The sequence below is a fragment of the Biomphalaria glabrata genome, chromosome 2, assembly GCF_947242115.1.
Source record: "Biomphalaria glabrata chromosome 2, xgBioGlab47.1, whole genome shotgun sequence".
Lineage (NCBI taxonomy): Eukaryota > Metazoa > Mollusca > Gastropoda > Planorbidae > Biomphalaria > Biomphalaria glabrata.
In genome coordinates, this window is record NC_074712.1 from 30,904,904 (window position 1) to 31,158,534 (window position 253,631).

General features: G+C 36.2%; 3 protein-coding genes and 4 long non-coding RNA genes across 25 annotated transcripts; 4 read left to right on the top strand and 3 right to left on the bottom strand.

The window, feature by feature from the left end:
* Nucleotides 1-342: 342 nt before the first annotated feature.
* On the bottom strand, nucleotides 343-26,987 carry LOC106057409 (S-adenosylmethionine synthase-like). 3 transcript variants are annotated; one of them, XM_056020026.1, is made up of 8 exons: nucleotides 26,968-26,987; nucleotides 13,984-14,184; nucleotides 12,127-12,251; nucleotides 11,611-11,754; nucleotides 9,495-9,713; nucleotides 4,286-4,468; nucleotides 3,300-3,433; nucleotides 343-1,043 (listed from the first exon to the last, which is right to left on the bottom strand). In XM_056020026.1, exons 2-8 carry the CDS (start codon nucleotides 14,084-14,086, stop codon nucleotides 941-943), a joined length of 1,011 nt encoding a protein of 336 aa, XP_055876001.1. In that variant the 5' UTR covers nucleotides 14,087-14,184; nucleotides 26,968-26,987; the 3' UTR covers nucleotides 343-940. The 3 variants fall into 3 exon arrangements, with proteins under 3 accessions (XP_055876001.1, XP_013070039.1, XP_055876000.1); XM_013214585.2 differs by lacking the exon at nucleotides 26,968-26,987 and adding an exon at nucleotides 20,117-20,379; XM_056020025.1 differs by lacking the exon at nucleotides 26,968-26,987 and adding an exon at nucleotides 17,529-17,577.
* Nucleotides 26,988-29,825: 2,838 nt separating this feature from the next.
* Nucleotides 29,826-34,755, bottom strand: LOC129924560 (uncharacterized). 6 transcript variants are annotated; one of them, XR_008776544.1, is made up of 5 exons: nucleotides 33,752-34,082; nucleotides 33,324-33,476; nucleotides 32,040-32,165; nucleotides 31,625-31,693; nucleotides 29,826-31,264 (listed from the first exon to the last, which is right to left on the bottom strand). It is a non-coding gene; the product is annotated as an uncharacterized LOC129924560 (long non-coding RNA). The 6 variants fall into 6 exon arrangements; XR_008776545.1 differs by lacking the exon at nucleotides 33,752-34,082 and adding an exon at nucleotides 33,618-33,732; XR_008776547.1 differs by lacking the exons at nucleotides 33,324-33,476; nucleotides 33,752-34,082 and adding an exon at nucleotides 34,126-34,755.
* A 6,986-nt stretch (nucleotides 34,756-41,741) lies between these two features.
* Nucleotides 41,742-47,267, top strand: LOC129924561 (uncharacterized). Its single transcript, XR_008776548.1, has 2 exons — nucleotides 41,742-41,921; nucleotides 45,933-47,267. It is a non-coding gene; the product is annotated as an uncharacterized LOC129924561 (long non-coding RNA).
* Nucleotides 47,268-54,214: 6,947 nt separating this feature from the next.
* LOC106067605 (serine/threonine-protein phosphatase 6 regulatory ankyrin repeat subunit B-like) lies at nucleotides 54,215-139,821 on the top strand. Its single transcript, XM_056020029.1, has 29 exons — nucleotides 54,215-54,457; nucleotides 63,920-64,085; nucleotides 67,564-67,736; nucleotides 73,107-73,214; nucleotides 73,536-73,644; nucleotides 77,320-77,417; nucleotides 77,563-77,610; nucleotides 79,328-79,452; nucleotides 81,524-81,572; nucleotides 91,971-92,165; nucleotides 93,503-93,586; nucleotides 96,280-96,362; nucleotides 96,662-96,820; nucleotides 101,029-101,140; nucleotides 102,619-102,788; nucleotides 104,859-104,943; nucleotides 105,753-105,812; nucleotides 106,473-106,550; nucleotides 107,155-107,225; nucleotides 108,162-108,318; nucleotides 118,547-118,663; nucleotides 119,137-119,303; nucleotides 121,457-121,517; nucleotides 122,742-122,807; nucleotides 123,075-123,248; nucleotides 129,507-129,575; nucleotides 131,162-131,275; nucleotides 132,199-132,317; nucleotides 136,892-139,821. Exons 1-29 carry the CDS (start codon nucleotides 54,326-54,328, stop codon nucleotides 136,986-136,988), a joined length of 3,246 nt encoding a protein of 1,081 aa, XP_055876004.1. The 5' UTR covers nucleotides 54,215-54,325; the 3' UTR covers nucleotides 136,989-139,821.
* LOC129924563 (uncharacterized) lies at nucleotides 85,353-87,355 on the top strand. Its single transcript, XR_008776550.1, has 3 exons — nucleotides 85,353-85,564; nucleotides 86,850-86,917; nucleotides 87,248-87,355. It is a non-coding gene; the product is annotated as an uncharacterized LOC129924563 (long non-coding RNA).
* Nucleotides 87,429-89,997, bottom strand: LOC129924562 (uncharacterized). Its single transcript, XR_008776549.1, has 3 exons — nucleotides 89,601-89,997; nucleotides 89,014-89,123; nucleotides 87,429-88,164 (listed from the first exon to the last, which is right to left on the bottom strand). It is a non-coding gene; the product is annotated as an uncharacterized LOC129924562 (long non-coding RNA).
* Nucleotides 139,822-143,511: 3,690 nt separating the features above from the next.
* Nucleotides 143,512-231,373, top strand: LOC106053207 (cadherin-23-like). Of its 12 annotated transcripts, XM_056020036.1 has the most exons (45): nucleotides 143,513-143,951; nucleotides 177,209-177,270; nucleotides 184,051-184,175; nucleotides 186,362-186,373; nucleotides 188,065-188,136; nucleotides 190,473-190,648; nucleotides 191,119-191,169; nucleotides 191,609-191,698; nucleotides 191,972-192,055; nucleotides 192,267-192,278; nucleotides 192,975-193,094; nucleotides 193,684-193,806; nucleotides 194,811-194,889; nucleotides 195,125-195,243; nucleotides 196,252-196,458; nucleotides 197,674-197,835; nucleotides 198,088-198,252; nucleotides 198,912-198,976; nucleotides 199,351-199,588; nucleotides 199,933-200,178; nucleotides 200,831-200,903; nucleotides 202,548-202,783; nucleotides 203,617-203,835; nucleotides 208,934-209,069; nucleotides 209,258-209,461; nucleotides 209,649-209,962; nucleotides 210,628-210,908; nucleotides 211,872-212,133; nucleotides 212,425-212,619; nucleotides 212,858-213,083; nucleotides 213,988-214,114; nucleotides 214,413-214,512; nucleotides 214,983-215,084; nucleotides 215,467-215,715; nucleotides 216,496-216,584; nucleotides 216,755-216,841; nucleotides 217,146-217,214; nucleotides 217,365-217,431; nucleotides 218,817-218,944; nucleotides 219,948-219,988; nucleotides 220,257-220,271; nucleotides 221,920-221,983; nucleotides 224,219-224,269; nucleotides 225,153-225,173; nucleotides 227,160-227,295. In XM_056020036.1, the coding sequence occupies exons 3-44, from the start codon at nucleotides 184,064-184,066 to the stop codon at nucleotides 225,169-225,171; spliced, it is 5,487 nt and encodes a 1,828-aa protein (XP_055876011.1). In that variant the 5' UTR covers nucleotides 143,513-143,951; nucleotides 177,209-177,270; nucleotides 184,051-184,063; the 3' UTR covers nucleotides 225,172-225,173; nucleotides 227,160-227,295. The 12 variants fall into 12 exon arrangements, with proteins under 12 accessions (XP_055876006.1, XP_055876008.1, XP_055876011.1 ...); XM_056020031.1 differs by lacking the exon at nucleotides 225,153-225,173 and having other exon boundaries at nucleotides 143,512-143,951; nucleotides 184,059-184,175; nucleotides 227,160-231,373; XM_056020030.1 differs by lacking the exon at nucleotides 225,153-225,173 and having other exon boundaries at nucleotides 227,160-231,373.
* Nucleotides 231,374-253,631: the final 22,258 nt, after the last annotated feature.

Consider the following 253,631-nt stretch of genomic DNA (forward strand, 5'->3'; position numbering starts at 1 on the left):
ATAGTATGACCTTGAAGTAGGACAGGCAATGTCAAAACAATGATATCACAATGATCAGAATAACAACAAATTGACATATTAATAGTTACAAAATGTAAAGATTTGAAATATCTTTAAGAAAAAGTGTAAAATAAGAGTATTCTCTTGTGAGTGGCAACAGAAAAAGGTTTGAACTTTGAAAAAAAAAATTTAACAACAATAGGAGCACTACACAATGCTGTTAAAGAGACAGATCTAAATAATGATTACTTTGAAATGACATCTTACACATGGTACAAACCAGTAGTACATACATTTGGATTATTTTAATGGAACAGTTTGTCACACTTTTTGATGTTATTAAAAAAAAAAATGACCATTTGGAGTTCTGTCTCTTAAATGCAACTTAAGTGCTTCAATTACTGTCCAAAATTTTAGTCGTTGTTTTGTTACCCTGAGTAGCCTTAAATAAATATACACGTAGATCTTATACACAATCAAATCTAGATCATTGGACCACTGGCTAAAAGCACCTGCCACTTATCTCACCTAAACCAACATTGCAATATTGTGTTTTCTTTAGAAAAAAAAAAACCTTCAATATTTAATAGTAATGAAATCCCTTGTGTCAACTCCCAGAACTAGGAACAATTGAAAACTCAAATGTTTTATGTGCAGAACAACAAACTGAAACTAAAAGAACTTTGTAACACTATAAATATCAAAACATAAGAATAAGAGTACATTGTACTAAATATTGATTTGATTAAATAAAGTTGATGCAAACATATAGAATAGATGAAAATTTGAGCATTGTATATTTTCTCATTAAAAAAACAAAATCTCATCAAGCCTCGTTTTTACTCTGATGATAAAACAAAATGTTGTCATTTAGAAGAGAAAGAAAAAAATCAGCCTCACATCAATCAAAGTAATATTTGATAGCTAATGAAAATTGGCCTTAAAAAATCAAGTCTCTTTCTTTCTCCCATGGTAGCTCATCTCTACCAAAATGTCCATAGCAAGCAGTTTGTTTAAAGATTGGCCTGCGTAGATTCAAGTCACTGTAATAGAATTATGAATCAAAACATTAACATATTTCAAATAAACAGTTTTTTGAAAAGGTCATGGAACTATCCAGTATACTAGTAAATCAATCTCTCTGGTCCATAAACTTACCATCTGTAGAGAGTTTTTTTTTTTTTTTTACCTTATTTGAGGAAAACAAAAATTGCAGGACATAAGACTAATGGAGTAGAAGTTGCTGGACTTCCAATACAAAAGCTGCTCTATTTCAGCTTTCAAAAAAAAAAGGTCAACAAGCAATTTTTTACAAACTTAGACACATTTGTAAATCATCTTCACTAAAAAAAATAATTTGCATGAAATCTACAAGTTTAACCTTCATTTAGTTATCAGCTTAAAGAACTATTGGAACTAAACATTCACTTTAATTGTATAAATCTTAATTTGGAATTTTGTTCACACACTTTGTGACTATTCCTTAAATTCTAGATTGAAATAGTTTCAAACAAGAACAAGTTTTTCATTTACTTTCATTTTAACAGCCAAGAATCACAAACTTTGTATAAAACATAACAATTGTGTTCAAGGTGTACATGTGCAAGATTTAAGTCAGAGGTCTAAATGACATCTTTTTCAAGATTAATAAATATTCTCTATTGATTGGCCAAGACAAGATCTAGTCCTTCTAATTTTCCCAAGGATAACTTTAAAGTTTTAGTCATGAACGTACAAACTATACTCTATTTATTTAATTATTGAATACAATTTAATTCACTTTCTAATGTGTCTTTTAACAACATTTTCAAGCTAATTCTAAGTCTTCATTAGGATTATATGTTAGCACGCTTTTTTGTGACATCTGAAATTATATTTAGGTTTAGGTTAATGTTACAGTTGTATTTTTTAAATGTACCATTCTACTCAAAAGTGTTTAGTCAATAACTACAATGACATACATATACCTTGGAATTCATTTAGTTTTCATTTACTATAATTTTATTAGGTAAGAAGTGCTATTAGTAGACATCTGCAGTCTACTAAGTGTATTTCACTTTTTTTTTGCAAACTAATGTCTTGCAATACCCTGGTGCTGCTATCCATTTATGTCTAATATATGTATGTATCACATTTGTTTCAGCACCTCCCTTCAACTCCATATTTACATTCACAGCTTAATGCTCATGCCCACTGAAGCTTCTATATGTAATGTGTTTATGTTGTCCACTTGTCATTATGAGAGATACACAATTAGATAGAGCCATTGTTTGTCTAATACATGCCTAACGGCTGTCTGTGTCGGCTCTATTGAAGTTGTTAGTGAATGGATGCTGCGAGGTGGGGGAGGGGCTAGCTAGAGCTTGTGACCTTTGACCACTGGGGTGGTAATTTGCATACGGGCGAAATGACTCTGGATCAGAAGAATTTTTTTTGGACATTCTGATGGTCTAGAGGTTAAGTTCGCTTGGTGCGTTATCGCTAGGCAGTGGTGTCGAATCCAGAGTCACAGGTTCGAGCCTCGGTCGGCGCATTCCCTTATTTTCATAGCATTTTAATTCACTACTTTCTCTCTTAAAAACTTGGTCCCTGGTGCTGCTATCCATTTATGTCTAATATATGTATGTATCACATTTGTTTCAGCACCTAGCTTCAACTCCATATTTACAGTCTTGCAGAAACTTGCCATGAATGTGAAGCTTTTTCTAAATGACCACAGGAGGGCAGTGGTCCTAAATCTCAAATGTTCTCATCGGGATAAAGAAAATCCATTGTGTATTATAAGAGGCACAAAACTACCTGATCCTATGAGTGTATGGGCCACAATTTGGAATATAGCAATGATAACTTCATTGCTTTAGTGTTATGCCACTCTAATTAATTGAATTGCTCAAATAGGTGTAAAAATGGGGCTTTGATTTCACTTGCAAGCATTTTATATACATTTTTACAAATGAATAAAACAGCATAGATGCTATTCATATATAAGCAAATAAACAACAGAATAAAAAAAACAGAACCTAGACGAATAAAATCTTAGCTAGCTTATGATAAATCAGCTTTCGTTATGTCATCAGATAATAATTAAACAAAAAATTGAAAAGTTCAACAAAAGATGTGCTTTTATTTTTTTATAGCATAAAAAACACTAAAGTAACTTTCACACAAAAATTCACTTAGGAGTTAGTGCCATCTTTATATAACACTTCCCAGACCAAAAAAAAAAAGGAGCAACTTAGCACATTTAATCTATACATAACATTCTAATTGTACATCTTGGTGTTTTGGCTGCTACTTACTTCACTATCTTTCCAGGGCGTAAGTCAAAGTTACTTTTGACAATCTGTAGCAGCTCTGCTTCACTTTTCTTGGAAGTGCCAAAACTAAAGACAGTGATGGACAGTGGCTCGGGAACACCCACAGCATAAGCAATCTTTTAACAATCAAAAAAAAAAAAATAAATAAACAAAGGGCTTTTACAGTGGCGTAGCTAGGGTGGGGGGAAGGAGGGGGAGAATTTGAAAATCCCCCTAGGCCCCCAATGAGTGTTTTTTTACATTAAATATTACGCAAAATTGAGGGGCCCCCAAAGAGGTCATGCCCCCCGGGCCCCCAAATGATGGAAAATTCCTAGCTATGCCCCTGGGCTTTCGAGTAGTGGGTTCGTTAACACAAGCAAGATATCCAACTTCATGGTTGCATAATCTTATTACCAACTAGAAATAGGGGAATTCTGACACAAAGATGTGAGTTAAATGAATCTAGAAGTATCAGAATTGTATAAATTTTGGATGGAAAACTTAAGGACTCTTGTAATATCATGTTCAATCTTAAACCAGAACTTTTATTATACAAAATAAAAAAAATAATTAACAATTTGATCTAATTTATAAAAGTTTTGAACAATAGCATTATTTGCTAAGTTATTTAAAACAAACAAATCATTAAAAGGCATAATTGAAACTGTAAAATCACAACAAGATTTTTCCATATGTGCTAAAATCATGTTGCAAATTGAGAAGCTGTAATAGCAGAAACAGATCTGACACAAATTTGTGGGTAAAAATTAAGCAGCAGAAATATCAATTTTAAAAAAATGTATCTGCTTACTGAAAACATACAAAATTATAATAAGAAATTGAGTTTTTCCTTTAACTAATTTTTCATATTAGAAGTTACTGAAGAAGAATAAATACTTTTAAACTGCTTTTAAAAATGTGACATCAAAAGAATGAAATTTAAAACACAAGTGTTATAGTATATAGTAATTTATACAAACATATACCTGCACCATAACTCTCCTACACAGTCCAGCTTTTACCAATGACTTAGCCACCCATCTAGCAGCATAAGAGCCACACCTATCAATTTTGGCTCCATCTTTTCCAGACAGAGCACCACCTCCATGAGCCCCCCATCCACCATACGTGTCCACAATAATCTTTCTTCCAGTCAGTCCAGCATCACCCTAAAACAAAAATTTGGTATAGACCTTTTTTAAAACAGAACTGAGGTTTTCTTAGATATACTTTATTTTCTATAATCTAAGCTGCATCCTTTTTGCATTTTTAAAGGGTCTGAAATTTTGTCCTGCTACAGCCATTAACTGTAACACAAGATGTATTTCTTTCATTTTTAATACTATTTGCTGTCATTGAAAAAAAAAAAGTTTAGAAATTACATTTTGTCCAGTAAGCTGAAGTGGCAATGAGAAACTTTTTTTAAGCAGGTGAGCATTTACTTCAATGAATGTTCAAAGCTTTGAACCTGTGAATGTCTTTCCTGTTGACCCACATTAGAATACTGCCCCATCACCTGACACAAGGCTTGTCCACACCTTATATTGCTGCTGTTTTTCTGTTGCATTTCTTTTTGGGCAAGCAATATCCCACTTGTAATACTTAGTGTAGGCCAATCCCTTAAGACAGGGGTTCTCAACCTGTGGGTCGCGACCCCTTAGGGGTCGTCTAAGACCATCGTATATTTAAATTTTTTTTTTTTTAAATTTATTTTTCAATGGAAGTTTCTATTTACAGTCCATTCCTGCATATTGCAACAAGCACATTTGTACCAGAAATGTTTAGATTTACACTGTATTGTATAAAGTAAAAGAATTTTACTCATATTAGGATGCTTTATATGAATCATGAAACGATTGTGAAGCATCAATTAAATGAAGCTATCGAAACTGCTAATAGGCCATCGTTTTCTAGTCCATGTTATTGAAGGTAATATATTCATTACAAAACATCAAATGAACATGGTTTAAACTGTATCAACGATATTACATTTTCCATTCTTAGACCTACTTTGTCACTTAAGTTTTAAAAACATGCACTAGAAAAGTAAATACATGAAAATCATAGAGATAAACCTTTTTTTTAAATTCACATAAAGCTTTTGTTATGTAAAAAAATCATGGATGTCAGCTCTATACATTTAAAATTGGATTACAATTTTATAACAATAGCAAAATCACATTTAAGGCCTACATAGGCCTATGAACGAAATAAATTTTACGGTTGGGGGTTGCCACCTAATGGGGAATTTTATAGGGGGTGGCCGAGCTAAAAAGGTTGAGAACCGCTGCTTTAAGGTATATCAACTTGCTTACCCTTTGTCCACAATACCAATAACACAACAAAGAAGGTATTGATTATTAAAATGCACTTGCAAAAATCCACATTGACTAATAAAACAAAGAAAAGTAATGCGGATTTGACGCTCATCTGAATTTTTTTTTAGAACTTGCACCTGAAATAATGGGTGCAGCTTACATTCAGGTGTAACAAGAAAATTGGGCATCCTTAGATTTGAACAAAGAAAAAAAGATTAAAAAAAACTTTTGACTGAACTATCTAACACTCCTACAGAAATGTAAAACTCATATAGAATTGTATTTAATTTAATGAGTGTTATTAGAAAGACAGTCACTAAACAGGAAAACAAGTTAAATATAAAAAATATTTAAAAAAAAAAATCTCTATAATATACAGAGTAAAATTGCATAAATTATTTTGAATCAATCCTAACTGTACACAATGTGTGGCTTGGCTACCTCACAAGGAGGCTCAAACAGAGTTGGGTTCACTGAGCACAACGCATTAAGGAAAACCTTCTTCCAGATACCCCATCCCCCCACCACTGGTACACAAATGAGATTGAACCTAGCGCTCTGAGCATGCTATAAGCATGAAAGTTGCGCCATATAAAAGCTTTTTTTTTTTTTAAAAAGGGACTCTCTTTTTTATGGGTCTGCTATCTTGCATGTTGACAAGTGTCCCATTAGTGTTTTACGAGGGGTGAGTGGGCAGAGCCAGTCCTAACAATTACGGGGCCCTATGCGAAACGGATTGCGCGGGCCCAGTCTGAATAGGGATAAGGATAATAAGTGAACATTAAGATTTTGTATTAGAAAATTAATTTGTCTTTGCATTTTATTAATTCTTTACTATGTACAAAATCACGATCAAATTAACTTTACGAGCCCTTGCGTTTAGCGAAGTCATACAGAATATCATCAAAATTCTGTTTCCGACATAGATCAAGCTCAATTGCAATAGCAGTATTGCCAATTACTCAATCTATCTTCATGAATTGTTGACCTCAAGTAATTGAATGACACCCCAATATGACAATTTTGTCTATTTTCAGCATATTTTTATGATTCCAGGAGATTTCCATGAGCCCATGGAAAATCAGGAGGCCAGGAAAAACCCTGTAATATAAGTTATAATGGTTTAATTTAATAATATACACCAAGAATTAGCGCAGAGCCTATGAAAGTGCGGGGCCCACTGCGGTCGCATAGGCTGCATTGGCCTAAGACCGGCCCTGTGAGGGGGGATGTTACGTGCACAGCATAGTGTGAATGTGGAATGGTGCGAATGTGTGTTGAAAGGGGAAGATACAGGGAATCTAAAAAAGGAGTAATGTAAACAAAGTTGTAATTGACATGTTATTGTTTGTTAATCAAGATTTAAGTTTTTATAACCTATTATAGATGAGTCTGTTGGTGTATGATTAAGAGTCTCATCTGTACCTAACTGGGGAGCACCGTTCAATCGTTGCTTTATTTCTTATTATCGCAAGGCTTATCTCCAGTTACCTTAGTACATTTTCCATATAAAACTAAATTAACTAATTAGGTCAAATTAATTACATAATTGGTTAAATTTTATGTCATCGACAATGAATAACTGTGCAAAGTTTCAACCTGATCCACGAATAAGAAGTGTTAGAAATGGTGACCGGTCACTTCATCCCCTGTCATTTCATCCCCTGGTCACTTCATCCCCCAGTCATTTCATCCCCTGGTCACTTCATCCCCCGGTCATTTCATCCCCTGATATTTTCATCATCTGTTCATTTTATCTAACAAATTGTAATTTTAAAAAGCATTAATTTAATGTATTCCTTTTTTATTTAAATGACAAAATTGTAACAGAATAAAATTAAAATTAAATGCCATTAAAAACTATAAAAAATTTAGCATGTAAAAATAAAAAGGTAATGTAAAAAAAGTGTTTTTGTGTTTATCTACATCAGTAAGATAGATAAGCTATCGATTGTAAGTACAGAAGACGATCCATCGATTCATATTGATGAACGATGTTTGTTATTCTCTTAGCCAGTGGGCGTTCTTCAGTGCCGGCGCTAGCCTGTACAACTGATGCCTTGTGCAACTGACTATCCTTTCGTAGACCATCTAGAAATGTCCACATAGTTGGATGGTGGCATGAAAATAGAGATTGGAGGGCGTGATGCCAACCCTCCACAGCGTTATTTGTTCTCGCAACACCACCGATTACGTCCAGGTATTTATTCCATGTACTTGGAGGGAATAAAGCTGAAGCATAGTTATCTCCTCTGCCACGCTGTCTGCGACCACGTACATAGGTATGCTCGAAGTAGGATAACAGTTCCGGCATCCGACCGTATTGTGGCATGGATTCGGCGAGTAATTCAAAGGAATCACTAATGTGTTCTTCGCGTACATAGGCCAAAGCCGAAAGACATCTTACCATGCCACGTAACTCATTACAACCGTCATAGTCACTTTTCATGCCCAATTCATTGACTTTACGTAATACAGCTTGACAGAGGTGAAAATAACACCCCGTTACTCTGCATGTCTGAAACTTCTCTTGTAAAGCTGTCATGGCGGCTTTCTCAAAGTCTGTAACAATAATTTCTGGTGTTACATTTGGTACAGGTTCTTTAATTGCTTCCAGCAATCTATCATACGTAACTCTGGTTTTGTCCTGAAGCAAGCAGTACAACACTGGTGGAATCACACCCTGAGCGTATTGAACGTGAATTGTGTAGAGTTGATAAAATAAACAGGGGACAACTTTAAAAGTACCACATCGGCAAACCAACATTTGCTACGTCCGAGCCATTCTAGTAACTGTCGGTCACCGAAAACTAGAAATCGATTATTTTCGCTTATTCTAATCGCACTTCTATCTCTCAAAAGATTCCCACTACTTGCACTACACCTTGGCCTTTGATCATTACGCTATAGATAAGTGCACATCCAGATTTACCATATAAAGATTTCTTATTAAGAATACAAAGTGGAAAAGGAAACACCATAAATGCATTAGTAATTTGTCATTAAATATAAAAAAGAAAGAATTCTACATAATCATATTTATATATAAAATATTTAATTGGTATGAAATGACCGGGGGATGAAGTGACCGGGGGATGAAGTGACCAGGGGATGAAATGACCAGGGGATGAAATGACCAGGGATGAAGTGACCGGGGATGAAGTGACCGGGGATGAAGTGACCGGGGATGAAGTGACCGGGAACCGTTAGAAATAACATGTACAAGATTCCACCTAGAAAGTTGGAGTGAGAAGATATAAGCTTGGTTCTGATTGGAAAGATGCTAAATATGATGATATATCTGAAGCTAGTGTCCTACACCAGTAAGACACATTTATATGAGAATTGTTTTTACAAAGCATATATCAGATATCTGGTCCAGATAGGTGATAGGATTACAGCGTATTGAGAAACCTAAACAAATGAAATAGCGCTAAACAAAAACAATTGGTAAAAATATTTATCGCACAGATTTATTGTTGTTGGTCAACAAATTTAATTACATGACAGATCCAAACTATATACTGAATATTGTTTTGTTCTTGAGTTCATCATAAAGTGATTTGATATTATTTGGAATAACTTGAATACAATTACAATTAGTATTTAAGCTTTTTTTAAAAAAATGTTTTTATTGTTCTATTTTCAAAAATGTTTAATTTAATTAAATGAATGAAGAAACAAGTTAAGAAGATATACAAAAAAAAAAGAGTAACGTAAAGAGAAATATATATAATACATCAATATTTTAAAGTGCAACATTATTTTCACTTGCTGTTATTAATGCAAATGCATACAACTTTAAAATCTTATATTCATGAAGATGCTAGTTGAATTTTATCTATTTATCAAATTAGTAAGCAGAGATAAGACTTACTTGTGGTCCTCCAATAATAAATCTACCAGAAGGCTGAAGATGGTAAACTGTGTCCTGGTCTAAGTATTGAGGTGGAATCACAGGCCTTATCACTTTCTCCATTAGATCCCTTCTGAGCTGCTCCATGGTGACATGCTCATCATGCTGGACAGAAATCACCACGGTATGGACACGCTTGGGAATTGCAGCCCCTTTCTCAAACTTGTACTCTACTGTCACCTGAACAAGTTTAAAGATGTTGCTTTTTTAACACTTTCAATTAGTAGAGAAACACTACAAACTAAGCACCAGTTCTGATGGTCATAGACATGGCCCTTAACTCTTTTATTTGTAATTGTTATATCTTTCAGATGATAGAAAAGTGCACAAAAGCAGTGAGAACAATGTTGTATCTGAGGATGAAAATGAACAGACCATTTGTGAAGAAGGCAATTTCTTGACTTCCAAATTTTATGAAGAATGAAGAGTTAATGTTGCGTTTGTGTAATTTATCCATTAAGTATGTCGTTCGTTATGAGATACAAACTCATCTGTGTGTAGATACAGCTGTTTAAATGTCAAACCCTGCTAGGATTGAAAAGTGAAGTTTTCCACTATCATGTTGTGCCAATATCTATATGTGGGGAGTGTCTGGTCCAAAAGTCCCAAATGTACACCCCAATGTCTACAAGTTGATCCCTCACATCCTGAGAACAGGAGTACACCGAGAACAAGATTCTTAGATACAAAGCTGTAGAACAAATTAAAGCTGCAAGCAAGACAAAGTAACTCCAACTCCAAGACATCTTGCAGCTATAATGCCCAAGTGTGGAAACAAGTCACTGATGGAGTTTCTAAGTGACACTGCAAACAATTTGACTTTGTGAAAGTCCTTTTTTGTAAACCTGACATGTATGAAAATATGCTTCAGTGTTTTCGAAGTGCATTTTTGAATACAAATAAATATGATATATATTGAAATGATACATTTTGACTTATTCTATTATGTATGCAAATTTTAATTTAACAATATTAACAATATCTAAAGTGACTGAAAAAAAAAAAGATATTTGTTCATTGCTATTTTGTCAGCATGATTTTGTCTGTGCTATTTTGTCAGCATGATTTTGTCTGTGCTATTTTGTCAGCATGATTTTGTTTGTGCTATTTTGTCAGCATGATTTTGTCTGTGCTATTTTGTCGTGTCGTCCAAATGAACAGCAGTGAAAAAATACCCCCTGTACTAGAAGAAGGTTGTCAAAAAAGTTGAAATCTTAATATCCTGCAAATGATTTCAAGATGGACATCATACACACCAATAGCCCATTCTTTTAGTTGCTGTATGCATAGAAATACATCATTTATGAATTATTTTGTGTGTTTAAACTAAGATATAAAAGGTTGAATTCACTTACTGGATAATATACCAATGCCCTAAACAACAGAGTAAATGCAAACATTTTTTCACTTTATGACAATGCCTGCAGGAGGGAGGACATGATGTCAAAAAGGAGGACATCCTATAGAACTCAGAGGAATTAGGGAACATGTCTTCAACAAAATTTGAAATTGAGACCTGAGTTTGTCACTACATCATAAAAAACAGGAATAGTAATAAAAATGATACTAAAACAAGCTAAATACTCTAAGGAAAAGAAATCTGCATTTACAACTATATCTCTCAATAATGTAGAAGTTATTTCCATTATTTAATATCAAACAAAATAATTAGGTCTTAACTATTAACTGACTAATTGGTTAATTTTTTTATTGATTTATATTTTGTTAGGTATGATAAAAAATTGTTTATAGTTTCAACTTAATCAGATTATGGATGTGGGAGACATAAAGTGCTCAATTATCTAAGAGGACAAAACTCTACATATTTACCATATCTGTGAATACTGAAGGATTACTTTCCCTTGTTGGTATCAAACAAATTAATTAATTAGCAGTAATTACTTGACTATATGGTTAATTTTTTTTTATTGATTCATATTTTGTCTACGCCAATGCATAATTGTTCAAAGTTTCAACTTGATCCGAGAATGGTTGTGGAAGAAATAATGTGAACAAACTTTTGACCAGACTAACAAACAGGCAGAGTGAGCTGATATAAGCTTTATTAAATAAGCACCTGTGTCTTAGAGTCAGGTCTTGCCCAAGGTAGCTGTTCATTTTTACGTAGGCTAGCCATTCTAGCATTCAGCTGGTGTGATAATAAGATGGTCAGGGGCATGCACTCTTCAGTTTCATCAGTTGCATAACCAAACATCAGACCCTTAATTAAAAAAAAAATGTAAGCTATTAGTATCTCTTGATTGGTGCTGTGTTATATAAATGCATTCAATGAAATATTCAGTCAATAACATTAATAGTAATTAGTTAATTACAGAGTTAAATTTTTTTAAAAAGCCCCACTGATAAAGACAAAGCAATGACTTGTAAATGATATGTCTCTGAAAAATGACACTGCATGAGATGAAGGGCAATGTTTTAGGCTATTGCAATCATGGACAGCAATTATTACATTTTCTACAAATAGTTGTCTGCATTGCTGAATTTATATTGATCTAAAGGCCATCATTCAATCTTCTGTCAACATCATTCTTAATTGTCAAAAGACAAATCAAAAGGCTGGACAAAACATTACCTGGTCACCTGCTGGGTCATTTTCATTTTGTATACTGTCAGGTTCATGGTAGAAATGGCTAGTCAATGACAGTGCTTCTGGTTCTTCCACAGACAGCAGAACATTGCAAGTTTTGTAATCAAAACCTAAATAAAACAAAATAAATAGATGTTGGTTGTGAAAGACAAGTGTCTTTATATTGAAATTTAATTTTTAATTCAACACATAATAATTGTAGTACTTCAAAAACTTCAAGAATACATGTAAAGATACTCAAAAAACAATTATTAAAAAAAAAAAAAAAAGTAACATGTAGCTTTCAAATATAATAAATGTGACATCATAGGAGAGAAATAATGTTTAACTATGAACTATAGTGATTGTAATTTTAAAAAAAACGTTCTCTTCGTATTTATAGTATCTATAAGCCTTTCAATAATAAGTTTTAGAATGATAATTATTAACTTTCCTGTTTAATAAAAAAAAAATACAATTATAAAACATTAGGACAGCTTCAAAATAACTTGAATATCAAACATTGTTGAACAAAAAAAAAATTAAACATGACTCTGAACTAAAAGGTCATGCTAGTCCTCTGTTTAAAGCACATGATAATGATTGATGTGTATGAACATTATCATTGGGTTAATTATGACACCTAATGAAGTATGTTACACCAATGTGAAGCTGACAGACACAAAGAACATTTTTTCTCCCATCTTAAAAATAATATTTCTTAAAACAGTTTTGTACCTCAAGTAAATTTACAGCCTTAAAAAAAAACCAGCAACTTACAATTTCCATCTCATGGACCAAGCTTTATTGGGCTATAAGATACATTAGGGATGTTAGCCAAATTCTTAACTTTTATAAACTTTTCAAAATAAATAACTTATTAGTCAATGTCAGCATTTTAGAAACCAAAGTACGTAAGTAACTAAAATGCCATTGTTATAAAGCTCACTTTTTAATGTAATTAATATGAAATAAGTGAGTGCTTTAAGGGCTAACATTTATAATACATGTATATAAAAACAAGATGAAAAGATGTTTATAGTATCCACACTATCACAGTTAGGTTTCTTCTTGTTGTTGAAAATGCTTATTTGTCGAAGGGGCTAATATGTTGTAATTGTGATGCCGGGGATTCTGTAGATATATCTCTAGATCTGAATATGTCTTAGAGATTCAAATAACCAAGATCCTTTCAATTTAAATACAGAACTTTAATTAAAAAACTTGTGACCACTATAATGTACAGAATTTACAAAATAAAACTGTATCAAAATGAATATCTTCTTTCAAAGCTTAATAACAAATAGATTCAGATTAATACTAGATCTAATTTCACAACTAATAAAATATATGAATTGTTGCTTCAAGTTACATCTCCAAACTAAATCTCTAAATCCCGCTCTACCAAATCATTTCCTTAGCTCCTCCCAAATGCTTGCTTTAACCAATCCAATCATTCCCTAGGAGGCGCTACCTAACGCGTGACAGATGACGTCATGGGTTTTTCTATACTTCTGCATGTGGGGTTTTCCATACTCCAGCTGATATAAATTATACTAAGTTTATTACCCTAGATTAGGTTTATTTAAACTGATACTTGACACACACAAACCTAAAGTTACAAAGTTCAAACAGAAATGATCTATTTTTGGAAGCGTGACAACTAAATAAGTTTCCCACAAAAATCAAGTATCTTATCAGGCAAGATAATCACGGACATCAATCCTTACAACCCCTGCCTCCATTAGGATTCAAACTTGAAAACTAAGAATCATAAGTCAGTTACTACACCAAGCAAGCAGCCATACCTTTAACCTTGAGATATCATTAATTTTACTATTTCTTTACATTAGTGATACATACCTTTTGAGCTTGAATCATAACCTATATTTTTGATGGTCTCTCGAACAATTTTCTGATAATCAATCTGTGCCTTAGATGCCACATCACCACAGACAAAAATCATACCAGTTTTGGCGGCACACTGACAAGAAACTCTAGCATAAGGATCCTTCGCTAAGACAGCATCCAAAATAGCATCACTCACTTGATCGCAAATTTTATCTGTTAACAAAAAAATATTTCAAGGATCACTTAAATGCTTTAGAAAAAATTTTTGATAATTCAACACTTGTACTAAAGCTACCAGTATACAGATCTAGTCATAATAACAAAGTATGAAGTTTTAAGCCATTAAATTTGAAGTAAAGCCTTAAATGAAATAGAAATATTGTACTTCTATTTTATTTTATGGTAATGACATAAAGGTTTATTATTACTTAAAAACAATATACATCATTCATACCCAGGGCCGGTCTTAGGTCATTGCAACCTATGCGGTGCAAATTCTAGCTGTAAATTATTAAATTAAACTATTTTAACATAGTATTAAAGAGTTCCTGGAATTTTCCTGAAATTATAAAATATAAGAAGTAGTCATGAAAATGTCCTGAGATTATTAAAATTTTCTGAAAACTTGATGCAAATCTAAAACAGACAAAATTGTCATTTCGATGTGTCATTCAATGTGGAAAACGCCAATCCTACTCGCTGTTAAAAAAATGGCATTGTCAGCTTTCATTTAATGAAAATATAATAATAAACCGAATTTTAACCAAACCAAGAACTTCAAATAGTTAATTTACTTCAATAGGTCACTAGCATAGAAATTTAGATCTAAAATCTAAATCTATCTCGACCTCTTAAATATATATAAAAAAAGCGAAATTTTGCGAGTCAATAGTAAATCTAAAAGGCATTTGATTATCGGCTTTTTGTTGGAAAACTGCTATCTACTGTAGATGGCTCGTAAAGGTTTTTTTTGACAGTGATTTTGTACTTAGTAAAGTATCAATAAAATACAAAGACGAATTTTTTTTCTAATACTAAATCTTAATTTTCACTTATTATCACAACCCAAATAAGGCCTCGCAACATCCGTTTCGCATAGGGCCCAGCAACCTGTAGGACCGGCAGTGTTCATACCCTTATAAATCTTAACGAAATTGACAATGTGATTCTGAAGTACTGAAAACTGCCAACATCAGAGTTTTATAGAAAACAATACAAGAACTGTAACATCATTGTGGTGATTTATGGCCCTTTACTTTAAGGTCAAATCATGTTTTTTTTTGTTCTTAAAAACAGCCATTGCATTTCCATTCTCAATATTTAATTTTTTTACATTTGTACCCAAAAAAATTATAAAGATCTACATAATATATATTGTGTTACCAGATGCCTACATACCCAAAGCCCATTTATCACAATTATATATCTATATATATAATTCTCTTCGTCGCTCAAGAGTTTGGACAAGAAGAAGAAGTAAAGGAAAGATCACTCTCTTATTTCTGTGGATAGTCCCCCCATGAAAAAAAAAAGAGGGCAGGGAGAACAAGTATTCACCGGTCACTATGGATGGCTATCTGGTCGTGCGGTTTACACGCTGGACTGTTGTTTGGATTTATCAAACCCTGCCCGCTTCCATCCCCCTTCGTCCTGCTGGAGGTTTGGACTAGGAAGTAAACTATCTTCAAAACTGAAGGAACATCCAAAACATGTAAAACATTTTACAAACACTAAATAGCGGCGCCGGACTTAACCATTGTGACCAAGAAGTCATGGAAAGAGAACAAGTAATCTACTATGTATATTCACCCGTCAATAAATAGCAGGGCTAGACTTAACCATTGTGGGGCCCAATGCAAAACGGATTTCGCGGGGCCAAGTTTGGGTAGGGAAGCGGATAATAAGTGAAATTTAAGAGTTTGTATTAGAAAATAAATTCGTCTATGCATTTTATTCATTCTTTACTACGTACTAAATTAGTTTATAAGCCTTCAGTGTAGCAAAGTCATACAGTATATCATAATAGTTCTGTTTCCTGCATAGATCACCCTCAATTTTATTTTATAGCAAGAATTTCTAAAGGTTTCAATCTATCTTTGAGAATTGTTGACCTCAAGTAATTCTTCATTAGTTTGAGGCGCAAGAAGCTACTTTCACAAGATTACACAATTACGGCTAATGCATAATGCCGTTTTAATTTATCATGCATAGGATTGGCGTTTTCCATATTGAATGACACCCCAAAATGACAATTTTCGTCTATTTATTTCCGTATATTTTAAGGACCTTTTCATATATTTTGCAATTTCGGTAGATTTCAAGGAGCTCCTGGTAAATCGTTAGGAGGGCGAGGGAAATCTGTTTTAAGTTATAAAATGGTTTAATTTAATAATTTATACAGCTTGAATTAGCACGGGTCCTATGAAAGAGCGGGGCACACTGCTGTTTAAAGGCTTTAGTGGCCTAAGGCCGGCCCTGCAAAATAGTGGCATATGCTACGCCACTGGTCGACAAGTAATATTATAACAACCTAAGGAGACGACTAAGTGAGGACAGGTGTTTTATTCACAGGACATCATTTATCCATAATACAAAAAGGTCTTAAGCATAGCTTCTTCATTTGCTCCATACTTGGGTGGATCTCCATTGTCTTCTGTCTAATGAAAACATTCATTTCTAGTCTAGTTTCTAGCAGTGCATCCTTTGCAGAACAAAATGTCAGTGCACATCACAGAGTTACAAAGCAGAGTTACAACATTATTACGTATAAATGTAGTTTATATTAATTTGATTTCTAGATTATACCCCATATTATATAAAAAGACTAGATTTAGATCTATATAGATAGTAGATTTAGATCTTTCACGCCTTTAAGCGTGTTTTAATAGACAAAGATGTCTGTAAAGAGCAAGGCTTAAAAAGGCTCTATTCTCATTAGATTGATGTTTCAGGTGGTAGTGATGTGGGATTTATTATATCATGAGCTCAAGACAATCATTTAATGTGTTTTTAAATGTGTTTATAATATAAAAATACATACATTTTTGTGAAAATATGAATAAATATCCTAAAAACAAAATAATGTTTTATTAATTTGGAAAAAATAGTCTGAAGTTCTTTTGAACATGTCATTGAAGTGCTAAAAGATGTGGACACCTTTCCCATCATTTCTATTGATACCATGATTCATGATAAAAAATATGATTTGGGAAAATGTAAAATGTTAATGTTACTCTACTGGGGGGAAGTATGAGTCCCTAAATACATTAATTTGTAAAAAAAGTGATTTTTGATGTTACATAATGTCTGAATGTTCCCAGACCCATGCAATAGATTTATAACTTTTAAAAAAAAATCTATATAATTATATGTCAATTATTGGCCCAAGATCAAAGTTTGCAGAATATTTATAACTATAAAATATACTAATATTAATAGAGTCTTGTAAATAGAAATATACATATATATAGTGAGTAACTGACACCACTTGAACACCTTCATGTTAATATACTTATCAATATACTTATCAAACACCCACTGTACATTTTAAAATTCACCTTTATTTCGATGATCATGGAGAAACCAGTCCATTCCTATTGTGCATCATCCATTTCTTTATACTTTAGACATATTTAGTTTCATTTTCACCAGAAGACAATTGTTTTACTTATTAAATATTCAAAGTGAACTTGGTATAAAAATGTCACTATACCTCTAGGGAAGAATAAAGTAGGTCACGGGTTAAGGGTATTTTTAATGCCAATGATGCTTCAGCTCAACAAAACCTACATATTATGCTTCTAATTAGGCTGAGAAATTGTTTAATCTGTCCCATTCTACCCAAACGAATGATGTAGGTTATGTAAAGAATCGAACATTATTTTAATGTTGAAAATACAAATCAAAGGGATATGACCCAAAGAAGACAAAATATTAAAATTATAATATTTTTGTTGTTACTTTTCAAAATAATGTAATGCAAACTACAGAGATATAAATTATGTATGTGTTACTAAGTGAATCATCTATTTGTAGTTTACCATAAATGTGCTATTTTTTTAAAAGTAAATAGATAAGCACAAAATTGTACCCATTTTAAAATCATGATTTTATGACACATATTATTCAATGCTATTAACAGTAAATACCGAAGCACAAGACTAAACAATATCCTATCCCTTTTTTTTTCAGATGCCCCAATCTATTTAGCTCTGTAGTATGTGTTATAAACCAATACCTAACGCATGTACTTGATGTGAAGAGAGATGCGCCATTCTATTTAGTTCTGTATAATGTGTTATAAACCAATACCTAACGCATGTACTTGATGTGAAGAGAGATGCGCCATTCTATTTAGTTCTGTATTATGTGTTATAAACCAATACCTAACGCATGTACTTGATGTGAAGAGAGATGCGCCATTCTATTTAGTTCTGTATAATGTGTTATAAACCAATACCTAACGCATGTACTTGATGTGAAGAGAGATGCGCCATTCTATTTAGTTCTGTATAATGTGTTATAAACCAATACCTAACGCATGTACTTGATGTGAAGAGAGATGCGCCATTCTATTTAGTTCTGTATAATGTGTTATAAACCAATACCTAACGCATGTACTTGATGTGAAGAGAGATGCGCCATTCTATTTAGTTCTGTATTATGTGTTATAAACCAATACCTAACGCAAGTACTTGATGTGAAGAGAGATGCGCCATTCTATTTAGCTCTGTATTATGTGTTATAAACCAATACCTAACGCATTTACTTGATGTGAAGAGATAAAAATAAAAGGAGAGTGGGAGATATAGAAAATAGATATGGTATTTTAAAATTAAAATATCTTTGGCAGGTAAAGAAGGGGGAGGGGGGGGAGAGAAAACCAGCCAAGACACTTTAGCATGAGATCATCAACAATTGATCGACCATTAAAATATGATGTCAGCCTCAAATACAGAGTCAGTTGTGCCTCTAGATCTATAAATTATTTTTTTTGCCACAAAGCTCAATGCGCTACAAAGTTCACACATTTTCAGTGCAAAGTTACAAATTTCAAGACTCAATCTAAGCGCAGCTATCAGACCAACATACAACAAAAAAAGCTCAATGATTGAACAACACTGGTATAAACCAGGCCATCAATACAGCCCCAAAACATTGTTCTAGTTGTAGTGAGAACAATGTCATGGGGAAATGGGAGAAGCCTAAATTATTGATCGACCGAGTACCAACGGTCAAGCAGCTAATTAGGTCACAAACACTAAGAGCGCTAGACTAGTTTATTATTAGTAATACTAATATACTAGATCTAGAGGAGGTTCTTATATAAGGCATAGATCATCAAATTCTCCTTCAATAAATATATATATATGTATATTTATATATATATTTATATGTATGTATATATATTTAAATGTATGTATATATATATATATATATATATATATGTATGTGTATATATATATGTATGTGTATATATATATATATGTATGTATATATATATGTATGTATATATATATATATATATATATATATATATATATATATATATATATATATATATATATATATATATATATATATATATATATATATATATAGAGAGAGAGAGAGAGAGAGAGAGAGAGAGAGAGAGAGAGAGAGAGAGACAGAGAGAGAGAGAGAGAGAGAGAGAAAGAGGCAATATGAGGCAAAAGACTATAAATACATATATATATATTGCAGAAGAGAATCTACTTCTTTTAATACAATCTAAATAATTTTTAATTAACACATATATAATTTATTTATAGTTATTGACGTTGCTCAGTGTGCACTGAAGGAGAAAGCATAAAAACTGCGTTCAGTATAGGAGCATGAGGTGACCTAATTTATTTTAAAATAAAATCATGACTATTAGATGACTGTCACTATAAAGTATAAGTGATTATAAGTCTAATTCAAAGAAACACAGCTAATTTTTTATAGTCCTTTAGTTGTAGAATAAGAATCTGCTTTCATTTTCTTTTTGTAAGTTAAACCTTCACAAAATTTTTGTCAAAAAAATAAATTTAAAAATTTGACCTAGTTCCCAAAGTCGGTGTGCTTTATATAAGAATCTACTAGATCTAGATCTATAATATTAATTATTAGAGTCTCTAGTTACCAGGATGCCCTTCACCGACAGATTCTGAGGTAAATAAAAATGTATCCTCGTCTCTTGAAAATTGTCCGGCAAAATTTTCATTTTTATCATGGGCCATTTAGATCTAGATCTACTTTAGTTTAGTCTAGAAATGTATCTATAGAGTCTAAATATAAAAGTAAATGATAACTTTCAACGAAAATCAAATTCAGAGTAAGAAGTCGAAGTCTACAAGCAAATAACTTTATAAGAAACCAAACAATCCAAACGTTGACTCTCTTGTGATCTAAATCTAGAAAAAAAAAAAACGTAAATAAAAAATGTGTTGCCAAAACTGTATATTTTCTGACTTATCTTACTAATTACGTACAGACGTTCCTTCAAAAGATAACTAAGCTAAATTTTGATTTCTCTGTTAAAACAAATCTAGGTGGTCTAGATAGATCTACATATGATAATTAGTTCTAGGCAATGTTATTATAAGTTATAGCAAATTCATCTTTTAATTGTCTTTATATATAAAACAGTTCAAGTTGCATAATATGATGGAAATGTCAGTTATTAGGCCCCAACTCCGTCAGGTCGCCAACGACGGTCCCAAACCAGGATGAAAAAGGATGAGTACTAAGTTAGCATACCTGTTGAAAAACCACCAGTTTCAGAAACATGAAACATTGATTAGACAGGTATTGCGGGCCTCTGAGAAAATGGACCTCTAGCAGTGGCGGACTGGGTGTCAAAATCGGCCCAGGCATTTTCATACAATCTGGCCCCTAATTAACATGCGATATGGGGGGGGGGGGGGACATCGAATTATATATGTAATATACTAAGTCAATTCATAACCTTAAAAACAAGGCTTTATTTCAATAAAACACGACTGATACACACATGGGCGTAGCCAGGATTTTTTTTCGGGGGGGGGGGGGGGGGTTTTGGGAAGGTGATTCCACCCCCCCCCCCCCCCCGCGAAAAAAAAATTATATGTATTTATGTGTGTGTGTATGTACATAATCTTTATTACATTCTGACCCTTCATTCTTTCGGAAGACGTTTATTGTGCCCAAGAATATGTTCTTCCATGAGTTAGTGAAAAAATTGTAGATTCCCCGACATTACTAGCAAAGAGGTCTAGGGGAGCGCTAGGAGCTCCCCCAGCGCGGGGCGAAGCCCCGCCGCCAAGCACTATTTCTGATATGGAAAACCAACAAAATGCATATTCTGAGGTATCTACAGTGCATTTTCCTGCTATTAAAAAGTTCTATTTCAAAAACATAATGTGCTATTCTTACTGACTTAGACCCTCACTCGTCATTCGGCGCATTTGCCATCAAGCTGTTTCCATAAAATTGTGGACTCCCCGCCATTACTAGCAAGGGGGTCTGGGGGAGCGCTAGGAGTTCCCCAGCGCGGGGCGAAGCCCCGCCGCCAAGTACTATTTCTGGTATTGAAAGCCAACAAAATGCATATTCTGAGGTATCTACAATCCATTTTAATGCTATTAAAAAGTTTTATTTCAAAACCTAATGTGCTATTCTTACTGACTTAGACCCTCCTACGCCGTTTGGAGCATTTGACGTCAAGCAGTTTCCATAAAAATCTGTCACTGGTAATGTCTGAAGCCTCTTCCCACCTACCATGAGGACCTCCATGAATGAGTTGCGTCAAGTTGTACTAGGATATCATTGCATCTCTTCTTATGCGTAATTCATTTTGTCGGAGAACATGTCCCGCAAACCTCATGCGTCGTTCTCTCACAATCTTACTAAGGGGTCGACTCCAAGTTCGGCATAGGATTTCCTTGATTTAGATCCGATCTCTATAACTGACTCCTGAAATCTGTCTTAGCCATCTTTGTTGAGCTATATTTAGTGTTTTTCGATTTCGGTAGATGACTATTCACTGCAGTTTATTAATGGAGCCCTGCCACTGGTAAAAATGTGTAACCTCTCTTGAATACGCTCTTGGAATTAAGTGACTGTAGTTTGCTTTAGATTTTATATCGAAAAGAGAAGTTTTATCGTCAAAATCTTCTGTTGGGGGTTTTCCCCCTCAAAATGCTCTGTAGGGGGATCTTAGACTCAAAACCATCTGGAGGGGTTTTAAACTTAAAAAAAAAAGCCATCTGTAGAAGAAACTCAAAACCCCCGATTGGCTTGGCTACGCTCAAATAATTTTAGTGTGTAATTTGCTTTTTTTTTTATATTGAAGATGTATTTTTAGCACCAAACCCCTCTGAATGGGGGTTTAAACTAAAAACTCCTTTCGGCAACGCTCATAGCATTTTGAGTGCGTAATTTGCTTTTTTTCTTACACTGAAGATGGCTCCCTTTGACTACGCTCATAGATTTTAGAGTGAGTAATTTTCTTTTATTTATATTGAAGAGGTACTTTTTAGCTTTAAACTTCACTGGAGGGGAGTTTAAAATCAAAACCTTATAGACTACACTCATAACATTTTTAGTGTATAATTTGCTTTTTTTTTATTATTAAAAAGAGGTATTTTTTACCTTCAAACCCCACTGAAGTGGGGTTTAAACTCAAAACTGAGTCAAAACCCATTTAGCTACGCTCATAACATTTTGAGTGCGTAATTAGCTTTTTTTTATATTAAAGAGGGGGTTTATCGTAAATTTTAGACGGGGTTTAAAAATCAAAATCTTCCTTAACTGTGCTCTTGGAATTAGGGGATTTTCGTTTGCATTTTTTAAAATTTGTTTTATAGAAGAGAGGTAGGGGGTTTTGAAATTGTAGGGGGTTTAAAACTTAAAACCCCTGGTAGGGGGTTTTAAACTCAAAACCCCTAGTAGGGGTTTTTAAACTCGAACAGCTCTGGTAGGGGTTTTAAACTCGAACCCCCCTGGTAGGGGTTTTTAAACTCGAACCCCCCTGGTAGGGGTTTTTAAACTCGAACCCCCCTGGTAGGGGTTTTTAAACTCGAACCCCCCTGGTAGGGGGTTTTAAACTCAAAACCCTTTTGGTTGTGCTAGGGCAAGTGATGGTTTAGTATTAAAATCTCACCTAAAATAAACAAAATCAAAGCAAAAAAATCAGTCACTAAATTCCGACTCCCATTTCATTTCGGGGGGGGGTTTGAACCCCAAGAACCCCCCCCCCTGGCTACGCCCATGGATACACACAATAACACAGTACAGACTGGTCACGATTCACAGACTACGATAATGCGAACACGATTACAAATACTAGCACGATTACAAGCACGGGTAACACACAAGTTCATTTAACGATCACTCCATTCACCCCTCCTTTATTTGTTTCTGGGTCTTAGGTTATAACCATGCGTATGAAGGGAAGGATCCGGAGGTATCTATGGCGTAGACTTTTCTCCTTGCAAGTCGTAACTGTCCTGTACGGGACTCGAGTCAATATTGGCCTCTGGCATTGGGTGGCTCCCCTGTGAGTCACTGATGACTTCTGGCTGGTTGTACATCATTGGGGTGGGACTCTGTAAATTACTGATAGTTTCAGGCACGTAGCGACTCCCTGGTGAGAGATCCAAAGAGTCACCGACCTCTTGAGGCAGAATACCGTTCTCTGGTTCGAAATAGTCGTTCGTGGAACTTTCCTTCGGCGCCAGGTGCCTAAGCGACACTGTCTCCTCTTGGCCATTTGGAAATCGTATATGGGCGTACTGTGGGTTGCAGCTAATAAGTTCAACCTCTTGTACCAATGGGTCAAATTTTGAAGATCTTACAGGTGATTTTAGTAATACTTTGCCTGGGTTCTGTAGCCAAGTAGGCAAGGATGTTCCCGTTGGCGATCTTCTGTTGAATTTGAAGATCCGTTCGTGTGGAGTTTCATTAGTAGAAGTACACAGTAATGATCGAAATGAGTGAAGTGCCTGAAGCAACACAGATTCCCACTGTGATAGTTCCAACTTCCCTGAGTCCAATGCTAATAAAATAGCCTGCCACAATGTTTTATTCAGCTTTTCTATTTGCCCATTTTCTTTTGCATTGTAGGGCGTTGTCCTGCTAGTGGCTATGCCCTTAGAATGTAGATATTCTGTAGTTTCTGTGGACATAAATGATGTGCCACGATCAGAGTGGATGTAACTGGGTGTTCCAAAGAGGAAAAATAACTGGTCGAAGCACTTTATCACTGTCTTAGATGTCATATCAGGACAGGGAAAAGCGAATGGAAACCGCGAATATTCGTCAATCATTGTTAATAAATACTTGTTCCGAGTAGCTGATGGCAAAGGACCTTTAAAGTCAACACTAATTCTTTCAAACGGCTGTGTGGTTTTATGAGCGTACCTGCAAATTCCTTATAGAATTGCGGTTTAATTCTATTGCAGGTTCTGCATTGTTGAATGGTCTGTCTGACCTCTTCAACCGAGAAGGGTAAGTTCTTTGACGTGACATAATGTAGAAGTCTAGTGACACCTGGATGACACAGGTAGTCATGGTACGTCTTCAAGCTACTTTGTTTCGTCATGGTTGCACAGTGCCCTCTAGACAAGGTGTCTGCTGCTGTGTTGGCGTTCCCAGGTCTATACTGTATATCAAACTTGAAGCTTGCCAGTTCCAATTTCCACCTTTGTATCTTATCGTTTTTAATTTTCTTGTCATGAGTGTCTTTAAATATGTATGAAATAGACCTCTGGTCCGTAATAAGGGTAAAATGATTGCCACACAAATAATGCTTCCATTCGCGTATAGCTTCAATTATTGCATTTGCTTCTTTCTCTATGGCAGATTGTTGCCTTTCACTAGGTGAAAGAGTTCTAGAGAAGAATGCAATAGGTCTTCCATCCTGATTTAAAGTGGCAGCTACTGCGATGTCAGAAGCGTCAGTTTCCACAATTAGAGGATGGTCATACTTTATGGTGAAAATTGCTGCTTTCTGCAATTCTTCTTTCAAGTCTTCCAACACTGTTTTTACTTCTGTAGGTACAGGAAAAATTTGATTTTTCATTATAGGATACATTTTTTCGGAGAAATTTGGTATCCAGTGAGCATAATATGCCAAAAGTCCTACAATCCTTTTCTGAGACTTCAGATCTTTTGGAGGTGGCAAATCTCGCAGAGCTTGAAATCTATCAGGGTCCGGCTTCAAATGCCCTTTGGATATTTCATATCCAAGCAGCTTTACCTTCTTAAGAGCAAATACACTTTTACTTTCGTTGAAAGTTATTCCGTATTCCTGAGCTACCTTCTGAAAATGCAACAGATTTTTGTTATGCGAGTCTACATCTGTACCACATATTGTTACATTGTCGACATAGGCAAACGTGTCAGACAACTTTTCTTTTTCTATAATAGTGTCTATGGTTTTCTGGAAGCAAGCTACACCGTTAGTGACCCCAAAGGGTATTCTGCAAAACTGGTAGAGTTTACCACAAGCTTCGAAGGCTGTGTATTTCTTTTCGCTCTGTTGGATAGGTATTTGGTGATAAGCACTCTCCAGATCCAATGTGCTAAAGATTTCATACCTGGAAATTTTCTCCACCATTTCATCCACTCTAGGCATGGGGTAAGTGTCCAGGTAAGTAAATCTATTTATAGTTTGGTTATAATCAACGACCATTCGCTTTTTGTGCCGCTCATTGGTCGTGAAAAGGACTTGAGCTCTCCAATGTGATTTGGAAGGTTCAATGATACCGTTTCGTATCAATTTCTCAACTTCAGCTTTAATAAATTGTGTGTCTTGGAAGGAGTAACGACGAGATTTAGTAGCAATAGGTCTGCAATCAGGGGATAAATTTGCAAACAATTGTGGTGCCTCTACCTTAACAGCATTGAGCGAGCAAACATGAAATGCAGGTTGACCACCGTTGAATGGAATTATCAGTTCTTTGTGTAATGCGAGGGAATCTAACCCAAGCACTACATCAGTGCAAAGTTCATCTAGTAACGAAAGTTTGAACTGATTGTAAACTTCCCCTTTGTATTTTAGCGATGCAAACATGTGGCCTCTTGTGACGCTTGACAGTTGAGATGACGCCATAGAAATTTTGTGCTTTGAACGTGTCACTGACCAATCGTACTCTCTTGGTATGTTTGAAGAAATGTAGCTTTCCCCGCTACCTGTATCAATTAAAGCTTTTAGGTTCACGCCATTTACAGAGATGTGTACTGCTGATTTAGTTAAACCAGGTACAGACGAAGTAGCAATTAGTGAAGTTAAATGTGTAGAGTCCTTAATGCAGCTACAATCTTTACAAGATTGTCTTTTAATCTCGTGGCTAGGAGATGTTTTGACTTTTGTTTTGGTTATAGGAGTGTTGCGAGACCTGCAAACCTTCGAAAAATGTCAATTTTTCCCGCACAAATGCAGTCTTTGGCAGGGCATTTCGTTCTGAGATGCCAACTACATCCGCAAAAGAAACATTTAGTATTCACTGTTGCGATTGTTTCTGAGTCCACCATTTCTTCGGTTGAGATTGCCGATGACGAAAGAGATGACTCTACCAATTGAGAAGGAGCACTAAACGAACTGGATTCTTTTTGGGCCATGTCGAGTGTCTTGGCAATATCTAAAGCCATTTTCAAGTCAAGGGATCTTTTCTCAAGTAGCCTCTGTCTTATTACAATCGAACGCATGCCGCTAACAAAGGCATCGCGAATGGCGTCCTCTTCATTTTTGTCAGCACTAACAGCTCGGAACTGACAATCTCTGGCCATCACTCTCAGCTTGTGTACAAATTGATCAAGACTTTGATCGACTTCTTGTTTGCAAGTTGCAAGCAAATGTCTGGCCAATGTTTCATTAGGGGCCTTCACAAATAAATTCTCAAGAATAGATTTTGCTTCTGAGTATTTAGAACAGGTAGAAATATACTGATATAAGGATGGAGACACAAAGCTGCATAGCAGGTCAAACTGTTCGCTTTCACTAGCCCCTACCTTCGTTGCGAATCTGTCAAAACAAGAAATCCAATGTTTCCATGTAACTGAAGCATTAGTTGAACCATGGAACTATACTAATGGAACACCAGCTTCGAGTTTTTTACAAAGCCAAAGAGAGTCGAAGTGCCGTCGCGCATCATTTTTGCGCATGGTGCAATGTGGAGAAATCCATGATGATGCCAAAGAAGAGATTTACTCCGTCAGTCCCTTGCAATGGGTGTAAAACTTTCGTACGCTCTATTTGATTAGATGTGTAAAAACTTCATCCATTTTCTGACTATCTGATATAATAGATACAATTTTCCCGAATAAGAGATCGTCACAAAAGTTATTTTTTTCGACCACCCTATAAAATGCCACATTTTTTCAAAAAAATAGAATCTAAATTCCGAAAATACAATCTTTCAGTGTTTCTGTGTTTGGTTTATTTATACTAAATCTGGATGGAGACCTGTCTACCGTTCCTCTAAATGCGTATTTGTTATGATATACTAAATTGCACGAAATAAAAATAAAAATAGGAGGCCTAATACAGTTTTGACACTCCAAGCTACGCATTTCTAATCGTTTTTATTATTATTATTATCGAAAGGACTAGGCTATAGGCATACACGTCTCGTGGGAAACAAAGAAAAAGTTCATCTCGGTAATATTGTAGCCTAAATAAAATGACAAAAAAAACAAAACAACTATAGCCTAATCTAAAATGAAATAGATCTAGAGCTAGATTTTCTTGGACGAGTGATACAAAATAAGTATAAATAATAAGTCATAGTCATATGAATCTGATAGATCTAAAACAAATACTGATAGTCATTCATTAATTAATTATTAGAATTACTGGACTACCAACTGGGTATTTTTATTGCCAAAATACAATGTATTTTATGTGCATTTATTAAAAACAACAACCAAAAATTAAGCGTTCGACGCAACTAGATCTAATATTAATAATATAGATCTAGATTCTGGTTCTAGATCCAGAAAGCTACTTCTCTAATTCAGTTTTCTAGTTTAATTCTAGTTAGATCTAGATGTCTAGACCAGTAGATCTAAATCTAGCCAGGGTTTTTGTCATGGAATAGATCTATAAACCTGCAGCCGCCTACTGATCACGATATGACAGATACTATTGATGAGATACTCTGTCTACTTCTATATAATATAATATAATATAAATATATATAGATCTACATCTAGATCTAGTAGATCACAGTAAAACTCAATGTGTACTTCCGACTTTAGCTCAACAAGTCTACTCCAAAGTATACTAGTAAAGTCACAAAGTGTAAAGGATCATTATAGGCTATATTCAAATAAAAAATTTATAGGCCTAAATGAATCGAATAATCAGTCACTGATTTGACAAATCTAAATTGTTATTTTTTAAATGGCAAGTGTTATTGATGACTTCTGACTTGTAAACGAGTTGCAGAGATTCTAGCTTTTATTTTGATGACATGTTACGATATATCAATGATATTTAGATAAATGCAAGTACCTAGAGGAACAGAGAGAAGGACCATTTAATATGAGGCAAAGAAGTAAGATGTTTATAATCCATCAAACTCACAGAGGACTTGTGTCGGCATTTCAAGCATTTACAGAAGCTACAAACTATGCTACAAAAATGATAGGCTTGTCTTTGATTCCTAAGACTTATGAGGAATGCTGTTTCCAGAGGCTACTCAGCCCCAGCTGTGACCTACATATTATGCCACACTGAGCACAGGCATAACCATTGTCCACCTGTGGTAGAATCAGTTGTTTTTTTTTTTGCCATCTACCCTCGGCAATTAATTTTCATTGGTGTATACCACACCTTTGTAAGTGACCTCCTGCTGTCTCGTTCTGAAGCTGTATGCAACCAGGTGCTCTCTTATTCTATGTCAGTTAAAGTAAGTTGGCGCCTAAGCATTTCTGTGTTACCTCTTTACGTGCATATGACATGTTAGGCAAATGGTTTAGCCTATCGGAATGCCATTTCGGAAAGTATAGGTGCTTAAAATGAAACTCCAAATATCTGGACTTCCAGTTACCAAGAAAATAAGCTTAGGATTCAAAGAGACGACACTGGCATTTCAGCTAAGACGATCAGTGAAATTAATAGCAACTTTAATTGCAGTCCACCAAACAAGATAAAAAAAAAAACAAGTGTGGCTTCAATAGCATTGATGATATTAAATTTACTTTTATCTCATTTACTAGTATTACTATTTCATTGACTATGGTTTTTTATTGTCAAATAGGCATAAGTACATGTAGTAGTTCCTGCTATTTGATGAAAAATAATAATTAAATTGTGTATAGTCTATATACAAATGTTTATAAGAGGTCACAGCTTAGCTTAATTTACTTAATATTTTAAAACTATGATTTTGTGTTCTGACTCTACTCTAAATAAATTATATTTTATTTTAAGAATGCCAAGTTGGAAATTCTGTTCTGATGAAAAAAAATTATTAAACTAAAGTAGATGTTTATGGTTCTTTTGTATTTATTTTTAAATTATTTATTCATTAAAAATTAATTGCTCATTAACATTTACTTGAAGTAAAGATCAAAAACACAAATTCAATACATGATCAGCTCCCAATTCAAGCAGATCACAGCCCATCACTTAAATGTATTTACTGTCAATTCTACAGACTATTCATTTCAAAATGTTGCTTTAAATTGTTATATGACACAATCAAAGTACTGGTACCTCACATTGATGTAGGACTAAAGCAGCTGAAATAATGACAAATTTTCATTCACTAACTTGTACTGTCATTTATTATCAGACGTGTTAAAACTAATGACCTGTATATATAATTGATTAAGCAGGAGCATCAACAAATCTTGAACAATAATTGTCTACAGAAAAACTTTATTCTTATCCTAACAATATACATTTACAATGTATTTAAACAAGTTAATTTATACAAATCTGTATGGCCTAAAGATTATGGTGTATTTTGAGCATTGTGTGAATACCAAGTTACATTATTACATGAAAATAGTGTACTCATTTTTTAAATGTTCTGGGTAATAAAAATTAACAACTAATATGATACAATAAAATTGAAGCATTAGTCAAATAAAAAAAAAAAATTCGCTCAAGATCTATGTGAACTCTATGCTTGAAAAAAATCATTTTGAAATTAATTTAAAAAAAAAAAAAATTATGGTTCTTTAGTCAATGGAATGATAGCAGCAATTATTTAACAATTTCATGATTATCCATTAATCTCAATATACTTATAACGGAAAAATAATTCATAAGGTTTAGATACAACCATTTGAAATAATGATTATAATTTTTTTCTTAATTTGCTTAATTCAAATCTAATATAAACAAGATTTCCTCTGTCAAGAAAATTATGAGGGAACAACATGCATGTTCTTCTCAGTAAGTTTTGCAAAGGGAATTAAGAATATATGATGTTGCTTTTTTTTGCCAACATTTTAAACCTTCGCACCAGGCTTTAGTTTTAAGGAGAATGCACCATATTTTATGTTTACTTTTGATAGATTCTTATTTTAATTTTAAAAAAGTAAAATTTCCCTTACATATCTTGCAATCTATGGGGCAGATGATATAAAGTTTATCAGTTTCTGTGCCCCATGGTTAGCGAGGGTGTCATGTACCCAGCACAACAACCAACCACCTTTTGAAAAAAAAATCCCATTTCAGACGTCACAATCTATAGGGCCGATGATGTTAAGGTCATTTGATTCTTTGGCCAGTGCATCATGTGGCCAGCACAACAACCAACCATCTTTACTTTCCAAAACAAAAGTCAGCTACCCATTAGAGTTAGGTGGACTCAGGGGCACCCAAAAATCTAAAAAAAAATTTAATCCGAGTCTTCACAGAGATTCAAACCCATGACTTAACCATTCAGCCATGGATCCCCAAACTGCCTTTACTTATTCCTTACTATTGCCATGTATCCCTAGCCTTTTGAATTCTGAAATTGAAAATCCCAGTCTTAATTGAACCCAGGAACCCTCAGTTCAGAAGCCAAGTGCTTTACCACTCATTCACTGCACTCCCTATTGTTTTAATGGGGCTCAGATTAATAGTTTTCAAGTACAATATCAAACAGATTTAAAGAAATACTAAATCCAAACCTGTTGGCTGAATGACAGGATATACATAAATATGTATAGAGCTTACAGTATAATATATATATCTTAAATTAAAATTGGTCCAAGACTTTTATTTTGCAACATGATGGGATTTTCCTTTCTGGTGGTGCTATGCAGGAGTCCAAGAATCTCATCTTTTCTCATAACAGAAAGTTATCTAGTTATAAAAATAAATAAAAGGATTTTTAAAAAATAAAAATATGTGTGACATATGTGTTGACCATGCTAAATGTATATATGTTATTAAGTATAATTATATAATTTTGCTATTCTAAAAATAGTCTGTACCTAAAAGGAGCTACTGTGTTAATGTGTAGACATGGCCCTGACCTTAATAGTTATGAATTATTACTAAAGGTGAAGGCAGATATTCAGTTAATTTGATGGACATTGCACTCATCTAAAAGCAACTATAACATATATTATGATTTACATTTTCATGGAAAACTAGTTTTTCAAAAATACAAGTACTTCAGCTTATGAGAAAAGTGCATAGGGAAAAATTGCAGTACCTTACCTTTAAGAGGTGCAACCAATCATTGACTTGTCAGGAATGCATGCCTTTTTCTTGCATTTCCAAACATAACTGTAATTATACAATTAGGCATAATGGCTAATTTCTTTTGAAAACATTACAATTAAAAAATAATATTATTAAATTGAATACATTGTTGTATCAAACATACAAATTATCAGACATAATTTTGCCTAATTTCATCTAACAGTTTATTGTAAAGGAATGGCCAGCACAACAGCCAAGTATATTAGGCATTCATGAAAGATGAATTTGCTTAAGAGTGTTATAAAAAAAAAAAACTAGAGAAAAATGTTAAATTCCATCCCCGATATTTGGATGTTGCTTGACCATGAAAATCACACTTCATAAAACATCTTTTAGATAACTAAAATAAAAATTGTATAGTAGTACTTACAATAAATATTGAATGGATGCCAATATTATTAATGTCTGCCCAGAGAGTAGAAATAGTATAAGTATGATCCTTGAGCCATTCTGGTACATCATCAGAACTGGTTGGCATGGTTCTACTTGTTAATAACTGAAACATTACAAACATTTTTTTAAATTTATAAATTATCACAGACTAGAATAGAAATGTTGCCAGGAAAAATACCAATGGTTAGAATGCACCTGATGATACTTTTGTAGCCTTAAAATGCACCAAAACTTCATTCATTAAATCTGATAAGAAACATATATGTATCACACAAGTCCAAGTTGATCAGAGTGTCATAGCAAATAATTAACTAGATATGAGAGTTTTATATTAAAGTGCTGAATTTCAGGGGATAGATCCAACTTGACACCACATCATTTATTATTTCATGAACTCATGGGTCTGGGCATGGCATGGAATGGGAACTATTATTTAATGTATGGGGTGTAGGCGAGGCATGGATTATAAATTGTCTTGTATAGATTAGATTGGGTAAAACTTCCCATCGAAGGTAACTTTACTGATAGATCTGGATCAATTATAAATTTATGGGATCTAGGCCTGCATAAATTTTATCTTTTATTTATATATTTTATGTACATAAATAACTAGTCTAGATTCTATAATTATATCTTAATAATAATTTTTGTAGATGTCATATAATATCTAAAATATTAAGTATAGATCAGTAGATTTAGAATTTTAGCTAGTAAATATTTTTATATTCCAAATCTAAACTGGATCAATATATCTATCTAGAATTTAGATCAGTAGATTTAGTATTTTAGCTAGTAAAATACTTTTATATTCTAAATCTAAACTGGATCTAGATCTAATTATTCTAGAAGCTTAGATCTAGAAGACTAGTTGTCAAGATTTGACTACACTATGGCTAAGGCTAATGCACTAGCCAAGTAGGCCTACTAGATAGATCAAGAGACAGAGTACTAATAGTAATAGACTCTTGCCTCGTTGGGCCTCTCAAATCAGCTACAGACTTTAGAGACAATTTAGGAAGGTGAATTTCGATCCAATTCCAAGATCTACAAACTACAGGTTAGAGTCTAGCTAGAGATGCTAGATCTAGTCTAGAAGGCTGATCAATTAAAAATAAAATCAATCATTTCTAAAGTTTGTAAAATTATATTTTATAGATCTAATCTATCTATTTATAATATAGAAATCTATGTCTACTATTTTAATATTTAAAATGATATATGGCTGATGATATTAATTATTTTAATAGAGACATTGACATACTAGTCTAGATTATTATTCGAGATGACCTCAGATGATGATAATCAACTGGTAGAGCTATAAGTCAGTATAAACTATAATATAATCACTGCATTCGTTTCATTCACTGTCTGTATCAATAATCATGTGATGTGAAAGTGAAGTCTAGATTTAGATCTAGATTAGATAGAATTGATAGATTATAAATCTACTTTCTACTATTAAAAAGTATTATTATTATAAATCTACATCTACTAATATTAGTACAGGTACTAGATCTACAGGCAATACACTATTGATTATAGTGACTATAATTACCGTCACTATACACTAATATAATACTAGTAATACAGTTACAGTATAATACAGTCTATAGACTATAGTCTATAGTCAACTATAGTCATGATCGATAGATCTAGACGTAGACTAGATCTATAAACATTCATATTGACCTCATGTATGGTCTAGATCTAGAGAAAATAGAGTGGAAATCATGACTTTATTAGATCTGTTGAGTTATTTTTTTAAAAATATCTTTTAAATAGATCTAGAACCATATAGTCTAAGTCTGGGTGTTGTAGATGTAGATTATTCTAGATATAAGAGATCTATAGATAAGTTCGGTTTTTTAAAAATGCGCATTCGAAATTTAAAATACCCAGATTTAAGTATTAATATACCCATATTGGTAGGGCCGCGTTAATCATTTATTAGATCTATTAAAGCATGTCTATATAAAAGATATTATTATTAAAAAAATATATTATTATATAAAAGATATAGTTGTGAATATTTACTAAAAAAAATAAAATAATGAATTTTTTACTTTTGCCAATTAACACTCTGGCTGGCAAAAAGGATGACTCCTCAATACTGTGAAAAGACGATAACTGCATGAGTTGGTTTGGAATTGTATTTTGTAAGACTAACTTTAAAAAAAATATCCTTTAAGAGAATAAACGAAAAAAGGTTTGTCAGAAGAAAAGCTGGCTGGACTACGCAAATAATGGACCAGCCTCTCTCTCTTGTTAAGAACATTGGTGACCGGGAAAAGTGGAGGATTTAGTTACGCGGGACAGATGATAATGATTTAATGGACATAAAAAAAAATCCAGATTTTCTGTAAAATACCCAAATTTGAAAGTACTGAAAACAGCTATTTTAATGGGGTGGCCTTAAAAAAATAACTTTTGTGACGATCCCTTATTCAGGAAAATTTTATAAATCACAAAACATTGTGAGAAAATGGATGAAGTTTTTAGAGATCTAATAAAATAAAGCGTAGGAAAGTTTTACTCTCATTGAAGGTCAGTCCAAGTGACTGGAGGAGTAAATTTCTTCTTTTGCATCCTCCTGAATTTCTCCATATTGCACCATGCGTGAAAATGATGCGCGACGGCACTCCCCTAGTAAAAACTAGGAGCTGTTGTTCCATTAGTATAGTTCCATGGTTGAACTAGGATCAGCATCCAGTCTATTGGGACGCAAAAACTTGTCCATTTAAGAATGGTTGTATTGAAATAAATTGTAATATACTAAGTCAATTCATAACCTCAGAAACAAGGCTTTATTTCAATAAAACACGACTGATACACACAATAACACAGTACAGACTGGTCACGATTCACAGACTACGATAATGCGAACACGATTACAAATACTAGCACGATTACAAGCACGGGTAACACACAAGTTCATTTAACGATCACTCCAATATACATATCTTCAAAATCATTATGTTACAAAAAAACTGGGTTTACCTAACATAATACATTTCTACTAGTAGGCCTACACACACAATGTTATATGCTCTCAGAGCATCACTTTCATATGATTAAAGGTAATATAATATCCTTGTGGAAAAAACAAATACTGCCAAGATTGTTTTATATTTAAGCAAAGTCTTTTTGTATTTCGGTTTAAGTCTAATATCTTCGTTGTCTTGACATTAGTGTTTCTTCGTTGGATTACGTGGCTTGATCTCCAGGAATAAATGGGGGTTGTACCGTGCCTGTTCATTCACAGACGCTGTCATAGACTTAGATTTAACAAGTTATGTTGAATAATTGAATATATCTTGTGCTTGCGGGGTCACAGAGGTATAATTGACCACTTCATTTATTTGGCAAAGGATTCCAGCAAATTCGCTTTTTAAACTTTTTTTTTCTGCTTATCCTTTGTGCTTCTTTTTCGATTCTAATGCATATTGACTCAAAAAAAAAAGTTTGGTCACTTGTTACACTGCTCAAGATAATAATTGTGTAATTGTGATGATTACGATTACCCTATCAATAACTATTCGATTATGAGTGAACATTACATCTATAAGACTGGAAGCGTTGTGATTGGTCCCTTTATACATTGATCATATACTATATATAAATGGACTGCCAACACTAAGGTAACTAAGCAGTCCCGTTCACCGAGGCGTCCTTGGTTGCATGACAAATTGACTTCCGGTAGATCTTTTTTTACTATATAAAGAAACCATTCCCGAAGATTTTTACCACCACTTTAACAGCAAATCATGAATGGAAACTTAATTGTCATAAAAGATGTTACAGATGTAAATGTGCACAAACCAATTTGTTACTTAGATCTATAACCATAAAGCTTTATAACTGTTTTTCTTAGCCAACATAGACTAATTAGCCAAGCCTGTATTTCGTGTATTTTCTTGTTTACGACATTAATCGAATAGTGATGCCATTATGGATTTAAAAAAAAAAATCATATTAGACAATTTACACATATCTCGTATGGTGAATGAGTCTATTTTTTTTTTGTTAGCTAAAAAGTGGTCGACGTAACAAAGATGACCCATGGAGATTCTTTCAAGACCGAATCAGAAACCCCATTAGTAACGAACAATGCAGAGAATCACTCCCTTAGAGCACGAAAGAGGAAGCGGGCAGTGAGTTGTAAAGTCGCCTTATCCCCGTACACCAACTTGAACTTTATATCTTTATAAGAAATATAGTCCTTATGTTGCTTGTTAATCGCTTAGTGTGTAGGCCCCTATAATGGATGATTTCTGCTAATGATTGCATTTGGCATTAAGGAATAGGGATGGGACGACTCGATATAAGAATTTAATTTATAGCATATATAAATTATATTAGTGACAGTTTTTTTTTGTTGTAATTTCTTAACTATAATACAAAAAGAAAAGTATTGGTTTGTCCGATTGGGGAAAGGCGATTGCATGTATCGCCCCTCCCACCTGAGACAACCATTTTTCATTTTATATTTACTAATCATAAAATTTGAGATTAGAATGTGGTGCGACATAATATACAAATGGGTTCACATATCAATACGTAGTTTATATAATATAGATATTCAACTAATTTTGTTCACAAACTATGATTTCTCCATAAAAATAGGAATCCCCCCACTCATAGTGCTAGAGTGGGGAGGGCAGTAGATGCAATCGCCCCTCACTCCTTACTCCACCGAATCGGCCAAGATACCAGAAGGGGAGCGACATAATATAAAATTTAAATATTAATTCAACTAATTTTTTCACAAACTATGATTTCTTCATAAAAAAAGGACCGCCCCCCCCCTTTCAAAGGGTTTAGGTGGGAAGGGCAGTACAAGATATTCGCCCCCCCCCCCCCCCAATTGGCCAACAGGGGAACGACATAATATAAAGATCGGTTAAAATATCAATAACAAGTTTTAATCATATAGATATTTAATTGATTCTGTTAGCAAGCTGTGATTTCTACAAATAAATTGGACCGCCCCCCCCCACTCGAAAGCTTATGGGGACGGGTTTGAGCCATCGCCCCTCCCGACCCCACCAAATCGGCCAACATACTAGAGGGGGGCGACATAATCTAAAAATAGGTTGAAATACAAATAATTAGTATATATTATTAACATATATAGTATAGTATATATTATTAACAGTCGATGACCTCTGGAATTTCATTAAAAACCATCTTAAAAGCATTATAGAAAATCATATACCAACTAAATACACATCAAACAAAATAAATAAATGCTGGTTTAATAATAGACTAAAGAAGCTTTGTAAACAGAAGGAAAACCTATATAGAAAATTTAAAGAAACTAATGCAGAAAGAGTTTACAAAAAGTATATAAAAATTAAACACTTAACCCAAAAAGTAAGCAGACAGCTGCAGAGTGAATACATAAACAATGTAATATCTAAAGACAACAACAAAAACCTATGGTCATACATTAAGTCTAAGAAAATGGAAACAACAGGCGTAGCGCCATTAAAAGATGAACATAACATAATACATAATGATAATGAAACTAAAGCAAACATTCTAAACAAATACTTTGCATCAGCATTCTCAGCCCCAGGAGACAAAGACATATTACTGAATTTGAACCAAGTAGACAACATAGAAGATATAGTAGTACAAGAAAATGGAATTCAAAAACTATTAGCCAACACCAAACCAAATAAAGCTTCTGGACCTGATGGTATTCCAGCTAGATTACTCAAAGAACTAAGTAATGAACTAGCCCCAGTGTTCAAAATACTCTTTCAGGCTTCACTTAACCAGGGCAGAGTACCAAAGGACTGGAAAGAAGCTAATGTCACCCCCCTATTTAAAAAAGGAGAAAAATCTGACCCAGGAAACTACAGACCAGTATCACTTACCAGCATCACATGTAAAATCCTAGAACACATAATATGTAGCAACATCATAAACCACTTAGACAAACATAATGTCCTCACACCATACCAACATGGCTTTAGGAAATATAGATCATGTGAAACACAACTAATAGGACTAATTGATGATTTTTCAAAAGGTTTAGATAATAGTGAACAAATAGATGCTATCTTACTAGATTTTTCTAAGGCTTTTGACAAAGTTCACCACCATAGTTTGCTTAAAAAATTAAAATATTTCGGCATTAATGGTCCACTGCATCAGTGGATTAAAGATTTTCTGATAGGGAGAGAACAAACTGTAATAATAAATGGCTCTAAATCAACACCGATAACAGTAAACTCAGGTGTGCCTCAAGGAACAGTCTTGGGTCCACTACTATTTTTAATTTACATAAATGATTTACCAAATTGCATTACTTCAGGAACAAAAGTCAGATTATTTGCAGACGATTGCATAATATATAGAACAATAAAAACAACACAAGACACAGATATTTTACAAAGAGAATTAGATGAATTACAGAAATGGGAATCAAATTGGAGCATGTCTTTCCACCCAGAAAAATGTCAGTTGTTAAGAGTAACAAAAAAACTAAAACAAATTAATTCCACTTATCTTATTCATGGCAAACCAGTAACACAGACTAAAAACGCAAAATACCTAGGTGTTATAATAAATGAAAAACTGTCATGGAATCCACATATTGATGAAACTACAAAAAAATCAAACAAAGCATTAGGATTTATTAAAAGAAATTTCTATAAATCAAATAAGAACATAAAACTAAAATGTTATTTAACCTTGGTTAGGCCAATAATAGAATATGCATCCTCTGTTTGGGACCCCTCAACTCAAGAAAACATTAAGAAACTAGAACAGACACAAAATAGAGCAGTGCGATTCATAACAAACGAATATTCACATTTGACTAGAGTAACACCTTTAGTAAAATCACTAAATTTAGAAAGCCTTCAGGACAGAAGGCTCAAAAGTAAAGTAGCAATAATACATAAAACACTGAACCATAATCTTCAAATACAAAAACAAAATTTAATAAAATACTCTGAAAGACACAAAAATAAAGGCACTTTCCTCGTCCCATATGCTAGGACAAATTTGTACAAATACTCCTTCTTCCCTAGTGCTATTAGAGCATGGAATGGGTTGCCTGAGCTAGCCAGGAAAACCAGTGACTTGGCAGAATTTAAGTCATTGGTTAATATGCATGACTAAATGCATGACGCGTAGGACGTAATCATCTTCTTTTTTGAAGTAACGTCTGTATTATATAAGATAAGATAACATAAATAATAAATTCGTATACAAATTGTGTGAATTCTATACTAAAATTCGTCCGGGGGGGGGGTCGGCCGAGTGGGAGGGGGTGGGCGATCGCCCCAACCGCCCCCCCCCCCCCTGGATCCGCCAGTGTCCCTAGTGCTATTAGAGCATGGCAGTGGTGTCACTAGTGTAGGTGTCAGCCGGTACAGTTAGTTCAGGGTGTCACCCCCCTCCTCGCCATCTACGTTATCCAAACTTTTTCCCAATAGAAATTATTATCGTTAGGCCTAATTGTTTTTGTTGAACCAATACTTTTTTGCACAAATGTAAAATGAGTGGTAATTCTATGTTAAAATCCTATTGTTTTTGACATTTTAAAAAATTGTTTTGCATATTTTACAATGTATATATTTATTAACATCCCCTAAATTTGTTTCCTTTGTTAGACTTATATACGGGAAACGGTACAGCATTACACTGTGTTATTCAAACTTTGACTACCACCTAAAGGAGAAAATGTACTTTGCCACTACCTTAGTCATTTAATTATTTGTCTCGGGGAGCGCTTAAAGATCCAGTGATGTCTGGGGAGAAACCCCGCGCCAAACATTTTTTCAGCATTTCTGAGCTTCAGAAACTCATTCTCCTGAAGTCTAGCTTGTACAAGTAGTAAGAAGATTGCAGGTCAAGTAAGATTAAATTATAAAGAGGTGAACGGGCCGTATCTGAAGTGTGAGTGACATTTGAGGCCAATGAGCAGTGTTTCTCAAACTTTTACCGTTGGCCCTCCCAGCCCGCATAACGTTAAGTCTTTTTTTTTTCTAAAAAATAGTTTTATGTAGTTAAATTTAAACTGTTTTATATATACGGTGCTTTTTTTGTAAAAAAAATAAAATCGGTGCCGGTACTCAGTGATAGATTGCCTAACTTTTAAGCACTAATAATTTAATAATATACGTTAAAATACAAGAAAAGTAATAATTTTTTCACCACATTCAAAAAGGTGCCGGTACGCCATACCGGTGCATACCGTCACAAAAAAGCCCTGGTTTTACATAACCTAAAGAGAGGCATCAGGTTCCCTATCCACCCAGCAATGTAGTCTGTTGAAGCGCCGTGAGCTCCTCCAAGCGTTTTCATTCGTCCTCAGCTTGTGTCGTCTTAAACTTTTCTTTCCGTAGTAAGAAGAGCTCATGTCAGTGTTGTATTATAACGGAGTGTGACGTTCGATAATGAGCACAATATTTATACTAGTTTTTTTTAAAAGTTGTTCAAATTAAGTCCAATAAAGAAGGAGGCATCATTATTGGCCAATACTATTATACGAGGGATCTCAAGGTACATCTAGCGCACGTATGTCTTAAGATCATCTTCGTGTTCAGTAAGAAGCCTTGCCGCGAATTTGTCGTTTTTCTCACAAAAAGGCGTTAACATAACGATATTAAACACTTGAGAGAACTTGGACCTTTCAGACCATTCTAAAAGAATCACGTCAGCATAGACGTTTTAAAAAGTTTTAATCAATATTTTTTGCAGAAGCCTTACACAGAAAATGTATAGGCTACATTTAAAAAGACCCTTCTGAGTAGAAGATACGAAGTCTTTAATCTTACAATATTTTAATTTTTTAAACATTGATGTCATTTCTGTGGGTTAACATTCAAAATTTGATTGATAACTACAATTAACAGACACCTTTTTAATTCTACAGACCAGTGTAAAATAATTTGAATTGTTCCTCATCGGTTAGGACGTCTCGTCCTCACGAGAGAACGTCGCCCCCCCCCCCGTGGGGTGCCCACTACCACAGCTCGAGGGAGGCTGCAGTAGTTTATGCGAATTTCTAAAGGGCTTGTTGTCTTAAGATCATCCTCATCTTTAGGAGGCGTTTCGTTCTGTTGACGCAAACGGATAAATGGGTTCGTACTGCCTTAAAAACTCTCTAGAATCATGTTGAAGAGGCATTTAAAAGAGCCTTTGGAATCGATCTTGCTAACGTTCTAATTAGACAATAAATTTAAGCGATGTCAAATAATTAATAATTTAATTTTTCTTAAAGTTTGGTAATAAAGTCGCTTTCGCCTAATTAATACTAAAATATAAAATAACTATGCTAATGCAACCAATTTTTGTTCTAAAAAAAGACTGCTTTGCAACCCCCCTTGTTATCACGTAACTGTTTGGACATTTGTACCAAATAAAATAAAATATGTACATTAGGGCCTAATATATATATATATTTAGATTAGTACCCCCACCCCCTAGAGACGCCACTGGAAGTTTGGAAAGGGTTGCCTGAGCCAGCCAGGAAAACTAATGACTTGGCAGAATTTAAGTCATTTGTTAACATGCATGACTAGATGCATGACGCGTATGACGTAATGATCTTCTTTTTTTAAGTAACGTCTGTATTTTATAACATAAGAAGATAAGATAAAAAGCATGAATCTATAGTCGGTAAAGTCACGTCAGTACTACTTTATACGTGTGGATAGGCAGCTGCCAAATTATTGACATGAAAAACCCATGGCCTTCTAGCGGTTAAAAATCTAGATCTAGATCTATAGTCTATATATAGACACTATAGTACTTAGTAGTCTGATTAGAATCATCATTAGACCTCTAACTGAGTCTCAGTAACTCTAGATTAGTCTAGATCTAGATCCCGTACGATAAAGTATAAGCTGTTGGATAGACTATAGTCACTTATAGTGATATAATTATTTTTAATTATAGGCCTAGTCATAGTAGGCCTAATAGTTAATATTTTTATTATTATAGTAATAATTTAATAATTATTAATACCAGTGATTCACCATTTTGGTATTATCAATATGATTCAATATCATGATTATGATTATCCATAATTAAAATTAATTATACAAAGGAATTGCCATAGCCTGCCATAGGCTAGAAACTTGCATAATGATAAACTACTGCAGCTTCCCTTGAGTTTGAGCTGTGGTAGTGGGCATAGCTCCATAGTGACCATAGTCGCCATAGACCATGCCATGGGCCATGCCAACGCCATAGTCATAGTTTATTAGTTATCATTAAAATAATCATAGTCAGACATAGAATGATAGATTAGATATAGAATAGACTACTATAAATTACTAAAACTATACCAGTGCTGGTACTTTGACAAAAAAAAGCAAAATAAATATTTAACAACAGAAACTATCTGACCAACTATCTTGTTATGTAGAGCTTGCAGAGAGGTTTACAATGATACCAAATTTATCTTTCTATGTTATAGATCTATATAGGAACAAAGTTATGAAATGATAGAATTTAGAAAATGTCAAAAGAATTTGAAAAAACTGATCGAAAAAATGAATTTTCGTCTTTATCTCATCATAACTTTATAAACATAATATAAATAGATAATAGATAAAGTAGCTTGAAATTTGGAACACATCTAGTTTCTACCCAATTATATTACATATATAGTGACAAATATAGTCAGTATATTATATAGTAGTATAGACTGGTAACTAGACTGATTTAGTCCTAAATTGTAGTGATTACTAACCTTCTAGTAGTAGTATGTACTAGATCTATATATAATATATAATAATATTTTATACTAATTATAGTATAATTTCATTAAAAATCATCTTAAAAGCATTATAGAAAATCATATACCAACTAAATACACATCAAACAAAATAAATAAATGCTGGTTTAATAATAGACTTAGAAAGAAGCTTTGTAAACAGAAGGAAAACCTATATAGAAAATTTAAAGAAACTAATGCAGAAAGAGTTTACAAAAAGTATATAAAAATTAAACACTTAACCCAAAAAGTAAGCAGACAGCTGCAGAGTGAATACATAAACAATGTAATATCTAAAGATAACAACAAAAACCTATGGTCATGCATTAAGTCTAAGAAAATGGAAACAACAGGCATAGCGCCTTTAAAAGATGAACATAACATAATACATAATGATAATGAAACTAAAGCAAACATCCTAAACAAATACTTTGCATCAGCATTCTCAGCCCCAGGAGACAAAGACATATTACTGAATTTGAACCAAGTAGACAACATAGAAGATAAAGTAGTACAAGAAAATGGAATTCAAAAACTATTAGCCAACACCAAACCAAATAAAGCGCCTGGACCTGATGGTATTCCAGCTAGATTACTCAAAGCTCAAAGAACTAAGCAATGAGCTAGCCCCAGTGTTCAAAATACTCTTTCAGTCTTCACTTAACCAGGGCAGAGTACCAAAGGACTGGAAAGAAGCTAATGTCACCCCCCTATTTAAAAAAGGAGAAAAATCTGACCCAGGAAACTACAGACCAGTATCACTTACCAGCATCACATGTAAAATCCTAGAACACATAATATGTAGCAACATCATAAACCACTTAGACAAACATAATGTCCTCACACCATACCAACATGGCTTTAGGAAATATAAATCATGTGAAACACAACTAATAGGACTAATTGATGATTTTTCAAAAGGTTTAGATAATAGTGAACAAATAGATGCTATCTTACTAGATTTTTCTAAGGCTTTTGACAAAGTTCACCACCATAGTTTGCTTAAAAAATTAAAATATTTCGGCATTAATGGTCCACTGCATCAGTGGATTAAAGATTTTCTGATAGGGAGAGAACAAACTGTAATAATAAATGGCTCTAAATCAACACAGATAACAGTAAACTCAGGTGTATCTCAAGGAACAGTCTTGGGTCCACTACTATTTTTAATTTACATAAATGATTTACCAAATTGCATTACTTCAGGAACAAAAGTCAGATTATTTGCAGATGATTGCATAATATATAGAACAATAAAAACAACCCAAGACACAGATATTTTGCAAAGAGAATTAGATGAATTACAGTTTTCCACCCAGAAAAATGTCAGTTGTTAAGAGTAACAAAAAAACTAAAACAAATTAATTCCACTTATCTTATTCATTGCAAACCAGTAACACAAACTAAAAACGCAAAATACCTAGGTGTTATAATAAATGAAAAACTATCATGGAATCCACATATTGATGAAACTACAAAAAAATCAAACAAAGCATTAGGATTTATTAAAAGAAATTTCTATAAATCAAATAAGAACATAAAACTAAAATGTTATTTAACCTTGGTTAGGCCAATAATAGAATATGCATCCTCCGTTTGGGACCCCTCAACTCAAGAAAACATTAAGAAACTGGAACAGACACAAAATAGAGCAGTGCGATTCATAACAAACGAATATTCACATTTGACTAGAGTAACACCTTTAGTAAAATCACTAAATTTAGAAAGCCTTCAGGACAGAAGGCTTAAAAGTAAAGTAGCAATCATACATAAAACACTGAACCATAATCTTCAAATACAAAAACAAAATTTAATAAAATACTCTGAAAGACACAAAGATAAAGGCACATTCCTCGTCCCATATGCTAGGACAAATTTGTACAAATGCTCCTTCTTCCCTAGTGCTATTAGATCATGGAATGGGTTGCCTGAGCTAGCCAGGAAAACCAGTGACTTGGCAGTATTTAAGTCATTGGTTAATATGCATGACTAAATGCATGACGCGTAGGACGTAATCATCTTCTTTTTTGAAGTAACGTCTGTATTATATAAGATAAGATAAGATAATTTATATTTATTAATAATAGTTATTTATATAGATCTAGAGACTAGATTACATTTTAAATAATAGAATAAAATTTTAAATATACATCTATACTATCTTTAGTTAGAACTTATAGAGTACACACTGATACTGACTCAGCTGAGAGTGAGTAGTGATGTAATAAATACATCATAAAATAAGATTTAGAATTATATCTCACTCTACCTAAAAGTCAATATTAATTATTAATATTATATTCTAGTATTTAATAGATTGTCTAGATTTAAGCATATTAGATACCGTATGTTTTTCTTGTTCTAGATTCTATAATTCTATATTAATCTTGATATTATAATATATATATATATATAGATTATAGATATAGATTATATATAGTTAATTAAATAGAGAGCTTGAGAAATGCTTCCAACGATAGTATAGTCGATGCTAATTTTATTTTGATGAGTTAATTGTGAAGGAAGTTTTGACAATTTTAGTTGTCAAAAATGAGCCTTCTTTAGCTTTTGTAAAGATTATTTAATGAATATTATTTTCTAAAAAAAAAACAAAAAACAAGTTAAATAAACTTTGTGTAAATCACCAGCCATTAGCAATTATTCATTTTAAAATGCCTGAATTTGAATGCTTTTTAAATTATATAATAAATGAAACTATTCTTGCTTTGGACAATAATTAAAAAAGAAAAATTGCAATTTACAAAAAAAATAAATATTTCTTAACTCAAATTTTGGTGCATTAATAATTCATATTTTTAAAATACAATGTTCACATTTATTAACAATTAATTTACATCATTAATTACATTCTATTTATAGAAAAAAACATATAAAGAATAAAATAAATAAATGGTTGATTCGCAGAACTAAAAATAAAAAAAAAAAAGTTTTAATATTTAAAAATATTTGTTTACTTGAAAATTTGCATTAGAAGGTCATTATAATAAATACACATTCACTCTCCATTACACTAAATCATTTTATTTGAATGCTTATTGTTGATATTAGAAAATTAGCATATAATTGGTGTAAAATTTAAATTTAAGAAATTGTGTTTTTATTTTTTAGGTCATGCTTCATAAGGCTTTGCTTACCACAAGCAACATAGCAATGCCTAAGCTGCTATTGTGTAGCATATTTTACAAAGAGAACAGAATTTTGAGATCAAGGTCTCAACTTGTATTTCCTCTAAAGATCAGATTTTTTAACACCTTTCTGAGGGGCGCTAATTACAAGTATTGTTTATTAAGCAAAGATGTGAATTCATCATATAGTTGCAGATCATTTTTAACTCTTGCTAAGCAACCTGTAAAGGTTTTAAACTGGGAGAACTTCAGTACACCTCTGCCTGCAAACTTCTTTAAAAATAAATACAGAAGGCAACAACATTATAGCTCTAAAAAAGTCTCTTTTCAACATCCAGGTATACCAGCACAGGATTTTGATTCACTCTATCTCTTACAATTTATCAGACTTTTCCGTTTCATTGGATTTTCTACAAAAATATCAACCTTTGTTACAACACTGGGTTGTCCTTTAACTCTTGGCCTGTATGTTTCAAATACCTTAGGGGTACACACAGCATTGAGCATAGCTGGAGCACTGATATCAAATTCTTTGATTTTATTAGGCCTAAGTGCTATGTGGACATCTCGAGTTGTTGGGAAAATAATGCTAAGCGAAGACCAAAAGTATTTTAAAATTTCACATCTGTCAATCTTTGGCAAACGAAAAGATATTTATATTCAACCACAAGATTTGATTGTCAGCAATAATAAATTACTTTCATTTTTTGCAGTTAAAACACTCCAATTTAAAAATGAACCCAAGAAGCTTTTGTTTTTTCCTTTTGCTGGGACAGAAAGTTCTGATATAGAAACATTAGATTTAATATTTAGTAAAAACCAAATTAAAAAGACTTAATATTTGATTATTTGTGTTCAAATGTATAGTCCTACCATCTGTGTATTCTAATACTAGTTACTATGGTTTTAGCGACAAAGTTTTGTAAAACTGCTTAATGTAAAGGTTCTTACTCAGACTTTACATAATTCATCCTTGTTTCCTTCCTTGTTTTATTGTGTTTTTTAAATTTCCTAACTGTTGAAAGCCTATACATTTTGTATATTGATATCTATATATTAAAGTGTACAGTACATAAGGGAAAGCCTGCAACCCATCTAAATTGAATAATATACTAGAGACTACAATGTTATGAATACTGGTATAATTTGTTTCAACTAAATTGTAACTAATGTATAAGTGTTTTCTTTATTTTGTACCTTTTATGTAAATTTCCTGTGGTTTAAGGGTGTAGCATAGTACTAGTCAGCATGAATGATGGTTGCATTTTTCTTTGATGATTGAATTTTGGTTTTATATTAAAGATTTTATTTTTGTTCACCTGGTTTATTTTGATAAATGTGGTCAAATTAAATACAGATCTATTTGTAAGATCAAATAGCTTAAATACATATTGTAGTAAAATCTAAGGCAGGCAACTCAACAACGTTCTACAGTAAATAAAGCCGTGTGCTCATTCACCAGGACAAACACACAACAGCCTTCTACATTCAAAGAGTCTTGTTCGTAATTCTACCAGTCCTTTCCCCAGCAAACCTGAATACGGACCAACAACAGCCTTCCCCGCGTCCCTACTACAGTCTTCAGGCAGCACAAAAGACGTCTCCTTTGGTCCCAACAATTCCGACTTTTCCTAATTTCTTGATACCGATGTAACAACTGTTATCCCAGCGTCTTCCTGTCCTTGTCCAACAGTGCACTCGTCACAACAATATTTACACTTCTGCTTCAATTGAAAATCAATTTCAAAGGAAAAAAAAAAAACAACCTAAGGTGTAGTGTTACCGTAATTATGATTGGAAACAAAACAATGTGGTGCACCTACTCTTGTAGGTTTTCTCATTTATTCTAAGTGTTAGTAAAAACTAAGTTAGGGTTAGTAAAAACTAAGTTCTAATTTTGTTATCATTAATTTTATGAGATTAATTCCTGCTGTATACTGAACTGGAAACTTTTATCTGTCTGTTTTTCCTATATTTTATTGTGATGTAGTGGACAAATGCGGATTGACTATTGTTATGGCTCTTCCGCGGTGTCGAATGTAATCAATGCAATGATCAACTAAAATCAACTAAATCAGGAACGCCGGCGAAATGCCAAACAATCAATATAAGTAGTCGACGCTAGTATTAAACAATCATAAATACTGTTGTAACCCTGCCTTGCACCAGTGCTTGAGGTACGCACTAGTGAACGTAAACAGGAAGACACTAGGATAGAGAGAATAACAGTGCATCAGGGATTGTGAAGAGTCTGAATGTTTGGAAACTAAGAAGCCAGCTTTTGTGCTGCCTGAAGGTTGTAGAAGGGACCTGGAGCGAAGCGGGGAAGGCTGTCGTTGGTCCACATTCGGGTTAAGTAGCAAAGGACTGGTATAGTTAGAACCAAGACCCTGAGGAAGCTGAAGGATGTTATGTGTTTGTCCTAGTGAATAAACACCTTTTATTTTACTTTAATTAAAAGACTTGCAAAGCTTTGAAAGATTAGAACTAAATTAAAATCGAGACAAAAATAATTTTCTTGGCGTAGTACCGGTCTGATGTTTACGGTACGGTAAATAAGATGCATACAATACACAGAATTTTGTTGTGTATGAATAAATATCTAAGTACTTTGACTCACTGTTCGTCGAATGTCTGTGTAGTTATCCCTCATCACAGTCCAATACAACTATGTCAGTTGAAATTCGTTTCAAGTTGCTAGGAGAGATTTCATTTAGGATTGCTTAAAAAAACCAACAACATGTTCTCACGACTTTCAAATGTATTTTAGAATACTTAATAATCGGTCCTCATTTGAAGACGGCAAGTAGCAAGAAAATACAATGTATTAGGTAAGCATTATCGTAGAGTATCTGAAGCAGTGACACCTCGAACATAGTTGTATCTTCAGATGAATACCTTAGTTGTGTTGTCTTCCTTCTGTACCAGCACAGTCGAATTCCTACACCGCTTCGTCTTTTTTTTTTTTTGGTTATGTTAAGTCGACAAAATTCTGAAAGATTCGGGTTGCCCGTAGATGTCCCTATCTGCATAAGCTTTCTCCCAACGATCTAATTACAAAGTCATCCTGAGAAAGAAAATAACTTACCAACATAAAGATAAAAGCGAACGAGAACTAAACTGGAATCTATTTTTTCTAAGTCTAGAAAAATCTCTAGTATTTAAATAGTTTGGTTATATTAAGTCAGAAAACTATCTTCCGAGAGCTTCAATCAGAACTTGGCATCCCTTGGTTTCATATGGCTAAAAATAATTAGATATAAGATTTGCTCTGACCCCCCCAAGACGACATACCGACATTTATTTCGCACCAAGGTGTGCAATGTTTCCTCAACAAAATCGCTCTAGAATTCGAGTTAAAAATTGTGCACAATTTAAAACAAGACGCGAGTAAAAGCGCAGATGCAGACCCATATAAAGAGTAAAGTGCGAAGTTCGAAAAGCCCCGATTTGTATAGAGGTTCGAACGGTTCACTTTTTATTGCTAAAACTTTTTTATTTGAATGTTTACCAAATTACTACTATATTGCTACTGCGCATGCACCTTTTTTCTTCACTTCCGACACATACTGTTTCCTTTTCCTTGTAAAGGCTAAGTTCATGGTGAAGGAAAAGGGCTTAGGGCTATTTTACAGTCTGATGGCTCATCAGCTCAAAGAGACTATTTGAAGTTTTGGAGCGTGCGAAAGGTGGCAATGGATGATGTTCTTGCACTGGAGTAAAAAGAAAATGACTTCATAGTGAAAATTAAATATTAAAATATGTTTTTAGATATATTTTCTTTGATCTTTTCGAACCCGATCGAGCTTACTAACTGGGGAAAAATCCGAACGAGGAAAAGTACCTACACCTCTTTGACCTCATATTTAATTTTAACTAAGCCTAGTGATACATTATATCGGGCTTATTTTTATAGAAAAAAGGACGAGGAATTCAGAGATACCATCAGTTTTTTCATAGGTCAGACCTTTACGGTGCTATACAAATCCAAACGTGAAAATTGCTGCCAGCGGGCTTAATGCGTTCGAACTTCGCACTTTAGGTCTCATAAGTAGACCTCTAGATCTAGTAGAAGTAGATTAGTTATGCGAAACGAGTTTCCTTACCTTCTTGCCTATCCGTTTAAAAGGGAAATGTAAATATCAGCTAAAGAAATGAGAAGAGATTTGAACCCAAACCATATTTGTTTGGTTGTTTTTTTTCTTGTTATCCCTTGCCAAAGTTTGCTAAACCTCATGTCTGTCTGTTATAGAAATGATGTTACGTCTAAATATAGCCATGTCTTTTGTTGAATTGCTTGAATTATAGAAATTAAATGTGATATTTATGCCTTTTTTTTACGGGTGGCTCCGCTCCACGTTTTATACCAGCCCGCAACGTTCTTTTCCACTCAATTTTTTAAAAGTACACCTGGTTTGTGATTTAAAAAATCACATTAACCCTTTTGTCACAACTAAAGAGTTTTGGATACACACTTGATTCAAATCCTTTTTTTTTCTTCATTACCCGACCATAAAGGCAAATATGTATTTTTAAAAATAACCTTGGTTAAAATTTTCTTCTCTTCGAGAACATTAGACAATTTCGGTGGCCTGCAATATACAATAAAAGTGAGTATAGAAACATATTTGAGGAAAAGGATTTGAATCAAGGATGGATCCTGAACTGATTACTGGTGACACTGGTGAGCAATCCAACAATGTCACTTTGATACGGCTTCTAGATCCATTTCAAAATACACCAGTCTCATACTAAGATATCTGCTCACTCCTGATGATTATGGCTCATAGAGCCAAGCAATAAATCAAGATAGCGAAATAGCCACTTTCCCTATCGCTAAATGTAACGGGGCTTGCTGGTACTCGGGTTATCTCCAGTCATATGATATTGTGAACAGTACATTTCAGATTTAGTAGAACGTTGATTGTGATGGGAGATGTTTACTTGTGATTGTGATTACCCTGTGTCAGTAAGGGATTTAAAAAATGGTGCTAGAGATGTAGACATTTTAGTGTTTATTAAATGAATAGGTTGTGTTTTGTACCATTACATTGAAAGTAACAGCTAATGTCGAACTGCTTTAATAGGTTAGTAAACATATGAAAATGAAGCTTTAGAATGCAATTGTCGGCACGTTTTAAGCAAGCTTATGTAAGCAAAAGTTTAGTAATCATATGTAAGCATACGTTTAGTAAGCTTGTTTAAAAAAAAAGGTGGTTTAGCTCGATCCAGGTCTGTGTAGCGAATCATTGAAAGTCGTAAGTTGTGTCTATCGAGTCTCTGTCGTCTGTCGGGTTGTATTGCAAACCACGGCTGTGTGACATTGGTCTCTTCTTACAATCTACCAGTTACAAAACAAAAATATGAAACTTTTGTCTCTGTTGTTAGACATGCATTAATTGACTACCGGTACACAGAAACAGCAGTGGCTTGAGTGGTGGAGTCAGTTCATTTAGAAACAACTGTCAATGTATTATTTTCAGGTCTAACTAGTTTTGAGTCACACGACTTCCTTTGATTCAGCAACTACCAAAGAGAATGAAAGTGAGAAGAACATAGTTTAGCACATCATTGCTAGCTTTTTTCTTTTTTAGCGAATTATTCTCATCAGCTCTTTAAGAATGCGTCGAATTGAGAACGAGGTTAATTAATCACTCTCTTATTTGTTTGTTTGTGTGTGTGTGTGTGCCGACTCTCCAAGATTGAAGTGTAGTCCTGTTATAAATATAATAATTTAAATTCAAAGATAGTTTATGACGGAACAATATGGCTGCTAACTTGAATTAGCTCAACGATAACGGCTGGACAAGAATAGTTATTTGACAAAACAAAAATCGCTTAGAATGACAATCTTATAGTAACGCCAAAGCTTAGTGCAAAACTTAGTACTTTGGAAAGATGAGACTTGCACATGCGTAAATGTGGCCCCATTGTTATAAACTAATAAGACTCCTTCATGCTATAACCCTTATAGCTACATGGTGAAGCGATTTTCTACAGTTTTGAGTTCTTAAACGAATTGATACTAAAATAGTGTTAGTACACCTAACACAGCTTCATTCTATATTGTATACTCAAGGGCCCTTATTCTGTTATTACCGTTTGATCGTCTTAAGAGCTGAGCCGAAGGCTCTTCGAGCTCTAAGTTTGAAAAAAAAACCTGTTTGGATGCCAAACAGTTAAAAAAAAACTGTGAGAACACAGTTCTGTTTGAGAGAGACCCGAGTCAATGCCTATGTAAAGCATTGCTGTTTCCAATGCCTTTGCCCCCCGACGCATGCTTGGCTGCACATGACCGAAGGCCGAGGACACCGGGAGCCTCCGCCATTTTCCTTCGTTATACCAAGCTAACCGTGGGGGACTCGCCATTTAATGTAACGGTCCCTTGAAGAACAGCGCATGGATGTGTGACAGGTTTGTGGGGACATTTTTGCAACCCCGCCCGTGCAAGAGGTGGACTCTCGTCTACCCTAGAGCATCCCCACGGGAGTTATGTTTCGCCAATCATTTAGCCTAGCTACCCCCTCAAGTAGCCGTTTCCACCCGGGTGCCACGGTAAGGCAGAACAGCGTACCCGGGTTCTGTTATTACCTGCCATAGGTCTAGAACAACAAAGCCACTTTCACGAACGAAACCGCAGCGGTTAAATTTAACAAAAACAATTTTTTATTCGCAATTTGGAAACAATGTTGTTTTTTTTTAAACTGACTTATCGATAAGTAAAAGATTAAACCTCCTTCAGTTTGTAAGTATGATTTAAACTCTTGGCACGAAACTTGCTTTTGTAGATATTGTATAAAACAATTAATTTTGATATTTTCTTTTCGTAGAGGACACAATGGCAACATAAATGTAGTGTCGGGAACAGGAAGGGGGAGCTCCAATGGGGCCTTCGGAGAATAGATTTTCCCCTTCTAGTCCTGAAATTGATTGTCCAAATAATGTTTGCGATATCTAGTACCGTACATTGCTTGCCTTATGATTAAAGGATGCCAAAAAAAAAGGTAAACTTACCAAAGGTGCTATATATAGAGATCCACAACTGAAAAGTGTATGCTGAAAGGTCGATCAATTGGATGATGCTAACAAAGTTGAAAGGTTGTCGTTGGAATGAAAAAGGTCCAAAAAGTGTGAAAGCGGTTGTGAGTGTGTGTGTGGATTTTGGTCGAAAATCAACAAAGAATATATTGTATATTTTGATATTTTATTAAGAAACCGAAGAAAAGTCAGAGATTGTATGTAGTACTAAGTTCTTTGTTGTGGGCGGGGGGGGGGGGGAGGGAAGAAGAAGTGGGTAAGTAAAAGTATATATATATATATATAGGAAGAGAGAGAAATTGGCTCTTGGTTCCACTTGACACTCTTGTAAATTGAGTCGAGTACAGTGAGGCTCTCGACTTCAAATATAAGGGGAGCCTGGAATTGTGCTGGGGATATTTTGACATGCCTGAGTCCACCCAGCTGACGTGCATTGAGTTAAAACGTGAATTGATCTTTATGCAGGTCACGTGACAGTATTTAAATTAACGCTTTGCCATATCCACAGGCAGATGAGTTTAAACATTATCTTCTAAAAATAAACAGTAACTGAAGTCTTAGCTGGATCCAGAGAGGAGATTAGGCCATATTTATTTCATGCTTAAAACAGCACGACTTATCCACAATAATAAAAGTGGATAAACGTAAGTTTATTTAGTATTGTTATACCGGTACTCTCATTTGAATTTGAGTGATTCAAAAGACTTTAAAAACTTTTTACAAAAGACTCTTTATTAGGTTTCACCTTCCATATTAATAAGTGGTTGGTTTCGATCCACCATACCTTCCAAAGAGCCTTGCTCAACATATTTAGGCTACTATTTCCAGAGCAGTTTTCCCTTCATGACGGAAGGAGAGTGGTGACAGTCGATTATAAACGCCACTCCCACTTCCAAATTATATTTGCTAATGAATCCTAGATTCTCAGAGGGCGTATCCGCCAGCGATATCAAGTTTTAGCCTTTAATCGACCCTACGTGATAATGGCTTTGTATTTCAAATGTACCCATAGCGATTAAAATCAAGTCTAGATCACATAATAGTTGGACAAGCTTTATCGATTTTATGGTGACGCTCTTGTTAAAAGTCAATACAAGTTTGGCCAATGGCACTTAATGATTTTAGCTCCGTGATGCTCCGTGATAATTGTAATTAAAAAAAAAAAAGAGTGACAAACTCTCTACTGTGGTGTGATATTGAGGTTCACTGCAGACATTTCTTTATCCTCCGATACCATCAAAATAATCAAGTAGATTGGTGAACCTCGTCAACCCAGAAAAACACAGACAGTGTAGAGATAAATAATACTTATATTTTGTTATCGCCAACATTGTGATTATGGGCAAGCTGAAAATATTCCCACGCACTTCTAACCCAAGATTATCAATAAGCATGAACATGCCCGAGGATATTGCCACTTGGATGTTGATGAATAAAAAGGAATACACAGAAAAAATGAAATTATTTCAGGTAAGATTTAAATGCTATCTATTTATGAGGGATTTCAAGAGAGAGAGAGAATCCTACTTATTTTATATCATGTTCTATGTTTAGAAGGGAAGCCCTCAACCGTCAAAATGTATGCGTACCCCGACATTCGGGTGAGTGTGATTGAATTATCTACTCTTGGAGGTCAATGTGGTTTGGATCTTAGATCAAAACTATTCGATGTTAGTGTTAGATAAAGAATATTCTTGTACCAAACCAAACTTTTGCATGCGCTGTCTCTTGCACTGATGTCGGTGCGTGTTGGGCGATTAGAAAGATACAGATAACCGGACTGCAGCTGTCGTCTGCTCGACCAGCAATAAAAATGCTTTAACTCAAATGTGTAATGAACTATTAAAAAGGGTAGCACAGGAAGTTTGCGTAGCACTTTAGTAGCTCAGGGAGTCACATAGTATGTCAAATAAAAACTCACAACTGATTCGCATTCAAAACAGTGACCTTACATTGAAAAATTAGACACTTTTAATTTAATTAAATTTTTTTATACTTAGCGATTATCTTTTCTCCAAAGATATATATATATATATATATATATATATATACATTGTCAAATTTCAAGGAAAATCGTTAAAACCGTTTTCAAGATCCGTATCCGCCCACCCTCCTTTGATCCAAGAGGAGTTTGCAAAGTTAAAAGAGGAATTTTATATAAATACAAAGCGTGAGCTTTGTGGAGAACCATTTGTAACTATTCCTACACGATGAAGACATGGTCTTCTATTCTGAAACGATGAGGACATGGTCTTCTATTCTGAAACGATGAGGACATGGTCTTCTAATCTGAAGTCTTCTATTCTGAAGTCGTGTCTTCCTTTCGGCAGTTTGAGTGTACAAAGCACAAATTCACTCATGCATAAAGTACCTAGAAGAATGGGATATTACTGCAATTTCTGTAAGCGAAGAAACATAAATTGCACTTTTTTATTTGACCACCTAAACAGTCGGACGTGCGGTTACTTGGCTTCCAAACCTGGGGTCCAGGGTTCGAATCCTGGTGAAGACAGATTTTTAATTTCGGACGCCTCTGAGTCCACCCAGCTCTATTGGGTACCTGATATTAGTTGGGGAAAAGTAAAGGCGGTCAATCGTTGTGCTGGCCACATGTCACTTTCGTTAACCGTAGGCCACAGCATCAGCCCTAGAGACAGGGCCAATCTTAGGCCACTGCAACCTATGCGTCTGCAGTGGGCCCCGCACTTTCATAGGTGTAAATTATTAAATTAAACCATTTTAACTTATTATTAAAGGGTTCCTGGAATTCTCCAGAAAATCTCCATAGATTATTGAAATCTTTGAGACTAATCTCATTAAAAACAGATAAAATAGTCATTTCGGGGTGTCATTCAATATGGAAAACGCCAATCCTACTCGTGATTAAAAAAAAGTATTGTCAGCTTTCATGGGCGTAGCCAGGATTTTTTTTCGGGGGGGGGGGGTTTGGGGGGTGAATTTTTTTCTCCCCCCTCCGGCCCCCCCCCCCGGGAAAAAAATTATATGTATTTATGTGTGTGTGTGTGTGTGTGTGTGTGTACATAATCTTATTACATTCTGACCCTTCATTCTTTCGGAAGACGTTTATTGTTCCCTAGAATAGGTTCTTCCATGGGTTAGTGAAAAAATTGTAGATTCCCCGACATTACCAGCAAAGGGGTCTGGGGGAGCGCTAGGAGCTCCCCCATCGCGGGGCGAAGCCCCGCCGCCAAGCACTATTTCTGATATTGAAAGCCAACAAAATGCATATTCTGAGGTATTTACAGTGCATTTTTCTGCTATTAAAAAGTTCTATTTCAAAAATTTAATGTGCTATTCTTACTGACTTAGACCCTCCCTCGTCGTTCGGCGCATTTGCCATCAAGCTGTTTCCATAAAATTGTGGACTCCCCGCCATTACTAGCAAGGGGGTCTGGGGGAGCGCCAGGAGCTCCCCAGCGCGGGGCGAAGCCCCGCCGCCAAGCACTATTTCTGGTATTGAAAGCCAACAAAATGTATATTCTGAGGTATCTACAGTCCATTTTCCTGCTATTAAAAAGTTTTATTTCAAAAACCTAATGTGCTATTCTTACTGACTTAGACCCCGCCCACGCCGTTCGGAGCATTTGACGTCAAGCAGTTTCCATAAAAATCTGTCACTGGTAATGTCTGAAGCCTCTTCCCACCAACCATGAGGACCTCCATGAATGAGTGGCGTCAAGTTGTACTAGGATATCATTGCAACTCTTCTTATGCGTAATTCGGAGAACATGGCACGCAAACCTCATGCGTAGTTCTCTCACAATCTTACTAAGGGGTCGACTCCCAGTTCGGCATAGGATTTCCTTGATTTAGACCCGATCTCTATAACTGACTCCTGAAATCTGTCTTAGCCATCTTTGTTGAGCTATATTTAGTGTTTTTCGATTTCGGTAGATGACTATTCACTGCAGTTTATTAATGGAGCCCTGCCACTGGTAAAAATGTGTAACCTCTCTTGAATACGCTCTTGGAATTAAGTGACTGTAGTTTGCTTTAGATTTTATATCGAAAAGAGAAGTTTTATCGTCAAAATCTTCTGTTGGGGGTTTTCCACCTCAAAATGCTCTGTAGGGGGATCTTAGACTCAAAACCATCTGGAGGGGTTTTAAACTTTAAAAAAAAAAAAACCCGATTGGATTGGCTACGCTCAAATAATTTTATTGTGCAATTTGCTTTTTTTTTGTATTGAAGATGTATTTTTAGCACCAAACCCCTCTGAATGAGGGTTTAAACTCAAAACCCCTTTCGGCAACGCTCATAGCATTTTGAGTGAGTAATTTGCATTTTTTCTTACACGGAAGATGGCCGGTGGGGGGGGGGGGTTTAAACTCAAAACCCCTTTGACTACGCTCATAGATTTTAGAGTGAGTAATTTTCTTTTATTTATATTGAAGAGGTACTTTTTAGCTTCAAACTCCACTGGAGGGGAGTTTAAACTCAAAACCCCATAGACTACACTCATAACATTGTTAGTGTATAATTTGCTTTTTTTATTATTAAAAAGAGGTACTTTTTACCTTAAACTCAAAACTGAGTCAAAACCCATTTAGCTACGCTCATAACATTTTGAGTGCGTAATTAGCTTTTTTTATATTAAAGAGTGGGTTTATCGTAAATTTTAGACGGGGTTTTAAAATCAAAATCTTCCTTAACTGTGCTCTTGGAATTAGGGGATTTTCGTTTGCATTTTGTTTTGTTTTGTTTTATAGAAGAGGGGGAGTTAACTGCAAAACCCCAGGTAGGGGGTTTAAAACTCAAAACCCCTAGTAGGGGTTTTTAAACTCGAACCGCTCTGGTAGGCGTTTTAAACTCGAACCCTCCTGGTAGGGGTTTTTAAACTCGAACCCCCCTGGTAGGGGGTTTTAAACTCAAAACCCCTTTGGTTGTGCTAGGGCAAGTAATGGTTTAGTATTAAAATCTCACGTAAAATAAACAAAATCAAAGCAAAAAATCAGTCACTAAATTCCGACTCCCCCCCCCCCCGCCCAGGGGGGGGGATTTCATTTCGGGGGGGGGGGGGTTTGAACCCCAAGAACCCCCCCTGGCTACGCCCATGTCAGCTTTCATTTAATACAAATCTAATAATAAGGTGAATTTTAACCAAAACAAGAAGTTCAAATACTTAATTTACTTTAATAGTCACTGGCATACAAATATAGATTTAAATCTATCTCGACCTCTTTAAAAAAAAGCGATATTTTGCTAGTCGATAGTAAATCTAAAAGTTAGATCTGACTGTTAATCGGCTTATTGTTGGAAAACTACTATCTACTATAGATGGCTCGTAAAGTTCATTTGACTGTGATTATGTAAGTAGTAAAGTATGAATAAAATGCAAAGACGAATTTGTTTTCCAATACAAACTCTTAATTTTCAATTAATATCGTCCCTACCCAGACTGGGCCCCGGGCCATCCGTTTCGCATAGGGCCCCGCAATCTGTAGGACCGGCCCTGCCTACAGAGGAACGTATATATCTTATATACTTAAACAGTCAACTAGATGTTGCTTCTTTAACGTCAACTAACAGTCAACTAGATGTGGCTTCTTTAACCTTAAGCAGTCAACTAGATGTGGCTTCTTTAACCTTAAGCAGTCAACTAGATGTGGCTTCTTTAACCTTAAGCAGTCAACTAGATGTGGCTTCTTTAACCTTAAGCAGTCAGCTAGATGTGGCTTCTTTAACCTTAAGCAGTCAACTAGATGTGGCTTCTTTAACCTTAAGCAGTCAACTAGATGTGGCTTCTTTAACCTTAAGCAGTCAACTAGATATGACTTTTGTTAGACACCTTATTTATAGATTAGTTATTTAGCGACGCACCATAGAAGACGCATATTGAACGGGACTAGTGACGCTTGGGATATTTTGTGTTAGAGACCGGAAAATCAGTTAGCGATAGAATCCTCTAGGGTAACGACGTGTTTAGTTTACAGAGACTTTTACTGTGGCCTTTTCTTAGAATAAACATAGGATAAATTGTTCATCAGCGTTGACTACATCTCTTTACTTGTTAAATAGATGTCTTGTTTATTCTGTATTGTTGATCAACTACACTGAATACAGGCGAACAATAAAACTCAAACGCTTGCAGAGTAATTGGTTGAAATTCAAGTCATCTAGAGTTGACCTCAAGACAGCCTGAACAAGCAACATCACACTTTATAATGCTAAGCATTCAACTAGATGCGTTTTTTTTTGCTAATCAGTCAACTAGATTTTTGGCTTCTATAATTCTAAGCAGACATCTGGATGTTTTTATTATAATGCTAACCAGACAACTAGATGAGGATTTTAATATAGTTTGATAAACTACTAACTATTTTTTTTTGTGCGTCCCTTTTTATTGGGTTAATCTCGTCTCGTCAGAGCTGTTACCAAGTCAAGTCCTTCTACTAAAACAGTGTTTCCCAAACTGTGTTCCGCGGAACCCTAGTGTTCCTCGAGGCCTGAATAGATGAATAGAATGAGTTACTAGTGCGCCACCACGTATATGATCTCTTTAACAAATAAACAAAGTTGTTGTTACCGGTCGTGGACATGTAGCACCAAACTGCTAGTAGACAACTAAACCGTTGTAGGCCTCATGTGTCTGAACTAATAAGACTTTAAATAACTTGAATAACTTCCTTTTTTGAACAAACTAAATAACACTTTATTTATAATATAAACAAAATCAACTTGTGATCAATGAAATAAATGTAGTAAACTTTAATAATATCTTTTATTAAGATTTAAAAAAAACCAACTGCATTGTGGGGTTTGAGGTTTGAACCCCCTCTTCAATAAAAGATTGAAGCAAATAACTGCCACTAAATTCCATGAGGGGGTTTTTAGTTTCAAATCCGCTCCATGGGGTTTTTAAGTTAAAACCTCCCTATTCAATACAGTAAAATCTAAAGCAAACTACAGTGACAGAGCTTAAAACCATCTACTAAAATAAGCCTGATGAAAAATTACAGTCTCTAGAGTGCCTAAATGTAGTCAATGGCGTTTTGAGGTTAAACCCCCTTTCAATAGAAAGCAAAGCAGAAGTAGCAAAAAATGGGTTTCGAGTTTAACCCTCCCCACTTTCTCTCAATAAAAAAACAAATGAAGAATAACTAGACACCAAATCCCATAATCGTAGCAAAGGAGTGTTTAGATGCTAAAATCTAAATTCAGTAAATTCCGTGAGCGTCGCCAAAAAGGGTTTTGTGTTTAACACCCCACCTCCAATAAAAGCTAAAGGAAAATATATTAACCATTTGAGCATATTTTTTTTTTCTGCAAGTTACAAACTAAAGTCATTTGATGTTCAACCCTACCCCAAATAAAACATTGATCACACATTGATTTGTTTTTCTACCAGTCAGTGGGCTACGTTAATACATTGCAGTGTAGTGCTGATTTGAAATTTCACCTCAATTTTGTAAATAAAAAAGTAGAAGAATGTTGCACTGTAGACACGCCAGTCCAGAATAGGCATGTTTTAGTTTCCAATACAGGAAATAACTCTGACCCCTTAGCTGGCAATGGAGGGATGTCTACTGTCGTACTAACTCCCGAAAGAACCTTTTGTAGGGATCAAAAGACCTACGAGAAAATGAAAGGGCTTGATGTAATGACAATTAATAGTGTGTATCCGTGTGCAAAGGAAATAAAAATCTCCCCAAACGCCCCATTTCCGGAGTAAAAATACTGGCTACGCCCATGATGCATACAGAAAATGAACTGTGGTAGCTACAAGTTAAAATGTATCTAGTTAAAAATATTTATATTGTTTGAACCAGCAACACATACAAGTAAGGATATCGTACTCGTGTCTTCCCTTGGAGCGCTGGGACTACTCTGTGTGGCATTGGACGTCTCGAGAGACGATCTTTTCCCTCTGCAACTTCTTGTGTGACTAAAGAGGCCAATCCTTGATACACAGCTTGAACTACTAAAGATTGGAATACTGAACTAAAAATTAAAAAAACAAATCAGTTTCTACCTTATGTTTCAATACTCTAGATGGTAAACTAAATATTCTTACTATATTGTTGAGAACTTTAATTACTATAATTTCAAAATATTTTTATTTTATCAATAAAGACCTAACATGTTCCATCATACGCTGACTTCATCTCCTTTCTCTTCCTTTCTTATTCACTCAACACGCATTCGCACCATTCCACATTCACACCACGCGCGCACTTAGTGCGTCCAACTATTGACCACCCTTTGCCTTGGACCACTGGCGGATCCAGAACTTTGGAGTGGGGGGGGGGGGGCGATTTTTTTCTAAACCCTAACCCTAACGTCCAGTAAACCCTAACCCTATGCATAAACGTGCGTACAGCATATATATATATATATATATATATATATATATATATATATATATATATATATATATATATATATATATATATATACATATATATATATATTCGATATATGAGAATAAAATAAGACTGTTTCTCAATCTTCGGCGAAAAAAAAAACAGAAAAAAAAAACAGTCTTTCTCTTGCAAGCTTGGGGGTCTGGGAGAGCGCTGTAAGCTTTTTCAGTGGGGTTCGGGGCGAAGCCCCAGCGCCCAAAAGCGTTTTCTTGCATTTTTCTCTGCAGAAACGCATTCTTCTGACATCTACAGCTCATTATTTATCAGTGGGGTTCGGGGCGAAGCCCCGACGCCAAAAGCGTTTTCTTGATTTTTCACGGCTGAAACGCATTCTCCTGACATCTACAGCTCATTACTTATTAGTGGTGTTCGAGGCAAAGCCCCGACGCCAAAAGCGTTTTCTTGCATTTTTCACTGCAGAAACGCATTCTTCTGACATCCACAGCTCATTATTTATCAGTGGTGTTTGGGGCGAAGCCCCGACGCCAAAAGCGTTTTCTTGCATTTTTCACGGCTGAAACGCATTCTCCTGACATCTGCAGCTCATTACTTATTAGTGGTGTTTGGGGCGAAGCCCCGACGCCAAAAGCGTTTTTTTGCATTTCTCACTGCAGAAACGAATGCTCCTGACATCTACAGCTTATTATTCATCAGTGAGGTTCGGGGCGAAGCCTGGACGCTAAAAGCCTTTTCTGGCATTCTTCACTGCAGTAACGCATTCTCGTGCCCTACAGCTCATTATTCATTCTATTATAAAGTGCCTTTTGAATAATGAGAAAAATATTCTAATATGAATTTATAATCCCTTAATACATTGCAAATAAAACCGATTTGTTCTTTGAAAAGATTAGATACCCCACATATTTAGATTAAAGTTTTGAGGATCGCCGCCGAAAAAAAAAAATTCGATTAATAATATTCAATAAAATTCTAGCATACATTGTGAGGTATAGTCCTAAATTTATTTAACTAGAAAAATATGAGATAGAGTAAAGGTTGGAAAAAGTCGACTAGGAAAAGATTATCTGGCTTTTGAACTCATCTCAACCGTGACTGTTATATTGAAAAATTTCGTTTGAATTATAACTTTTCCAAAGCAAAGTCTTTCTTAAAATAGTTATGATAAATTCATGTGAAATTACACAAACTCTGTCTGGAAAGGGCAAGGGCGGTAAAATGAAAACTATTAATTTTCGCTCCTTTTTACTTTTTATAATTTCTGCTATTGATTGCATTTTGCATTAAAGAATAGGGGTTGGGCGACTCGATATAAGAATTTACTTTATAGCATATATAAATTATATTAGTGACAGATTTTTTTAATTTTGTAATTTCTTACTATAATACAAAAAGAAAAAGTATTGATTTGTCCGATATTCGACTAATTTTGTTCACATACTATGATTTCTCCTTAAAAGTAGGACCGCCCCCCCCCTCCACACACACAAAGAGAGTAGATGGGAAGGGCAGTAGAGGTATTCGCTCTTCCCCTTCCAATCGGCCAACAGGTGAACGACATAATATAAAGACCAGTTAAAATACCAATAACAAGTTTTAATCATATAGATATTTAATTGATTCTGTTAGCAAGCTGTGATTTCTACAAATAAATAGGACCGCCCCCCCCACTCGAAAGTTTATGGTGGGGGGGGGGCGGATTGATGCCATCGCCCCTCCCGACCCTACCAAATCGGCCAAAATACTAGAAGGGGGGGGCGAAATAATCTAAAAATAGGTTGAAATATAAATAATTAGTATATATTATTAACATAAGTAATAAATTCGCACACAAATTGTGTGAATTCTATACTATAATTCGTCCGCCCCCCCCTTCGGGGGGGGGGCGGCCGAGTGGGGGGGGGGCGATCGCCCCTACCGCCCCCCCCCTGGATCCGCCAGTGCCTTGGACACCTAAAGAAAGTGTAAGCTAATAGCACAGACCTATATATACCAAATGTAGACTGGACATGGATCCCTTTTAACACTACAAAAAATGTGAAAATTAAAAAAAAAGCTGAAACAAGGCGTTGTTTTATAAAGTAGTTCTAAGGAATAAAGTTGTGTTTTTTTTCAACCCTAACCTATGTACAATATATATCTATAGGTCTGTGGCCAATAGTGTCAACTGTAAAAAAAATTCAAAATACTTTAAAAAACAAACAAAGCTTATCTAACGAAACTACTCCACATTTATAACCATATCTCTCAATACTGTAACATTTATTTCCATTATTCTATATAAATTCAAATAATTAATTTCCATTAATTAATTGACAAATTGTTTCTTTTTAATTCATTCATGTCTTGTACAATAAATGTTTGTTTAAAGTTTCAACTTGATTGGAGAATGGGTGTGTGAGAAATAGCATGTACACATTTTGTACCAGACACAAAGAAAGCAAAGTGATTAAAAAGAAACTACTTAAAAACTCCAAATCCGACGCTGTGAGCTAAATTAATTAAAGACCATGTTTCGTCATTTACTATCCTCTCTATTATACAGTTTGCAATGAACAGTTTGAGTCTCTATCTGTGGGAACTGTTTCAGATTATTCGAGAAGGCAGTCTGGGTGAGTTGGTCAGTCTAATGAATACACTGAAAGATGCCCAAAGTATTTTAAATGTTAAGGACGATACCGGCATCTCCCCGCTACACATCACGTCCAGATTCAACAAGCCAGAAGCAGCGGAGATCTTACTGCAACACGGTGCAGGTGAGTAGATAGAGAACACAAGAGATTCTTTTACTGACATCATTTTTTTTCACATAATAATTATCTTTTATTATCCGTGAGGAAATTTGTTTTACAATTGTGCATTACAAAAAAACAATGCATAATTAAAGCACAAATGTGTGCCATAAGACACCTGTAATTGATTCGTAGCCCAGTTTCACTTGAACATTACATGCCAAATTTACAACATGTAACATCGCCCAAATACAGAAAAAAAAAGTAATCGAAAGAAGTCATATAATTCGGTAATGTATTCTAAATGAAGAGATAGATGCAACGAATGCTACATAGATCTTCCTCTTCTACTCATACATCGTCTCTCATCCATGTCATTGCAATAAGAACTAATTTTGTCTACATACATCATCTCTCATCCATGTCATTGCAATAAGAACTAATTTTGTCTACCTACATCGTCTCTCATCCATGTCATTGTAATAAGAACTAATTTAGTCTACATACATCGTCTCTCATCCATGTCATTGCAATAAGAACTAATTTTGTATACATAAATCATCTCTCATCCATGTCATTGCAATAAGAACTAATTTTGTCTACATGCATCAATAAGAATTAATTTTGTCTACATACATCGTCTCTCATCCATGTCATTGTGATAAGAACTAATTTTGTCTACATACATCGTCTCTCATCCATGTCATTGTAATAAGAACTAATTTAGTCCACATACATCGTCTCTCATCGATGTCATTGCAATAAGAACTAATTTTGCATACATACATCGCCTCTCATCAATGTCATTGTAATAAGAACTAATTTTGTCTACATACGTCGTCTCTCATCCATGTCATTGCAATAAGAACTAATTTTGTCTACATGCATCATCTCTCATCCATGTCATTGCAATAAGAACTTATTTTGTCTACATCCATCGCCTCTCATCCATGTCCTTGCAATAAGAATTTTGTATACATACATCGTCTCTCATCCATGTCATTGCAATAAGAACTAATTTTGTCTACATACATCGTCTCTAATCCATGTCATTGCAATAAGAACAAATTTTGTCTACATACATCATCTCTCATCCATGTCATTGCAATAAGAACTAATTTGTCTACATGCATCATCTCTCATCCATGTCATTGCAATAAGAACTAATTTTGTCTACATACATCGTCTCTCATCCATGTCATTGCAATAAGAACTAATTTTGTCTACATACATCATCTCTCATCCATGTCATTGCAATAAGAACTAATTTTGTATACATAAATCATCTCTCATCCATGTCATTGCAATAAGAACTAATTTTGTCTACCTACATCGTCTCTCATCCATGTCATTGTAATAAGAACTAATTTAGTCTACATACGTCGTCTCTCATCCATGTCATTGCAATAAGAACTAATTTTGTCTACATGCATCATCTCTCATCCATGTCATTGCAATAAGAACTTATTTTGTCTACATCCATCGCCTCTCATCCATGTCATTGCAATAAGAATTTTGTATACATACATCGTCTCTCATCCATGTCATTGCAATAAGAACTAATTTTGTCTACATACATCGTCTCTCATCCATGTCATTGCAATAAGAACAAATTTTGTCTACATACATCATCTCTCATCCATGTCATTGCAATAAGAACTAATTTGTCTACATGCATCATCTCTCATCCATGTCATTGCAATAAGAACTAATTTTGTCTACATACATCGTCTCTCATCCATGTCATTGCAATAAGAACTAATTTTGTCTACATACATCATCTCTCATCCATGTCATTGCAATAAGAATTTTGTATACATACATCGTCTCTCATCCATGTCATTGCAATAAGAACTAATTTTGTCTACATACATCGTCTCTCATCCATGTCATTGCAATAAGAACAAATTTTGTCTACATACATCATCTCTCATCCATGTCATTGCAATAAGAACTAATTTGTCTACATGCATCATCTCTCATCCATGTCATTGCAATAAGAACTAATTTTGTCTACATACATCGTCTCTCATCCATGTCATTGCAATAAGAACTAATTTTGTCTACATACATCATCTCTCATCCATGTCATTGCAATAAGAACTAATTTTGTCTACATACATCATCTCTCATCCATGTCATTGCAATAAGAACTAATTTTGTCTACATACATCGTCTCTCATTCATGTCATTGCAATAAGAACTTATTTTGTATACATACGTCGTCTCTCATCCATGTCATTGCAATAAGAACTAATTTTGTCTACATACATCGCCTCTCATCCATGTCATTGTAATAAGAACTAATTTTGTCTACATACGTCGTCTCTCATCCATGTCATTGCAATAAGAACTAATTTTGTCTACATACATCGCCTCTCATCAATGTCATTGTAATAAAAACTAATTTTGTCTACATACATCATCTCTCATCCATGTCATTGCAATAAGAACTAATTTTGTCTACATACATCGCCTCTCATCAATGTCATTGTAATAAGAACTAATTTTGTCTACATACATCGTCTCTCATTCATGTCATTGCAATAAGAACTTATTTTGTATACATAAATCATCTCTCATCCAAGTCATTGCAATAAGAACTAATTTTGTCTACATACGTCGTCTCTCATCCATGTCATTGCAATAAGAACTAATTTTGTCTACATACATCGCCTCTCATCCATGTCATTGTAATAAGAACTAATTTTGTCTACATACGTCGTCTCTCATCCATGTCATTGCAATAAGAACTAATTTTGTCTACATACATCGCCTCTCATCAATGTCATTGTAATAAAAACTAATTTTGTCTACATACATCATCTCTCATCCATGTCATTGCAATAAGAACTAATTTTGTCTACATACATCGCCTCTCATCAATGTCATTGTAATAAGAACTAATTTTGTCTACATACATCATCTCTCATCCATGTCATTGCAATAAGAACTAATTTTGTCTACATACATCGCCTCTCATCCATGTCATTGCAATAAGAACTAATTTTGTCTACATACATCGCCTCTCTTAATTATCTGTGCAATGACAATTTCATTTTAAAAAATTACATCGCAATTCTCATTGCAATGCAGACAAAGAGACCTCTGCAAGATACGTTTCTTGATACTCCATACGGATGCGTCATCGGATAACTTATAATTTGGCAGCATTATCACGCCAGTGTCTAATTCTTTATTGCGCAATCATTGACTGTTCCGACCAGTATCTGGCCTTCACCTCGGGGAGCTCGTTCAGCTCGGCACTGCCCAGCAATTTGGACATTGTCCATTTTTCCAATACCTTTCATTGGATTGCCGTGTCATCAACTGTTGAACTAAACTTGGTGTCTAGAGAAAAGATATGGCGCCAGTGCACGGGCTTCTGTTAGAGTCACTTGTTGTGAATATAGGTCGGTGTCTTTGTATAACGTCTTGGTGTGAGTACTACCTGACCTGCCCACGACATCTTGTGACATGATTTACATCTTCCCCTTTACAGATCCAAACATTTCAGCGTCCCGAGGTTCACCTCTCACTGTCGCCTGTCGTTTCAAACACGAAGACGTGGTCAAGGTACTTATAAAGTATGGTGCCGACCCACTCTTGGATGTCTCGTCTGAGGGAAACGTTCTGCATTCTATTGCAATTAGTTCCACTGTATCAATAGCAGAAGTGAGTAGTATCTGATAGTCTGGAGAGAGTGAGCTGAATAGATCATTTAAACATTAGCGTAGCAGGGTACGGCTGGGTACATGGATCAAGAACATGATGGTGGGCTGCTCTTTTGTATACTGTGTGTGACCCCAATCAAGCCACCAAGAATATGTCAATAGTTGCTGTTTCGTTTCGTTGCTGTTGTGGATTACATTTTGTCTCGTCTTGTTACGGTTTCTTCCTTGCTAACAAGTTGTTTTATCGTTATGTTGTTATGGCTTAGATTTACGTGATGTTTCGTCTGGCTGTTTTTGTGGTTTACATGCTGTTTTGTCTTGCTGTTTTTGTGTGGTTTGCATGCTGTTTTGTCTTGCTGTTTTTGTGTGGTTTACATGCTGTTTTGTCTTGCTGTTTTTGTGTGGTTTACATGCTGTTTTGTCTTGCTGTTTTTGTGTGGTTTGCGTGCTGCTTCGTCTTGCTGTTTTTGTGTGGTTTACATGCTGTTTTGTCTTGCTGTTTTTGTGTGGTTTGCGTGCTGTTTCGTCTTGCTGTTTTTTTGTGTGGTTTGCGTGCTGTTTTGTCTTGCTGTTTTTGTGTGGTTTACATGCTGTTTCGTCTTGCTGTTTTTGTGTGGTTTACATGCTGTTTCGTCTTGCTGTTTTTGTGTGGTTTACATACTGTTTCGTCTTGCTGTTTTTGTGTGGTTTACATGCTGTTTCGTCTTGCTGTTTTTGTGTGGTTTGCGTGCTGTTTCGTCTTGCTGTTTTTGTGTGGTTTACATACTGTTTCGTCTTGCTGTTTTTGTGTGGTTTAAGTGCTGTTTCGTCTTGCTGTTTTTGTGTGGCTTACATGCTGTTTCGTCTTGCTGTTTTTGTGTGGTTTACATGCTGTTTCGTCTTGCTGTTTTTGTGTGGCTTAAGTGCTTTTTCGTCTTGCTGTTTTTGTGTGGCTTTCATGCTGTTTTGTCTTGCTCTTTTTGTGTGGTTTGCGTGCTGTTTCGTCTTGCTGTTTTTGTGTTTTTTGCGTGCTGTTTCGTCTTGCTGTTTTTGTGTGGTTTACATGCTGTTTTGTCTTGCTCTTTTTGTGTGATTTACATGCTGTTTTGTCTTGCTGTTTTTGTGTGGTTTTCATGCTGTTTCGTCTTGCTGTTTATGTGTGGTTTACATGCTGTTTTGTCTTGCTGTTTTTTGTGTGGTTTACATGCTGTTTAGTCTTGCTGTTTTTGTGTGGTTTACATGCTGTTTCGTCTTGCTGTTTTTGTGTGGTTTATATGCTGTTTCGTCTTGCTGTTTATGTGTGGTTTACATGCTGTTTTGTCTTGCTGTTTTTGTGTGGTTTACATGCTGTTTTGTCTTGCTGTTTTTGTGTGGTTTACATGCTGTTTCGTCTTGCTGTTTTTGTGTGGTTTATATGCTGTTTCGTCTTGCTGTTTTTATGTGGTTTGCGTGATGTTTCGTCTTGCTGTTTTTGTGGTTTACATGCTGTTTCGTCTTGCTGTTTTTGTGTGGTTTGCGTGCTGTTTCGTTTTGCTGTTTTTGTGTGGTTTACATGCTGTTTCGTCTTGCTGTTTTTGTGTGGTTTGCGTGCTGTTTCGTCTTGCTGTTTTGGTGTGGTTTGCGTGCTGTTTCGTATTGCTGTTTTTGTGTGGTTTACATGCTGTTTCGTCTTGCTGTTTTTGTGTGGTTTACATACTGTTTCGTCTTGCTGTTTTTGTGTGGTTTACATGCTGTTTCGTCTTGCTGTTTTTGTGTGGTTTGCGTGCTGTTTCGTCTTGCTGTTTTTGTGTGGTTTACATACTGTTTCGTCTTGCTGTTTTTGTGTGGTTTAAGTGCTGTTTCGTCTTGCTGTTTTTGTGTGGCTTACATGCTGTTTCGTCTTGCTGTTTTTGTGTGGTTTACATGCTGTTTCGTCTTGCTGTTTTTGTGTGGCTTAAGTGCTTTTTCGTCTTGCTGTTTTTGTGTGGCTTTCATGCTGTTTTGTCTTGCTCTTTTTGTGTGGTTTGCGTGCTGTTTCGTCTTGCTGTTTTTGTGTTTTTTGCGTGCTGTTTCGTCTTGCTGTTTTTGTGTGGTTTACATGCTGTTTTGTCTTGCTCTTTTTGTGTGATTTACATGCTGTTTTGTCTTGCTGTTTTTGTGTGGTTTTCATGCTGTTTCGTCTTGCTGTTTATGTGTGGTTTACATGCTGTTTTGTCTTGCTGTTTTTTGTGTGGTTTACATGCTGTTTTGTCTTGCTGTTTTTGTGTGGTTTACATGCTGTTTCGTCTTGCTGTTTTTGTGTGGTTTATATGCTGTTTCGTCTTGCTGTTTATGTGTGGTTTACATGCTGTTTTGTCTTGCTGTTTTTGTGTGGTTTACATGCTGTTTTGTCTTGCTGTTTTTGTGTGGTTTACATGCTGTTTCGTCTTGCTGTTTTTGTGTGGTTTATATGCTGTTTCGTCTTGCTGTTTTTATGTGGTTTGCGTGATGTTTCGTCTTGCTGTTTTTGTGGTTTACATGCTGTTTCGTCTTGCTGTTTTTGTGTGGTTTGCGTGCTGTTTCGTTTTGCTGTTTTTGTGTGGTTTACATGCTGTTTCGTCTTGCTGTTTTTGTGTGGTTTGCGTGCTGTTTCGTCTTGCTGTTTTGGTGTGGTTTGCGTGCTGTTTCGTATTGCTGTTTTTGTGTGGTTTACATGCTGTTTCGTCTTGCTGTTTTTGTGTGGTTTACATACTGTTTCGTCTTGCTGTTTTTGTGTGGTTTACATGCTGTTTCGTCTTGCTGTTTTTGTGTGGTTTGCGTGCTGTTTCGTCTTGCTGTTTTTGTGTGGTTTACATACTGTTTCGTCTTGCTGTTTTTGTGTGGTTTAAGTGCTGTTTCGTCTTGCTGTTTTTGTGTGGCTTACATGCTGTTTCGTCTTGCTGTTTTTGTGTGGTTTACATGCTGTTTCGTCTTGCTGTTTTTGTGTGGCTTAAGTGCTTTTTCGTCTTGCTGTTTTTGTGTGGCTTTCATGCTGTTTTGTCTTGCTCTTTTTGTGTGGTTTGCGTGCTGTTTCGTCTTGCTGTTTTTGTGTTTTTTGCGTGCTGTTTCGTCTTGCTGTTTTTGTGTGGTTTACATGCTGTTTTGTCTTGCTCTTTTTGTGTGATTTACATGCTGTTTTGTCTTGCTGTTTTTGTGTGGTTTACATGCTGTTTCGTCTTGCTGTTTATGTGTGGTTTACATGCTGTTTTGTCTTGCTGTTTTTGTGTGGTTTACATGCTGTTTTGTCTTGCTGTTTTTGTGTGGTTTACATGCTGTTTCGTCTTGCTGTTTTTGTGTGGTTTATATGCTGTTTCGTCTTGCTGTTTATGTGTGGTTTACATGCTGTTTTGTCTTGCTGTTTTTGTGTGGTTTACATGCTGTTTTGTCTTGCTGTTTTTGTGTGGTTTACATGCTGTTTCGTCTTGCTGTTTTTGTGTGGTTTATATGCTGTTTCGTCTTGCTGTTTTTATGTGGTTTGCGTGATGTTTCGTCTTGCTGTTTTTGTGGTTTACATGCTGTTTCGTCTTGCTGTTTTTGTGTGGTTTGCGTGCTGTTTCGTTTTGCTGTTTTTGTGTGGTTTACATGCTGTTTCGTCTTGCTGTTTTTGTGTGGTTTGCGTGCTGTTTCGTCTTGCTGTTTTTGTGTGGTTTACATGCTGTTTTGTCTTGCTGTTTTTGTGTGGTTTGCGTGCTGTTTCGTCTTGCTGTTTTTTTGTGTGGTTTGCGTGCTGTTTTGTCTTGCTGTTTTTGTGTGGTTTACATGCTGTTTCGTCTTGCTGTTTTTGTGTGGTTTGCGTGCTGTTTCGTCTTGCTGTTTTTGTGTGGTTTGCGTGCTGTTTTGTCTTGCTGTTTTTGTGTGGTTTACATGCTGTTTCGTCTTGCTGTTTTTGTGTGGTTTGCGTGCTGTTTCGTCTTGCTGTTTTTGTGTGGTTTACATACTGTTTCGTCTTGCTGTTTTTGTGTGGTTTAAGTGCGTTTTCGTCTTGCTGTTTTTGTGTGGCTTACATGCTGTTTCGTCTTGCTGTTTTTGTGTGGTTTACATGCTGTTTCGTCTTGCTGTTTTTGTGTGGCTTAAGTGCTTTTTCGTCTTGCTGTTTTTGTGTGGCTTTCATGCTGTTTTGTCTTGCTCTTTTTGTGTGGTTTGCGTGCTGTTTCGTCTTGCTGTTTTTGTGTTTTTTGCGTGCTATTTCGTCTTGCTGTTTTTGTGTGGTTTACATGCTGTTTTGTCTTGCTCTTTTTGTGTGATTTACATGCTGTTTTGTCTTGCTGTTTTTGTGTGGTTTACATGCTGTTTCGTCTTGCTGTTTATGTGTGGTTTACATGCTGTTTTGTCTTGCTGTTTTTGTGTGGTTTACATGCTGTTTTGTCTTGCTGTTTTTGTGTGGTTTACATGCTGTTTTGTCTTGCTGTTTTTGTGTGGTTTATATGCTGTTTCGTCTTGCTGTTTATGTGTGGTTTACATGCTGTTTTGTCTTGCTGTTTTTGTGTGGTTTACATGCTGTTTTGTCTTGCTGTTTTTGTGTGGTTTACATGCTGTTTCGTCTTGCTGTTTTTGTGTGGTTTATATGCTGTTTCGTCTTGCTGTTTTTATGTGGTTTGCGTGATGTTTCGTCTTGCTGTTTTTGTGGTTTACATGCTGTTTCGTCTTGCTGTTTTTGTGTGGTTTGCGTGCTGTTTCGTTTTGCTGTTTTTGTGTGGTTTACATGCTGTTTCGTCTTGCTGTTTTTGTGTGGTTTGCGTGCTGTTTCGTCTTGCTGTTTTGGTGTGGTTTGCGTGCTGTTTCGTATTGCTGTTTTTGTGTGGTTTACATGCTGTTTCGTCTTGCTGTTTTTGTGTGGTTTATATGCTGTTTCGTCTTGCTGTTTTTGTGTGGTTTATATGCTGTTTCGTCTTGCTGTTTTTGTGTGGTTTACATGCTGTTTCGTCTTGCTGTTTATGTGTGGTTTATATGCTGTTTCGTCTTGCTGTTTCTGTGGTTTACATGCTGTTTTGTCTTGCTGTTTTTGTGGTTTATATGCTGTTTCGTCTTGCTGTATTTGTGTGGTTTACATGCTGTTTCGTCTTGCTGTTTTTGTGTGGTTTACATGCTGTTTCGTCTTGCTGTTTTTGTGGTTTACATGCTATTTTGTCTGTAAATGCCATTTCGTTATCGTTTCCCTTTTTGAAACTGAAATTTTCTTTTTGCATATTACAAATAAACCTCATGTAAATAAAACAAAAAGCACAGACTAACACACACTGCTAAATATTTGCAATAAATGCTATGGAACTTAACATTTAGTAACACTTCTAGTTGATGTTGTATTTTCTGTCTCACTAGAATTGGGTTTTAGATTTAACATTCCACAACGTAGAAAACTATAATTTGATGGAAAAATGTCTAAATTATTGACTAGATTGTATTCAAGTCGGTCAAACCTCCAGTAAACTCTCGTTCAAAGTTAGGTAGAACTCCACTCCATTGTGCAGCTCACAGCGGTAATGAAGAAATCTGCCTTTGGCTGGTGAGTTTGTTTTTTATATGTAAAATTTGTAAAAATATCAGAGTGAAAGATTTATCCAGCATAAAAAATTCCAGTTTATACACACTGAGAACACGTTTGAAATACAGGTAAGTCAATAAAGTAATTGAGGATAAGTTAACATAAATATCCTAGGAAATATTAAGAGTTTTATAACAATAAAATGGCAGCCAGTTTGCTAATTGAAGTAAGTAGCCCTAAAGTTATTTGTTAAGAACAAAAGCAGAACAAGTAATTAGACAAAATTTATTAAAGGGCTTTCTTTTGATCAGACAACAAGAGCATACATTTCTATGTTTGCAGCTTCGTCATGGGGCTGATCCCAAGGCCAAGTGTAACCGTATGTCAACGCCCCTGATGATAGCCAGCAAACATGGACACGTGAATATCATTCGAAGTTTAATCATGTCAGGTAGTCTGCTAAAATCGTGGGTATCCTTGTATAGTAGTGTCTAGCTTTCAATAGAAAACAACACTCCCTGTTTTTACCTTTTGTTAATATTTTTATTTCTGCTCACTTAGTGTTCTTACATTGGTTAATAATATATTATTATTACTTTCATGATAAGCGCGCTCTGGTCCAATGTGAACACGTATTTAGGGCATGCAGGAAACACAACACAAACTAAACTTTAATTTAAAAAAAAGCTTCAAAATTGCATACTAAATAAAAGTTACTAACTGAAGAGCTTAATAACATTGATTCTGTAGTGCTAACTAGTGTAGAGCACTTATCATGAAACTGTTTACAAAACAAAGTTGATCATCACCTTCTTTTATATCGTTCACCGGAGACACCATAAATAGCTGGATATGTTTATATAGATATATATATACAAGTTTATGGACACGTATAGATATATACAAGTTTATGGACACGTATAGATATATACAAGTTTATGGACATGTATAGATATATACAAGTTTATGGACACGTATAGATATATACAAGTTTATGGACAGGTATAGATATATATAAGTTTATGGACACGTATAGATATATACAAGTTTATGGACATGTATAGATATATACAAGTTTATGGACACGTATAGATATATACAAGTTTATGGACAGGTATAGATATATACAAGTTTATGGACACGTATAGATATATACAAGTTTATGGACACGTATAGATATATACAAGTTTATGGACACGTATAGATATATACAAGTTTATGGACACGTATAGATATATACAAGTTTATGGACACGTATAGATATATACAAGTTTATGGACAGGTATGAACATTTCCATTAAGTGAAAGTCTAAGTAAATCCTGGGAACAAAATTAACAATGCCTCGTAAGGCATCTGTTATTAAATGCATAAATATATTGTTGTAAATCTAAGGCAGGCAACTCAACGAAGTTCTACAGTAAATAAATGCGTGTGTTTATTCACCAGGACAAACACATAACAGCTTTGTACATTCAAAGAGTCTTGTTCCTAATTCTAACAGTCCTTTCCCCACCAAACCCTAAATACAGACCAACAACAGCCTTCCCCGCTTCGCCCCAGGACCCTATGGCAGTCTTCAGGCAGTACAAAAGACGGTTCCCTTAGTTCTCCACAATCACGTGATACACTGTTCTTTCCTCTATCCCAGCGTCTTCCTGTTCTCCTTCAATAGTGCGCTCGTGCGCACAACAAGCCCTGGTGCAAGGTAGAGTTACCACAACATTAGAGATGCGTACAATACACATATAATATTTTTTTGAGGGATTAAAAAACGTATAGGTCTGGACGAGAATAACAGAGGCGTGTTGTGATGGGGGGGGTGGCTGACACTTTAGAGCCAATCGTTCCGCGTGACACAAACTTTAGGGTCGTTTCTGCTTGCTGACAAACTGACCGACGATTGTGACAAGTCAAAAACTCGCTGTCAGAGTCACTCAAATTTATCACAGCATTAATTATTAATTATCTTTATTTATTTATTTTATTTTAATTATTTCCCCACCCTACCTCCAAATTCTTCACCCGCACCACCTTTTCCGCTCCAGGCTAGACTTAGTTGACCACATTGGAGATAGCTAGGCCACGTCTTTCGATTTATCTTCCCTTGATCGGGGCAAAGATACGCACAGACTCTTTGATCTTATCGGTAGGATGTCTGACAGCCGCAGTGGACACCACCTTGTGTGGAATGCAAGTCACTCCCCCCCCCCTTTCTCCCAATTCTCTCTTTGATCTAGGAGATTACTTGAGTCAAAGCGCCTCTCGACGCTCCCATCTTAAGTCTAATTCACCCACGTGTAAGATAATTCTTAGCCTAGGACATTTCCTGTTTCCGCCCACATTTTCCAGGCCTATATAAAGTAGATTCAAATCAAATCAGACCCTCTCATTTCTCATGCTATCTGAGCAATCGAGTCTGGACTACTTCATTTATTTTTACTCCTAGAGGAATACCTGGTGGTAAGCCGAACTTAATCACAAGTTCCATCTTAATTACTTTGTGCATATTTCCATTGGATATTATCATGTGTATTTTCCTTATTTCATTTATACTTAATTAGTGCATTGTGTATTTCTCACTGGCGTAAGTAGAAAACATAAACATGTCCTATGTATGTATTTATGTATTGCATTAATCTATTAATGCTACGTTGCTCAATTGATCGTTGATGCAACCCTGTATATATTTGTACATCTTATTTTATTTCCTTTATCTCGGTTGACCGCCTTGATAATTTTACTAGCGCATTAACACTGTGCTTAGAGAAGATATATGAATTATCTCCCTCTTTAGTCATTCTACTTTGACGAGAGTTGCTCCCCTTGAACGGACGCTGTCCATTCAAGCGCACTCCATTGTTCTCGTCCGACGGTCGTATGTAAACAAACCGTCATGGTCGCTGACCACCGCCCATCCCCCCCTTTTCTCTTTCAACTTGTGTTGTTTATTTGAGATTATTATTTCCCCTTCTATGTACATTTTTATATTGCTACTATCAGCCATCTATTTTCCAAATCCCATTTGTCATCATCTCCCCTTTATGCTCTAAAGCAATTTTACCAATCTGACGAATGCACCTCAGTCGAGGGCATCGATAAGATGCATGAGAGACATGTCCTAACTTGTCTTTATTTATCCGCAGCCTCTCTCAGGTGTCTGCCTATTTATTTGCTATTTGTTGTTCAGTGTCTACTCGACACCACTCAACTATTGCCTATGTGCTTAGTGCTATTCAGCACTGCACTTGCCTACTGAGATCTACTCAACTCTACTACTTGGCGCTATCGGCATTGCCCGCCTATTCGACAGCCCACCTGTCAACTTATTAGGTGCGACGTCCCTATAGACTCAGATCTGTGCGAGACGTCATAGCTACGCCAAACCCTCTGCAACTCACTGGACTAACCCTGTCAACTACGCTGCCCACGGCAGATCAGCTCTGCCCGCAGTAACCTTGTGCCCACGGTAGCCGGCCACCCGCCCTACTGTGCCCACTACAGATATTAGAACTTGGGATTGAGACTCCGCAAGAACTATATCACCGGCGTCCCTCTATCCGCTAGAGCGCCACCTCCAGCTGCAGAACCTCAAGCCAGGACACAGCCAGCTGCGACATCAACAGGAAAACCAGCTAAGTCAGAGGACAAAGTGACATACTCTCTTATTAGGTGCAAGAGTGATGATTAAATCTAGTAATATTTAGAGATAGATGCAAACCCTCCCCCTTTTTATTCTTATATGTATATTTATGTAAATAAATATTCTTCATTTTTAACTTTTGTATCTATCTTTCATTGCTTGTCTCGTTGCGTGTCTGCTCCCGATTCATATGCTGATAGGTTGGTGTGTGATAGCTTTAAAAATAATCATCCCCTGGACATTAAACGCGCCAAACACACGTCACATTTCCCCACTTGTCACAACGATAACAAAACCTTTCCATCTGACCTAAGATGTTGTAGTTTTATAAGAAATATCTTGACATTAAGGAAGTTTAAGCTCATCATGTCTCACTTAGTTCTATTGCTACTGCTATGTTTATGATTTTATGAGGAATATCTTGATGTCACAGCGATCAATGCTATGCATATCTCACCTATTTCTATCCTGCTGTTATGTTGCAGATAAATGTAGCCTAAACAGTGCTGACCACATGCTGAACGAAGTGGACGACGAAGGTAACGGACCTCTTCATTACGCGGTCCTGGATAATAAAACTGAGGTGAACACGGACAGTATAGACTCACTTTAGTGCTGATATTGTAGAATCAAAAATTTGATTAGGAAAAATCTGCAACATTTAAAATGATATTAGAGCTCTGACATTTTCTCCTTAGGATCTAAACAAGATTGTTGATTACTTTCAGGCAGTTCATGAGTTATTACAGCTGGGATGTTGTCCCAATTTGCAAAATGTAAGTGAATCAAAACAAGATCTAAACCAGTGGTTCCCAAATTATTTTGTCTCGTAGACCCCTTGCCATGTTTTCTGATTTTCGGTAGACCCCCTGCTTAACTTGTATTGCATTTTTGCACATTCATAAACTAATTTTTTAAACTAATTTCTAACTGCAATAGACACATTAATTAATTAGCCTTATGTATTATTGTAAAAGTTTTCGCAAAGAGCAGTTTCTCGTGTATTTCTTGAGCTTTCACATTTGGCTCAAATATTGGTCCTGCGGAGCTGTTTTCACTAACAGGAGAAGAGGCAAAGGTGAGTTACTGGCGCCTAAACCAGTAAGCTTAGGGCAGGAGGGACTCATTAGCCTTGGCTTGCAGCCCACCTAGCCGAAGGAAAATAGAATTCAAACCTCTGCTGCTTTTTAGCTATACATCCAAACACGGGAAAGGCTTCGTGGGTCAGCCCTGGGGAAAAATATGGAGCTGAAGACCAATAGGTAGTTTGCAGCTTTAATGCTCATCCCACCGATGTGCCCTTGAACTGTAGTGTTACTCAAAGAAATTCGTTTCATAATATCAGATGAAGGTTTGTGTAAAACAGTTTTTAAAACTACTCCAAGGACTGGTAAAATCAATGTTTTATCTATAATGTTTTTCGTATTCGGCTATAGGTATAGAGATCTTGTAAGACGCTCACAAACCACCATCTTTTCTATATGATGTTGAAGAAAGATTTTGTGGATCTATTCTGACATTTTTTTCTCACTTTTATCTTTTTATCAGGGTGGCACCGTCTCAAATAATGCTCAAGATTAATTGATTTCATATAAAGACTCTTATTATAGACAATCGCTTATTTAACAAGGAAATAAATAATCAACGCTTTAAAATCAAGATTTCTTTTTGTTAAATATTAGTTACATGTAGACAAAATTAACTATTTAGATTAGTATTGTAATTAAATACGACTATTTTACTTTTGAATTTATAATGTTTGAATTTGTATTTATAACTATGTTACAAATAATTTATAAGTGTTTGAAATAGTTACATTAATGGGGTGTGAAAATTAAAGTCATAGACCCCCATGAACATCTCATAGACCCCCAATTTACTTTTTCCCTTTCGTGGACCCCTTGGAAGTCTTCGTAGACCCCTGGGGGTCTATATAGACCACTTTGGGAATCACTGATCTAAACTATAATTTCTCAATAATTGGTTGAGCTATTTGAAATAACAATATTACAAACTCACAAGGAGAATCGAATTTAAATACTCGACATATCTACTTATATTTCATTGTTACTCAGCTCGTATAAATACACAATGTAACATTTTTGATGACTTCCTGCGGATGGTGGAAGTTTTTAATGTCATTCTGCCCTGTTTCGTACTAGTGTGGCGTGTATTCAAAGTCAGTATATCCCTATAATGTGTGATGTAGAAATGGTGTCTGAATTTCCCTAAAAATTTAGAATTCTTTGCTATGTGATTTGTTTGGGAATCCACATATTAATTTATATCTTCTGATGTAAAGTAAAAAAAAGTTAAGGCTTCTGGTGAAAACATATGCATGATAGTCGGCTGCTGAGATACAATGAATATTTTCTTTATAAATATTTAGACATGCATAAGCATAGTGACTAAAAACGTATTGCACATTATGTAAAGTAAAGGACAGAATGACAAACTTATTTCTTATAATCGCACTCGTATATTCCATTCTAGAATCACTCCATGACTCCCTTACACTTCTGTGCCATTGACGGTGACGTCAATTTAGTGACGCTATTGTCCAGTTATTTGGCGAATTTAGAATTGAATGATTTAAAAGGTCAAACTCCTTTACACAAGTGAGTACATTGTATATCTCTTAGAAGTATCTTGACGCAATAAAATAATTGTATACATCTTTTAAGAGCAAGGCCACGTAAAGAAATAGTAAGTGCACCTCTCTCTCTCTCTCTCTTTGTCTCTCTCTGTATATATATATATATATATATACTAGCCTGACATTACCCGCGGCCTGCGGGTCTAAGTTTGTGTTTACTAATCTAGTGGATTGGATTTAGATGTATGTTAAACGTAGCTAATGATCCTTTCAAGTTTTTTCTCTTTCGCTACGAAAATAAAATTAGGTTTGCGAAAATGGGTTTACCCGAAGCCGATACATTCATATCTATTAAAAACGAAAAGAGCGATAGCTTTGTTAAATGAATGGGATTATAAAGTGAACAGTTAAACGAAATAATTTTTAGTACGCGATTCATGAATGTATATAGATCTAGGCCTATCTCAACTCGGCTTCGCAGCTTTCGTAAACGAATGTAGTACTTTAATACAAAACATTTTTTACATAAAATCATTCGCTCTAAATGTAAATAGCTTTAAACGTCTTGACATGCTTTTCCGTAACTTGCAGCACCATTATGTCGCGTAGTGATACAAATGAACTGAACGTCAGAGGTCATATATCGCCCATTATAAAGGCCTATTATTAAACTAATAAACTACTTACATAATACAATTTACTTTCCAATGTATTCTTTTAAAAATCATTTAAGCCTACAGTTACAGATTCGGTTTAATTTTAAATCTTTATTTTCAATTTAATTTTTTCTTAAAGATTTACTTATGCGTATTTAGACCTCTTAGCAACTTAGCTACGAAATGATGAATGAAACACGGCTAGTGTATCTAGGTCAACACATTACACCTAGGTCGACACAAGCTCACATCACAGTGTTTATAGTCTTTTACTATAATAGGTTCAACGTTTTTATCTATTGACTAGACTACTGTGGCATTCAAATTGTTTAGTTGCTAAATCTAGAGCTACATAAAATTAAACTAACAATGTTATATAAACAATTACATTCACGCGTTCGATTTGATTATAAAATATATTTTATTGCTTTTTGTCAAGGCGACTCAAGGCAACACGTATTGAGGTCATGAACTTTCGGCTCTAAATAAAATTAAAAACAGATGTTGGCTTTTGACTAATAAATTGAATAAACTCTACTTTGCTTTATATTTAGATCATTGAGAGCTCAATATTTTACTCTCTTAAATATACGTTTGACTATACTTTTAATTAAGAATACACATTTTAAAAATAAATCTAAGTCGCCTCTAAGACCTACTTCATTTCTTTGATCTAGTCTAGACTGGAACTCTTATAATTTTAAAGATTCAGTTTCAGGCGTGAGTTTATTCAATAATCAAGACAGCGAGATCTATACTAGATTATATCTTTCAGCGAGATCTATACTAGATTATATCTTTCAGCGAGATCTATACTAGATTATATCTTTAATAATTATAAATCTACACTATTATACAGAAAACATTTCAACTTCTATTGGTAGGTACTATTAGTCTAAACAGAGCTTACATAACGGAATAAATGCATGCTATTTGTAGAAAGAAAAACCCGAGCAAGGTGAAATTAAGGCTAGTTATAGATATAGTTTAGTTTCGAAGTTTTGTACGAAATTAAAACGTAATTAGCTTATATTTGTAACAGACAAATTACTTAATTGATTGTTGGTGATTATTTTGTTTGATATCGAAATAAGGGGAATAAATGCTACTTAATGAGACATGTGGATGTTTAGCATTGATTTAATTCCCTTATTACATTTTGACACGTTTTTTCTCCCACTTCGCATTCTCAGATCAAGTTGAAATTTCGCATAATTATTCATAGTCGATGGCAAGACACGAATCAATTCAAAAATTAACCACTTAGTTAATCATTTAGTATTAATTAATTAATCTAGTTTTATGTAGCAAAAAGGGAACTAAACCATGTAACTTTGAGCAGTAAATGACATTGATTAGCGGTTCTTTCCCTTAGATAAGCTTTGTTTTTAAAAAGTTTTTTTTTCTATTGCTTGTTTGTTTTCTCTTTCTTTCCAGAGCCTCAGAACACAACAGGTTAGGAGTTGTAGAGGTACTCTTACAACTGGTAGGTACTCTTACAACTGGTAGGTACTCTTACAACTGGTAAGCTCAATTATATCAATGCTTTGTATTTTGTATAATAAAGTTTCTTTTTTTTTTTTTGGTAAATTGTCATCATGAACATCATTCTCAGCATCAGCAGCAACAGCAGCAACAGCAGCAGTAGTATAATTGTCATCATCATCATCTTTAGTATAAATTATCATTATTATGTAACCCAGTTTGAGTGACTGAGAAAAAATTCCCTGTTGGTCATAGTACTTGACAGGTTCCTGTTGGTCATTGTACTTGACAGGTCCCTGTTGGTCATTGTATTTGATACGTCTCTCTTGATCATTGTACTTGACAGGTCCCTGTTGGTCAATGTACTTGCCAGGTCCCTATTTATCAATGTACTTGAGGTCCCTGTTGGTCAATGTACTTGAGGTCCCTGTCAGTCAATGTACTTGAGGTCCCTGTTGGTCAATGTACTTGAGGTCCCTGTTGGTCAATGTACTTGAGGTCCCTGTTGGTCATTGTACTTGTCATGTCCCTGTTTCATACATTATTCGGAAATCGGATGTGAAGTTGGAACAATTTTAAAGTAGAAAATGATTCAAATAATACAAGTTCTACATAGCTAAATCTACATTGATACATCTACACCACTAGATCTACATTGATACATCTACACCACTAGATCTACATAGCTAGATCTACATTGATACATCTACACCACTAGATCTACATTGATACATCTACACCACTAGATCTACATAGCTGCTTGATTTATCATCTACATCGCTTGTAAAATACAATTCTGGACCACACAAGACTTCCCGTGATATGAGTAACACAAAGCATTTCAAACCCTGTGAGCTATTTTTTTCTATAAAGAAACATTTCAAGATGAGCTCTTTATAGAGACCTATACAGATGTAAGACGAATCGTAACTTATTATCATGGTATACATTTAAGTAAAAGCTCTCAAACGTACAAGAAAATTATAAAAGGGTTTAAAAAAAAACAACAGCAGCAAAATCAAATAGAAGAGATCCATTTTTATATTTGATCAGATGACACAAATCATTGTAATCCAATGCAAACGTTTTATAAAGTCGAGACGCCCTCTTAATTAATAACACAATCTTATAGAATTATGTATAATGTCTTGAGTCCGTGCTGGTGAGCAGCCCTGCCTAACGGATGAAAAGCCAATCGCGGCTTTTTATGTGTGCGACACTATATCAGCACGAATCTCATGCATAATAAATAACATAACAACATAAATGGGGATGACATATACCAAACGAATGATCTGCACCTTAACAAAGTCAAATGTCAGGTCCCGAGTGACATATGTGTGGCAGTGCTCCAACATATCCCATGAATGGCCTCAGGTTCCGCATACCAAACAAAACATTAGAATCATTTAGTTTAAAAACTTGTACTTAATAGACTGTTTCGTCCATCGAAAGCAGGTTTTAAAAGACCCCATCTCCCCTGTCTGATCAATAGACTTTCTAGTGTTTGTCTTTGGGGAATTCCCGTAAATAAACCCAGAAAATGTGTTTCATTAACCTATTGCCGGAGAGCCTGACATCATGTCAATAATTAAGTAGACAAAGCTGTTATCTCCTCTTCTGTCACCCTGACTAACCAAACTGGAATTAAATTTTTTTTAAAAACTAATATATCCCCTCAGAAAATATATTACAAAATACTGAGATAGGATGTAACGACAGAAGAGACATCGAGTATTGGTGTAGTCATGTAATCACTGGCTTATCCTGTGGCCTCCACTAGCCACAGTTAGGTTGGATTTAGTCTGAGAAATAAAGCGCGAAGTGTTTCTAGTTGTTCTCAACCCTTATCTTTGTTTCAGCTGACCTATGTTTATTTTCGCGAAGTGTTTCTAGTTGTTCTCAACCCTTATCTTTGTTTGAGCTGACCTATATTTATTTTCGCGAAGTGTTTCTAGTTGTTCTCAACCCTTATCTTTGTTTGAGCTGACCTATGTTTATTTTCGCGAAGTGTTTCTAGTTGTTCTCAACCCTTATCTTTGTTTGAGCTGACCTATATTTATTTTCGCGAAGTGTTTCTAGTTGTTCTCAACCCTTATCTTTGTTTGAGCTGACCTATATTTATTTTCGCTAAGTGTTTCTAGTTGTTCTCAACCCTTATCTTTGTTTGAGCTGACCTATATTTATTTTCGCGAAGTGTTTCTAGTTGTTCTCAACCCTTATCTTTGTTTGAGCTGACCTATATTTATTTTCGCGAAGTGTTTCTAGTTGTTCTCAACCCTTATCTTTGTTTGAGCTGACCTATATTTATTTTCGCGAAGTGTTTCTAGTTGTTCTCAACCCTTATCTTTGTTTGAGCTGACCTATGTTTATTTTCGCGAAGTGTTTCTAGTTGTTCTCAACCCTTATCTTTGTTTGAGCTGACCTATGTTTATTTTCGCGAAGTGTTTCTAGTTGTTCTCAACCCTTATCTTTGTTTGAGCTGACCTATGTTTATTTTCGCGAAGTGAAACAAGATCATGGCTATAACTAACAAACTTATTGGATTATAACGTGAAGTCACAGATACATAACTACAGTAACAAGTCATTTTCTTTGATCACAAATTTATTGATTACCTCAACACAATTAAAGTTAGCAATAAGTCAAAGTTTGACATGCAATAATGAAAGAATATACGAAGCGTAAAGCCTCTCCAGTTTGAGACTGGGGGGAGGGGGAGAGGGGCCCTTCCCATTTGCCACTACCCAGAAGTTGCTTCTAAAAGAGTTTCCAGTTACTTTGGAATTGAAAACCCTATAGCATTACACACAGATTAGAATCATTATTTGCCGGTCACTAGTGCAAGGCTGGATGAGCCATTCTTTACAAAACACCATGAAAGCGATGCCAATGCTGTCATTGGCTCGTGTCCCTTTGTAAGCTCAACATAGCAATGGACCTAATCATTTAATTGGAACACTCAATGAATTGTTTAATTGACATTGAAATCTCCGTAAACGAGAGAGCGGCTGGGGGATAGAGTGTAGGGGCACATCGCAAATATTTGTAACGTCAGGAGAAACGGTTTTAATTGACAGCTTCAATCAGCTTTAATGTTAAAGTGGGTCTATGCTTAAGTTTGTTTGCGGGAGAGTGTATTCGTCTGAAAAGGTGATCTTGGCCTCCTTCAGTCCTAGAACGACTATGGTTCATCTCGCACACTTCCTAATGTGGCTGTGGAGCCCTACTTCGGAGAGACACTCCCGTCCATATATAGTGCAGGTTAAGGTGGCTTTTACTTTGTTGGTAGAGGAGCTGGCCATTTTTCTTCGAGAGCTGAGGCCCATGTCATCGAAAGTCTACGGAGAGATGAGATGAGGGAATGTTGTATTCATATACTATCATTAACTCGGAAGACATAGAGATAAGATAGCAAAATACGATTACGAATAATGCCAGAGTTTTTAAAATTTACATAAAGAAATTCTATTCCTTATAATTTTAATTTTAAAATGTCCCAACAGCTATTTGTGTGTATTAAAAGCTAGACAATAATTTTGCACTGATGAAGAAATCTCTATGACTTCATTTTCCCATCATTGTCCATATCTGGTAATAATCTTTAGACTTATATTGTAACGTCGTGTCTTGATTAATGAGTATATCTTTGAAGCAAATAATTCACAGAACACATCCAAGAATAGAGAGTCCGAAATACTTTTATTAATAAATTCAATAAGAATTGCGCACAATTTTCTATTTCACTTTTGAATCACAATCCAATAAGCTAAACCATAGACTATATATTACATGGACTGCCAACTCTACGCACTAAGCCTATATTTTTCAATAAACAAGTCCCGTTCACGGAGGCGTCCTTGGTTGCGTGGTAAATTGACTTCCGGTAGATTTTATTTTTACGTATAAAGAAACCATTCTCGAAGATTTTTACCACCACTTTTACAGCAAATCATGAATGGAAACTGAATTGTTAAAGAAGATGTTACAGAGGTAAGTGTGCACAAATCAATTTCTGACTTAGATCTATAACTGTAAAGCTTTATAGCTGATTTTCTTAGCCAATATAGACTAATTAGCCAAGCCTGTATTTCGTGTATTTTCTTGTTTACGACATTGATTGAATTGAGGTTCTTGTGAGAGCATAGCCTATATATATATATAAACCAAATAGTAAGACTTATTCAGAAGGATAACCCGGTACATTTAGATCTATATGCTCTTACTATAATAGGCTAAAATGACCTTTCGTTTATAAGTTGTAAAAAAGTCCTATATTATGTGTAGGCCTAAAGTAAAAGTAATAAGTCTAGATGTAAAGTTTTCTCCGAGTTGAAAAATGTAAGAAAAGTATGTTTGGCATTTAGATGCTGTCGTTGATAAAATAGAAAAAGTACATTCTGTGATGTTTTATGGCAAGTTATTATAACACGGTGCAGGACAGGCCACTGTCCTGTTGCCTCATGTTTCTCACGGCTATGGCCAAATTTCGAATCCTGGTGCCCCCGTGCCTCATTTTCTGTTTGACTGCCCCAGACTTGCTGATCTCCGTCTCAACAGGTCAGAACAAAAAATTCTCAATCTGTATGGTGACATGTATGCACTACGCAATACAGCAGGGTTTCTGCCCAGGGCTTTTGCAAGAGAAGATTTGAGCCTCTCAAGCCCTCACTCAAATGGAGTTTGATGATGTTGATTTTTTATGCCCTTTTTCTGTCTTGGTGAGAGTTATTGTAAGACTGAACTATTGATCTGCAGCTGTCGAAGTATTGACTAGCCTTTGTAATAATTACTGCGAAAGGTAGTGAGAGCAGCATCGTCGTCAAACATCAGTTCCCTAATCAGGTTATGTAGTTTCCTCGTTTTGGCCAAGCCAGTTTAAGAAGCCTTCCATCCGATCTACTGTGGATATATAGGGCCTACTCCATCTTCCAAGGCGCTATGAGAGTACAGACGAAACCATTCCGAATAGTGTTGATGGCCAAAACCCATCCTTGTTTTACCCTGCTCTTGATAGATAATACCGGTACCTAAAAGTCTTAGATGAAGAACTGTCAAACTTTACAGTTCATATCATGTGAAGCTAACAGTAGTTTCAATAGCTTATTTGGACAGACAATTTTCACTAGTAAAAACTACTTCTGCTTAGTGTGAGCATATTGCTAAATGAAGTTCATATTTCTATTACTTTCTACTCAAGTCACCCAAGAGAACTTTTATTTAAAGCGAAAACTTTTTATAATGCATTTTTCGTTGTTTTTGTTTTTTTTTACTTAAGGAGCATACTACTTCCACAAACCTGATTTGATTGTCACTAACTTTCAAATTGGAAGGGATCTACTACAAGTGAGATTTTTTTTTTACTTTCTCCAATAACATTCTGTTATCAATACATGTATCACTTTAAATTACTTGTAATTGTGAAATAATAGGTAAAAAATCTCCTTAAGTACATGTTATATTTAATCCTATGCATAAAATTTATTTACATAAAAAAAAATCATTAAAGCAGGCCTAATTGTAGAGAAAAAATTATTTCTTGTGATTGCATTGAAATCAACTTTAAAGATGCTGTCCATTGTTGTAACATAAAGTAGTCTTACATTTTTTAATTAGCAAATATATATATTTATAACATGTCTAAACTAGTTTGAATTTCTTTTCTTTTTTTCTCAGCTGCTCATGAATTTCGAGATTTTACATCTAATAGAGGAACAAATTTTATCTGCTTCCACTTAGCCAAACAGCATGGAAATATGCTATTGTAATGAGTAGAAGATATTTGTCATTTAGAGTATCATGCAACAGCTAATTATCAGTCCACACATTTCAAGATGAGGAAAAGAACAGTATAAGCTACATTCATTGATGCATTATTTATACAAAAATGTATAGTCAACCCAGTCATCACTCCATTTTTTTATGAAGCCAGTTACAGTTACCATGAAGGGATGAAATTTCAGATAATATTTTGTTTATTTCATGAAATGAGAATAGGCCTACATCAGAAATTGAGATGGTCATCTTCAGTATTTAATGTTTCATCTAAAAATGATAATTATATTAATACATATTTGATGTACAAACAAATGAAAACCATTCAAACACTTTTTTTTTGTGAAGTATAGATGATTAAACTTGTAAGTGTTTGAACAATACTACATCGACATTAACTTATTATTATAGACTTTTTACAGGAATGTATCGTAAGCTGGACTGAAAGAGAAAGTTGCTATAATTTAAATAATAAAATTTAATAGTTTGAACATGTAACTAAAAATTGAATAATGCTAACATTTATTGACAAGTGAATATTGGTAATGATGTGCTTTCTATTTTAATAAGTCAATAATATTAGTAAGAACAATATTATCTTCCCTTTCTTAATATTATAAACACAATATTTCCTGAAAAGATTTGTTTAAATTATAGAAATAATGCTCAAGTCTTCAGAAATGGTAGTTTTCAGAATCATCAAATCAAGGACAACATAGTATTCATGAACTTCCAGCTATCAGCAAGCTCCTAGTAGGTATTATGGAGCATATTCTCCTTCAACTCAGAGGATCACAGGCACTGGACAAATTCTAGTACTGTTGATGGAATAGAAACAACATACATTAAATTCATAACAAGTCACCAATTCAATCTTAGTTTCATATAGTACCAAACTTCCATATGTTCAAGTCCTTTACGGATAAAATCAATTCTGAAAACATCTAACAAAACAGTTCCTTAAAAAGTATATTAGGAGTATAGTAAAGTATATTAGAGGTTTTACACAAAAAATGCTATGGGAACATATTATGAAACTAAAATATTACAAAAAAAAAGGAATAGTATAATAATAACAATATTTAATCTTTGACATTATATTCAGTAATATTATGAAAATTTAATGAATGATTAAATGCACTTGAAAGTGAAGAGAACAGATTTTTAAAAAAATTCAGGAAATTTTCTGCACAAGCATGCTGAGGTAACCCAAATAAAGAGAGTCATTGAATATTGTACTGAGTGTTTGAAACATAATTTTTTACTGCATACATTAAATTATAAACATATCTTTGCAAATTTAAAGGGAGAATTTGAAGACAGCTTTTATTCTTTTTGCACTAAGATAAAAGTATTAAATTTTAAGCTGCCCTACTTACTGAAAGGAGGCCTGATGGCTTAGCGGTAAAGCGCTTGGCTTCCGAACCGGGGACCAGGGTTCAAATCCTGGTGTAGACTGGAATTTTTAATTTGAGTCTGAGTCCACTCAGCTCTAATGGGTACCTGACATTAGTTGGGGAAAGTAATGGCGGTTGGTCACTGTGCTGGCCACATGACACCCTCGTTAACCGTAGGCAACAGAATGGTCAGAAACAGATGATCTTTACATCATCTGCCCTATCGATCACAAGGTCTGAAAGGGAAACTTTACTTTTTTTTTTACTTACTGGAAGTTTCGTAGGAAGAGTTTCTGGCATAACAAGTGAGTTTTGTGGCATTCATCCTATTGATAAACTCTTAGAAATAAGAAAGCATCATTTCTTCTTGAAATATACATCTGCGGAAAAGAAAAGAACAATTGCTTTTAATGTGAGCAATAATAAAATTCTAATTAAATTTTAAAAATCTCCAAAATATTTATAGTGACTTAGTTCAAAGAATTATGTAAAGACTTTCTTTAAGCATTTTCTCAACTCATCTGACATCCTTTTCCACCAAGATAACTGGTTAATCTGTATTTCTAATTGAGAATTGTTGCATAATATATTTAATTCTTATGCAAGAAAGTATAATTTGAAGGAAAACACCTTAGATAACAAAAGAGTGGTATTGGCCTGCATGAGAAAATTATCACTTTAGAAATACCCTGCACAGGCTGGAGGGAATATAATATGTTTTATTTACAACATAACAACAATATTGTGTAAATATTCACCTATAAGTTAGCTTTAAATAAAATAGCACATGGATTCTTACAATTAAAATAGACTTACATAACGTTTAAAAATAAATGATTAATTACTTAAAAACTTACTGTTAAATGTATTTATACAGCTTCTGGCACTGTGTGAAAACTCCTTTGAAAACAATAAGAGCATATTGTGGCAGTATCTATGTAAATACTTGATTCCACACATTGAATGGTAGCAATAAGAGCCCTTTGGGTACCTTTCAACATCCTTTGTGTACTTCTTTGGTAGTTAAGAGAAAAGTTAAGATCTAGATCTACAGTAAATAAATAGCACAATTTGGTACCTATTGCCTACTAGAATATGTGAGAATAATGAAAAACGAAAATAGAACCGATTAGAATGTCTAGTTTAATCTAGTACAGTTGTTTATATCTAGGCAAGATATGAGTTGTGATCAAAAGAACTAGATCTAGTACATGAGTAGGGCCTATGTTAATGGGCATGGCTGTAGATAGTAGTATTGCTCATCAGAAACATTAAATATGTAGTGTATAAATCACAAATGGGAATAGATCTAGATACAGATTCTAGATCTAGATCTTATAACTTTGTCTTTATTATAAGTATAAGAGTCTATGTCTATTATTATCATATAAAATATAGACATAAACTAGATATAGATTAGAGTCGTTAGTAAAGATAAAGTAGATCTTCAAATAGTTTAAAGAACGATCTGTGACACTGTGAGCCAAGCACTTCCATTCATGATTCACATATGAATAATGAAGAAGCTAAGGCTAAGGCGCCTAAGGGCTAAGTAAGACGAAGTTTAAGTTAACAAGTCAGGAAGTCAGATTAAAATTAATCATCATGATCAAGGTAAGATGAAGCTGAACATCTAGACTTGAAATTATCCTAGATCTAGTCTAGAGTCAACTAAAGCTAGATTCTATATAATAGGGGGCCTATATAGATTCTATATCTTCATTCTCTGGGTTTATCAGACACACAAAGATGATGAATCTAGAGACTCGACGTTCATAATATTTTTAGTCATAATTTTGTTAAAAGTACTATAGGCATAGCCAGATTTTTTATAAAAACAAATTATTATTTTACAAACTTAAAAATGGGCATTTACATAAATAGTGTTTAGTGTTCTATTATATATATATATATATATATATATATATATATATATATATATATATATATATATATATAGTAGTGTAGTAGTGTGTTGTGTGTAAGTTCGTATTTGTAGATAAAGTTTATAGCCATAGGTCACTACATCTGGGTGAAAGTCTACATGTTTATGTGTACAATCACTTTCTAGTGAAGTAGAGCCTAAATGATTCTAAAATTTTATTGGGCGAATATATTCGAAACAATATCAGATCTTTTTATAGCTTTTAGAAGAATTGGATGTTATTTGGGATTCTAGTTAGTTAAAAAAAAAAAAAACACTAAAAACTTGAAGGCCGAAATTTTTATGCAGATTTTTCAGTTAGTCATACATACATCGTTGATTTTTTTTTATGGTTGATTTTCCATTACTATAGATAAAAATGCACATTATCTTGAAATTAAAATCAAATTGAATAAAAAAAATATTTGTAGATCTGAACAAAAGTTGGTATAGATGTAAGATTGTAGGCTTAAAATTATTGACTCACTATATTGTTAATTTATTTAGACTGACTCATTCACAGACTTAACTTAGGCCTGTATCACCCATTATATACAAAATTAATAAATGACACTCTCAGAAATGTATTGACTCTTTCAGTAAATCGCTTATCACATTTAAAATATACATTGTAAAAATAATGATAATAATTATCAAATGTGATGAAAAAAAAAAAGAAAAACAAATAATCCAAACTGGCAGCACCAATTAGCAGACAATTAATGTCGTAAACAAGAATACACGAAATACAGGCTTGGCTAATTATCTATATTGGCTAAGAAAATCAGTTACAAAGCTTTATAGTCATAGATCTAAGTCACAAATTGATTTGTGCACACTTACCTCTGTTAGATCGTATATGACAATTAAGTTTCCATTTATGATTTGCTGTAAAATTGATGGTAAAAATCTTCGGGAATAGTTTCTTTATATAGTAACAAATTCTACCGGAAGTCAATTTACCACGCAACCAAGGACGCCTCGGTGAAAGGAACTTATGCTTAGTTTCCTTAGTGTTGGCAGTCCATGTAATATATAGTCTATGGCTAAACTAGTAATATGACTTGAACAAGCCGACTCTTTCTACTAGGTTACCTCCTTTTGTGTAATGTTTTCAAACTTAGGTAAGTCTATCGGAGTAGGAGATAACTTTGAATAGACCGTATGATGGACTTTTTTGTTTTCCAATGACGTAACAGGTTTAAAAGTAGATTAATTCCCTTTTGCACTGTGACCTTCCTAATGACTATACGAAGATTAATCTAATTTATCAAGACTTACTTTTGTTTGTGTTTTAAATCAGGGAGCCGACATTGACACACAAGACAACAAAATGTACACACCTCTGATGATTGCATGTCATAAAGGTTATGTTGAACTGGTCAAGCTGTTGTTGAAACATGGCGCGGAAACCAGCAAGAAAAATAACTTGAGCCAGACGTGTCTGCAAGTGGCGACCATTCGAAGCCAGTATGACGTTGTGCAAGTCCTCCTGTCGGTCAGTTCAAACTTACTTGAATGTTGTCCATTTAAAACTTGCTAACTGGTGGTCGCCTTGGGAAATACAATCTTTTCTAGGGGAAATAATGAAATGTGATGTTTGTCTCTGTGGAAACAGAGTTATTCAACTTTTTTTCTTTCTTAATTCCTCGCAGCTCACCCAATCTGTCAGATCACCAATCTACACTGACAGGTCATTCTGTTATTACAGAAAATTATTTACACACACCCCTTGCAGGGCCGGCCTTAGGCATAGGCACACTAGGTAGCCGACGTGGGACTTCAATTCGTGGCGGAATCGCACAGGACTAAACAAAATTTTGAGAAAAAATTGTGAAACGTGGATCAGATCTCAAACATAGTATGACTATGACTATGACTATGACTATGACTATGACTGACTATGACTATGACTGACTATGACTAAGACTATGACTATGACTGACCATGACTGTGACTATGATTATGACTGACTATGACTGTGACTATGACTATGACTATGACTAACACTATGACTGACTATGACTGTGAATATAACTCTGACTATGACTGTGACTATGACTATGACTATGACTATGACTCTGTAACTTGAACGGAAATTGTGATAGAACCTATATGAATTTTGTATTTTTTTTTAACTAGAGATATAGACGGGCAGGTTTTTAATAAATTGCGTAATTTTATTTTTGCACTCTTTTTTTTTTTTGTTATTTCATTTAGGGCGACCGAATACACTTAGCTTGGGACTTCCAATTATCTAAGGCTGGCCCTGTCCCGTGTTTTACTCCAGGCCTTTATTTCATTGCTGCGTTAGGAGAAGTATGATAAGTAGTGGTGGCTAGTCCAGGAACCTGCTATTTACATAATACTTTTTTTTTTAAAGCGAAGGTCTCTTTTTTTTTCATTCTTAAGGACATGAACATTTTCGACCCTAGTATGTATCACAAAGCCCATCATCGCAAACAGAGTCATTGAGTCACCCGACAATCTACGGGCTCATTATGCATGGTGAGCAGATATCGCCACGGGCCGGATATCACCACAGCTAATTTAGTTATCACTGCCATATGTTTTCGTAACAGTCTTGTTGTACATGTAAAAATTTTTTCGGCACCTGAGGGACTCGATAAAACTTAAGATGACAGCGCTGCGATTTGACTCATACACAAGAATTCAAAAATGTTCAAACATACAATGATCTCATCATTGTAATGAAATTTGACACAAAGAAGAGACTTTGATTAATAACGATAAAAACAACAACTACTTTGCAATGATTCTTTGGTTTGATATCAAAGTCAAGAAAGATATAGACTTCTATTTGTGATTCCACAGTTGGGTGACAAGGCGTTACTCTATGGATTAGATTTATTCGACCAATCAGCATTACACCAGGCCGCCAAACTTAAAGATGTCAAGGTAATCAAGATGTATTAATTAACATAGATAAATATAGGGTCACTAGTTAAAATAACACATAATTTTTTTTATCTGCAAAAATCATATCCATATCTCTCTGTGACAGGTGGGGAAATGTGACGTGTGTTTGGCACGTTTTATGTCTAGGGGATGATTATTTTTAATGCTATCACACCCCCACTTATCAGCATATGAATCGGGAGCAGACACGCAACGAGACAAAGCAATGAAAGATAGATACAAAAGTTAAAATAAAGGATATTTATTTACATAAATATACATATAATAATAAAAAGGGGGAGGGTTTGCATCTATCTCTAGTATATTCTATGTTTAATCATCACTCTTGCACATAATAAGAGAGTATGTCACTTTGTCCTCTGACTTAGCTGGTTGTCCTGTTGATGTCGCAGCTGGCTGTGTCCTGGCTTGAGGTTCTGCAGCTGGAGGTGGCGCTCTAGCGGATAGAGGGACGCCGGCGATATAGTTCTTGTGGAGTCTCAGTCCCAAGTTCTAGTATCTGTAGTGGGCACAGTATGGTGGGTGGCCGGATACCGTGGGCACAAGGTTACTGCGGGCAGAGCTGATCTGCCGTGGGCAGTGTAGGTAACAGGATATGTCCAGTGAGTTGCAGAGGGTTGGCGTAGCTATGACGTCTCGCACAGATCTGACTCTATAGGGACGTCGCGCCTAATAGCTTGACAGGTGGGCTGTCGAATAGGCGGGCAATGCCGATAGCGCCAAGTAGTAGAGTTGAGTAGATCTCCGTAGGCGGTAGATGATGCTCAATAGGAAAGTGCAGTGCTGAATAGCACTAAGCACATAGATAGGCCAGTAGGCAAATAGGCGATAGGTGATTCTTGATAGCAAATACAGTGCTGAATAGCACTAAGCACCTAAATAGGCAGGTCAGTGAGCTAGGGCAGTGCTGAATAGCACTAAGCACAAGGATAGTAGGTGATTGGCGTCGAGTAGACACTGAACAGCAAATAGCAAATAAATAGGCAGGTAAGTAGGCAATAGGCAGACACCTGAGGGAGGCTGCGGATAAATAAAGACAAGTTAGGACATGTCTCTCATACATCTTATCGATGCCCTCGACTGAGGTGCATTCGTCAGATTAGTATAATTGTTTTAGAGCACAATGGGGAGATGATGACAGATGGGATATGGGAAAATAGATGGCTGATAGTAGCAATATAAAAATGTACATAAAAGGGAAAGTACTAATATGAAAATGTACATAAAAGGGGAAATAATAATCTCAAATAAACAACACAGGTGGATAGAGAAAGAGAAGGGGGGGGGGATGGGCGGTGGTCAGCGACCCAGACGATTTGTTTACATATGACCGTGGGTCGAGAACAATTGGGCGCGCTTGAATGGTGTGTCCGTTCAAGCGGCGCGACTCTCATTAGAGTAAAATGAGTAAAGGGGAGATAATTCATTACAGGGGAGATAACTCATATCTCCTTTCTAAGCGCAGTATTAGTGCGATAGTAAAATTATCACGGTTGTCAGCCGAGATAAAGGAAATAGACTAAGATGTACAAATATATGCATGGTTGCATCAACGATCAATTGAGCAACGTAGCATTAATAGATTAATGCAATACATAAATAAATACATAGGACATGTTTATGTTTTCTACTTACGCCAGTGAGAAATACACAATGCACTAATTAAATATAAATGAACTAAGCAAAATACACATGATAAAATCCAATGGAAATATACACAGAGTAATTAAGATGGAACTTGTGATTAAGTTCGGCTTACCACCAGGTATTCCTCTAGGAGGGAGAATAAGTGATATAGTCCAGACTCGATAGCTCAGCTCGAATGGGAAAGAGAGGGTCTGACTTTATTTAATCTACTTATATATGCCTGGGAAATGTGGGCGGACACAGGAAACGTCCTAGGCTAAGAATTAGCTTACACGTGGGTGAAGTCCGACAAGCGACGCACCTTGGTGTATCACGCGGTATGTTGACCCGTGTAATCTCTTAGATCAAAGAGAGACGTGGGAGAAAGGGGGGGGGGAGGAGGATTAGCTTGCATTCAAACCAAGGCGGTGTCAACCGCGACCGTCCTTCAGACATCCGGCGGGCAAGACAAAAGAGATTGGGTGTTTACCTTTCCCCGATCAAGGGCAGATAAGGAAAGGACGCGCCTTCGCTATCTCCAATGTGGTCAACTAAGTCTAGCCTGGAGGAGAAAAGGTGTGGCGGGTGAATGATTTAGGGGTAGGATGGACAAATAATTAAAATAAAATAAATAAATAATGAAAAATAATAATTAATGCTGTGATAATTTAGAGTGACTCTGACAGCGAGTTTTTGACTTGTCACACTCTCAATATTGCAAGGTTTAACTACCTTTTCTATATAAAAGTCAAACTGTATTAATTACCAGTAATTGATTAGATTAAATAATTAGTGAATTTTGTGATTGATTTATGTATTGTCATTAACTATGAATAATTGTACAAAATTTCAACTTGCTTCGAGAATGCGAAAGTGGAGAATAAAATGTCAACAAAATTTGTACCAGACAGACCGACAGATGTAGTGATAGAAGCTTTGTACAAAATGCTTGTACTTGCATGTTCCATATATACAACTATTACCAAAACATTGCTATTGTTAGTCCCTCTATCATTGTGTATTGACTTGTTCAAGTCTTCCTCCAGTTTATCAACCTACTGCTAGAAAAAGGATGTTCACCCACTGCTTTCGACGCCCTGCAAGAGACACCTCTGCACATTGCTGCCAAGTAAGTATCAAACGTTATCATTGCCCAAAATGTGTCTAATCCCCAAGATTGTATCCTTCTTTCATGACTTCATTATGATTTAAACTATTTTCAATCCTTAGTGTAACGAACAAAACATTATTCAATTCCAAAATTGACCAATTAGTTAAATAATTATTGCTAATTTATTATTTAGTTTAATCGAAAAAGATAAATAAATTCTGCATTATAGATAGATATAGTTGTGAATGTGAAGTTCTTCCTGTTAGATACGCTTAGTTTTTTTTATATAAAGTATTTTTATTTCACGTTTGTTTTAGAAATGGTAGTTTTGAGACCGTGAAACGTTTAGCGGAAGCTTGTAGTGACTTGAACTGTGAGAATTATGAAAGCAAAAGTCCGTTCTTTATCGCCTGTGAGGTGGGCAACAGGAAGTCAATGAGAGCTTTAATACAGGCAGGTGCCAATGTCAAGGACACGTGAGTAGTTTACTTTCAACTCTCAGTAATTGTGCTGTAAAAATCTTACAATTTAGGAAACCCTTTTAAATAAAGCAGCTCTTAAGCAAAACCATTTTAAATAAGGTTGCTTGTTAAGATGTAAACCATTTGAATAAAGTAGATCTTAAGAGAAGTTTAAATTAAATATGTCTGTAAGAAGAGCATTTTAAATAAAGTAGGTCGATACATATTATTTAAAGGAGAAGATATCACTAAAGTACCGGCATAGGTCTAAAAAGATGCGTAAAAACAATCAGGGCCACCGCGAGGGTTGTGGCCGCCTGCGTGCGAATTTTTAAAATGCCGCCCTGTTCCCCCCTTTTTTTTTCTAGACAAAAAGTCATGAAGACTGAGCTGGACACTGTGACCAAAAGCGCCCTTTGATTAAAAACCACTTTTGTAGACCTTTCGTCTTTTTTCCGTTCATAATCGCGACGTTGTCGTATCCCTCATGCCCTCCTAGATGTTTTATTTCCTATTTTAACTTTGCATTTTTTTCTATTAAGAATTCATAAAGTCCTTCTCCAATTGTATCAGTAATTTCAAGGAACCCCAGAAAATATTTAAGTATTTCTACATGAGGTGTATAACAAACAGAGGCAATAATAATAGAGATTAGTCCGGTATGAGACATGTCTGGTGTAGAATACTAGAATCAATTTTTTTTTTGTTTGAAAATATGTGTGTGCTTAAACAATTTCAAGGAATTTATTTTCACTCAAACTTCGATATCGCCTGTATAACTTGATAAAAGTAATCTTTGTATTTTGGTATTAAATAAACAATTCATGGATCCTCTAAAAGCGAGACGTTGTCGATTACTTCTTTTTAAAATCATACATTCTGAAATGCGTTGCATATTTCGTTGTTTTCTTGTCAAGAGCAATGTTTTTATTTTCTCTCTATGACCTGCATTATATCCGTGGCTTCTCAGATATACTATGATCCCATTTACTCCTTTCTTACCTGTAATGTCGTCTATATTTACCCTGAAACAACCCACATGGACCATAAAATGCAGAATATAGTGACTCGAAATACCAAAGCCATTGACGGTGAAACTTTTTTCAACGTTCAGCAAACTTTCATAATGATTATCACGATTGTATTTTGGAGAGATGTGTATTGTATCCACAATCATCTGGCATACGCGGATTCTGAGGTGCCTACACATTTATTCAACACACCACCAGGACAAAATGAAGCAACTCAGCGTTGAATATTTTTCTTGAATTAATATAAAATAAATAATCCAAAGTACAAGTCACTTATACAATGATTTGAAATAAAACACAGTAAGGCAGTGCTTCTAAAAAATATCCGGGTGCAACACCCTAGGTAACAAAATGTTTGTTGGAGATTAGAAGCTGGGGATCTATAGGAGCGATGTAGGCTCCCACAGTGAGGTCCGTGAGTTTTTATTTTTAGGAAGTTATGAAAAAGAAAAGAAACTTATCCATTATTATAACACAATTTTTAGTTCTTCTTTTCATTTATATTAATTTAACACTTTTTTTTTATAACCAAATTTACATATCAAAATTTCACAAAACGAGTCCATAGCTATTTTTCGGACAAAGTGTTGCCTATATAATTTTAAAGTTTTGTAAAAAGTTCGTTATGGAGATAAAATTGAAGATACGGCAGATTTCCGTTCCCAAGGGGTTTGATTTCGGACTGGGCCCCGGCGCATTTCGGCGTTTTCAGCTTCAGAAATTCTTTCTCCTGGCATCTACAATACCTATTTTCTTGTAGAAAGAATGTCAAAAAGGCCAATATTGAAGTGTTTTCTTTTAGAAGGTTCTATTCATCCTACTAAAAAAAATATCGAGGGCCATATAAAGTCTACTTATAAAGAGGTAGCACTGGTCAATAGTATTATGCAAGGCACATTCTAGGTACAAATAGCGCACGGAAGTGTGTAATGGGCGTGATCCTTTTTTAAGATCATCTTCGTGTTAAGTACATTTCTGTCGCGGACCTTTTTTTTTTCCCACACAAAAGTCGTCACTATAATGAAGTGGAATAGTCGCAAGAAGAACAAGAAAATCCGAAAGAATCAAACTAGCGGAGACATTTTGAAATGTTGTTTTCAAAAAGTTTTAACCCATATTGTTACATACCCCTATCGCAAAAAGGTCTACATTTGACAAGGAAGAAGATAAAACAACGTCTCTTACTTCAGATATTTTAATTTTTAAACATTGGTAATTATGTAATTTTAATAATATTCAGACATGGATTAATGACCACAATGAAAATAAATATTGGTTTTCGCCCCACCTTCTTGTTGTTGGTCGGTACTTAGCTTATTGCTTCAAACAGCTATTACAACTGAACCAAGGTAGGCGTTCTATAATGTTAATAAATACAAAAGTCAATAAATACACTTTAAATGAGTTGAACAAACGTCTCTTGTGAACTATAAACTGTTATTACAATATACACAGATTTAACTTGCTTTATTCACAGCCTTTTCATATAAAAGCAATAATGTTTTAAACATTACCTTTGTAATTACTACATCTACTTACAGGGCGAGCTAGTCGACTAAACAACAATACTTATATGTAGTAAGTAGATATTAATAAGGAAAAAAAAATGTGTTGACTGATCCAGGGCCGGTCCTACAGATTGCGGGGACCTATGCGAAACGGATTGCGCGGGGCCCATTCTGGGTTGTGATAAGAACACTAAGTGAAAATTAAGATTTTGTATTAGAAAAAAAATTCGTCTATTCATACTTGACTAAGTACAAATCACTGTCAAATTACCTTTACGAGCCATCAACAGTTAGATAGTAGTTTTCCAACAAAAAGGCGATATTCATTCAGATCTGTCTTTCAGATTTACTATCGACTAGCAAAATATCGCTATTGGTATTTTTTAACAGGTCGAGGTAGATTTAGATCTATATTTGTATGCCACAGACTATTAAAGAAAATTAAGAATTTGAACTTCTTGTTTTGGTTAAAATTAGCCTTATTATTATATTTTTATTAAACGAAAGCTGACAATGCCATTTTTTTTTTAAATCGCGAGTAGGATTGCCGTTGTCCATATTGAATGACACCCCGAAATAATTTAGTCTTCTTTTATGGAGATTTGAATTATTTTTCAGATTTAAATAATTTCAGGAGATTTTTATGACTTTTTTGGTATATTTTACAATTTCAGGAGAATTCCTGGAACCCTTTAATAATAAGTTAAAATGGTTTAATTTAATAATTTACACTTAGAATTCGCGCGGGGCCTATGGAAGTGCGGGGCACACTGCGGCCGCATAGGTTGCAGTGGCGTAAGACCGGCCCTGGACTGATCTGCTTCTGTAAGTGTCATTCAAAACAAACAAACAATCCTCGAAAATTCAAGGCCAGAAATGAGTAGGCGCCTATGCAAAAGACCCGTGGGAATCCCTCGCGAGCCGCTCTATTTTTTTAAAATAAAGTTTCTAAAAAAAAAGCTTTTAAAGGATAATAGAATAATAAAAATTCGTTTATAAAATATTTAAACATTTATGTATTTTTTTTTATTAAACTAACAATTTAAAAAAAAGGTTAACCTTGGTATAATAATTTGTTCAGCCGCCTGCGTGCACTGCACACATTGCATAATAGGTAGCGGCGGTCCTGAAGCCAATGGTATTTCATGAATAGGAAATTTGGCTCATCATAGTTTCTGGAAATACCAATAACACATTCAGCACCCATGTCATTGTTACAGTAAACTAAAGTACGACCTCGGGGCTAAAGCGAGTCGACATTAGGGATCACAATCTTGGAACAGCCGCCACATTCGTCACTCTATAATGCAACATTTATCTCCCTTTGACTCAACCTTCATTATACCTCTGGTTGGAAACACGAGACCTTATACATCTAGATAAAATATATCGAACGATTTAATAGACCGGCTATGATAGTGTATAACAAAACATTTAGTAAAAACCTACACAAATACCATGCAGGTCTGCTTTTGCAACTAACCGGTTATACGAAAATTACAGTAGGCCCACCTATACATCTTCGGTTGTTTTTTTTTGTTTCTGTTTCTACTTTTAGCGATAAACGAATTGTTCACACATTTAGCAGTTACACTGAGTGCTAGATATAGTTTGTACAAGGCTACGTTACTATTGAATTAATTATTAGGTCATAGGTCATAGTATTGATGTGTCGCTGTTTTAGAGACATGCACCTGAGAAACACCCTGGCAGTGGCAGCAATGAATGGTTACTCAGACATTGTTCAGGACCTGATAGAGATGGGCGTGCCTTTGAACTGTAGGGACGAAGAGAAAGTAAGTTCTTCTTCCAACAACTGTCTGAAACATTGGATACTTTAAACATCATAGCAAATGGATCTTAATGTGAACTGGCTATCCCTAATGCATTTTTTTTAAATTTTATAGGCTAGTGCCTTCCGCCTTTTTTATATAATATTTATAGGTTAGGGTCAAATGCTATAAATAAAGCAGATGCTGCGCTTCCTGACCTCTATCCCGTTGTGGTTCAGACAGATTAAAACCCACCCAGCAGCGTTACAAGCCGGCTACTGGATAATTCTCGTTAGCTCGGGATAACCTGGCGGTCTAGTCCGCTAACAGAATACTGGTGCCCCACTGCCTATGTGCAACTCTCTCAACTTTGACTAGTCTGATCAAAATATTAACTCCCCCCCCCCATACCCATACCGACAATCTCCTAAAACTCCACCCTGTTAAAAAAATTTCCTCCTAAACACCACATCTTACTAACCACACCAAAAACTAGTCTATCAAAGAAAACTCCCACAGTTAATAAAACTATCCATATTACCTCCTAACAATACCCTAATCCTAACCCTAACGCTCCTAATCCCTAAAAAAAATAAAGTGCGTCTGGTCACCGAAGCACAGATCCCACTTCTGACACCAGTTTTCGATTAGCGGGCCAGGATAGCCCGGGCTAACGTGAATTATCCAGTAGCCAGCTCGTAGCGCTACTTGGTGGGTTTCAATACAATATCTTATTAGGTTGTTATGGATGACAAATGCGAGAATCGAATCAACCAGACCATTGAGATTACGAAAAGTATAAAAAAAAGCAACGATCCAGCCACCGAGTACAATTTCTTAATCTAAATGTTTATCAATGTATTTTCCATATGCTCAGACATAGAGAAACGGTTTTACCTCTAACTTACAACCGAGCAAAAACATATCTATTAGGTATGTTTGTGAAACAATGGGGCTCCGCAAGAGATGTTTTAGTCATTTGTTAAGCCAGAGAGACGCTGACATGATTTTTGGGATAAAAAGAGAACATTACATAAACGGGGGCGTGGTGGCTGAGTAATTACGCGCTTGACTTTCAAACTGAGGGATCTTAGGTTCGAATCTCTGTGGTATTTTAAGTTTCGGGACTTTTTGGGCGTCTTTGAGTCCACCCAACTCTAATGGGTATCTAATGCTAGTTGGGAAAGTTAAGGCGGTTGGTCATTGTGATGACCACATGACACCCTCGTTAAATGTCGGCTATAGAAACAGATGACCCATACATCTTCTGACCGATAGATCACATGTTTAAAGGGGTTCTTATATCACAGTCCTAATCTAGCCCTTCTTAGACAGTAAAGGCTTAAACAAAAAGAAAAACAACCTAGGCTATTAAATACAACTGTGATTGGAATAGACATTAAATTATTAGAGGAAAAATTCGAAGAGTGTGTGATTTCATGGACAACTTAAAACAGTAAAGAGACTTTTCTCGGCGTTTCCAAACCTTCTCTCCCTTTTAGAACACAGCTTTACATCACGCCTGCAGCAATGGTCACGTGGATACAGTCAAGGTTCTATTGGATGCCAATGCTTCGGTCACAACAACCAATTTGAATGGTCTTAGTCCGCTGGGCATGGCAGTAATGCAACACAAGACGGACGTAGTGTTGGCAATGATTGACCACTCCAGGTCAGTCTTTTTACAAAGCTTGTATCAACTCGCTCAACTCTGTCTGTCTGTGTGGAGTTTTGTACACGTTAGTCCCCCCCCCCCCCTTTCCATTCTGGGATCAAATTGAAAGTTTGCACAAAATTATTCACTGTGGATGACAACACACAAATCCATAAACAAAATGAACCTATTAGTTTATAAATTTGTCGTAATTTTTTTTTATATAGAAAAGGAAATAGGCTTAGGGTAGATTAGCCTTGATAGTGAATTAGGTCGTTCGCTAAAAATTTAAACGAAAAATAATCTATACTTTCTATTTTCATAAGAACTTGTATAGCTCAGAGGCTAACATGTCGTCCTTCCATCATGGAGGCTCGAGACCTCAAGTTCGAATTCAGACTCGAGCAAATTAAAAAAAAACAACACTTTCTTTTGAAAATTCAGAACGGAGACCTCCCAGATACACTTTAACCCCCCCCCCCCTCTTCCCTCACGATTCTACTAAAGTGATTGGACCATACCGCTGAGAGCATGTTAGAAGCATTAATAATTAAAATATGATTGATTTAAACTAAATTGATGCAAAGTTACTCTATCTTTTTTTTTTTTAAAGTATTTTTTTTTTAATTTTACTTGTTTTTATCATGAGCTGACCGTCTGCTCTCTTTCCCTCTCCCTCATTGTACCTAAAACAGTACCCTGACAAAATAGCGCGGACAAAATAGCTCGAACAAAATAGCGCAACAAAATAACGCGAACAAAATAGCACCGACAAAATAGCATCGACAAAATAGCGCGACACAATAGCGCAGACAAAACAGCGCCGACAAAATAGCGCAGAAAAAATATACTTTAGATATTGTAAAATAGGAATAGAGCAAATATTTTTGTTTTGTTTTGATGTTATTGTTTTTTAGTCATTTTGCAGCAAACACTTTAGATATCTTAAAACATAAATATGCAAACAGTAAGCATAAATTATAATAGGCTAAAATGCATAATTTCAAAATATATCATTTATTAACTTTACAAAAGTGTACTTTGAAAACAGGCAAAGATACTTGTCAGATTTTATACACTAACACAAACAAACTTTCACAAAGTAAATTGTATAAAATGTCACGTAGAAATTCCATCACTGTTTGCAATTGGTCACCACATTTTCAAGATCCTATTTTTCGCAAGATATGTATTTTAAACATTGGTGGAAAAAAGGGGAATGATATAAAATTTAAAGTACTCTCGTTCTCTGCAAATATGGTATACTTTCAGATCTATTAATATTGAAAAAGATAGAGACATCAACAAAAATGCTGCCCATTACATTAAATTACGAATAATTCGGTACTTTTATACACATCATATATAAGTCCGCGCTATTTTGTCTTGCGCTATTTGTCCGGTCACCACCTAAAACAGTCATTCATTTTAATCAGTCAAATTAGATCGTCTACTAACAGTTAATAGTGCACAGAGTTTCTAGCCTTCATTTAAAAGGTTTTCATTAACACTTATTTAGGCTCGTATCTACTTTTTTTTACAAAAAATCTTCAGCATTTAAACTTTTCATCATTTGGGCTTTACATCTCTCTTGGGTGGGCCCTTTTTTTTAGCTCTTGATAGCCACAATTATTGTAGGTAGTTTATTGCGATTTGCTCTTGCTATCATTGTTGTGGACTGTAAAACTTAGGAGCCCCAGTTGACTTGCCAAGCGTTTTATATTTGGTATGACCACTAGATCATTTACTGCCTCAATCAAATAAAATGAAAATTGCAATTAAAAACTTCAAAGCGTTATAAATGGCCTGCTTTGCGTGAACTTAATCATGGGTATATAGCACTATAGAATTATTATCTAGAGTTCAACTGCCCTCTAGACTAGAGACTTCTTATTACAAATGTATGTGTCTGTCCTTGTCCCATCGTTGCTTTCACTGTCTCATTCACTTGACGCTTAGTTTTGAATCAATGGGCGTAAAGTCATCCAAAACAATACGATGTTCATATAGAAATTGTAAAACCGGGCTTTGTCACTCATCTGTACATTCCAATGTGTATTCTTGAATAAGACGTATCTATTACTTCAGCTGGGAAGAAAGTCTGTCAGTGAGAGACAAGACTGGGGCCACTTGCCTGGACAGAATGATAGCCAACACGCCTGAAGGGGTCAAGGTAGGCCAAGGAGACACGTCCAGAATATAGAGCCTTTGTAGATCTTTTTAGCTGGCCATGTATGTAAAAACTATTTATAAGATGTATATCATATCCCTATCCTGTATTATCATAAGCCTAGTACATATCAACCAAACATTTTCCCTTCGCTTTTTATTCCATTTGGACTGTAGTATTTGTATATATGTTAGTACAGTGTCAGTATGATCATGTATGCCTTACCTCAGATCAATTACAGCATGCTAAGTGTTATCTTAAAAGTAACATGTAGTTTACATTTTGTACTAATAGCTCCCTTTTTTCCAGAGCCATTAATCTATAATGTAAAAACTATTTCCGCCTGTCTTTCTTAATTTCATTCATCACAAAAAATCATGAAATCTTTCATTCTCATTGATACAATGAATATATAATGTCTTTAGGAAATATTGAAAGTACAGCAACTTAGATTTAATTATAAAGTCCAAGTTCATTGAAACCAATATTTTTATCCACTACTTTCATATGACTTTTAACATTATATGACTTTAACATTATATGACCTAACTCTCATATGACTTAAACGCAACTCCTTCAATTTTAGCATTAGATCAACAATTTTAACAAACAAAAATTCTCTCGTAACTGAATCTAATCTCATGTAGAGCTTAAGCTTTGACTCAACCACCAGATTCTATTGTCTTTATTTTTTTAACATGATGGTGCAATTTCAAAATTGTGAGCGATGCCTTAAAGTCATATGACTGCATCAAGAAACATTTATCAACTTATCGAATTTATAACTGTTGCATATTAATGTCATTTAACAGGCTGTATTGGACAAGTGTGTCCGGAGATCCAATCATGACCCATCCCATGAAGACTACAAAGTAATAACACACGTAATGACGCTAAAAACTCGCGGGTCTATAATGAATCGTGTATCGCACCACACAAACGTTACTTCAAAACAAAACTAATTCGTCCTACGCATATCATGTGTTCATCTACACCGTCTAATAACTTAAACTCTGCTAAAACGTTGGTTTTCCTGGCTGATTCAGGCAACCCATTACATTTTGTAATGGCACTAGGAAACATAGTCAATAACGTTATAGAAGGGGAAATAATATTTATCATAGGAATGAACCTACAAAATATTAACCTGCACTATCTGTGAACACACATGGAGAGTTCAACATTAAAGCCTTTCGAAAATAGCATTAGCAGAAATGTCGGTTCGGATTTCATTTAAAAAATTGTTTAGGTTTCAAAGTTAATATTATAGCTTGTATCTGTTGTAAAACCGGTAATAAAGTATTGTTTTATAATCAAAACACTTTTACAAAAATATTACAACGATCAAATTAAAAAGGAAAACCTAACGCAATTGAAATGAAACTTTTGAAAATAACATTACTAATTTATTTATCTGCCTAGAAAAAATAATTAAGGTTCTATTTAGCCCTAGATTTATGAAGATCAAGTGCGATACATTGTCTCTAATTTCTAGGATTTGTTTTATTCTAAGAATATATGTTATGTTTCAGATTGAGTTCAATTATAAATATATCGACCCTGGACCTAAAGATCCGATGTCAAAGAAAAACAACTACAATGCTATGGCTGTAAGTACTAGTCTATATCTATCTCGTAGTTTACCGTATTAAAACTTCTAATAGGAAGATTGTTTGGACAGTTTTATTACGTAGGAGCTTTGTTCGAGCTACTGTTCGACCTGGTGATAATGTTTCAGGCTCAGAAGATCACCAGAAAAAAATATAGAAACAATTTTCTTTATTGAGTTCCCGTTCATGACCAAGCTACACTTTTGACTGTCCCATCCACTCCCCCCCCCCTCATAATCTTAAAACATGCTACACAATAGGTCTTAATGTACGAAAACTGTAGTCTAACATTGAATTCATCTCGATTGTTAATACACCTCATCTTAATTGTTAATACACCTCATCTTAATTGTTAATACACATCATCTTAATTGTTAATACACATCATCTTAATTGTTAATACACATCATCTTAATTGTTAATACACATCATCTTAATTGTTAATACACATCATCTTAATTGTTAATACACATCATCTTAATTGTTAATACACATTATCTTAGTTGTTAATACGTAATGTGAGCTGGTGATAAGAAGGTTAAACAGATTAATACTACTAATATATTGTTGTTACTAATATTGAATCTAGTTCTCATTATTTCAGACTATGATGAAATATGACAGAGAGGATTTGCTATCCCATGATTTGTGTCAAAGTCTAATGGTGTATAAATGGTAAGTTTTGACTGACGTAGTTTTAGGGAAGTTTTTATCCATATCCAGTCCAGAAATCACACCGTCTTTTTTTTTTTCTTATAAACTGAAAATGTATTGACGTTTTTAAATAAGATTATTATTCTATACGCACTCAAAAGTTAATGTAGTCCTTCGTTTAAACTAGAGATTTATTAAAGATCAACTAATTTGTTGATTTTTCATGAATAATTACGAAACTTAGTATTATGCTTAAATGGAAATAGACAAACAAGAAAAATATAATAAAACGAAACATGGAATATTCCTTTTATGAAAAAACAAAAACAAACAAAGCTAGTCTAAAGGGAAAGAACTCCATCCTTAAAACTATGTCTACCAAAAATGTACAAGTTATTTCGTTTATTCGATATCAAACAAAAATAAATAATTAATTGATTAAGTGAGTATTTTTGTTTATCTATTCATGTTTTGTTAGATACAATAAATAATTATTTAAAGTATCAACTTGATTGGATAATGCGTGATGGAGAAACAATTATTTAAGGGACTAAACCCAACAAATTTAGTCATATTTTGTGAATACTGAAGTATTAGTTTCCATTGTTGCTATCAACAATATAATAAATAACTAGTAATTAATAGTCTAATTGGTTACTTTTTTTTATTGATTCATGTCTTGTCTATGTCAATGAATAATTGTGCGAAGTTTCATCTTGATCCCAAAATGGGTGTGGGAGAAATAATGTGTGCACACTTTTTACCAGACAGATCACTCTAGAATCAGTGTTTCCCAAACTGTGTTCTGCGGAACCTTAGTGTTCCGCGAGGCCTGAATAGATATTCTACGAACTACTGGAAAGATAAGCTAAAACAATACAAACCTAAAGTAAGCAACAGTTTGACAACGCATTGACGAATTGTTTCTTTAAATCTTCTCTCGTTTCTCTCTATCAGGCGCCGATTTGGAAAAGCAATGTTCGCTTTTGACAGCGTTCTGCAAATGGGTTTCATGGTATTGATGCTTTTATTTTACTTATCGATGACCAGACCTTCTGACGCCAACTACACTTGCTATGCCACCAATAGCTCCAATAATACAACTCTTGCTTCAGTAAGTTTTGACTGCTATCTCCTCGTATATGACGATATAGTAAAAAGTAGAATGTCATTAACAGTAGTAGACGTTCATTCATGGGCGTAGCCGGGGGGGGGGGGGGGGTTGGGGGGTTCAACCCCCCACCCCCCGAAATGAAATCCCCGGAGTTTAGTGACTGATCTTTTGCTTTAATTTTGTTTATTTTAGGTGAAATTTTAATACTAAACCATCATTTGCCCTAGCACAGCCAAGAGGGTTTTGAGTTTAAAACCCCTACCATAGGGTTTAGAGTTTAAAACCCCCTACCAGGGGTTTTGAGTTTGAAAACCCCTATCAGGGGGTTTTGAGTTTAAAACCCCCTGCCAGGGTTTTGAGTTTGAAACCACATACCATGGGGTTTTGAGTTTAAAACCCCCTACCAGGGGTTTTGAGTTTAAAACCACCTACCAGGGTTTTTAAATTTAAATCCCCCTCTTCTATAAAATAAAAAAAAAATGCAAACGACAATTCCAAAATTCCAAGAGCATATCTAAGGAAAATTTTGATTTTAAACCACTCTCCAAAATTTACGATAAACCCCTCTTTAATATAAAAAGCAAATTACACACTCAAAATTGTATGAGCTTAGCCAAAGGGGTTTTGAGTTTAAACCCCTCTTCAGCTGAGTTTGAAGCTAAAAATACCTCTTCAATATTAAAAAAAAAAGCAAATTACGCACTCAAAGTACTATGAGCATATAGCCAAAGGGGTTTTTAGTTTAAACCCCCCGCCAGCGGGATTTAAGCTAAAAAATAAATCTTCAAAATAAAAAAAAAATCGCAATCAAAATGCAATGAGCGTAGCTAAATTTCCCTTCAGAGGTGTTTGATGCTAAAAAATACCTCTTCAATATAAAAAAAAAAGCAAATTACACACTAAAATTCTTTGAGCGTAGCCTAGCCAATGGGGGTTTTGATTTTCAACCCCTCTCCTCCAGATGGCTTTTTTAAAAGTTTAAAACCCCTCAAGATAGTTTTGAGTTTAAAACCTCCTACAGAGCGTTTTAAGGTTGAAAGCCTCTCTCTTCAATATTATTTCTGATGCAAACTACAGTCATCAAATTCTATGACCGTAGCTAAATGTGGTTTTGAATTTAAAAAAAATCCAGATATATTTTAGTTTAAATCCCCCCAACAGATTATTTTGACGATAAAACTTCCCTTTTCGATATAACAACTAAAGCAAACTACAGTCACATAATTCCAAGATCGTAGTGAAGAGAAGTTACACATGTCTACCAGTGGCTGGGCTCCATTAATAAAGTGCAATGAAATTGAAAAGCACTAAATGTGGCTCTACAAACATGGCTAAGACGGATTTTAGGAGTCAGTTATAGAGATCGGGTCTAAATCAAGGAAATCCTAGGCCGAAATGGGAGTCGACCTCTTAGTAAGGTTGTGACAGAGCGTCGCATGAGGTTTGCGAAACATGTTCTCCGACAAAATGAATTACGCATAATAAGAGTTGCGATGACATCCTAGTACAACTTGGCGCCAAAATTTCATGGACGTCCTCAAAGCAGGTGGGAAGAGGCTTCAGACATTGCCAGTAACAGATTTTTTGTAGAAACAGCTTGCCAGCAAATAAGCCGAACGGCGCGGGAGTCAGTAAGAATAGCACATTAGCTTTTTGAAATAAAACTTTTTAATAGCAAAGCAATTCACTGTAGGTACCTCAGAATATGCATTTAGTGGCTTTCAATACCAGAAAAATGTGCTTGGCGGCGGGGCCAAGCCCCGCGCTGACGCTCCCCCAAAGCCCTTGCTGGCAAAGTCGAGGAGTCTACAATTTTTTCACTAACTCGAGGAAGAACATATTCTAGTGCACAATAAACGTCTTCCAAAAGAATGAAGGGTCAGAATGTAATAGAGATTAATTACGTACACACACACATGTCAGGTGGGTTTTGTCCTCGCGCTCATCTAGGGTATGATGTACTCCGCCGGGCTCCCCACCTGAACAGTGTTTATTAACTTTATGCCGGGGTTATAAGTAGCCTTGGCTCGTCTGCCTGGGCACCCCTAACAGTCTAGTAATCAATTTATGCAATAAATATCTAGGAACGAATAAACCAAATATTAACGTATACTAGTGAATAACAATATTGCATATAACAACAAAGGTTTAATGAGTTAATGATATATATGATATGAGGCATACATTATGAACAAATATCAATAGCAATTACAAATTACATTCAAAGGACTATAGCACACCTTAATCTCAGTGCCATAGTCAATCAGGCATCACAACGCCAACCCAACGCCAACGGCCAATAGTCAACTACCAGGCCTACAACTCAGACTTGACTCCAGCAGAGTCCCAAGCCTGCGTCCCTAGATAAGAAAAATACGCACTCCTTTGATACCGCCATTCTCACGATTATAAAAGAAACGATTGTAGAGCTACGACATGTAGAAGATAGTAAAATAAACTAACTTACCCAATACTGGGGAATAACACCACACAGATAACTCAATCTCAAGGCTCACCAAGTGAACACAAAGAGACTCATCTCAAGGCACAACAAAAGAACAATGACACCAATATAGCGCATCCTTAGGAACAGAACTAATAAGACCTTATGGTGCTCAAACGAAAATACCCTACAAGATGCGCACGACATCCCCCCTCTCCCCCTAACTGGATCTTGCGAAAACAAGTCCAGTCTTCAAAAAAATAAAAGTTGAAAACTGAAGTATAGAGACAGCAAAAGAAATTAGGACACATTGCCCAACATTGAAGCCGAAGAATACAACCTTCATAAAGTCAAAATTATATAATTATTCACATAGATGATGTCGCAAAGAACAACATCCATCATAAAACTATTATAACATTATAATGCATAATAAAAACAAGCAGTACATATTACATACATATTCATACATATCAAGCAATAGCTTTAATAAAATAGTCTTTTTGTGCGAATCACACCAGTCTTGAGCACAAGTCTGCAAGTATATTGTCCTCTCCTTTGATGTGACACACGTCGAAGGTGTAGTCCTGGAGCATCAGCGCCCACCTCGTAACACGGTGGTTCGTAAAGTTCGTGCTCCGGAGGTAAGCCAATGCCTTGTGGTCCGTCTGAAGGTGAAACGTCGTTCCCCTTAGGTATCTGTCAAGTTTTCTAATGGAAAATACGATAGCCAAGCCTCTCGATGATGGAATACCTCCGCTCCCGAGGCAACAACTTGCGACTCACATACTTGACGGGATGCAGAACACCATTCACGCACTGGCTCAGTATACCGAAGATTCCTTTGTCCGAAGCATCGGTCTGAAGAAAAAATGGCAATGAAGGATCAGGTAAACGAAGAATGGGGTACCTACACAGATACGCCTGCACCCTGCTCAAAGCCTCCGCGCACTCATGATTCCAGTGCACCTTAACAGACCGACCCCGACCCAATAGATCAGTACCATGAAACAACTACGCGCACCCTGGCGAACCTACTGTACAAAACCGCCAACGCGATTAATAATTACAGGTATTAATTTTTTTCAACCCTCTAGACCACTTTAAGCCTTAACATTATTTTAACCTAGATATCTTTAAAAAGAAAAACAGTTGAACAATATAATGCTAATATTATACCACCCGCGGTACAATTCTGCATGTCATTAGTTATCTTTATCCTACACGACAGAAAATGCAACTAGATTCGTAACCTCGATCCAATTGTTAAATTCAAATAGGATAAGACTGTACTTTTACGATGGTATATGCTCTGTTACATGAGCTTCATCATGTACATTTTACTCTACTACCAATACTACAACCAACTAGTAACGCAATACTTTCATGTGTGTGCCAGCCCATCAACACACGCCCGCAACATTTACCGATGCAACCAGATTACCAACTTAACCATCACGTCAACCTCTTGCGCTCACACGATGAGGGACTACCACAATACTTCTACTACCAAATTTCGACCTGTCCAAATATCTAACCGCCTTAGCAACGTCTGCTAAGTTTTTAAACCTTACATGTCCAACACCCATGGACTTCCCATTTGCCTCTAAAACCTCCACAAAACCAAACAAACCAAACTCCCTAAATCTATCCTTAAGCCTTTGCCAATTAATATTAAATGGCAAATTTCTGACAGTTACAGTATAGCGATCCGGCATCAGCTTATACCCACGGCGACCTTCCGAATCGCGACGACTCTCTAGTCATCTATGTCTAGATCGCTGGTCTTGGTCATTAATACTATCATTGGGATTTACATCCTCAACACCAGTCTCATTATTTTGGGCAACAAATTCATTAGGGCACTCAGCTGATTTATGACCTTGCTCACCACAACTGAAACAAACAATTACCTTTCTTTTAACCACTGGACTCTGCTTTATCACAGGCTCACAACATGCTGCTGCCACATACACACTTTCTTCTTTTCTTATTGCTACCTCAGACCCAGCAACCTTGAAACCTTCAATCACCTCCAACATATTTTCTACTGTGCTGAGTTTGTTTAACACGAGCTGTCTGTACACCTCATTTGATACGCTTTCTAGTATCCTATTTTTAATGAAAAGATCTTTGATCTCTTCTACTGTCTTACCGACCTCGGCCATTTTACACCAGTTGTCCAGTGCGGTCCTCAACTCGGTCACATACCCACGGAAGTCATTCTGCCGTGGTTTGACCCGGTGGAACCTTTTGCGGCATGTCTCTGCATTGATGTCTGCATGGCGTAGAAGTGCCGTTTTGACATCCTCATACTTGTCGCTAAGGAACAGACTGTCCCTCAACATAAAGTTTTTGAGAGATGTCGTCAGTTTGTAGGACAACAGTAGGGCCCACTCTTTACTCTCAATCTTACACCTTGCTGCCACGGCCTCAAAGTGCGTCAGGTATGCTAGAAGGTCATCATCCTCCTTCATGCCTTGGAAGTTCTTGTCTAGCCTGTCCAAGACACTCTTTTGTCGCACCTCAACTGTCTGACCTACCACTGCACCTGCCTCTGGCGCCGACTTCTCTTTAAGCCGTGCCAACTCCAGTTCATCTTTTCTCTTGAGCTCCTCTCTAGCATCTCTCTCCTTCCACCTCTCGTGTTCCTCACGCCTAGCCTTCTCCTCCCGTTCATGTCTAGCGGCTCCATCCGCCTTCGCCTCTCTTCTCAACCTCTCTTCCTCCGCCTTCGCCTCTCTTCTCAACCTCTCTTCCTCCGCCTTCGCCTCTTTTCTCAACCTCTCTTCCTCCGCCTTCTCCTCTCTTTTCAACCTCTCTTCACGCTCAAGTCTGGCTTTCTCCTCAGCCAGCGCCTCTTTTCTTAATCTCTCCTCTCGCTCAAGCCTAGCCGTCTCTCGTTCAAACTCCTCCTTCTTGGCTCTCTCGTATTCAACCTTCTGTTCTGCCACATACCTCTCCAACCTCTCACCATCATACCCGAGAGCACGGCCGTCACTGATGAACTGGGCGGTTAGAGTCAACCTCGTCTCCATCACACAGACTATTAAATACTACTTACAGTCTAACTATCACTAACAAAAACCAAAGTTAGATCATAGTGAGAAAAAGGGAAAAAAAATATTTCTTAATTACAACGGGCTAACTGAAATCACGGGCGCATCGACAAAAACAGGGCCAAGGACTTATCTGCTCAGTATCCCGCGTCGGAAGAAACACGCCTCACTCCAGGCTCCGCAGAAGAGAAAAGCCACAGACAACCAAAGCCACAGGAGCAGACCAACGGTTCTAACTTCAGGACGGTTCCGGTGCACCAGCCAGCAAGACACACAGATCCCGTCTACAGGCACTCGATCCACTCACACGTTGCCGCTCAGAGTCAGAGGATTCAGGCGTTGGTGACAATAAATAAAAGAACAGGTTACAACAGTTTCAAAGAGTAACTACACACTCTAAGTTTTCCGATACATATTGTGAACTAATCCCATTAGGCAAAATACAAGGGATGCCCAACTAATCTAACGTGTGCTATACCTAAAGCATCAGACCGCTCAAACGGCTTAAATGTATTTAATTTTATTTAATACATAAACATTACATATATGTCATATGTCTTATGTTGGCCTTAGCGGTCAAATCAAGGGCACATAGGTCACAACGTTGACATTTACATATTGTTTCCCGGACGAGCCCCCATTTCTGTCAGGTGGGTTTTGTCCTCGCGCTCATCTAGGGTATGATGTACTCCGCCGGGCTCCCCACCTGAACAGTGTTTATTAACTTTATGCCGGGGTTATAAGTAGCCTTGGCTCGTCTGCCTGGGCACCCCTAACAGTCTAGTAATCAATTTATGCAATAAATATCTAGGCACGAATAAACCAAATATTAACGTATACTAGTGAATAACAATATTGCATATAACAACAAAGGTTTAATGAGTTAATGATATATATGATATGAGGCATACATTATGAACAAATATCAATAGCAATTACAAATTACATTCAAAGGACTATAGCACACCTTAATCTCAGTGCCATAGTCAATCAGGCATCACAACGCCAACCCAACGCCAACGGCCAATAGTCAACTACCAGGCCTACAACTCAGACTTGACTCCAGCAGAGTCCCAAGCCTGCGTCCCTAGATAAGAAAAATACGCACTCCTTTGATACCGCCATTCTCACGATTATAAAAGAAACGATTGTAGAGCTACGACATGTAGAAGATAGTAAAATAAACTAACTTACCCAATACTGGGGAATAACACCACACAGATAACTCAATCTCAAGGCTCACCAAGTGAACACAAAGAGACTCATCTCAAGGCACAACAAAAGAACAATGACACCAATATAGCGCATCCTTAGGAACAGAACTAATAAGACCTTATGGTGCTCAAACGAAAATACCCTACAAGATGCGCACGACAACACAGACATCCATCCATACAAACATATATCTATATTATAAAGTAGAATGTGAGGTGTATGTATGTATGTATGTATGTATGTTACTTATAGACATCAAAACCGCTTGACCAATCTTGATAAAACTAGGCAGGAATGTTCCTTGGGTACTAACTTAGACCGTAGTGTATGTATTGTAGCCCTAAAACAAACTTAAGACCCTCAAAAAAAAAAAGTTGTCCGACTCTATTACAGCTATAGTATTTTATGGATCTAGGCCATGTCTACAATGTTGACATGAGAAAAGATCGAAAGGATTTAGACCTAGATCTAATTCTAAGAAATACACTTTGCGCAGATAGTTTTTTACTTTGACACATGAAAATACAAAAAAAAGATCCATTGATTTCATTATATAATAAAATTAACCTTTAATTTTGTGTTTCAAAAGCATTTTTTACATAAATTAGCCCCTTATATCAGTGACTACAGATTTCCTGACGAACATTCTTTCATTAGACAATACCGTAATGAATCGCATACTAAAAATTAATTCGTTTAATTGTTTACTTTATAATCCCATCCCTAGATCTAAAACTCTAATTCAACTCTAAGATAATAAAACTTCTCTTCGCACAGATAGTTTTATACTTTAACACATAAACATATTAATTAAAGTCCATTCATTTCATATTTTGATTAAATAAACATTCAAATTTGGTTTTCTAAAGCTACATTCGTTTACGAAAGCTGCGAAGCCGAGTTGAGATAGGCCTAAATCTATATTCATTCATGAATCGCGTACTTAAAATTATTTCGTTTAATTGTTCACTTTAAAATCCCATTCATTTGACAAAGCTATCGCTCTTTTCGTTTTTAATAGATATGTATGTATCGGCTTCGGGTAAACCCATTTTCGCAAAAATAATTTTATTTTCGTAGCGAAAGAGAAAAAACTTAAAAGGATCATTAGCTACGTTTAACATACATCTAAATCCAATCCACTAGATTAGTAAACACAAACTTAGACCCGCAGGCCGCGGGTAATGTCAGGCTAGTATATATATATATATTACGGGGCGAGGGGGGGGGAGGTAGAAAAAAATCTCCCCCCAAAAGCCCCCCGAAAAAATTCCTGGCTACGCTCATGCGTTCACCAGACTAATGATTAAGAATACCCTTCACAAGACTAATGATTAAGAATACCCAACACAAGACTAGATGATTAAGAATACACAACACCAGCCTAATGATTAAGAATACCCCCCAGCTTAATTATTAAGAATACCCAACACCAGACTAGATGATTAAGAATACCCAACACTAGACTAATGATTAAGAATACCCATCACCAGACTAATGATTAAGAATACCCAACACTAGACTTGATGATTAAGAATACCCAACACTAGACTAGATGATTAAGAATACCCAACACCAGAGAGAATATCCATCACCAGACTACTGATTAAAAATACACAACAGTAGACTAGATAATTAAGAATACCCTACCCCAGACTAATGATTAAGAATACCCAACCCCAGCCTAATGATTACGAATACCCGACCCCAGCTTAATGATTAAGAATACCCAACACGAGACTAGATAATTAAGAATACCCAACACGAGACTAATGATTAAGAATATCCATCACCAGAATACTGATTAAGAATACCCAACACTAGGCTAGATGATTAAGAATACAACACTAGACTTATAATTAATAATACCCATCACCAGACTTATGATTAAGAATAACCAGCACTAGACTAGATGATTAAGAACACCCAACCCCAGACTAATGAGATAATGATTAAGAATACCCAACACCAGAGAGAATATCCATCACCAGACTACTGATTAAAAATACCAACACTAGACTAGATGATTAAGAATAACTAACACCAGCCTAATGATTAAGAATACCCCCCAGCTTAATTATTAAGAATACCCAACACCAGACTAGATGATTAATAATACCCAACACTAGACTAGATGATTAAGAATACTCAACACCAGAGAGAATATCTATCACCAGACTACTGATTAAAAATACACAACAGTAGACTAGATAATTAAGAATACCCTACCCCAGACTAATGATTAAGAATACCCATCACCAGACTAATGGTTAAGAATACCCAACCCCAGCCTAATGATTACGAATACCCGACCCCAGTTTAATGATTAAGAATACCAAACACGAGACTAGATAATTAAGAATACCCAACACGAGACTAATGATTAAGAATATCCATTACCAGAATACTGATTAAAGATACCCAACACTAGGCTAGATGATTAAGAATACAACACTAGACTAATAATTAAGAATACCCATCACCAGACTTATGATTAAGAATAACCAGCACTAGACTAGATGATTAAGAACACCCAACCCCAGACTAATGAGATAATGATTAAGAATACCCAACACCAGAGAGAATATCCATCACCAGACTACTGATTAAAAATACCAACACTAGACTAGATGATTAAGAATAACTAACACCAGCCTAATGATTAAGAATACCCCCCAGCTTAATTATTAAGAATACCCAACACCAGACTAGATGATTAATAATACCCAACACTAGACTAATGATTAAGAATACCCATCACCAGACTAATGATTAAGAATACCCAACACTAGACTAGATGATTAAGAATACTCAACACCAGAGAGAATATCCATCACCAGACTACTGATTAAAAATACACAGCAGTAGACTAGATGATTAAGAATACCCAACCCCAGACTAATGATTAAGAATACTCAACCCCAGCCTAATGATTACGAATACCCGACCCCAGCTTAATGATTAAGAATACTCAACACGAGACTAGATAATTAAGAATACTCAACACGAGACTAGATAATTAAGAATACCCAACACGAGACTAATGATTAAGAATACCCAACACGAGACTAGATGATTAAAAATACCCAACACCAGTCTAGATGATTAAGAATACTCAACATCAGACTAATGATTAAGAATGCGCAACCCCAGACTAATGATTAAGAATACCAACACCAGACTAGATGATTAAGAATACCCAACACCAGACTAGTTAATTAAGAATACCCAACATTAGGCCAATGATTAAGAATACCCAATCCCAGACTAATGATTAAGAATACACTACACCAGACTAATGATTAAAAATACCCAACACGAGACTAATGATTAAGAATATCCAACACCACACTAATGATTAAGAATACCTAATCAATTAAAGAAGGAAATTCTTAGAAGTTAAAAGTGTAAACAGAAGAAAGTCATCCCCTACTTCCTCACACTTGTTATCATTTTGGTTGTTTAATTAATGTACATATTGATGCTGACCAGACAACTTTGTGTCCTACAGTGGCTTATACTAGACAGACCAATCTACACAGACTATTATTTTTTTACTATCACCTACGCAATTTACGGATTCGGACTCTTTTTGATAATTAGGGAACTGAAGAGCGCTCTTCTGTTGGTAAGTTGTTGTTTTTGTCTTATGAATTCACTGATGTATATATTTTTAACATTTCTTATTCTGTTAAGTAACAAATCTTTAAAAAAAAACAGGTCATGAAAAAATAAAATATTTACATAGAGGTTCCTGCGTGTTTTAATGTCGATGTAATTTTAAAAACTACACTTGAAAAAAGAGCACCAATACAGTACCAAACAGTACCAATAAAATAGTTGTTAAGGTCTTTCTAGATCAAGATACTTTATTTACAGTTAGGGTCGAACTTTATGTGTAAATATTAATTAGGCCTACAGTTAAGATTAATTTTAGTACAGATACATTGTTTACATTGGTGTTAAACTTGGTATCTAGACATTATTTACAGTTGTTAAACTAGATGCAGAGAAGTTATTTATATTTTGTATTAGATAAATATGAGTCTTTCAACTATATAGTTGTTATGTATGACAGTCTTATCATTTGTTCGTTCCCAGGGCTGCCGCTACTTAAAAACTTGGTCCTTCTGGATGACCTTGACCTCAATTGTCTTTATCCTTATGTGTGTCACACCGCCTGGATACGGGCCATGTGATCAAAATTGGCGCCTCTTTGCTTACGGAGCGTTTTGGTTCCTGATCAGAGAGTCCATTATGGTTCAAAGGTAAAACTCTAGATCACTGGCGGATCCAGGGGGGGGGCGGTAGGGGCGATCGCCCCCCCCCCCCACTCGGCCGACACCCCCCCTTCGGGGGGGGGGGCCGGACGAATTATAGTATAGAATTCACACATTTTGTATGCGAATTTATTACTTATTTTAATAATAAATACTAATTATTTATATTTCAACCTATTTTTAGATTATTTCGCCCCCCCTTCTAGTATTTTGGCCGATTTGGTAGGGTCGGGAGGGGGCGATGGTATCAATCCACCCCCCCCCCCATCATAAACTTTTGAGTGGGGGGGGGGCGGTCCTATTTATTTGTAGAAATCACAGCTTGCTAACAGAATCAATTAAATATCTATATGATTAAAACTTGTTATTGGTATTTTAACCGGTCTTTATATAATTTCGTTCACCTGTTGGCTGATTGGAAGGGGAAGAGCGAATACCTCCACTGCCCTTCCCATCTAAACCCTTCGAGTGGGGGGGCGGTCCTACTTTTATGGAGAAATCATAGTATGTGAACAAAATTAGTCAAATATCTATATAATATAAACAGGTGGAAGTGCGATACATGCAATCACCTTCCCCCCATCGGACAAACCAATACTTTTTCTTTTTGTATTATAGCAAGAAATTACAAAATTTAAAAAAATCTGTCACTAATATAATTTATATATGCTATAAAGTAAATTCTTATATCTCAACCCTATTCTTTAATGCAAAATGCAATCAACAGCAGAAATTATAAAAAGGAGCGAGAATTAATCGTTTTCATTGTATCGCCCTTCCCCTTTCAGGACAGAGTTTGTGTAATTTGACATGAATTTATCATAACTATTTTAAGAAAGACTTTTTCAAACGAAATTTTTCAATATAAGTCTCGGTTGAGATGAGTTCAAAAGCCAGATAATCTTTTCCTAGTCGACTTTTTCCAACCTTTACTCTATCTCATATTTTTCTAGTTAAATAAATTTAGGACTATAACTCACAATTTATGCTAGAATTTTATTGAATATTATTAATCAAATTTTTTTTTTTCGGCGGCGATTCTCAAAACCTTAATCTAAATATGTGGGGTATCTAATCTTTTCAAAGAACAAATCGGTTTTATTTGCAATGTATTAAGAGACTATAAATTCATATTAGAATATTTTTCTCATTATTCAAAAGGTCCTTTATAATAGAATGAATAATGAGCTGTAGGTCAGGAGAATGCGTTACTGCAGTGAAGAATGCCAGAAAACGCTTTTAGCGTCGAGGCTTCGCCCCGAACCTCACTGATGAATAATAAGGTGTAGATGTCAGGAGAATGCGTTTTTTGCAGTGAAGAATGCACTTTTGGGTACGGGGCGAAGCACTAATAAATAATGAACTGTACATGTCAGGAGAATGCGTTTCTGCAGTGAAAAAATGCAAGAAAACGCTTTTTGCGTCGGGGCTTCGCCCCGAACACCACTAATAAGTAATGAGCTGTAGATGTCAGGAGAAAGCGTTTCAGCCGTGAAAATGCAAGAAAACGCTTTTGGCGTCGGGGCTTCGCCCCGAACCCCATTGATAAATAATGAGCTGTAGATGTCAGAAGAATGCGTTTCTGCAGAGAAAAATGCAAGAAAACGCTTTTGGGCGTCGGGGCTTCGCCCCGAACCCCACTGAAGAAGCGTACAGCGCTCTCCCAGACCCCCAAGCTTGCAAGAGAAAGACTGTTTTTTTTTCTGTTTTTTTTTCGCCGAAGATTGAGAAACAGTCTTATTTTATTCTCATATATATATATGCTGTACGCACGTTTATGCACAGGGTTAGGGTTTACTGGGCGTTAGGGTTAGGGTTTGGAAAAAAATCGCCCCCCCCCACTCCAAAGTTCTGGATCCGCCAGTGCTCTAGATAGCTACAAACACATGTAGAATCAAGAGCAAATTGCTTTGTAAACAACTATCAAAAACTCAGGTTTCCAATCCATGGGCCGTGACTCTAAAAACTCCAAAAGAGATGGAATCTAAAACAGTGCAGCGATTGGCTGTTTTTTTTTATTTTTTAAAGTAAATGTTTATATAAAGCTTTGATAAAAAATTCACTCTACATCTACTTTTAAAGACCTGCATATGTTCAACAGTTTGCTTAGCACAAACTTAGATCTAACATTTTTGTTTTAGGTTTGCTGCCATTGGTTTATATTTCACAATGTTCTTTGAGGTCTTCGGGACAATGTTAAAGGTAATGTCTACATCGTTTATTGTTTCAAAATAGAATTAACAATTGTTTTGCTTGCAAGTTCCTTCAGAAAGGAATATTATTGCGCCCTAGTTCAAACCTTCTGCAGGACAGCTAGGGTAACATCGGGCAGGGTTGGAACTCCGGACTATCGTCACAACGGTCTGAAGCGCACGCCTTTCGACCAGGCAACCATGGATTTACCTGGTATTGAACTATTTGACTTCATTTTACTGTTATTGCACATGAAATGTGATGAATAGTCTAGTTCAGGAGTATTTTACTGTTATTGCACATGAAAGTTGATGAATAGTCTAGTTCAGGAGTATTTTACTGTTATTGCACATGAAATTTAATTGTTTAGTTCAGATGATCAGTTTACATGATAAGTATAGAGCAAAATATAACAAAATTCTAACAATGAAGAAATAATGAATAGAAATTTAAAAAAAGATTTGTATCCAACTATACATAGTGACATTAAACAAGACACAGAGTTGTACTCGGGTAGACTGATAGTATGTCTGAGCTCAACAGTATAATGTAAGAAAGCGGAGTCGTACAAACACACACACACATTTTGTTCTTGTTTTAATTAATAAGAACATGCTTTTGATTCAAACAGTTTCGTATCTATTTAGTTTACATTCTTCCAATACACTACTTAACCAATGCTCGTAGGCTCCCCGGACCTTTTCTAGAATAAGACAGGTAAGATGACCGACGGAGATAATTTGAGATCCAGAGGCGTAGCAAGAGAGGGTAAGGGGGTGCATGATGCTCCGGGCACTACTTTCTGTGGGGCACTACTTGCTCAGGGTCGCCAAAGCATCTCCAAGACAAACAACAGTGCCCTGAAACGTTCTATTCAATTTCCAATAGGGTTCTGTCTAAATATTTTGTTTTACTTTAGAACTTATTTCCTTTTGTAATCCTACCTAATGTGTACGCTATTTTAAGCTCTACAGGGATAGATATAATGCGTAATGTTATGTTGATCACAACGTGCCAGGCTGATCCAAAAATACAAAAGAGTTTTTAAATTATTAGAACTTTTTTTTGTTGAATATTAAAACCCAAAGTTTGAAAGAATTTTTTATGACAAACACAAATGTAGATATACATCTGAATTCTATAAAACTCATATCGTGCATATTGATGTATATGAAACACGCTTATTTTTATTGTCTGATTCGTATTTTGTTTTCTTTTTAATATCTACGCCAGGTTTTTACTTTGATGATCTTTTTCGGCTTCGCATTAAACATTCCACTGTCTTTAATGATGAAACAGGTTGGTGAAAGGAATAGTTAGTAGTTTAGTAATTGTTTAGTTATTGATTAAATGTCCACATTTTAGATCTATATGTTGTCAACACTCTTACACAGTGTTAGAGATTGCTTGCTAGATCTTTGAAATGTTAGCTCGGTGATCTTTCAAATGTTAGTGTTATGATCTTTGAAATGTTAATGCTGTGATCTTTAAAATGTTAGTGCTGTGATCTTTGAACTGTAAGTGCTGTAATCTTTTAACTGTAAGTGCTGTAATCTTTATTGCCAGGACGGATTTCGAGAACCTGCTCAAGGTTTGTCCTCCATTCTTGCCATGACGATTGGAGAGCTCAACTTTAGAGATAATTTTATCAAAGGAGACAACTCGCCTTTTGACATTGATCTGTATATATTATTCCCCTTGTTTTGTATTATAATGAACCTATCACTAATGAACCTAATGGTAAGCAAAACATGGACATTTAAATAATATATATATATATATATATATACATTAAAGTTGATTAATGATATGCTTTTTAAAATTAATACGTAAAAAGTTAGCAACTAATTAAGAAGAAATCTGGCAACTAACTATAAAGAAACCTAGCAATTAAATATGAAGAAACCTAGCAACTAACTATGAAGAACTTGGTAACTAATTGTGAAGAAATCTAGAAACTAATTATGAAGAAACCTAGCAACTAACTATGAAGAAACCTAGCAACTAAATATGAAAAAACCTAGCAACTAACACAGTGTTTCTCAAACTTTTTTGTCTGGCGGCACAGTAAACAAACTACAAAAATGTTGCGGCACACTACGAAGAGCAACAGTTTTTTTTTATAATAAAAAGAAAAAAAAAGATTTTACCAGTTTTTAAGTATTACATTTAATGTGAAGGGTGTGCCTTTTTTTTTTAGAGCAAATGCGATCTAATCGAGGCTCCAGAGTCGACAAACAAACTCGCATTTCATCGTCTATTGTAAGAAGTCTCTCTCTTTTCTTAGATTTGATTTCAGTCAGTGCTGAAAATCCAAACTCACAAAGCCACGAAGATGCAAATGGAAGAATTATTTTGATTGCTTTTAAACTGATTGCAGGATATAACTTGTTGATTGAAATCCAAAACACATCCAGGCTTTTCTCTGCAAAACATGACTTAAGAACTGCATCATTTTTTAAATCAATGAGCTGCTTTGCTTCTTCAGTTGTCAGATTTGTAGCTTCATTGTTTCCAAATGGAGAGCTGACCCATCCATATTCATTGTTTCCAAATGGAGAGCTGACCCATCCATACTCATTGTTTCCAAATGGAGAGCTGACCCATCCATACTCATTGTTTCCAAATGGAGAGCTGACCCATCCATACTCATTGTTTCCAAATGGAGAGCTGACCCATCCATATTCATTGTTTCCAAATGGAGAGCTGACCCATCCATACTCATTGTTTCCAAATGGAGAGCTGACCCATCCATACTCATTGTTTCCAAATGGAGAGCTGACCCATCCATACTCATTGTTTCCAAATGGAGAGCTGACCCATCCATACTCATTGTTTCCAAATGGAGAGCTGACCCATCCATACTCATTGTTTCCAAATGGAGAGCTGACCCATCCATACTCATTGTTTCCAAATGGAGAGCTGACCCATCCATACTCATTGTTTCCAAATGGAGAGCTGACCCATCCATACTCATTGTTTCCAAATGGAGAGCTGACCCATCCATACTCATTGTTTCCAAATGGAGAGCTGACCCATCCATACTCATTGTTTCCAAATGGAGAGCTGACCCATCCATACTCATTGTTTCCAAATGGAGAGCTGACCCATCCATACTCATTGTTTCCAAATGGAGAGCTGACCCATCCATACTCATTGTTTCCAAATGGAGAGCTGACCCATCCATACTCATTGTTTCCAAATGGAGAGCTGACCCATCCATACTCATTGTTTCCAAATGGAGAGCTGACCCATCCATACTCATTGTTTCCAAATGGAGAGCTGACCCATCCATACTCATTGTTTCCAAATGGAGAGCTGACCCATCCATACTCATTGTTTCCAAATGGAGAGCTGACCCATCCATACTCATTGTTTCCAAATGGAGAGCTGACCCATCCATACTCATTGTTTCCAAATGGAGAGCTGACCCATCCATACTCATTGTTTCCAAATGGAGAGCTGACCCATCCATATTCAACTGTTGGAAAGCAATGCTGCAATGCTGACTGTGTGTCAAAGTGTCCAGAATTTCGGGGGTGATTTCTTTATTTGAAGCACATTCATTGTAAGTAGGAAAGCAGTCGAAGACTCCTTTCGAGATCTTACTTTGCCACAAAGACAATTTTTCACCAAATGACTTCAGTTTGGAGAATGCAGTGATGATGGTTTCTGATGGTCCTTGAAGACTTAAATTCAATTAATTTAATTTGTCAAATAAATCAGAGAGAAATGTCACCTTAACCCACCAGATCTTGTCATGAATAGAAAATCCAAAGTCTTTTTTTTCAGCCTCCAAGAATGAAATCAGCTCAGCCTTGAGTTGGACTACACGCTTTAACACTTTTCCCCTGGAAGCTAACGAAATTTGGTGTGATACAGGAGACATTTGTAGTCAGAATCCATTGCTTCACAGAGCTGAGAGAAAAGTCGGGATGCAAGCGGTCGAGATTTGATAAAGTTTACAACTTGAATCACTTGATCCAGAGCAGACATCAAATCTTTTGGTAATGATTTGAAGGCAAGAGCTTCTCTGTGGATCATGCAGTGAACAACTGATACATTTGGATTTTCTTGACGCACAAGAGTGACAAATCCCTTTCTATTTCCTTGCATGGAAGGACAGCCATCGGTGCAAACGCAGACACAGTTTTTTTCCACTGTAACTTGAAGAGCAAAATGTTTTCGGTCACCACTTTGAAAATATCTTCGCCTTTGGTCGTAGTTGGTCTTTTCAAAATAAAATTCGTTGACACATTTTTCATCCTTTATGAACCGAATAAAAGCTAGCAGCTGGGCTTTGCCGCTAACGTCAGTGGACTCATCAACTTGAAGAAACCACAGCAGAGACACTTTTGGAGGCATCGGGTCCAAGGATGGTTTCAACAACTATTAGAAAGCGGCGCAATGACTGATTTAGCCTCTGTGTGTGCTTTCTTGCGTTTTTGTTTATAACTGAGAAACCTTATAACTTGCAATCAATCCCTTCTCTGGCAGCTTTAGGTACTTCGTAAGTTTCTGAGCTTGTTTATTTTGTTGAGCGTTGATGTTTTCAAAGTATTTCTTCGGTTGCGATTTTACCGCTGGATATTTTGTTTCCAAGTGTCTCTTCAATTTGCTTGGAAGAAGCGCCTCATTCGACAGAGTTGCATTGCAGATCAGACAGAATGGCAATGGAGCATCTTCAGGTCCCGAAGATATGAAACCATATCCGATGTCATCTTCTTTGTACCTTCGTTTGGTTCCTTGCTTTTCATTTAAAGCTTTCGCAGTTTCATTCTTGCTAACGTATTTCTCCATGGATAACAATGAATAAGGCTTAGTGATAACTTGTTATTATTAGCATACACCTAACCAATTTACATGAAACGCATCGCTTATTATTATCGTTACCCAATTCAAGAACTGCTGTGCTTCTGCTAAGGCGGCCAACTTTTAGTCATTATAATAATATATGAATAGTGGACAATTTCATAACTGGTCGTTACGAGTGGGGATGTCATCGCAACGTGAATTAAAAATTTAATAGTAGACAGACTTGTGTAACGCTGCACGTGTGGCGTTCTGAAAACTCCCGCGGCACACCTGCAAATCTTCGGCGGCACACTAGTGTGCCGCGGCACACAGTTTGAGAAACACTGAACTAACATCTAACTATGAAGAAACCTGGCAACTAACTATGAAGAAACCTAGCAACTAAATATGAAAAAACCTAGCAACTAACATCTAACTATGAAGAAACCTGGCAACTAACTATGAAGAAACCTAGCAACTAACTATGAAAAAACCTAGCAACTAATTGTGAAGAAATCTAGAAACTAACTATGAAGAAACCTAGCAACTAATTATGAAGAAACCTAGCAACTAACATCTAACTATGAAGAAACCTGGCAACTAACTATGAAGAAACCTGGAAACTAACTATGAAGAAACCTGGCAACTAACATCTAACTATGAAGAAACCTGGCAACTAACTATGAAGAAACCTGGCAACTAACTATGAAGAAACCTGGCAACTAACTATGAAGAAACCTGGCAACTTACATCTAACTATGAAGAAACATGGCAACTAACTATGAAGAAACCTGGCAACTAACATCTAACTATGAAGAAACCTGGCAACTAACATCTAACTATGTAGAAACCTGACAACTAACTATGAAGAAACCTGGCAACTAACATCTAACTATGTAGAAACCTGGCACCTAACTATGAAGAAACCTGGCAACTAACTATGAAGAAACCTGGTAACTAATTGTGAAGAAATCTGGTTACTAATTGTGAAGAAATCTAGAAACTAACTATAAAGAAATCTAGCAACTAACTATGAAGTAACCTAGCAACTAATTATGAAGTAACCTAGCAACTAATTATGAAGAAACCTAGCAACTAACTATGAAGTAACCTAGCAACTAACTATGAAGTAACCTAGCAACTAACTTTGAAGTAACCTAGCATCTAACTATGAAGTAACCTAGCAACTAACTATGAAGTAACCTAGCAACTAACTATGAAGTAACCTAGCAACTAACTATGAAGTAACCTGGGAACTAACTATGAAGTAACCTGGGAACTAACTATGAAGTAACCTAGCAACTAACTATGAAGTAACCTAGCAACTAACTATGAAGTAACCTAGCAACTAACTATGAAGTAAGCTAGCAACTAACTATGAAGTAACCTAGCAACTAACTATGAAGTAACCTAGCATCTAACTATGAAGTAACCTAGCAACTAACTATGAAGTAACCTAGCAACTAACTATGAAGTAACCTAGCAACTAACTATGAAGTAACCTGGGAACTAACTATGAAGTAACCTGGGAACTAACTATGAAGTAACCTAGCAACTAACTATGAAGTAACCTAGCAACTAACTATGAAGTAACCTGGTAACTAATTGTGAAGAAATCTGGTTACTAATTGTGAAGAAATCTAGAAACTAACTATAAAGAAATCTAGCAACTAACTATGAAGTAACCTAGCAACTAATTATGAAGTAACCTAGCAACTAATTATGAAGAAACCTAGCAACTAACTATGAAGTAACCTAGCAACTAACTATGAAGTAACCTAGCAACTAACTTTGAAGTAACCTAGCATCTAACTATGAAGTAACCTAGCAACTAACTATGAAGTAACCTAGCAACTAACTATGAAGTAACCTAGCAACTAACTATGAAGTAACCTGGGAACTAACTATGAAGTAACCTGGGAACTAACTATGAAGTAACCTAGCAACTAACTATGAAGTAACCTAGCAACTAACTATGAAGTAACCTAGCAACTAACTATGAAGTAAGCTAGCAACTAACTATGAAGTAACCTAGCAACTAACTATGAAGTAACCTAGCATCTAACTATGAAGTAACCTAGCAACTAACTATGAAGTAACCTAGCAACTAACTATGAAGTAACCTAGCAACTAACTATGAAGTAACCTGGGAACTAACTATGAAGTAACCTGGGAACTAACTATGAAGTAACCTAGCAACTAACTATGAAGTAACCTAGCAACTAACTATGAAGTAACCTGGGAACTAACTATGAAGTAACCTGGGAACTAACTATGAAGTAACCTAGCAACTAACTATGAAGTAACCTAGCAACTAACTATGAAGTAACCTAGCAACTAACTATGAAGTAACCTAGCAACTAACTATGAAGTAACCTAGCAACTAACTATGAAGTAACCTAGCAACTAACTATGAAGTAATATAGCTATGAATGTGTAAGTAACTATATATGTTAGGTTATATATTGTATATTTTTTGGTCGAAAAAATCCCTCCTATATTTTTGCTTTTTTGAATTTCCAATAAACGGTCTTCATTTGAACAACTCTCCCCTCCTCTCCCATTTTCCCAACTGGTCCAGACAAGCGGTGGGATCATAGCGTATGGAGAAAGTTAAAAGTATGTAATAGCGCTAAACCAAAACAATTGGTAAAAATATTTTTAATCGCATAGACTTATTATTGTTGATCTTGATCTATTACAAATTTAATTACATGACTTGTCCAAAGAAATTTATACACATTATAATAAGCTTTTTTTTTAAAAATAAAAGGATTTTCTTTTTGTACTTTGCTTGCTTATATTTTTCTTGTTGCTTATTTTGACCGTGTTTAAAAGGAAGCGGAAATGAAAATTCAATATGACGTAGGCCTAAGTTTTTAAATAGTTGAATGTAAGAAAAAAAGAAAAAGATGAAGTCTTATTTGGCTGCGGTTGAAAATTAAATACCAAAATTTGCGATTTTTCGCGAATTTCAGCGTTCAGACAGCGATCTTTCAAAACCGTTTCTAAGCGAGAACCTAAGAGTTAAAAGGAACCTGAACGAAAATTCATGCGAATCTGTTTGACAGCTGCAGAGATCTTTTGATAGATGAATGAATGAATTAATCAGTCAGTCATATTTCTATATGCTTAGACAATTAGTTTTTTTTTAGCATTTCACCAAAATGGGTTATATTTTTGCTAGCATCTTTTTTTTGCCAGATTGGTGTGGCTGTAGGTGACATCAGCAAAGTTGAAAGGAGAGCTTACCTTACTCGACTAAAAACACAGGTAACCGAATCAATACCACCCGAAACATCTACATAACATGACAGACAACACAGGTAACCGAATCACTACCACCCGAAACATCTACATAACATGACATGCAACACAGGTAACCTAATCAATACCACCCAAAACATCTACATAACTAGACAGACAACACAGGTAACCGAATCATTACCACCCGAAACATCTACATAACTAGACAGACAACACAGGTAACCTAATCAATACCACCCAAAACATCTACATAACTAGACAGACAACACAGGTAACCGAATCATTACCACCCAAAACATCTACATAACTAGACAGACAACACAGGTAACCTAATCAATACCACCCAAAACATCTACATAACTAGACAGACAACACAGGTAACCTAATCAATACCACCCAAAACATCTACATAACTAGACAGACAACACAGGTAAATAAATCAATAAAAAAACATCTGCTTAACTGGACAGACACAAAGGTAGCTTAATAAAAACACATCTACATCAGACAAATCAGGTAAATTAAAAGAAAAAAAGTAAAAGTTACTTTTCAGACTTCATGATCTATGGGGCAGATGATGTAGTGGTCATCTTATTCTGTGTCCCAAGGTTAACGGGGGTATCATGTGGCCAGCACAAGACCAACCGCCTTTACTTTTCCCCAACTAATGTCAGGTATCCATTAGAACTGGGTAAACTCAAAGGCGCCCTAAAGATCCCGAAAATAAAAATCACATTCTTCATCAGGATTCGAACTACTCAGCAACACAGATAAATTAATCAATAAAAAAACACATCTATTTAACTGGACAGACAACACAGGTAGCTTAATCAATACAGGTAATTTAATCAATAAAAAATCCCATCTACTTAACTATACAGACAACACAGGAAACTTAAGAAATAAAAACACATCTACTTAACTATACAGACAACACAGGAAACTTAAGAAATAAAAACACATCTACTTAACTATACAGACAACACAGGAAACTTAAGAAATAAAAACACATCTACTTAACTATACAGACAACACAGGAAACTTAAGAAATAAAAACACATCTACTTAACTATACAGACAACACAGGAAACTTAAGAAATAAAAACACATCTACTTAACTATACAGACAACACAGGAAACTTAAGAAATAAAAACACATCTACTTAACTATACAGACAACACAGGAAACTTAAGAAATAAAAACACATCTACTTAACTATACAGACAACACAGGAAACTTAAGAAATAAAAACACATCTACTTAACTATACAGACAACACAGGAAACTTAAGAAATAAAAACACATCTACTTAACTATACAGACAACACAGGAAACTTAAGAAATAAAAACACATCTACTTAACTATACAGACAACACAGGAAACTTAAGAAATAAAAACACATCTACTTAACTATACAGACAACACAGGAAACTTAAGAAATAAAAACACATCTACTTAACTGGACAAACACCGGTAACCTTCAATTCAAGAACGAAACACATAGCTAACTAGACTGACAACACAGGCAACTTAATCAACAGCCTAGCTGTAATATCAACCTAACTAGCCGTACATTTTCTTGTCTGTCAGATCAAATATCTACTGGATGCTGAAGTGATGCCCTCTATGTGCATACGGCAGTGGATGCATACTGAAAGCGTCATTGTCATGCCCAACAACCATCCAAAGTCATTATTTACCAGGGTAACGCCATTCTTAATATTAATGCCTAATCTATGTTAATTACCAACCTTCTAGCTACTTAAGAGAAGGAAAACTCTGAATCCGAATCTCGGAGTCAACACTGAGAAAAAATCAGTAACCAGTGACCCTAAGGCAGCTTGAAGGACACAGAGCTACACCTTGGCAGAGTCTGCGACGCCCCGCTGATCACAAACTGTATTGGCACTTTGCCTTTCCTTTGGAAACATCAGCTGCCTGGGGAGGGGGGACTGCTGTGTGGGCGACATGTTTCCGACCCTAGCTAATACCCAGGAATTTATCTAATTTCTATGAGATGATCTGTAGTAGCTTTTGAACCCAAAGAGGCCATAGATAGATCTGTGAACAACTGTGCCGTGTATTACATTCCTAACTTTCTAATGACATATTTTGTTTTCCTATTTTTAGGTGGGTTTTTTTCCTTTCAACTTTTAAAAATTATCTCATAAAATACGTCAAAGCTTATATGAACTGACTCTTTCTGTCTGTCTGTCTGTACACATTTTGAACATTTTATATCTCCACATCCATTTTCTATAAAAAAAATAAAAATAAATAAAAACATAATTAACCAATTAGTCAATTAATTATTTCGTTTGATACCAAAAAGGTAAATAAATCCTTCAGTATTAAAAGATATGGCTAAATATGTGGGTTTTTATCTCATTAGAAAATTGTACACCTTATTTCTCCTACCCCTTTTCTCGGTTTAAGTAATATTTAGTAAGGGAACCATGGATCAATAAAAAAAAACAACAATTATTCAATTAATAATTAGTAACATTTTTTGGTTGATATAAAAAAAGTCTACATTATTGAGATATATAGTTGTAAATGTGGAATTGTACCCAGTATATACTAATATGTTTTTATATTTTGCTTTTTTAATGGTTTTTTATTTCCAGCTGAAAAGAGCTTATGACAGCGGGGAGCAAATTCTGTACATGAAAAAGAAAATAAAGAATGATTTCCCCTTGGACACGAGTGTTGACTTGAAGCACGAGTTGGAAGAACAAAAAGTCCAGTAAGTGAAATCGATGGCAACATGACACACGAGAAACTTCGATCAACCTTCACCTTCTAGTCAGATTAAGTTCCTACTGATTTACTGTTACTTCTTTTGTCAGCTCAGATGACTATAACCGTACAGTTTAGCGGTCCTCAAACTGATATGGTTTGCTTTGTATCAATCACATTTTAACGTTGAAGTTAGCTTTACGCAAAGAGTTGACTTGCTCAAAATAAAAAGAGAAACATTTATATTATCTCATATGCATACGTAAACATAAAACTGTATGGTCCTTTTCGAATCCTGGCGAGGACTATAGTTTAAATTATTATATAGAGGCAGTTTTTGACATGTAGGCTGTATAAAATAAGCGTATGGTACATTGTAGAGTTAGAAATTCTATTTTATTTAGACTTGACATTAAAAAACTAACTGTGAAGTTAAGAATTAAGTAAGGCAATTTGTAAAGCCTGCACATTTGAAGAAGCGCCGAGAACGAGAGTTTTGCGGGAATGAGTGACATGAGAACTCTACTGCTTTAAGCTTTAATCTTGTGTTGCCCGCATGTTACTCTAGTGTGTTATTGGCGTGTGAAAGCTAAAGAACTTTTTAAAGCATCAGATACTTTAGCCTTCGACCCAGGCAGATGAACTCCGAAAATACGCACTGGCAGGTTGAGAACTGTTGCTCAACATTCGTATTACGACTCACGAACTGTATTGAAATGTACATTGTCTATTGAGACTAAACTTGTTCTGTTCTATAGAATGGACTATACAATATCGAGTTCATACTTAAGATCCACGACATTGATCAGTGTAATCTATATCAGATTTGTAAAATACTACTGTATATATAGTTTGTCCAACGTGGTTTGATGACAACGTTTGTAATTCGGGTTGGGGTGGGGAGGGGGAAGCCTCCTCGTCTGGCTGGTGAGACCAATGTGAGCCCGGAATGTTCGGCTGCACTCTGGGCAGGTTATCCCAGCTGAAGCTATTGTTATGCCTTGCTTTTTTTTCTCTGACGCTTTTCTTCTGCCAGCGCTGTTCTCTTGTCCTCAGCAATTTGCGCCAGTTTTCACAGCGCGACGCCATGATGTTGTATCTTGTGCTGAAGGATTTCAGAGAAGCTTTGAGAGTTTGAGAGTGTCCCTGATGCGTTTTCTTTGTCCACCATGTGAGCGCTTTCTTTCCCTTCCCTTAATTGGCTATACAGAAGTCGTTTAGGGATGCGGGAATCTTCTATTCTTCAGATGTGTCCAATCCAGTTTAGACAGACTGACTTATGGATCAACGGATTTGCAAGAAATTTCATACATATGTTCCTTTTACCTCCTAGATACTTGCTCAGAAAAGGTTTTGACAGATTTGCAACCTGACAACCGCTATTCGCGAAAAAACGCAAGCTTTCTTATAAGCTTTGTATTTATTTTCAATATTTCCCTAAAAGGCCGCGATCTATATATAAAGCATAAATAGAAATAGCATACAAATTCCTTATTGTATAGCAAATTCTTTCTTTTTCTCTAAGTCAGCCTTACTTCATTTTGGATTTCTTTTAGACGCGGTCTAAATTTTTTTTAAAATATCCTAATATCATCAAAAAGGTTTTCAGTCTTTAATTTTTGTTCGAGAAAGAGAGCAAGGAATGGGGACTTTGTTGCACGCTCGTTGCTCTACATTCAGAAGGGATTAAATAAATGATTTCAATTAATAAAACCAAATTTTTATCTCCAGTAATTTAGATAACACAATGGCAACATGTAATGTAGGGAGCGGAAGTTTTGTTTTGTTTTCCTTCTAGACCTGAAACGGATGTCCTAGAGAAATATTTGCGGTGTCTAACACACAACATTACTTGCCTTTTGATTAAAGGATGAAAAAAAAATACTGAAAAGTGTGTGGTGACGTGTCAATCACTCGGAGGATGTTAAAACAAAGTAACAAAATTGTCATTGCAATAAAAGAAAATGGCCGAAAGTATGAAAGTGAGGTGAGTGTGGGAGGGGGTGGGCTGAGGTTACGGTCGAAAAGCAACAGAGAGTCTAATAAATATTGAGAAGCCGAAGTAAAGACACTCTTTGTTGCGGGCGGGCCGGGGGGGGGGGAGCGGATAAGTGAAAGTGATACTAGACTTCACGGACGGTGTGCGTGTGTGTGTGTGTGTGTGTGTGTGTGTGTGGGACGCTATGAAATGGGTCGTTCCAAATCAAGTCTATGTCAGACAACATTTTGCTGCGCAGGTTGGAAAAAAAAAAAGCTAAAAGGGGAGTTCTAGAGAGAGAGAGAGAGAAGAAAAGAGAAAGACAGAGCGGCCGTTACAGTAATTCATGGGAGAAAAAACTGTGCGACCTGTTTATTGGAAGATAAATAAAAAGGAAAGGATGTTTCGGACAAATAAAACAATATACAATAAACAATATAGAACAATATACAATAAACAATATAGAACAATATACAATAAACAATATAGAACAATATACAATAAACAATATAGAACAATCTACAATAAACAATATAGAACAATATACAATAAACAATATAGAACAATATACAATAAACAATATAGAACAATATACAATAAACAATATAGAACAATATACAATAAACAATATAGAACAATATACAATAAACAATATAGAACAATATACAATAAACAATATAGAACAATCTACAATAAACAATATAGAACAATATACAATAAACAATATAGAACAATCTACAATAAACAATATAGAACAATCTACAATAAACAATATAGAACAATATACAATAAACAATATAGAACAATATACAATAAACAATATAGAACAATATACAATAAACAATATAGAACAATATACAATAAACAATATAGAACAATATACAATAAACAATATAGAACAATATACAATAAACAATATAGAACAATATACAATAAACAATATAGAACAATATACAATAAACAATATAGAACAATCTACAATAAACAATATAGAACAATATACAATAAACAATATAGAACAATATACAATAAACAATATAGAACAATCTACAATAAACAATATAGAACAATATACAATAAACAATATAGAACAATATACAATAAACAATATAGAACAATATACAATAAACAATATAGAACAATATACAATAAACAATATAGAACAATATACAATAAACAATATAGAACAATATACAATAAACAATATAGAACAATATACAATAAACAATATAGAACAATATACAATAAACAATATAGAACAATATACAATAAACAATATAGAACAATATACAATAAACAATATAGAACAATATACAATAAACAATATAGAACAATATACAATAAACAATATAGAACAATCTACAATAAACAATATAGAACAATATACAATAAACAATATAGAACAATCTACAATAAACAATATAGAACAATATACAATAAACAATATAGAACAATATACAATAAACAATATAGAACAATATACAATAAACAATATAGAACAATATACAATAAACAATATAGAACAATATACAATAAACAATATAGAACAATATACAATAAACAATATAGAACAATATACAATAAACAATATAGAACAATCTACAATAAACAATATAGAACAATATACAATAAACAATATAGAACAATCTACAATAAACAATATAGAACAATATACAATAAACAATATAGAACAATCTACAATAAACAATATAGAACAATATACAATAAACAATATAGAACAATATACAATAAACAATATAGAACAATATACAATAAACAATATAGAACAATATACAATAAACAATATAGAACAATATACAATAAACAATATAGAACAATCTACAATAAACAATATAGAACAATATACAATAAACAATATAGAACAATCTACAATAAACAATATAGAACAATATACAATAAACAATATAGAACAATCTACAATAAACAATATAGAACAATCTACAATAAACAATATAGAACAATATACAATAAACAATATAGAACAATATACAATAAACAATATAGAACAATATACAATAAACAATATAGAACAATATACAATAAACAATATAGAACAATATACAATAAACAATATAGAACAATATACAATAAACAATATAGAACAATATACAATAAACAATATAGAACAATATACAATAAACAATATAGAACAATATACAATAAACAATATAGAACAATATACAATAAACAATATAGAACAATATACAATAAACAATATAGAACAATATACAATAAACAATATAGAACAATCTACAATAAACAATATAGAACAATATACAATAAACAATATAGAACAATATACAATAAACAATATAGAACAATATACAATAAACAATATAGAACAATATACAATAAACAATATAGAACAATATACAATAAACAATATAGAACAATATACAATAAACAATATAGAACAATATACAATAAACAATATAGAACAATATACAATAAACAATATAGAACAAATCAAAGGGCGTTGCGGGGTGAAGTGCTTGAGATTTTATAATAGACTAGTTGATTCTCGGATTAGTTTTAGTACATTGTATCTTGTAACATAACAAGGATTGTATTATTCTGCATAGGATCAATGAGCTCAACAGATTAACCAGGACAGCTTTGACTATGCTGAACGATTTGACTCAAACATTGAATCGTAAGGACGACAGTACTCACCACTAGATTATGTCACCACTACGAATGTGACATCGGATTATAAAAGGATACACGCGCTGACTCAAGTGGAACAAATCATTAGATAGTGCTAGGTCTGTTGTACTCTAGTATTTTTGCCATTTTGTAATGATTTTAAATGTATCACATATGTGGTGTAATTGTTGATTTTTATTAAGTTTTTATGAAATACTTATTTGATAAACTATGGGTAGCTCACAAACTCTATTTGTATCGGGGCTATAGAGTTGTTTCCCTCATACCACAACTCCAAACTATGAAAAAAACAACATCAACCTTTTGCTGTATGGTCGAGTCATCTCTGTCTCAATGACCAGGTCAATATTTGAAGTAAACAAAACAGTTGTCCAGGACCACATTTTTTGTTGCAGGAGAACACTCTGGGGGGGGGGGGAGTCAAAGAAATTGTTTTTCATATTAAAGAACAAAATGGGTCCCACTATTTGTTAATCAGCTGACTTGAATCTTTTGTCACTTGTAAACTAAGCAGACTCTCAAAACATCGAAAAGGAAAGTCAAAATCTAAAACAAAATCGTTGATAACATCAATTTAAAAAAAAAAAATCAGTTTTTCTGTTTTTAAACATTCGGCCATCATATTTGAAACTAAGGCTTGTCAGATCATTGATTTCTACTCCTTTGAGATTCGATCTAAGATAATTATTTTTATATGCCTTAGCGTTTAAAGACGTCATTTCCTGAGGAAGTCCTCTAAGTGCAAAACAGAATCAATGTGCCCCTTTAAATCACGAGACTGGCAGACTTAAGATTCAATTAGTTCAACATTTGACAGTTGTTTTATTTAAAGAGAATGTTGACGCAGTTTCAACCAAAAAAGCTCAACTCTTTTCTTGGGCGGCAAAGAGTAGTGTCTGAGAGCGATCGTTATATGTTAGAGCAGAGATGCCCAAATTAAGGCCTGTGAGCTACATCTGGCCCTTGACGTGATTCTACTAACAAAACTTTCTTGCCACTGTGCAATAGGAATCGGTGATGTTCTGCAGTAATGCGGCCTGTAAACCCATGTGTCTGAAATGTGTCTCAGGTTGATAAAGGTTGAGCACCACTGCGTGTAACAAAAGCGATGGGAGAAACAACTTAAACATTAATTCAGAAAATATTTAAATTTCTTCCTTTATTGTTGTTTTTTTTTATTTATGCCAGTCTGTCTGTCTGTCACTCTTTGTCTCGTTTTTATTGTCTTTCACTAATGCATCTCTCCTTCTATTTCTCCATTAACCTAAACAAAACAACATCTATATTCTATATGACCTCCTTCAGTCGCGAAACGACTGAGGATTATCTAATACAAATGAGATTAATTCCCGGGCATTAGCTAACAGTTCCCCCTCTTCACGTAGCTAATCCATCCACAAGAATGACAAGTGCTGACACAGTTTCTGATCAGCAATGTCGCAGGCTCTGCCAGATTGTAGCCAATGTATAGTGCAAACTGGCTAAGGGTCCTCGGCTCCTGATTTTTTCAGGGATAACTCCCGAAGCCTTTCCCATGTATGGGCATAGTTGTAAGGCAACAGAGGTTTGAATTCAAAGATTTCCTTCTCCTAGGTGGTTAGTCAAAAGGCTTATAAGCCCCCTCCAAACCGAAGCTGGTTTAGTTGCCAGTTACTCATCTTTGACCCTTCTCCTGTTCGGGATAAACAGTTCCGCTGAGCCCAAACTCTCACCACACATGAGGTCCAGCAGTTGGACTCTGGTTGTAGGAGGCTATTTGAAACCTGAACGAGTGGAGTTATTTTATTGGTAACTGCAGTGCTTATTTCCATACCACTTCCAGAAATGATAATCTTGTATACATATATACAAGATTGTCATTTCTGATAATATATATATATATATATTTAAAATTGTCATTTGTTAAAGTGGTAATGGAAATATATAGGCCTATATATGTGTGTGTGTTGCTTTTAAATTATTATGTTTTTGTCAGTTCACATGTTTCTTTTTGTAAATATTTGTTTTATATAATCATACTTTCCATTCGTAATTAATAAAGTTGAATGTACTTTAAAGAGAAAATACATGAGTTATGTCTAGTCAACCAATTTCTGGCTTTCAACTTAAACATCTCACTCATGAGACTTCATACAGGATTTTCCAACATATAGTTAGTCACATTTATATGCTCTTTCTTTAGATTTTAATATTCGTTTCACCATTATAAACGCATCTCTTTATGCGATTAACTAAGATAGAAAAAGAAGAGAAGGTGTTATGGAGCAATGTGGGTTGAGTATAACGGTATCCAAAGAATAGAGTGGATTGGGAGAGCTTTTGAAATCAAAACACAAAATAAACAATGTCAAGGACACAATGGTGGAAGATCTCTGCTAACAACCAAATAATAAACAATTATTTTGTGCTACAAATGAAAGAAGTAAAACAAAATGTTGGATCGTTAAAGAGTAGTTGAAATGTATTAACCTTTTCAACTACTGTATCAATACTTTCTTATTCTGTTCATCGATACACCCAACATGCTAACTGTTTGTGGATTTTCTGCTGTTTAAAAAATAAATCTCCAATGTACTTACTTAATCATTTGATAGTGCTAAGCCATCAATTTGTGACTAGTATATAGATTGTCTTTGATATTTGTTTTTCTCTTCTGTATTATTTTTAAGTGTAACAAAATTATTGTATTGACAATTAACAATCAATGAACGTTTTCTACATGAGTATGTGAATACATATAGTGTACACTAAGTGAGACTCAATACATATAGTGTACACTAAGTGAGACTCAATACATATAGTGTACACTAAGTGAGACTCAATAAACATTGTCCCAAAATGTCAATTTGTGTTTCTGCTTGTCTTTAATCTAAAGTTGATGTAACTTGGATATAGATCTAAGTATTGATCAATTCACAGCTTATCAACAAGGCCTCGTTTAGTTGACATCGCAACATCTGGATATGTGGAAATATGTTGCTTGCACCAATGGTCTCTATATATAGAGATGAGTTAATCCTTTAAAGTAGTTTGAAAATAGAACTGACTCATCGCAAGCTGCTGGGGAAATGTTACTTTCCTTTTTCCCATTGCTAGAAATATAAACTGAGTTGATAAATCAGAAAACTTAAGGAATATTAACTAGCGATTACATATGATCTAGAAAAGATTATACTGCATTATGATATTGTAAAAGAAAGTATCGAACCTATAAAACAGGATATTCTCTAATTAAAATCTATTCGGATTATCTCTTTTTTTAAATCAAAGATAGATTACATTTTCAGAAGCAATAGGAACAATGAACATATTGACATTTCGGCAAACAGGAAGTAAAATTAAATGATGAGATGACAATACTGATGTTTTAAGAGAGAGTCCCGTGTATTTTTCACTTCTCTGTCAATCTTAATAAAGTTTGTAGGAATTGTCATAGAGATGGGCGACTGATCGATAATTTTTAAAAAATTCTTCTGATACCGAAGTGGAAGAAATGTTCGCCCACACAAACATGACTAGCGCTGGACTGTTTGCACATTAAGCACATGTCTAGGGCACCAGGAGAGAAGGGACATGAAGGGGACACGCCACATTTACACGTGGGAGTGGGCCACACAAGTCAATGAATAGCACTGACATAGGTGACATATGGCACAGCTATCAGGGAGTTATCTGACACAGCTATCATTAAGCTAACTGACTTAGCATAGCGCTCAGCTATCATTGAGCTAGACAACATAGGCATAGCTCTTTTATGGATTTCAGTGAGTTATCTGACACAGCTATCATTAAGCTAACTGACTTACATACCGCTCAGCTATCATTGAGCTAGACAACATAGGCATAGCTCTTTTATGGATTTCTGTGAGTTATCTGACACAGCTATCATTAAGCTAACTGACTTAGCATAGCGCTCAGATATCATTGAGCTAGACAACTTAGGCTCAGCTCTTTTATGGATTTCTGTGAGTTATCTGACACAGCTATCATTAAGCTAACTGACTTACATAGCGCTCAGCTATCATTGAGCTAGACAACATAGGCATAGCTCTTTTATGGATTTCTGTGAGTTATCTGACACAGCTATCATTAAGCTAACTGACTTACATACCGCTCAGCTATCATTGAGCTAGACAACATAGGCTCAGCTCTTTTATGGATTTCTGTGAGTTATCTGACACAGCTATCATTAAGCTAACTGACTTACATAGCGCTCAGCTATCATTGAGCTAGACAACATAGGCATAGCTCTTTTATGGATTTCTGTGAGTTATCTGAAACAGCTATCATTAAGCTAACTGACTTAGCATAGCGCTCAGCTATCATTGAGCTAGACAACATAGGCATAGCTCTTTTATGGATTTCTGTGAGTTATCTGACACAGCTATCATTAAGCTAACTGACTTAGCATAGCGCTCAGATATCATTGAGCTAGACAACTTAGGCTCAGCTCTTTTATGGATTTCTGTGAGTTATCTGACACAGCTATCATTAAGCTAACTGACTAACATAGCGCTCAGCTATCATTGAGCTAGACAACATAGACATAGCTCTTTTATGGATTTCTGTGAGTTATCTGACACAGCTATCATTAAGCTAACTGACTTACATACCGCTCAGCTATCATTGAGCTAGACAACATAGGCATAGCTCTTTTATGGATTTCTGTGAGTTATCTGAAACAGCTATCATTAAGCTAACTGACTTAGCATAGCGCTCAGCTATCATTGAGCTAGACAACATAGGCATAGCTCTTTTATGGATTTCTGTGAGTTATCTGACACAGCTATCATTAAGCTAACTGACTTAGCATAGCGCTCAGCTATCATTGAGCTAGACAACATAGGCTCAGCTCTTTTATGGATTTCTGTGAGTTATCTGACACAGCTATCATTAAGCTAACTGACTTACATAGCGCTCAGCTATCATTGAGCTAGACAACATAGGCATAGCTCTTTTATGGATTTCAGTGAGTTATCTGACACAGCTATCATTAAGCTAACTGACTTAGCATAGCGCTCAGCTATCATTGAGCTAGACAACATAGGCATAGCTCTTTTATGGATTTCAGTGAGTTATCTGACACAGCTATCATTAAGCTAACTGACTTACATAGCGCTCAGCTATCATTGAGCTAGACAACATAGGCATAGCTCTTTTATGGATTTCAGTGAGTTATCTGACACAGCTATCATTAAGCTAACTGACTTACATAGCGCTCAGCTATCATTGAGCTAGACAACATAGGCATAGCTCTTTTATGGATTTCAGTGAGTTATCTGACACAGCTATCATTAAGCTTACTGACTTACATAGCGCTCAGCTATCATTGAGCTAGACAACATAGGCATAGCTCTTTTATGGATTTCAGTGAGTTATCTGACACAGCTATCATTAAGCTAACTGACTTAGCATAGCGCTCAGCTATCATTGAGCTAGACAACATAGGCATAGCTCTTTTATGGATTTCAGTGAGTTATCTGACACAGCTATCATTAAGCTAACTGACTTAGCATAGCGCTCAGCTATCATTGAGCTAGACAACATAGGCATAGCTCTTTTATGGATTTCAGTGAGTTATCTAAACTTGCTCCATAGATTGACATAGATAGCGATACTTTCCATTAGCTTCATGTCTATAAGTGAATGTATAGATTGACTAGACTTTTCAATGAGAGTCCTTTACATCTAGAAGAAGATGCGCACATTTTTCCTGAACATTCATTGATTCAACTCTTCAATGAAAGCGAAATACCCGAAGACTTTTAATCTGTTCAAGATTTAATATTTTCTTGTTCTCTAGCCAAATGTATTTATTTTTTACTTTGAAAAATTATAACGGTCCAACTAGACTTTTCCCAGTGTGGCCAAATTTCCAGGAAAATCGTTAGACATTCATGTCCTGGTTTCACTCACCCAGAAGGTTCCTTGAAGTTGCGATTTGAATAGAGGTATTGTAAGAACAAGAACATCATAAGAAAATACTTTAAAAAATACAAAACCTTTTTTATACAACTTACACTACGGCTTGTCTTCGAGGTTTCCAAACGTGGCCAAACAGCTAGTAATTCCCAACGACCAAATTTCTAGGAAAATTGTTAGAGCCGTTTCCAGGTTCCACCCACCCACCCAGGTTCACCCACGATGTTCTGACTTAAATAGAGGCATTGTAATAAAAATAATGATAAATAATAATAATAATGATAACAATAATTGTATTGATACTACTATCTAGAAAAATGTCATAGTAGACTATGCTGGTCAACACCGCTTTCGATGGGAACTTCAGAAGCGGTTGCTAAGGTTACCTTAAACTGCCTCAAAACAAACCATTTAAATTTTTTGTTCGGATAAGATGAAACGAAAGTAAAAAAAAATAAAAAAAATAGTCCCCTTCGATTTTTTTTTCAAAAGTCATTGTTTTATTGCCTATGATAATACAGCTTGATGGTGCCGCGCGTGAAGAGGGCTTGTACACCTGGTCGTTCACGGGACGAGGAGGGGAAGAAGGGCGTAGTACAGGTATTGACTATATGACGGACGTTTGGGACGCGGAGACAATCGAAGAACAGTTCTTAAGCCTGCGTATGTGTGTGCGTGTCAGCGCGCGAGCGTGTATACTAGAGAAACAGCAAGCAGCAATAGAGTGGGGGTGGGGGTGTGCTACGGAGCTAAACCTAGCTTCTTTTTTTTTTGTTTGTTTAATGTTGCATCGGTCGTGTCACTCACTTGATTTCCCCCAGCGGTATCTCAGAAAGAGGGTGTGGCGCCCACAGTAATTCACGTGCTCTGTAAACCCCCTCCCCCCGAGAGGTACACACTCAAAGCGTCTCACGTGTCAGGTCAGACTGCTAACACGCCTGAAGTGTTGTGTGCTCATGAGACTGTGTTGACTGTGTAGCAGTGTGAGTATCATGTCCTACCTTCTGCGCAGTTTCCGGACACTTCTACATGTGACGATAAACTAGAATTAAGGTAAGACTATGTCTATTCGCTTAGAGTTCTGATTTATAATGCGCTAAACGACTTTCACAAACGTATATAGCTAAGCTAAGGGACATATAATAATTAAGTTACAATACTTAGTTAACACCGACAGCAAATGTGTTTTAAAGAAAGATATATATGGCATGGGCGTAGCCAGAATTTTTTTCGGGGGGGGGGGATTTTTGTCTCTCCCCCCCCAAAAAAAAAACCGCCAATATATATATATATATATATATATATATATGTATATATATATATATATATATATATATATATATATATATATTTATATATATATATATATATATATTTATATTTATATATATATATTTATATATATATATATACATATATATATCCCAGGTGAGTGTCCTGGTCTAGAGACACTATGTGTGGCGAGTGTCCATGTCTAGAGTCACTGTGTGTGGCGAGTGTCCAGGTCTAGAGACACTGTGTGGCGAGTGTCCAGGTCTAGAGACACTGTGTGTGGCGAGTGTCCAGGTCTAGAGACACTGTGTGTGGCGATTGTCCAGATCTAGAGACACTGTGTGTGGCGAGTGTCCAGGTCTAGAGAGACTGTGTGGTGAGTGTCCAGGTCTAGAGACACTGTGTGTGTGGCGAGTGTCCAGGTCTAGAGACACTGTGTGTGTGGCGAGTGTCCAGGTCTAGAGACACTGTGTGTGGCGAGTGTCCAGGTCTAGAGACATCCACCGTGTGTGGTGAGTGTCCAGGTCTAGAGACACTGTGTGTGTGGCGAGTGTCCAGATCTAGAGACACTGTGTGTGTGGCGAGTGTCCAGGTCTAGAGACACTGTGTGTGGCGAGTGTCCAGGTCTAGAGACACTGTGTGTGGCGAGTGTCCAGGTCTAGAGACATCCACTGTGTGTGTGGCGAATGTTTGTTTGAAAAATAAATACAGAAACAATAATTAATTACGTTGGGGCATTGAATAATTTAAAAGCAGAAAGTTGAATAAATAAGAAAAGGCAGAATAATTATTTTAATAAATAAATCCAGAGTGAAAAGAGAGAAATAAAATGCAAAAGTACATTAGAGTCCCGGGCCGTTCTTGCATCCCCCTACATACTCTCTACACTCTAGACTCTAGACAATGTTTGAAGAGGAAAAAAAAACTTTTGTTTTTAATTATCACTCCTGAACTTTTATGAAAGTATTTTTTTAACTTTGTTCGAAACATGTATTGATTGCATGATGATAATGTCACCAAACATCCTTTCGGTTGCTATTAGCAACAAGCGTCGTCTGTTGTCTAGATATGTAAAACTGACATTACTATTTATTTAAAAAACATTAAAAAGTACTTTAAAAAAAAAAACACCAACAAAGCTTATGTTAAGGGTATTTGTATCAATTAGTTAGGATCTGTCATACAATTTAATTTTAAACAGATCTAGACTAACAATTAAAAAAAAAACATTTGTGAAAATAAAAACAGAATAGGAGAGAACTGAATTCTAAGTCATGGCTTAAGCCTTCTCTTTCCAACACGGTAACCACTCTGCTAGTGGAGAGCCTATGGGCATGGAAGATTGTATAGTTATCTATTGTTTCTATAGTCTCGTCCTATTTTTAGCGGCCTCCGAAAGGGGTAAAGACGCTATTAGTTATGTGTGGAATGTCTGTCTGTCCGTCCGTACCGTTTAGATCTCGTAAAGTAGAAAAGATATTAAAAATCTGACGTCATAATATTTTAGACCATTCAAAGTTCTGATGCAACGGCTACTTTTTTCTTTTCTAAAAAGCAAAATCTAAGTTTTAAAATCAATTATGCAAGCAGTTTTTTTTCATAAAAATACACCACTATTACAACTATTCACTATTAATAGTAACAAATGCAGAAAGCGTTTTAGTGAGGGAAATGACTGTTTACCATTTTTTAAACACATTTATGCAAATGGTTTTAGATTTTTGTTAAAAAATTTTTTTACACATTTTGTATTGCTAAATTATGTAAGTTTTGTTATACAAACTACTACATTTACAAAAACAATGTTTACATTTTTTTAAAAAGAAAAAAAATCTATTTACTATAGATATAAGTGGAAAATAATTTAAAACAACAATTGATTTGTAGTTTTTCATATTATCACGTGAAAAGCAATATAATAGGAAGTCACGGAACACTAAACTAAAGGATTTTTTTCGGAAATGTTTTTTTCTTGAGATTTGAATAAGAGATTGATCCTTTACAGAACAATTAGATACTCATTATAAGACATCAGTTAGGCCAGATTAATCTAACTTCACATTCACTTTCACCTATCCCTTGGTCTGCTGGACCATTGGGGCACCACACAGGATCTGTCAACTTTCTTTCTCCATTCTTCTCTGTCATTTGCCTTTGATAGAAGTTCGCTCTGATATTCTTTCTGAAAATACTGAAATTCGCCTAGATATAATAGTGCGAAATGTTCAGCTTGATCCGAGATTGGGTGTGGGAGAAATAACGTGTTGACCAGACAGACAGACAGAGTGAGTTAATGTAAGCTTTGTCCAAAGTAAAGACGATTGGTCTTAACCAGCACTCCCACTGCCCATGCTTGCAAGTTCTGAAAGGGAAATACACACACACACATAATCTTGTTTTTTTTCAAGTTGAAGATTGCTGTTTACTCAAAACTCGTGATAATCCAGTGATGCCTGCTGGTCTCGGCTCTATGGATATTTTCGAAACTTCTGACAATGATATGGCTCTTGATACGTTGGACATGTCTATGGTCCAACACCGAGAAAAAAAAAAGATTTGTCTCCGTTGGTCTAATCATTCACTGCGAGCTAGATACAAACGAAATGATTTCTATTTTTTTTTCAGTATATTTTTGTATTACAATATGCCCTCTACAATTACTTTGAATTAAGATTTTGCTTATTAAATCAGCCAACTCTTGTTTTAATAATAATAATAATAATCTTTACTATCCGTAAGGAAATTTGTCTTACCATTTGTGCATTACCCAAAACAAAACATGAAAGAATGAAGTTGATAATATGGCTTAAATGAATGAGAATTGCACAATTATATATCAAAAAGTCAATCACATTTCAAGACACCAAAGTTATTTATGAGAGATTTGCCATTTATTTGAGTTGTCAAAAATGGCTTCCGTTTAATTTTCGCCAAACAATGCAGCATTTTAAAATTGCTTTAATATAACACAGCTTTCGTGCTTACAACCTGCTCAGTGCGCGCTGGGAGTAGCTGCTTTTTTTTACCCGTGCTGTTTTTATGCGCCCAGCAAGCATAACTCTTTCGGGATTTGAACTCGAACTCACTTATTAAGTGGCCAAGCCGAAAGTGGTTTATGCCTCCAGACATAATTATTTCCGACAGTTTCCGAAACATTAACAAAAATTTTTATTTTTATATTTCTACATGAAAAACAACAACAACAAACATCTAAAACATGTTTAATGAGGTTGATAAAATGTTTTTTTTCTTTAAATATTAAAAGAAACAAAATTTGAATTATTTCAATATTGAGAATTAATGTGAAAATCGATTTGTCTCTTTGAGATATTTAGAGAGTAAAACAGCGGACTTTGTGACGTCAACTTGTTCAATGTACAGGACGGAAGTGTGCTTCCTTCATCAGTGGTCAGGGAGCAACATACCCTTAGAGAATGGAGAGCGGGGCGACTGTTCCGTGCCCTACGCCTGAGGGGTCCCCGCTATTTCAAAAATTATTATTATCTAGTTTGTTGATTTGTCATGCAAAATATTTCTGAATCATTATCTACGTTGATAAAAGGACATTTAATCAACAGTAGAGGACTGAGGACAAAGTCTTACATGCAGAACAATGACAATACAGCACGTCGTGTATTCACAATGGCAATAGTTCATTACCTACGCGAGATGTTATGTTGTGTAACAATAATAAGGCCTACAGCATTAGAGGCGGACTAGCCTGTTAAAGTGATTTAGTACGTGTTATGTAGTTTACGCCTATGACTCACGGGCCCGCATAAGATAGGCGTTCCGCGTACTGCTAGGGTCGACTCTGATTTCCGACATATGTGTCACTGGCCACATCACTGCACAAAAAATCATCCAGTGCGATAGAACCACATTTTGTGGCTACATTATGTTCTGTGGTCACGTGTTTCGAGAACCACACCACCCGCAGTGCCTGACCCGATGGTTGTATGTAGTACATTACTGACCTAGATCACATTATATTGTATTGCAGATGGCTCTGCCATATGCATGTGGATGATTAATTCTATGACGACGCTATAGTCGACTAGCACACACCCCCCCCCCCGTCTCTAACCATGATAATTACATAGCCACTGTGTAGTTACAGAGCCACTTCGTGTGGTTACAGAGCCACTTCGTGTGGTTACAGAGCCACTTCACGTGGTTACAGATCCACTTCATGTGGTTACAGAGCCACTTCATGTGGTTACAGAGCCACTTCGTGTGGTTACAGAGCCACTTCACGTGGTTACAGAGCCACATCATGTGATTACAGAGCCACTTCGTGTGGTTACAGAGACATTTCACGTGGTTACAGATACACTTCATGTGGTTACAGAGCCACTTCATGTGGTTACAGAGCCACTTCATGTGGTTACAGAGACATTTCATGTGGTAATTCTAATTTTTACCCTTTGTGCAGTGTGACACTCAGCAACCTCTACTAGCTGTTTGGTTAACGTCCATCCTGCTCTTCGCGTCCATAGTTTAATTTGAAGACACCCCCCCCCCCCATTTCTCTTTTCTACAATCACACACACAAAGCCTTTCAAGTCACGTGGTTGTTTACAATCAAACGTGGAAACAAATTTATTTTTTATAGTCGTTTTATTGCCAAGGAAATCAAAATCGACCACATCAGCTTGTGGAAAACAACACAAAAAAAGTCACCATTGTCGTTTGCCTTGTGTAGAGTTGGGGTGAATGTCAACACTGTGGCATTAAATTGTCATACAGGAGTTGTCGAACCTGCCCCTCTCACATCCGGTCATTGTGAGGTCAACATTCAAGTTTTCGTAAAATTAAATTTGACCAAGACAACCTGTTGTCTGTCGCTGCCAGTTAAGTCAACAAGAAGTATCAGATTTTAACATTTGGTAATAGGTGGAGATTGGTGGTGACTTCTTCGTATTGTGGTCAACTCTTTAGTTTGTGGGCAGTTGCTATGGTCGTTTCTTTGATAGATGGTCTGTTGTTAGGGTCATCTCTTTAGTTTGTTGGTCAGTTGTTGGAATATGTCACGATCAACTCTTTAGTTTGTGGGAATATGTCACAATCAACTCTTTAGTTGGTGTGAATATGTCACGTTCAACTCTTTAGTTGGTGGGAATATGTCACGTTCAACTCTTTAGTTGGTGGGAATATGTCACGATCAACTCAGTAGTTGGTGGGAAGTTCTGGACTTTCATTTGAATAATTTAAACTTAAAAAATCGAAGTGACTAAAGAAATTGTTTCACAATAAAAAACAACAACCTGTTAGCAGAGCCTAAAGTGTTTTCAGTGCAGGCTTTTGAGAACACGAAGCAGTGAATGGTCTGAGCTCCACTAACAGCTCAATGTGTTAATCTCTGTGGGTAATTGAAGCCCAGCTATTGAACGTGCGATAAACTAGCGGTTCAATTCCTTGAACAAGCTCTCTAGGGCTAATACGTAAAGCAAGGTGTTCATGTGAAGTAATAGCCGGCAGTTTTTTTTTTAATACTTTCATTTCGTCTGCTATGTGTGTATGTTTGGTATATATTTGTATGCTTGTATGTATGTGTGTATGTTTGGTATACATTTGTATGCGTGTATGTATGTGTGTATGTTTGGTATATATTTATATGCTTGTATGTATGTGTATGTTTGATATATATTTGTATGCTTGTATGTATGTGTCTATGTTTGGTATATATTTGTATGCTTGTATGTATGTGTGTGTTTGTGTTATTTTAAAGTTGAGAGAAGTTATTTTTAGACATACAGACGTTGAATGCCGAGATGTATCTGACACAACTTGTCAAGTGATGTTGATATTTAGCCAATGTAGACTCCTATTGAGTGATTGACATTGACTTACTATGGAAGACGCTCTGTAACATTTGCAGTACTATAATGTAGCTAATTACTCCAATAATTAGAACTAAATAAAATTCATTGAACTATTTAGGAAGAGGTAACGATCAAGATTATCGCCAATTTCTTTAGCAGATCTCACTAATCAGTAATGCATAGACTCTGTTGTGATAACATTAATTTTTGGCACTTATTTTTAGAACCTCTAGCAAAAGTTGTGAGAGTGATTTCCCGTGTGAATGTTGACGGGAGGTCTAACAATTTCAGTGATGAAAATTGATTCTTTTCTTGGAGATTCAGTAGTCTTTTCAATGATTTTTTTTCTATTTTGTTCGTAACCTGGTGACTTCAATACAGAACTTCAATGGCCTTTTATATAGGAAGAATCATAATATATAGTGTATTACTAGATTGTGATACATTTAGAAAGGATTGTAAAAAAAAGTTCCCACTATCAGCCTTGTGGTCTATAGGGCAGATGATGTAAAGATCATCTGTTTTTATGGCCTACGGTTTACGAGGGTGTCATGTGGCCAGCACAACGACCAACCGCCTTTACTTTTTTCCCCACTAAGGTCAGGTACCCATTAGATCTGGGTGGACTCAGAGGCACCCGAAAGTAAACATTACAGTCTTCACCAGGATTCGAACCCTTGACCCCGGTTCGGAAGTGCTTTACCACTCAGCCACCGCTCCTCCAGAAAGGATTGTGCAGAAGAAGAAAAGAGCTTCTGTCAAGTGAAATGTTGTTTTCATCTTTGCCAAATTTTGTCTCTGACAATATGAAATAATGTTAAAACGTCCTAAATACAACTGTGTAGCTCGGGGCTGAGACAACTGAAGGATACATCCATATTGGACATACATGAACCCTGGCACCTGGGACCACAAGTGTTTAACTGAGAGAAAGTAGTGAATTAAATGCGACGAAAGTAAAGGGCTGCACCGACCGAGGGTTAACCTCTAGACCATCGGAATGTCAATAAAAACATTATTCTGGTCCAGAGTCATTCGCTCGTATGCAAATTACTACCCCAATGGTCAACTGTCACATGACGCAGCTAGCCCCGCCCCCACCCCGCCACACCCGTGTTCACCAACAATTTCTACAGACACAGACAATTTACTCTTACCAACGACGCTTCAATGGAATAAACATTGACATCTTATCAAAATATCTAATTACAGCAAAAACAGGCTATAGCCCTCTAAAGGCCCCCTATAGGCCCATATAGCCCCCCTAAAGGTTCCTATGGCCCTCCTTTAGCCCTCAATGGCCCACCTCCCATAGGCCCAACCATGCCTTTAGTGTGATAGGCTATTCGAAGCGAAACTCGGACATCACAGCCATCTTTGAGTTCATAGAAAATGGTTGCCTGGTCGTGTGGTAAGCGCTTCGGACTGTCGTTCTGATGATCCCAAGTTAGAATCCTCCCCGGTTCCCTCCCCTGCCGTATTGCTGGAAGTTTCGGTTAGAAAGTTATAATTTATATTTCTGAAAAAAAACAAAAACATTTAAAACTTCAGAAAACAAATGAGATGGTTCTTATTTTACCTCGACACACACACACACACGTATTTTGTTTCTGTAAATTATCTGAATCAAATGTCAGATAGGCACAACAGACAAACACACACACACACACACACATATTCAAACCTTTTTCTCCAATGTAGATATTTTGTCATTTCCTCATAGAACACAAATGTGATAGAACCGATTCAATACAAATCAATATAAATCACTCCACAGTTCATTAAACCACTACGTCCTGTCAAAATCTTGAGCAGGTAAATCAATGGAAAACCTGGTAAACATTTTTACATTCAATGATTTGGTCAAAGAAAATTTAAAAACATATGACGTCATTGTAAGCTGCCAATGTCAAGGGCACAAGAGCGACATGGAAGAGACGTGGGAAGGACTAAGATGGAGAACTCTAAGCATCACTGACCATCGTAGGAAATTGTTATTATTGAACTATGTTACTAAACTGAAACACTTTTTCATTGGGGTGGGGGTGAGGCCAATAGTATATAATGACTAGTTTCGTAATGTATTAGTAATAAATTAGCAGGTTAAACACCTGCCTAGGTTGTTCTAGCATTATGCTATGACAAAAAGTTTTTTTTTTAAATATTGTTTCAGTGGTCTCATCAACTTTGCCTGTGGTTATGTCTAGGGCATAGGCCACCATCCAGCTTCCTCCAGGCCTCTCGGTTCTTGGCGAGTTTTTCCAGCTGTCCCAATATTGTGCCCATCTGTTTGTCTTCTGCAAGTGAATATTGGTGCCGTGTATTTCTGTGGTCTATTTAATAAAAAAAAATAACTGACGCAATGATTGGTCTTAGAGAGAATCGAATAAAAGATCTGTTACTTTCATCAGTTACCAGCCTCTACTACGTTCTTCTGTTACTTTCATATGTCACATTTGTCTGTTACTTTCATATGTTACTTTCATCTGTTACTTTCATGTTATTTTCATCTGTTTCGAGAGCATTTTATTCTAAAATTATTGTTGTTATAAAATGATCAAACGTGAACAATTTAGTATTCTGGCGGTCTGTGGCCTTTGACAATTTTAGACTTCTACTTCCAAATATTCATTTACAAAACAAAATGTAGCATGCCAAAGATGGGATTATTGGAAAGAGAACTTACGATGCGAAAATATCCAGTCCACTTGAAAAATAATATGCATTAGACAATTTAGACAGGGCTATAGTAATTAAGATTTGATTCTAAATAGTTCTCATTAATTTTCTTTTCATTCAACATTTGTCTCTCTCTTTGTCTCTCTCTTTGTCTCTCTCTTTCTCTCTCTGTCTCTGTTTGATTAGAAACAACACACCTCCACAAGTTTACATAAACATTACACTAGAGAATAAAATATCGCCTCGAACTATTATGGACAACTGAGCTGGTCGTGTGTATTACATTAGAAACTGATCGATTTGGCCATCTTCCATTATCACCTGCCAGACTAGTTTATTGTCGCGTTAGTCACTCATCTGGGTCAAATTGTACTTATAAAGACACAAGAGATTGTGGAGGGTCATGGGGAATTTTCTCCACCCAAATTTAAGCACCAAAACATGTTTTTTATTCTGTTCATGCTGCTTCAATCACCAATATTATATTCCCTACCGCTTTAGCAGACATTCAGGTTTGAGTGAAACTCGGATATAGCAAAGTACATTCTTGTGAAAGCTTGGCCTTAAATGCACCAATTCATCATTATCCTGGTCATTTATATGCCATCCATCGTGAGTAATCTAGTGATATCTTTATGCTCACAGGACTGGTTGACATTCTGAAAGTATTACTTGTTGGCCAAACCTTTTCCTTGTCTTTCTATCGTATATTATTATAATTATTTGTCCTAAGTGTGTTAATTAGTTAAGCAGACACCGTCAACGGATGTTATTTAGCTAAATTAAACCTTAAAGAAATATAATCTAAACGAACTGTTTGACTGTATCTCACACTTCAAACGGGACGCTCTAGTTCTCTGTACAATTTTATTTTGATCAAACATTGTTATACATCAAGATTGACTTGTAAGGGTCACATATAAACTTCGATTATAGTCTGAGATTATCATAAAGTGAAGGCTTATCCCTCTATAAAACCATGCTTTTTTTTGTGTATCCGATGGAGATAATACAGATGTATTGATAAACTTTATATTTTTAAAACCATGAAATATTTTTTCGGCACTTTTTTTCTAGTCGTTTAGAATAAAATTTATAAAATCTTTCCCTTGCTGCACAAACTAAGTTATCTTATATCATACAGACGTTACTTCAGAATAGAAGATGTTTAAGTCATCATTTTCCTCAAGTTGTATCAATTAGTAGCAACAGTGAACTTTCTAAACGGCGTGCATGAAATTTGATTTTAGTCTGTATCAGTTTGAACATCTCGTTTGAATAGCTTATGTATTTATTGATATATCCTGCGTGTTAACATTTTGCGCACTCTTCTATTTCTAAATTGCTGTATTTTTTTAGGTAATAGAAGGTAAACGTGATCTCAATGATTAACACTAAACAAAGAGGAGATAATTGTTTGAAGTGTATCGTGAAATTGACTTGAGAACTGAGTTTTAAAACCCAGACAGCTTGAAGACAACAAAGTTTGTGATGCAGTCTGAATCCGATGTAAATCTTATTGGATTTTTTGAGATGTCACTTCTATGGCGTGAGCTATGACCTTCTCAACGTGAAACATATTGACATCAATAGTATGCACTGTTGGCTGCTGGCACTATAGTTGTTTGGATAGAGCTATGGCTACTGCCATTTTTGTTACCGATTTATGTTGGAGCACAAATTGCCCAAGGGAAAAAGACTGGCTTGAACTCCATCGATGTAGATGAGGAGAAAAATTTAGTAAAGTCTTTTTCTTTCTGAGCGGGGGCGGGGAGGTGGTACTAGAAGACGTCACGTGATAAACACTGCTACTACATTCTGCAAATATAGATTTAACTACATTTCTATTTGTAGGTAACTTGTTCATGATGTTTTCTGACGAATACAGAATTAGTAACAGAATGGTGTACTTTTTATGTCAGACTAGCTTTCATCCTCACTCTATGCTCAAGATGAAGTTTATCTTTGCACGTTTGTATAGCATCTCCTACAAGCACACACTCACAACTTGCATTCCCCAGCCCCGCCCCCAAATGTTTTTTGATGTCGACTGTAAATACCCATTTTTTTTTTGTTGTGTTTCAGCAACAATTTGATTCGAAAATTTATTATTCTATTATTTTATCACTCTTCAAAAGTTCATGTCAATCGTACCACCCAAACGTGGTCCCTATAGACCATAATCTTTTCTGTACATCTGGTTTGATATTGCTTCTTCTCACTGCTTAGTTCAACACATTGGGAGGCAGCATTTTATAATCTTTCTAGTTGGATACTGGCTCTTCTCACTGCTTAGTTCAACACATTGGGAGGCAGCATTTTATAATCTCTCTAGTTGGATACTGGCTCTTCTCACTGCTTAGTTCAACACATTGGGAGGCAGCATTTTATAATCTCTCTAGTTGGATACTGGCTCTTCTCACTGCTTAGTTCAACACATTGGGAGGCAGCATTTTATAATCTTTCTAGTTGGATACTGGCTCTTCTCACTGCTTAGTTCAACACATTGGGAGTCAGCATTTTATAATCTTTCTAGTTGGATACTGGCTCTTCTCACTGCTTAGTTCAACACATTGGGAGTCAGCATTTTATAATCTTTCTAGTTGGATACTGGCTCTTCTCACTGCTTAGTTCAACACATTGGGAGTCAGCATTTTATAATTTTTCTAGTTAGATACTGGCTCTTCTCACTGCTTAGTTCAACACATTGGGAGTCAGCATTTTATAATCTTTCTAGTTGGATACTGGCTCTTCTCACTTCTTAGTTCAACACATTGGGAGGCAGCATTTTATAATCTCTCTAGTTGGATACTGGCTCTTCTCACTGCTTAGTTCAACACATTGGGAGTCAGCATTTTATAATCTTTCTAGTTGGATACTGGCTCTTCTCACTGCTTAGTTCAACACATAGAGAGTCAGCATTTTATAATCTTTCTAGTTGGATACTGGCTCTTCTCACTGCTTAGTTCAACATATTGGGAGTCAGCATTTTATAATCTTTCTAGTTGGATACTGGCTCTTCTCACTGCTTAGTTCAACACATTGGGAGGCAGCATTTTATACACTTTATATTATCATTTACACCATTTAATCTTCAAAATGAGGAAATTGTTTACAATTGATTACGGCAGACAGTCCGAAACACATGAAGACTTACACTAGCCATCTTAAGCAACGCTCTAGTCAGTAGATCTATAAGAAAAATACAGAATCACAAAAGGAAACCCAGAAACAAAACCAAGACAACGAACGGTTACTAAAGACAACTTACTATAAACAACGGAACCAAACAATACAATTACGAAGATCCATTCTTCCCATTGGCTATTTAAAAGGGTCATTCATTGAGCCTACTGTCAATCAAAGTTACCAAAGATTATTCTGTGCAGAAAGCGCAATGACTTTGGAATTTCGCCAAGATGTCGTGTTGTTTTAGCGCGAGGGTTTTTTTTTCTCACCTGCCACTCAGCATCACAATGCAGGGGAAGATCAATAAAAAGTTGGATTCATGATCAGAGGAGAAATGCTGACACGAAACTTTGATAGGCGTAGAACAGGGTGGGCAAAACTTTTAGCGCGCGGGCAGCATTAAACAAAACGTAATAACAGCTAAACATAAATCTTTGTAGGGTTTTTTAAGTACCTATGGAACAATGTTAAACTGCTGTGTCTTTAAACTAATATTTGTCTGGCTGGTGGGCTGTGGTTGTACGTTGTTGGGATTGTATACATTTAGTGACTGACACACACACACACACACACAGAGTGGTGGGGACGTTATGTTTGACTAGAATACAGAGAAGACGGTTTCAGTTTAGATTAGTGTACATTTCAATTCCACAAACTTTAGCACAGGTAGACATAGACTAAACAGTCACCAAAAATTATTTCAATGCAATGACACAATAAAATGAAAAAATAAATTTCAACATATGCATTTAAATCGCCATAAATCTGCTGGTAGGGACGTCATCCATTATAATACTAATATGTTAAAGAAATCTATGAGAAATTCACATTTCTGTAAAATATTATAAATTGATTTTATTTCATTTGATTTGATTTTTTGGAACTTTGAAAAAAAAAAAGTCAAGTGGGAACAGTTTCTTTAAATTTCTAAGCTCGTGTCTATTGATTGATAGATCTTTGACCTGCAAGCAAACAATTTAAAAGAGTTTTCAACATAAATTTGATCTTTTCCTTAGTGTCAATACACTTAGTACGTTACGGGAACAAACTCTTGGTTAATGTCATTGCAAACAAATCTTAAGTGAAAAGTCTTGAAATGAAACATTCAATTGTGGATGTGAGACACTTGGCTGCCTATCAATGGGGCTCGACTTCAAGCTGAGTTATGTTTGCTGAGCGCCTAATGTCAGCACAGAAACCTTCTCCCAGAAAATATCCCATCACTCCACTGGTTCACAAAAGAGATTGAACCATAGTGAACTGATACGAGATCAATCGTTCTATATCGAATGGTCTCGACTGAGAAGTCTTTAACCAGGATAGGTGCACTATATAAAGACAATTTTAAATAGAACATTTTATGTTGTTGCTTTTTTCAACGCAATATAGTCAACAGTTTCTATCACTGGAGCTCAACTAAAACAAAGAAAAAACGAAGATGACCATATGTTCATACATTATGGGAAAAAGTGGCATAGATCCACATGGAGAACGAGCATAAAGGAAGGCTCTCGGAAAGCAGATACCATATTACCATACACAACAGAAATAGAAAGAAGGGTGAAAATGTTACAGCGCCTGGTGATTACCTATGCCCAACCTGTGATCGCAACCTGTGTATCAAGGATTTGCCTCTATTGTCAGACAAAAAGTTGCAAAGGGAAATGATTGTCTCTCGAGACGTAAAATGCCACAGAATGCAATTGATGTAGATGAGAATAAATAACGAAAAAATATTTTATTCTGTCTTTAGTTTCTAGTCGACTAAGCAGTTGCTATAAAAAAAACCCAACTATTTTCCAAATTTAAGTCGATATCAACTTTTTATCTTGACAAGCTGCAGAAAGACTGTGATCACTTGCTCCTCAGACGTTATAGCTTACTTACTTAGACTTCCATCCTCCAGAGCCGTCCGGCGAATTGGGCGGTAAACTGTCTTCACAAAGATCTGTCGTTGGCAAAGTCTGAAGCCTCTTCCCACCTGGTGTCCACTGTTCTGAGATTCTCCATGAAAGTGTGGTGCCAAGTTATACGAGGACGTCCCTGCTTGCGTTGTAGCATGCCTCCTAAAAATATCGTATTGCTTTTTAGTAAAAAGTGTGTCTACTTCTAAACTTTAATTAGACCTGACGTCATGTCATGTGACGTAGGCGGAGCCTTGAATTACTTCATTATGATATAAATCACGTGACAAAAGTATTGATTAAAAAGTCCACTTGCCCATTGAGCCATTTAAACCGAAGGAAATTAGAGAAAGTGAAGATATGGCACGCAATTATAGATTCTGTCAAGACGATGCTAATGGCTGTAGAGTTGTTCTTTTCTTTTTAACCAACTTTTTATCTTGACAAGCTGCAGAAAGACTGTGATCACTTGCTCCTCAGACGTTATAGCTTACTTTCCTAGACTTTCATTAAGTGAGGATTATTTGGTCATTTGATTTACTTGAACTGTTTTGCTTTAATTTACCAAAGTTGTAGAACCTGTATTATATCTATAACGACTAAGTACTGTAGACTTAAAAGAAATAAGTCCATGCCGTCTTACATCACTTTGAAACTTGGATCGACCAACCGTTAAAATGTTTTCACCCCATACATCTTCAGATGTTAGAAAAGTCAGCAATGGTGTGAAGAATTGTTAGTGTCACTATGCCTAGTGTATGAGATAGATCTTCGATGAGTAGGGTACCTATATAAATAGTGTCACTTTGCCTAGTGTATGAGATAGATCTTCGATGAGTAGGGTACCTATATAATTATTGTCATTGGGATCTAAGAAGCTTAATTTTCTTGACCTGGGGTGGGGGGAGGCCGCCAAAACGAGGCTATAGTGTACTCAACAAAACGTCAAGCCTTAGTTCTTTGACGTTTATTTTCTAAACTACGTCAAGTTTTCTTGTCCATGATACAATATATAAAGTCATTAAACAAAGTAATATTCCCGTAATAGAGAGCTATGAAGAACAAGTTATACAAGTCATCTGTGTTACTTTAACATCAAGTCTTTATAAACAAGCAAGCTGAAGAATAAAGAGGCGTACCCCAAATACAACAAAGAAAGAGCATCAAAGGGTTCTATTGCTTCATCAAAGGGTTCTATTGCTTCATCAAAGGGTTCTATTGCTTCATCAAAGGGTTCTATTGCTTCATCAAAGGGTTCTATTGCTTCATCAAAGAGTTGTAGTGCTTATCAGAATAGCCCGCTATTTAAAAAGCCAGTTTGGTGAATCGTTGTTGCTGTTTTTTTCCCCAGTCAGACATGACAAAGTAACCGCTAACATTAATGTAAGTGTGTGTTTATGTGTGTGTGTGTGTTTGTAACTTTTCAAGTTGTAGCCACTTAGACTACTTTGACGAGGTTGAAAGATATTGTGTTTCTTTCGAGATGTGAATAGCAATATGATTGATCGGTCATGTGTTAACATTAACAGGGATTCTCACTTATAAGCAACCAGGATCCTTTTTTTTTTCCTCAATAAAATTCAATCTTCAACGTGGAAAATAAAGAGAAGAAATCATTGTGTATGAATTTGGGTGGAAAATAACTCGCGTAGATTTCTTCCTTTACAAGCGAATGTTAAGACAGCGATAGTTCTCGCTTGTGTGTTGGATTACAAAGAGATTAGAACCCTCGAGGTGTGTGAGGTAGTCAGGTATCAATGTCACGACATTACCAATACAAATAAGTTGATTAGAAAAGATTATAAAAGACAGGAGAAATAAGCGATGCAAGAATGGTTTTATTGGACCTTTTGTGTGTGTGTGTGTGTGTGTAGATCTCTACATTAAACAGAAACAAATTAAAAGGTGCCATTAATAAACTAGAGGTTAATCCATGACAGAAAGGCATAGATCTAGGTTTAACAGTGAAATGAGATGGAGCGTTAAAAGAGAGAGAGAGAGAGAGAGAATGGATCCAAATATAAGCTATAAAAACAGTTCCTGATATGTAGCCTACTCATTGTGTGATTAGAGCTGAACGAGCTTTAAGCCATCATAAGACAAGTCTAGTGGGACTAATGAACCAATGGAAGAGTTTAGTTGAGTCTTTGTTTTTCTCTTTTTTTTCCCTTTCTTCTTAAAAGATTCACACTATGATCAGAACTAGAAAACATCTCAAAAAGAAAATGGTTGAATCTCTGTTCACCATTAATGTGACTATAGCATGTGCCACAAGCAGAATGCATTCTTATATATTTATCCATTTTAATGTGTTTATATCCGAGGCATGTCGAGGTAAGCCTATAACATAGGCTTAGTTTTGCTTTTATTGATATGAGCTAATGGAATTTTAGTCGATACCAAGCCTCAGGCAAATCATGGTAAACATTGACCACACCCCCGCAATAACAAGAATAGGACAACATTGTTACTGATTTATAGCACAGTATCCGGTTATAGAAATTCATAGATTCATCAGAGGGAACCATTTACCATTTACCAATTCTATTACTGTAAGAAATATTGGTAATTGGTCTCTCCTTTTAAGTTATTATATAATCTCCAATACAAGAGAGTGAAGCTTTCAAAACGAAGAAATGGGTCCCGTAAAAAATTCAAATATTCTGAAGCGACCCATTAAGGCCTAGTAGCGGTGCACTGGCCTTAGTACATTGGTCCACTCGGCATTAGTCCGATCTTTCCCACGACTAGTGGGCTATTTGCAGTGTACCTTGAGTAGTTTTACACAATGTTTATGAAACATCAATAGGGAGTTACAAACTTTTTTATTATTATTTTTAAATGGCGTAAAGCAAGTTATGATATTATCAAAGATGCTGAATTTAATATGTCAATACGTTTCATAATTATTATCATCAAATATGATAAATAAATTTAAGAAAAATAAAGATACAACTATATGTATATTCAAACCTTGATGTAAAGGTCATCTATTTATCTATTTATTTATTTAAACAGATGACCTTTACGTCATCTGCCCTATAGACCACAAGGTCTGAAAGGGGAACTTTTTTATATTTAAACCTGAGGCGCGGTGGCTGAGCGGTAAAGCGCTTGGCTTCCGAACCGGGGTCCGGATCCTGGTGAAGATTGGGATATTTTATTTCGGGATTTTCGGGCGCCTCTGAGTCCACCTAGCTCTTATGGGTACCTGACATTAGTTGGGGAAAAGTAAAGGCGGTTGGTTGTTGTGCTGGCCACAAAACATCCTCGTAAACCGTAGGCCACAGAAACAGATGACATTTACATCATCTGCCCTATAGACCACAAGGTCTGACAGTGGAACTTTACTATTTTTTTATATTCAAACCAGCATTATCAGTTCTTGTGCTAGATATACGCGGCCTCCAAATATATTTCAAATAGTGTCATTTTAAAATTAAAATGTTCTAGATTTAGATGGTTTGCGCACTGGACGGTTCGGTCGTCTCGATGGTCCTGGGTTTATACCCTGCCCGCTGCCATCCCCCGTCGTCCTGCGGGAGGTTTGGACTAGGAAGTAGATTCTCTTCAACTCTGCTGGAACATCCAAAACATAAACTTAACTGGCATTCTGTTATCTGTGTACCTTTACAGGTGATATTGGAACACGTTCAGCTTTGTGAACAGTAATTTTTAAAAAATGAATTATAAAAATGAATCACTCTGATGAAATGAATCAATCCATTAAAATGTACTTAGATCTGTAGTAAATGGTATAAAGCTATTAACCAAGTTGGGAAAATGTCTATTGCTGAAACTATTGATGCCTATGGATGTTTTCGAAGTTAACAGAGTACAGAAAAACTAAATGATCGTATATCTACTCTTTCTGTTACATTTGATTTGTATTGCAAATATTTAACACTTCAGGAATGAGTGAAAAGCTACAGGTATCTTCAACTACATAAGTCTAAAATCTAATTTATAGCCTTGACTACACTGATTGCGTCTTTTTGTTTTCTATTTAAATTCTAAGCTAAAACATTCATGGTCTAGGAGAAGACGTCAAGTCAACGATAAGTAAATTTATCAGCTGCTACGTGGTGTCATAGTTTCGGTTTCATATTATCTGAAATTACTTTCTTATACAATTTTCAGTAGCAAGGAAATACATTTCTTCACTGAAATAGATAAAATAGCAATAAACTTTGTCTTTGACTCAAGATATTTAGAAACTATAAATAAGTTACTTAATTTGAAAAGTATAAATAATTCATATGATTAAATCACAGGCAGGGTAACTTATCCACATCGTAATGAATTCTATGACCTATGTATACTTTTTCTATTTTAAAGAAATGTATGTAATCTATACCTACTGATCATTGTGAGACAAAAAGTTTGTTCTCTTTGAAATTCATGAGCTAAAGCTGACTTGGTTAACGAAACAAAACCTGTTTATTGCCTCTTCTTAAAGTACATAGGGTCAGATGTTTTACACACATTCCGTTATATGTCTAGTTAGAAAATAAAACTGTTGTTTCTGTCTAAGTTAAACCTCATCACTGTGCTGTTTCTGTCTAAGTTAAACCCCAGCACTGTGTTGATGCTGTTGTAAAGACATCCACGATTTCAAGTGCAGTGGTTTACGTGAGCTCGCAGACCTAGCTGTGACCTGCATATTGTTTTTTATCAGTTGCTTCTGACGCAGACATTGTTCTCTGAAAGCTTATAAAATTTCTCTAGTCGACGTCTGTTTCTATGCCAGTTGCTTTTTTTTTCGTACTTCTCCAAAAATGTATAAAAACATATAAAGCCCCATATGTACATGTGTTCCATAATGGACATACGCTGACTTCACTAGAACTAACCATTTTTTTCTAAACGTCGGTGTGGCAGTATTGAGGCACTAGGTGGGAGGGGGGGGGTGATGACCCTATTTTGAAGCGATCTTTTTATGCCAGCTTCAGATACAAGAGATACATACAACAGTTTAATGTAGTATTGACTATTTCTACCATTTGTATACTCCATAGATCTAGTCTAGAAATAGTTTCTTTAGAACAACAAATCCACTCTCCTTGTAACATTTTTGAATCCACATTGTGCATTGTTGTTGTTTTATCAGCAACTACATGGATGAAATCGCCTTTGTTTCATATTTTATGTTACAGGAATACAAATGTAGCAACATGTCTAAAAGAAACAAAAACTATAATGGCGCTGCAGCGTAGCGAGCTTAACGACAGGTCTAGCTGCTCACATTCCGTTGTAAGCCCGTGTTTTAAATTTTAAAACATAGTGAAGCAATGAATAGGACATTCGGTCGATGCATTCACTAAACAAGAGAGAAAAATAAAAGAGAAACACAAAACTTAGAACCAGATCAGACAAAGGAATGACATGCCATTGACAGAGAACAATATAATAACGATTTTTTAAAAAAGCAAAGTGCCTACTCTCAGACAGTTTCGGTGTGAGTTGGCCACAGACAATTGAGGCAAATTAATGTTGGCATGGTTTATTAACAAATAAACATCTAGTTTTGCTGACGAAGGGAAATTTAATTTGTTTAACATCTCAAACCTTATGACTTTTCATTAACCTATACAGCTGAAATTTCGCACATAAAGTTATGCTTCGTGACCACATATTTTTATAAAATGTTAGAACTATCTATGTATTACTTGTTAGGGCACGATTAGGAACTAGTTAATTTGTTTTGACATCTTCTGATCTCCCCTTGGGTGCGCTCCTTCACTCGTGCTATGTTACCAGTTAGAAAGTCTTGTTTCATCTCGGGCGTGGCGACTCCCTCGTAGTAGTCCGTGTAGAATGGGGTCTCAATGAAGACTTTAAATGCTTCAAACTCTTTAACGCTTCCATCTGCAAACTTTCCTACGCTACCCCCCCCCCCATTGTATTGTGGCTCAATGAGTTAACTCCTTATAACAATCGTACTGCGTCACGGACCTCGCTAACAGGCCTAATAAAAACCCGGAATAATATGTAGAATGATCCCTGTTCCCCTTCACAAAGAACATCCTGTGCACACCCCTGGTTTGCTGCTCCCTACTTTTACTTCTTTTTTTCCTAATATTTTTATTACTTTAGTTATTGTGACCATTAGTCAAATACAAAACAAAGACAATTTTAAAAGATAATCTACAAATACTCATTTGTTGAACACCAAACAATACAGCACATTACTCAAAAAACATCACATTACTTACAACACAACACATTACTTACAACACAACACATTACTTACAACACAGCACATTACTTACAAACAACACATTACTTACAAACAACACATTACTTACAACACAACACATTACTTACAACACAACACATTACTTACAAACAACACATTACTTATAACACAACACATTACTTACAACACAACTCATTACTTACAACACAACACATTACTTACAACACATTACTTACAACACATTACTTACAACACATTACTTACAACACATCACATTGCTTACAACACATCACATTACTTACAACACATCACATTACTTACAACACAGCACATTACTTACAACACATCACATTACTTACAACACATCACATTACTTACAACACAGCACATTACTTACAACACAGCACATTACTTACAACACAGCACATTACTTACAACACAGCACATTACTTACAACACAGCACATTACTTACAACACAGCACATTACTTACAACACATCACATTACTTACAACACATCACATTACTTACAACACATCACATTACTTACAACACATCACATTACTTACAACACAGCACATTACTTACAACACAGCACATTACTTACAACACAGCACATTACTTACAACACAGCACATTACTTACAACACATTACTTACAACACATCACATTACTTACAAAACAGTAGATTACTTACAATACAACGCATTACGTACAACACAACATATTACTTACAACACATCACATTACTAGCCAAACAAGAAAGTGAGAATGTTCATGATAGGCTACTGACGATACTACACAGGTTGGGAAAACATTAATGACAATATACATAACAATCAATCAGGGCACAAAAATAGAAAGACTAATGTCATACATTGAGACAAAAGTTCGTGAAATGGAAAGTGAAACACACACAAAGTTTGTCTAATACATCGTGACACAAGACAAGGTAATGCAACACTCATAAAGATAAGATAAAATAAAACTCATAAGATAAAATAAAGTTAAACTCGTAAAGATAAGGCAAAATCAAATAAAACTCATAAGACAAAAAAATAAGACAAGATAAAATAAAACTCATAAAGATAAGACAATAGAGAAAAATGACAGTGTGAGGTATGGATGCAGGGGCGGAATGGGTATCAAAATCGGCCCGGGCATTACCATATAAACCGGCCCAAAAATTGCATGTCATATATTTTCGGTGTGGGGGGGGGGTTAAACCCCCTCCGCAATTTTTATATATAAATTAGTGTGTGTATACGTAATTAATCTTCATTACATTCTTATCTTTCATTCTTTTAAACGTTTTTTCTACTCTAGAATACTATCTTCCTATAATTAGTGAAAGGTAGTACACACCGCCAAGGGACAGCTACAGCTAGGAAGTCTGGGGGAGCGCCGCAAGCTCCCCCAGTGGGGTCCAGGAAGCCCGGATCCGAGCATTATTTCCGTTATTTTAAGCTTTAAAAACAGTAAATAACGGTAAGTAAAGTTTCCCTTTCAGACAATGAGATCTGAGGCCAGTGATGGTTTGAATTCCTCCCCTCTCGGCTACGCCCATGTGATTTATCATAGGTGTAAGCCTAATTCTATTCAAAATATATAAAGTTTGATAACGCATAGAAAACTGGAGGTATGCTTTCGTAGGCTTACATAATGTATTCTATTTATAGATCTACATGTATGTAGTCTGAAAACTATAAACACTACAATAGCAGCCTTAATGAGTTTCAAACTTTTTGGTATTACTTATAGATTACAGACGTTTCTTCAAAAAAAAAAATAATTAGGTCCTACGCATTTCACGTGTCAATCTAGTCATGTATGTTGATCTGTGACTTAAAATATGCTAAATCATTGGTTTTCCTGCCTGACAACCCTTTAAAGTGATATCACCACAAATACAAAACTAGGGGTCTATCGAGCCGTCATCCTCCTCTACATTGCTCTATGCCTCAGAAACATGGATAGTGTACAGTTAACATGCAAAGAAACTGAATCCCTTCCACATGACATGTCTGTGAAAAATACTGAATGTCAAATGGCAAGATAAAATGCCAGATACTGAAGTCCTTCAAAGAGCGGGTCTGCAAAGCATCTACACACCCTGATGCAGTCCCAGCTGCGATCGGCAGGACACGTATGCAGAATGGAAGAAACACCACATCCCTAAACGACTTGTATGGCCAACTAAGCGAAGGAAAGCGCTCTTAAGGTGGTCAAAGAAAACGCTTCAGGGACACCCTCAAAGCTTCTCTGAAGGCGTTCAACATAGACCCATCCACCTGGGAGACAGAGGCACATGACAGAGCATCATGACGTCGCGCTGTGAAAACCGGCGCACAGGTTGCTGAGGAAAAGAGAACAAAGCTGGAAGAAGAAAAAACGCCAGAGAAGAAAAGCAAGACCAATGACACTAGCTCCAGCTGGAATAACCTGCCTAGTGTGCGGCCGAACATTTAAAAGATAAGAGAAAGCAGAACGGTTTGAGAGGTACTTCTAAATGTGAAAAGCTCTTGCTTCATCCTAGTACATTGACAAAAACGAGATTTGTATATGAATATATTATTTAAAATATAAATGATTCTAAATCTCCTTTCATTAAATATCGGATGTGACAGCGCTATATAATAGTATATAAATTATTGTAATACATTTTCATCATCAATGACTTCACACTAAACATAAGTTTGCCGTTAATCCTAACGGTATAAAATTGATTTCGATCTAGATTTATGTTTTAATTAAATAATATATTTTTTTGTATTAAGTGTAGTATTTTTAGATCTATGTTATTACAAATAAACAACAAGAAACTTAACTTTTTCTTTTCAAATCGCAGATAGTAGAACTTAATACCCATATTGAGCTATGAATAAGTTTGGTGGTTTGCAATTTCGCGGCTGTGTGTATGTGTTTTGTTAAAGAGCTAATTGTCTCTAACTTATCCTCTCCCAACCCTCTTTTTCGTTAACTTTCATGGAACCATCAAAAAAACGGGTGAGGGAAGGAGCAAAACAAAAATAGGAGTGCCATCAAAGGCCCATGCCGACCAGCAAAATGATCAGGCCAAATACAGTCTCGAAGACATCAAAGTAGTGTTGAAGGCCATGCCGCTCGTGCATAGCAGAAAGTACGGTCTAACAATTTACAAATGATAATACGTACAGTGTATAGTGTAATTCTTAAAATTATATTCTTGTTGAATTTCAAACAAAATTAATTGTAATAATAAATTAAAAAAAAACAACAAGAAAATATGTCTTGTTGCTGTCACTTTTTTTAAAAGTTGTCTGCATTGATTTTTTTTCTTTGGTCGCTACCAGACCGGCCCATTTGGTACCGGCCCACCGGGCATTTTCCCGTTTCCCATATAGCCAGTCCGCCCTTGTATGGATGCATTTCTATCAGGGAAAAGCTGCAGGCCAGTTCAAGCCTTTTAATATGGGGATATGAGTGTCGGTCGCCAACAATAAAAGAAATCCAGAATTTCGACACATTCCAAATATAAAAGCTCCTCAAAGCAAAGCTTTCTCTAATGATAGCCTACACAGAAAACTTCGTTCGTCGTATAGAAAGCTTATGTTAAGATACGTTTTGAATTTAATTTTAACAAATAGCATTACTTGCTTATTTATCTTTTATGGATAAAAGGACAAGTTTAATGACTTTGGAATGAATTTTAATGGAATTCATCAAACTCAAAAACTTCCAACCTTAATGAAGTCAGATCTTTAACACAGATTTCTACTTTCATATTTATTTAAACTCTACATTTCCATAGCTCTATTTAGAGTTGCAGTTATTGACAGTTATTGACTTTCTCTTGAGGAGTCCTGAGTCCTCAGTAACGACTCGTGCACTTTCCTCACAACTCATTAGGCAGATGCATTAATATTTCATTCAGTAGAAAACTTAATTCTAAGTTTTCTTCTACAGCAAACAATTCAATGTTACTTTTTTGCTTTAACAGCACAGAGCAGTGTCATTTGCTGTTATGAAACGTGTTCTTTTCTTATGAATGTTCACTAACAAACGTCCAATGATCTTGCTTCGTTCTTTAGACTTAGTGTGTTATTTGTTTCAAGAATCCAGTTTTAAACAAAGCATACTGCTAAGACAAAGTAACCAACCATTCATTATGTAGGCCTATTAGCGTTCAATAACCTAACACACTGATGCCAATCTGTAAATATATTTGTATTTTGATTGATTCAGTGTGTGCTAAGTACATGACCAACGTAAGACGAACATGACAATTTTCTCCAATATAATCTCGTATTACGAATCTAGACTTCGTGTGGTCCTTAGATCTAAATTTATAACCCAACGCACTGTATCTCGTGGAGGAATAGTTGGAGAAATCAATGACAACTTGGCAATATTTATCTATCGCACTAACCATAAAAATGTTCTGCTGCCCTGGCAACGGCGAGGAGGCTATTAATAGCATACGGATCATGAACGTAATAGATCTAGTCGTTTATTTCTATCTTGCTATTCGAAAGGTTTTGATCTATGTCGTAAAATGCCTAATAACAGAATTGTTTGCATTAAAACAGTCATGCCCAACCTTATTTGCTCTGCGGGCCATTTTAATTTTCGGAATTCGTGTCGCGGGCCATATCTTATCTTATCTTATATAATACAGACGTTACTTCAAAAAGAAGATGATTACATCCTACGCGTCATGCATTTAGTCATGCATATTAACCAGGACACATTTCTTCCATCACTGCTAGCTAACACATTTTTTACACATTCGCAATCGGAAAAAGTCTTCATTGCTCTACTTAAGATGTGAGCAACTCTGTAGCTGGCCCTTATCGCCGACTCATTTTCTTGTCTCTTTTTGTAAATATTCTCGTCAATTCACAAATCTCTAGTCGTAACTTGGCAATCTTGTCTTCGCGGCTCAAACTAAGAATGCCACCACATGTGTTTATGTGTTTGGTTTAATAATGCCTTTTAATGTTATGTTTTTTTTAAACAGCCACACTTTCTTTACAAATCAAACATATTGACTTGCTCTCATATTCCACAAAAAAAGTAAAGATCTGTCCACTTTTCCTGAAAGTTTCTACATTCAATTTTTCGTTTCTTAGGCTCTCTAATTTCATTAAATCACAAACATTAAACAATACGGTACCAATCGCTTTGATATCAAAAGAACACAATTAAAAAAAAATACATTTATGATGCTCTATGTTGCATACACAAAATGTCAAGGACACGGCGAGTTCAAGACAGTAGCTGAATTTTCAAAGAATTAAAAATAGCTGTCAAGTCTTATCGCAATTGAAAAAGAAAACATTACTTTTGTTCTTTCAATTAAAAAAAATTAATTAATAAGAATATTGGAATACCAATCCTAAAGATGGAATTCATCAAAGAAAGAGTGAGAGTCCAAACTGAAAGAGAATATAACGCAAACACTCTATTTTTTAACATTTTTTTTTAAATTTTGTTCCAATGTTTTGGCGGGCCGGATAGAAGCACGTCGCGGGCCGGATCTGGCCCGCGGGCCGTAGTTTGGGCATCGCTGCATTAAAACATTTGGTCTTGCTAATTAGTGGAATAAATTGCGTTGTCGTAAAGAAAACTTAAAGGATTGTAAACGGAATTTAGGTCCTCTCTAGCTACGTGTAGCCTATTTAGAGATGTTAGTCTAAGACTTCTTACTGGTTAATGATATGCTAAACATTTCAATCAAAATGTCAAAGGAGGGCTTCCCACCATTGACCCCCCCCCCAATCCGCCATCTTCCGGGAGGTTTGGGTTCGATGTAGTAATTTTCAAATCTGACAGTAAATCGATTTTTTTCGAAACTGAGATATAAATAGGTGAATGTAAAAATATGTCCACACATTTGTTATGTCAAGAACTAATAAATCAGTCCACACATTTGTTATGTCAAGAACTAATAAATCAGCCCACACATTTGTTGTAAAGAACAAGTTAACAAAATCAGCCCACACATTTGTCATGTCAAGAACTAATAAATCAGTCCACACATTATTTATGTCAAGAACTAATAAATCAGTCCACACATTTGTTATGTCAAGAAATAATAAATCAGTCCACACATTTGTTATGCCAAGAACTAACTAGTAAACCAGCTCACACATTCGTTGTGTAGTTATGGGGCTTGGACACTACAAGCTTTGCTCCTTTGACTTAAGCTTATCAGTAAAAGACAGTTCCATCTATACTCGGAACATGTGCAGGTTTCAAATAACTGATGCAAAAAAAATAAAAAAAAAAAAAAAATAACTGGCATCTGTGTTGCGCAGGACGAGACGTGATGAGAACCTCAAGTGCCCCCCCCCCCCCCAATAAAAAAGGTCTGATGAGTGGTGTCGGTAAGACAGAAGGGAGGTAACCCTGTCGCGGTTGAGGACGGGACATTACCCAGCCCCGGGGCTATTTAGCGAAAGTCAGTAAAATTAACTATCCCGGATGACGGTACTGTCACGAAGATACGGAGACGGTCGAACAAGTCCTATCCATGTGTAGAACCCTTCACCTAAACATAGATTCGATAGCGCGCAAGATCATGAAAAATATGAAACTGCTTCGAGTAGGGGTTTCTAATCGTTTCTTCCTGTACAGTGATAGATCTTGAAAAAAAACCACTGACGCCATCTTAGTTCGAGCTGCAAGACATGACTCAGTAAGGAGTCTTAGTGCGTAGATCACTGATAGCGACACTCGGACAACGTTTGCAAGTCTCAACGTTACCCCCGGATGGAAATGTTCGTTAGAGAAGATCACTATGTCAATAAAACAGGACCGATTCGTTGCACTGGGAGGGGGATAACCCTAAATAGAGCCTGAAGCCCATACACCGTTCTTCAAGAGGCCGATTTTCAAATCAGGTACATCCGCACGACAGATTGTGGTATAGAAAAAGAACATCCCGTAGATGCTCAGCCTCGCAACCCGTGTGTAACGTCATTGGAAAAAAACAACAACGTGTAACGAATTCGCATCTGCTGGGAAGCCTCTCAGACTGAGAGATTGCTTGTGTTCAGGCTGGAGAAGAGATTTTATTGTCCCAGGATTTCAAGAGACGTACTAAACTCGACAATATCAAATCTGGTAGGGCTACGGGTTCTTTATAACTTGTACCTGAATCCCATGACATAGAAAATCATAACATATTGTTACGAATCTCACTATGCAGGCTCTCTGCAAACTGCACCATACACCACCAACTTGAAGAACTTGACAACTCAGGGCTCCAAAGTAACGTAATAGTTTAATTTCAATAAATAACAGCCAATACTGTACAATTGGCAGCACGTAACACAAGACTGTACAAATATCTCTCCTGTTAATAGCCGTGCCGTCGTATCAACTCTTGCACTGGTCTCTCCGTCTCGTCTCGGACTTGTACTTAGCCTTAGTAACGAACTGTAGATCGGGAAGTTGTAACTGACTCGTCTCTGATACTTTCGCTCTTTATATAGGGTCCCTACTGGCCTTCTAGAACCGGACAGAACGTCGCTCGACCATTCTGGGTGTCAGATGACTACAACCCTCGTGACGCTCTTGAGCTCTGTTCACGACGTCGATGCTTCCCGAACCATCATGTTGAAAGTCGTCTCGGCCGTACTGACGTAACTCGTCACGGTTGACCGCTCGTCTAGCGCTGACCTGGGGCGATTTGCGTCGGCTGACTACACACACACCACTACCCCCATATGTGCCACCACCAGGTTTATAACACTGCCCCCTCCTTAGATCTGTCCGTCCCGGGCAGATCCAGCTTCACCATAGTACTTGTTGAGTCTGTCGATGTGGACGACCTTCAGTTTGGACCTTGGGCTCTTCTGTATTCGATACACGACATCGTTGATTCTTTTTATCACGCGGTAGGGTCCTTCCCAGTCTTTTTGAAGCTTTGGGGACTTGCCTTTTCTTCTTTGTGGGTTGTACAGCCACACCAGATCGTTCTCATGAAATCCAGCGGCATTGGCCCGTTTGTCGTATCTTGTCTTCATCTGGTCACTGTTAATCTTGATGTTTCTGCGGGCTAGAGCGTGAGTTTTCTCCATCCGTTTTCGGTGATGTGCGACATAGTCTGTTGAAGAGGCTGGCACATTTCCCGGGATCCCGAATAGTAAATCACATGGTAGTTGCAGCTCTCGGCCGAACAACATCTTTGCTGGAGTGTAACCGGTGGTGCTGTGAATCGATCCTCTATATGCCATAAGGAACATTGGGATATAGGTGTCCCAGTCCTCTTGACGTTCATCGACGACTTTCGACAGATGTTGTTCCAATGTTCGGTTAAATCGTTCCACCATTCCATCTGACTGGGGGTGAAGAGGGGTTGTGCGTGTCTTTTCGATGCCGAGTACCTGGCACATCTCTTGAAAAATCTTGGATTCGAAGTTTCGGCCTTGGTCGGAGTGTAACTCCCTGTGAGCACCGAATCGGCTAATCCAATTCTCCACAAGTGTTTCCGCTATGGTGGTGGCTTCTTGGTTTGGTATTGCATACGCTTCAGGCCACTTAGTAAAATAGTCTATCACTACTAGAACGTACTTATTTCCTCTCTGGGACTCAGGAAATGGTCCGGCTACATCGATCGCTATTCTTTCGAAGGGATTACCGACGTTGTATTGCTGCATACGTCCCTTCGTTTTCCTGTGCGGGCCCTTTGCTGCTGAACATGCGTCGCATCTTCGGCACCATTCTTCTACATCATCCCGGTAACCGAACCAGTAAAACCACTGGCGTACTTTTTCAAAGGTCTTGTTGACACCTAAATGTGCCCCACTGGAATTATTATGGATTTCTTGCAGCACCTCAGCAACTCTCACTTTAGGCAACAACAGCTGTAAGCGATTGCATGTCCCATCTGCCGTTTCCCAGACCCTCTTGAGAACTCCATTGTCGATTGTCAGTGAGTCCCATTGCGCCCAATAGGACTTGGTAGCAGCTCCTTTATCAGAAAGGTGATGCCATTCTGGTCTTTGTCCGTCTTCCTTCATAAGTAGAATGGGAGCCAGGTCTTCATCTTTTAACTGGTCATCTCGGATTCTTTCGTCTGACCATGATCCACAAGCTTGTACTCCAAGACGTTGACAATCAATGATAACTTCCTTTTCTTCAACCTTGCTGCAGTGTTTACATTCCATTCTGCAAGGTCGTCGAGACAGCGCGTCAGCATTCTGATGAGTTTGTCCTTTTCGGTGCTGTGTCTCGAAATCATAGGTTTGCAAACGTTCAATCCACATGGCGACTTGTCCTTCCGGACTTTTAAATGACAACAGCCATTGTAGAGCAGCGTGATCTGTCCTAAGGATAAATTTTTGTCCATATAAGTATTTGTGGAAATGTTGTATGGCATCCACAACTGCCAGTAGCTCACGTCTTGTGACACAGTAGTTTCTCTCGGCTTTGGACAAGCTCCGACTAAAGTAAGCTATAACCCTCTCAGTTCCATCTACCTTTTGGGATAAGACAGCGCCTATTCCGGTATTGCTCGCATCGGTGTCAAGTATGAACGTCTCTCCTGGTATCGGGTAGGCCAGAATGGGTGATGAAACAAGAGCCTTTTTAAGTCTCTCAAAGGCCTCATGACATTCCGTGGTCCAAATAAACGGCCGCTTCGGTTCTGTCAATTGATGAAGGGCACTACAGAGGCTAGAGAAATTGGGCACGAAACGTCGATAATACGTGCAGAGTCCAATAAAGCTTCTCAACTCCTGGATATTAGCGGGGATCGGCCATCCATTTACGGCTTCAACTTTGTCCGGGTCTGTGCTGACTCCCTCCTTTGACACGATGTGCCCAAGGTACTTGACGCTTCTTCTGAACAAGGAGCACTTCTTTGGATTCAATTTCATTCCAGCGTTCCTAATTCGTTCAAACACTTCCTTCAGGTTTGCAATATGTTCCTCGAAGGTTCTGCCTATGACGATAATGTCATCTAAGTAAACAAGACACGTGGTCCAGTTAAGTCCTCTTAGCACATGCTCCATTAGTCTTTCAAAGGTGGCTGGGGCGTTGCAGAGGCCAAAAGGCATCACTGTAAATTGCCATAGACCATTACCAGCAGAGAAAGCTGTTTTATCTCTGTCCTCGTGGTGTAGTCCCACTTGCCAGTAACCGCTCTTCAGGTCAAGGGTGGAAAAGATCTGTGACCCAGCAAGTGTGTCCAATGTGTCGTCAATCCTAGGAAGCGGATAGCTGTCCTTGTGTGTGGCGTCATTTAATAATCTATAGTCGACACAAAATCGCGTGGATCCATCTTTCTTCTTTACCAAGACGATGGGTGAACACCACGGACTGTTGGATGGTTCAACAACCCCCTGCTGCCTCATCCGTTCTATCATGTCCATAGCTTCTTGGTGTTTTGCTAGCGGCAGGCGACGTGGTTGTTGTCGGATGGGCCTAGTGTTTCCTGTGTCTATTCGATGCTGGATCAGGTTTGTTCGCCCAAAGTCCATTTCATCAGATGGCAATATGTCGGAGAACTCTCTGAGGAATCGTTCTGCTTAGGTGTACTGTTCCTTTGACAAGATCGTTTTGACTTCTGCCAGAAGTTTAGTAACCTGTGGTTCCCTGGGCTTGAGTGTTCCGTCGGGATTTTCACTGCTGCAGTTTCGTATCATCTCTAAAGCATGGCAACCAGCGATGATGCTACCTTCCCGTAAATGTTTCTCCACTGTGCCGAGGTTCACAATCTTTACGGGTACCTTTTGGTCTTTCCCAATCGTGACTAGTGTCTTTCCTACTGCTATCCCGTTGTAGTTGGTGTCCAAGCTTTCTACCAGCGCTGTTCTTGTCGTGGGATAGTCATCCTCGATTTTTCCCCAAATGATCATTTCCGACTTAGCAGGCAAGGTTGTATTTTCTACCAACTTAACCCTTCTGACTCGGCCATCTTCTTCATCCTCGTCGCCAAGCAAGGGTACTTCGAGGTCCCCACATTGTAAAGTGCCTCCGCCGATATTCAAGGAAAAGCCGTATTTCAGCATGAAGTCGAGCCCTATTATGCAGTCATCTGTGACGTCAGCAATCAGGAATTCGTGTTTGAATGACTGATTCCCGATCTCGACTGTTATGTCGACCAGGCCTTGTATGGGCATCAGTTCTCCATGGCTGTTTTCAACGAGTAGGCTCTAACTGGCGTTTTCTTGCAATTGTCCACTTTATCCGTCCGGATGACTGATCGTGAGGCACCAGTATCTAGGAGGAAGTGATAATCTTGACATCCAATTTTTCCGATAATTTTCAGACTCTTACTCTGCCCTAGCACGGCGACCGGGATGATGGTTGCAGGGGCTCTCATTCTCTGTGTCGCCGGGTTCCGCCCCTTGAAGCCGGTGCGTGCTAGTTTCCCTGGTAGCCCCGGGAACTTGGTCGTGCATACCTTTCTGATCTGTAATGGTTTCCGGTTTGTGGAAATCTTCTAGTGCAGCTTCTTTGTATATGACCGAGTTCACCACAATTCCAGCATCGTACAGGAACCCTAGGTTGATTTTCTGGTATCTGGTTGGTTCGTCGTTCATCTAGTGCCTCTGTCACCCTTCTCACAAGTTGTGCGAACTCTTCCTCTTTGACTTCTAACCTTCGGCCTTGATGAGTGCTCCCCGATACGTCTTTGGCGGCTTCATATGAGAGAGCGTATACGAGGGCCTCACTGGCCTTACGTTTACCCCTAACTCTGGTGGCTTTCTTTAACTCGGGGTCTCGAAGGGCATCAATGAAAGCGTCTGTAATAATGACTTCCAGAAAATCTTGTGCGGCTGTTGGGTAGGCCAGATGTGCGAGGCGTTCGATGTCTGTCTCTAGCTCCTGTAGTGTTTCATCGGGGCGCTGTTGTCGGGTCTTCAGTTGCACTCGATAAACTTCTTGCAGATGTTCATCCCCGTATCGGAGTTCCATAGCCTGTACGAGAGCGGCGAGGTCTTGCTGGTTCGGTAAGGACTGAAGCAATTCGGAGGCCTTTCCTCTTAGAGATAACACAAGGGCAGTGGCTTTCTCCTCCTCGCTGTTCCATTTGTTAACTTTAGCCGCTGCGTCAAATTGCTTCTTGTACACTGACCAGGACACGGAACCATCAAATACGGGGGGCTTCATTTTTCCGGAGCTTTCGGGCACAAATGACGCCATACTTGTTTCCGGTGCATTAGTGTGCTTACAGTGAACTTGCGTTTTCATTTCTTCGATTGCCTTCTCCACTGCGTCGACCCTCTGATTCACCTGTTCATCAATGGTGGTGATTCTCTCTTCCACAGCCTGAATGCGATGGTTCATAGCCAATAACTCGGTCTTGATTCCGGATTCCATGGCGTCTATCTTGGTATCCATATTTTCGAGCACAGCTCCCATCTGTTCTTGCCGAGAACTTATCTTTTCAAGTACAGCTCCCATGTCTGGTAAGACTTCAAAAAGATAGGTGTCCGGGTCTGCTTCTTCCTCCACCAGGTCCTCCCGAAGGCGTGCTTGTAACGTTTCCTTATTTCCACTTGTCTTCAGTCCTCGTTCACGGAGCTCTCGCCTCAGTTCATTCACAAGTAGTTGGTCTAGTGTTTTCGTGGTAGCCATTACAGATCCCACTTCTGACACCAGTGTTACGAATCTCACTATGCAGGCTCTCTGCAAACTGCACCATACACCACCAACTTGAAGAACTTGACAACTCAGGGCTCCAAAGTAACGTAATAGTTTAATTTCAATAAATAACAGCCAATACTGTACAATTGGCAGCACGTAACACAAGACTGTACAAATATCTTTCCTGTTAATAGCCGTGCCGTCGTATCAACTCTTGCACTGGTCTCTCCGTCTCGTCTCGGACTTGTACTTAGCCTTAGTAACGAACTGTAGATCGGGAAGTTGTAACTGACTCGTCTCTGATACTTTCGCTCTTTATATAGGGTCCCTACTGGCCTTCTAGAACCGGACAGAACGTCGCTCGACCATTCTGGGTGTCAGATGACTACAACCCTCGTGACGCTCTTGAGCTCTGTTCACGACGTCGATGCTTCCCGAACCATCATGTTGAAAGTCGTCTCGGCCGTACTGACGTAACTCGTCACGGTTGACCGCTCGTCTAGCGCTGACCTGGGGCGATTTGCGTCGGCTGACTACACACACACCACTACCCCCATATGTGCCACCACCAGGTTTATAACAATATTAATACAGTTTGTGTATGTTATAAGCAATACTATGTTTGGTATTCAAAGCATATATCTTGCCTGTTCTTTCACAGAGACTAAAGAATGCCAACTTAACGCGAGGATGCAGTTAAAAGTCAGCTCTTCTGTGTAGGAGGTATGTGTCATTAGACATTTAGCTCTCTTGTTGTTGATAGTGGTGTGTGTTAAGGAGATTGATAGTGTGTGTGTGTGTGTGAGCTTTTGTGTGTTTTTCTTTTTTTGGCGGGGGGGGGGGAGTAACCGCTAAAGGCAGCACAAGGTTACCTGGTCGTGCAGTATGCGCTCTGGATTGTCGTTCGGTCGTCTCGATGGTCCCGGGTTCATATCCAGCCCGCTGCCATCCCTCGTCGTCCTGCGGGAAGTTTTTTACTAGGAAGTAGATAATCATCAACTCAATCCGAATGAAGTAAAAAATGTTTACAAACAAACATTTCGTCTGTCTTGAGTGTTTTTATTTATATTGTTACAACATTTAAAGGAGGCAACTCAACTAGGTATGAGAACAAAGATAATACAAAGTTTAATCAACATAGATCACCAAAAACAAGAACCGTTCCAATCTCAATCTTCTCGCACTTCCTCTTCCTCTCTCCCCGTTCTTTTAGTCCATCCTCGTGCGCTGGTGCGCAACCATAGAGTCACTACAGAACATGGTCATTACACTGCCCCCTTCTTATGTCTGTTCGTCCCGAACTGACTCTGTTCCTCTCTCCTCTCCACAATACCGATACAACCGATCGACGTGTACCACCTTGCATTTAGTTCGAGGACCCCTCTGGATACGGTATACCACGTCGTTGATTCTCTTCACAATCCGATACGGACCTTCCCAATCCTTTTGTAATTTAGGCGATCTTCCCTTCCTTCTCTTTGGGTTGTACAGCCAAACGAGATCATGCTCTACAAACCCCGTAGAATTGGCTCTTCTATCATATCTGGTCTTCATGAGGTCGCTACTGTCTTTTATCCTACTCCGTGCAAGTGCATGAACCCTCTCAAGTCTCCCCCTAAGTTCTGTTACGTATTCGCTAGCTGTCGTTTTGTTTTTCTCCTGGCAACCCGAATAAGAGGTCTGCTGGCAGCCGAAGTTCCCGACCAAATAATAATTTGGCTGGCGTATAACCAGTAGTTGCATGAATGGCTCCTCTATAAGACATGAGGAATAGAGGAATGTAGTCATCCCAATCGTTTTGCTGTTCTACTGTCATCTTAGCCAAGTGTTGTATCAATGTGCGATTAAAGCGTTCCACCATCCCGTCTGACTGAGGGCGAAGTGGCGTTGTTCGAGTCTTTTCAATTTTTAAGATTTTACAAATCTCCTGGAATAGCTTGGATTCAAAGTTGCGTCCTTGATCTGAATGTAGTTCCATAGGTACACCAAAGCGGCTAATCCAGTGTTCCACTAAAACATCGACTATTGTTGTGGTTTCCTAAAACATTCAGGTCCAAACGTTGACAATCTATTATCTCTTCCTTTTCCTCAGCTTTCTTACAATGTTTGCATTCTGTTTTGCAAGGTCGTCGAGATAGCGCATCAGCATTCTGGTGAATTAGTCCTTTTCGATGGTGAATTTCAAATTCATAGGTTTGCAGACGTTCGATCCACCTAGCGACCTGACCTTCAGGGCACTTAAAAGAAAGAAGCCATTGTATTGCTGCGTGATCTGTCCTTAAAATAAATTTATGCCCATAAAGGTACTTATGAAAATGTTTTATTGCATCGACGGCGGCCAGGAGTTCACGTCTTGTGACACAGTAGTTCCTTTCAGCCTTTGACAAACTTCGACTGAAGTAAGCGATGACTCGTTCCGTTCCATCAATCTTTTGGGAAAGGACGGCGCCTATTCCGGTGTTGCTTGCATCCGTATCCAAAATGAACGTCATGCCTGGTATCGGATAGGCAAGTATGGATGATGAGACAAGTGTGTCTTTTAACATTTCAAAGGACTCTTGACACTCCTGAATCCAGTTGAATGACCTCTTTTGTTCTGTCAATCGATGAAGGGGTGCACATATATTGGAGAAATTTGGCACAAACCGTCTATAGTACGTACAGAGTCCTAAAAAATTTCTTAGTTCTCGAATATTGGATGGTGTAGGCCAACGTTTTACTGCCTCAGTCTTGTCAGGATCAGTGCTGATGCCGTCCCCTGATACTATGTGGCCAAGATATTTGACACTCTTCCTGAAAAACGAGCACTTCTTTGGATTGATTTTCATACCCGCATTCCTGATCCGTCCAAAAACTTCATGTAGATTTGCCAGATGCTCTTCAAACATCCTACCAGTGACTATAATGTCATTCAGGTATACAAGACACGTGTTCCAATGAAGTCCCTGTAAAACGCGCTCCATCAATCTTTCAAAAGTGGCGGGAGCATTACAGAGACCAAAAGGCATTACAGTGAACTGCCAAAGACCGTTGCCAGCAGAGAAAGCCGTTTTCTCTTTATCCTCAGGATGCATTCCCACCTGCCAGTATCCACTCTTTAGATCAAGAGTAGAAAAAATCTGTGATCCAGCAAGCGTATCCAAGGTATCGTCTATTCTTTGGAGTGGATAGCTATCTTTATGCGTGACTTCATTAAGTGCTCTGTAGTCTACACAAAATCGCGTGGATCCATTTTTTTTACTAGGACGATTGGTGAACACCAAGGGCCATTAGAGGGCTCTATGACCCCTTGATGTCTCATTTGTTCTATCAGGTCTGTAGCCTCCTGTTGTTTTGCGAGAGGAAGGCGGCGTGGTGGCTGCCGAATCGGTCTATTTATTCCAGTATCGATCCTATGTTGTACCATGTCTGTTCTTCCGCATTCTGACTCATCAGATGGAAAGATGTCTGCAAATTTCATAATCAACTCTTTGGCTTTGCTATACTGCTCTTCAGATAGGTTCGCCTTGGTTTCTGTCAAAAGCCTGGTAATTTGAGGGTTGATCGATTCAGTGGGCGTAAAAGAAACGTTGTTAATGTTGCAATTCTTAATTAGGTTGAATGTATGGCATTTAGCAATGTAACTATCCCTTCGTAGATGCTTCTCCCTCAAACCAAGGTTCATGATTCTGACAGGTACTCTCTGATGATCTTTACCGATCATGACCAGCGTTTTCCCTACAGCCACTCCGTCGTAATTGTCTTCCGTTCCTTCGATTAGCGCCGTTCCCGACTTTTCATGTCCGTTCTCTAACTTTCCCCAAATAATTGATTCGGAATGTGCAGGCAGACTTGTATCCTCCGTCAATAGTATTTTCACCATTCGATTGTTTCCTTCTTCACTATCACCTAACAAAGGAATCTCCACATTTCCATACAACAAAGTCCCTCCGCTAATGTTAATGGAAAATCCAAATTTCTGTAGAAAATCTAGACCTAAAATGCAATCATCAGTTATGTTTGCTATCAAAAATTCATGCCTGAATGACTGACACCCAAGCTCAAATTCTAAGTCGCCAGTCCTTTTATGAGCATCAGTTCTCCACTGGCTGTTTTCAGGGAGAAAAGGCTCACATTTGTAGTATTATTGCTGTTTGCGACATTTGGCCGAATGACTGAACGTGAAGCACCAGTGTCTATGAGAAACCGATACTTCCGAATTCCAATCCTTCCTTCTACTATAAGACTCCTACTCTGTCCCAGCACAGCTATTGGATTGACATTGACAGGGGCTCCCATTTCCTGGATCGCCGGTTTCTGCCCCTTGAAGCCGACGAATGTTAGTTTTCCTGATAGCCATTGGCTCCAGGCCATGCACCCATTTCTGATCTGTGCTGAATCGCTTCTTGCTGATTATGTGTTCTTCTACACATCCTTTGTATATGCCCAGATTCACCACAGTTCCAGCAACGGACCCTGGTCGCACGATGAGCTCCCTGTGACCGGCTTGGCTTATACTCTTCAAGAACCTCCGTCATCCGTCTGAGTACTTGTGTTAGATCTTCTTCCTGAACTTCTAGTCTCCGACCATGATGACTGTTGATGGATGCGTTCTTAGCGGCTTCATAGGACAGAGCGTACACAAGGACTTCGCTGGCCTTACGCTTGCCACTAACTCTAATAACCTTTTTTAGCTCTGGATCTCGAACGGCATCGATGAAGGCATCAGTGACGACTACTTCGAGGAACTCCTGTGCTGCTGTGGGGTATGCCAGATGGGCAAGTCGTTCAATGTCCGTCTTTAGCTCTTGTAGGGTTTTACTGACCGGCTGTTGTCTGGTCTTCAGCTGGACCCTATAAACTTCCTGTAAGTGCTCGTCCCCGTATCGAAGCTTTATAGCCTGGACGAGAGCAGCATAATCCTGCTGGTTTGGAATGGATTGGAGTACTTCGGAAGCCTTTCCTCTAAGGGCCAGTACTAGAGCGGTCGCCTTTTCCTCCTCGCTGCCCCATTTGTTGACCTTAGCAGCTGCCTCAAACTGTCTTCTGTAGACTGACCAGGAGACGGACCCATCAAACACAGGGGGTTTCATCTTTACAAGCCCTTCGGGTAACATTGATCCTGTATTTATCTTTACAAGCCCTTCGGGTAACGTTGATCCTGTATTACTCACCGGCGCCTTGCTGAGCTCTTCTCTAACTTGAACTTTCAGTTCTTCTATGTCTTTTTCTACCACATCGACTCTCTGGTTCATCGTGACCTCCATCGTGGTTATTTTCTGGTTAACCGATACCAATTCAGTCCTGATCTCTGAATCGAGTGTGTCTATTTTGTCCTGCATGGTTCTAATCCCTATATCAAGTGTATCCATTTTTTCCTGCATCTTACCTAGAAGTTCCATCTTTTCCTGCATCTTACTTAGGAGTTCAGTTATATCTGGCCCTACTTCGAAATGATAACTGTCCGGGTCTTCTTCTTCCTCAATCAGGGCCTGCCGGAGACGAGCTGTAAGTGTCTCCTTGCTACCACCAAGCTTTAGACCTTGATACCGAAGCTCTTGTTTAAGTTCTTTAATCAAGAGTTGGTCTAGTTGTTTCATAATAGGGGAAGCCATTACTAACTTACCTCCCGTTCGTTGAGTCGCCTATAATCCCACTTCTGATACCAATGTTACAACATTTAAAGGAGGCAACTCAACGAGGTATGGGAACAAAGATAATACAAAGTTTAATCAACATAGATCACCAAAAACAAGAACCGTTCCAATCTCAATCTTCTCGCACTTCCTCTTCCTCTCTCCCCGTTCATTTAGTCCATCCTCGTGCGCTGGTGCGCAACCATAGAGTCACTACAGAACATGGTCATTACAATATTTACGTTAGGCCTATATTCCTTAAGTCATTTGTATTCTTGTTTTGTCATCTAGATTGTTTGGTTTCAAGAGTTTATTTATTTCTCAATCAAGACCTAGGAAAGTCAAGCGCAGAAACTTGAATTTTAATGACGAAAGAATATTGTGTTTACAACTGTACACACTTACACACACATTTAGGCTCAGTGCAAACGACATGGCAGATTTTAACATCTTTTTGATACAATTCTAATACAAGGATAATGGCAAATAGTTTTCAAGCATTTTATTATCCTGAAACATTTTGAATAATTAGGGAAATTCTGTAGCATCAATCCTTATTCCATTTGTTCTGAGCCCTAAACCCACGTAGGCCTATCTCTCTCAATTTATACATCTCTGTTGGTACCACCTCTAGCTCTTTTTTAAAGCTTATCTAATCTTTCTCTTTATTATGTTTAAAACTTGAATCCGTTTTTCTTTTGTTCTAACAGTTCTAACTAATGTGTAGGCCTATCTTTCTTCACACCGAGTTTTAGGAAGCCAATCCCAGGACCATTAAACATGAATGCACACAATTGACAGTCTATACCATAAGGAAGTACTGCTATCTGATATGCCAAACTATAAATAACCTTGTAATCATATATAAAACATGCTAATAATTTAAGTCATTTACGGGTATGATTGCCAAAAATGTATGATTGATGTCATGCATTTGGGGGATTTATAAAAATATAACTCAATGCATAAAGGGTAACACGACGGATAACGTAATCTTGCTTACAAGTTAAACTTCACGATATTACCAAATATTATTATATATTCCAGGCACTTTTTCAAACTTCCGTATCACTTGAATTGAAATCCCCTTTTTTACAACGTCCAATCGTGAAATCTCAGCATGCTTACACTAAGGAGAACGTAGCCCAGGCTGGATAGAGACATAGATATAATGCTAAAGGTTGTACCATTCGACTATAGAAACACTATTTAAAAAATAACACATAATTTAGAACCATTTAGACTATAAGCAGACCTTGTTTTAAATGTCTGTTTTATGCCAGCAAGGAACCTTTTTTTTTTTGGTGGGTGGCGTGGGGTAGGGAGGGGTGACGTTGGAATACAGTGGGTTCTTTCATATTGTGAAATCAGAGAAAACTTTAAACACTTTAAACCCACAATAGAAACCGCAAACTTACGAGAGTGCGCGAGCAAGGATTTAAGAATGGAACAAGTCCTAACGGTACAATAGCTGTAATCTTTGTAGCACGGTACGGGATGTCTGGAAGTACCTCCTGCGCCCATACAGGTTAGATGAGTGGTGGCGGCTAGGCAGAAAGGATCAAACAATTCTGACACCTTTTCGCGAAGTACATTGTCCGATAGGAGCCTTCTTCTCTAGGATCCAAAAGAGCTTCGATTCCATGATGATATCGAGCCAATGGAACACATTTTCAACGATTGCGGGGTGCTAAGACAAAGCATGGCTGGTTTCAAAGGTACGATAGTTCTTGAGAACGATAGGGCCTGGTGCATGCCGGGTTCATACCCAGTACGGGGGTTAACATTCTAAAAATGTTTTATATGTATGCAGATTTACTGTAAGCTGTATTTATAAAGTCTAAGATTTGTAAACATGTGTAAACAAAATGTATTTGACACTTTTAAGGTTTCTAGGTTTGATGGCTGCACATTTGATTGGCAAAGGAGTTTCCTTCAGTCCAACAAGTCACCTTACTTTGGTCAAGTTCTGGTTTACATTGTTAGTACTAGGATTCGCTCTGATTTCACAAAGTAAATATATTTAATTTTTTTTTTACTAGATTTGTTTCGCTAATAAAATTAGACATCTGAGTTTGAAGGCTGAATGATCTTTACTCATTGTTCTTTAGGAAGAAACCTATAGAGATAGAGAGTAGATTTGGTAGTTTTATCAATAGATCTTTTTTTAAAACTAGTATTATAAGTTTATTTGCTTATCATTTTTATTATTAGGCCTATTTAATATTAGACTATAAATGCTATTTTTTGTGTTGTTTTGAGAAACTAAATATCTCAAGATACTAGGTCTCAATATCTGACAAAAATTTAAAAACTTTCTTTTACGATTGGCTTAACTAAACAATTCCATTCCAATATGAAGGTGAAACTAAACAAACACAAGAAAAACAACTTATAGAGCGATTATTTAGCTCTTAATAACTAATGAGTGTTAGAATTACAAAAATTGGAACAATTAATAATAAATATTTTCTAGTTCCATTCACCTCACCTATCCTTTAGTCTGTTGCACCGTTGGGGCACCAAGCAAGATTTGTCAACCGTCTTTCTCCATTCATCTCTGTCTTTTGCCTTGGATAGAGACTCTTTCAATGGCAGGCTCGTCCATGCTTTTATGTTGTCTTTCCATCGCTTTCTCTGTCTGTCTCTTCTACTTTTTCCTGGTACTGTTCCCTGAAGGAAGGTCTTTGCAAGCCCCAAAGGCCTTGTAATATGGTCATAGCGTATTAGTTTCCGTTTTTTTTACACTAGTTATCGGGTCATCGTGGGGTCCAAACGCTGCAGTAGCCCTGTCTCTAATCTCTTGGTTTGTGATGCTGTCTTTAAATGTGATACATAGGATGCTTCTGTAGCAACTCAATTCCATTTCTGGAACCCTCATATATTTTATGTCTATGATCTAGATCTAATTTAGTTCTAGGTATGTGAAAAAAATGTTATACAAATTAATTGAAAAAGATAGCTTAGCACCGCCTTTATTTCTGTACACCTGACAGACGTAGATATCATAGATTTTAAATAATCATAAAAAGTGAAATATAAACAGTAGATCTGATCTATGTTTTGAATTGTTTTATAGATCTATAATATATTTTAAAACCCAAGGAAATGTAAAAAGAAATTTGACCTAAATCTATAGTATCTAAATTATCATAGACCATTATTAATATTGAAGAAATATTTGTCAAATAGGGCCTACCATAGACTTATAGATATATAGGCCACTATATCATATAAGTCTATGGGGCCTACATTCTAAATATTTTTACATCCGAAACAGGAGCACACTACTCTGTCTGTGGTAATTCTTCATTCGAATTACACAATGACTACGGTTTAAGCTTTAATTATATTGCAAAAATCAATAAAAAAAAATACTCTAGTTAGTCTAGGTCTACTTAGTCTAGGTCTAACATTAAATGATATTGATTGCATTGGAGAGCGGTGGCTAAACAGTAAAGCGCTTAGCTTCCGAAACGGGGACCAGGTTTGAATCCTGATGAAGACTGAGATTTTGAATTTCTGGATCTTTAGATGCCTCAGACTCAAGTGAGTCCAGCCAGCTTTAATGGGTACCTGACATAATGATGATAAGTTAGGGAAAGGAAAGGCTGTTGGTTGTTGTGCTGGCCACATGACACCCTCATTAACTGTGGCCACAGAAACAGGTGACCTTTACATCGTCTGTCCTATTGCAATGTCTGATAGGGGAACTTTACTTTTTTGATTGCATTATTGCACAAAAAAAAAGTACAAGTGGAAAACAATATTTTTTATATACTGTAGAAGTAAAGTTTAAAATAGATCTATGTTTTAATAGGTAAGAAGAATGTAGCTCTCCAAGTCTAGAAACTATAATTCTCTCCTAAATTAGGGCATGACATTTTGTTATCTATTTTTTTTTAAATTAATTTAAATGCAATACAAATTATTTAGGCTTTGTACAGAGTTCAATGTTGTTGACATTTTTTAATGTATTAAATGTTTAGAAATCAAACTTTTAAAGAAAGGTTCTTATATTGCACTTTTTTTATTTGAGAAAAAATTATTATTTTTTGCCTTACTTTTATTGGCTAAGCCAGGTTAGCTGGTAAAACACTGTTATATTTGACCCAATATATTTAAAAAAAAAAGATTAACATCTAAATAGGATTTATTTTTGGTCCAATTGTTTTCAAAATATTTGTTTCTTGATACAGAATTAGCTCAAGGTAAGGTCAATGTATTAGATAAGATTTTTTTTTTATTAATCCTAGCTTTTTTTTTTTGATTCTCTAATTCTTTCCAATAAAAATCACTCACTGATTGGTGATTGTCACATTGTCATAAATATAATTATTTTAAACTTACTTCAATTAATTTCACAGAATACAAGTATACTCCATGCATTGTTAGATGGAGACATGTTTAAATAGTTTTATTTTGTAATATCACAGAACATTCACTTTTACCTTTTTGATACAAATCTAGTCCACAACATTAACTTTTTAAAGTTTGGATATATTTAACATGGTCTTCTGTGGTTAACTTTAATAATGCAGTAATCTATAAAAGCTATTTAATAATTAATATTGCTATAAGTTTATTTGTCTATAATTTTTTTTTTTAAATTAAAGTTATGCTTTTTAACAAACTAATAATCTAATAAGCCTAACCATAGACTATATATGGCCTAACTTAAAGAATTAAATATGTGAAATTTGATAACAGTCAAAAAAATTAAATCCCCCCCCCCCCCCCCAACCAAAAAAAAATATTTGAAAAACATACACATTAATTTTTTTTAAAGAATAGGAATTACCAAGTGTATATGCTGACCTGTAGCAATGTATCCATATTTTAAAACACAGTCAACAGTATGTTTTATGATATATATGAATAACTCTACCTTTGCTTTAAGAGAAAGCAAAATTAGCCTAGTGAAAACCTTCTTTACCCATTGTTTTAAGTGAAATAGATTTTTGTTTTTATTTGATTTGTGGGCATGAGTTTATTTATTCTACCCTAACTTGTTTTGTTTTTTTACATTTTGCCTGAAAAAATTGCTTGAATTTTTAGTTGACATTATTAAACTAATGCTATTATAAATATTTATATAAACTAAATTTTGTATGTAATTGTTTATCTGTGTTATTCCCCATACAAAAATTGTTGCTTTTTCTACAAACGTTTATAAGATGATAGCAAGCTAAATATGAAAAATCATTAAAAAAAAAAATTATCCAAGGGAAAGAACTCCACACATAACCATATCTTTCAATAATGTAGAAGTTTTTTCCTTTATTTGATGTCAGACAAAATAATAAATTTGGCCAATTGGTTAATTTTTTAAAAATTGATTCATGTTTTGTTATGTACAATAAATAGTTTTTAAAGTTTCAACTTGATCCAAGAATGGATGAGGGAGAAATATTGTGTTCAATTATCTAAAGGACTGAAACCCTGCACATGTAGCCATATTTGTGAATACTGATGGAATAATTTCCCTAGTCGGTATCAAACAAAATAATTAAATATCATTTACCAGTAGTTAATTGAATGATTGGTAATTTTTTAAAATTGTTTAATGTCTGGTCTATGCCAATGAATATTTGTGCAGAATGGGTGTGGGAGAAATAACATATACAAACTTTTTACCAGACAGACAGAGAGATAGATAGACAGACTGAGTGTGTTGATATAAGCTTTGTAAATAAAAAAAGATAATTAATCATATCCCAATACATTGGAAACAAACCATTTCTTGCTTTATTTTATTAACTTTTTAAGTAACATTTATCCATTCTTTATGGAAATAAACAAAAAATAATATGTCCCCTTGTTTATTACCTCACTGTTAAGTTAATTATTAACAAAAGCAAAAAAGAGTATTGAATGTTATTCTCATATTTGTATTGCCAAGGTGCCAGTAACAGTCCTCCACAGCCTGGATCATACTCTAATACCATTATAAGTCCAGAAGACACACCCATAGGTAAGTATTTGTTTATATATATGTGTATTTAATTAATTTCAATTTGTTTATATATATTTGTATTTAATTAATTTCAATGTCTCTCAAACTACAAATATGTGGTCCCACATAAAGTGTCAGAGTTTTTAAGTATATTTCAAGACTTGAATTTTTAGTTTTTTTAATCTTTTTTTTTTATATATATGGGGACATTATTGAAGGTCATAGCTTTGAATACTGATGACTATTTTCTCAGAGAAATGAGGTTAATTTTAAAAGATACCACAGTTCTCATTTGAGACAGACTTAAGTAGTTTGCATGTACCTGAGAAAGGTTATTGAGACTCCAATCATTGTTAGGCTGAAAGAATTCTCTATGGATTCCTTCTTGGGGTTAATACTTGAAGCTTTCCCCATGTTTGGGTATAGCTATAATGCAGCAGGGGTTTGGAATCAGAGTTTTTATTCTCCTAGGAGGGTAGCCAGCCAAGGCTAATGTGCCCCTTCTGCCTGAAGTGTACTGGTTAAGGTGCAAGTTGCTTGCTTTTGTCCTTTATCCTAACAATGATAACAGTTCTACTGGACCCAAATCTAAGTCAAACATATTGAAGGCCAGTGTTTAAACTGGTTGTCAGATGCATGCCAGTGGAAGTATTTATATTATTATATCCAATACACTTCTGGCAATAACAACCTTAAGGCTGAGATACAGTTAATAAAAACCTTATTATAAGGTTATTTCAGTATAGGATAATTATTGTTAGCCTTCTGAAAATGTTTGTTTTACATGTTTCGGATGTTCCTTCAGAGTTAAATATAATTTACTTCATAGTCCAAACCTCCCGCAGGATGATGGAGGATGGCAGTGGGCGGGGCTTGAAACCAGGACTATCGATAAGTCTGAATGACAGTCCAGCATGCAAACCACACAACCAGACAGCCATCCATTCTAATTGCAAAAAGGTGCTGATAATATAGCCAACTGGAGATATTATTAAGTAGCTCATTTTGTCATGTCAGATCAGTACATTGGCTTACTAATTGGGGTCTGAGCACAAATAAGGAGACCATCAAAAAAATCCAAAGCTCAACATAAAGTATGGCTTTAAGCAGCTTTTCTTTGGAGCAAGATGTGTTTGTGCTGTTGTCTGGAAGTCACAATTATACCTCAAAAACTGAAGGAGCTTTTAAAAATCTATTTTCACCATAGCTATCATCGTGTTTGAAAAGGGGCAATGTTTACTTTTGCTCCACTGAAACTGTATTTTAAAATGAAGTATGCAAGATTTATGCACACATGTAAACTATTTTTTTTAAAACAATATTAATAAAGTTTCATGTTATTCAATAACTTTATCTACAACTCTTTAAGAGTTGACAAAGTTTACTCCTATAAACTTAGTTAAAGATAATAATGATTTTATATTGATTTGAAGTTTCTGATGCAATTGTTACTAATGTATGAAGGAATGAGATTTTAAGTTTTGAGTACAACTGTTCCACTGACAAACATAAACTTACTTTCTACCTTGTTTCTTTTTGTTATTCTGTAAAACTTTGGATTATAAAAATCAGAATAGACATTTTTTTGTGTATATTTAATCCAATAACAATAAATCAAAAGGCATCTTTCATGAAAACCTGGAATGTTTTTTTGATCAAATCTTCAATATTAATAAATCCATCAGCTTGCATTTTCTACAACTTTCTTTCGTAGTGATATTGTTAAGCAGATTTGGTGGATGAATTACTCCTTTAGCATTTTCCTCTAGCTGAATCTTGGCAGTGTTCCAGTTGTTTTCTGCATTTCAGTTTTTTTAGATCTTTAACAAAGTTATCAAAACTTTCTCCTTCTACCTACTTTCTCTGATACTGATGTGCTCTCTATCTAGACACTTTTATTTCATCTTGGTCTTATGTAGTCTTCTATTTTCTTAAATAACAATTGAGGATCTACCTCCTTACTATCTGTAATATTTAGAGTTTTGTAAACTTCATGATCCTGGCTTTTTGTTTGTTGTCTGCACCAGCTAATGATCCTTTGAAACAAAAGCTCTCCTGCTGTTGGAATCTTAAAAACTCTTGATATATATCTTTTGCATTCCAATTCAAGATTGCTTGTTATTAAATTAATAAAAACTTTTGTCTGGACAGCTTTTAAGTTTTACTCTGACACCAAGTAGAATACTTATTTTATACAATTATTAAGACAAGTGTTGCTGAGGAAAGACATATAAGGAACTCCATTTAATACGTAAACACAAGTAGTGTTGCGTTGAAGTGCTAGTGTGCAAATTTACAAAAATACCAATAAGTTACAGCAGAGATATAATATATTTCTGTTTTTTTACAATCAGGAACAACAATAGGAAATATTACAGCATCAGATCCAGATGGACAAGATTTGTATTTTAACACAGATACTGATGACACACGTGAACTGGTTACATTGTCTAATCCTAGAAAACTCAACAATGCTACTAATACATGGATTGTAGATATCAAACTGAAGTCTGTTTTGGACAGAGATTATGTAAGTAAAATTTTTGTCAATGAAATTCCTCTTAAGATGAGTTGCTCAGTTCACAACAGACTTTACTTTTATATGATTCACTCACCCTCTTTGTGTAGCTTGAGATTTGAATGTGATAAGAAAATGTGCTGAAAATGGGAGCCAAAATGTTTCTAAAAATGTTCCTAGTACAATGAGTTGTAAATAACACAATCATTGTTGCTGGAAGTTCAATAGCTAATGATAAACCAGCAGAGACCCAACATTTGATCTAACTAAACTTTAATGTGAACACTGAAAGTGGTAAATAAGCAAAGTGTGTTTTGTATTTGTGTGTGTGTGTGAAACAATGATGATGTAGCTAGAAAAGCAGTTTGCATACATAAGGAAAACTATTGAAGTAAAACCATAATAGTAACTTCGTGTTTAAATCTCTAAGATAAAAAATAATTTTGTTATGACTTATAATTTTATACTAATTGTTATTGTAGGCACCTAATGAGAGAAGGCTGTATTTTCTGGTGACTGATGGATCCAGCTCGGTAAATATTTAACACAAACAGTTCAATAGTGTCCAATAGTTTCTGTTAAGTTGTTGGAATTTATTTCTAACTCTTTCATAATCTTACACCATGATTTACTCTTCTGCTTAGTGAAGCTGCAAAGAATAAGCTAGGCTAATACTTAATGTTATCACCTTCTTTTTACTTTCTTCAGCCTTGTAGGTCTTGTAGAATTGAGTTCTGATAGACTGTTAAATCTTGTGATAGCATAGCATCAAAGCACTTTGGCTTTGGGATTTTGTACGCCATAAAAATGATTCCTTAATATAGGTCCTATAAGCTATTTTGAATGGAAAGACAAAAAGAAAAAAAAAAAAGATAAACAAAATGCTACATAAGTTGTCATGTACGTCTTACCTTTTTAAAAAAAAATAGCCAAAAATGATTTCAAAATGTATTTTATCTTTGACTTATCTAGATTCCTATTTGGATCACACTATTTATAACTGACGTAAACGATGTGGCTCCACAGTTTGTCAACCTTCCTTATGAAGCTACAGTCAGAGAGGTTGGCTCACAATTTTTTTTTGTCTTGTGGATTTTTCCCCAGCCATCTTGTTATTTCAAACAATGGTATCAGTTAAGCCCTAAAATTGGAAATGAAAGGATACTAGTTGTCAGTACTATAGCTAATGAATATCTTAACATATCTTTCTTTAAACATGGGTAACAATACAAATGTATAGGCCCATACAAAAGTAGAATTATATGCACCTAAATATCAAGAAGGGCAGAATTTTGTGCAAACATATTTAAATATATAGACAAATTACTATTGCAGGATGCTAGTCCAGGAACTGTGATATTTTCTGGTGTTTTTGCCAAAGACCCTGACAATGGCAGGAATATACTATATACTATGGCAGTAAGATTTAATGCTTTTCTTAATTTATATTTTAAATGACAATTACTTTGACATTTGAAGTGAGACCATTAATTAGTATAAGAGAACAATGTAATCTATTGTATTTATTCAAGAATATGCTTAAGATGAAATATTGTACTGATTAAATAAAATAAAAAAATACTTTGCATTAAACTTTATTTTCTCTTTCCCAACAAAAACAATATTTCAGCCAAATGCCCAGGTAAGTTACACATTTAAATAGCAATATAATAAAGTATTATCAAGCGAAATTATGTTAAGAAATTAATTTAACCTGTAGAGTGTCAAGAGCAGAAATGTAGAAATAGTAACTTTATTTTTAGACTTCAAAGTTATAACTGTATCATTATCTGTATTTAATTAGTTACTTGAAGAAGTAAAACATGAATTTTGTTATTTATAACAATATCAGTATTAAAGTCTAGTCATTTTTATTTTCACCTTTTATGTTTCCTAAATAGTTTATATTTAAAATGTTAATTTTCAGTACTTGTTAGATACACAGAATATAGCCTTAAATAATACCTTTCAAGATATCTTGGTTACAATTTACAATTAAAAATACATCTAATAATTTGTAGCATTTTTGAGGATCTCATAAAATAAAATTACTAAAGTAATTTATAAATGGCAGAGGAGATAAGTACTTAATACTGTCATTTTAGTTATTAATTTTTCGTTTGTTCTTGATAATTTGAATTAATAATTTTTTTTCTAATACAATTTCCAAAATAAAAAAATGTCAAAATTGACTTCAAATTGAACATTTTGAACCTGTGAACTTAAATTATTTAAGAGATTAAACAATTATTTAAAATCAAATTGGTACATTGCAAACAGTTAATTTTTTTTTATCCATTTCACTAAATATGGCCTGTGAATAAAAATCTTTTTCTAGGTTAATGATCAAGATTATGCCACTACTTTTGAGATCAACCAATACAATGGTAACATAACATTAAGGCGCCAGTTAGATTATGAAACACACAGTTACTACCAGTACAAAATCATGGCAGAGGTATGAAATGATACTTTTGTTTATCTATTGGATTGTAAATGGGTTCAATATAGAATAAACAAAAAATTGATAATAAACTACATTTTTTAAATAAACATGTTGAATTTTAGTGGGAAGTGTGGTCGAGAGGCCAAGTGCGCTTGAACTTGGCTTGGCTTGGCTACCTAGAAGGGGGCTCGAGGTACGACACTCTACTTGGGCAGAGTTGTGTTTACTGAGCACCTAAAGGCAGCTCGGAAAACCAACTCCTAGATACCCCCTCCCCCCCACTGGTCCACAAATGAGATTGGACCAAAAGCGCTCTGAGCATGTTATAAGCATGAAAGTAGCGCTATATAAAAGCTATAATAATAATAATATAATAATAATTTTCTACTCAATAATTACAAAAAACAAATTTTTGTTGTTGTTTTAGGTTTTTGTTTTTAGAAAAGCTACCATTATTATACGATTAATTTTTGTCTTGCTTTTAAAAAGTTTTTTTTTTCTGTTAACTTATTTATTCTTTGTTTCTATGTAAACCTCTTTTAAGACCAAATTAAATATACATATAGAAAGAGATTATACCATTTTATTTCACTTCTGTAAGGATGAAGGTGGACTAACAGCAGAGCCAGTGGGATTTGTTGTCTATGTCTATGATGTTCAAGACACTCCCCCAGCTTTTGTAAACTTGCCATACAGTGTTCAGATAGATGAGGACATGGCAGTGGTGAGACTTATCATCATATTCCTTTTGAAAAGTCCATGACTTCTATTTTCACCTTCTAATATAATTGTGTTCATCTTCAGCCATAAAGGAGAATTTTTAATAATCTTTATCATGTACATTGATGTGATATCAAAGTGCAGGTCCTAACTCTGCTCTGAAGGATGTAGACTTTTACCCACATGTTGTTAGAACTAACAAAACCTCCTCATCCTGAGTGCGCAATAGTAAGAATTCCAATAAATTAACCTTAACATGTTTCAGTGCTATGAAAATACAGAGAAAGTGTGGATAGATGGAGTTTAGGCAATTTAACTAGATAAAGGCCTTGTCTTTTATCAGGCCTCACACCTAGTATGATATATCTATCTTGATATGACATGATAATAAAATCCTCTTAGTTCTGCATTGGTTTAGTTTAAAAAGGTTTTAATTAATTTCCTTTCATACATATTTATCTTTTCTTTGCTACTGTATACCTTTCTTCACTATCAATCTCTTTCTTTGCTTATAGCTCTCCCTTATGGTAAAACTACTCTGATTGTCAAGGACTGCTTGCGTTGTGGCTCTTCTGTGGACCCAATGTAATGCAATGTTTAGTTCCACAGTGGTTTAGCTTTTCTGCTTTTCACATTTTCCTAAATCACAAATACTGGTGATTTCTTGTTCTACACTCTCAATTCATTTCTCAGTCTGTACATGATCTTAGATGAAAGCTTTGAAATTAATTGTATTTGCTCTGCAAATGACATACACAATTTAACTCTGTCAGAGTTGAGAACGTTAGAAGCACATTTTGTTGTAACTGTAGTTTTAACTGTGTAGTTTTTATTAGATTCTCCTTAAGTAATGTTTCATATTTTCCGATTGCATAAAAGTAATCTAACACTTGCAGTTTCACTATTAAGGTTAAATTGCAAAATAAACCAGTTAGTTTTGAATTCACTGCATTGTATATAATATGAATGTATCATTTGTAACTAGTAACTATTTATACTTATCATCAGGGTAAATCTGTGCTAACAGTTCTTGCTATAGATGGTGACAAAGGAATCCCTAATAATATTACTTATAGCTTTGTCAGTGGTATGTATTTTGTGTAAAAATGATTTTGTGCAAATAAATAATTCAGCTAAAATAAAAAAAGTTTACCTGATATTTATATTTCAAAAAATAAAAATTAGTCATCAATCTATTTAAGTAAACAGCTTGAATGCTATAAAAGATTATTATTACTATTTATTATTAATAATAAAAAAAAAAAGCTTTTCTTTTTTCTACATTTCCTAAAATAGTTCAGAAGTTGTTTTGAATTTTCTAGGTGATTATCAAAACTTTAACTTGGATCCTACAACTGGAATTATAACTGTCAACAAAACTTTAGACAGAGATACAGAATTAATGAGAAACACTGGTGGAGTGTATGCAATGATTGTAAAGGTATATCTATTATACTGCCATTTAGTTTCAGTTACTAAAATCCTATTCTGACCAAGTGAAACTGCTAAACTTTTCATCTTCAAATTTAAATTGTTGAAAATTAGTGCCATATGTGAGGTCACCGATGTCCGGTAAAAGTAGGACATGTCCTCTTTTTTTATTTTGAGCCAATTATCTGGTAATCATAGGCCTAATATGTGAAAATGTCCAGCTTTCACTATGTTGTTTTCTGCACTGTTATATTTTGAATCAAGACATACTTCAATTTGAAATAGTTTGCAGGGCAGAAACAGTGAACAGTAGTATTTGAATATTCAAGGCTGTTCATGTGAAGTTTGTTAAATAGTGCTACTTAAGAATTTTTCTTTCAGAAAAAACTTTTTTGTTGATCAATTAGCAGTTTTTGCACAGGGGATAAAAGAGAAATATAGTCTATCTATTGACACTTCTCTCTCAGTACTATCTGAATAAATTGTCCCACACTTATGTATATGAATGAAGAACTACTGCAAAAAGTCATTTTGTCTTATATATTTTTTGGCCTTCCTTTGTAAGGGTCCTCCTTTACGCTTGCAGATGTCTGGTAGCATGGCAATAGGACATGTTTAAATGAGCCAAAAAATCTATTACAAATTCTATTAGTTCTTCTTCCATTTTTAAAAAAATATTATGTAAAGGGAAGCAACAATATTAAACAAACTTTATCAGTTACAAATGAAATATCATTGTCAGATTCTTGTATAATTATGGATTAACTTTATAACTATCAAATATTAATTTTCCTTTAAGCAAAATATTGTGAAAAAAAACAACATCTCCAAATACTTTTCATATTAATCTTCATTTGTTGAACAAACTGATATGTCTTGTTGATTTGTTTCCTTTAATTCACAGAAATATAACACTTTTCATTTTTATTTCTATTTTGTCATTGTGCAATCTATTACCTCCTCAGCATATAAGTTAATTTTTACTAATAAATAAACTTGTTTTTCTTTTCATCTAAAGGCTTCTGAAGTTGTGCCTCCAGGACAGATCAATAAAGGTTCTACTACTGCTACCACATTGGTGACAATTACTGTCCGTGATGTTAATGATAACAGTCCGATCTTTAGTCAGAGTACATACAATGCAACGATTTTGGAAAACATGCCCATTGGTGTCCCAGTGACTTTCCTTGATGGTGTTTTAATGAGAGTCCTTGATATTGACCAGGTCAGTTTAGAAAAAAGATTTTATAATAAGTTTCAAATTAATAAGTTACTAATTTTGCGATTCTTGCATATGAGTTAAGACTATTTGAGAAAGATGTGACACTAGCTTAAGTCAAACTCAAAGACTAAGGCAAGGGTAGTCCTTGAACTAATATTTCTATCCACAAAAAGTTGTGTTGATACTTGAATGATTAATTGTGTTTTAAGAGTTCAAAGGGTTTTAATTTTATTTAGGCTATCTAAACTGTAACCTAAAAAATACACTTTTGAATTCTTTATTGAATGAGTGTAATTTAAGATGAAACACCTGCTAGTAGCTAAAAACAGACTCAAAAACTAAGATATTACAAAAGTAAATTTGGTGAAATTGTCTAAGGAAAAAAAAGATACTATTTTTAAAAGCTGAATTTCTCTTTTTGTGTGTGAATGGATTAGAAAAATAAAGAAGAAAAAATCCAGAGCCTAATAATTTTTCTAAAAATTATGCCCTGTTCCCCTTTCGTTAACATATTGGGGTGTGTGAATCTACCTTATTTTTTTAAAGGCAGAAAATTTGCTGTATTTGCAGTGTACATACTTTAAATTCCCATTTGAAACTAATCTAGTGAAAATTACATTATTACCAATATTCAATAAATAAGAAAGCTCTTTTAAAGAAGAAATTTCAATATGTATTTAAAAATGTGAATCTAGAGTCTGCCTATTTTCTCTACCTCAAATAAGTGGCCTAACAATATTTTGTTAACTTTTTTCCATAAACAAAAAAAAAGGCCTGCTAAAAATCAATTTTGATGAACTTGAGGCCAATCTTTTGAAGAGCAAGCTTATTACAAACATACATGTTATACTACCTCAAAAATCTCTCACACTTCTGTATTAGCCTGGTCTCACACTTTCCTAATTAACTTAGTTTGACCTGTGCTCTCCTTACTTGGAAAAATAGTGTGTTATAGGTGCCAAAAGTAAGAATTCCTGAAGCTCAGAATGCAGAAAAATGTTTGGCTCCTGAATTCAGCCAGGAAAGTTAATAATACTTTCCATGGTCTGAAGCTACTAGTGGGAGTGCTAACATACATCATTTGGTTTAGGATTTTTTAGAAACATTAGTTTAGGGCTTGTTAAGGTGAGCCTTTGTATTAAGCATAGTTTATAAATTCCAACAAAGTTTACTGCAAAATATATTTGACTGCTCATTTAAATTTGTTTTCCTCAACAGGGTGAAAACAGCCATTTTATTCTAACTATAGAAGTTAACAGCAGAGCTTATTATGATTTCTCTCCCCTTCCAAAAGAAATTTACTCTGAATCATCTGTACTCCTTCGAGTGAACAATTCAGAAGTCTTAGATTATGAGAAAAATCACAGCCTTATTTTTCAGGTGAATTATTGTTTTCTTAAAAAAATATTTGCTGGTTAGTAGAGTGACAATTTAAAAAACTATTATTTAAATAATTATTTTTAAAAAATGTATTTTGTACATTTTTTAAAAATTTCATTAATAGCAGTATTTTAAATACCTTTTAATTGATCTGTATAAGGTAATAATCAAAACATAAACATATTATGGAGTAACCTTGATGTAGAATGAATTATCTTATCAGTGTTCATTATCAAACTGTTTATGGTGCAGGTTGTCGCTAGAGAAGTAAATACAGCAGAGAAACGTTCAAGTACCACAACTGTGACTGTAAACATAGAAGACATGAATGACAATGCACCTGCTTTCTCACAGTCTAGCTACATATTAAGTGTATATGAAAATACTCCCATAGATACATCGATACAAACATTTAATGTAGGTGATAGTATTTTAGAAAATTACCTTTAAATGCAATCATTGTTGCAGATATAATAAATAATTAATTACATTCAAATATTTATTTATAAATAGTCACACTAGATATAGACACTTGTAAATATGAAATTTTGTTTGGATTAACAATTTTATGTTTAAATAGCATGCTATTACTTGCAAGGATATTCATAGTATCTTTCTTCATATAGTTGTTAGCTCTATATTAAACTTGTTTAACTTCTAACATTAATCATCATAAAAATCTATTCTTTGTTTACATTTTGATTTTAAAATCCAGCTGAATCAAAAACAAAATAGAAAGCAATATAGAGAAATATAGGTTAGAGAAATAATGGAACCCCAAAGAAAAATATGAGACTATAAAAAGAGACCAAGAAGAGATTTTAAGCTGAATGGATAAAATAGACAATATTATGGAGGTTCTATTGGTCGTCAATTAAATAATAAAAATTATTTTGTGCCACAAATGGAAGATTGCAGTGCTAAGAAATTAAAAAAATTATATTTTCTTTCTAAAATACAAATCTTATCAATTCGTACACCAAAAAACTTCAGAGATTTCATTTATAAAAATCCCTCATTTGTTAATGCAATATTTTAAAGAAATTTTGATTCTTCTTGTTCTTGTTTAATTAAAGGCAACAGATTTGGACTCAGGAATTTACAAAGTTATACAATATTCTTTAAGAGGCGGCAATGGAAGGTGAGGTCTTATGTTATAAATATTTACCATCAAGACCAATTTATAAATATTTACCTTCAAGTTACTTTCAAGGACTAGTGATTAATGACAATGACGTAAAATTCACCTTTTTTTATGGTCATTAGTGAAATTGTTTAACATGTTTGCCTAATAAAATTTGGGGGAATTTCATTCTATCAAGTTAAACACTAAAACTTTGAACTAGTTGTCATAGCATTTATTGGAATTCAAATGTGAAGTCTTTTAATTGAAAACCTGGCACTTTTGCTGCTTGACTGTCACATGCTCTATTACAAAAGATGTATCAAAAGTCTATTAGAGCTGTTAAATAAAAAAAATAATATGAGAAGTAAATTTAATTTTTTTCTTTTCAGGTTTAAAATTGAACCAAACTCAGGACTTTTTAAAGTAGCTGGCAATTTAGATAGAGAAGAAATGAGCCAGTATTTTTTAACAATAGAAGCTAAAGATGGAGGTGGGCTTAGAACACCTGCTGAAATCACTGTTAACATATTAGACAGAAATGACAAAAGGCCGATCTTCATTAGAGATGACTACTATGGAACCATCAGAGAAGGATCATCACAGTTTTTAAGACCGTTGAAAGTGGAGGCATGTCCATATATCTTTCTATACTTTTCTTTCCATCTTATATGCATTTTAAATTACAACATGATAGGTTTTAAAAATCTGAGGGGAGTCTAGTTACATTTTTTTTTATATATACTTTTAAAAAAAAGCAATAAGCCCTAAGAAATTTTCTTAAGCTTTCTTATTTTAGCAGTAAACTATTGACTATGTCTCTTTCAGAAATACTTAAATTGTATATTCTAATAGAATTTTTTTGCACATCAATAGTTTTAAAATTAAAAAAAATCCCATTTAAAACAAAACTAGACAAAAATTTTTCTTTTGAAAAGAATGGAAGTTTTTCAAGTCTTCTTTTTTATAATCAGGCTGTTGATGATGATGAACCTAACACAAACAATAGTCTCGTGTCTTATCGCATTATCAGCACCCCTGCTCGACTGACCAACAATTTTACTATTGATTCCAAAACTGGCATAATAACAGTTACTAGTCCAATAGACTATGAAAAACTGGACAAAATATTGGGAGGTGTAGTTACACTAATTGTTGAAGCCTATGATTCTGGGGATCCAGTTCTGTCATCTCAAATTGAAGTGAACATTACTGTAGAGGTAAGAAAGTTTGTACAAACTTGTGGATCTTGGACACAGTTAACTTCTATTCCTTAGTTCCCAAATCTTTCAAAGACATTATAAATAATGTCAAAATTGACCTTATCTGTGTCAGTGCCAATTATGTACATTATTTTCTTTCCCATTGAAATACTCAACAAGTAGCCAACTAGTTCATGCAACAATATCACTTGGCTTATGGTGTAAAAATTTGGCACTAAATGTGAGGATCTTTTCTCTGTACCAGACATTTATTAGGGGAAAACCTGGAAATTAGATCCAGAGTTGCCCAAAGGGAAAGATTTGTTTTTCTGCTATATCAACAAAACCTAAAGGGATTAATAAATAATATTTATCCATTACACTTTGGGGTCAGGTCATATCAGCCTATTTATATTTAGGTGTCTACATGTTTTAAAATACAAAATTATGTTGAAAAAAATATTATAAGTGACCATTTCTCAATTAAATGTATTATTTTTTTGGCGCCAAACTTAAGCATAATTATTAAATAAGCCAATAGAAGTATACATTTTAGTCTTTTTTGATATGTAACAAAAAAAGTACAAAAACACATTTTAGGCTTACTTTTAGGAAATAAATAATTTTTAAACAAAATGTATTTGAAATAATTTGTTCTTTTCGTTTTTAGGATGTGAATGATTTTGCACCTGTATTTTCAAAAAGTGAATATTTTACAACAATTGCTGAAAATGCTCAAGAAGGCAAGACTCTTCTAATGATGAGATGTTGTTCTTAATACTAATAACTTGTTTGTTAACTTAAACATTTAATTTTTTATTACAAAGGACTGCAAAGATATATGGCCTGCAGTAGTACTATTCTCATGTAGACTGCATACCTCACTTGCATGCATTAAGTCTAATTCATGCTAAAATGCAAATAAACAAAAACAACAACAAACCAATATTTTTAATGTGTCATCAATAAAATTTTACTTTATTTGCAAAACAAAATATAGAAAAATAAATATTTTAACATTAATAAGATTGTAAAAAATGACATAATCATAATTAGCCCGGAGTCTATTATAATTAATCTTCAGAGTTTATAAAAGATATATTTTCTTAAGCAATGAAAAAGGAATTTTGTTTGAACTTAATTTTTTTAATTTGCGATGTTTTGAAGCATATTTGCTGTTAGTACAGTGATGCCCAACCTTTTTCTACCGGCAGGCCATTTTAATTTTCGACGTCGCGGGCCACATCATGGAATAAATTAACAAAATGAAATAGTGAATAAACCATTTTAAATAGTTTTATTACAAACTATAATTACAAACCCGTAGCAGTTCTAGGCGATTAAGTAAGATTGGTTTCATCCGTTGTATCAATGAAAAGTTTGTCTACTCAATGAAGTGCTTCTAAACATTGGGATTGTCTGAATGTCCTTAACACTTGATTGCGGAAATTCATACAAATTGGTGAAGAAATGTCTTGTCTGCATCGCTCTAAATTTCTCAAACAGGAATGTCTGGCTGTGTAAGTCAATCAGCTCCATTTGCAGATCTGTCAGAGCAGTCCTCAGTGGCAACAGAAAACATTTCAAAATCTGCAGCACTGTCGTTTAGTTTTTAATGGAAATTTGTACCAATATCGTCCGATCGTTTGCAATGCTTTACCTGTTTTTCTCCCCAGGACTAATTCTTTCATCACTGCTAGAAAACATTTTTTTACACTTCATTTCTCATAAGTTAAAACAACTCTGTAGTTTGCCCTTACCGTGGGCACAAATCTTATCTCTTTTTTCTCGTCAGTCGCTCAACTCACTCAACTAGGCGTAAGTTAGCGATTTTTTTCTTTGCGGCTCAAACCAACAATCTACATTCATAATCAAGTTTTTGTTCCTACGGCTCTACCATTTCATTAATGCACAAATATTCAATGGTACGTATTATTCTCTTTGATATCAAAAGAATGTTACCAAAATTGATACCAAATTGATGCCCTGTGTTACACACAACATATTTAGTGCACGACTAGCTCAAGACAGCAGCGGAATTATCCAAGAACCTAAAACAACTGTCAACACTTGTCACCGAACAAAATAAATGTTATATTCATTTAAAAAAAAATATGAATATTAGAATACATTAGATTAGAATGAAATCCATCCAAGAAAAAGTCCTAACGTATCAAAAATACATTTTTCAACCTTTTTAAAAATTTTCTTCACTTTATACCGATGTTTAGGCGGGCCGGATGGAGCCACGTCGATATGGCCCGCGGGCCGTAGTTTGGGCATCACTATGTTAGTACATATAGAGAGTATTTATTGTGAATTATGTTTTACAAAGAGCCAGAACAATAAAATTTCTAATTATTGTTTATATTTCTATGTTCTTGAAGGTTTGGCTGTCATCACAGTAGTTGCTACAGATTTTGATGGTACAAGTCCTAACAATGACTTTATTTATCGAATCGAGACCGGAGCACTGGACAAATTTAGAATCAACTTTCAGACGGGAGTTGTAGAAGTGGAGAGTGGAGCAGTGCTGGACAGAGAAACAAAAAAAGAATATATATTAAATATTTCAGCCATTGACAGGGGCACACCACCTTTAATTGGACTTTGTATATTGAAGGTATCTGACTATCAGCTCTTGCTATTTCCTTAAGTGTCAATATATTTTATATGCAAATTTTTAAAAATGGTTTCTTTTAGGACAAGGGAATGACAAAAAGCTGTTACAAGCAGATCAATAAATGAATTTTAAAAATCCGAACCACAGTTACACAATCATAAGATAACACATTTTTATTTTTCAATGAATAACTTTCTCAAAGTAATCACAATGTAACAATATGTATACCTTACTCTTCCATGCTCAGAATGATCTATTTACAGTCATTCCCCTATTTTATGCTATTATAAGGATTACCTTTAGTAGTGTTCCTTTCTTTTTCTTTTCAACTGGTTCATATAAGTAGGTCTAATCAAAACAAGCAAAACAAAAAAGATTACATTTTTTTAAAACAAAGCTTATCTAGGGTGAAGAACTGCTAATTGTTGCCATTTATCTTTATTTATTTAGCTTCTTTTCTGACATATAAAACAAAATTAATTAGTACTATTTGTTAACTAATTGGTTAATTTTTGGATTGATTTATGTATTGTCATCAACTATGGATTGTTGTTTTTTTTAATTTTTAACACATTGGCACAATTTAGGCCATGAATGACTTTGAATATTTATGCATGTGAAGTGGGGAAAAAAACCTGGTCAAAATGTAATAAGGGGATTAAATCCATATATACATACACATCTCTCGTTAAGTAGCAGTTATTCCATTATTTAGACATCATACAAAATAATCAATAACCTATAATTAATTAACCAATTGGTTAATTTTTTTGTATTCATTTTAATGTTGTACAAATTGTCCCTACCTGTACTAGCTCTATAATATTCAACAGATTAACTTGACAGATGTGAACGATGAAGTTCCAGTTTTTCCATTTCCCTCAAAGAGTGTTGAAATCAATGAGAACACACAGATCTCCTCCCCAGTCTTTCTGTACAGTGCATCAGATCCAGATCTGAACAGCAGTTTAGTCTACAGCATTGGTGAAGTTGTGGCATTCAGCAAAAATAGTTTAGAGGATAGAATTAATGTCACCAGCACTGGAGTTAAAGTAGGTCTAGTCAATAGTGTTACTGTGGCCTTAATGTGGAGTGCTAGGCTAGTGAAATTAAATTTTTGTGCTTCAAGATTAAGGCTAAAGCTGTTTTATTTCTCTAAGTCTATCTTCATTGTGTGCCTGTCATCTGTTGAGATTGGCATTCATCTTTACCCATACTGCCCATGTAAACCTTAGTTTACTTGCTACACAACCTTTTATTTACAAGACCTATATATCAAGACAAATCAATGTCAAAAGAACCATTATTAATTAATAATACCTCAGGTTTAGGATTTATTTGGGTTGTTAACTAGCTGTATACTATTAAGGTCCCGGGGTTCAACCTGACAAGAACATCACTCACACACAGTCGTACATACAGTAAACAACTAGGTGAATAGTTTAAATAACAACAAAAATAAATGAATTTTAATTGTATGAAACATATATGTGTATGTACAATGAAGATGATAAATAGACAATATATATATATTAGATAATAGGTATATATAAAGATATTTTACAATAATTAATTTAAGCACCTTTGCTACTGTTATCACTTGTCACCCTGGTTTTATGGTCCACCAGACTCTAACCGACGGGCGTCACAAAACTGCCAACCTGGTAATAGTAAAGTTAGACCTCAGATAATCGCCAATTTGACAATGATACTCGCAAGCAACGCCCACAACTCCAACACTGGCACCTTATAAACGAAATAAACACAATACTCTCAACTTCTACACTAAAAATAGAAATAGTGACAACCTCATACAGCATACAATAATAGATATCACAAACGAATAACTCACCCTAAACAGGGGTCCCAAAAATCCAACTGAATAATAAGTCCGAGAAACTGGTACAGACAAATAACGTTTTACGGGCCAACACACCGTCCGCTACAACCAAACTCAGAGGGTGAACTGCCTCATGACAAAGAATGACCGATAGATGTCACCGGACTTTGTGACGTAGCAAAACAATTCAAAACAAAAAAATACAAGACACTCTCGCCCCGTACACGTACTACCAGTAGAGGAAATAAAAAAAAACAAGAGTTAGGAGAAAGAAATAGACACTTGTCTATACTGCGCGACATCCCCCCTCCTCGACGAACTGGAAATTTTGAAAGAAATTCCAGTAATCAAAAATCCTTTCGAAGACAAAACTTTGTAGAAAGAACAAGGAAGAACAAAAAGATCATAAGTGCATCTATGTGACATTTCAAAATGTAATAATGGAAGAAAAAAAATGATGGGGAGTCACCAATTAATGAACCAAGGAGACACAATACACGTCAAGATAAAGATCCAATAACAAAGAAGAGTTGGTTACCTTGACTTTAAAGGTGACCCATATCAACTTGGGCCAAGAACCAAGTTATATTACAAAATCATATTTACAAATACAACATTAATATAATATACCAAATTATATTCATGGTAAATAAATACACATTATATTCTTGAAATTAGTAGCATTTGCATAATATAAAACACAAGTTCAAATGTTATAACACATAGAGACATAATATAAATGGCGGATGGAAGTCTATATCAATCTTAAACAAAGATCAGCCAGCAGATTGTTCTCTCCCTTTACGTGGACAACGTCAAAGGAGTAGTCTTGTAGCATCAATGCCCATCTTGTGATACGTGCAATGGTAAAGTTTGTGCTCCTGAGATACGATAAGGCCTTGTGATCAGTCAGCAGGTGAAATCTTTTACCTGCTAAATACATGTCCAGTTTCTTTACAGAATATACTATGGCTAATCCTTCCCGTTCAATAATAGAGTACTTCTGCTCCCGAGGCAACAATTTACGGCTTACGTACTTTATGGGATGTAACACGCCTTTGATACACTGACAGAGAATGCGAGAAATTCCGTTATCTGAAGCATCTGTCTGAAGAAAAAAAAAGCTAGAGAAGTATCAGGTAAACGAAGAATAGGATACTTACTCAGACAAGTCTGCAGCCTATTCAATGCCAACGCACACTTGCAGTTCCAGTTTACTCCCATATGTCTAAATATTGGAACGTTTGACCAACAAAGCAAATATATATATAAATATATATATATATATAAAACAGAGAATCAAAGTTATCATATCGTTACCCCCGCGCACTTATACGATGTGGGACAACTACAATAGTCCTACCTCCGAGTTTGGACTTGTCTAAATATTTAACTGCTCTCGCAACATCGGCCAGGTTCCTTAACTTTACATGACCTACGCCCATCGACTTTCTGTTTGCCATTAAAACCTCCACAAATCCCACTAAACCAACATCTCTAAATCTATCTTTTAACTTCTGCCAGTTAACATTGAATGGCAAATTTTGAACAGTTACTGTGTAGCGATCCGGCACTAACTTATACCCACGGCGACCATCCGAATCCGCATCTATGTCTTGACCTTTGATCTTGATCGCTGACAATATCATTAGAGTTCACATCTTCAACATCAATCTCGTTAGACGGGGAAACACCTTTACGGCACTCGGTTGAATTATGCCCCTTTTCACCACAACTGAAACACACAATTACCTTTCTTTTACCCACAGGTTCACAACATGCTGCCGCCACATATACACTCTCTTCCTTACAAATCGGCTCATCTGACCCAGCAACCTTAAAGCCTTCTATAACTTCCAGCATGTTCTCTACTGTTCTGTGCTTGCTCAAAACCAGTTGCCTGTATACACGACTCGATACGCTTTCTAAGATCCTATCTTTGATCAACAGATCTTTTAACTCCTCCACTGTTTTACCGACTTCGGCCATCTTGCACCAATTGTCTAAGGCCGTTTTCAATTCTGTTACATATCTCCTAAAGTCATTTTGACTAGGTCTCACGCGATGGAATCTTTTGCGGCAGGTTTCCGCGTTGATATCTGCATGGCGAAGAAGTGCAGTCTTGACTTCTTCATAATTCTCGCTAAGGAACAGACTGTCCCTTAGCATGAAGTTTCTGAGTGCGGTGGTCAGTTTATATGACAACAGCAAAGACCACTCTTTTCTCTCTATTTTCACCTTGCTGCAACGGCCTCAAAGTGTGTTAGGTAAGCTAGGAGGTCGTCGTCATCTTTCATACCCTGGAAACTCTTGTCAAGCCTGTCTATGACATTCTTGTATCGCACATCACCTGTCTGTCCTACCGCCCCGCCTGCCTCTAGCGCAGACTTTTCTTTAAGCCTAGCAAGTTCCAACTCCTCTTTCCTCTTGATTGACTCCTTGGCATCTCTTTCCTTCCATCTTTCGTGTTCCTCGCGTTTGGCCTTCTCATCACGTTCAAATCTCGCTTCTTCCTCTTTCTTCCTAGCCTCTTCTTCTGCCTTCGCCTCTTTCTTTCTAGCCTCTTCTTCTGCCTTCGCCTCTTTCTTCAACTTCTCCTGCAGCTCAAACCTAACCTCTTCCTCTGCCTTCGCGACTTCCTTATCTCTATCATATTCAGCTTTCCATTCCTTCACATATTTCTCTAACCTTTCCCCTTCGTACCCCATAGCACGGCCATCACTAATAAACTGTGACCTTACCGTTAACCTGGTTTCCATGGTCTAAGTGCCTTACTGTGTTCAGCTAAATCAACTAATACTATTATTATTATTACTATGATATACTATAATATACAGACATAAGATGTAAACTAAAACTTAGAGTGTGTCGTATGGCAAAGAAAGAAAACCTATCTGAGCAGTATCCAACGTCGGAGAGAAAACGCCTCACTCCAGGCCTATGCGTAGAAAGATAGCTGCTACAGGGACTTCCAACACACCAATATAGGAAAAATAACATGAAAGAAAAATTAAATAAATGAATATAAATCATAATCTTGAAATATCAACACCTATAGTCATATGATGATGAGTTCAAAATCATAAATGATGAATTTAGCATTGGTACAATCCTCAATATCAACAATCAACACATATAATAATATGGCGGTGAATTCAAACAAATTAATGATAAATTTAACAATGTGTCAAGCCTCTGCTACTTTTGATGTACCGGTACATGTCCAAACAATTATGAGAAGTACACAAACAATTTTTTTTTCTTCAGCACATTGTACCCAATAACATCAAATATAAATACAATAAAGGGGTATTAGGCAGTATATTTTTATTTTATTTTATAAGATAAGAAGAGATAAGACAATCTATGACCTAGTAGTCACAGCCGGACTCTGAGCCCCCATTTGTCAGGTTTAGGATTTATTTGGGTTGTTAACTAGCTGTATACTATTAAGGTCCCGGGGTTCAACCTGACAAGAACATCACTCACACACAGTCGTACATACAGTAAACAACTAGGTGAATAGTTTAAATAACAACAAAAATAAATGAATTTTAATTGTATGAAACATATATGTGTATGTACAATGAAGATGATAAATAGACAATATATATATATTAGATAATAGGTATATATAAAGATATTTTACAATAATTAATTTAAGCACCTTTGCTACTGTTATCACTTGTCACCCTGGTTTTATGGTCCACCAGACTCTAACCGACGGGCGTCACAAAACTGCCAACCTCGGTAATAGTAAAGTTAGACCTCAGATAATCGCCAATTTGACAATGACACTCGCAAGCGACGCCCACAACTCCAACACTGGCACCCTATAAACGAAATAAACACAATACTCTCAACTTCTACACTAAAAATAGAAATAGTGACAACCTCATACAGCATACAATAATAGATATCACAAACGAATAACTCACCCTAAACAGGGGTCCCAAAAATCCAACTGAATAATAAGTCCGAGAAACTGGTACAGACAAATAACGTTTTACGGGCCAACACACCGTCCGCTACAACCAAACTCAGAGGGTGAACTGCCTCATGACAAAGAATGACCCATAGATGTCACCGGACTTTGTGACGTAGCAAAACAATTCAAAACAAAAAAAAATACAAGACACTCTCGCCCCGTATACGTACTACCAGTAGAGGAAATAAAAAAAACAGAGTTAGGAGAAAGAAATAGACACTTGTCTATACTACGCGACAACCCCCTAACATTTGCACAAAAATACAAATCATCAAAAAAAAAAAATCTTTTTACAAAGGTTAGTTGTTTTGTTTCTCTACAGTATTACTTTGGTATGAATTCCAAAACTGGGCAAATCTTTGTGAACAATACACTTGACAGAGAGACAGCTGTCGGAGTTATTTTGCAAATACTTGTGGAAGATGTTTATTCACAAATAGGAAAACAAGTGGCTACAGGTAAAGATAGATCAGAATGTTTACAAAAGTAATTTGATTTTTGTCTTTAGCATGTAGAGCTAATTAAACTTTAAACAATTTTCAAAAATATTTACCTATGTTTCTTTTCTTTTTCTTTAATCGTATGTGTTTGTTTCCAGTTAGCATCTTCTATTGCTTGTAGATTGAATGTTCTGTTTCTCTCACAGCTACTCTAAGTGTCACTCTATTAGACTACAATGACAACCCACCAAAGTTTGTGCCATCACCCATCTACAATGTCAGAATCAATGAAATGGAAAATGTCATGGCATTAGTTGTACAGCTGTCAGCAACTGATGCTGACGATGGACAGACAGTTACCTTCAGTCTGGGGGCAGCTACTATTGATGCTTTTGCTGTCAGCAGTGATGGTAAGTTTTAGCACCAGCTGAAAATTGAAATTATTTAGCTGTATAATATGTATTTTAATGAAAAATTATGACTAATTAATGTTTGATTCCTAACAATTAGTAATAGTGTTTGGTCAGCTATGTAGCAATATTTTATCAAACTAAGATGTCTCATTTCATTCTGTTATTTAAACAAAAATGTGTGCAGGTACTGTGCAGCTTAAAGCCAAACTGGACAGAGAGAAGAGTGACAAAGAAATATTTGAAGTGATAGCAAGAGACAATGGCTATCCCCAGCTGACTTCAACAGCCACAGTCACAGTGACTGTATTAGATGCCAATGACAACTCTCCAGTCTTTGAGCCTTACAACATGACCTACGGAGTCCTAGAGAATGAGAGTGTTGGTTTCCTGGTGACCAGATTTGCAGCCACTGATAAAGATATTGGGGATGCTGGGACTGTGTTCTACACACTTGATGGGGAGGACAATGATGGCAGTTTTTCCATTGCTATGAATACTGTAATTGTTTTGTTTTCTATTATATGTTCTGACTGTTCTTTCATATTTGAAGATAATTACATCCTAGACCAAACTTCATGCAGTACAGCAGGGTCATTGTTCAAACCCAGGACCATTGAGACGACTGTGCCACACAACTAGGCAGTTAACTGGTTTCATACTTTTGCTATTCTTCCTATAAAATTTCAATTGCTTTAAATGTTTCTTTAAAAGAAAAAAATGACTTCATATATTGTAGTCATTGGAATTTGTGATAAAACATTTTATGTTGGAATCCTTTGGAGTAAAAATAATCTTAAAATCTAGATTAGTTTAAAATGTTTACAATAAAAGTAATACACATTATTATATAAATAAAGGATATTTTAACTAGTGTATGATAAATATGTTTATCCATGCCAAATGATTTTGATTCATTTAACTTGAAGATCTTGATATTAAATGAACTTTCAATTCAAACTTATATTTTGGACTTTACAAATACATCATATCATAGACTATACAGCACTTTCATTTTAATCCCAGTGCTTGAGGGCTGGCTATAATTGTAGTTTTATTTGTTTCATCTATTCTAAAGTAACTGTAGACCAATACATGTTTTTCAGATTAATTTATAATATTTAATGGGATTTCTTCAAATGTATTGTTCTTCTTATTTCCACCAGGGTGAATTGACAGTTGCCAAATCTCTTGATCGGGAAACGAAGCCATTCTACAAACTTGAAATAGTTGCTTCTGATTCCAAAGCCAACCCAGATGACAGGAAAAGTAATCGTACCAATACAATTACATTTATCATCCTGGATGTAGATGACAACCCTCCAGTGTTTACCTCTGTCAGCCCGGCAAAACCTTCTATACCTGAAACAGCTGACATGTCAGTATCAGTGGTAACACTGGTGGCAGATGATGCTGATGACAAAACTACAGACAATGGGAGAGTAATGTTAGTAAACTTTGTCTCAGCTTTATGCTTTATAGTAATGATTAAAAAAAAAGTAAACATACCCCTTTAAGACCTTGCAATTTATAGGGAAGTTGATGTAAGGATCTGTTTCTTTCATTAATGGTTAACAAGAAAAATAATTAACAGCAGGAAAAGGAGTGGGTTGTTTGACATTTTCAATATCAAAGTTATTGCAGTGCATTTCTCTACCAGCATGCTAAGGAAAGGCTAGTTAGTGCCTATTTGGTGGGTGCAAACCGAACCACCCAGACTCAGCAAAAGCCATGCCAGTGAGTCCAGCTCTTGCTCATAGGGAGGCCCAGGAATCAGCCAAAAACCAGTAGATCTTGGCTAATCCTTCAGTATATCCTGTGCTATCTACTTTTCAGAAAACCCATGTTCTTCTTCTCACTGTGACCCTGGGCCCCAGTGGGGGAGGGAAGGGTTGGACATAACCTCTGAATAATGGGGTCTGACTGGAATGCCAAAGGAAATGCAAATCAGATCTTCATTCTTTTTAATATGAAAGTCTTTATTATTCAATATTGAACTTGTTTTGAAAAAGCATGTGCTTGGCTGATGAACTTGTCTGTAAAATGTGTTTAATGCTGCTTAATTTTTACCAGGAAATTGTTAAAAGATGTAATAAAAGATGAGATTTAAAGCCATTAAATAACTAAATTTCTGTTTTTTATGTGAACCTCAAGTTTGAAAGCAATATTTTTTCCATTAGACAATTAGGTTGTTGCAACATCATTAGTGTGTTGCTGTTCCTTTATCTCCTCTACGTATAGAGCTACATATGATATTGTATTTAGCATATTATTTTCATTTGAAAAAATTGTTAAACTAGAACCTACAATTTTGAAACTTCTTAACATACTTTAATAACGCTATTATTGTCTAATTAAAAAAAAAGATATGATAAGCTTTAAGTAACTTACCAATACTTTCTATCAACAGCTACTCTCTAACATCTGACTCCAATGCCACATTGAGTTCAGGAACTAGTTTCTTCAAGATAAACAATAACACTGGAGTTATCTCCCCTGCCATGTCCATTCATGGGTATGCAGGCTTTTACTATGTGACTGTCATGGCAACCAACAAGGCCCAGAAGTTTAATGCCACCAAGAAAGTTGTTATTGAGATAGTGGATGTGAATGATAATGTCCCTCAGTTCACACGACCAAGTACTAGTACAGCCATGGCTTATGTGCAAGAGGTAAACTGATATATGCTAGAGATGTCACATTAGATCAGCACACAGAAGGTTAGGTCAGTGGTTCAAGCGAAAAATTGAACTGAATAACTTTTAAAAACTTCTGTCATAGCTCATTTTTTATTTGTTTGAGAAATAATTGAAAAAAAAAAACAATTAAGTCCTACACACTGTAATCTGTTTTATATAATGATTTTCCCATTTATTATGCTCTCAAATTCAAGTGTGTTTTTGTTCAATATATTTTTATGTATTTTTAACTTAATGACAACTTGTATGAACTGGCATCTGCAGAATGCAGAAATCGGGACATCTGTTTTTAAGCTGGAAGCATTTGATGCTGACAAAGGCAAAAATGGAGAAATTCATTTTGCTATTTCCCTTGTGAACAATCAATATGATGGCTCCAAAGCTTTTGCTGTGAATGAACTGTCTGGCTTGATCACCACTAAAGATGAAATGAATGCTGAAACTCAATCTCGTTATGAGGTTTGGCCATTTTTATTGGAATAATTTCTTAAAAGTATTTCTCAAATAGTTTGAAATGACTAAATATACCAACTACTTAAAGAAACTTTTAAAATTCAAGAAATTTCTTAAATATTGGCAACATTTATTTTTAGCATTCAGGCATTTACAACACAATGAGTTTTATTTTTACAATTTTAAGAAACAATTTCAGAGAGTTTTAAAAAAATTCACAGTTTAAGAAATATTTGACTTGCAGCTGAAACTTGAGGCCAGAGATCAAGGTGTGCCAGTGCCATTTACTGCTACTGTGACTATGACCATCATTGTTATCGACAAGAATGATCACAAGCCAGAATTTGTTAATCTCCCCGCCCCCTTCCCTATTGCCATTGTGGAGAATCAACAAAGCTGCACCAATGTAAGCTTGGCGATTGACAGAGATTTGAACTCTACCTATACAGTCATTTGTTATTACTTGATAGGTATGTAATAAAATGGTATCATGTTATCAAATGTCACAAGAATTTTTAATAACTTTTTGAAATGTTATAATTACGCTAATGGTTAGGCTTGGGAATTACATGAATGTAAGTACATGTTCATATGTTTCCTTGAACAGGTGGTGATGATGTGATTGCTTTTAAGAAGAAAAAAAGATGAGTGATGGAAAGTTTATTCTATTTTGTGGCCACAATCTTCAGGCAGTCTTATAAGGCCACTATGTCTAGGCTTTCCTATAGGGTCACTATCTCCAGGGAGTCTGGCAGGGTCACTATCTCCAGGGAGTCTTACAGGGTTACTATCTCCAGGGAGTCTTACAAAGTCACTATCTCCAGGGAGTCATGCAGGGTCACTATCTCCAGGGAGTCTTACAAAGTCACTAGCTTCAGGGAGTCTTACAGGGTCAGGGAGTCTTAGTGATGAGGCCACTATCTACAAAGTCTTATGGGGCTACTATGTACAGTCAATTTTATGGAGTCCCTAGAGGGAGTCGTGTGTGGCCACTGTCTCCAAAAAAATGTTGTGGGGCCACCAAAAATACCATACTATTATAAAGCAGGTATCAGTATGAAACTGAACCCATTCAAGTAATTCAGTCCATACCTACCATCACTGTATTTCCACAAAAAGCTGAACCTAACCTTTATATCTGCAGCCATTGACTTGATCATTTAATCACCTCATTTATCAGAATATACATAATAATTCCTAAGTAAAATAGTCCTGACCAGGATTTAAACTGCCATGTCTTTAGTATCTAAACAAATTAATTTACAATGTTCCTTAGTCTGTAGTCATATTATAAGATAATATTCTATTGTTTTTTCTAACACTTGGTTTGTTAGGCAGTGTTGAATGTTAAAAAGTCTAAATAACTTGTTTCAGGATCATCTCTGCTTGAGACTTTTATTTTAGATACATTTTCTGGGATGTTGTGTTTGAATCAAACTTTGGACAGAGAAAGTAACCCATTTATAAATATTGTCATCCAGGCACTTGATGACTGTTTCAAGTATGTTTTCTAGACTCTTGCTTTTTTAAGTTTCTAGCCATAATAGAAAAGACTTTTTATGTAGTTTTATTATTATTTTTTTAACATTATAATTTTATAACAATTATTATTATTGTAAAAACATCATTATAGCTAAAATTATTCAGTATAAAGTCCAACTTTTGTATTTATATTATAGTTCAATTAAAACTATATGTCATTTTAAAACATAATTTAGAAATAAAAAGTTTTGGTAAATAAAATGACTCATTTGTATGTATGTTTGTGTGTAACAATATTGTTGTAAATTTTATTGTAGGACTGTCACCACTGATAAGATTTATCCTTTTGAAAAGGGTCAACTGTATCCATCAATGTTTAGGCCAACTAATACTGACAAACTGTGGATAGAAGTACAGGTGACTTGTTCAATAAATAGATTCATTCAGTCTAGAAAGTTGAATTTTCATTATGTTTGTTGATCTACTAGATTACATCCCTCTTGGCTGATTGGTTACAGGAAATACAGTTATATATATATATATATATACATTGCTTTTTTGGAAAAAAAAAAAAATAGCTGCCTCTACTAAATGATGAATTGCCTAACTTTTAACTACTTATAAATTAATAATAAATGTTAAAATACAGCAAAAGTAATACATTTTTCCCCACATTGAAAAAGGTGTCAGTACGCTATACTGGTGCGTACCGTCACAAAAAAAGTACTGTATAATATATACATATATATCTCTCTCTATATATATTTATTTATTTATATGTATACACTGCATTCCTCACTAATCAAGTCTTATTACTATTATATATATATATATATTATGTAGTAAATACTGTTCATTGGAATAACAATATTGTTTTTACTTACAAGGTCCAAGATGTTAATGACAACCCACCACAGTTCAAAAGTAAGGAGCTGACACTGGGCATAACAAGGGTCACACAGTTTGGTAAATTTATTATGGAACTTAAGGCAAGTAAATAAAAGATGAAATAAATATGCAAAACATTTGCTTTAGTATATCTTTTATACATATTTATTCTTTTAAGTAACAAATAAAACTTCTTCATTTTTGATGCAATGGATTTGTTTAGATGAAATAATTGTCCTTAAGAGGTCTTTTTTTCTGATTGGTTCCATTGATAACAGGTGATAATATGTAAATATTTTTAAGCTTTGCAAACTCAATTTTATATTAGAATTTTTCATACTTTAATAAAATATTTCATTGTAAACACTTCATTATTATTATTTCTTAAAAAGTATCACAATGATAATATAATGTATAATATCATATAATGTAACAGAAACAATGACATTTATTTTGAAGTTGTATATTACAATGTTACCTTAGGATGTTGTTGAAGATAGAGACTCTGAAAGATGGGGCGTGGACTTCTTCAATTCTACATCCAACTTTGTTGCCCACCCAGACAATTTGAATCAAGAGTTGCTCAATCTTGGCATCATTGAGCCTTTCAAGCTCTTCAGCAACGGCTCCATCAAAACAAACATGTATTTTAAAACACAAATGTCTGGCTTCTTCACTGTTGGTCTGAAGGTATCAGATAAAGGAGGGCTTACAGATACTGCCACACTTAGAGTAAGTTACTAGACTTACAAATTTGTATCTTTCAATTGTTTATTATTGAAACTTGATTTTCAAGGCTATTTTATAATCCTTATAGAGAGCATAATGTTGCTTTTCAAAGAAGTTGTTCTAATCATCTTTGGCAGTAATTAGGGGACAAAATTATGTTTTAAAACTTCATGCAAACTTCAATTGTAAAGTGAGAAATCATGTAAACTTCAATTGTAAAGTGAGAAATCTTTATGAAATTTTAATTGAAAGTGAATTAAAAATAGCTGCTAATTTTGTTGTTGATTTGTTTCCTAAAATATTGCTACTACTTTTAAGACATCCACTGTTTTTAGAATCTCTTTATATTTAAGAATTGTCATATATTTAAACAATGAATAAAAATATTAATTTATGTTTTTAATTTAAATAATATGACAGTACTACCTAGCTAATTGAATACCTTGCTGAATGGCTTATCAGTTGAAAAGCTTTTTTTTTTCCTTTTTTTTTCATTCTATTTAACTGACAATTTGCTTTCTTGTATAGCCCAGTTAACCTCATAAACAAGTTCATGAGATTAGCTATTTACCTGTGCATTTATGCTGGTTCCATTTTATCCTGCTGCTACTTGTTCTTTCATAAAGGCAATTTTTTAAAGTCTATATTGGCTTGTATCTGTATGGATGATTTATTAATTAATCATTTAGTAAATTTGCACAGTTCGTTGATGTTTTCTATATTGTACTGTGTAAATTATAATACATTTCTTTGCTTTGTTTTACATTTCTTTATTTCACCTAGATCTCATTGATCAATGATGACCAGAGGCTGAAGATAATCTTCAGAAGGTCTATTAACAGTGTAGGAGAATTTAAAGAAAAAATTGTTAGGTAAGCTAGTCAGTAGAATATTTAATATGCAAGCAGAGGATTGGTTAGAAATTAAACAAGAAATCATTCACCTATTATTCATTTCACTCACACAATCACTAATTCCTGATACATAATTTTACCTCCAAGATTATTTACTTTCACACATGCATAAAATCATTATATTTCAGTGACCTAAGTTCAAAAGTTGGAGTTCGTATTGTTATGGATTCAATCCAGACTCATGAAACTGAAACTGGTCAAGCAGACACTGCCCAGTAAGTAAAAAGTTCTATTGAAGTGTAAATCAATGCAATATGTTTACTGTTTCTATTATGTCATCTATAGAATGACTCTGACCCATTGATCATTGTGTGACAAAAAGTTGAATCAATGTAATAATTTGTTCTCTTTTGACTTGGTTTATGAAACAAAATGACACCATTGAATGCCTTTGTTAATGTACTTAGGGACAGATGTTTTACATAGATTCACTAAAGATTTACTAAATATTTTGTTCAATCAAGCACTTTTTTATCCATGTAATTAATATTTTTGTTCAAACACTTGTATTTATCCTAGGACTGACATGTTTATCCATGGGGAAGATTATCAGACTAATGAAGTCATTCCTGCTTCAAAACTTTTGAGGTATCTTTGAGTAGGAACTTTTATATAGTGACATCTATTTAGTTGAAATGTCTAGAAGTCTTAGAAAATGTATTATTACAATTCTTTTTAAAATAATAACAATTCATTCCAGCATATCATTGATTGATTGTATTTGCTATTTCCTTTTAGCCTAATAGATTCAAAGAATGCATTGCTGATTGGGATTCTGAATGATTATAATGTATTACAAATTGTGGTAAGTCTTAGTTTTTACAAATAGTTTGTTGGTGCAATATTTCTATCTTGACTTGTCTGATGTAAAATCACTATTACTCTTTTTTTTTTTCAGTCTTGATTCATGAATTTTTTATTTCAATAATTACCTTCATCATGAAATTTAATTATTTAAAAGCAAAATTTATTTGTGATAATATTTCTTCACTCACTTCTTTAGACTTTGACTAAACCTTTTGAATTTTTCCACTCATGTGCTATCTGCAGTAGTCCATCAAATGTCTAGTCAGCCTAATGATTCAAGCTTTGCAAACTTCCCTTTTGACCCTTTTTGTGTACTTCATCTGCGCTACCCTCAAACATCATATTGGTCTAAGAATTATATATCACAATGTTTTAAAAACATTTTCCTCTTTAAGTTGTGTAAGATAATGAAACAGATATTCAGTGCAAAAAAGAATCTAGTTCAAAATATTTGAAAAGCAACTTAAAACAACATCTATGGCGTCCTTTAGTCGCGAAGTGACTATGCATCATCTCGGTGAGATGAATGCCTGGGCATTAGCTTTGGTCAGAACGATGTCGCCCACACATCAGTTACCCCCCATCAGTTTCCCCCTCTCCAGCTGATGTATTCAAAGAAACGACACTGCAGATACAGTTTGGGGTCAGCGGCGTCGCTCAATAGATAATCTTGTTTCCTTTTTCAGTTACATCAAAAAATTATATTAAAACAATTTAATAATGATAACAAGAAAATATAAAAATTACTTTTAAAAAGAAAAACAAAGCTTATCTTAGGTGAAGAACCTTACATTTACAACTAAATCTCTCAATAATGGAGAAGTTATTTCCCCTTTTCAATATCCAACAAAATAATTAATTGCACATAATTAATTGACTAATTGGTTAATTTTAAAATTATTTCATGCTTTGTTAGGTACAATAAATAATTTTGTAAAGTTTCAATTTCATCCAATAATTGGTGTGCAAGAAATAAATAGTTATCTAAAGGGACAAAGCTATAAATATTTAGCCATATCTCTGAATACTGAAGAATTATTTTCCCTTGTCAGTATCAAAAAACATTTTTAATGAGCAGTAATTAATTGACTAATTGGTTAATTTTTAAAAATTGATTCAAGTATTGTCTTTGCCAATGAATAATTGTGCAAAGTTTCAACTTGATCCAAGAATGGTTATGGGAGAAATAACATTTTCAAACTTTTTACCAGATTGACAGACAGAGTGAGTTGATACAAGCTTTGTAAAAACAATTGACTTTCAAAATAAACTCTGGAAACATCTGTTCTATCTTTTAAAATTTATGGTTTGCAGGAAAATACTAAATTTCATTGTTTTAAAAAAGGTATCAATTTTTATCTTTATTTTCATGCATTGTTGTAGCCTGCTATTCAAGAACAAGTTGATAGTAGTATAGAAGACAAGTTGAAAATGGCAGTCATTCTTATAGCTGTAGTTCTTGGATCTGTATGCATTACATTATCTGTGGTTCTCTACTATGTCTACAGGAGGTAAAACCACATTTGTTTAGTTTAAAGGGAAACTCCGATGGTTTTGACAATTTTTGATATAATATGTGTTTTGATTTACAGATAATGAATATATGATTCTTTTTTTCTTCTTTGCAATAATAACTTAGTAATTGATGTTTTTCCGACGTAATTTTTCTCCACATCCAAAACAGTCAGACTTTCACCGGGTTTCTATGTGACGTCCCAAATGTGTTTTAATCTATTGACTTATTGTATAACAGGAGACCATACAGCAAAGTTTACATTCTCGTAAAAGAAATATATCTTGGTCTATGCAGTTAGATATAGGATCTTGTAAGCAAAGAAAAAATGCGTATTAAAAGTAGATTTACATGCTTGACTAACCACGGCAGTGTGTATTTTCTCACCAGACCACTCAACACACAACAAACACTATCGGTTGTCTGTCATGACCAACTACACGTAGTCTCGACTAGCCTTACACTGACCAGTTTGTTCGAAGTCAGACACACGATCTATTTACTTCTTGGGACAGAGAGAGGCTTAGATGAAAATGTTTCTCTTTTTCTCGAGTTGATTATCCTAATGCTTTTAGATCTATCTATACATGTTTATATATATATAACTGTATCATAGCTCTGGACTAGGCTGTCACTAAGCCTAGCAGCCTAACAGCTACTGTAAGAATGAAGCGATACGATTGGTCAAATCTAGTTTCTCTTTCAGTATTGTTTAGGGAAGTGCCGTATAAACTAGCTTAAAACAAAATCTCATAGAATCCCGTTTTTTTTTAGATGTCAAGAATGTACTGACAAATTTATTAAATATAAATGTTTCTAAGCATTTAAATAAAAAATGGTAAAATGTTTACTATTACAACTTTTTACGCAGAATTTAAATATGTCAATAACTCAAATTTGAAAAACCATCGGAGTTTCCCTTTAAAATCTGTTCAACTTAGAATCTAATCAAATTACATTTGGAAACAGTTTTGAATAAAAGCTTTTTTTTTTCTTAACAGATATCACCGAAAGTTAAAAGCTGCTACTGCAATGGCTTATGGTAAGTCATTTTGATTATAATATGTGAATACACACTTTACATTAAGCTTGAAATGTAAAAAAAATAAATATTCTAAAATAAAATAATAGTTAATTACAATATTTACTAGGAATAAATACACATCTACCAATGTGTAATATATATTACTTAGTCAATTTAGTATTCATAAATTAAAAAAAAAATGTCTAATAAAATTTGTTAAAAATTAGATGCTTTTCACAGCATTACAACTAAATAAGTAACTTATTGACATATGATCTAATTACAGTCAATACTGGATTTGGTAGGATAAATGTTTGACATTGTTTGTTGTTTAAAGTTATTTGATTTTGTCAAGTTGTCTGAGTGCTTTGAGATTCGTTTCTTTTTCAAAATGATTTCTTGTGATATAGTCTGCACTGTACTTCATGTGTGTGTATATATATATAATATACACACATATATAAATATATATATATATATATATATAAATAAAAGTTAATTATAAAAGTATTAATGTAATTAAAAAAAGAAATGTATGTTATGTTTTTGTTTAAATGTATGATGTGATATATATGTTATATATTTAAGGGCAGCACTAGAATAAAATATTATTAATGAAAGAAAATTCAATTGGTCATTTAAATATGTGAAATCAATGACTAGTTTGTCACAAACCCTGAACCTCATAGTTGGCAACATTGCCTAACAGCAAATGGGATGTCATTAATATATCACACATGGGATGTAACTAACTTCTCATACAGTGGTCTAGATCCTCCCAAAAATAATTGATTTGGTCAGTAGAATTAACTAGTATTTGAAATACTAGAAGCCATGCAGCCACATGACTGCCTATGCCCTGTCCACATTACCCCCCACTTTACCAACAGTTCAACAGCCAGGCACAAACAGGATGCTACAAGGCTTTTCATTAGACAGACCCTGACTTATTAGTCTTTGTTTCAACAATACAACATGCATACATTAACATATTGATGCTCCTCTGAAGCAGCAGGAATTAAGTAATAAGGTGTAAATTTAAAAATTGGTATGCAGCAAAGTGCTGAAACAATAATACCTATATGATAGTTACATCAGAGTATTTTACATAGGTGAATACAAATTTCACTAAATCTTTTTTTTTTTTTTTATTTTTTATTGGGGGGGGGGGGGGGGAAATCATATGAGAAGTTAATCTTGTCCCTGTATGCTGGTGGTCTTGAAAAGTCAGAGGTCAGGAGTTCAACCCTTTGCTTTTCCATATTAAGTTCACAAAGTTTCTCTATTTAACAATTCTTTACCAGTGCTACCCTAACACATGTGACATCATTAATTGTTTCAACCTTGAGTTTCACAAATGTATTTGTGTTTAAATACAAGATTCACTTTTAACACAATATTTAAGTAGGGAATAGACATATTATATTCTCAGTTCTAATGTTTACACTTTTGTGTGTGTGTGCAATTAATAAGTGCTAACAAAACTTTAAGGGTTTAATTAAGACTTTGAAACATTTTTTTCTCTATATCACCCCCCCCCCACTCCCCCCTCCTCAAAGAGATTTGTTTTTCTTTTACCTTATTTAAAATTATAATATTTTTATGCTTAAATCACAATACAATATTAATAGGAATAGCTGATATATAATTTACTTTATTTAGAGTAAACGTCTAAATATTTTCTATTTACGGGATTGCTTTTAAATTTGTTGGTTACTGAGTCGAGTCAATACCAAAATATAACACTCTTTACAAATTTGTTTCCAAAGTTGTTACTAGTAGTTACTGAGACCAAGACTCCACAGCACTATTATAAATAAAAGTGAAAAAAAAACGTATTGAACCTTCATTCTATTAATTTCTTTATATTTTACTTTCCTTTTAAAAAGAATTAGATTCCACATTCAAAGAATCATTACAATTATTATTATCTTAACACACTATTTCAGTTCCAAGTGACAGTGATTTATACAAAGCTGACATCCCTGGTACACAGATTAATTCTTTTGAAAAGTAAGTTCTTCAGCCTTATATGCAACTGCTTTTAATTTTAATGACTTATCACATCTCTAGAAATTTAAATACTTAGAGTTAGTTTTTCAGTAAAAATTATTTTGAATTTTTGTTGTATTCTTCTTTTAAAAAAAGTAGACCTATAGAGGATTTGAGTATATACATAGAGATAATGATGTTATGCTCTTAACAATATTATTTACTTGTTACTTTTACACATTTTGTATAACATTTTATTAAGATAAAAATTTCTGTTAAATCAGTCAGCTAGAATATTATAACCTATAATTAAAAATTGTGTAAGTCCTGTAATAGTTTATACCAGATACACTTAAAATACTTTCTGTACTATCTAATTTGTCAAACTTTCATTACACTTGGCTAAATTGTGTTGGGAGAAAGAATAGTCATGTTAAAGTTTAGTCATTTGTTTGTGGTGAGGAGGTGTGGCTCTGGTAAAGGTTTTGTTTTGTTTGTAGTAGATTATTTTTGTTAAAATTGTGTAGTGCTGTGACTCATTAACATCAGCCATTACTCCTAGTTGATGTTTGGGAAAGGATGCTTTTGTTGGACATCAACAACAACAACCAAAAAGTAAACAACCACATGACAAAAAAAAACTATTCTACTAAAGCAGGGTTCTCAACCTGTGGGTCGTGACCCCCCTTGGGGGTCGATTGACAATTTGCCAGGGGTCGCCAAAGACCATCAAAAAAATGGATTGTTTTTGTCTGTTCTTCTATTGCTGTGTGTATTTGCGGTGGGTGGGGTGGGTGAGCAGCAGAGTGGGGGATTAAAAAAAGGGGTTGCCGAGCATAAAAGGTTGAGAACCGCTGTACTAAAGTGATACAAATCCAAACATTAACATTTTTTTTTAAATATCATTTTAAGAAACCAAAGAAATTGTTTGTGTTTTCTTTGTAGTTGTATTAAAATTCTAATGTTTTATTTTTTTATTATTTTTTTTTAATTTTAATTTTCATTTTTAGACCATATCTATTGTTTCTTTCACTTTTGTTGACTTTTTTAAAATTAGTTTTTTTTATTTTCTATGATTTTTTTAAAACCAAATCCCTTCAGGCCAAGATTATTTGAGGGACAAACCAGATTTTGATTTGTATGTATTCCTTGGTTACCATCAGTTTTGTTTCAGTTTTTGCCGCCCACGTTATTGTCTTGCACAATAAATCTTGTCTCTCTCACACACACTGTTTCTCTTGTGTTGAAAGTTTTTGCCTTCCAGGCCTCCATCTCATGGATTTAAATTTTAGTTAGTCAGTCCCTTGGCATGACTTTATTTATAATTACAGCTTTTAATATTGTCTTACAAACAATGTGTTCAATGGAATGGATAGTTTTTTTCTAGGCTATTAGTAATATTGTGCTGCGTGTATGTCAAAGCATGATTTGTATCTCAGTAAATGGAAAAAAAAAAGATTTTCATGCCAAATATTCTGATTATGTATATTGGGTAGGTCATTAAGGTGAAATTTCAATTTTTTGTAGATGTTTAAAATATCAACACTTTCTTATATATACTTAAAGTATTTTTAAATCCCCCAAATATGAATTCACTGTTTACATTATTTAATTATTCTTGAATTTTATAGAAATCCACAGTAATACACATTAGTGTTTATCATACTGTGTATTTTGAAGCCTTTAAATGGTGGTGTGAAAAAATGCTTTTTGAATTTCAGTTCTATTACCTACATTAGTCCACCTAGGCGAACACTTACCTCAGGTAACTGGTATGGCTTGACATTATTTCCAACAGCTGTAATTTACTAACATTTGGAAAGAAATTTAGTTCCATGGTGTCATTCCCAACACATGTTTGTGCAAGTCAAAGTAGCGGAGTAAAATATATGCCATGTTGTCTACTTGTTCATTCTAACTATGTGGCTTCTGGTTACAGTTGTCTAACCTTATTGTATTGGCTACAATTGGCTCATTTATTTTGTACTGGTTACTACTTCAGAGAAATGCATGTTGTTTTTTTTCTCATTACTGTTCTTTTTATGTGTTCTTTAGACTTGGGGAAATCTTTAAAAATTTCTAGTTTCTAAAGGGAAAAGCATTTTTAATTTACAAAAAAAAAGGGCAAAGAAATTTAAATTCAAAACAATGCAAATTTTGAATGAGTTCGTTTTCTATGATGAAGATGTTGACATTTGTTGTATTATGAGTTTGTTTGATGATATAAATAGCTATGTGCACTTACCTCTTTCCCAGCGCCAACCCTATTTTCTTAGAGAAGATAATGTTGGAAAATCATGTTGATGGGTAGGTGACTTTGTTTTAATATTAATTGTGAAGATAGATTAGTAGACCACTTTTCTTTTTAATCAATAAAGAGATTTTAGGTTTGTGATATTTAATATTACTAATCAGAGTGTTAAAATTAATATTACTTGACTTTAAAAATGTAAAACAAACTACTCATTGCAAGTACTCAATTTCTTGCTATTCATCCAATTCATTTTGGATGTCTCCAAAAACTATCCATTTAAAAAAAAAATTAATGGGTTGCTGTGCGCATGAAGAGAACAAAGATGTAGTTTCTTTTAATGTTTCAAAGTGCATGCTGATTTTACTGTTTATCATAATTCATGAAATTTCATGATCACTTTTAGAAGTGTTTCATCACCTGATATTTCAGTTTATTTAGATCTCATTGGTTCATGGCTCATGTAGTGAAATGAGAGTGCTTGTACTAATCATACCAAATTTTTGTATCACTTATATAGTCCTTAACATTTTTTGAGAGCATTTCTTCTGTGGGAGTTATTAGTTTAAAACATAAACAATTAGCTACTGAAAAAAGAAATTGAATTTTTAGAAAACAAATATACTTTTTTTTACAACTAAAGCAAGGAATATAATAATAAATAATAATAATAAATTACATTAATGGAAATAAACAGCAAATGACTTTTACATCCCATGAGAGCATGTACGCATTTGGTTTTACCTGGCAAATTTTTGCTAATTAGAATTTTTTATTTTTTGACTTGCTAGAATTAACTCGCCAAACTAAAATGTTGACATGTCATTATTAGGTCTTTAAAATAAGATTATTTGATGTAACATTTTCACTTTCAAGGGCTGGTTGTATCATGCTTAAATCTATTAACCAACCATTTGTTCTGTTAACACTATTTTATAGAGCTACCACTGTTGCCTGAAGGTAGGGGCCACACTTACATATATGTATATATATATTAATAGCATGCATTAGTACCTCTGATTCTTATTGCTTTGAAGGCATAGACATGGAAGATTTAGTTGAAAAGTTCCTTTGTTATCATTAATATTTTGTTGTTTTATTTTTAAGTTTATTTTGTTTTTTACTTCCAGCTACCTGAAAGACTTAGTTTGTTTATACTTTTGTATTTCAGTCTTCTATTTTCTTTCTTCTTTAAACTTTCTAAACAGTTAAAAGTGTGGGGAGGACTTACTTTTCTTTTAATAGTTTTTTTTTGTTTCTGTGCATATGTTTTGTGAAGGGGACTGGACTTGTCATTTACTTTATCCATCATTTGAGTTTTGTAGTTAGCATACTTGTTTCTATTTGAGCTACAGTTTAAGTTAATTATTATAAACAGAACTATAAGGTATTATATTAGTTCAGAAGCTTTTAAATATTTCATAAACATATCTTTGTATTTTTTTATTTGTTTCTATTTTGATGTCAAATATTTGTTTTACTCAGTACAGACCTATATTCATTTGTTAAATTTGAACTTTTTATACATTATATTTCTATTTTAGTATTTAAAAAAAAAGTTGTTTTTTTCTTTTTTTTTAGTTTTGCACTTTCTTAAATTTCAGTACAGAATGAAAATGGCATAAAAATAAAAACGAATAATAGCAGGACTAGTAACAAATAAAACTTATTCATTTTAACTTTTAGAAATAGAAAAATAATAGAAACAAGAAGAAATTGAGGCAAACTTCTTGACAGTATATCATGACCAAAAAAGTATTAATAAAAATCCAATGATAAACAAATTCAGTGACTGAATTTCAACAGTATACACTCGTACACCATTTTTTGTTACAAGCCTATATGAACTTGCTCTATCCGTCAGGTATAAATTTTGTACACTTTATTTCTCCCACTTCCAGTTCTCTGATCAAGATGAAAGCTTGCACAATTATTTATTGCCCCTTAGAAAACTTGACGCAATAAAAAAATTAAACAATTATTTTTATTAATTAGTCGTAATTAATTAATTATTATTTAGAAACTCACCAGGCTAAGGGAAGATAAGACACGTGTAGAGAATTAAATTTTTTTTAGATAAGGGGAGAAAAGCCTGATGAAATGGAAATTAATTTGTTTATTTATCTTCCCTTAACTCAATATAAGCTTTGTTTTTGAAAAGTATTTTGTATATTTTGCTTGTTAACCCAATGAATTCATTTAAGTTGTTGTTTTTTTAATAGAAATATATTTTTAATGTTATTCATACTGATAAAATAGAATTTGATTCTTTTACTTCATTTAATTAGTAATAGTCATGATTATTATGTATTTAATACTAGGAATATAAATTGCAGTGCATAAGTTACAGAAAATTTGTTATACTTTGATTGTATGCCCAACATTTCACTTTCTTTGTGACTCCCACTGGTCTTCAAAGTTACAGTTGTATTACATTAAAATATTCCAATGCTCAGACACAAGGAATAGTGTAACTTCATGTGAACTATCTCACTGATTATCCAAAGTACATGTCAGTAAGCTGTTTGACTAGTCAGTTACTGTTCTATTTATTACTGGAAACATCTTAATTTTCTGGTGTTTAAGTAAGAAAAATGAAGGGGGAAAAAAAATATACAATCAAATTAACTGATGTACATGCCTGGCTTTGCCTTTGTGTAACCCAACCCTCTTAAATATGAGAATTATTTTCACTATTTATACGTTTACTTTTAAGGTGTTTTTAGAAAAAGTAGGATAGTGATAGTGAGAAAACATTGTTTCTTACACTACTTGTATAGTTATAAGTAAATTACATTTCATTCAGTCTAATTATTTACACTGAAATTAAAGCTATTCTAGTTCATTCAAATTTAAGTTTTTTGTTTGTGTTTTTACTTTTATTAATGTTATGAGAAAACTTTCAAAGGAAAACTAACTCTTGATTTCACATACTTTTTTCTTCAGTCTGAGTGACCTGGAAGATGTTGCTGTTGTAAGCCAAAGTTCATTTGAGGAAGGTCATTCTTTGTCCAACAGAGAAACTCTTGCTGGTTCTTCAAACTCTGTTCAAGCTAATAACTCATCTCAGGCAAACAGGAAAACAGGCAGCAGAAGTAGAAATCATGTTCTAGATATTGGAGATATAGACAATTTAAGCCTTCGTGATAGTGGCATAGAAGAACGGTCAGGTCCTTCAGAAAAATCTGGCTACACTATTTATAACCAGATCTATGCTGAGCCTAAAACTAAACCTAATAAAACAAGCACTCTGAAAAATGGCTCTGCCACTGGAAGTCTAGTTAAACCCACAAGTCAGCGGCCTACAGCACTCTCTAAATCAAACATGTCTAAAAAACCTAAAGCTGCACCATCTAGCAAGCCTCGTGCCAGCAGTGAGACTTACAAAGGTGTTGTCAATAGGAACACTGGTATGGATCAAGAGTTGCCTTACGCTTCTTCAGCTTCCTCTGATGAGACTCCAACAGAGTACTTAGATTTTAGGAATGGTTTATATGGCAGTAATGTGGCTATTACAGATTTATAAATTTGTCAGCTAAGTTTTGTTAAAAGCATTCAACCTTTTCATACAGTAATTTAAAAAGAATGAATCTTCTTGGAAATATGCATCTTTGTCCTTAATTGCCAGAGAAGCTCATAAGTGACTAGACTTTGGCATGCTGATTAGAAATGTTTCAATCTGCATTAAGTACATAACATTCATCTCATTCCAATTCTTCTGTTTCTATTTTTCAAAAAAATGAGTTAGTAGGCAGGTAAAATTACCCAAGCCTATATCAATGATTGTCATGACATTAATTGGGTAAATTTTTTTAGGGCATATAGAAAAAATAATGTGTTGTAATTTTGCACATAAATTTTGTGTCTTAAAATTTCAGATTGCTTACAAAATTATGTAGAAGTCAATAAAGACCACACTTTTGCTTCTGTGCTTCAATAATGGTTGTATTTTAAAAATAACTTCTACTGCTAGGCCAGATTTTATAAAAGTATTTATTTAAATCTTTAAATTAAATTATTAAAGCCTCTTTTTAGAAGCATAGTTTACATGTAAATCTTAAGTAGGCATAATTAAGAAAAATTAGTCTTATGAGAGAAAAACTATAAAGAAAAATTTGATTATTTTAAAAATTACTTATTCATCAAGTAAGATATTTTGGCATTTGTTAAAAGTACTGGAGTCACAAAATAAATACAATGTCAAACTTAAATATTCCTTAGACTTTTGCATTAATATTTGTTTCTTTCTTAGAATGTAGGCAAACATTTATCAGAAATCTTTATTTCAAGGTTTGTATGACAATGTTCAAAATGAAGAACTCTAGTCTCTAAGGAAATGGATTTGAACTTTATGTTTTTATGTCTTATTTTTTTCTGTTCATTGGCTTTTTTAAAAATTAAAGTCTAAGAGTTATGTTTTTTTCTTTGCTTCAATTCTTGCACATTGTGTAAGTTCTGTAAATGTCCTACTTTGTGCTACTAGATAGTAGCTGCTAGTACATTGTATCTCTAAGCTGTGAATATCCAGATAAAATGTTTTTTATTATTACACTACAAAAAATCTACTTATTGTTGATGTTTTTATGTTGTTTAGATCAGTAGGCCATACAGAGTTGTGGATGTTTTCATTTCTACAAAGGCATTTATGTTTCATTTCATGTACACATTCCCATCCTTTTAAAGTGCAATGAAGAGTAATGTCATGATTCTGTACATAGAGTTGTACAAATTGCAAAGTATCTTTAATTTATTTGTATACATCTACCAGAATGTTTTCTTTTATTGTGTTTAAACATTTTATTTTGACAGCTCACATCATCAAAAATATTTGTTTGTTTATTGTTAATTAGAGTTTGACCTATTTAACTCTGACACTGATAACATAGAACTCTCTTCCCTTTTCCAACAAGCAAAAAGCTGTAAAAAGTATCTACTATCTCAAACAAAACATTGTTCCAAAGGTGGAAAATCATTTTTAGTCTCTTTTGTTTTTTAAAAGGACACATTTTATTTTCAGCCTTGGCTATTTGAACAAAAATGTGAAGGGTGACAAAATAATTGAGACATAACATATACATTTCTTCTATTCTGTCTTTTTCATATAGACACTTTTATATCACATTTTTTAATATAGTTTTTCTTAATACTTTGACATTAACTCCTTGTCTAAATTCTAAACCAATTTTAAATATTTTGTTAGTTAAAAAAAACAACATTTGCTTATTTTGTAATTTTATTTATAGAAAACTAATTAAAAAGCATACAGATAATTGGGGAATGAGTGGTGATGTTTTTATAAGATGCGGAGTACTTTATTTTTATTTATTTGTCATTTTATCAGTTAACTTTCATTGGTAACTAATGATTTCAAAATAAAAAAAAAAATTAAAATGCTGAAACATATTACTACTATCAGCGACGTCTTTTTAATAAAGTAAAATGTATGTATTTTGATAGAGAAGAAAGATAATTAAAATAGTTTCGACAAGTGTTGACCTATGACCTAGTGTGCTTTTGCTCAACACTTTTTGTGATGTCTGAAAGTAGAAGAAACAACTCTGGGATAGAATGAAATTTTTAACTATGATTCTCTTATCAATTTTTTTAAATAGCACAATATTAAATAATGTAATTTTTTTTTAATGAACAAAGTGTTGCATTGGAACAAACTCTACATTTTAATGAACTAACAAATCAGATATTTTAAAATGTATTTCTACTACATACAAATGTCTTGAAGGCAGTAGGGAAGGAGGTATAGGATTGGACAACTTCCTTGTATTATTCTTACATTCTTGTACCTTTTTTTTAGTTCTCACAACTGACCTCAACAATTTTGTCCCTCATTTCTTGAGTTGCCTCTTCTCACTGACAATTTCACCCTTTGTCCCTCTGCCCCTTAAAATGGAATTCAATAATTTTAGTTTTAATCAATTAGTGAATGAAATGACTATTACAAAGTTTTTTTTTTAACGGTTTTAAACTTTTTGTTTCTCCTGTATTTGGCCTCCTGTTGACTTGTTGACTAAATCTCTTTCATGTTTCCTCAAGCTAGCTGTGAAAAGATACATGTTTTTATTCATATAAGTATTTCAATTTGTGTGTGTGTGGAGAAAAACCCAATGACATTACTATACATTTGTATGATATTTTTTGTATGCTTGAAAGTTGCTATTCCACTTATATGTGAAAACATAAAAACTATTGGAGATCACTATTTATTATAATTCAGTGAGACAAATATAAAAAATACTTGAAACAGAACTCACACAATCATGTCAGTGACAGCAGTTAAAAAAAACAACATAAATAGATAGATTGATATAATATTGTATAAAAAAAAAGGTGTAGGCTAGTTTTTATGCTTGAACAATGACATTTTTAAAAAGTTATTTTTTCTTTAACATACTGTATATAAAGGAATATAGGCCTCGACTTAAGGTGTAGACAGCTTTTTGAAAACAATAAAAGATCATCAAAAAAAAATGAAATTCATATCAATCTTGTCAAACGACAAAAATTACTTAAGAGTTTGATAGATGCAAATCTTGAATATATGGTTGGAAAAATGTTTCTAAATGCATTAAAAAATTAAGAAAAGTCAAACTTTAGGGTCTGTTTTTTTAATTGTCAGTTGTCTTTAAATACATTCCCATTTTAATATATTCCCGTTTTCACTACATTCCCGTTTTCACTACATTCCCGTTTTAAATACATTCCTGTTTTAAATACATTCCCGTTTTAAATACATTCCCGTTTTAAATACATTCCAATTATTATTTTGACAAATGATCAGTGTATATAATATAATTTTAAAAAAATACTTTTAAAAATATTATCAATGAATCAAATGATCATTTTCAATCATCTGAACTTAGCTATTTATTCATTATTTATTCATGCTATGTTTTGAATGAAATTTTTGTATTAGGGAAAATTCAGTGGCATTGCTCAGCAATGTTGCCGTGAGGTAATGAATGACATGACTTGTGTGTTCATGAGTTTGTTTGATAATAGTCTGATCTTTTTTTCTGTTTCATGTCTTAATTTATAAATAAAATGTTTTATCTCACTATTGATCTCTTATTTAATGTTTGAATAATTCAACATTAAAAAGTTGTCAAGATTTATTGGTTGAAATAAAAAATGTTCCATTCATTTGTGAACGAATTTAAGGTATTTTTTTTTACTAATATGCTCATTTACTAATTAAAGTAAAAGGATAGATAACATTCCTCCATTTCAGACCTTGTAATTTACAGGGCAAATAAATACACTAAATTCATTTGCTACTTATCTTCTTATCTTATATAATACAGACGTTACTTCAAAAAAGAAGATGATTACGTCCTACGCGTCATGCATTCAGAATGACTTAAATTCTGCCAAGTCACTGGTTTTCCTGGCTAGCTCAGGCAACCCATTCCATGCTCTTATAGCACTATTATAGGGAAGAAGGAGTATTTGTACAAATTTGTCCTAGCATATGGGATGAGGAATGTGCCTTTATCTTTGTGTCTTTCTGAGTATTTTATTAAATTTTGTATTTGAAGATTATGGTTCAGTGTATAATTGCTACTTTACTTTTGAGTCTTCTGTCCTGAAGGCTTTCTAAATTGAGTGATTTTACTAAAGGAGCTACTATGTCCAATGGTCAACAAGAGTTTTATGTGGCCAGCACAACAATCAACTGCCTTCGCTTTCCAAACATATGTCAGAAACCCATTAGGCCTACAGTTGTTTAACTCAGGGGTGACAAAGACAAGGCTTTCGTGACAGCCGCATCCTTTCACAAGGAGCCATTTTTTTGGAGAACACTTCATGAATGATGTGGTAGAGAAGAAAAATGGAGGAGGTTCCCTTCCCTAGTGTGCACGGCCTTCAGCCTCGCCTCTAGTTCTAATAGTCTTTGGATACGAACCATCGGTAATAGGGAAGTGATTTATTTGCATCTAATTGTTCAAGCGGAGGAGTAGAGTTTCAAGAGTCCTAGACTCAATTTTTATGACAACTACAAATTTGGACTGGGGGCATCCTAAAAATCTCAGTCTTCACGGGATTCAAACTCGGTTCATAAGCCAAGCGCTTTGTCACTCAGCTACCTTGACCAACAAGGAAAACAAGCCACACAATTTAAGAGTCAAGAAAAACAAACTAGTTCCTACACATATTAAGTTCGAACCTTCAACTCTTTGTAAAGTTTTACATAACGTTAGACATGATAATTTGTCCAAGATATTATCCTCCAGGATACTATGGAGATAAGCACATGTTGCTGAAAGGGTAGCTGGTTAGACTAAGTAAGAGTGAACTCAACTGCCTTTTTTTCCCCTAGAATTGACTAGTATTGATAGTCATGTGGAATAGACAGTAGACTTTGTTATATAGGCCTACTCGTCAGAGTAACCCCCTTCAAATGTTTAGGAGTGAATCAAACTAAAGGTACAATAAATTTGCTAGCATGGTAAAAATCTATTTTGAAAATCTATGATTACGAAAAGGTTTTCGGATAAAAAGATAGGCCTTATGCCGCATAATAAAATGATGAAGCTTAAATGATGGCAGTCGACTTTCTGAAATATTACCATACCACACTGATGGACAAAAAATTCAAACACTATCTGACAACCACTGAGTTATTATAGATTTTTAAAAAAATATGCTTGCCTAGATCTTGATCTACAATTAACCCTTCTAGATCTAGTAAAAAAAACTGTGTTAATTTAGACTGTATTATATAAGATAAGATAAAATATTCTAGATGTAGATCTAGATTAAATATAATTATTACTATTAATCTAGAATCAGCGGCGTAGCTTGGGTTTTTGATGCCCCGTGCGGCAGCTCACAGTGATGCCCTTTAAAAAAGATACGAAATAAAACAGTGAAAAGATTTTTTTTTTCAAAATAGTGTGTATCCAATTTCAAAGTATTGCTAATTTGCAAAAAAAAAAAAAAGAATTATTTTTTTAAAAAAGGTACTACAATTGAATCTTACATGCTCTCATTCTGACAAACTAGCTACTTTCATCAAAATAAGTTTGTTTTCTACTGTTCAATGGACAAAACTGTTAAATTATTAAGTTGTTAATTTGTCATTGTTGATCGCAAGTAATTCTTGATCAAATTAAATTTGTCAGAAATATCTGAGGATTCAATACATCAACTAAAATTCATATTTATCTTCCACATCATCATCTTGTACTAATTGGGTGATTATTTCTAGAACTATTCAGTCCAATTAATAAACTTCCAACATATTTCTTTCTTGTGTGTCAATAAACATTCTTTAATGTTTTCAGTTTAAATGTGCAGACTTGAATTGACAATCCTCACTTTTTTAAGGTAGACTTGCTTGTTACTGATTTCAGTTAATACAGGGGCACAAAACTCAAGGTAGGTGAGAAAATTAAAAGACTAGTAACTAACAATCATATCAGAAATTTCGTCTGAATTTTCATTTGTACTAATCAATGACTCCAAAAGTTTCTATAATTTTGTAAAATGTATTCCTTAACGTTTAAACGTCTTCTCCTCTGGCGCTATTTGATGAGGACGTCCTAGCGATGTGTTGAAGTTGAGAAAAATGTTTGTAAACCGAAAACTCTGTGACTTAAACTTCAGTAGTTTTCAATTGTCGACGATAACCTCCTCCACTCATTGATGACATGATGGAAGTGAAATGTTCATGTAGTATTTGATCTTGTTGAGAAGAGTCTGCAGAGGAAACAGAATAAGGATTCTTTTTTTCAGAACATTCTCGCCGTCAGACATTTCCCGGAAGTGTCCGGAAGAAGCAAGCTTTCTTCGCATTTCCTTTTGCTGATTCTTTGTTTCGATGACACTGTTGTTGTTTAGTGAAGGCTACAACTAAAGATGTGACTTAATCAAAGGAAAGCTTTAAGTCTTCACATAAAGCTATGAAAGGTGTCTCTATTCATTATTGTGTATATTAGTCCACATTGTTATAAGTCTCTTCAATTGGAATGAAAAGAGACCCAAACTTTTCGTAAGTAAATTTTGAAAATGATCCAATGCTCAAAACCGTATTGGATATTTTGTCCTGACCTGAAAGTGGTTACAGTTACACTTCTGCTTGGCTTACAGTTAGGTGACATGAAGCCTATGTGTTGTTCTTTTGGGTCTGTGCAACAGTCAGGGTGAAAAAAAACAACAGCAATCATTGCAAAATAGCATAGCGCTTGCTTAGCGCTGAGCAGACTGTTAGTAGAATGTATTCTACCAAATCACTCGCCAACTCATATTAAGTCTTCCACCATTAAACATTGGTTTAGACAAATATTGTTTCATTGCACTAGATTATCCTGGAAATAGTTTCTAGTATTTTAGTATCTGAAGTTTAGCTTATTGGAAATGTAGGCTAAATAAATGCGGAGTTTTTATTTGCCTTCCAAATAAACACACTAATACTTGATGAGACATTCAGACCAAGTCTTACCTCGATGCCTCCCTGGAACTTACAGCTTGCTATTGATTTGTTAAAGTAGTGCAGGAGTGGGACAGACAAGCTGAAAACTTCACTGAAGTAGAAGACATGCCAAAAATATATACAACGTATCTGAGGTTGTAGTCTATAATTATTAATTATATACTCTTGATATTGAAGGATCAATGATTCACTTAAAATCTACACTGCAAAGCTAAGTAAGCCAGATTTTACAAATAACAAATGTCTTGTTATTTTTAAAGTCTTAAAAAGAAATATAGAGTAGTTATTCTTAGCTGATCAGGATTTAAAGAAATATGTTGTCAATATGTTGATGTTACCAAGTGTACAGGATAGAGAGCTACCTATAACTAACGTCCAGGAGTGACATCCACCAGGGCCACTGATCGTGTAGTGCTGTAGGAGAATCTTTACACTATTTATCATGGCGTCAACTAAATTGATATTAAATATTTTTTGAGATTCATGATCTGATTACATAGAACTTGACTATTGACTATATCTGATGTGACTACATAGAACTTGACTATTGACTATATCTGATGTGACTACATAGAACTTGACTCTTGACTATACTCATGTGACTACCTAGAATTTTGCCATCTGTGATGTGACTACATAGAACTTGACTATATCTGATGTTATTACACAGAACTTGACTATTTCTGATGTGACCACATCGAACTTGACTATTTATGATGTGACTACACAGAACTTGACTATTGACTATATCTGATGTTACAACACAGAACTAGACTTTATCTGATGTAACTACATAGAACTTAAAAGTAAAAGAAAAAAAAAGGACGAAAGACAAAAGTCTCACACAGTCCATTACTTCTCATGCTTCTGTCGCCTCTTTCTTCTAGAGACATTTTAACAATCACGCAATGGTCACTAAAACCTGGACAGATTTATTTTCAGAACCAAGAGAGAGCACTTCGCGTATTGATTAAGTCACATCTAATGTAACCATGGACTCCAAACATACACAGACTGGTACTGAAGCTCTTTACTTTACTGACTACAACCTACTGCAAACATACACAGACTGGTACTGAAGCTCTTTACTTTACTGACTACAACCTACTGCATATAATTTTTGTAGAAGAAGTCTATGGCAGACTCTTCCAATAACGGAACACTTCGCACATTCTGAGTATTAGCGAAGAGTTTCCTTTTTTTTTTTTTAACTCACGTGGTGGCCTACTAGTTAATTATTGCAGTAGTTCGTGGAACACCCAATCAGGCCTCGCGGAACACAGTTTGAGAAACACTGGCCTATGGAATACACAATTTGAGTCCTTTTAATTTGACTTATCAGAAATGGATGAATAGTTTCTCACTATCCCGGCTATCTGATGGTTAGTTTTCGAAACTAAATACATAAAGCTTGCATCAGATCTGAAACTAACGACTATCACTTTGTCTCCCAGGTTCAACTACAGACTATCACTATGTCTCCCAGGTTCAACTACCGACTATCACTATGTCTACCAGGTTCAACTACCGACTATCGCTATGTCTCCCAGGTTCAACTTCCGACTATCACTATGACGCCCAGGTTCAACTTCCGACTATCGCTATGTCTCCCAGGTTCAACATCCGACTATCACTATGACGCCCAGGTTCAACTTCCGACTATCGCTATGTCTCCCAGGTTCAACTTCCGACTATCACTATGACGCCCAGGTTCAACTTCCGACTATCGCTATGACGCCCAGGTTCAACTACCGACTATCACTATGTCTCCCAGGTTCAACTACCGACTATCGCTATGACGCCCAGGTTCAACTTCCGACTATCGCTATGTCTCCCAGGTTCAACTACCGACTATCGCTATGTCTCCCAGGTTCAACTACCGACTATCACTATGACGCCCAGGTTCAACTTCCGACTATCGCTATGTCTCCCAGGTTCAACTACCGACTATCGCTATGTCTCCCAGGTTCAACTTCCGACTATCGCTATGTCTCCCAGGTTCAACTACCGACTATCACTATGTCTCCCAGGTTCAACTACCGACTATCACTATGTCTCCCAGGTTCAACTACCGACTATCGCTATGTCTCCCAGGTTCAACTACCGACTATCGCTATGTCTCCCAGGTTCAACTACCGACTATCGCTATGTCTCCCAGGTTCAACTACCGACTATCGCTATGACGCCCAGGTTCAACTACCGACTATCGCTATGTCTCCCAGGTTCAACTAACGACTATCGCTATGTCTCCCAGGTTCAACTTCCGACTATCGCTATGTCTCCCAGGTTCAACTACCGACTATCGCTATGTCTCCCAGGTTCAACTAACGACTATCGCTATGTCTCCCAGGTTCAACTACCGACTATCGCTATGTCTCCCAGGTTCAACTACCGACTATCGCTATGTCTCCCAGGTTCAACTAACGACTATCGCTATGTCTCCCAGGTTCAACTAACGACTATCGCTATGACGCCCAGGTTCAACTACCGACTATCACTATGTCTCCCAGGTTCAACTACCGACTATCGCTATGTCTCCCAGGTTCAACTACCGACTATCACTATGTCTCCCAAGTTCAACTACCGACTATCACTTTGTCTCCATGGTTCAACTACCGACTATCGCTATGTCTCCCAGGTTCAACTTCCGACTATCACTATGACGCCCAGGTTCAACTTCCGACTATCGCTATGTCGCCCAGGTTCAACTTCCGACTATCACTATGACGCCCAGGTTCAACTACCGACTATCGCTATGTCTCCCAGGTTCAACTTCCGACTATCGCTATGACGCCCAGGTTCAACTACCGACTATCGCTATGTCTCCCAGGTTCAACTACCGACTATCGCTATGTCTCCCAGGTTCAACTACCGACTATCGCTATGACGCCCAGGTTCAGCTACCGACTATCGCTATGTCTCCCAGGTTCAACTACCGACTATCGCTATGACGCCCAGGTTCAACTACCGACTATCGCTATGTCTCCCAGGTTCAACTTCCGACTATCGCTATGACGCCCAGGTTCAACTACCGACTATCACTATGTCTCCCAGGTTCAACTTCCGACTATCGCTATGTCTCCCAGGTTCAACTACCGACTATCACTATGTCTCCCAGGTTCAACTACCGACTATCGCTATGTCTCCCAGGTTCAACTTCCGACTATCGCTATGTCTCCCAGGTTCAACTACCGACTATCACTATGTCTCCAAGGTTCAACTTCCGACTATCGCTATGTCTCCCAGGTTCAACTACCGACTATCGCTATGTCTCCCAGGTTCAACTAACGACTATCGCTATGTCTCCCAGGTTCAACTTCCGACTAGCGCTATGTCTACCAGGTTCAACTACCGACTATCGCTATGTCTCCCAGGTTCAACTACCGACTATCACTATGTCTCCCAGGTTTAACTACCGACTATTGCTATGTCTCCCAGGTTCAACTACCGACTATCACTATGTCTCCCAGGTTCAACTACCGACTATCGCTATGTCTCCCAGGTTCAACTACCGACTATCGCTATGTCTCCCAGGTTCAACTAAAGACTATCGCTATGTCTCCCAGGTTCAACTACCGACTATCACTATGTCTCCCAGGTTCAACTAACGACTATCGCTATGACGCCCAGGTTCAACTACCGACTATCACTATGTCTCCCAGGTTCAACTAACGACTATCGCTATGACGCCCAGGTTCAACTACCGACTATCGCTATGTCTCCCAGGTTCAACTACCGACTATCACTATGTCTCCCAAGTTCAACTACCGACTATCACTTTGTCTCCCAGGTTCAACTACCGACTATCGCTATGTCTCCCAGGTTCAACTACCGACTATCACTATGTCTCCCAGGTTCAACTACAGACTATCACTACTATCACTATGTCTCCCAGGTTCAACTACCGACTATCGCTATGTCTCCCAGGTTCAACTACCGACTATCGCTATGTCTCCCAGGTTCAACTACCGACTATCGCTATGTCTCCCAGGTTCAACTACCGACTATCGCTATGTCTCCCAGGTTCAACTACCGACTATCGCTATGACGCCCAGGTTCAACTACCGACTATCGCTATGTCTCCCAGGTTCAACTTCCGACTATCGCTATGTCTCCCAGGTTCAACTACCGACTATCGCTATGTCTCCCAGGTTCAACTACCGACTATCGCTATGACGCCCAGGTTCAACTACCGACTATCGCTATGTCTCCCAGGTTCAACTACCGACTATCGCTATGACGCCCAGGTTCAACTACCGACTATCACTATGTCTCCCAGGTTCAACTAACGACTATCGCTATGTCTCCCAGGTTCAACTACCGACTATCGCTATGTCTCCCAGGTTCAACTACCGACTATCACTATGTCTCCCAGGTTCAACTAACGACTATCACTATGTCTCCCAGGTTCAACTACCGACTATCGCTATGACGCCCAGGTTCAACTACCGACTATCGCTATGTCTCCCAGGTTCAACTACCGACTATCGCTATGACGCCCAGGTTCAACTACCGACTATCGCTATGACGCCCAGGTTCAACTACCGACTATCACTATGTCTCCCAGGTTCAACTACCGACTATCGCTATGTCTCCCAGGTTCAACTACCGACTATCACTATGTCTCCCAAGTTCAACTACCGACTATCACTTTGTCTCCCAGGTTCAACTACCGACTATCGCTATGTCTCCTAGGTTCAACTTCCGACTATCACTATGACGCCCAGGTTCAATTTCCGACTATCGCTATGTCGCCCAGGTTCAACTTCCGACTATCACTATGACGCCCAGGTTCAACTTCCGACTATCGCTATGTCTCCCAGGTTCAACTACCGACTATCGCTATGTCTCCCAGGTTCAACTTCTGACTATCGCTATGACGCCCAGGTTCAACTACCGACTATCGCTATGTCTCCCAGGTTCAACTACCGACTATCGCTATGTCTCCCAGGTTCAACTACCGACTATCGCTATGACGCCCAGGTTCAACTACCGACTATCGCTATGTCTCCCAGGTTCAACTACCGACTATCGCTATGACGCCCAGGTTCAACTACCGACTATCGCTATGTCTCCCAGGTTCAACTTCCGACTATCGCTATGACGCCCAGGTTCAACTACCGACTATCACTATGTCTCCCAGGTTCAACTTCCGACTATCGCTATGTCTCCCAGGTTCAACTTCCGACTATCGCTATGTCTCCCAGGTTCAACTACCGACTATCACTATGTCTCCCAGGTTCAACTTCCGACTATCGCTATGTCTCCCAGGTTCAACTACCGACTATCACTATGTCTCCCAGGTTCAACTACCGACTATCGCTATGTCTCCCAGGTTCAACTTCCGACTATCGCTATGTCTCCCAGGTTCAAATACCGACTATCACTATGTCTCCCAGGTTCAACTTCCGACTATCGCTATGTCTCCCAGGTTCAACTACCGACTATCACTATGTCTCCTAGGTTCAACTACCGACTATCGCTATGTCTCCCAGGTTCAACTTCCGACTATCGCTATGTCTCCCAGGTTCAACTACCGACTATCACTATGTCTCCCAGGTTCAACTTCCGACTATCGCTATGTCTCCCAGGTTCAACTACCGACTATCACTATGTCTCCCAGGTTCAACTACCGACTATCGCTATGTCTCCCAGGTTCAACTTCCGACTATCGCTATGTCTCCCAGGTTCAACTACCGACTATCACTATGTCTCCAAGGTTCAACTTCCGACTATCGCTATGTCTCCCAGGTTCAACTACCGACTATCGCTATGTCTCCCAGGTTCAACTAACGACTATCGCTATGTCTCCCAGGTTCAACTTCCGACTATCGCTATGTCTACCAGGTTCAACTACCGACTATCGCTATGTCTCCCAGGTTCAACTACCGACTATCACTATGTCTCCCAGGTTCAACTACCGACTATTGCTATGTCTCCCAGGTTCAACTACCGACTATCACTATGTCTCCCAGGTTCAACTACCGACTATCGCTATGTCTCCCAGGTTCAACTACCGACTATCGCTATGTCTCCCAGGTTCAACTAAAGACTATCGCTATGTCTCCCAGGTTCAACTACCGACTATCACTATGTCTCCCAGGTTCAACTAACGACTATCGCTATGACGCCCAGGTTCAACTACCGACTATCACTATGTCTCCCAGGTTCAACTAACGACTATCGCTATGACGCCCAGGTTCAACTACCGACTATCGCTATGTCTCCCAGGTTCAACTACCGACTATCACTATGTCTCCCAAGTTCAACTACCGACTATCACTTTGTCTCCCAGGTTCAACTACAGACTATCGCTATGTCTCCCAGGTTCAACTACCGACTATCACTATGTCTCCCAGGTTCAACTACCGACTATCACTATGTCTCCCAGGTTCAACTACCGACTATCACTATGTCTCCCAGGTTCAACTACCGACTATCGCTATGTCTCCCAGGTTCAACTACCGACTATCGCTATGTCTCCCAGGTTCAACTACCGACTATCGCTATGTCTCCCAGGTTCAACTACCGACTATCGCTATGTCTCCCAGGTTCAACTACCGACTATCGCTATGACGCCCAGGTTCAACTACCGACTATCGCTATGTCTCCCAGGTTCAACTTCCGACTATCGCTATGTCTCCCAGGTTCAACTACCGACTATCGCTATGTCTCCCAGGTTCAACTACCGACTATCGCTATGACGCCCAGGTTCAACTACCGACTATCGCTATGTCTCCCAGGTTCAACTACCGACTATCGCTATGACGCCCAGGTTCAACTACCGACTATCACTATGTCTCCCAGGTTCAACTAACGACTATCGCTATGTCTCCCAGGTTCAACTACCGACTATCGCTATGTCTCCCAGGTTCAACTACCGACTATCACTATGTCTCCCAGGTTCAACTAACGACTATCACTATGTCTCCCAGGTTCAACTACCGACTATCGCTATGACGCCCAGGTTCAACTACCGACTATCGCTATGTCTCCCAGGTTCAACTACCGACTATCGCTATGACGCCCAGGTTCAACTACCGACTATCGCTATGACGCCCAGGTTCAACTACCGACTATCACTATGTCTCCCAGGTTCAACTACCGACTATCGCTATGTCTCCTAGGTTCAACTTCCGACTATCACTATGACGCCCAGGTTCAATTTCCGACTATCGCTATGTCGCCCAGGTTCAACTTCCGACTATCACTATGACGCCCAGGTTCAACTTCCGACTATCGCTATGTCTCCCAGGTTCAACTACCGACTATCGCTATGTCTCCCAGGTTCAACTTCCGACTATCGCTATGACGCCCAGGTTCAACTACCGACTATCGCTATGTCTCCCAGGTTCAACTACCGACTATCGCTATGTCTCCCAGGTTCAACTACCGACTATCGCTATGACGCCCAGGTTCAACTACCGACTATCGCTATGTCTCCCAGGTTCAACTACCGACTATCGCTATGACGCCCAGGTTCAACTACCGACTATCGCTATGTCTCCCAGGTTCAACTTCCGACTATCGCTATGACGCCCAGGTTCAACTACCGACTATCACTATGTCTCCCAGGTTCAACTTCCGACTATCGCTATGTCTCCCAGGTTCAACTACCGACTATCACTATGTCTCCCAGGTTCAACTACCGACTATCGCTATGTCTCCCAGGTTCAACTACCGACTATCGCTATGTCTCCCAGGTTCAACTTCCGACTATCACTATGACGCCCAGGTTCAACTTCCGACTATCGCTATGTCTCCCAGGTTCAACTTCCGACTATCACTATGACGCCCAGGTTCAACTTCCGACTATCGCTATGTCTCCCAGGTTCAACTTCCGACTATCACTATGACGCCCAGGTTCAACTTCCGACTATCGCTATGACGCCCAGGTTCAACTACCGACTATCACTATGTCTCCCAGGTTCAACTACCGACTATCGCTATGACGCCCAGGTTCAACTTCCGACTATCGCTATGTCTCCCAGGTTCAACTTCCGACTATCACTATGACGCCCAGGTTCAACTTCCGACTATCGCTATGTCTCCCAGGTTCAACTTCCGACTATCACTATGACGCCCAGGTTCAACTTCCGACTATCGCTATGACGCCCAGGTTCAACTACCGACTATCGCTATGTCTCCCAGGTTCAACTACCGACTATCACTATGACGCCCAGGTTCAACTTCCGACTATCGCTATGTCTCCCAGGTTAAACTACCGACTATCGCTATGTCTCCCAGGTTCAACTTCCGACTATCGTTATGTCGCCCAGGTTCAACTACGGACTATCACTATGTCTCCCAGGTTCAACTACCGACTATCACTATGTCTCCCAGGTTCAACTACCGACTATCGCTATGTCTCCCAGGTTCAACTACCGACTATCGCTATGTCTCCCAGGTTCAACTACCGACTATCGCTATGTCTCCCAGGTTCAACTACCGACTATCGCTATGACGCCCAGGTTCAACTACCGACTATCGCTATGTCTCCCAGGTTCAACTAACGACTATCGCTATGTCTCCCAGGTTCAACTACCGACTATCGCTATGTCTCCCAGGTTCAACTTCCGACTATCGCTCTGTCTCCTAGGTTCAACTACCGACTATCGCTATGTCTCCCAGGTTCAACTAACGACTATCGCTATGTCTCCCAGGTTCAACTACCGACTATCGCTATGTCTCCCAGGTTCAACTAACGACTATCGCTATGTCTCCCAGGTTCAACTAACGACTATCGCTATGACGCCCAGGTTCAACTACCGACTATCACTATGTCTCCCAGGTTCAACTACCGACTATCGCTATGTCTCACAGGTTCAACTACCAACTATCACTATGTCTCCCAAGTTCAACTACCGACTATCACTTTGTCTCCCAGGTTCAACTACCGACTATCGCTATGTCTCCCAGGTTCAACTTCCGACTATCACTATGACGCCCAGGTTCAACTTCCGACTATCGCTATGTCTCCCAGGTTCAACTACCGACTATCACTATGTCTCCCAGGTTCAACTTCCGACTATCGCTATGTCTCCCAGGTTCAACTACCGACTATCACTATGTCTCCCAGGTTCAACTACCGACTATCGCTATGTCTCCCAGGTTCAACTTCCGACTATCGCTATGTCTCCCAGGTTCAACTACCGACTATCACTATGTCTCCCAGGTTCAACTTCCGACTATCGCTATGTCTCCCAGGTTCAACTACCGACTATCGCTATGTCTCCCAGGTTCAACTAACGACTATCGCTATGTCTCCCAGGTTCAACTTCCGACTATCGCTATGTCTACCAGGTTCAACTACCGACTATCGCTATGTCTCCCAGGTTCAACTACCGACTATCACTATGTCTCCCAGGTTCAACTACCGACTATTGCTATGTCTCCCAGGTTCAACTACCGACTATCACTATGTCTCCCAGGTTCAACTACCGACTATCGCTATGTCTCCCAGGTTCAACTACCGACTATCGCTATGACGCCCAGGTTCAACTACCGACTATCGCTATGTCTCCCAGGTTCAACTACCGACTATCGCTATGACGCCCAGGTTCAACTACCGACTATCGCTATGTCTCCCAGGTTCAACTACCGACTATCGCTATGTCTCCCAGGTTCAACTACCGACTATCGCTATGTCTCCCAGGTTCAACTACCGACTATCGCTATGTCTCCCAGGTTCAACTAACGACTATCGCTATGTCTCCCAGGTTCAACTACCGACTATCGCTATGTCTCCCAGGTTCAACTACCGACTATCGCTATGTCTCCCAGGTTCAACTAACGACTATCGCTATGTCTCCCAGGTTCAACTACCGACTATCGCTATGTCTCCCAGGTTCAACTACCGACTATCGCTATGTCTCCCAGGTTCAACTACCGACTATCGCTATGTCTCCCAGGTTCAACTACCGACTATCGCTATGTCTCACAGGTTCAACTTCCGACTATCGCTATGTCTCCCAGGTTCAACTACCGACTATCGCTATGTCTCCCAGGTTCAACTACCGACTATCGCTATGACGCCCAGGTTCAACTACCGACTATCGCTATGTCTCCCAGGTTCAACTACCGACTATCGCTATGTCTCCCAGGTTCAACTACCGACTATCGCTATGTCTCCCAGGTTCAACTAACGACTATCGCTATGTCTCCCAGGTTCAACTACCGACTATCACTATGTCTCCCAGGTTCAACTAACGACTATCGCTATGACGCCCAGGTTCAACTACCGACTTTCACTATGTCTCCCAGGTTCAACTTCCGACTATCACTATGACGCCCAGGTTCAACTTCCGACTATCGCTATGTCGCCCAGGTTCAACTACCGACTATCGCTATGACGCCCAGGTTCAACTACCGACTATCGCTATGTCTCCCAGGTTCAACTTCCGACTATCGCTATGACGCCCAGGTTCAACTACCGACTATCGCTATGTCTCCCAGGTTCAACTACCGACTATCGCTATGTCTCCCAGGTTCAACTACCGACTATCGCTATGACGCCCAGGTTCAACTACCGACTATCGCTATGTCTCCCAGGTTCAACTTCCGACTATCGCTATGACGCCCAGGTTCAACTACCGACTATCACTATGTCTCCCAGGTTCAACTTCCGACTATCGCTATGTCTCCCAGGTTCAACTTCCGACTATCGCTATGTCTCCCAGGTTCAACTACCGACTATCACTATGTCTCCCAGGTTAAACTACCGACTATCGCTATGTCTCCCAGGTTCAACTACCGACTATCGCTATGTCTCCCAGGTTCAACTTCCGACTATCACTATGACGCCCAGGTTCAACTTCCGACTATCGCTATGTCTCCCAGGTTCAACTTCCGACTATCACTATGACGCCCAGGTTCAACTTCCGACTATCGCTATGTCTCCCAGGTTCAACTACCGACTATCGCTATGACGCCCAGGTTCAACTACCGACTATCGCTATGTCTCCCAGGTTCAACTAACGACTATCGCTATGTCTCCCAGGTTCAACTACCGACTATCGCTATGTCTCCCAGGTTCAACTTCCGACTATCGCTATGTCTCCCAGGTTCAACTACCGACTATCGCTATGTCTCCCAGGTTCAACTAACGACTATCGCTATGTCTCCCAGGTTCAACTACCGACTATCGCTATGTCTCCCAGGTTCAACTACCGACTATCGCTATGACGCCCAGGTTCAACTACCGACTATCGCTATGTCTCCCAGGTTCAACTACCGACTATCGCTATGTCTCCCAGGTTCAACTACCGACTATCGCTATGTCTCCCAGGTTCAACTACCGACTATCGCTATGTCTTTCAGGTTCAACTTCCGACTATCGCTATGTCTCCCAGGTTCAACTACCGACTATCGCTATGTCTCCCAGGTTCAACTACCGACTATCGCTATGTCTCCCAGGTTCAACTACCGACTATCGCTATGACGCCCAGGTTCAACTACCGACTATCACTATGTCTCCCAGGTTCAACTTCCGACTATCACTATGACGCCCAGGTTCAACTTCCGACTATCGCTATGTCTCCCAGGTTCAACTACCGACTATCGCTATGTCTCCCAGGTTCAACTTCCGACTATCGCTATGTCTCCCAGGTTCAACTACCGACTATCACTATGTCTCCCAGGTTCAACTACCGACTATCGCTATGTCTCCCAGGTTCAACTAACGACTATCGCTATGTCTCCCAGGTTAAACTAACGACTATCGCTATGACGCCTAGGTTCAACTACCGACTATCGCTATGTCTCCCAGGTTCAACTAACGACTATCGCTATGTCTCCCAGGTTCAACTACCGACTATCGCTATGACGCCCAGGTTCAACTACCGACTATCGCTATGTCTCCCAGGTTCAACTACCGACTATCGCTATGTCTCCCAGGTTCAACTACCGACTATCGCTATGTCTCCCAGGTTCAACTACCGACTATCGCTATGTCTCCCAGGTTCAACTACCGACTATCGCTATGACGCCCAGGTTCAACTACCGACTATCGCTATGACGCCCAGGTTCAACTACCGACTATCGCTTTGACGCCCAGGTTCAACTACCGACTATCGCTATGTCTCCCAGGTTCAACTACCGACTATCACTATGTCTCCCAGGTTCAACTACCGACTATCGCTATGTCTCCCAGGTTCAACTACCGACTATCGCTATGTCTCCCAGGTTCAACTACCGACTATCGCTATGTCTCCCAGGTTCAACTACCGACTATTGCTATGTCTCCCAGGTTCAACTACCGACTATCACTATGTCTCCCAGGTTCAACTACCGACTATCGCTATGTCTCCCAGGTTCAACTACCGACTATCGCTATGTCTCCCAGGTTCAACTACCGACTATCGCTATGTCTCCCAGGTTCAACTACCGACTATCGCTATGTCTCCCAGGTTCAACTACCGACTATTGCTATGTCTCCCAGGTTCAACTACCGACTATCACTATGTCTCCCAGGTTCAACTACCGACTATCGCTATGTCTCCCAGGTTCAACTACCGACTATCGCTATGTCTCCCAGGTTCAACTACCGACTATCGCTATGTCTCTCAGGTTCAACTACCGACTATCGCTATGTCTCCCAGGTTCAACTACCGACTATCGCTATGTCTCCTAGGTTCAACTACCGACTATCACTATGTCTCCCAGGTTCAACTACCGACTATCGCTATGTCTCCCAGGTTCAACTACCGACTATCGCTATGTCTCTCAGGTTCAACTACCGACTATCGCTATGTCTCCCAGGTTCAACTACCGACTATCGCTATGTCTCTCAGGTTCAACTACCGACTATCGCTATGTCTCCCAGGTTCAACTACCGACTATCGCTATGTCTCTCAGGTTCAACTACCGACTATCGCTATGTCTCCCAGGTTCAACTATCGACTATCGCTATGTCTCTCAGGTTCAACTACCGACTATCGCTATGTCTCCCAGGTTCAACTACCGACTATCGCTATGTCTCCCAGGTTCAACTACCGACTATCGCTATGTCTCTCAGGTTCAACTACCGACTATCGCTATGTCTCCCAGGTTCAACTACCGACTATCGCTATGTCTCTCAGGTTCAACTACCGACTATCACTATGTCTCCCAGGTTCAACTACCGACTATCGCTATGTCTCCCAGGTTCAACTACCGACTATCACTATGTCTCCCAGGCTCAACTACCGACTATCACTATGTCTCCCAGGTTCAACTACCGACTATCGCTATGTCTCCCAGGTTCAACTACCGACTATCGCTATGTCTCCCAGGTTCAACTACCGACTATCGCTATGTCTCCCAGGTTCAACTACCGACTATCGCTATGTCTCCCAGGTTCAACTACCGACTATCGCTATGTCTCCCAGGTTCAACTACCGACTATCACTATGTCTCCCAGGTTCAACTACCGACTATCGCTTTGTCTCCCAGGTTCAACTACCGACTATCGCTATGTCTCCCAGGTTCAACTACCGACTATCGCTATGTCTCCCAGGTTCAACTACCGACTATCGCTATGTCTCCCAGGTTCAACTACCGACTATCGCTATGTCTCCCAGGTTCAACTACCGACTATCGCTATGACGCCCAGGTTCAACTACCGACTATCGCTATGTCTCCCAGGTTCAACTACCGACTATCGCTATGTCTCCCAGGTTCAACTAACGACTATCGCTATGTCTCCCAGGTTCAACTAACGACTATCGCTATGTCTCCCAGGTTCAACTACCGACTATCGCTATGTCTCCCAGGTTCAACTACCGACTATCGCTATGACGCCCAGGTTCAACTTCCGACTATCGCTATGTCTCCCAGGTTCAACTACCGACTATCGCTATGTCTCCCAGGTTCAACTACCGACTATCGCTATGTCTCCCAGGTTCAACTACCGACTATCGCTATGTCTCCCAGGTTCAACTACCGACTATCGCTATGTCTCCCAGGTTCAACTACCGACTATCGCTATGTCTCCCAGGTTCAACTACCGACTATCGCTATGTCTCCCAGGTTCAACTACCGACTATCGCTATGTCTCCCAGGTTCAACTACCGACTATCGCTATGACGCCCAGGTTCAACTACCGACTATCGCTATGTCTCCCAGGTTCAACTACCGACTATCGCTATGTCTCCCAGGTTCAACTAACAACTATCGCTATGACGCCCAGGTTCAACTACCGACTATCGCTATGTCTCCCAGGTTCAACTACCGACTATCGCTATGACGCCCAGGTTCAACTACCGACTATCACTAAGTCTCCCAGGTTCAACTACCGACTATCGCTATGACGCCCAGGTTCAACTACCGACTATCGCTATGACGCCCAGGTTCAACTACCGACTATCGCTATGTCTCCCAGGTTCAACTTCCGACTATCGCTATGACGCCCAGGTTCAACTACCGACTATCGCTATGTCTCCCAGGTTCAACTACCGACTATCGCTATGACGCCAAGGTTCAACTACCGACTATCGCTATGTCTCCCAGGTTCAACTACCGACTATCGCTATGACGCCCAGGTTCAACTACCGACTATCGCTATGTCTTCCAGGTTCAACTAACGACTATCGCTATGTCTCCCAGGTTCAACTACCGACTATCGCTATGTCTCCCAGGTTCAACTACCGACTATCGCTATGACGCCCAGGTTCAACTTCCGACTATCACTATGTCTCCCAGGTTCAACTACCGACTATCACTATGTCTCCCAGGTTCAACTACCGACTATCACTATGTCTCCCAGGTTCAACTTCCGACTATCACTATGTCTCCCAGGTTCAACTACCGACTATAGCTATGTCTCCCAGGTTCAACTACCGACTATCGCTCTGACGCCCAGGTTCAACTACCGACTATCGCTATGTCTCCCAGGTTCAACTACCGACTATCGCTATGTCTCCCAGGTTCAACTACCGACTATCGCTATGTCTCCCAGGTTCAACTACCGACTATCGCTATGACGCCCAGGTTCAACTACCGACTATCGCTATGTCTCCCAGGTTCAACTACCGACTATCGCTATGTCTCCCAGGTTCAACTACCGACTATCGCTATGTCTCCCAGGTTCAACTACCGACTATTGCTATGTCTCCCAGGTTCAACTACCGACTATCGCTATGACGCCCAGGTTCAACTACCGACTATCGCTATGTCTCCCAGGTTCAACTTCCGACTATCGCTATGACGCCCAGGTTCAACTACCGACTATCACTATGTCTCCCAGGTTCAACTTCCGACTATCGCTATGTCTCCCAGGTTCAACTTCCGACTATCGCTATGTCTCCCAGGTTCAACTACCGACTATCACTATGTCTCCCAGGTTAAACTACCGACTATCGCTATGTCTCCCAGGTTCAACTACCGACTATCGCTATGTCTCCCAGGTTCAACTTCCGACTATCACTATGACGCCCAGGTTCAACTTCCGACTATCGCTATGTCTCCCAGGTTCAACTTCCGACTATCACTATGACGCCCAGGTTCAACTTCCGACTATCGCTATGTCTCCCAGGTTCAACTACCGACTATCGCTATGACGCCCAGGTTCAACTACCGACTATCGCTATGTCTCCCAGGTTCAACTAACGACTATCGCTATGTCTCCCAGGTTCAACTACCGACTATCGCTATGTCTCCCAGGTTCAACTTCCGACTATCGCTATGTCTCCCAGGTTCAACTACCGACTATCGCTATGTCTCCCAGGTTCAACTAACGACTATCGCTATGTCTCCCAGGTTCAACTACCGACTATCGCTATGTCTCCCAGGTTCAACTACCGACTATCGCTATGACGCCCAGGTTCAACTACCGACTATCGCTATGTCTCCCAGGTTCAACTACCGACTATCGCTATGTCTCCCAGGTTCAACTACCGACTATCGCTATGTCTCCCAGGTTCAACTACCGACTATCGCTATGTCTTTCAGGTTCAACTACCGACTATCACTTTGTCTCCCAGGTTCAACTACCGACTATCGCTATGTCTCCCAGGTTCAACTACCGACTATCGCTATGTCTCCCAGGTTCAACTACCGACTATCGCTATGACGCCCAGGTTCAACTACCGACTATCACTATGTCTCCCAGGTTCAACTTCCGACTATCACTATGACGCCCAGGTTCAACTTCCGACTATCGCTATGTCTCCCAGGTTCAACTACCGACTATCGCTATGTCTCCCAGGTTCAACTTCCGACTATCGCTATGTCTCCCAGGTTCAACTACCGACTATCACTATGTCTCCCAGGTTCAACTACCGACTATCGCTATGTCTCCCAGGTTCAACTAACGACTATCGCTATGTCTCCCAGGTTAAACTAACGACTATCGCTATGACGCCTAGGTTCAACTACCGACTATCGCTATGTCTCCCAGGTTCAACTAACGACTATCGCTATGTCTCCCAGGTTCAACTACCGACTATCGCTATGACGCCCAGGTTCAACTACCGACTATCGCTATGTCTCCCAGGTTCAACTACCGACTATCGCTATGTCTCCCAGGTTCAACTACCGACTATCGCTATGTCTCCCAGGTTCAACTACCGACTATCGCTATGACGCCCAGGTTCAACTACCGACTATCGCTATGACGCCCAGGTTCAACTACCGACTATCGCTATGACGCCCAGGTTCAACTACCGACTATCGCTATGTCTCCCAGGTTCAACTACCGACTATCACTATGTCTCCCAGGTTCAACTACCGACTATCGCTATGTCTCCCAGGTTCAACTACCGACTATCGCTATGTCTCCCAGGTTCAACTACCGACTATCGCTATGTCTCCCAGGTTCAACTACCGACTATTGCTATGTCTCCCAGGTTCAACTACCGACTATCACTATGTCTCCCAGGTTCAACTACCGACTATCGCTATGTCTCCCAGGTTCAACTACCGACTATCGCTATGTCTCCCAGGTTCAACTACCGACTATCGCTATGTCTCCCAGGTTCAACTACCGACTATCGCTATGTCTCCCAGGTTCAACTACCGACTATTGCTATGTCTCCCAGGTTCAACTACCGACTATCACTATGTCTCCCAGGTTCAACTACCGACTATCGCTATGTCTCCCAGGTTCAACTACCGACTATCGCTATGTCTCCCAGGTTCAACTACCGACTATCGCTATGTCTCTCAGGTTCAACTACCGACTATCGCTATGTCTCCCAGGTTCAACTACCGACTATCGCTATGTCTCCCAGGTTCAACTACCGACTATCACTATGTCTCCCAGGTTCAACTACCGACTATCGCTATGTCTCCCAGGTTCAACTACCGACTATCGCTATGTCTCTCAGGTTCAACTACCGACTATCGCTATGTCTCCCAGGTTCAACTACCGACTATCGCTATGTCTCTCAGGTTCAACTACCGACTATCGCTATGTCTCCCAGGTTCAACTACCGACTATCGCTATGTCTCTCAGGTTCAACTACCGACTATCGCTATGTCTCCCAGGTTCAACTACCGACTATCGCTATGTCTCCCAGGTTCAACTACCGACTATCGCTATGTCTCTCAGGTTCAACTACCGACTATCTCTATGTCTCCCAGGTTCAACTACCGACTATCGCTATGTCTCTCAGGTTCAACTACCGACTATCACTATGTCTCCCAGGTTCAACTACCGACTATCGCTATGTCTCCCAGGTTCAACTACCGACTATCACTATGTCTCCCAGGCTCAACTACCGACTATCACTATGTCTCCCAGGTTCAACTACCGACTATCGCTATGTCTCCCAGGTTCAACTACCGACTATCGCTATGTCTCCCAGGTTCAACTACCGACTATCGCTATGTCTCCCAGGTTCAACTACCGACTATCGCTATGTCTCCCAGGTTCAACTACCGACTATCGCTATGTCTCCCAGGTTCAACTACCGACTATCACTATGTCTCCCAGGTTCAACTACCGACTATCGCTTTGTCTCCCAGGTTCAACTACCGACTATCGCTATGTCTCCCAGGTTCAACTACCGACTATCGCTATGTCTCCCAGGTTCAACTACCGACTATCGCTATGTCTCCCAGGTTCAACTACCGACTATCGCTATGTCTCCCAGGTTCAACTACCGACTATCGCTATGACGCCCAGGTTCAACTACCGACTATCGCTATGTCTCCCAGGTTCAACTACCGACTATCGCTATGTCTCCCAGGTTCAACTAACGACTATCGCTATGTCTCCCAGGTTCAACTACCGACTATCGCTATGTCTCCCAGGTTCAACTACCGACTATCGCTATGACGCCCAGGTTCAACTTCCGACTATCGCTATGTCTCCCAGGTTCAACTACCGACTATCGCTATGTCTCCCAGGTTCAACTACCGACTATCGCTATGTCTCCCAGGTTCAACTACCGACTATCGCTATGTCTCCCAGGTTCAACTACCGACTATCGCTATGTCTCCCAGGTTCAACTACCGACTATCGCTATGTCTCCCAGGTTCAACTACCGACTATCGCTATGTCTCCCAGGTTCAACTACCGACTATCGCTATGACGCCCAGGTTCAACTACCGACTATCGCTATGTCTCCCAGGTTCAACTACCGACTATCGCTATGTCTCCCAGGTTCAACTAACAACTATCGCTATGACGCCCAGGTTCAACTACCGACTATCGCTATGTCTCCCAGGTTCAACTACCGACTATCGCTATGACGCCCAGGTTCAACTACCGACTATCACTAAGTCTCCCAGGTTCAACTACCGACTATCGCTATGACGCCCAGGTTCAACTACCGACTATCGCTATGACGCCCAGGTTCAACTACCGACTATCGCTATGTCTCCCAGGTTCAACTTCCGACTATCGCTATGACGCCCAGGTTCAACTACCGACTATCGCTATGTCTCCCAGGTTCAACTACCGACTATCGCTATGACGCCAAGGTTCAACTACCGACTATCGCTATGTCTCCCAGGTTCAACTACCGACTATCGCTATGACGCCCAGG

Coding starts and splice junctions, on each gene's coding strand:
- LOC106053207 (XM_056020031.1), top strand. CDS start 184,064: ATGGCTGCACATTTGATTGGCAAAGGAGTTTCCTTCAGTCCAACAAGT. Junction 193,095..193,683: donor AGTACAAAATCATGGCAGAG/GTATGAAATGAT, acceptor CACTTCTGTAAG/GATGAAGGTGGACTAACAGC. Junction 213,084..213,987: donor CATTTGTTATTACTTGATAG/GTATGTAATAAA, acceptor AACTTGTTTCAG/GATCATCTCTGCTTGAGACT.
- LOC106067605 (XM_056020029.1), top strand. CDS start 54,326: ATGGGCAAGCTGAAAATATTCCCACGCACTTCTAACCCAAGATTATCA. Junction 64,086..67,563: donor CTTACTGCAACACGGTGCAG/GTGAGTAGATAG, acceptor TCCCCTTTACAG/ATCCAAACATTTCAGCGTCC. Junction 73,215..73,535: donor AAGAAATCTGCCTTTGGCTG/GTGAGTTTGTTT, acceptor CTATGTTTGCAG/CTTCGTCATGGGGCTGATCC.
- LOC106057409 (XM_013214585.2), bottom strand. CDS start 20,213: ATGGCCCATGATAAAAATGAAAATTTTGCCGGACAATTTTCAAGAGAC. Junction 4,469..9,494: donor TTATTATTGGAGGACCACAA/GTAAGTCTTATC, acceptor TTTTTGTTTTAG/GGTGATGCTGGACTGACTGG. Junction 1,044..3,299: donor CGCCCTGGAAAGATAGTGAA/GTAAGTAGCAGC, acceptor ATTCTATTACAG/TGACTTGAATCTACGCAGGC.